Genomic DNA, 253,332 nt, shown 5'->3' with positions numbered 1-253,332 from the left:
AAACAGCTGGGCTGACAAGAGTTATGCAAGGCTCAATTAGCACGGCGCTATGGAATGTTGTCAGCAGAAATTAACGTCCAAAGCCACAGGACCCCAAACCTCGTGTCTCACAACATTCACAACACATGTCATCAGGCATGCAACGTTAAATCCTAGTGATTTAGTAAAGTCGCATGATTCTTTTCTTGTTTATTTGGTAAGCGGTATTTGATTGCATTGATAAAATACTCATGAGAATATCGATAAACGCGGCATGCAAGGCTGGAATTTTATGAAATGACCGTTATCAAAGCTACTGTGCTATGCTTCATAGAAACTCCTACACTCAACATGAAAACAGCAAAAGTTTCAGGAGTGTGTTGCCATTTTATGAAATGGTGCATTCTGAACGCGTAATATATAATGCACGATTTTCATGTCTGGTTTTGTATGCCATTTTTTACGTTTATAATAAACAAGATATTTTCAAAAGGAACTGACCGAAAAATATATCCAAGACTGAAAATAGATATATTCGTTCAGCATTGACAAAGAAAAACTCACCAAAGGTTAAGCCATACGTCTGTTTCATCAAAAATAATTAATATTTTACTCGATGTCTGCTTATAAATCTGTGCAACAGGAGAGCAGGATTATTTGTTCTTTGTGGTAGGTTTCTCCTCCACTGAACACCGACAGACAGTCCCCGGAACTGCAGACGTGAGCTGAGTGCCAGATCGTTAGTCTGTCTAACGCCCATGCATGCCGCAGGTCTTCTACTAAATGCGACAAACAAGTTCCGTGGCGATCTTCTTAGCCAGAATCAATTGGATCAGAGCGACCATGCTGGTTGAGGATGCTGAGTGGCTGCGTCCGAACAGAAAGTTTCGATCGACGAACCGTGCTGGCTATGTTTGGTAATGAGCCTCGATAACCAGAACAATGTGAGCACGGAAAACTGTTCAAGTTTTGCGTAAATCTTTGGAAAGCTTCGAGAAGAGGTAACACCATCTGTGCTGTGCGATGGATGATAATAATTTAGCTGTGTTTAGAAAGTTGCAGCTGCTCAGGCTTTTCTGCATTGTACAATAAACCTAAATGTGTGATTGAAGTCTGAAGACATGACAGTGACACATAATAGCATGTAGTCGAACGTTGTTAATTGGTGAACTGTTATGGATAGCCATTGCTATGCGATAAATGTGCTTGCTAATCTAACTAAGCTAGGTCGGGATAAACGTTGCGTTGTGTCATCCAGCGATACATTTAAACATGACCAAAATATGATGAGGCTACTGAGGTGTAAAACATGAGCGGACATTTGTGTTAATATTTCTATACTACTTCACAATATTGTCATTCTTTGATAAAGCAGCATATACAATACTTCATACCTATTTGCAGTTCTACGCAGTTCAATGTCTATGCCATCCGGTTCCAATTTCTTCTCTAACGTCACATCCACAAAAATCTGGGTCCGGCGGCCGAGAGATATGCGATAGTTGCGTCAAAATTATTGAAAAAATATCACTCTCTGTCGCATCCACATTAACTCAGACTACGATCGGAGATATATGTGACAGATGTGTCAGTCTCGACAGTCTTCTGATCAAGCAAGAGATAGAGCCTGCCGGAATGGGATTAGGTTCCCTGATGGATGCCGCTACGATATCGTCAATAGCTTTTATGCTAGAAGAATAGAAAAGTGTAGTGAATAATGCCACAAACATCTCAACGTAACTTATTCTCAAATTGAATAACTAACATACACATAGGCCATATTTCCGCACCACTTTCAAACACATGCCAATGCTTCGGTAGATGCTTTTGAACTCTGTGCTTGGTAATGCAATTATCAGATAAGCCAGATTTCTCTAAATATACCAGTATAACGCCTTTTGGGGCGACTAACGGAGCGAGCGAGAGGGTGGGCCTTGCAGTTGCACGTGCGAAATCGCGAGGGGGTACCTCCAACTGACCTGTGCACGGCACCCTACTAACCGGTCTGTAGCGATGTGCCAAATTTGAGCACAATCGGCCCAGCCGTTCTCGAGATCTGGAAGCGGCACCCTGCACGTGCGCACGTGCAAAATGAGTCCCAACTGACTTGTGCATGGCACCCTACTAACCACTCCCTAACCGTGTACCAAATTTGAGCGCCATCGGTCCAGCCGTTCCAGCCGTGTTTGTGTCGTGTTTGAATAATGACGCTTAATCGTGTGAGGTTTCAAAAGTGTTTGCATTGTGCACCATAAGACTTTTGCATGCTATTATTACATTGTTCCCGATTTCCCTGATCCCTGATCCCATGTGCGTTTCAACTTTCAAGCCGTGCTCACACTAGCTCACTATTTCCAGCTGCAACCAACTCACCATCTCCGGCGGTGCGCACCACGTGAGCGGGGTCGTTCTCATCCCGCTTCCGCTTGAAGATGCTGGAGAAGAAGCCGTTCTTTCGTTTCACGGTGGGAGTGGCAGCCTGCTCGCCCATCCTGGTCGGCATCCCCGTGGGACCTGCGACCATTTCCACGTCAGGCGGGATCTGTGCAGGGTCTATCATGGCCCACATGACGCCTCAAACTGCTGCTGTTCAGAGTCGGACCTCATCAGCTGGGGCCGACAAGTGTTTCGTTAGACGTCGCTAAGGAAACTCGGTACATGGAAACAGACACACATATACCCGTACACGCATTCATGGTTAAAGTGTTTGCGAGGAGTAAACCCATCCCAGAGGCTGGGGCGGGGGAGGGGGATCCACGTGACTGCCGGTAATACACCTTATTATTTATCGCCACCGGGGCAACAAAGATCACCACACATTCCACACCCGTTCAACATGACACCTACAGAGGCCACGGGAAAACTGAGCTACACTAACCGAATGGATACCTCCAGTGGCTTGCTCAGCGACTGAGAAGCGCCACTCACCTCTGGATGCTGCGGAAGAGCCGAGTCGGTCGGCGGCGACGGCGACGTTCCACCGATGATTGCCGACGCAGCCCGACAGCGGCACGCCGGCGCCACCGCCGCCCCCCGACGAAAATCGATGTCCGTCGTTTGGAGCGGACGCCGACGGTCGATGGCTGGCACTGAACCATCGGACTGGACCGGGCCGGGCGGGGGCCCGGGGCCGGGTCCGGATTGGGCACCGCGGGCAGAAGACACACACTGAACAGAGCACAAATCACGCAACACATCACTTTGGAGGATTAGAGACAGACTCAGGGAAGACTAAAGGTCCTAGGAAAGCAGAGGAAAGAAAAGGTTAACAGACCGTATATAGCAAATGTGTCAGAGCTATATGTAGATCGGGACCAGGCTTATGTAAGGATTACAACAATGGATATACGGCGTAAGGGAATGAGGCATGGTAGATGCAGTGTAGGAAAATCATATCTGAGTTATCAGGTTATATGAAGCGGTCTGCCCTTCGATCGGAGACAGATCGGATACTGGGCACTTGTAACAAGCGTCTAAATGGATTTAGACATACCTTCGCCCCTCTCGTTCCTAAAAAAACTGCCGATACCCAGCCCACAAAGAAACGCTGACCTTCACAATCATCCATCCATTCAAACTGACCAAAAGCGTCGGGATGTTGACAGGATCACATATAGATTCAGCAAGGCAGATCATATCGGATATTGTTAGGGTAACAAAATTGGAATTCAATAAAGGCGTGGCAAAAAAAAAACATTTTGCAAGCTGGCATCTGTGATTGAACTATGTATAATGTCAGTATTACTGATCACATAATCCGTGTCGATACTTTGTTACCTTGTTGAGATGTTTACTATATGTGGAAAGTGGGCACCAACCCGTTATTTCAACAGAATCATTGCGATATTATTGTGATGATAATCCATGGAAAAGCTGTGAAATGTTTTTGGTAACGTATGTTCAGTGAAATGTGAGGACTTCGTCAATCTAACTTTCGTGCATGCCCATGCTGAGACGAAGTGCACCGACCAGCACTTCTCTGACGGTCGACCGGAACGCCCAGGCAGTCACGCACCCGTTTAGTTTACGTTGGCGCCACTAGATGGCTCTGTGCGTCTACGCCTGAAGGTATGCTGTGCCGCACTACTCAGTGTCGGAATTCGCAAAGACGGCATCAAATGCCGTTTGATGCAAGACGTGTGATATATGAAATTTGCGAAAGAGAGGATGGCTTTCAATGAAGGCTGGCAATATCTATGAAGTGCACATTGATAACATTTAGCTGATAAAGCGTCGCATTTGTTGGGAGGCTGGATCGTTTCAAACGTAGTAGACAGCCATGATGGAGATCTTTATAACAGCTTATTCAATGTCCCTTTGTATGCGAATGCATAATTGATCGACTTATCTCGCCTATGCAAGCACTTTGCATTATGTATTATACAGCATACGAGGTAGGTAACCAGTGGCGGCGGAAGGCATTCTAGGATAGGGGTGCAAACGATATTGAAGCGCCCCTTCCCGCTGGGCGCCCCTTACCATGCCGATGGCCGTCCCTGCACTGGAAAATCAGTTTCGCCCCTATACAGGCGCCCATAGAAGTTTGCAGAGTGCTATTCCTGGTCATAATCATCCCAGTAAAAAAAAAACGCAAAATACGCCCTAGCACTAGGGTGTAACCGCCCATACGGACAGTGCAATTTTACAGGCCCCAATCTCGGACCTCCCTTAACATTCATATGTTGTAAACGGCAAACCGCCCCCGATAAATGTTACACAAACTAATTTCCTCTCGCATATCGGCCATCAGGCGCCCCTTTTTGTCGCATGGAGCCTGCAACGCTATAAGCCCTCATATGTTCGTGTTGGCGTTTGGAGGCTATCGCCTTCAAAGACGTCTCCATAAATGTTTCTTTTTCGTCCCACACACAGGCGCCCCTCTTTCGCATGCAGGCGCCCCTCTTCCGCATGACGCGCTTCTCGAGTAGCTGCGCCCTCCTAGCCTTTATCGCCTGGCAAGATTATATTCGACAGGGTCGGCAGCATCTGCCTTTGTTTCAGATAAGGATGCCCTCCACTCTTCAGCATATCAAAAGATACTTTTCCCACGTCATTGCCACCCTCTCTCGTGTCACAAGTGCCTTTACCAGTTGCGGTGTCGCCTCGCACTGCTCAGCTTTATGGCTGCCGCACCTCTTAACTTCCTGCCTCCTCTACAGATTTTCGAGGCGCCCCTTTCCATAGCTTTAGGGTGCAGCTGCCCCCCTTGCCCCCCTGCTTCCGCCGCCACTGTAGGTAACCTAAGCAGTAGCAGCGTGAGGACACAATCTTCCGTCCGTCGGGTGCGTGCTGTGCTGGAGATGGATGTACGACAATGACGATGACAATGACAATGTTCGTATGACGATAACGAACTTCTAATGTCTGCAGCTTATTCCAAGGAATAGTGGCAGCATAGCTCAACAGGTGTACCTATAATGGTAAGCTAATAAGTTAATAACACAGCACATGATGTGACTTGCTTTTGAACCAAACCGCTAAATCAACCCTGAACCAAATCTTTGAACTGTTTGAAACCTGTTTGGTTTAGGGCCTTCACCCGAGTAGAGTAGCGTTAGCACCTAATGCAATAAAGCGTTGCATTAATTAAGTATAGGTATAGGCATTCGTTCGAGACAAATGTCATTATATTTCGCGGTGATTGGTCGTCACAGACAACTTCCGCCAAAAGTGATGAATTTATTGCAAATGGGCTCTGTAAGCTTATGTAAGACTTAATTGGAGCCAAACACGTTGAACATGGAATGGTAGCATTCCATGCTGGTAATATTCCATGGGCATACCTAAGGAGGTCTGTAAATGATTATCTTTTTTTTTTATTAAATTCGTTCATCTTTCTTAGCAAAAAATCCCTGCAGAAGATGCAAGTTAACCCTCGCCAGCCGAGGGGGGGCGAGTACTGCCCCCCAAAGCTTTCTTTCGCGATAGCTCCGAACACGCTGGCGATAGAGAGCTGAAACTAGGCATACCTGACCTTTGATTCAAGCCGGATCTTTTGACGCCATTCGTATTTTCGGGTCAGGTCAGTCATAAGTGAACCTCTGCACGGTCTTCAGATGTTGCAACTTCGCAACGCCCTCACTGCCAGAGGAGCTTTCACAAGGAAATGAAACTTGCAGGATCTAGTATCCATTACGATTCCCACAACGTGTATATCTCGGATTTTTCCTAAAGGTCATATGAGGTCAAGTCATTTTCGTGACCTCACCATTGTAAGTCAATAGAGAAAGTGAAAGTTGCTATTCTGGCGCCGGGAACGATCTCCAACTATCTCAAGCTCACAGAATCGTAATTCAATGCACTCCTTGCAAGGTTAGATGCGTCACTTTTGCAATGCTGACCCTGTGTGACGTCATTTATGACGTCATTAGGTTCATATTAGTTTTTCGTCAATAACTCTTGATCAAATTGAGCTAGCGAGTCGGGAAAACCACCAATGGACTCAGGAAGACCTGCCGAATCGAATGATATGCGACATGACCTCCTTCGACCAACGTGACCTGGGGGCGCTGACCTGACCGTGACCTGAGGTCAACACCCTAAGTTGACCTCACCCAAACAAAAAGTATGTCATTCGACGCGCCTGAACAAGGCGAACACGTTGCTGCCAAAATCGCGGCTCTGCGGCCGTTTTTTTGCGAAGTTACTCACCAAAACGGAACTGTATCTTAGGGCACTTGACCTGACCTCAGAGGTCACCGGTTGACCTAGGACCTTAAAATCGGGTACCAATCTCTGCGTCTCGTTGCGGTGCACACGCTCATTTTTTCCGCGACGCGCTAGCTCCACTAGAGGCGAAACGGCGAGGGGGGTCATACCCGCCCCCCCCCCCCCTCCTCGGCCGGCGCGTATGTAGAAAACCAATAGGTCCGGCGAGGGTTTTCAATATATAAACAGCTACCTGGGCGGTAGCTGCTGCTCTGCGTGCAGATCACTATGCTGCCGCTGGGTGAACACTGCAGTGGCGAGCCCGAACGGGCAGCGACAGGGGCGCCACCTCGCTAAGGTCCATACAGGCCGGCAGCGTCATCTGCCCAACGCTCTCTGAGCAGTGGCCTGCAACGCGCAAGCGAGTTGCGATGTGCTCAATCGTTACCGGCAGTGGGCATCGAATCGGATAAATGATCAAGACAAATAATGACCCCGTGTCCCATAAAGCAATTGCCAGATGTTGCCAGCCCTACAGATAAATTGTTGGCCTCCTCTTGCTATCTCCGAAACTATTTGAGTTATTTCACTGACGACATTTTTTTTATAAATTTAGTTCGAACCTTTTGAATGGAAGAATTCACAAGGACAGAGCCCCCGCTAAGCGATTCTTGCTGTGTTGACCCTGCCCTCTACCCTCCGATCGTGCAATTCCGGCTCTATGGCAGAATCTAGAGTCCAAAGTTTAATGTGCGCACATAGCCGCGCACGGCCGGTCCCCTCACTGACTTCGCCTAGCTACGGCCTGCCACCAACCGCAACCATATACCTATCAGGAGGCTCATAAACGTCAATCGCCCGTCGCGCTTCGAACCCGGACTGTTGTAACCGGGAACGCGTGCTTTCACTACGCGGACTCCAACGCTTTACCAACTGAGCCCCGGCAACAATTGGCAATTGCAGTCTTCTGAACACTGGCGGATCCAGCCATTTTCAAAGGGATGGGCCAAAGCCGGCCACTTTTTGGGCACTTTATTATGGTTACTGGGATGTAGGCATCAATTATCCCAAAAAAATCTTTGGCATAAGCTTAGTCCATGCTAGGACAAATGTCTGATCGAAACATTCCACATAGGTACATTCATTCGACATTCAAAATTCAAACGAGCTCAAAAGATCAAAGTTCCTTTGTCAGACTAAAGGTCAGGTAGGCATCCGAAGGTTATCGATGACAGATTTATTCCACTGTAGGTAAACTTAGACTAATTGGGATTGAACATGTTTTTTATTATTTACCTTGCTTGCAATGCTGCCAGCTTTTAGGATTTGCGGGCCATGATGGGATTTTAAAGGGATTACTTCTCTTTGGAAGGGGCCCACTAACGTTTTGGCCACCCCCAGTCATGACTTTGGCCCGGTTGCCCCCTCCCCCTTGGATCCGCCAATGCTTCTGAAACCTTTACCAAGCGACCCAGCTTCAATGACCTAAATGTGTAAAATGACTTTACACCTCACAGGTCAGATTAAAGCGACTCATAAGAGTATGCTTCAGACATGATGATGCTGAAATGTATACTTTCATAATTCATAATTTTCTATCGATGTTCTTTCTAAGTATATTCTTGTCTTTTTCAATGCATTGCTGTCTTACATGGACCAGAAGGTCCACATATCAGGCTACAAAGGTGATATGATACAGAACTTTATATAGGTCATGTGACACATAATTTGGTGCCAATTTCACACTTCAACTTCATGACAAGGCTCCCCCGAGAGATGAAGAGACTTGACTAATAGGGACAGTGTATGTATATGGAGCTATAAAAAATCGTTTCAATCGCATAAATCGTAAATTAGATCAATGTATCGTAGTAATCGAAAGAGATTTAGAAATATTATACACAAACAACTACCATGTATATTTTCAATGATGATGCCAAAACAGTAAAGTTAGCTGAGCTTGGAAGAATATATATGTAATGTAAATGTTATATGTGTTATATTATGTGTAACATAATATAACATTTTACATTTAGCATTAGTAACATCATTTAGTTACATGCTATATTATGTAAATGAATATATATGTAAATGTTTCGGTCCGTCTTCAGAAGGATAACAGAATTAAAATGAAAGTATATTAATCGACGCAACACCATATCAAGTACCTAACTTAACCCTAGAACGCCTAGGGGGGTTGTATCAACCCCCCCCCCCCTGAGGTTTTTTCGAAGTGCACGCTAAACGGCTTGTCGTAGCGGGCTGAAATTTTCAATACCCTCTGGGGCAACCTTTGCGCATCTTTTGCCGAAAAAAATTGATCGGGTCATGTCAGGTCACGGAGTTATGACGTCATAAGAGGTACAGCCTCCGGCCGACAGTTACCAAACGTGTGCGCCGAATCCCTAGGTTTTCTGCCGGTGATACCCACATTGTTTGATGGATCATGATGAAACTTCCCATGCATATTGGGGCAAGCATTGGCTATCGTGTGGTGCAAGAAAATTGACCGGGTCAGGTCAGGTCACGGAGCTATGACGTCACAAGAGGAACAGCGTCCGGTACTATTTTTGAAAAGCGCCCGAACCACTATTTTGCTAATTCTTGTCACCTCAATGGGAATATGCAGCAATATTAGCTTCTATAGGGAGCAAATGGGCCTCCCAAATCCAAAAATACAATCAGATTTCAAAAATTTAAATTTTGATTTTTCGAATTTCTGCCGCCGACTGTGACCTTGCCGACTTCCGGCGCTCCCAACGCGCCATTTTTAGAGCTAGGGAAACGAAATACATACCAACGATAGAGAATTGATCAAGGAACACGATAGTGAAGATTTCAAGTCGATATCTCCCACAATTTTGCCGCAATCGCCGCGGAAAGTTGAAAAAGTTTGATTTTTTCGGAAAATTTGACCTTTGACCGGTCATAAGTAGGTCAAATGTTGACCTAGGACCAAAAAATATACCACCAATCGCGAGATCTCGTTGAGATCAATCCGTTGGTTTTTTCCGCTAAGCTCTACGACCTTCCGTTTCGAAACGCCAGGGGGGGGGTCGTAACAACCCCCCCCCCCCCTGGTCGTTCGTGTTATGAGAAATGGCCTGGTCGTGCGAGGGTTAAGTAACGGATAAATCGTAGATAGCAATTTCAGAGTGATGGAATGTGATCATCTTTTTAAGTTTCTATCGAAATGCGGAGCCGTCAACAAAAGGGAGTCCTACACACACGTGAGCCGCCACTCATTTATGGACTGAACAGAATGCAGCTAAATATACAGCTAATGACTGAACCATGTTTAATCACGCACGTTACAATTACCCTGCTATCTGTCGCCGATCGACGCGCTCTCCATAGACGGTCACGTGTCACGGGTCGGCGCCAGCCGTCGGTGGGGAGGGGAGGGGTCGACGGCACGCGTCGGCCCCGTCGCGGCGGCTCGTAATCCGGCGGTGGGGTCAGGTTTCGGCGGGCTCGGGCCGGGTCGGCAGGCCCCATCCGGTTCAAACACCGCCGCCGGCCGCCGTGTTGATTACCGAGGGCTGACATAATCAGCGAACGGGAACGGAGCGGAACGGCGCATCGGTAAGGTGGCGGCCCCGCGGCAGAGGTCTGCTCGCGAGCAATGGAGCATTGGTAATGAACGGGCTGAATTATTTGTTTAGTGTTTTTCCTGAGATGTAGAAGCGGGCTCGGACATGGGTACGGTTCAAATATTTCACTGAAACATGATTTTTTTTTACGCTGAGTAGTTTGCAAAAATACTATGATAGGCAGAAAAGGAGAAGTCTTCAGATTTCTGATGGCAACATAATGCATTGAATAACCTTCTGAGCTCTTGAAAAGCGTCTTCAGAAAACATACGAAGAAAGTGAAAGGAATGAATCAGAAAAAAATAACTTAATCCAGCTAGAATATTGAAACGAGACGAAAAGAATCTACTTTTCAGCCAACCTTAACATCTCTCATTGTGGAAACGCCGTGCCAAATTACAGCGTATGCGATTATTCGGTACTTAGACAGCAGCTATGCAAACGGATCGCTTTCACATGACACCGCGAGACAGACACGAGACCGACACCGCCCGAACAAAGGTGCTCTTTTCACGGTGGTGTCTATTTAACATTCCTATTCTGATCGACCCTCTGTACCCTCCCTCCCCAACATATACCCAGCGTCTGTTGATCAGGGACCTGCGATCCGCGCCGGGGCGGCAGCCGGGCGGCGCGGCGCTCCCGGCTCGCGGCCGGGAACCGCCGCCGATCGGTCGGGGATTATCTCACCTGCAGGAGCGTCCCGTCCGGCGTCCGGCGCGGGCCGCGAGCCGCTCCAGTTTCCCGTGTCCGGTGGCCGCGTGTCGGCCTGGCGCTGGTCACCTGGCGCACTGCGGGTTCGGTTTCACCGCCGGACGGCTGAAAAAAGCGGCGTCCTGTCGGCGAGGATGGCGCCGATAGCGTCCGCTCAATGAGGATCAAATGGGCGGCCAAAAGCCACCTGGGCGGGTTAACCAGTGAGATTATCAGCCAGGAAAACTGGTGGAAGTGGTGGGTTATGTTTCGGGGTGGAAGTCGGGTGGAGTCAGGAGCCTTTGCGTTGATTTCATTATTTGTAGCAAAAAAAAAATACTTATGATATGCAGTTCTATTGAGGAACAATGCTAGGATATAGCAAAAGGTCATGAAATGGTCATGGAATAGAAATGCAACATGATAGAATGGAGGGAGAAAATAACATCAAAGCCTGACGCGTTTCCAGAATCTAAGTCAACTGATCTTTGTCAGGGCCCTTGAGGCTGCGATGAAAAGAGTCAACTCATGACACAGGGACAATTTCATTTTATAAAATTTAGTCCGCATGATTGAATGGATGGTTACCGGACCGGCTGGCCGGTAAGCGGTGCATGTCACGTGGCTTTAACGACCCACCACCCGACCAAATCGCACACGCCCAGTTCACGAAATTTGGAACCGTCCAAACATGGCAGTTTGGTACACATGTTAGCCATCACCCCTTCCGACTTTAATTTTGCAAGGCAGGATTCTGAGCCAATACCGTATATCGTAGATGAGACGGCCTCACTTGACGGTCACAGGCCTTTTCGGAGACACTTCTGCTTCCAAACACGGCAAGGCATGAACGTTATCTTTTTTGCCGTTTTCAACCAAGCTACATAAGTCACATACTTTTTTGTCACCTTCCGCAGCATTTTGTGCAGCATTAACCTTTAGATGTTATCGAGAAAAAAGCCCCTACCCCTTTTCAGCACAAGATAGAACTGCCACGCCATAAAAGATGCGTTGAGACAAATATTTGTCCAGCACCATTGTGCCAGCTTCGCTTAGAATAATGGAGGAAGGCAAAAAAGGAAGGCAAAGAGGACGGCAAAATTAGTAAGAGAAAGTGCTCATTATCCCATTCACGGCAAGAGACGTGAATGGGAACACCTTCTTTGTGGAGTGGCTATAGTCATGGATTTAGGATTACCTACGCATGTAAATTTAGGTAACTACAAACGAATTTATAGCCACTCCTAAAGTCGATAACAACCACGATGTGCTGCAGCGACAAATGTAAAACGGAGCCAATAGGCATATCGAGGCGCATTCAACTAATATAATCGACCATGACATGTAGCGGACAAACCTATCCGTGCTTCTATCCTCAGGATACTGAAATCCTTCTCCTCCACGCCACTACCCCCTTCCGGGCTGGGCAGGCAACTTTATCTCATGCGGGCTGCTCCCTTGGAGCGGCACCGCTGCTCCCGAGGGAGCGCACCCCGTAGCCGGGTGCAGTGAGTGCCTTGGGGCTGGGTGGCCTGTCCTCTGGACGGGCTCAGCTCCGGCGACTCACTAGGGTGCCTGCCCAGACCTATGTCTCCCCCTAATTCCTATCATCCTTCCGGCTCTGCAATGGTCTTGTCGACCGAAAGGGCCTAACCCAACAAAACAAAAGTAGCGGACAAAACATCAAACAACCAGTTCAATAACCGCGTTGGTAACAGACAGATTAACCGCTCTCGATCGAGGTGCACCTGTGACTGCTCTGACTCCACTAAACCACTAACAAAAGACCGCACACAGGTGACTCTCCCCTTTGCCCACCAATTACTCCCATCATCGGCACCCTGATCCCATAATCGCTGCCGCTCTCCGCGGACCCGGCGTGCGCCCCGGCGTTACAAAGCCGTCCACCTGGCGTGCGGCGCACTGCTCTGGCTCTGTGTGATTGTAACCCTCGCCGATTACCACGCTAATCATTCACCGGCTCAGAGCAGCCCTTCCGACGGATGCGCCGGCCCAGAGCACCCATTCAGACAATCAGAAAGACAAACAGGGAGCGTGACGGTCCGGGCCGCGCCGGGCAGGGAGGAGGCGGCGGCGGCGGCGGACCTCTGACGTCACCTGGACGGCGGCGGCGGTAGATCCTATTAGCGCCTGTCCGCCGGTAAGATGACACCGGCGGTCGCTAGTGGCGGGCGAGCCGGCGGCAGGCGTGACCGCAGCTGCCGATCAGGGGCACAGACAGGGCCGGCGAGGGGCCGCCGAGCTCACGGGACAGTGGCCAGGGGCGCAGCGCCGTCCGCCAGTCCGTGCGTCCGTCCGTTCTTGTCCGGTGGTGGGCCTGCGGGCCGCTCGTGTCGCCAAGGTGGAGTGTCGGACGGACGGCCTGGAGGAGCTCCAGGTGAGAGCAGAGGGGTCACAAGGGTCGGGAAGGTTACAGAGATCGGGGAGGTTACAGGGGTCAGGGAGGTCTTAAAGGTCAGGGGGTTACAGAGGTCAGAGGTCACAGAGATCGGACGTCACAGAGGTTGCAAGAAGGTGATACCTAAATACGACAGAGCCTGAGATGTTAGCAGGGTTGGGATTATCGAGGACACGTCTTGTTCCTTGGGCCGCATGTCACTGATTGATTGAGGATCACTAAAGACACCTTTTGACTCATGTCTGGAGATCGTTGATGGCTCGTCTCGACTCAATGATCGGGGTATGGGTGAGGACACTTCTTGTCGTAATGATTTTAATGATCGAGGACACGTCTTGCCTTCACTGAATGGCCGGAGATGGATAGGGCGTTGAATCGTCTTCCTATGCTCGCCGCAAAGTGAAACACAAAATACTTTTGTAATAACACGCTAAGTCTGTCCAAGTTAGAACGTTTAATATTTTCTGAAATATCATTTTACCGCAGATAAGTTTACAAGGTCCGGCATGGGTTTTGTCATCTAAAAAATGGTGCTCTCTAAGTTATAATAATTAGAGGTAACGATTATTTGTAGCGTTCTGTACATTCCCCACGGGCAGAAAGTTACCCACGAGCACCATTTGTCACGCCGGCAACCAGGTTGTGGAGCACAAGTGGCTTGATTTTCGACCGCGCCCGTTTGAGTTTAACTGCAGAGTGCAGGGCGACGAGGCTGGTCACCAGCTTCCGTTTGTCCAGGTCCTGCTGGACGATAGCTGCACCCAATTCCCTCATATAGGCGATGGCTTCCACTTTGAAGGATGGCTCTCCCTATTAGAGTTTGTCCGCACCTTTTTTCAGGTGGACAATATGTGTGAAACTGGCCGTAGCTCGGTGACCCATGATCCGAGATCCGTTCGTGGCCTCATGTCCCGCGGTCAAAGACCGTACCATAAAGGCCAGGGGTGCAGCCAGAATCGTTATTTCTCAGGGGTATCAACGATTAGGAACCGGAAAGTGTTGTCCGCCATAGGTAGATGACAAAGCCTTTACCGGACCCTGTATCTCGATGTTTAGTAGGAAATAACGACGCTTACGGCGAACCTATCGGTTATACATACGAGTGCATACATCATTCAGCCGGTTGGTGTCATAATAATCGTGCGAGACAAAATAAGATGGTTAAATTACAATCAAATTTTGTTATCAAATAAAATCCTTTTGACAATTAATTCAATGTAGAACAGAATGCTAGGACGGTACATGCTTGTAGGATTTTGCAAAAATCGCGCTTAAAGTCACGCTGCGACTATCCCGATTTCGCAAAAAGAAAGAAAAGCAAAGACACAGTTAAAACTTTTCTTCTGGAAAATAACATCAGGCTCCCAGGGATACCAAGAATGTTTCGGAATACGAGCCAGTTTTTTTTCAAATTCGATAATGCAGATGCCAATCGTACCACATGAAATGATGAACAGACGAAGCTATAGATTGGACTAAGCATGGCTTGTTGCAAATAGACCCCTTGTCTTTGATCACAAAGCTCGAAGTAGCTGCTTTTGTTCTGACTTAAACATGTCAATGAAGTAGCAGATTTTATCTTTGATTCTAAAAGAGTGATGCATTGATGACCTGTTTACCTTATTTATTCAATTCCCTAGTCCTCCGTCCATGACACATTTGCAAGCTGCCATTATGATCACATAATGATCGTAATGATGAATAATGAATATTTGTACATAATTGTGCAATGTAAGATGAGCATTACGCATGCATTGCTAAATGGCGACTTGCACAATGCACATTCCTCGCTTATGAGAAAAAATCCGAAGCCATTTATAGCTGTCGGGATACCCGTCCACTTATGCGTTTAATCAAACATTTTCTAAAGCCTTCTGAAAAGCATTCGCCCGGCTACTTCTAAGGGTTTTGTTATTTTTCGACCAGTAAGTAGAATCATATCATGCAGGCCACGGTGGAAAGCAGAGGCAAAATACAAAATGTCGGTGAAAATAGACAACCCATGGAATTCGTTATAGTGTTCCGGTTAGCACTAGTGAAAGAAAAAAACACTTCCCAAACTGGCTCAAATGGCAAGTGTTAATGTATGTAATGGATGCTACTTGTATGATATCATGTTGAGTTGCAGCTCGTCTGTCCACAAATTTCAAAATTATAAACGACAAACCTTATTTCATTTTATTTTGTTGGTGTATTCCACGCTTTCCTTCCATGTAGTTATATTTTTCCAGGCGGTTTCAATGATTGAAGCATTTAGAGATTTAAGTAACACGTAACACAGTGTTCTCGAGCACAGCAAGATTTCCGGGCTTCCGGCGACTTTGCACTGGCTGAGATGAAAGATCTATTCCCAGTCACCTCTCAAATTGCTGTTTATGGTGCAAACAAACTTAACCATCTCGTCCATAACTTCCTGTGATATTCAGAAACCCTAGACGTCCCCTTCTTTGCGCACTTTGTAGATCTGTCAGTTTAGGTATTTATGAAATGCTTATACCAAACGAGCAACGTGCTAACTATCTTGCTCACAGCACAGGTGATGGCGCTACTGTTATTGTTGTTGTTGTTGTTGTTATTGTTGTTGTTGTTTTTCGCATGCACGATCAAATGCGAGTAAGGTTTTCAGTAAAAGTCATTGTTTCATGTAAAAGTCAATTTCGCTTGAAACGGCACTCGTTTTTGCAGCTATGTGTAACAATCATAGCACATGCGTTGCAATGTGTCTGCTATGAAGTTGTGTCTATTAGTGCAGACCCACCCGCTACTATCGCCCAGCCGGAAGAACATCCTCTCGGGCGTGGGAACCCCGGGAGGCTGCACACGCTCCATTCGGAAGTTTATCCCCGAGACAGGGCGGAAGTGGGTGTGGTTCTGATTACAGTGGACGTTTCTCCGTGGGCGTTACTCTGAAGTGAACTGACCGTCATGCACTGCACGTAGCTTCCGTACGGCTTGGCTACCGGTGGGCGTGCCTGTGCCAGTTCTGAGTAGGATAGATAGAGAGGTCGGAAATGTGAATAAAATCGGACGCAAGCGGTCGGCCGAAAGACACCCAACGCCGTTAGACCTAAGGTGCAGCTACATAGGCACATCGAGACCTCCAGTGAGGGTAGGGGAGAGTGGGGTAATTTGGCCGCTTTTTTTAGAAAACGATATAACTTAAAATTGACGACACATTTCTGCATTTTCTCAACGCTGGCAGGTGTCGCATTCATTTTACTTTACTGGACAGTGAACTTGAAATGATAGAGTAATTACTTATATTGAAATTGTGACGTATTACAAAGGTCTGCAAGGCGGCCAAATTGCCCCACTAGCAGGGTTATTTGGCCGGGGGTGTGGGGCAATTTGGCCGGTGTTAGTTTGCGGTCGGGATTTTCTGTTATATTGCGAGTCAGCTTCAGATTCAGCAATGACGTGTGTCCTATGACGCATTTGCCGCATTTTGGAGGTTGACTCAGGGGTCACAGGGGTCAAAATAGCCAAATTAGCTGCTCTAGATGCGATCACAGTTTTTTACGAATAACTTTTGAAGTAATCAAGCTAGGCCAAAACTTCGAGTACCATCGTAATTCTCTCGTCAGTCCGCATCGAAAGATATATAAGTTGACCTTGAGAAGTCAAGGTCAAAGGTTGACCTCAGGTCACGTTGCATCAGGTCGCTTGACCTCAAGGTCACGTGATTTCAAGGTCATCATGCATATCATTCGATGCGCCTTGGCGAGCTGAACAGAATGAGACCATTTGTGCGGCTGTACCATTTTTATGTAAGGATTTATTAGCAAAAAAAGTTTGGTAACCTTTGATGACGTCACATGCTCTTACAGTTGACCAATCGGAAGTAAGGCATCAAAGTAGTCAAAGTTAGTCATGAATCATGTCATTTATGGTACAATTGACCATGAAAACTCGGCCGTCCCAGCATAGTGACCATGAGCGCACCGGCCAAGTTGCCCCGCTAGTCCCGGCCAAATTACCCCATTTTGCCATTCTGAAAATTTTTGTCTATAAAGTCATCACGGCTATACGGAATTAGATAAAATTGCTCTTGGAACCGCTGAACACCTCCAAGAATGGCGCTATAATGTCTGAATTCGTTTTTAGCCCAAATACTACATGTTATACAACTTTTTAAACAGAAGTAAAAGTTACCATTTTCTAATGAAATTAACGTTTTATTAATTTTGAATAAAACTACGAGGGGCAAAGTTTTGACATTTGTCCTTCAGTTATTTCTACCTATGACAAATGAATAGAGACTAGAGATATTTCACTCACTTTTATTAGACATCGTACAGGTGGGGGCGGCCAATTTACACCACCGGCCAAATTACCCCACTCTCCCCTACGTATGTATTAGGTACCTACTGGTTTCACCATTTGAGGCTATTTCGATGCGTCTGCTTTATTTATACCGCTCATTGAATGATATTTTGCTGGTCTAAAATGTGTGCTCCCAGGGTTGTTCCACATTTTCATGTCTAAAGGTAGGCAGCCTTCCCATCAGATCTATGGGGTGACCGATGACAAGTAGCATCTTAAAACAACTAAATGACTGCAATTATCGGGAGCTGGTAGATGATTTGCGGGCCAGTAATTGAATGCCACATCTCACTGAAGCCGTGCGTTTTAAGGTCCTAGTGACCGCATCAGCCCTCTTGCTGTTGCCTATTAAATTTAGCCACTTTGGAAGCCTGTGCGGCGGGGCGGCGACCGGTCGGGCGGTCCGCCAGGGCGGTCCGGCCTCCGACGACCGGGTCTCTAGCCCCGCCCACCGCCAGTGCTGGACGCTGGTTGGCCGGAGCCGCCAGCGGCCAGCCTCCGTCGCCATGACAACACCACATCTGAGGGGACCACCAATCTCTCGGCCGTGTGCCGGGCGGGCTTCCAAAATAGCAAGGAGTAATTAGCGGCTTCTCTGATGAATGCAGCGAGCGGGGCGGCGCCGCGCCGATTTCCACGAGCAGCTCATGTACGGCATCGTATATATGTTTCAGGCGATGGCGGAGATGGACAGTTACGTGCCGAACAACCCGCACTTCGGTTACGAGACGGGCCCGTGGCAGCCGCTGACGCCTCCGCCGCCGCCGCCGCCACCGCCGGGTCGCTACGGCTACACGGGGTCACCGGAGCCCGGCCCGCTGCCGGGCACCCTAGCTCCGGACCCGCCGCTGCAGACCTGCCACACGCCCGACCCCATGATCAACGGCCTGTCGTTCAACGCACTGGATTTTGAGCCGCTGCCGCACGTCTACACTATCAGCAGTCACAGGTGGGTAGGGGTGGGGGCGGGTCAGGGGTCAGGTGAGGCAGGGTGGGTCAGTCATGGATGAGACAATTCTCATGCATGGGCCAGTGAAGGTCAGATGCTTGTTATGAACGGTAGTTAGCTCTTACAGGTAACATGAACGGACGGATATGAGTAAAGTGCGATGGATGAGAGCAAGGTCAAAGGTGGATCATGTCAAACGGTAATGGACAATGGACAGAGCAGTGTGCATTTTCCCAGTAGAAATCCCACGAGAAGCTGAGCGTGAGAAAATTTGGCGTATCAATGCTTTACGTAAGTCATTCAATTCATAACGATTATGGATTACTTAGAGCTCACTCATATTTTGTACCTTCAACATTTAAATCATATTCTATTCTAAGTACCATCATTGTCAATCAAAATTAATTCATTAAACAACGAAAAAAAAAACGCTTACCCACCATTTATACAAGCATATATAATAAATAAAAAGACCAATAACAATGACCAAAGATGGTTGTGGTGAGCTTTAAATACCTATGAGTAGCTATGTGCTTTGAGGCACAGAGACTGCAGGCTACTTTCCCTTTTCATCTATGGCTCCTATTTTCAACTATGGGCTCCTATGTAAAGAATTAAACAGAAAGAAAAATGCACTTTTTCGAAAAAATTATTCGTTTCTTCGATATCGTCGTACATCGGAGGGTAGAGGACAGGGCTACCGCAACAAGCTTCGCTTAGCGGTGGCTCTGTCCTTGTGAATCCTGCCTATCAAAAGGTTCGGACTATTTTTTTTTAAATCGTCAAAAATGACAGAAAAATATTAACTTATTTTTTTAATTAAGTAAAATAACCAACGGCCCTGGCAGACACGCCTATCAGAAAGTGTTATGTCAGATGGCTGGTGCATTGAATCATTTCCGGACCACTATATTTGGCCGCAGCGTCATGATGGGAACTCCACCGATGGTCCCCCGGCCAGGTTCATGGTCACCACATGGGACCCTATCTGCTGTCTGTCGCTGACCGCCAGGAGCGGCAGGGAGACGCTAGTTTTCACAGATATCGACCGGGCAGTCACCCTGAACTTGAAACTCGCTGAATTCGCCGCTGGCCGTCTGCTGCCGCTCACTTCTCACTTCTCAGTTCTCACCTTCCGTATTAAAAACAAAACAATTAACTCCACATGTGCGACAAAACAGAAATGCTATACCCTTCCGTTACCCTAATGCTTAATTCATCCATTATCCACTTATTTCATTCTTTACATTCTACACTGAACTAACGCGGCCGCGGGTAATCGCACACGCATAAGACCGCCGCGCCAGCAGTCCACGCACCTGATGGGTAGGCAACCCGCACAGCCCGGCCGCCTGATGGATAGGCAACCCGCACAGCCCGCACAGAGACGGCCGCTCGGAGCCGGGCTGTCGCTACGGCGAGCGGCGGAGAGAGAGAGAGAGAGAGAGAGAGAGAGAGAGAGAGAGAGAGAGAGAGAGAGAGAGAGAGAGAGAGAGAGAGAGAGAGAGAGAGAGAGAGAGAGAGAGAGAGAGAGAGAGAGAGAGAGAGAGAGAGAGAGAGAGAGAGAGAGAGAGAGAGAGAGAGAGAGAGAGAGAGAGAGAGAGAGAGAGAGAGAGAGAGAGAGAGAGAGAGAGAGAGAGAGAGAGAGAGAGAGAGAGAGAGAGAGAGAGAGAGAGAGAGAGAGAGAGAGAGAGAGAGAGAGAGAGAGAGAGAGAGAGAGAGAGAGAGAGAGAGAGAGAGAGAGAGAGAGAGAGAGAGAGAGAGAGAGAGGATGGAGAAGAAGAAAGCGCGTCGGCACACCGGCAATGGCAGTATTAATAATACAGCTGAAGCTTTTAATGAAAATGATAGAATGGGCTCTAGAAAATGAGCTCGTAGTCTTGGGCGCAGCCTAACCATTAGTAATTGAAGTGATGGTCTCAATCTAAAAGTTAAGTAAATCTAGGGCTGGGGGGATCCATGTGATCGCAAGGCACCTCGCAGTTGCGATCAAACGTAAGTTGAATCGGAACAGATATTGGAGGGATCCATCACATCGTAGGCTAAGTAGATACGCAAGTTGTATCGCAAATGGTGAAGATACGAACTAACTTTACGAATCTTCTCGGTCGATCGGAAGGCCGATCGTAGCGAAGCTTTACCTCTTTATCAAGAGAAAAATATAAGAAATTTTCAAAATTTTCACAAAACCGAAATATATCTTAAACAAATATGGTTGATGAACACGTGTGCAAAATTTGAAGTCGATTTCTTCAAAAATGGCTGCGCTAGAGCGTTTTAAATTTACACGTTGAACACGGTCACTTTCACGTCATTTTTGTAATTATTTTTTTTCAATTTTGAAATTTAAAAAGTGTTTTGGGCAATTTTTCGCGTTAATTGCGAAAATCTGACCAAAACATGTATCGCACCATCAATGATCCGATACGCCATCAGAGGCCGCGCCGCGGACAGGTGGGCGCGGCGATACCTAGGCCGCGTGGGGGTTACACTGGTGTTCGGGAAGGGCTATGTCAACGCGAGGCAGGCCGCGGGGGAGCCGGTTGCGGCGCCGGTCCGTATTTGTCGGCGCCTAGCAGTGCAGCGGTGCGTTTATGGCGGAGGGAGGGGAAGCGGTGTAGTGTCGGCAAGGCCGCACACAGGAGAGGGCACACGGGCCTCCCCCCATTCGAGTTGGGGCCCCTAATCTCTAGACCGCCGAAGGCCATGTAAAATGAACTGAAATAATGATTAAAAAGACCGGGAGGGCCCATCTCGTTCCCCAGCAGGCCCATACGAGTCCATAAATGCCCCGTAGCGCAGCCAGGGGTATTGTGGCGAAATTTCAATGGCCCTCAAAAGACCTCAAAGGGCCCACAGATGGGGTCACCGGGTCCTCAGATGGTCTTGAAGGGCCCTCGGTTAGCGTCAAATGGCCCTCATCTGGTGTCAAAGGGCCCTCAGATGGCCAAATGAAGGGCCACAAGATGGCCTCAAAGGGCCCTCAGATGGGTTCAAAGGGCTCTCAGCCAACGTTAAAACCTACCTCAGAAGACCTTAAAGGGCGTCAAAGGGCCCTAAACCTGCGTCAGAGGGCCCTGAGCTCGCGTCAAACGACCCTCCGAAGGCCTTAAAGAGTCCTTAGCTTGTGTCAGAGGGCCCCCAGCTGGTGTCAGTGAGCCCTCCTCAGCTGGCGCCAAAAGTCCATCTGAAGGCCTCAAACGGTCGTCAGCTGGAGTACAACGGTCCTCAGATGCCGTCACGTGGCCCTCAAAAGCCTCGAGGAGCCCTTATAAGGTTTCAAAGGGCCCCCATTTGGCCTCAAAAGGCCCTCCGCTAGCGTTAACCGGACTTCAGAAGGCCTTAAAGGGCCCTTATCTGGTGTCAGAGGGGCCCCAGCTAGTGTCAGAGGGCCCCCGGCCCTCAGTTGGCGCAAAATGGCCATCAGAAGGCCTCAAACGGTCCGTAACTGGAGTCCAACCGCAACGGTCCTCAGGTGGCGTCAAGCGGCCCTCAAAAAGCCTCAAAGGCCGCTTAGAAGGCAGCAAAGGGCCCTCATATGACCCCAAAGGGTCCTCTGCTGGCGTCAAATGGACCTCAGAAGGTCTCAACGGGCGTCAAAGGGCCCTGAGCTCGTGTCAAATATAAAAGCGCCCTTAGCTGGTGTCAGGAGGCCCCCAGTTGGTGTCAGCGTGCCCTCAGCTGGTGTCAGAGAGCCCTCAGCTGGTGTCAGAGAGCCCTCAGTTGGCATCTACTGGCCATCAGTGATCAGAAGGCCCCAAACGGTCCTCAGATGGCGTCCAACGGTCCTCAGCTGACGTTAAGAGGCCCTCAAAAAGGCCTCAAAGACCCCTCGGCTGCTGAAGAGGCCCTTAGCCTCAAAGGAAACTCAAGAGACGTTAAACGGCCCTAAAAAGGCTTGAAAGGGCCCTCTGCTGGTGGCAAAGGGCTCGCATATGACATCAATAACAGCTTTGTCAAAAACGGACCTGAGAGACCTTGCCGGCCCCTGGTTATAAGGGACTCCTGTCTCTTGCAGTAACCTGAGTGGCCCACGTTTACTGAGGGGCCCCTGGTTATTGAAGGAGTCCCTGGTTACTGGAAGGACCCCTGGTTATCAGAGGGTTCCCTGGTCACCTGGTGGGTCCCTGATCAACTGAAACCTCCCGATCATCTGAGCGCCCCCTGATTGCCTTGGTCTTGGCGTTGGCGTACAGTTTAAGGTCGTCGGCACACTGCGGCCTCCTCTTTCTCAACAAGTCCCTCTATTTCTTCTGCAGCGAGGGCGATTTCGTCAAAATACTCCTCCATCGCGAAGCCTCGTGCGCAGACGCAGTCTTCGGGGCGCTCGCTGCGCCAACTCTTGACGCCAACTGACGGGCTCCAAATGGAACAGATGGACTCCGAAACGAACGTGGGAATGCCGACACATGATCCCTCCAAATTTACAGAGGAGGAGATGTCCCTGACAGCCCATTTGCAATAGGGGTCACTTTTACACTATAGACGTATGGGGAATTCGACCTTAGCGACATGGTACTACGAGGTCAGCTGATCTGCTTGGCATTTAAATCGTAGTAAAACTGGCATTTAAACGCTGCGAAACAACTTACGTACAACGTAGCTCCGATTTGCCGCTCTTTCTTTTTCATCCCTCCGATTTTCTTCCGATCAAGAGAAGTTTCGTACCGAGAGAAGTTTCGCAGCCACGTCCGATTTAACTTACGATAGCACGGATCCCCCCAGCGTAAGAATTATAGTAAGATGTTGGCATAGCCGGCATAGCTATTGCGCTAACAAACACTTACTTCCAATAATTCCCGGGGAAAGCATGTGCCCCTACACCAGGCATAATTCACCCACTAGAAGCGTAGCGAAAATTTATGCGATTTTTTAATTTTTCTTTTTATTTATTTCACGACACACAATGGAGGACAGAGGCGGGTAAACATGACACGCGGAGTAAACACAAAAAACAAGAACGGTAAAAAGAACATTGCGCGATACAGCTCAAACCAGCTAGGGCGGCGGCGGCGGCAGACGCGCCAGAATTTATGCGATTCAGGGAAGAAATATGACGATCGCTATCCCGACGCGCGGATGTCTGCCCACAGAATAGTGGGGTGGTCCCGTCTTTCAATAGGTAGGTGGAAGTGACTGGTAGTGAAAGGGTGGGCGCGGAAGGTACATATACCGTCTCCTTCCATATACGCGGGTTAAAGTCGATTGTCGACTATATATAGTCGACAATCGACAGTGCTTCTATGCACCGACCGGTTGAGCTTGTGGCTGCACGCGCGAGAGATAGGTACAGCTTGTCGTTATTCATTTGTGGTCCTTGAAGTGTGAGTGGTTTGTCAGGTAGACTTGACAATGTATTACATGAAGAGTAAAACTAAAAGAACTGATTTTTTAAAGAATCGGGGCAGGGTTGGAAAACAGGAGAAGTATGTAGGATCCCTCGTGTAATTGGTCGCCATTAGGTTGTTGGAGGGGGGGGGGGAGTTTAAAAATAACTTAAATGCATTTTTTACATGGACCCGATTTTGTGTGTGAAAAAATCATACTCAATTAAGTACCCACATGGAACAAAATGTCCTCCACGTCACTGTGAGGTCAGTAAGCCAGCAATCGAGTCACGGTGATCTGCTGGGTCGGTCTAGCTACACTGGGCTGTTTTCGCAGTGGCAGCAGTCGAGCTGGATACGGGGCGGAGCGTGCGGCTGTGAGAATATGATAGCTGTCTCTGAGGCTGGTCGGGTCGCTGACACTGACAGTTAGTGGCGTGCGAGCCGCAGGCTCAGTCCTCGGTCGCAGCAGAGCAAATTTGTGGGTGACTTCCCACACCAGTCATGGCGGAGACTATGATCATGGAGATGTGAGTTCGGCAATGATCTACAGTATATTATTTTGCTAATTTGCAGATCGTAAGACCGGTGATGATCTGCATATTGCAAGTTCGGTATTGTTCTGATCGTAAGTTCGGTGATAACTGGAGCTTGTAAGTTCGATATTTTAATCTGCATAATGTGCATATTGTAAGTTCGGTATTGATTTGGAGATCGTAAGTCCGGTATTCAGCTGCAGAGTGCAGAGTTCAGAGTGAGCTGAAGTGTTCGACAATGCTGCTAGAATCCTGATGATGATACAATTACTTCAAATCAATAAGACAAAGAGTAACAAATAGCATGCACGAATACAAGTGCAAGTCGCGAACCGGAGTATTGTCTCGTTAACACGCGCAGTGGAAGGGGGGGGGTGGATTTCGCCCACCCCTCCTGTTTTTCGCCAATAACTCGCGCCGCAAGCATAATATCAATGTGAAATTTCGGCTACCTGTCCAGAATTGAATTGCGGATCTTCTCGTGCAAGAAGTAAGAAAATCAGTTCACAACTTTTCTAGTAATAGCGGTGTAAAGTCAAACATCCTGCCGCCGCGGCGGCGCGGCGGCGCGGCGGCCGGCGCTAGCCGTTACGCGCCGCCTGAATTGTAGACTGTGCCGGGGCGGGACGGTTCCGTCTTTACATCGCGCTCCTTACCGCTGATTATATTAGATTCGCGTCAAATTCGGTGAGAAGACGGAGAAATGTACAGGGAATCATATGATCAAAGAATTTTGAAAATCGGCCGGTAACAACTTGAGTTATGAGTGTGTAAACACAAAATTGTGATTGCCGCGTTTCCCGCGTCGGCCGATGCCGCCTCAGCCGGCGACATCTTACCCTTCGCAGGCTTCTAAGTTCTAACTGCCATATTTATTGTTGGATTATCTAGGAATTCACCATACATACTCACAAATGTTTGCTCTTTCGTATAGTGAAAATTTAAAAAAAAATCGACCGGCAACTTTTTGAGTTATCGGCGTGTAAACGCAAAAAGTCGCTGATATGGCAGATTTGACCACATTTGACCTTGAAGGTATTGACCTAGGGTCATGAAATTCACACACAACAGAGTTCCCCATAGCCCTCACCTACCCTCCAAATTTCGTCTTTCTAGCTCCAGTGGGAGCTGAGATCTTAGGGGGGGGGGGCGATATCCGCCCCCCTTCCACTGGGCGTAGTACTCGCAACCCTTCCACTGCGCGTGTTAAAGATACCCGTTTATATGGCCATTTTATTCACTTGCGATGAATAATTAAACCGCGCACCGACGGGGTCTGCGCCAACTTACAACCGACAGGGCGGGGGGGGGGGGCGGATGACCGCCCCCCCCTGAGATCTCGAAAACGAAGCAAGATAGCGACAAGCGGTAAACGGCATGGGGTACGCACGGACAAGGTCTACAATTTTTAAAAGGTCATTTTCAGGTCAGGTCAAAGATGACGTCACAGGGGTAAAAAAAGTCAAACATGACGGCGCTAGATATGGAGAAAGTTTTTCTCGAATAACGTATGAATTAGTGACGCAAGGAACAAACTAAGGACATCATTGTGATTCTCTCTTTAATACGCATCGAATCATATATATGTTGAACTCGAAAGGTCAAGGCCAAAGGTTGACCTCAGGTCACGTGACCTCGAGGTCATCATGTATATCATTCGATGCCCCTTGACGAGCTGCACACAATGAGACCAACTGCGCGGCTGCATCTCGTTCCTGTAAGGAGTTATTGGCAAAAAAACGTTGGTGACCTTTGATGACGTCACATGACCTTACAGCTGGCCAACAGCAAAACAGGCCTCAAGGTAGTGAAGGTTGATCGTACATGAAGTCATGTATGGTATATGGGGCCATTCCGACGCGTTTTAGTGGGAAAAACAGAGAGTTGATTTTTCCCCATTGATCCATTGATTCCCCCCAATGGGAAGGCCGAGAAATTGACCTGACCTTAAGTCATCGATATCGAAATTCCGAGATATACAAATTGTAGCTACCAATGACCTAATAACATCCTGCGACTTTCAAAGGCCTCCGTCATCTACTGTAGCTCTGACACTGTGGCAAAGTTGCAAAAAAGTGACTTGAGGTTGGGTCATTCAAAGTGACCTGACCTGACCTTAAAAGTTAGGAGGTTCAAACTGCACATTATGTGTAAAATTGATAAGAGAATAGTCATGCCAAATTTCGCGGCGCTACGCGTCGCGGTTTTCCCACTATTCACGAAAAACCTTAGGGGAGGGGGATAACCGCCCCCCCCCCCGTCGGTGCGCGGGTTAAAATAAGCATGCTTCTTGTCTGACATTGGATACTAGACCACTTATAAAGAATTTTACAGAGAGCTTGGCCCTCACCACACGTGTATAGCAATTAGCAGTTATGCCTATAACTCACTTTCATCTTTTAAAAGGAAAGCCTAGGCAAAGGAGACTCAATGACGCTGTCGCACCACTTATATTTAACTGAATAAGAATATAAAATGAACACTTACTCCTCTATCAATTATATAGCATATCACGCACGAAAATCGAACATCCATCGCATAGGCCATCCTTGACGTTTGCCGACCACGTATTTTTCAGGGAGTTCAGTCCACCGGTTCGGGAGCGGTCACCGACGCAGGAAATGAACGACTTCTTCTTCCCCATGAAACACCACGGCGCCACTGCAGGTGAGCGCTTGAGAAACGCACTACAGTCTACAACAAACGCGTTAGTTAAATGCATCCCTTCCACATGTGCGAGTAGATTTACCATAGAAATAGAGCATATTGATGACTGCACATAATCTCTGATAAGAGAGAAGCAGTCAGTTTTTTTAGCAACAAGTAGTAAATTGAAATTAGCTTGTCCCTTTCGTAAAAAGCTTTCACCGGATCCACCATATGTTCCTCTTTCCTACACCCAAGAAATCATGCGTTATAAATTGACAAAACAAGGTAGCTCAATTCAGCTTCAGGTAAAATTTACAAGTAAATCTAAAAACTGAATACCATTTGTACAGACCAGCGAAACATCTATTTGAAGAAAGATGAGACAAGCAGCGAAGGTTTCGCGATTTCAACCAAGGGATGTGCTTTCTAAAAGGAAAAGGAAAAAGGAAAAGGAAAAGGAAAGTTCGAAGCATTCCCGAATACCGTATACATAGCTTCTAACGGTCTAATTTTCGAGGCTTATGGCAGGAAGCATGGGTGGTGTTTTGTATACCTATCGATGGTAGGGTCCTAGCCCTACCTAATTTTTGGCATATAGAGCCCAATCGCGTTGCATGGTAAGAATGGCCTTTGTATTCTTAAATGAACTATTCAAGTCGTACCAATAAATTTACGGGAATGACATCCATAGTGCCTGAAATGCTGTATGCTGAACAGCATGCACTAAATATGCATCAACTGAACACTCTTCTAGAGAAGTAATGTAACGAAAGACTGTGTTCATAAAATTACGTTAGTTTTTTTACGGAGCGGGATACGCCCCCTGTTTAGCAGCTGTTGTCACTTCCCTGAGAACTTTCTATCCGGATTCAGCCGGTTGGTGCCGCCTCCGCCGTCCGCCGACTGGGGTGGTCATCACGCGCTCTAGGCGTGATCACTGGGAACTGGCCGTGAGCCGAGTGCCGGCGGCCACCTCGCGCCCCCGATAGCCAGCCCACGCGGGGCCACGGCCGGCCGGCCCCGCCCCCGCCCGGGCGAGCCCCTGTGACGTCAGCGGCGGGCCCTCCGTGCAGCGACCCGTGACGCTAACGTAATGCATGTTATACGGTGCAAATCGCTCATTGCCTTTTGGAATTATATCACTGCTTGTAAATTATTATCAGTGGATGTTCATTAGCAAGGTAACTCTTCAATAAATGGAGCGCTTTTGAATTACAACATTTTGCGCACATCTCGCTCGGATGACATAAACTGACGTGATAGGCAAGCATATTATTAATCACGATCAAGCTTACTAATTAAATAATCAATTTTGCACGTTAAGCTGGCGTTCTAAATTTCTTTAGCGTTTACAGTCAACTATAGACCTCTGTATACCTATAAACAGGTCTAAAGCTGACTCTTATGCAGAGCTCCATAGTCAACTTTTCTCCTTTTCTTTGCTCGCAATACATTTTGAAAGTTGCTCCTGTCTACAGCAATCGCTTTTCGCATTCGTATTTAATGAAATGCGGAAAGCGGATACATATCTACACACGGAGCCTGCGTGGCACGTTGGTTCCGATGACGCGGGTGACAGCTGACAGCTCGCTAACTGTCATTTATGAGTATGACGTCATATCCCTTGTTCAGTGTCAGGCTGGCGTGCGACGAGCTGCGGTGACGACTGACGCACTCGGCGGGGCTTCCTCTGATGCACGATCTGTTGAAAGGCGGGCCAAATTCCAGTGACATGTATTGTTCCGAGTTTCCCATGTAATTCTGCGTTTGAAATGTCAAAATCCGTAAAAACTATCGTCCGGACTGGCTGATACGTCGGGCGGACCTACTATTCGCGTGGCTGGTGAATCTCGTGGGCGGCTTTGAAGTCTGGATAAACCGTAGCTGTCGATTTTTTTTTGTAAGTAAAACTGACCTTAGATCAAACATTCGAAACTCTGATGTCCACACAAACGCAGTCATGTAACCAGGGCCTCGTTTCATAAAGCTCTGCCGTAACTTACACCTTTCCGTAAATCACACCCTTTCAAACTACGGAGCGCAAATGAAGCCGTTTCACAAAGCCACAACTGGAATTGTTTACACCTCCGTAACTAAGCACATTTGCGTAGTTACCGTAATTTATCAAGCGTCCTACAAATTACAATTTCATGTCAACACTTATTTTTTTACGAGAAATTATAAAAAAATTATGTTGAATTTAAATCTTAAAAATTATTTATGAAAAAACAAAATTGATATTGATGACCATCCTTCATTAAATCAATATATTGAAAACAGCAGAAAGCCAGCTAAGCAGAAGTGCCTTACTACGGAAGTGGCGCAGCGCGGCGAATAAACAAAATTCCGATAGCGGCCACACAATGGCGACTGGTACAGAAGACTTGCAGTTTCTTTTTCTCATTTTGGCTGTTCTTTCTTCCTTACCGGGCTCAACATTATAAAATATATTAAGAATTAGCTTCGAATCTTCACATTAATTCAAATTCACGCAACATTTTGGTGCGTAGTTTACACCACTGATATCAAGAGCTTGATAAAATATTTGGCGTTAATTACGTCGTTTTATGAAACCCAAATGGCATCAATTGGTCCGGAATCGAGCATTTGCCGTAAATGAAGCTCCGTAATTTCGATGGCGTGAATTACTCCGGTCACCGGCTTTATGAAACCGAATTGGCATCAAATACGCCAAATCTGGCATAATTGACGGAACGCCGCAAGTAATTCCTTTTATGAAACGAGGCCCAGTAGGCATTTTTCACTAAGTGGGAGTCGCGTTCAGTACCGATGGTTGAAGCTGTCTTCTTGCATTGATAGTCATGATGACGGCCATGTGACAGCGTTTGTGACAGCAGACCGTCGTGACAGCTCGGTACGCGTCTGTGACAGCTGGTCGCGCGTCCATGACAGCTGGTCGTGCATCCATGACAGCAAGCCGCACGTCCATGACAGCTAGTCGTGCGTCCATGACAGTTAGTCGCGCGTCCATGACAGCTAGTCGCGCGTCAGTGACACCTAGTCGCGCGTCCATGACAGCTAGTCGCGCGTCCATGACAGCCGGGTGTCCCACAGGCGGTCAGCACGACTGCGCCCTGGAGCAGTGTCGCCTGAGGCGGTCAGCGGTCGGTCGGTGGGCGCCGCTGACCGAAACCGACTCCAAACACTGGCAATACGGTACCCCGGGCGCCGGGACACTCTGTTTTATACGGACCGCATGCGCATGTCGGATGTCGTATGGTGTCATCTGGCTGTATGAAATCCAATGTGTGTTGTGTTTAATATCCTCCAACCGTGCGATGTGCCCCGACAATTTAGCATGCATTGTTGTCACCTGATGTCGTCTAATCCTGTCTGATGTCGCCGAGATGAAGCCTGCAGCGCTACTGCTTCTCACTATTATGCACGTCTCATTTTCACGCGATGCTTCAGATGATTGATATTCTCAAAAATGTCCAGTTTCATGCGTTCGGAGTCTCCGCGATAACACTTTTTTAATATGTTCGATGTCCTCGTCCACCAATCGTTCTGTCAAGCATTCTTCGCTTGATATGCGCTCAAATACGACCATAATACATGCGTGCCCGGCTCATGCGAAATGTAATAAATAGGTTCTGGCTTTGGCTGACTTCCTGAAGTATACCCGAGTTTGACCGTGCAAGAATATCGTAACGGGCGTCCGTAGCATGCTGTTTGCCGTCATAGTTTTGCTGTGAGCATAAACGTTCCGACAAAATGTCTGTCATCCCTGGTGTGTAGTGATTATCTGTCCTTCAAGATAACCAGTGTGTGCATTTAAGTCCAATGCAGATTCAGTTAACGCAAATATAAAGATATGATGTTGCATTAAGCAAACCATCGCCAGACAATCATCTATCACACATAAGATGAGCATGAGGGAATTGCAAGGTGAAAATTCATCGCAATGATAGCTCAAATGACCCTCTTTCAAGGCCATACGTTTTGACATAATTAGCATTACACTGACCTGGGTTGTCGTTTGCAGGTGCCCTGTCACCGACAGGCGGGTCCTCCGGTCATCTGGTGTCACAGAACAGCCTGACACCGAACCCGCATACATTCGGCAGCCCTGCCAATCAGGTAACAGCAGAGTCTCTCAGTACATCTGCGCTATACACGCTCACGGGTTGAAGCAAGGGTATAAATAGGCATCTGAAAACTTGCGGGTTAGATCTAAAATTCAACTACGCAGGCTCCCCACAGTCAGTTTTACTCTGTGACGAAAAAATGATGTATGCATTATATGCGATACTTTGTTTGTTTGTTTGTTACAAATTGCGGATACTGATCGTGAATTCACAAATTTAAGCGTTTTACGGCACTATTCACTTAAGTTAAGAAATATAATTGTGCTTTGTCCCGAACGATACTGCTAGCAGACGCATGGCTGTTTTTGAACAAAGCCGTCACCACGATTTGTATGCAATGGGATATTACAGCGAGGAATCCCAAAATACGGTGGTAGAAATCGCTCAGAATGCAAATATCTCCGTTATGAAACTGCACTGAATTGTGTCATGGTCGAATGTGTGCGAAAAATGTTTCAATATAACCTTCTAACTCGAGCATTCATGCGAGTTCCGTGTGACGGAGTGTCCTCCATGTCATTTTTTCACCGACACAATGTCAAATCACCTTTGTTCGATATACACGCTGATAACCCACTTAATTTCAGAATATATTACCATTTTGCTGGGATAAAATGTGCGGTATCTCGCTTATCTCACCAAATCAGCCCGGTTCATCAGGAAAAGGGTGGACATGGTCAGGTGCCCCGCGTGTTTACGGAGCGAGCGAAGCGAGCGGACTCTTGCGTAGAATAACGGAAATTTCTGAGTATGAGCGGCCGGCCGGCCGGCCGGCCGTGGTCACGATTCTGCGACGCTTATATCTCAGCAACCACTTGACCGATTTAAATGCGGTAATTTTTGTAGGGTAGCTTCATTCCTTCTACCAAGTATTGGACTATTCCCGATGCATGTGGGTGACCCCTTATGCACGTGCCACGTGCAAAACGAAGAGGTGTCACTTTTGTAATTGTTGCAATATCTCGGTAACTACTTGGCCGATTGCGCTGAAAGTTGGCATGCAGGTAGGCACCCACTAGGCAATGCATATCCATGTGCCAGAGTTGGGGTGCTGCTGCACGTGCGCACGTGCAGGGGTCGATTCCAGAGCTCGAGAACGGCTGGACCGATGGCGCTCAAATTTGGTACATGGCTAGGGACCGGTTAGTAGGGTGCCGTGCAAAAGTCAGTTGGGACCCATTTTGCACGTGCGCACGTGCAGGGTGCCGCTTCCAGATCTCGAGAACGGCTGGGCCGATTGTGCTCAAATTTGGCACATCGCTAGAGACCGGTTAGTAGGGTGCCGTGCACAAGTCAGTTGGAGGTACCCCCTCGAAATTTCGCACGTGTAAGGCCCACCCTCTCGCTCGCTCCGTTAGTCGCCCCAAAAGGCGTTATACTGGTTTTAATTATGTAACAAAATGAAACAAACGTCCGGTTTCCAAATAATCAATTTTGGACACACGTCATGTTAAAAAATGATAGTTTTATGGTTAGCGGCAGATTTAACTGCGTATCAGTGTAGGGAAAGCAACGAAAACAGAGTTTATTGGCAGTGCAGTCACTGCTTGCTACCTTTCGGCGGCCGTCTACCAGCGTATCTTCAGTACGATGAAGCGACCTATCCGTTACTTTTTCACAACCTGACGGGATTCCCTTGGGTTCAGCCCCTCACCTCCCTCACTATTGGTCTTCCGTTTTTTCTCAGCAGATACTGACCGGACCCTCCTGGGGTAAACCCCGTCCCCCAGACTGACCACTATTCGTCCCCCTCCTCAGCAGCAGCTGGCGGGCCTGTTCCCTCCCGGAGGTCACACCGTTGACCCGACTGGCTCCCAGATGTTCCCCAGCATGTCAGTCAACGTCAGCATGAACATGAACATCGGCGTGTCACCCGGCTACCATATCCAGGAGGAGTCCTTCGCACCGCAGGTGCGTGCTGCTCACAGAGCTGACGCGCCAGCCATTGATGAAAGAAGCTTTATTGGATCATGTTTTTTCGTATGCTGTATCAAATGTTGAAAGTTGAACTGAGCTGAAATAATGAAGGCATGTGGTCTGAGGCGAATAAGTGCCCTGCACGTCATTGAGCAGCCTGGGAGTTCTGGGTGTGACCTAGTGTGCTCACCGGGTGACCTGGTGTGACCTGGTGCAACCTGGTGTTTCTGGTGTGTGTGACCTGAGATGAACCAGATGAGATGAGCACGGGTGAGGCTATCTTCAATGACCGGGTATCACTCATGACCTTGTGTGACCTATAGTGACCCAATCGTGACCTGGATCTGCTCCCTTGCGATTTCCAGCTGCCGTGGAGCAGCAGTCCGCCGCAGTACCCGTCGGGAATGTTCAGTCCTCAGCCGCCGCTGGTCAGCCCGCTCGCCATGCCAGCTAGGTAAGACACTCCTTCTTCTCGGTCCAAATGAGCAACGACAGGAGGTGAACTAAACTCTGAGCTGTGTCCCTGTGTGCCAGCGCTTCAAAACGCAGAGTCTTGGAAAGTGCCACTATATGTATGTAACATGTTATTCTTCGCTGTCGAGAAGCCTGACTATCCGACATCCCTCTCACAATCTGGCATGTTCTGGCTGTGTCCTGTGCCTTTTTCAACGCGTAACGCACATCACTTCCCCCTTTTCAACTTCCCGCCTCTTTCTCTTCGCGCGACAGCTCTGCGACAGCGCCGTACAGCTCGTCGGCGAGTTACGCGGCGTTCACGGCCGAGCTGCGGCCCGAGGTCAGCTGGACGGCTGCAGCTGCCGCCCAGCAGCAGCAGCAGGTCGAGCAGCGCGGCCACCAGCTGGCCGCCTCGCTACGCTCCAGTCTGCGGCGAGTCGACCCGGCCGGCTACTCGGCCCACCTGGACGAGTCGCTGCTGTACGTGTGCAAGGCCGAGCCACCGCCGCCGGTCGGCCAGCTCGACAAGACCAACGTCTGTCGGTGAGTGACGCTCTGCAGGAGGGGGGGGGGGGGTAATGGGGTGGAGGTCTGAAGGTGCAAAGGGACGATATTGGACGGTTTGCTTGGTGGGAGGAAAAAGTGCATGAGCGAGAGGGAAAATGGCCCCAAATGTGAGGGAGGGACGCGAGAAAATGAGAAAAGACTGAAGGAGAAGAGTGGGAAAAGAAAATCTTCCAAGAGACGGAAGGTGATATTTTTTATTCATCAATATATTGAGTTTTTCTGGATCAAGTGCCTAACGTGAAGCCCCTGAACCTACCAATACCATTATTAGTTAACAAACCTCCCCACTACGCCTAATGAAGTTCTGGTTCTTCCAGAGTGTGCAGCAAGGCGTACGCCCGGCCGAGCACGCTCAAGACCCACATGCGCACCCACAGCGGCGAGAGGCCGTACAAATGTCATGAGTGCAACAAGTCGTTCTCGCAGGTGAGTGACGCCCGTGACGGCCGGTGACGAGCAGCGACGTGACGGCCGGAAGGCTCTCAAACGCCGCCGCCACACGTGTTGCGCCAGCCGGCCGAAGCTGGCTAAGTTCGCAAGGCAGCACCTCAGCATCTGTTGATGACTGCGTCAATCGTCCAGTCTGTTGGAGCTGATAGAGCTTCACTTTTTATGTAATAGATTTGCTGTTTGCTAGTCGATTCATTAACATTTGTCAATATAAACTTGCAATGCATAATGCATAACTCTTTTGAAAAACAATTAACTTCACTGGACTGCTATACTTATATCTATACACCTAAGTCGACGAATGCAGAGCACCATTGCTCTATGTCCTACTTCTTCAAAGAAGAAGATCACTGGATCCGCGTTGAGCACCCGTCCGTCCGATTCCCAGGCGGCGAATCTGACTGCCCACGTGCGGACCCACTCCGGAGAGAAGCCGTTCTGCTGTCCGATCTGCGATCGCCGGTTCAGTCAGTCCTCCTCGGTTACTACTCACATGAGGACACACTCGGGCGACCGCCCCTACAGGTCAGTTACATGAAGACACACTCATGAGGACACACTCGGGTGACCGTCCCTACAGGTCAGTTACCACTCTCACATGAGGACACACTCGGGTGACCGTCCCTACAGGTCAGTTACCACTCTCACATGAGGACACACTCGGGCGACCGACCCTTCAGGTCGGTCGGAGCGAGGTCCACCCTCACAAACACTTGCCCTGACGTTCTTTGGCTCAAAGCGCTGGCGACTTCAGCTAGTGAGGTGTGAGATCGTTCAGGTGGCTTTTGAATCGATCTTCTGAAGATTCACAAAGCACAATGTGTTTCTTATTTATCACTCCTTGACGATTGCTGCTTCAGTGGTGAAACAAATAAAGACTAAAGGCAACCACTTGCACTGTTAGCTATTGGGTTCTATAAAAAAGCAGGACAATAATAAGCACAACCGCAGCATGCTGACACGCCTTTGTTATCCGCAGATGCCGCATGTGCAAGAAGTCGTTCAGCGATTCATCCACCCTGACCAAGCACATGCGGATACACAGCGGAGAGAAGCCGTACCAGTGCCGCATCTGCATGTTGCGCTTCTCGCAGTCGGGCAACCTGAACCGGCACATGCGCGTGCACGCCTCCAGTGTGTGCTGACAGTGGCAGCAAGAGGCGCCGAACACAGTGAGTGTAGATCTCCGACAGGGACACAGCTGCTAGTCTAGTTACCAACTGTGTGTCATCGAGAGGGACGATAGATCGTCGAGAAAAATGTAAAAGAAGAGTTGCGTTTCGTGGTTAGAAGACTTTTGGTGAGAAACCCAAATGTTGTTACAGCATACCAGCAAAGGATAAACTTCTGAGGACCAGTTCAGAACCACTCAAAGCCCCAAGTAGAGAGTTAACATGAGACACACTAAGCGAATGGAACTGTGAGAAACATTCCCCTCCCCTCTATCGTCCAGTACGCGCTGGACCATTCCACTGTTGGACAATGTGGCATTGAACTGGTGTGGACTAACGTTAAAAAGTCGGCTATTTGTGTGATGAACAGCGGGTCGAACGCGTTCAGAAAAAAAGATAAGGGGGAAGTGTTCCGTGGATTGACCTGAAGAAGTAGAAATGTGGCATTGTTAGCTGCCTGTCTATCGTTTAGAAAGTTATCTCTTTCTGAAGTTCAGTTTGGACGACTTTGACTAGGATTCTGCATTACAGACTTTGCATCTCATATTCAAACTATTAACTTTAGTTGCCGCGCTGTTAATGTCGGAGAAGCATTTCTGTTGAATCCGTAAAATGGTTTGCTTGCGTACTACATACAATTCTGTGATACTCTTTATTCATTACTTATCCTTCTATAATGCAAAAGTGGAACTGGAAACATATCTATGATCTTACACCAAATGTGTTGCTATGTTTTGCTTTGGAAAGTTTTGTTCATCCTCCATTGTCCTAACATACTCCAGACATTGACAAATGTATTCGCTTTTTGTCGCGAGATAATGTCAACATTGAGTGTTGCAAAGGATTCTGAAATGGTAAAGGTAACATGACGATATTTTCCCGTCTTCGGGAGTGTGAAAGAAACATTCGCTTAGTCTGAAACTGTTGAATGACAAAGGTGCCCAGCTTGCACTTTTGAAGATCTGTGAGTCATAGAGAATGGAGAAACGCTCAATGATATTGTGTCTAGTCGCTCAGCAGGTGGCTGCTTTACTATTACCAAAGGACCGTGGGGCGGCAGAGGCTGATCTGGTGAACGTGTGTGCTGATTAGTCTACACTCTACTCTGCGTGTGGTGTGCTATGTGTACTGTGTATGTTAGTGTGTGCCAGTGGAATTATGTAATACATGTCACATGTAAGTACATATCACAGCTACACGTGAGTTTACAGACGAGACAACCGAAGCTGCAGCTGCAATGCATGATGTTCTTACGTCCATGGGTGACGCTTTTCCAGGGAAGTTGGTGCGGCAAAAAGTCGTCAAACCCACAGTGTCCGATTATGCAGTTGAATGAAATGCCACACTGAATCAATTCTTATCGTTACAGATATAATATTGTGCATTAAACAAACATTCCAAAGCTCTTCAATGCGAAAAAGATTAATTTGCAAAGCAGCGAAGTCTTAAAAATCAGCTACAGTTGATGGGAAAAAATACCAAGTTGGTGGGTATCTTGCCGCCCCACCAACTGTATAGGAAGCTCCGCCCCTGCTTACGTCTTACAGTAAGGGAAATATGAGCAGGGGGCCAATTTAATATCGCTATTACCTACTCTTAAATTTTGCAACCCCAATAATACATAAGTGCTGCCACAGGGCACAGCGATGAATGATCTGATTAGTCAATCGCTGTTATCCGCACTGACAACCCATACCCATAACTCTCAGCACACAGCTGCGTCTCTCACCGATGCTGCGAGTGGCACTGTCACCGACGAAAGTGTTCGGACCAACCCGCGCTACCGCTGTGCCGCCGTGATAGCCGGCCGGCCGCCGTGACACCGCGGCGCCGCCGCCGCTCGCTGCAGCCGTCCCGCCGCCGCACCGCCGTCACCCCGTCCAGACTCAGGATGAGTTGTGAGGCATTGTGCAGGGCGGGGCCGCGAGCAGACGCGGCCGGCGGTCGGTACGCGTGCCGCCGACGCTGCCGAGCCGTAGCAGCGCCGCGGCCGCCACCGAGACCGAGATATAAATTAAAGACACGTCGTTTTAAGGCACGTAGGCCGCCAAGCTGGCGCCTTCAGACACCTCCCCGCTGCAGTGCAAGTTCGCACTCGTTTTGCACACGTCTTAAGCATTGCGTATAAAATGTGGGTCACGTACGACCCCGGCAGAGTCTCACTTCGACCGTCGCGCTGTGCGCACGGACTGATCTGCCCCGCTCGACGCCTCGCCCGGCTGAGCGGGGACAGAGCACAGAAGCACGCGCGCAGACCGACTCTCCTGCGCGCAGCCGCGCCCGGCGGGGCAGTGTCAGTGCTTCAGATTGTACAGCGAAAGTGAATTGTGCTCCGTGTCTGCGTGTTTCATCTACCAGTTTTCTTCACAACTGCTTCCGCTTCTTGCTTCGCGTATACTTCAATAAATCCTCTACGGGAAATCTTCACGTCTATCTACTACTGAAAATCGCCGAATATCAAAAACCCAGGAGCTCACATAGCAGGCGGGCGGGCTACGAATGTCGCACAAACTCACCGAATAAAATACAGTCCACATCCAACCAGAAAAGAACTCCGAACGACAGTTTGTCGGCGACATTTGCTGGTCCTCCGGGCCGGATCCTGAACTATGGCAAGTGGAGAAGCAAGCCCGTCTCTAGAGCGAATGGGGGAAAGTGACAAAGAAGAAACCGCTGACATGGAAGAAGTACCAGCTGAACCAGCCGCTGCAGGTCAAGGACAAGCTGCAGTGACTACAGCCCAAGAGGAACCACGAGAAGGCCAATGCTCCAACGGGGAGTGGCGGCACCTCAGACAGGTGAGAGGTCGTCATCGGGCGGCTCTCACAAGGATTTTCCGGCGCGCTGAAGCTCTCGTGACAGATAGAGCCTCACGCGTCCAGCTTGGAAATATCCGCAGAGAAATGGACAGCGCTTTCCAAGCGTTGATGGCCGTTCACGAATGTATCTCTGGATACACGCAGAGTGAGGAAGAAAAAGAAAATGAGGCTCAGTACTTAAACGAAGTTCGTACGGAGAAAGAGAGAATCGAGGAGAAAATCGAGACTTTCATGACAAGCACCACAGACGAACTACAGCTGACCTCTACGAGACAGACTGACTTCAGCGAGGATGGAGGAGGGCAACCTGAAGACGGCTTGGGACGCTCAGTGTCACGCATGACCCGTAGCGTCGCTCGCCGAGCAAGGTCACAGGTTAGTGGCAGCTCGGCGGCCTCTCAGGCATCAGCTGAAGCCAGGATATCATCCAAACTGAAGGAGTTGCGTGTGCGCCAGCTGGAGCGAGAAAGGACACGAGAACAAGAGCTGCGCGAACAAGAACAAAAGATAAAGCAACAAGAGCAAGAACTGCAATACGAGAGAGACCTTCAGAAAGCCAGAGATGAAGCTGAAGCTGCCCGACTGGAGGCGGACCTGAGGGAAGAAATGGAAGACGAGCTCAATGCAGACAGGCGAGACGATTTTGTGGATGAAAATCTGGGAGAACCAATCACCGAGAAAAGCGTTTCTCAAAGGCCGAACTGCTCCAGATCACAACTTCGTTTCTCCGAGCCAGTCTCCATTACGCCCAGAGAACCTCTAGAACCTCTAACCGAAATCAGAGAAGAACCTCCGCAACTAGAACCTCCACGAATGGCGCCCAGTCCCGGTATGTCCACAAGCCAGACGTCATGGATAGATCAGCTGCGACCGACAGCTGCACCACGTCCGGCTCCTACGACATCCGCGTTCACGAAGAGCATCCCCCGTCTCCAGCTGCCGACCTTCTCAGGCAAGCCGTCTGAGTGGCCGCGCTGGATCGGACTGTTCCGAGCGCTCGTGCACGACCAGCCATCGCTCAGCGACGCGGAAAGAATGGCTCATCTGCAAGTGTCAGTGATGGGACAAGCGCAAGAAGCCATCGCTGGCATGTTATTTGACGGCAACCTCTACCAACAAGCCCTCAAAACTCTACAAGATCGTTTCGGCCGAAGCACGGATGTGATTAAGGTACATCTCGAGAAAGTGTTCTCGGCTGAACCTCCTCAGAAGAACAGTGTTCGATCGTTAGAGTACTTCCATTCCGCCCTGCACTGCGCGGTCACGCTCATGCAGGCCCAAGGATATGAGGCGGACCTGTACAGCACAGAGAATCTTCGAAGAACGGTGGTCAAACTGCCAGAATATCTACGGCGTGAATGGGGTAAACATGTGCTCGAACTCCACCCAAGACATCCATCACTCATCGACCTGGACGTTTGGCTGCTGAAGCAGGTCCAAATTGCATCGCTCTGCCAAACCGCTGAAACGCCGAGTGACAGGCGGGGGAGAACCAGAGACCAGACGACCAAGCGAGCAGCGCATGCTACCGCAACTTCGTCACCAGCCTCTCCATCAACGGCACAGAAACCAGGTGGGAATGCGTCGTGTCCGAAGTGCGGTGGCGAACACAGACTGCACCAGTGTCGTGAGTTCAAAAATCTGGACGTCGAAAGAAGAATCGACCTAATATTCGACAAGGGACTGTGCCTCTGGTGTCTGCAAAGGGGACATCTCGCCAGAGAATGTCACAACACCAAGCTCTGTGGTGTAAATGGGTGCCAGAGACGCCATAATCAGCTGATACATGGCAGCACCAAACGAACCACGCCCCTCACCGACCGCTCGGGAGCCGTAGCCAGTCAGCCTGCCAATGAAACAACTTCAGCGGCAGGAGGAGAAGAGGTACGTGTGGTGGCTGCATCTACCTCCATCGGAAAGACGGGCGGAACTCTTCTACAAATCGTTCCAGTTCGAATTCATGGAAAGAAGGCAGGAACTCACCGTGACACCTATGCTCTTCTCGATTCAGGGTCAGAATCTTCCTTCTGCAGTGAAGCTGTGCTGAACCAACTGGGAATCACAGGACAAGACGAACAGCTGTGTCTTCAGACGGTGGAAGGAACTGGAAAACCTCAAGCATCAACTAGAGTTAAGCTAGAGCTGAGCTCTGTGGCCCCTGGGGAAACTCGAAGAATCATCGTGCCTGATGCGTGGTCTGTTCCATCTCTCGACATCTCCATGCCGAACGTCTGCAAGAAGCAGCGGGAGAAGTGGCGTCACATCAAGGACTTGGACATTCCTCAGTGCTCCCATGGACAGGTGGAACTGTTGCTCGGAGCTAACGTCAGCGAGGCAGTCATCCAGCAAGAGGTCCGGGTGGGTCAACCAGGCCAACCGATAGCTGTACGTACTGCTTTTGGTTGGACCCTGACTGGCGCTGTGTCCGACCTGCACCCTGGAAAACATGGACGAACTAGAAGAGCGATGTTCATCCAGAAAGGCTCCGCTGCTGACGAGGAACTGGACAACATGCTGAAGGACTGGTGGACAACTGAATCCTTCGGAGCCAAGTATGAAAGGTCAGTGTCACAGTCGAAAGAAGACCGTCGAGCGCAAGAGCTTCTAGAGTCAACAACCACCAAGTTAACCGGCAACCGCTACGAGACTGGCCTCCTCTGGAAGACTGATGACGACACGCCGTTTCCAGACAGCAAGGTGATGGCTACAAAGAGACTACACGGCACCGAGAGGCGTCTGATAAACGATCAAGAGAAAGCAGCAGCTTACCAGGCCACGATCGATGCATATGTAAAAAAGGGCCACGCCAGAAAGCTGTCCAGGGAGGAGGCACAGCTCCGGCTGCCCAGACGCTGGTTCCTACCACACCATGCCGTGACTAATCCCAATAAGCCAGGCCGCCTCAGGATAGTCTTCGATGCGGCAGCCAGATCGTACGGAACATCGCTGAATGACAAGCTCCTGACTGGACCAGACCTGCTGAAGAACCTCACCGGCGTCCTGCTCCGTTTCCGAGAAGAAAAAGTCGGCATGGTGGCAGACATCCAAGAAATGTACCACCAGGTCCGTGTCATCGAGAAGGACCGACCTGCGCTCAGCTTCCTGTGGCGCGACCTGGATCAAACTAGAGAACCAGACATCTACGAGATGCAGGTGACCATCTTCGGCGCCAAATCGTCTCCAGCGTCTGCCAACTACGTCCTCCAAAGAACAGTCGCGGTCCATGGAGAAGACTGCGGGCTGCCAAAGAAGGCCGTGGAAACTGTGAAGAACAGTTTCTACATGGACGACTTCTTACGATCAGAAGAACATGAAGATGATGCGTTGAAGACGACGAAGCAGGTGACAGAGACACTCTCCCGAGGCGGCTTCCATCTATCCAAGTGGGTAAGCAACTCGCGGCGCGTCCTGGAGAGCATTCCCCGAGAGGAGCGCGCCCAGCCGGAACTAGACCTCACAGAAGCGGAGCTGCCCACACAAGGCGCCTTGGGAGTGGTCTGGGATGCTGAAAGGGACAGTCTGAGCTTCAGATTCCGAGACTCAAGCGTCCCGATGACAAAGCGGGGAGTCCTCCAAAGGACTGCGTCGATCTTCGACCCTCTGGGGATCGCCGCGCCCTTCGTCATCAGAGCCAAAATGTTCATGCAGCAGCTCTGGACCAAGCAACTGGACTGGGACGACGAGCTGGATCGTGAGGAGCAGAAAGAATGGGAAGAATGGCTCCAAGAACTGCCAGCACTGAGAAACATCAGTGTCCCACGCTGCCTCCGTCCAACATCAAGTGACACAATAGCGCGTGAGCTTCATGTCTTCTGCGACGCATCAGAGGGAGCGTTCGGAGCAGTCGCTTATCTCCGTACGACCTCACCAGACAGCACGCATCACTGCTCGTTCATCATGAGCAAGACACGAGTTGCACCGCTGAAGAGACTGTCGATCGTCAGACTGGAGCTGCAGGCAGCAGTGCTCGCAGTGCGCTTGGTGGACGCGCTCCAAAAGGAGATACCAGATCAAGTCAAGAAGGTCACCTACTGGAGCGACAGCCGGGTCGTCCTGCAGTACATCAGCAACGAGAGCAGACGATTCCATACATTCGTCTCAAACAGAGTGGCAGAAATCCACGACCTGTCAGACAAAGGTCAGTGGCGTCACTGCCCAGGACGACTCAACCCAGCCGATCTGTGCTCCAGGGGTGAGACAGTGAAGGAGCTCGCCGACAACCCTCTCTGGCTATCCGGCCCAGACTTCCTCCGACGCGACGAAGAAGGGTGGCCAGAGCAGCTTCACGTTCAGAAGCTGGCTGAAGAAGACGTAGAAGTGAAAGTTGGAGCCTTCGCCACAGTCACGGTGAGGGATCCAAAGGCAGCACTGCCGACACCGAGCAAATTCTCGTCTTGGACAAAATACAAGCGCACGGTGGCCTGGATCCTGCGCTTCCTCCGCAACTCGAAGCTGAAAGGCGAGCAGAAGCGACAGCGAAACCTAGGCCCACTGACCGTGTCAGAGCTCCATGACGCGGAGAAGACCATCCTCCAGATGGTGCACGCGGAGGCATACAGGACCGAGCTGCACCAGTTACAGGCGGGTCAGCAGCTCAACAAGAAGAGCGGCATCGCCGATCTGTCACCAATTCTGGACGCTGATGGCATCTTACGAGTCGGGGGGCGACTAGAGAATGCCCCACTCGACGAAGACGCTCGCCATCCCATTCTACTCCCAGCAGGTTCTGATGTGGCGAGGATGATCATCTACGAAACGCACCGTCAGCTCATGCACGCCGGCGCAGAACACACCCTGAACGAAGTTCGCCAGAAATTCTGGATTCCGAGGGGTCGTTCGCAGGTAAAACGAGTCCTTATCGACTGCGCCATCTGTCGCAAGAGAAGGGCGAGACCTCAGCCTCCAAGAATGGCCGATCTTCCCGCTGACCGGTTCAACACCTCCCACCCGTTCAGCTTCGTGGGGATCGACTATTTCGGACCGCTCACAGTCAGGCGGTTCCGAAAGACGGAAAAAAGGTACGGCCTGCTGGTGACGTGTCTGGCCACGCGAGCCATTCATCTGGAAGTGTCCAACAGCCTGGATACTGACAGCTTCCTGATGGCCTTCCGACGGTTCGTGGCACGCCGAGGTCGTCCAAAGAAGGTTTTCTCCGACAACGGAACAAACCTGAAAAGCGGTGAACGTGAACTCCGAGAGGCACTAACACAGTGGAACCAGCAAAGGATCTCTGACGAGCTGAGCCAGCAGCAGATCGAATGGTGTTTCAACCCACCAGCCGCGAGCCACATGGGCGGCATATGGGAAAGAATGATCGGCGCAGTCAAGAGAGCGCTATCGGTCGTGCTCGGCGGCGAGGTGACAACAGACGAGGTGCTGTCAACTGTCTTCTGCGAAATAGAGAGCATGATCAACAGTAGACCGCTGACACACGTCACAGACGATGTGAGAGACCTGACAGCTCTCACGCCGAACCATTATCTCCTGGGGAGGGGAAGCCGTTGTCTTCCCCCTGGAGTCTTCAGCAGCCAGGATCTGCACTCCAGAAAAAGATGGAGGTACGTTCAAGCACTGACGGACCATCTCTGGCGAAGATGGAAAAGGGAGTACCTCCATACCCTGATCCACAGGAGAAAATGGCAAGCTGACCAACGGAACCTAGCAGTCGGCGACGTGGTGCTGCTAGCAGAATCTGACACGCCCCGAGGTCACTGGCCGCTGGCGCGCGTGCTGCAAGTGTTCCCGGGGCCTGACGGCCGAGTCCGCGCCGTACAGCTGAAGACAGCAGCAGGTGGTACGTATACCCGGCCTGCCACGAAGGTGGCGCTTCTGGAACTTGCCCCGTCGCCTCCTCAGCCATCTCATTAGCCGACAGAACGCAAACAAGAAATGATGCTGGCTGGCTGTGGACTGTCGAGCCCACGCCCCCGAACGAGCTGAAGTAAGAAAGACTGTTGTGCGCGTACGTGCCTACCGACGCACTCACTCTTCATCTGTATTTTGCATTGCCTGAACCTGAACTTCATAACTCGCGCATGTGGCCGTTTGTGCTTTGTAGTTCGATTTAGGCGTGTAAATCGTACTTGTTTGAACGTCTTTGTCGGTGATCGTGTCATTTTGTGTTCTCCCTGTGGTCAAACACGGGGGTGGAGTGATGTCACCGACGAAAGTGTTCGGACCAACCCGCGCTACCGCTGTGCCGCCGTGATAGCCGGCCGGCCGCCGTGACACCGCGGCGCCGCCGCCGCTCGCTGCAGCCGTCCCGCCGCCGCACCGCCGTCACCCCGTCCAGACTCAGGATGAGTTGTGAGGCATTGTGCAGGGCGGGGCCGCGAGCAGACGCGGCCGGCGGTCGGTACGCGTGCCGCCGACGCTGCCGAGCCGTAGCAGCGCCGCGGCCGCCACCGAGACCGAGATATAAATTAAAGACACGTCGTTTTAAGGCACGTAGGCCGCCAAGCTGGCGCCTTCAGACACCTCCCCGCTGCAGTGCAAGTTCGCACTCGTTTTGCACACGTCTTAAGCATTGCGTATAAAATGTGGGTCACGTACGACCCCGGCAGAGTCTCACTTCGACCGTCGCGCTGTGCGCACGGACTGATCTGCCCCGCTCGACGCCTCGCCCGGCTGAGCGGGGACAGAGCACAGAAGCACGCGCGCAGACCGACTCTCCTGCGCGCAGCCGCGCCCGGCGGGGCAGTGTCAGTGCTTCAGATTGTACAGCGAAAGTGAATTGTGCTCCGTGTCTGCGTGTTTCATCTACCAGTTTTCTTCACAACTGCTTCCGCTTCTTGCTTCGCGTATACTTCAATAAATCCTCTACGGGAAATCTTCACGTCTATCTACTACTGAAAATCGCCGAATATCAAAAACCCAGGAGCTCACATAGCAGGCGGGCGGGCTACGAATGTCGCACAAACTCACCGAATAAAATACAGTCCACATCCAACCAGAAAAGAACTCCGAACGACAGTTTGTCGGCGACAGGCACGTCAAATTACCCTGCTTCAGCCGGCAGCAACAGCATCACTCACCGAACCGGCATAACCCCGATGACGGCAACAATAAAATTCAGGTGTTCACTCTCCGGCACCGATCGCAATTCAATAGACCGGTCTATCGCGGTATACATCACGGCATATCACTCAATAGACAATTCGACAGGTCTATTGCGCTCCGCCGGACCGACCCAGCTGCGGGCGTCACAGAGCCGCGGCCGCCGTAACTCATGCACGGCACCCCTACCTCAAATGCACCGGAGTGCGCACTGCGCACACCGCACACCAGCCAGCACACTAGCCAGCACACGGAACGACCCGGTATGCGGGTCGACCCACAGCGTACAGCCGGATAGTGGAGCAGCGTTCCGAACTTCGTATATGATCGGATCAGTTGGCAAAATTGATACCCCTTATTGGCCAACCATAAAAAAGGATACGGCTCAGATACATTGGATTACATTGGATTATTGAACATACATTGGATTCGAGTCCTCGCCAGGACATGTTTAAGCTTTGAATGACAGCTATCTTTTACATAGATAATGAGTACAAAAGGGAGCCAATTATGCAGGAAGTGCCTCTGCTTGTGCTCAATATGTATGCTACCATTCTCATCTGACTCAGTCCTACAGTCTACAGTCTACAGTCCTACAGCAGGCACCTTGCTGCTTTCTGTCCAGGAGCCGACCAGCGACCACCGTTCTATTTTCACCGGGCGCACTGCACCGTCGACAGAGGCGAGTTATTGATTTAATTAGCGTATGCGGCTGTTGACAGGAAGCCGGGCGAGTGCAGGCGCGAAGCCCCGCCGGCGCACCGCCGACTACCTGTGATACGATTAACTGGCGGCGGCTCCGGTCTACCCAAGATGGCCGCCGGCTCCGCCCGTCACGGCGCAGGCCGGCCGGTCGATGCTCAAAGCCTCCGCGTCAGAGGCGACAGAATTCATATTTGAAATAGGACATGACGCATTTTGCAACATGGTGGATGAATACTGCACCAGTGAACCATGTCAGGGTAAACTAGGGAAAGGAGCAGCCAAAATTGGTCATTTTCCCATGCGTTGTTTTGAGATGCTCCCGTGCGCCCTGCATTCTCTGCGACCGCCAGCGCATAGGAGAATATAATGGTCTGCGGCTTACTTAAGTCGAGCTCAATGCTGTACCATGATTGAATGGCCTACAAAGAACGTCCTTCAAGCTGGGCTTTGCCGGAAACCCGCTTTTTTAAACCTAACGGTTAGCATACCCACGAACAGTGTGGGTGCCGCCTTGTTAAAGGGACACTCCCACCTTAACATTAGTTTTGAGTTGAGATAGCCAAATTGGTGGCCATGGCCTGCAAATACCGGTTTGGGCACTCACAACATCGAAAAATGCTTTAAAGGGACCCTCCCACCTTAACATTAGATTTGAGTTGAGATAGCCAAAATGGGGTCCCTGGCTCACAATTACCGGTTTCGGCACTCACAACATCGAGAAATGCCTTAAATCGGAAATATTGAATTTCAAAATTGCAGCATTTTGATTCAGAGGGGCTAATGCTGAGGAATACCCCTCTGAATGTGTGACGTCAGCGCAGATATCTAACGATTTTTAAATGTTTGACTAAAACGTTTTGTAGCACGCGGTGGTATATGCTGTTTGCGCGCAACATCTGCCGCAAACGCCGCACTTCTAAAATAAAGTCGCTAGAAACAGCGGAGATCCCAAAAAAGTAAACAAAAGTAAAAGTCTAATATCTTGAAAACCGGTGAATATTTTTCGGTGAAATTTGGTAGATATTCGTTTTTGCTCTTTCTGAACCGAGCGACATCACTTTCATGCCGATTCATAAACTTTTTTGAAGGTGGGAGGGTCCCTTTAATTCGAAGATATGGAATTTCAAACTTGCAGTTTTCGGATTCTAAGGGGCTAATGCATTGGAATGCCCCCTTAGAATTTGTGACGTCAGCGGAGATCTAACGATTTTTAAATCTTAGACTAAAACCATCGTTAACACGTGGTGGTATACGCTGCTTTGCGCGCAACGTCTGCCGCACTTTAGGGCTGCCAAATTATTGCTTCCAAATAAAGTCGCTATAAGATCCCAAAAAGAAGTAAACAAAAGTAAAAGCCTAATATCTTGAAAACCAGTGAATATTTTTCGGTGAAATTTGGTAGATATTCGTTTTCGCTCTTTCTGAACCAAGGGACATCACTTTCATGCCAATTCATTAACTTTTTTGAAGGTGGGAGGGTCCCTTTAACTAAAGATCGACCTTTTCAGTGGACATTATGCAAGAGGAGATGCAATCACGTCTATCAATTCAGCAGCAACGAATATCAGCCTCACAGCAGCATATTTCGGGGTCTTTCGATTTGGCTGAAAATCGGTATACAGGGCCTCCTCGATGCGCTGATTCCGAAAATGTACCTCTTTGGGGTGGTATTTTGGAACGTTAACGAGTTAACGGCCATTTAACATTTTAACGGGAAACGGCGGGGTCTTTCGATTTGGCTGAAAATCGTTATACAGGGCCTTCTCGATGCACTGATTAAGAAAATGTACCTCTTTGGGGTGGTATTTTGCACCGTTAACGAGTTAACGGCCAGTTAACATTTTAACGGGAAACAGCGGGGTCTTTCGATTTAGCTGAAAATCGGTGTACAGGGCCTTCTCGATGCGCTGATTCCGAAAATGTACCTCTTTGGGGTGGTATTTTGCATCGTTAACGAGTTAACGGCCAGTTAACATTTTAACGGGAAACAGCGGGGTCTTTCGATTTGGCTGAAAATCGGTGTACAGGGCCTTCTGGATGCGCTGATTCCGAAAATGTACCTCTTTAGGGTGGTATTTTGCACCGTTAACGAGTTAACGACCAATTAACATTTTAACGGGAAACGGCGGGGTCTTTCGATTTGGCTAAAAATCAGTATACAGGGCCTTCTCGATGCGCTGATTTCGAAAATGTGCCTCTTTGAAGTGGTATTTTGCATCGTTAACGAGTTAACGATCCGTTAACATTTCAGCAGCATATATCGATTTCAGCAGCAAATTTTCGGGGTCTTCCGATTTGGCTTAAAATCGGTGTACAGGGTCTCCTCGATGCGCTGATTCCGAAAATGTGCCTCTTTGGGGTGGTATTTTGCAACGTTAACGAGTTAACGACCAATTAACATTTTAACGGGAAACAGTGGGGTCTTTCGATTTGGCTGAAAATTGGTAAAAAGGCCCCCTCGATGCGCTGATTCCGAAAATGTACCTCTTTGGGGTGGTATTTTGCACCGTTAACGAGTTAACGACCAATTAACATTTTAACGGGAAACGGCGGGGTCTTTCGATTTGGCTAAAAATCGGTATACAGGGCCTCCTTGATGCGCTGATTCCGAAAATGTACCTCTTTGGGGTGGTATTTTGCACCGTTAACGAGTTAACGACCAATTAACATTTTAACGGGAAACAGCGGGTTCTTTCCATTTGGCTGAAAATCGGTATACAGGGCCTCCTCGATGCGCTGATTCCGAAAATGTACCTCTTTGGGGTGGTATTTTGCATCGTTAACGAGTTAACGATCCGTTAACATTTCAGCAGCATATATCGATTTCAGCAGCAAATTTTCGGGGTCTTTCGATTTGGCTTAAAATCGGTGTACAGGGTGTCCTCGATGCGCTGATTCCGAAAATGTACCTCTTTGGGGTGATATTTTGCAACGTTAACGAGTTAACGGCCATTTAACATTTTAACGGGAAACGGCGGGGTCTTTCGATTTGGCTGAAAATCGTTATACAGGGCCTTCTCGATGCGCTGATTCCGAAAATGTACCTCTTTGGGATGGTATTTTGCACCGTTAACGAGTTATCGGCCAGTTAACATTTAAACGGGAAACAGCGGGGTCTTTCGATTTAGCTGAAAATCGGTGTACAGGGCCTTCTCGATGCGCTGATTCCGAAAATGTACCTCTTTGGGGTGGTATTTTGCATCGTTAACGAGTTAACGGCCAGTTAACATTTTAACGGGAAACAGCGGGGTCTTTCGATTTGGCTGAAAATCGGTGTACAGGGCCTTCTGGATGCGCTGATTCCGAAAATGTACCTCTTTAGGGTGGTATTTTGCACCGTTAACGAGTTAACGACCAATTAACATTTTAACGGGAAACGGCGGGGTCTTTCGATTTGGCTAAAATTCAGTATACAGGGCCTTCTCGATGCGCTGATTTCGAAAATGTGCCTCTTTGAAGTGGTATTTTGCATCGTTAACGAGTTAACGATCCGTTAACATTTCAGCAGCATGCATCGATTTCAGCAGCAAATTTTCGGGGTCTTCCGATTTGGCTTAAAATCGGTGTACAGGGTCTCCTCGATGCGCTGATTCCGAAAATGTGCCTCTTTGGGGTGGTATTTTGCACCGTTAACGAGTTAACGACCAATTAACATTTTAACGGGAAACAGTGGGGTCTTTCGATTTGGCTGAAAATTGGTAAAAAGGCCCCCTCGATGCGCTGATTCCGAAAATGTACCTCTTTGGGGTGGTATTTTGCACCGTTAACGAGTTAACGACCAATTAACATTTTAACGGGAAACGGCGAGGGTCTTTCGATTTGGCTAAAAATCGGTATACAGGGCCTCCTTGATGCGCTAATTCCGAAAATGTACCTCTTTGGGGTGGTATTTTGCACCGTTAACGAGTTAACGACCAATTAACATTTTAACGGGAAACAGCGGGTTCTTTCGATTTGGCTGAAAATCGGTATACAGGGCCTCCTCGATGCGCTGATTTCGAAAATGTACCTCTTTGGGGTGGTATTTTGCATCGTTAACGAGTTAACGATCCGTTAACATTTCAGCAGCATATATCGATTTCAGCAGCAAATTTTCGGGGTCTTTCGATTTGGCTTAAAATCGGTGTACAGGGTCTCCTCGATGCGCTGATTCCGAAAATGTACCTCTTTGGGGTGGTATTTTGCACTGTTAACGAGTTAACGGCCAGTTAACATTTTAACGGGAAACAGCGGGGTCTTTCGATTTGGCTGAAAATTGGTGTACAGGGTCTCCTCGATGCGCTGATTCCGAAAATGTACCTCTTTGGGGTGGTATTTTGCACCGTTAACAAGTTAACGGCCAGTTAACATTTTAACGGGAAACAGCGGGGTCTTTCGATTTGGCTGAAAATCGATGTCCAGGGCCTTCTCGATGCGCTGATTCCGAAAATGTACCTCTTCGGGGTGGTATTTTACACCGTTAACGGGTTAACGACCAATTAACATTTTAACGGGAAACAGCGGGGTCTTTCGATTTGGCTGAAAATCAGTATACAGTGCCTCCTCGATGCGCTGATTCCGAAAATGTACCTCTTTGGGGTGGTATTTTGCACCGTTAACGAGTTAACGGCCAGTTAACATTTTAACGGAAATGGCGGGGTCTATCGAATTGGCTGAAAATCGGTATACAGGGCCTTCTCGATGCGCTGATTCCGAAAATGTACCTCTTGGGGGTGGTATTTTGCACCGTTAACGAGTTAACGACCAATTAACATTTTAACGGGAAACGGCCAGGTCTTTCGATTTGGCTGAAAATCAGTATACAGGGCCTTCTCGATGTGCTGATTTCTTAAATGTGCCTCTTTGAGGTGGTATTTTGCATCGTTAACGAGTTAACGATCCGTTAACATTTCAGCAGCATATATCGATTACAGCAGCAAATTTTCGGGGTCTTTCGATTTGGCTTAAAATCGGTGTACAGGGTCTCCTCGATGCGCTGATTCCGAAAATGTACCTCTTTGGGGTGGTATTTTGCACCGTTAACGAGTTAACGACCAATTAACATTTTAACGGGAAACGGCTTGGTCTTTCGATTTGGCTAAAAATCAGTATACAGGGCCTCCTTGATGCGCTGATTCCGAAAATTTACCTCTTTGGGGTGGTATTTTGTACCGTTAACGAGTTAACGACCAATTAACATTTTAACGGGAAACAGCGGGGTCTTTCGATTTGGCTGAAAATCGGTATACAGGGCCTCCTCGATGCGCTGATTCCGAAAATGTACCTCTTTGGGGTGGTATTTTGCACCGTTAACGAGTTAACGGCCAGTTAACATTTTAACGGGAAACAGCAAGGTCTTTCGATTTGGCTGAAAATCGGTGTCCAGGGCCTTCTCGATGCGCTGATTCCGAAAATGTACAGGTCTCGCGAGATTAAGCGGTAGGTTTTGCACTTTTACATTTCCGGTTATATCTCAGAAACTAATCGATCTACGATGAAGCCATTTTACACGATCATGGCCGGCTTGTTACCCAACAAGTCGATCGCATCTTCAACACTTAAAAGCTTAAGACGACGAAGATATAGCCTGAAGTACACTTAATTTCCTAGGTGCAAAACCTACCGCTAAAACCCGCGAGACCTGCACCTCTTTGGGGTGGTATTTTGCACCGTTAACGAGTTAACGACCAATTAACATTTTAACGGGAAACGGGCGGGTAAAATGTTATTTGGTCGTTAATCGTTAACGGTGCAAAATACCACCCCGAAGAGGTACATTTTCGGAATCAGCGCATCGAGAAGGCCCTGTATACCGATTTTCAGCCAAATCGAAAGACCCCGCCGTTTCCCGTTAAAATGTTAAATGGCCGTTAACTCGTTAACGGTGCAAAATACCACAGCAAAGAGTTACATTTTCGGAATCAGCGCATCGAGGAGGCCCTGTATACCGATTTTCAGCCAATTCGATAGACCCCGCCGTTTCCCGTTAAATATTAACTGGCCGTTAACTCGTTAACGGTGCAAAATACCGCCCCAAAGAGGTACATTTTCGGAATCAGCGCATCGAGGAAGCACTGTATACCGATTTTCAGTCAAATCGAAAGACCCCGAAAATTTGCTACTGAAATCGATAATGCTGTTGAAATGTTAACGGTTCGTTAACTCGTTAACGGTGCAAAATACCACCCTAAAGAGGTGAATTTTCGGCATCAGCGCATCAAGGAGGCCCTGTATACCGATTTTCAGCCAAATTGATAGACCCCGCCGTTTCCCGTTAAAATGTTAAATGGCCGTTAACTCGTTAACGGTGCAAAATACCACCCCAAAGAGGTACTTTTTCGGAATCAGCGCATCGAGGAGGCACTGTATACCGATTTTCAGCCAAATCGAAAGACCCCAAAAATTTTCTGCTGAAATCGATATTTCCTGCTGAAATGTTAACGGTTCGTTAACTCGTTAACGGTGCAAAATACCACCCCAAAAAGGCACATTTTCGAAATCAGCGCATCGAGGAGGCCTTGTATACCGATTTTCAGATAAATCGAAAGACCCCGCCGTTTCCGGTTAAAATGTTATTTGGTTGTTAACTCGTTAACGGTGCAAAATACCACCCTAAAGAGGTACATTTTCGGAATGAGCGCATCGAGGAGGCCCTGTATACCGATTTTCAGCCAAATCGAAAGACCCCGCCGTTTCCCGTTAAAATGTTAAATGGCCGTTAACTCGTTAACGGTGCAAAATACCACCCCAAAGAGGTACATTTTCGGAATCAGCGCATCGAGGAGGCCCTGTATACCGATTTTCAGCCAAATCGATAGACCCCGCCGTTTCCCGTTAAAATGTTAAATGGCCGTTAACTCGTTAACGGTGCAAAATACCACCCCAAAGAGGCGCATTTTCGGAATCAGCGCATCGAGGAGGCACTGTATACCGATTTTCAGCCAAATCGAAAGACCCCGAAAATTTGTTGCTGAAATCGATATATGCTGCTGAAATGTTAACGGCTCGTTAACTCGTTAACGGTGCAAAATACCACCCCAAAGAGGCACATTTTCGAAATCAGCGCATCGAGGAGGCCCTGTATACCGATTTTCAGCGAAATCGAAAGACCACGCCGTTTCCCGTTCAAATGTTATTTGGTCGTTAACTCGTTAACGGTGCAAAATACCACCCTAAAGAGGTACATTTTCGTAATCAGCGCATCGAGGAGGCCCAGTATACTGATTTTCAGCCAAATCGAAAGACCCCGCCGTTTCCCGTTAAAATGTTTATTGACCGTTAACTCGTTAACGGTGCAAAATACCACCCAAAAGAGGTACATTTTCGGAATCAGCGCATCTAGAAGGCCCTGTACACCGATTTTCAGCCAAATCGAAAGACCCCGCTGTTTCCCGTTAAAATGTTAACTGGCCGTTAACTCGTTAACGGTGCAAAATACCACCCCAAAGAGGTACATTTTCGGAATCAGCGCATCGAGGAGGCCCTGTATACCGATTTTCAGCCAAATCAAAAGACCCCGCCGTTTCCCGTTAAAATGTTAAATGGCCGTGAACTCGTTAACGGTGCAAAATACCACCCCAAAGAGGTACATTTTCGGAATCAGCGCATCGAGGAGGCCCTGTATACCGATTTTCAGCCAAATCGAAAGACCCCGCCGTTTCCCGTTAAAATGTTAAATGGCCGTTAACTCGTTAACGGTGCAAAATACCACCCCAAAGAGGTACATTTTCGGAATCAGCGCATCGAGGAGGCCCTGTATACCGATTTTCAGCCAAATCGATAGACCCCGCCGTTTCCCGTTAAAATGTTAAATGGCCGTTAACTCGTTAACGGTGCAAAATACCACCCCAAAGAGGTGCATTTTCGGAATCAGCGCATCGAGGAGGCACTGTATACCGATTTTCAGCCAAATCGAAAGACCCCGAAAATTTGCTGCTGAAATCGATATATGCTGCTGAAATGTTAACGGTTCGTTAACTCGTTAACGGTGCAAAATACCACCCCAAAGAGGCACATTTTCGAAATCAGCGCATCGAGGAGGCCCTGTATACCGATTTTCAGCGAAATCGAAAGACCACGCCGTTTCCCGTTCAAATGTTATTTGGTCGTTAACTCGTTAACGGTGCAAAATACCACCTTAAAGAGGTACATTTTCGTAATCAGCGCATCGAGGAGGCCCAGTATACTGATATTCAGCCAAATCGAAAGACCCCGCCGTTTCCCGTTAAAATGTTTATTGACCGTTAACTCGTTAACGGTGCAAAATACCACCCAAAAGAGGTACATTTTCGGAATCAGCGCATCTAGAAGGCCCTGTACACCGATTTTCAGCCAAATCGAAAGACCCTGCTCTGCGGCAGTCGCTGAGACTGCTTCCGTGGAGTGTGCTGTGGGATTTTAATGTGAACGATGCGACAATGATGTTCTACGATCTTACTTTTGCCGCTATTCAGGACTTTGTACCTTTGGTAGAGCTGCGTAGAAAGTACCCACCCTGGTATGATAGGACTGTTCGTGACCTCCTTAAACGTAAGGAGATGGCTCAAAAGCGTAAGAAAGTCAGTCCGACTGAAGAGAACATTCGGGCCCACTCCGCTGCCAGAGCTGACTTCAAGCGACAGGCCGATCAAAGCTACCGCTCATACCTACTAGGGTTAATACGAGAGTTTAAAGACAACCCGAAACGATACTGGTCTTTTGTAAAATCACTGAAGTCACATGCATCGGCGTCTCCTGTGCTCGAGTGGGGCGGGCGGGTCGCGACGGATGTGTTCGCTCGCGCTAACATATTTAATGCCTGTTTTGCAACTAAATTCAGTGCCCCGCACGCAGGTCCGCTGCCCGAGCCGCCGGTCCTGAACGCCCCAGGCCTCTCTGCTTTTGAAGTGCCAGCGGGCCGCGTAGCTCAGCTGCTGCGCCAGCTCAGCCCACACAAGGCGTGTGGACCGGACGGACTAAGTGCTAGGATTATGCGTGAATGTGCGGATGAGCTTGCGGTCCCTCTTGAGATCATATGTAAACTGTCAGTGAGATCCGGAGTGTTTCCGACGACGTGGAAGCGGGCTAATGTGATTCCGGTATTCAAAAAGGGTTCCAAAAAACTCCCAGAAAACTACCGACCAGTCTCACTTTTGGCAATCAGTTCTAAAATCTTGGAAAAAGTTGTGTGTGAGGGCTTACTTCGTGCATGTCTGCCCGCTCTTCCAGACTCCCAACATGGGTTTCTTCCAAAACGTTCTTGCGTGACAAATCTGGCATGTTTTATGGATCACTGTTGGGTCTCACTGACAAAGGGCATGCAAACCGATACGATCTACACCGATTACTCTTCCGCTTTTACAAGTGTTAGTCATAGGCTACTTTTACACAAGCTTAGGCACTCTTTTAATATCACCGGTCTTGCATATAGCTGGATTGATTCTTACCTCAGCCACCGCTATCAGCGGGTCATTCTGGATGGCAAGCACTCGGACTGGATCCCAGTGCAATCTGGAGTTCCGGAAGGCAGCATTCTCGGTCCGATTCTCTTCACATGCTATGTAGCTGACCTTCCGTCTCAACTTCAGACCAGCTCACTGTCATATGCTGATGATGTCAAAATTTTCCACAGAATTCAATGTCCAGCGGACGTCAACTCTCTTCAGGCTGATCTAAGCCGTCTTAGTGACTGGTCAAAAACATGGCATCTTAGGCTCAATCCGGCTAAATGCAAGACCATCACCTTTACTTTACGTACATCTCCCATCGCATCATCATACTTTTTAGATGGTCACGAACTCGAGCGGTGTACGGAGATCAGAGATCTGGGTGTGATCCTGGACTCCAGGCTAACATTTGGCGCGCATGTTGACGCCTGTGTGAGCAAGGCCAACCGCATGCTAGGTCTACTTATGCGCAGCATGCAGGTCTCACACCGTACCCGGCTGCCGTACTTCGATCACCGGGCAGTCATGGCGGCGTACAATGCCCATGTCAGATCGGTTGTGGAATACGCGAGTGTCGTCTGGAGTGGCGCAGCACCTACTCACCTTGCGAGATTGGAGAGACTGCAACACCGTTACCTGATGTGGTTAGGCGCCAAGACACATAGCCGGTGCTCGATGGACTATGAGTCTCTCCTCCAACATTTTCACTGTATGTCCATCAAAGCTAGACTTGTTCAGACCGACCTGAAGTTCATACGCTCTGTGTTTGCCGGCCGACTGGACTGTGGGCTACTTGTGACTATGTTTTCGCTGCGTGTTCCTGGCCGGCGCTCTAGGCAGACGGGCTTGTTCAACGTACCTTTTGGACGGGTTGATACGGTGAAGAACGGCCTCGGCGTACGAGTCCCGAAACTAGTGAATGAGTTCCTGAACAAATATCCAGACGAGGATTTCTTTCAGCCTAGTCTCCACTGCACCGCGCGCATCCGTGCCTACGCACGAGGCCTTGGTACTTGTATGACGTAGCCACGTAGGCTGCTATTGTTTGCATTACTTTTATCTTTTGCATTTTTTACAGATCATGTGTCATTTTATTGTTCCTTTTTTATTGTATCTCAGTGTTTTGGCCTTTTGCCACTTTTATACGAGCTATTGCTGTCTTAACCCTATTCCTGGCGGGCTCCGCCGGGACAAGAAACTGGCGGGGGGGGGGGCCGATTCGGCCCCCCCCCTGAGATCTCGAGAACGAAGCAAGATAGCGACAAGCGGTAAACGGCATCGGATACGCACGGCCAAGATCTACAATTTTTACTGAGGTCATTTTCAGGTCAGGTCAAAGATGACGTCACAGGGGTCGAAAAATTCAAAATGGCGGCGCTAGATATGGAGAGAGTTTTTCTCAAATAACTTTCGAATTAGTCAAGATAGGAACAAACTAAGGGCATCATCGTGATCCTCTCGTCAATCCGCATCGAATGGTATATATGTTGACCTCGAAAGGTCAAGGTCAAAGGTTGACCTCAGGTCACGTGACCTCGAGGTCATCATGTATATCATTCGATGCGTCTTGACGAGCTGAACACAATGAGACCATCCACGCGTCTGTATCTTGTTCCTGTACGGAGTTATTGGCCAAAAACCTTTGGTGACCTTTGATGACGTCACATGACCTCACAGCTGCCCAACAGCAAAACAGACCTCAAGGTAGTGAAGGTTGATCGTATATGAAGTCATGTATGGTATATGGGGCCATTCCGACCCGTTTTAGTGGTAAAAACAGGGAGTTGATTTTTCCCCCATTGACTTATAATGGGGAGGTCGCGAAATTGACCTGACCTTAGGTCACCGATATCAAAATTCCGAGATATACAAATTGCACATACTGGTACCCTAACTAAACCCTGAAGAGAAGAAATTGATCGGTCAAAAACTCTAGCTCTGGCGTGATTGCAAACTTTTCTGAGGTAGGGTCACCAAACCGCCTCTGGTGACCTGACCTGAGGTCAGATCAACTCAAAATTTTCAGACATGATGCGTAGAAGCCTTTTAGGAAAAGTCAGAAAATTTGAGCTTCCTAGCTCAACGCGTTTGGGAGAAATAATCAAAAAACCTCAGGGGGGGGCTCCTGAGGCCCCCCCCCCGCCAGGAATAGGGTTAAAGTGTCCCGCGGCTTGTGGTGGGTATAGGCATATGCATGTGCGTAGGCAGGTGTGATGAAATAGTGTGTGTATTGTGTGTGTGCGTGTGTGCGTGTACGTGTTTATATTTTACTTTGACCTCAGCCGTCATTGGGTTTTGCCTGTGGCTGACAATGCCTAATAAACAATAAACAATAAACAATAAACCCCGCTGTTTCCCGTTAAAATGTTAACTGGCCGTTAACTCGTTAACGGTGCAAAATACCACCCCAAAGAGGTACATTTTCGGAATCAGCGCATCGAGGAGGCCCTGTATACCGATTTTCAGCCAAATCAAAAGACCCCGCCGTTTCCCGTTAAAATGTTAAATGGCCGTTAACTCGTTAACGGTGCAAAATACCACCCCAAAGAGGTACATTTTCGGAATCAGCGCATCGAGGAGGCCCTGTATACCGATTTTCAGCCAAATCGAAAGACCCCGCTGTTTCCCGTTAAAATGTTAACTGGCCGTTAACTCGTTAACGGTGCAAAATACCACCCCAAAGAGGTACATTTTCGGAATCAGCGCATCGAGGAGGCCCTGTATACCGATTTTCAGCCAAATCTCGAAAGACCCCGCCGTTTCCCGTTAAAATGTTAAATGGCCGTTAACTCGTTAACGGTGCAAAATACCACCCCAAAGAGGTACATTTTCGGAATCAGCGCATCTAGGACGCCCTGTATACCGATTTTCAGCCAAATCGAAAGACCCCGAAATATGCTGCTGTGAGGCTGATATTCGTTGCTGCTGAATTGATAGACGTGATGCAATCAAGTATACCACAAGTATTACCTATATAATAGCGGTTTCACGAAAAGGCGAAAGCACCTAATTTGACCACACTGGCGGATCCAGAAAGACGATCTTGGACGTTGCGGGGGGGGCATACCCCAAACAGTTTCTCCAAATTCCAAATACGCATCGGATTTCGGTTCCTTACGCACTGCTGCGCAGTTTATAATAAACTTTTCCTCACAAAAGTTGTTTAGTTTTCGTTTTATTCTTCAAAAACCGCAAATTTTCGTCGCTTTCGGGCGCTGCGCGGGGAGGCACTTTCCCGGCCCCAAATGCCCCCCCCCCCCGGATCCGCCAGTGTTTGACCAAGTCTGCACCAAATCTCTTCTACAACAAATGTTTCCATAGCATGAATTAATTTCACTGTTTAATCAAAAACAATGTCTGATAATTTGAAAATGAGGTGTATGTACAAGCATCTGTGCAACGCAAACTTACAACTTTTAGGAAACACAATGATGAATGAACCTATTTAACCAAATCTGCACCAAATTTGACCTAATCTGCACCAAATGTGTGCCAGATGGCCGTCTTGAAAACAGCTATTACCTGCTGAACGACTGAACGAGGCCGGCGAAAATTTATCACTGGCCGAGCTCGTTAGGTATGTAGGTATTTTAATGAACGCTAACGGCAGCTAATTCAACAACGGGACGGGATGGGACGTGAACAGAGTGACAGTAGGGATGATTGAATTCAACATGTAGTTAGAGAAGTATTTTTATACATCACTAGCTTTGAAAAGGAAATTCTCATTGCACAATGCACACTAATTCAACTTTCCAGTTCCTGTCTCTTAGCCGATTTTTGAATGAGGGCGTGGAAAAAATGCTGGCTAGGTGCACACTGGTGGAACATTTTCGACTGCAGATCAATTTGTGAACACTAATTTGCACAACAACTCTCCGGCTAATATATCTGAATAGCCTAGGCATGCAGTGAAAGGTTTAATCGGGCGACAGCCCTTCATCGTACAGACTCCGTCGGACTGTTTTGATCAAAAAGAGACAGCCACTCTCCAGGACAGGTGCGCCATGCCAGCTTGTGCCTTGAAGGCTGTATTACCTGTATTGTGTGCCCTGTCAGCGGTGATGACTTTATTTGCCGTCTCCCTGACAGGTAAAAGTGCCGCAGCTGCGAGTGACACCTGACGTCGATCAAATGAAGGCCGACACAATTCGGGCACGAAACATTTCTAGACGCAGTCAATGGTCCCGGAGAGGTGCCAAAGTGTTCCGCTGGACGACTTGAAAATCGATAAAAGTGTCACGTGATGAGGTATCTTACGCTTAGAATGGTGGCATGAATGATGCCTCGAGCGACTGCTTATTAGGTGCTGGTTCGGTCCTACATGAATTGGTGAGTCTGAGCAAGCGACCATGTCCACTTAAAGAAGTGTAAGCGTGCGTACAGTCAACTCCCCGGCCAATTAACTCATTGGACTTACGGTGCAAAACCCAGGATCAGTTTCCACCGGTGCTAGATAATAGCCGTTTTCACGACGAGCTATCCGGCGAATGCACTTGATTTGACCAAATCTGCACCTAATTTATTTTGCAGCAAATATCTTCATTTTATGAATTTATTTCAGTGTTTTTATCGATGATGCTCTCTGATAATATGACAAAGCAGGCATAGGTATAAGCAATTAGTCCAACCCTAGCTGATAGCTGCTAAGAGACACATTGAACCTGATTGGACCAGATCTGCACCTAATCTGTACCAGATGTGCACCAAATGTGTACCAGATGGCCGCCGTGAAAACGGCTAATATGGGGCTTTTGATAGCGGAATAGTTGGTCGGTAAGGCGATATATGTTCAAAATGCTTATATTTAATATCAGTTAGTGTTCAGTTACACAGGCACAACCAGGCTTAGGTTGATTTGTGATGGCTCCAGTTTTGAATACCTGATAACTATTATGCTGGCATATAGGTACGGAGACTGCAAATCTGCTCTGCTTTGCGTTGGACTTATCTTCGTCCGTCTATTCCTAAGCCCTTGCAGGCCTATACGGTGTATAAGCAGATGCCTTCGACTTTCGAACTTGATCCATTCCACACAAAAGTATTCCAACTGTTTCAATAAAAAGTATGAAAAGGCGTGCGACGCCCGTCCACAACTCTTCAAGAAGTTTTAGCTCAGTCGTTTACAATTATTACTAGCCGTGAGACAGGGTTGTATACCAATCAAGTCGATTGAATTGATTGATTTGATTCAACGCGTATTTTGAGTTGATTGGATTGAGTCGATTGACTTTTCGAGATGACTGGTTGACTGACTCGTTTGACTTTAGCGACTGGTTGACTGATTTGATTCCCGAAAATTAGAGTGACTCGTATGATTGAGTCGATTGAATGGAAAGTTTAAATAAGTTTTAGTTGACGAAAAATAATGACACCAATTGATGACATCAAAGATCACAAAACTACACTGAAAACTGCTCGTCATCACAACTGCAATATGGGGTAGATGGCCAAATAAAGAACAGGGCCTAAACATGAACAGCCAACTTTGACTTTCAACTGCAATAACTGCTCCAATCCTGTGATAGAACCTGGCCATGGATGAGATAATACCTGGCGATGCACCTACCTACCTTTCTGCACTCAGCAGGAAACTTTTTTTAAATCCAGATGATAAAGTGCAAGGCCCTATATACTAATAAAGTGTGATTAATTAATAATTCACATCTCCACATCTCCTCAGAAACAACCCACTGAACTCTATAAATATCTTAAACCCCTACAAAAATAACTTAAACAAAAGCGTCGTTTTAGTCTCGCTAATTACGTTTACGTAAATTAATAGCTAATTTGCTGCATTGTTTAATTTGCAGCAGAACGTTTGTTGATCCTTTTCTCCTGAGAGCCTAAGCATAACATATTTAATATACAGGGTGTCCCAAAAGTAAGGTCATGATTTAAAAATTAAATATCTCGAGAAGTAAGAGTCCGAATCACTTCCAATTTTTACACGTGCAAGGTACATCCATAAAATTATTTTCTTGCATGCTTAAAACATTTTTGATCATAACTACATCGAGCAGTAGGCATAAAACTGAGAAGGTCGAAATTCAACTCTTAGAGAGGGTCCGTCATTAAAACAAAGGGTAAATACCGCCCAGTTTTCGGCCCTAAGCAGACCCTATCAGCTCGCCCTATCTCTGAACTCATGCATAGTTTCGCCTCAACCGGTAAAACGTCAGAAAAAGGTATAATGTACGCACAGGGCATATATACTTAGCCACCTGTGCTTCGAGGTCCTGAGGACGACAGCGGGAATCGGGTGAAAATAAATCAAGAGAGGTGGCCGAGAGTCCTCCCAGTGGTTCTTCCGCTCGTCGCAACGCAGCTGGCCTGTGCCGACACCATCAACCAGCAGTGGTTTCAGCAGGATGGAGACTATGCTTGCACCGTCCTGAAGATCATGCATTGTCTCCGAGAGTGTATGTGAGATCGCGTAATTTTCAGTCAGGGCAACGCCATTGAATGGCCTCCGCGGTCACCTGATGTTACACCTTCATATTTTTATTCTCTGGGTACACAACGGAAAGGTTGTCTTTTAGGACAACCCAACGAGCCGGGCAGAACGAAAGGATGATCCCTCCGAGCAAACATAAGCGGCATCTCGCCGGAGAATCGCTCCAGAATAGTGGAGGAAGTAAAACGCAGTCTATTCGTGCACGCGGCCCGAAATGGTAGCCATGCAGAAAAGCAGCAAATGTGGGGCTACGAGCCAATGTATTGACTCATATGTATATCAGAATAAGATTTTATAAAATGCTCTTTCATATGATGTCCTATTTATTTCTATCCATCGCGTATTTTTGGCGGTGTGGCCAAAACAAATGATGACCTTACTTTTGGGACACCCTGTATTTCATTTTCCTTAAAATATTTTACCGAATATTATTAAGTGGTTTTATTTCAAATGAAATAATAACAAACGAAATTGGTGTTGTACAACCGATTTATTTTATGATGATCTACCATACTATATGATAACCAATGACGTCATTTTACCAAAAAATCAAAAGACGTAGAATAAGGATTTATAAAAGCTTAGCATACTTATCGGCAAAACGTTTTCTTTGTTTTTTCGCAGTCGCACCGTGCCGTTTTCGCGTTTTAATTTTCCTTGTACCTACTTCCTTTGTCTTTAACTTATCCTGTGGTTCCAGAGTCCCTGTCCTTTCCATTTCCTTTTAAATATATTTTAATGCTCATCCCTATCCCCCAGTCCTAACAGTTTCAAATTGTATTGCAATAAAATGTTTTGAATTCTTCACATATAACCTATCTACCTTCGTTGGTACTGTTGGTAGCCAGTGACACATCAAGGCAGGTAAGTAGGTACCTACCTGCTTTCCTGCTGTCTTCATAAAGCATACCTAATGAAGTTGTCAAATTTGTAGCACATTTTCAACACTTTCATATGGTGTCAGACTCAGTGTGGCATGAAACCTAGCTAGGTTCATTATGTTCAGGGTTCAATTCAGAAGAGCTCCGCATAACTCACATAAGAGACAGACGGGGGCTTTACATGAGGTAGATGGCCTGATGACTTAGCTGGAACATGGCCAAAATTATATTGACAACTTTTAGGTGAAAGGTGGTGATTTGGGTTAAGGGGCATTTGTTGAAGTCAACTACTGAGTTATTTTGCACCCATTAAATGAAACTTCTGCTCCAATTCTACCCATTGAACCTCAATATCATGACCCACCTGTCCATCACTAGGTATCCTTCCTTATTACATAGAAACTTTGAATGGCATGGCAATTTATAATTTTAAATGACAATATTTTTATGTTTCTTCTGTAGGTAGGTAGGTAGGTAGGTAGGTAGGTAGGTAGGTAGGTAGGTAGGTACACCAGACTGCTATGGACACTTTTCCAAGTTGGTGGGGCAAAAAAACTAATGTATATCTTGGTTTGAGTCGTTTGATTGAGTTGATTGATTCCTTTCATTGTCGCGTTTGAGTCGATTGAATCAATTCCCGAAAACTGCTCTGACTTGATTGATTTGATTGGTTTCCCAAATTTGTCGTGATTGAATTGATTGCTATTGATTGAGTCGTATACAACCCTGCTTCTCACGACGGGCTGGGCACCTATTCGATTAATTAAATTTAAAAGCAAAAAAGGAAAGTAATCGACCTTTCATTCAAAAGGTGGAAACCCTGCCAGCAAACAGCTACTAAAATCTATCAGCTTCCAAAGGGACCAAATATGTAAGTGACCAATGCTTGCAGTGAAAAGACCTATTGAGCATTTTCTAAATAAAGTAACGCATCTGCCCCATCTGCAATCCAATTGTTTTATCGCGGATACTTCAGTAGAGTGAAAATCCACCTTGGAACATCCTCTACTATTTCAATTTTGAATGATCTGTCCATGGACGGCATTGCTTTCTTACTTTGTTTGCCTAGCCATCGCCTATCGAGACTCGAGGTGAACTATGGCAGAATAAGCCCCGACCGTGGTTTTCTATGGTGGGAGAGGTGGAACTGGGCCGGGTGATTCACGGTCACGTCATTGGCATTCACAGCTGCAGCGCATTTCCCCCATCCATCGCTCTGCCAGCCCCGTGCAGCTGCATGGGCGCCGCCCCATCCGCCGGCGCACCACCGCGATGGAAGGCTGCATAACTGAGCGACAGGAAGCTACAACTGGGGGACGGCGAGCCGGGAGGTCAGACTCGCAGGTAGCTTCACAGGGTGAGGGTACCTCGACGCAGCTCCGGCAGCGAACGGCAAACTGCGACTAAGGTAGGAAACTTGTCAGGGATGTGGCTGATGGCATACACAGACCATGTACCAATGCAGCATACGATAAGGTAACTTGTTTCTTTATAAGGTACCATCAGTTGGCAAGTGGACTTTGTTCCAGTTAAACATAAATTACGGGCAATGTGTGGAATCAGACATTCGACCGAAACAACAATTATAAATTTGTATCAATGGCAGTAAAAATATTTGTACGCCTAATTTTCTTTGCTGGGTTAAGCTTGTCGTCACCTGAAACCATTTCAGGTTAATGAGATGAGAGGAAGCGAAGGAGAAATTGGCTATATGCCGGCCACCAAATGGTGCGCCGCAAGCAGCAACTGATCCAGTCTCATTGACATGGGAGAACCAACTGTATGTGATGGAAAGAAACGTACATATCCTAGACATTCTATAGAATGCCTGGAAATCAGGCATTCTACAAAATTCCCACTGCCCAGAAATTCTATAGAATGCCTGGACAACTATGCATTCTACAGAATGCCTGGTCGGTTAGGCACTCTAAATAATCCCTAGGCATTCTACAGAATGCCTGAATCCACAGATTGCCTGTAACACATATGTTGCCTTCGAGCACGCCGTTTACTGCATTAGCATTATGCGTATTTCATGCTTCAATTATTACAAACGACTCTACCACTTAAAGCCTCATTGAACAGCGTTTACTTCCCTTTCCTCATCTTTGGTCAATGAAATAAGCCGTCGCTTTACATCTACCGTCTCTTGCAGCGTACATCGGACTCCGAGCAGCCTCCTTGCAGTCATGCTGTCCCTCCTGCTTCTGGCGACGTCCCTCGTCGCCTCCGCACAAAACGTCGACTACTGCAGCCTGTGCTCCGACCACACCATGTGCCTCTACCCGAACGACGGACCCGGCGACACCTGCACCACGGTGCTGGAGCGAAACGTCAACGGCCAGGAGCAGGCCGAAATACTCGCCGCCCACAACGCCATCCGGCGCCGGGTGAAGAACGGCGACTTCGCCAACAACAACCTGCCGGCCGCCGAGGTGATGCCGGACCTGTCCTGGAACGACCAGCTGGCCGTGGTGGCCCAGCGCTGGGCCGACCAGTGCAACTTCAACCACGACGCCTGCCGCAAAATAGAGGTAGAAGGCAAGACAGAAGGCGAAACAGCCGGCCAGAATCTGGCGGCCGCCTGGCGATCGCCAGGCTCGTCCAAGAACTGGACTGAAGACGCCATCAATCCCTGGTTCTATGACGAGCTGGATGTGTTCACCCAGAACGACCTGACCTTCAGGAACGCTTCCTACCCCGCCGGTCATCTGACGCAGGTCATCTGGGCTGACTCGACCGAGGTCGGCTGTGGCTTCATCGCTTTCGAAGACACCCAAAATATACCGGACTATGGTCCGTACACCTTCACTAGACGACACTACGTTTGCAACTACTTCCCAGCTGGGAACATCATCAATCAACAGATCTACCAGCCCGCCTAGAGAAGTGCACCAGTCTGTCACAGAGTGGTATAGGATTGCACTGCTCCTGAGCTGAGCCGCATGCAATCTGTCAAGTACCCAGCCAAGTCTGACTAAAGATAACAACAAACATTTTGTGTGTATTGCATACGGGGTGAGCATTCTGATGGTTTGCATTTTGCAAAGGTATAAAATTTAACACTGTGAGTTAACGGAAATGTCAATAATTGATCATTTTTACTTATGTAAATGGGCATAGCAGTAGGTATTGTTAGGTCTGAAGACAGCGATAAAGACCTAATCGGCGTTGCCAAGGTGTTGGATCTGAGCGTGTATTTCGGGATATTACAATTGTGTGCTATATATGTAGTCTGGTTTGGAAACTTTACTCTTTGTTTATCGGTTAAATAAATGATTATAATATCGCACTGGTTTTACTGAGAATCCTGAAAAGCTCAATCCACTAGATAGATACTTTTGCAGTTACTGTTAACCTAGAAAAAATCATAATCGAGTTGATGACATTTATTTTGCCATTAGTGACCAAACGCTGTTTCTCAACGCTAACTTTGTTTTACATATTTATCAGGCCTCGCTCTTGTAAATGGGGCTGTCGGACTAGGATGGACCACTTTGGTTTTGCGCGAATACCTCGTGAAAAAAGGTTAGTCACGATCGTAATCGTGACTAAACTAAACGCTATTGGTCGATACTGGTGTACCTACCCTTGAGGTAATTTATTTCACACACACACTGAAACTTTCATGACCCTGGCCGTGGTGCACGCGTGAGCAAAGGTGCGGCGTTATCAATTAGGGGAGAGCGGGACACTTTCGTGCATGGGGCACATTCGTTTTCAGCAGTTTATGGGAACACGAGTGACTGCCCGAGCTGAAGGTAAATGATAGAAATATGTATATCATTGCCGCCCCTCGTTCACTGTAGAAAACAACACTGCACCTGCTATCAGTCTTGATAAAAACGCAAAGTTGTATTATTCGTGCGTTTTCCAAACGTTTTCATAGCATCCATTTTCGTGATCCTGACTCGGAAATGTGGTTCAGCTTTTCAAAATTGGCGGTGAAGAAGCTCACTCTATTCATGGAACTGCTGCAAACTCGTTTGTTGAAAAGGGTCACTTTTTAGCAATAAATTTTGAAATATAATTACAAATAACGTTGTGGGGCAAGTTCGTGCACGCACTGCCTAGGGGCATTTTTTTTTCGTTTTTTGCGATTTATGACTTTATCTGTAGTAGGTTTCACTTAAAGGGACTATCCCACCTTCTAAAATGTTGTTAAAACCAGTTAAATTGTGCCCGACTTTATAGATTGGATGACCAGGAACACGGTTCTGGCATTTATTTTTCATTAAACATCTTAGGCTTCCCATATTCCAAACACAAACTTTCAAATATGTGACGTCACAGCCCAAAATTACCTCCTTCCCCAGGCCACATTACTGTCATAAAGCTGATTCTTTTTACTCTGTAGGCACCACAACAAAGTTCAGACCAAGTTTTAAGCGATTTTTCAACGAACAAACCCATTTAAATCAGAATGACTAAACGAGGTGACGTCACACTAACGGTCGCTCCATGTTGAAGATAGGGCCTTGTACAAGGCCCATTTTCAAATGAAGGGAACGAATTTCTTCAACACCAAGAGGCCGCGGGGGTTGCAACCTAGATAGATAGTGGTTTCTGAACCTCGCCACAAACTTGGCTATCTCAACTCAAACCCCATGTTAAAGGTGGGATAGTCCCTTTAAACGCTCGCCTGACTCAGCCTCGGCTGCTTGCGACGTCGTGGCAAGTAATTCACGCGACCTTGGCGAGGTCACGGAGGCGGGTCGATGGCCGGCAGTTGGCAAATTCTTGTTGGCCAGCCAATTCAGTCTACATTTGTTGTGCAACACATTCTTATCGAAAGGAATCGAGTGAAATGGCCTTCTGCCAATTTCATAGTTTAGTTAGTCTCTGGGGTAATGCCCGGTAATTCCTCGAACTTTGCAGGGTACATGGAAGTGCCCCACCCCTTGCACGAAATCGCCCCATACCTGGGGCGGTTTCGTTCAAACGTTCAGAGTTAGTAAAAGTCATTTTTCTAATAGAAGCGATAATTTTAGAGGATAACGTTTAAAGAGGGAAAATATCTGCAAATTCCATACTACATTCAACAATTTTACCATTGCACCAACCAAAGAACAGATACATGGATTTATCCTTTTTTGCACGAATGTGCCCCACGCTGGCATTTCAACTGGGCGGACGCAAGGGTCGGCGGCGGGCCGACCGCCACCGACACATGCCTGTGACTTACTATGTGAATACATGCCATATCTATGGGGAATGCATGGCATATGTATGGAGAATGTTTGAATGGCGAATGTATGGTAATGTATGGCGAATGTATGGCATATGTAGGTACCTATGGTGAATGGAATGGCGAATGTATGAATGGCGAATGTATGGCAATGTATGGCGAATGTATGGCAATGAATGGCACGGAGTTGACGTAAATAAATGAACAAACCTGGCCAGGCTTGAAAGCTTGGTCATCGATACTGGCTTTCTTCATACCATTATTCCTGTCTCAGTTTCTTTGACGACGCCATAGCTCTTTGACCTGGTATGACCCAGCCAACAGCCATTTTCACCAAGAGCGGTGAGAGATGCCCGTAGTGCTAACAATTTCGGTGAGCTCAGCAAACGGTGCGGCGACCAAAGAACAAAGCACTTCGGAAGGGTCACGTCAGGCCCCATCCCCACCCCACCCCACTCCCACCCCCACACACCAACGAGGGTTACGACTGAACCTACGGAAAATAGTTTGTCCCGAGTCGGAGACAGAGTCGGAGTCGAGGTCCGAATGACGACTCCGAAACCAGCCAGATCGACCTCAAAACCCGGAGTGGTGCTCATCTAGGTGGCGCTGAACGCTTTCTGTAGAGGGCAGCACTATTAGCTGCCAGCAGACAGTAACTCCAACCCTGATTACTCCGGGCAGGTCATAGGGTCGGCGGCGGAGAGCAACCCTGAATCTGATAGTGAACACTGAAGAACGTAAGATTCGTGATTAATGTGTTAATAAACTAAACCAAACTACACGTTTATCGTTCCTGTTTCATAGCAACAGGGCTGCCGAGTCGATGAATTTTCGGGCGACTTCGACTCCGACTCCGACTTAACCCGGTACCGCCTGGGCTATATCCGTACCCACAACAGCCTGGTGGGGTGGGGGGGGGGGGGTAAACCCTGTTATCTCGAGAACCAATGGTCGTATCGAGCTCCGCGAGGCGGCGTTCGCAGGTCTCTACGAGACCTTCCCAAAGCACTCTTAAGAGTTTAAGATTGAGGTCAACTTTCGGGTCAAGGTCGGCTCAAAGGTCAAATTCTGGGGTTTCTGCGTGATGAGGCTTACGGATAGCGGAATCGATAGCTCCTGCTCAAAACTCACCAAAAATGACCTCAAAGACTTAGTGAAGGCATCATGTGCGTTTAGGGGTCATACTAAGCATGGGTCAGGGTCAGGTCAGGTCACGAAATGTCACGGTAGGTCACTTTCTGCTACGTTGACAATGGGCATGCGACACATGTTTTAACCCTCACCGGCACAGGCCATTTTGCGCCCTTCGACGGCACAAGGGGGGGGGGGGGTTGGTACGACCCCCCCCCCCTCGCGTTTGGCCCCTGATCGAGCTAGAGCTTCGCAGAAAAAAAAACGAGCGTGCTGCCCGTCACGACAGGAAGCCGATGATACCCAATTTTAAAGTCCTAGGTCATCGGGTAACCTTCCAGGTCAGGTCAATGACCCGAAAACCGGGAAAATCGGGACCTGTTAGAAAGTCGTAAAGTGTGGCTGCTATGTAGTTTTCCGGGGTGCTGATCACGAATATCGTGTTAGTTTTGATCAGAGATGATGTCTTTAAGCCCAGATGTCTTTAAGATGACCAGGTCGGGTCAGGTCAGGTCAGGTCAGGTCAACCGGTAAGGGTTGTGACTTGTGACGACTGACGGGTATTCGTAATACGTGTCAACCGCCTCTGACAGCTTCGTAACATGTTAATAAGGCACCAAAACTACTTCGTAAATGTTTAAATGGTTGCCAAAATCGAATTCAGCTCCCAAAAACTAGCCTAGAAACATGTAAAACTCGAAAAAGTGAACCGAGGTCACCCGAGGTCACCAAAGGTCAATGACCTGACCTGACCTTCAGGTGACCTTGACACCCACCCTAATGTATGGGAGCAACATCAAATCACATGTTTGAACGTTTGAAACCACGAAAAGCTTGCAAACGCGCGGCTAATGCGAGCCGACATACGAGTACACCGAATCGCGATTCCGGCCAAACATGGTCTCGGAAAAGAGGTCACAGGTCAAAGGTCATTTGGGTCAGGGTCATGAAATTTTGAGGGTAGGTGTAAAATTGACCAATGCGAGGGTACTGAAAGTTTCGTCGCGATCGCCCGCTTTTTACGCGAGTTATTCGCGAAAAACCTTAGGGGGGGTTGCATCCCTCTGTGCCGGCGAGGGTTAAAAGGGTTATTTTTTACGCCTAATCCGATGGTCATTGTATATGTGACCCAAAGTCACTGTCCTGATCCTTAGTGTGTATTCAAAGCATAAACATCGTTTATACTACACATCACAAAGTCACTAGTCATGGCTAAGAAAAAACCTTTTTTAACATAAAATCCACTGTTCCAGACGAGCTTTGTCCCAGGAATCTAATGCTGCTATTTATTTTCACATGCGATGTTCAGAAGTGCCTAAAAATCACGGAAATGTTTTGACGTCACCATGCCCTATACATGTTGGAGCTATGCAGATTCAGGGCTTTTTTGGCTATTATATTAACAAAATTACTTTTTGATTTTTTTGCGGTCAAAATCCGGAAACTTTAAAAATCCGAGATGGCAGTTTAAAAGCCCTGTTCATTCTACACCTTATATGAAAAAACATTTTTCTGTGTCTCTAAAGCTGTAGGCCTGACAGCTCTTCCAGCGAAACATTTTTTTTTTGGTCGAAAATGGCAGAAATGACGTCACTCCGACGTCATTAGCGGCTAACCTATCATAGCCTTTGGAAAAACATTTGGTCACAATGTGTAAAAGCTATGCCCGGGAAGGTACTGAAAGTTTGGTGACGATCGGCGCAGCGGTTATAGAGATATATCGAAAAAAAACTAAAGGGGGCAAACAATGCCCCCACCCCCACCGCCTGGAAGGTTAAGCGTTTTGCTTTGCTCCAATAACGGACCCTCTCTTCGAGTCGAAACTCGACCATTTCAGTTTTCTGCTTACTGTTCGGTGTAGTCATCATCAAAAAGAGGAAAGATCCTTCCTCGCTGCATGAATGTTGGGACTTGGGAGCCGTCACCCGCTCGGCTCTTAACCCGCGACCGCCTGGGGGGGGGGTCGGATCCGACCCCCCTCCGTTTTTCTTGAATAACTCATGAACCGCTTACGCTATCAACTTGAAATTTGGCATACCTACCTTCTCCCCCATCAATTTGACGTCTCCTGTGTAGTTTTTAAGAAAATGTTTTTCAAAGCTTCTTGAGATATATCGATTTTAGTGATGTAACTACATGGCGTTTTCAGTCAAAAAGTGGTGAATATTTTTTTTTTTGAAGAATCGCAAAAATCAAGGTTTAAAGCAAATTGCAAATTAGGGACATGAATAGACGCAGCTCAACGAGTTCTTTAAAATGGCTATCTCGGATTTTCCATAAAATGCGTTTTTCACCCCTAAAAATTAAAAAAAAACTGTATTTTTAGAAAACAGCTAATAAAATCAACAATTTTGAGAATTTCCAAAAAACCGTGAACCCCCCCCCCCCCCCATCACGGCGCGGAGTAACCCGCGACCCCGCGTTATGGGGGGGGGGACAAAAGGGTCTCCCCGGTGGTTTTCGCAGATAACCCAGAAACGGCCGCGAATTTGGGCTTGAAACTTTCAGTACCTCTCCGGGCATCAATTCTACACAACTCCTGAAAAAAATGAGGCACCAGGTCATCTCATGTCACAAGCTACAGGGTTGGGCAGATAAATTGGGACAAAATACATATTTGCATTTAGAACGCCGTAACTTAGAAATTTGTAAACATAGGCATTTCAAATTTGGATCACTTATTGTTACACCAATTTTACACATTTATCACCAAATATGGTCACCGTGGTCCACCTGCATCAGTCCTTATCGGTGCCTTGACTGGCCGCACGCGCGGCGAGATCTCCCGTCTGAAATGGCTCGTAAATGTAGCCAACTGGCACTGCTGAGGCTCACCACCGTCACATGGGGACGTTCATTAGACTCACCCGCAAAAACGCCCCAGCAACCAAAACTTGTGTGGGCTTAGGTTTAATGAGGAAGGGGACATTTTCCCTTGGGTACAGTTTGCGGGATCCTCCGTTTCAGGAGATTTTGTATTTAATTTACTGTATGCCGGGGAGCTGACTCTTCGAAGACCATCACTCCATGCAGGATGCTGCCTTCTTCCATCTTGTTGATTCGAACTGCCGGAATAATGGTTGGGTACCCTGTAATGGCGAACCCCCTCCCGATTCCGTAAAATGAGGGGGCCCCACGTGACCGTCAGAAGTAACCGAGTGGAATGCCATCACCGATGTCTGCTGCATGCTTTTTGGAACTAAGATCACGTCTTCTGGGCTGGTTGCGATGTTACATATGGTGTTTGCGGTTGTTCATATCAAGGCCCTAAATACAAGGTTGCACGGACTTATTTCTACTAAACCTACCAGAATATAGTTTCACGGTTGGTTATTTAAATAATTATTCAATCAAAATTTCTTTATTGTTATCTCGTAATCATTTATAAGCAATTTCATAAATCAACTTTCAATTTGCTTGCCTTTTATAAGCAAAATAACTTTTCTAGTATTGGGTCAACATAGTGGTGTAGCAGTAGGAACCACATCTGGCAAAACCCCAATGCCTACATACAGCAGAAAAGCAGCCACCAGGTGTCCCACAGTCGCCACTTGGTCGCCACACAGATGTCGCGCGCGTCGCCAATCGCCACACTATCGATTTCCATAAGGACGCATATGTACGGATATGTATAGGAAAGTCGCCCTTAAGGATTACGCTTACATCCTTTGCTTATGAGGTCGGTGGTTGGAAATTGGGAGGGACTCAGCTATTTTTGACCACGGATATGCCTTTATCACATGATGAGGAACATGCTGATAAGCGTTTTATGCGTCATAACAGCACAAAAGTATTTTTAATCATTTTTCAAAAATAGCTGTTCTGCCGTATCTTTCAGTGCAAGGTGCCGTCGGTCATCCCCGACGTGACGTCATGCAGGGAATTTGCCAGATTTTCCTACTAGACTTCGACACCCCCTGAGTTCATATGTTCGGTTATGGGGATACCATCGTCGAAAAAGACCTGCACGTGCTTGCTCGCTTCTCCAAGCCCTTCAAGAGGAAACAATCTTTTTAACGTCACAGCTGCTTCAACATCTATGTTAACAGGTTGATATGCATCAATGCATAAGAGTACATGTTTGAGGTGCTGGTATATCGCTTTCTCATGGTGCGGCTACCTTCGTTGTAAGCTCGCGCCACTGTTTTCGCGAGGATCCTCTGATTTAACTGAATTTTGCCTTTTAGCCCCCCTGGAAGACCGGGGGAGCGGCCGGTGTCAATGCAATAGGTATGTAAGGATGAGTCAATATCATCTCTTCCTCCAACGTTTACGTCTGTTCGATACACACTACTTTCAGCCATTTGATGGAGCATAATTAGAGTATTGGCATGCATGTGCGCGCGGACTAAGTTGATAGTGGCTTGCTTAAGCCCACGTTCTGTGACCAGCCGGCTCAAAATTACAACGCAACCTGCATAACATGGAAAAGTATTCATTAGCCTATATTTATGTTCAAAAATTATCTTTATCACTCAAAAAATAGTCGTTTTAGAGGAAGTTGATATTTGTCCCAATTTATCTGCCCAACCCTGTATAGAGGTGTAACTGAGGTCATGTTCGGCGATTTTTCATCGAAAAAGTCGTTCAAGAAGAAAATTCGCAGAAAATCAGACTTTCAACCCAGAGACGCAAAAATCGAACTTAAGGAATAAAAAAGCATGGCAAACAAAATGGCTCTCCCGAAATTTTCTAAATACAAAAATCGCAAGATCTAGGAATTTTCTAACTAAAATTTAGATTTCTTGAAATGTTTTCTGAAATTTAGGGAAATTAAAAAAACGGAACGTATGTGAGAGAACATAGCCAAAAATTAAGAAAATATCTCTAAAACTGCCAGAGATTTAGTTATTTGAATGACTGAAAAGTAGCGACTGTTCTTATGACGTTACAATGTTTTCAGTATTTGGGCTTGAAATCAGTCAGAAGTAATATTCATTGCACTTATCAACATTGATCTATAATAAGGTTTACATATTGACCTATAGGTCAATGCTTACCTATCAACCTCTTTCTGACTGAATATGATCTTTCACGTGATAAAAGTCACTCTTACGTAAAAACATATTTTTCGTCGTAAATTAGTAAATGTATTTTGACTTTTTTATATTCCTGTTACGTCAAATGTCTAAGGAAAATGTTCAAGGATGTTTCTGTGGCTGCATATATATGACATGTCTTTTATAAAGACTCGAATATTCACATCAACATGCCTTACCTTGCGATTCACATAAGTGTTTTCTGATTGGTCGAGGCTGACCCCTATTGTGACGTCACAGATCAATGATCATCATCCATTCAGTCAGATAACTATCTTCATGCCAGATCTATCACATACATCATATCCAGAATCATTTTGCAAACCTAGATTCCTTTTTTATGGCCGACTTCTCATCATTGTAAATTGGACTGATTTGACCTTGTTTGACCTCCTTATGACGTCACAGGTCAAATATGAAGGTCATTGATATCCTATCCGATTGTGCATCTAGATGGTTTCTTTCGAATGTCGTTTGAATTTTTCCGATCCGGCTATTGGTTTTGGAGATACGAAGCGGGGCCTTTTGCCCTCCCCCCCCCCCAACAGAACGTGGAACCTGCCAGACCACAGCGGGGCGCGGGGCGTTATATAAGAATTACATCAGTACTAAAATGCGTATTAGAACGGTTCAGCAGTGTGGTTATTGTTGATCTGCAAATGATTTAGGCTCGCATTCCACAGCGGGTTATATAACCTGGATCGGATCATTTCAACACTGCAGTGTCGCAAAATATCCATCTTCCTAGCACTACACGCGACATGAAGCAAATGCGCAGCAAGTAAAGCAAGCAAATGCATGACGCCATGAATCATGACACAGTGAGACTTTCGAGAGCAGCGTTATTCAAACAATGAACAGATTTGATAATGCCATGTTGCGAAATAGCTGCCTTAAAGGGACTATCCCACCTTTAAAGGTAGTGTGCCAGCTTTCTTGGACCATATGGAGTTAATGACCCGGATAAGGAGAACCGGATTTTTAGAACTTATCCATACCTTCAAAACTTATGGAAACATCTTAAAAATTCTTCAAATTTTGAGTACCCCAGTGCGAAATTCGCCCCGACGGGTCGTCGGTCGTACCCCAACCACATTTCACACCACTATGAACAATAAATGCACACACTAAAATCGCTATTACCGATAGGCTCATCCAATCAAGTTTCGATAAACCCGTTCATCATCATCTCCTGCGGTTTCGAACACGCCTGTTAGGTGGCTTCTGATGCTCGTCGAGGTCGGAATTTCCAAATACGCGTGGTGCGTCGGGCCGCGCGCTCTGACTTCGGCCAAGAAAAATGCGTCAGCTGATCATTGTCATTTCTGCCACTTGCGTGTGGTGTAATGGGGTCATAACTTAAGAGACGCTGTTTCATATCAATTATTTTACATAACATCATATTTCAAACCACAAATTAATGCAGGGTTACTTTTACAGGAAAAGTTGAGAGGGGGAATAAAGTTCGGGGCAAAGGCGGATCCAGGGGCATCTGAAAGGGGGGTGGGCGGCAATACCATTAGGTTTTTCGTTAGGATGGAGCCCGCAGAACCTTACCTACCCCCAAATCCTATTCTTTCCTCGGGTTTCAGCCACTTTATTTTGGAAGGTTGCCAAAAAATAATTTTGCTAAAAAATATACGCACCTACCTTGGCTGTAAGGGGCGGGGGAGGTCCCAACTTGACTGCGCCCTTGCAAATGCCAATCAGTAGTATCAACCTATCAGTGGTATCAATAACTAGTAGGTATACCCCGGCCAAACATTAAGTAACGCCTTTCTAAAGAGAGAGGTTAATCCGCGCCCTGATTGGAGGTCATTTTGGCCCCCATGTGGGTTTTCTTGAAAAGCGAAAAACGGCGGCGCGCAGCGCCGCCAAATTTTTAGTACCTTACCGGGTATCAATTTGAAACCTTCGCACAAAATTTCAAGTCTTAGGTCACCTTAGGTCAGGAGTAATTGATGTCAAACTGTTCGAGCAAAAATGAGCAAAAAACATGAAATTCTTAAACGCTCACAAAAGCTACAGTTAACGAGCAATTCCAAAGTTCTTTGTGTGGTCGTGTATGTAGAGAAACGACGGCGCTACAAAACTGCAACCTCTACAACTACAAGGTGGGCAGTGATATCCGAACAAAAACTAATGAAGCACAAAACTTGAATTATTACTATTAGTATTAGTGAGCAGTGAAAGTTCCATTGGGAAAGCCGGCTGTGATGAGGTACATTTTTTTTTTGCGCCCTGTTCTGCATGCAAAGCAGATGAACGTGAATGCTGCATAAAGAGAAAAGTCATTTATTACTCAAAGCTTTAATGCCTATGGGACAAAAATAACGTTGTTTTTCCTTCAATGATTCCGGTTTGGAGGATGGTTAAACACGGCCATTGTCATATTGGGACAAAAAATTTTACATTGGCCTTGGCGTCGATGAAAAAGTGAAAATAATCGTGAATAAATGGGTCGTTTCTGAGAAAGAACACAGAATATAAAAGGGGGTCCAAAAGGGGGTCACCTTCTTTTTGCGTCAAAGGAGGGGCCATGGCCCATTGCCCCCCTCCCCCTGTATCCACCCTTGGTTCGGAGAGGTAATCCCGTCCCGTCCCCCGCCGGTTTCTACGCCGACGCCTGTACCGATATGTCAGTGATTGCGAAAAGACGGAAGAGACAAGACAAGAGACGGTCCCACCGACTATCCGATCGGTATCGGGTCAAATCTGGAGTTCCTGCTGCACTGAACGTAAAATGGTTGGATGGAACCGAAAATTGAAAATTAATAATTATCTTAACGCCAGCAACGTTGATTGATGACGAGAATCTGATTAACGATGGCTATAGAATCTGAATAGCGAATTGATTGAAAATGGGCTCCAAAATAAATTTGAAAGGGGGAAATTCCCCTTTCCCTCCCTAGCCGTTCAGACACGATTTGAAAGGGGGAGCGGAATTTTCGAAGGGGGGAAATTCCCCTCTTCCCCCCCTTTAAAAGTAACCCTGAATTAATGTTCGACAGCCAAATTTAAGAAACAATACCAATACAGGCTTACAGTTTAAGGCTCGACATTGTGTTGTCTACGATTAGACAGCTGATAACTCATTCCCGTACGTCGTATGGTCGTAACACTATAATGACCTTTGCTTATTGTCACAAGTGCGCCGCATTCGCGATTGTTGCCCGACGCCTGTTTGCAGGTGAGCCCACTACAGTTGTTATACATATCTAAAAACCGATAAACTTTTAGGCGAAAAAGGCACTATTCCAGGCCCATTTTTGATTTTTTTTGCGATATTAGGTAAAAACAGAAGCTTCTTATCCTAGGAAAAATAAAACGGGAAATCTTTCAAAGGTGGCACACTACCTTTAACATGGGGTTTGAGTTGAGATAGCCAAGTTTGCGGCGAGGTTCAGAAACCACTATCTATCTAGGTTTCAACCCCCGCGGCCTCTTGGTGTTGAAGAAATCCGTTCCCTTCATTTGAAAATGGGCCTTGTACAAGGCCCTATCTTCAACATGGAGCGACCGTTAGTGTGACGTCACCTCGTTTAGTCATTCTGATTTAAATGGGTTTGTTCGTTGAAAAATCGCTTAAAACTTGATCTGAACTTTGTTGTGGTGCCTACAGAGTAAAAACAATCAGCTTTATGACAGTAATGTGGCCTGGGGAAAGAGGTAATTTTGGGCTGTGACGTCACATATTTGAAAGTTTGTGTTTGGAATATGGAAAGCCTAAGATGTTTAATGAAAAATAAATGCCAGAACCGTGTTCCTGGTCATCCAATTTATAAAGTCGGGCACAATTTAACTGGTTTTAACAACATTTTAGAAGGTGGGATAGTCCCTTTAACCATCTAATGCGCAGTTTAGCGCTCAATGTAACCCTGACGTCATGGGTTTGGCTATCGGAAAAGTAAAGGTCTAGAATGGGGGGGGGGCAGCCAGGGGGGGTGAAAGGGGTGAGATCTCACCCCCGTCTCTTATCCTAGGGGCCCACCGTCGATTCGAACTGTAACGTTATGCAGCCTGACAATTTTTTATCATAATGTCAAGGTCCGTCATAGCCAGGGGGGGTGAAAGGGGTGAGATCTCACCCCCGTCTCTTATCCTAGGGGCCCACCGTCGATTCGAACTGTAACGTTATGCAGCCTGACAATTTTTTATCATAATGTCAAGGTCCGTCATAGGACTGAAAACAGTTTTCAGTATAGCCCCCCCCCCCTTTAGGATTTATAGTCCCATTTTATGATTTAAGAGGGTACATCCAAGACCCGATTGAACTAATCCAAGGCCTAGGAGGGCCCGTTCCATGACATGAGAGGGCCATTTCAGGCCTGAGAGGGCCCATTTCAGGTCTGTGAGTGCCCATTTCAGGCCTGAAGGGGCCCATTTGAAGCTGAGAGGGCCCATTTCAGGCCTGAGAGGGCCCATCTGATGCCTGTGAGGGCCCATTTCAGGCCTGAAGGGGTCCATTTCAGGCCCTAGAGGGCATGTTTGAGGCCTGATAGGGCCCATTTCAGGCCTGAGAGGGGCCCATTTCAGGCCTGAGGGGGCCCATGTCAAGCTTGAGAGGGCCCATTTCATGCCCTAGAGGGCCTGTTTGGGGCTAGAGAGGGCCCGTTTGAGGCCAGAGAGTGCCCGTTTGAGGGCTGAGAGGGGCCCATTTCAGGCACCATTTCAGACCTGAGAGGGCCCAGTTACGGTATGAGGGGGCCCTTTTTCGACATTTCCGGGCTGAGGGGGCCCATTTCAGGTCTGAGAGGGTCCATTTTTCAGGTCTGAGAGGGCTAATGTCAGGCCTGAGAGGGCCCATTTCAGGCCCTAGAGGACCTATTTGAGGCCTGAGAGGGGCCCATTTCAGGCCTGAGAGGGCCCATTTCAGGCCCTAGAGGGCCCATTTCAGGCCCTAGAGGACCTATTTGAGGCCTGAGAGGAGCCCATTTCAGGCCTGAGAGGGCCCATTTGATGCTGTGAGGGCCCATTTTAGGCCTGAAGGGGTCCATTTAAGGTCTGAGAGGGCTAATGTCAGGCCTGAGAGGGCCCATTTCAGGCCCTAGAGGACCTATTTTAGGCCTGAGAGGGTCCACTTCAGGCCTGAGAAGGGCCCATTTCAGGTCTGAGAGGGCCCAGTTCAGGCCTGAGAAGACATCCCAGGAATGAAAGGATCATCCTATGTGTGGGAGGGTCCGCACTCCGTGCCTGGTCTGGGTCTGAGAGGGCCTACCCTAATCCTGATTGAGCCGATATCATGTTTGATATAGGTCAACTCACCACATGTATATTGATCGCCCAATTCATGCCTAATGGGCCCATCTCAAGACTTAGAGATTTTATGCTTCAGGAAGCCTACCCCAAGCGTGAGGGGGCCCATAGAGGTTTTTGAGGCTCATGGAGGTCAGAAGCGGCGGAACACCTTCAATTAAGGGGGGGCGGGCACTGCCGACTTTTGGTCCCATTCTTTCCATGCAACGCCCATAGCGCTAATGTTAAAATGCCAAAATCAAAGGGGGCACGGGGCCCCGGTGCCCCCTTATATGACCTCGTCTCCTATATCAAACGTAATAGTCGAAAAAACTGATGTTGAGCTTTTTTAAAAGCCTTTTGACCCAGCCCGATCCTTTGAGTGGCCGCTGGCCATCAATTGCACGCTGTCCATCAAATATGGGCAGAATGGTCGTGTTTCTGTAAATATGCTGTTGTTTTTTACGTGCCTCTTCAGATCAAGAGATATTTGTCCTTTTCCCTGATTTGGCTGGTAATGATGACAATGATCTGACCTTCGTTGTTGGTAAGGGGCCCCCATTTGGTTGAGGGGGGCCCACTTTGCTGGGGGGCCCATCGCGAACGTCTCTCACCCCCGTCGCCAGAGTTCTGGCTGCGCCACTGTGCCCGATCTATCACATACATACATCATATCCAGAATCATTTTGGAAATCTAGGTTCCTTTTTTATGGCCGACTTCTCGTCATTGTAAATTGGACTGATTTGACCTTGTTTGACCTCCCTATGACGTCACAGGCCAAATATGAAGGTCATTGATATCCTATCCGATTGTGCATCTAGATGGTTTCTTTCGAATGTCGTTTGAATTTTTCCGATCCGGCTATTGGTTTCGGAGATACGAAGCGGGGCCTTTTGCCCTCCCCCCCCCCCAACAGGACGTGGAACCTGCCAGACCTCAGCGGTGCGCGGGGCCTTTATATAAGAATTACATCAGTACTAAAATGCGTATTAGAACGGTTCAGCAGTGTGGTTATTGTTGATCTGCAAATGATTTAGGCTCGCATTCCACAGCGGGTTATATAACCTGGATCGGATCATTTCAACACTGCAGTGTCGCAAAAAATCCATCTTCCTAGCACTACACGCGACATGAAGCAAATGCGCAGCAAGTAAAGCAAGCAAATGCATGACGCCATGAATCATGACACAGTGAGACTTTCGAGAGCAGCGTTATTCAAACAATGAACAGATTTGATAATGCCATGTTGCGAAATAGCTACCTTAAAGGGACTATCCCACCTTTAACATGGGGTTTGAGTTGAGATAGCCAAGTTTGCGGCGAGGTTCAGAAACCACTATCTATTTAGGTTTCAACCCCCGCGGCCTCTTGGTGTTGAAGAAATTCGTTCCCTTCATTTGAAAATGGGCCTTGTACAAGGCCCATCTTCAACATGGAGCGACCGTTAGTGTGACGTCACCTCGTTTAGTCATTCTGATTTAAATGGGTTTGTTCGTTGAAAAATCGCTTAAAACTTGATCTGAACTTTGTTGTGGTGCCTACAGAGTAAAAACAATCAGCTTTATGACAGTAATGTGGCCTGGGGAAAGAGCTAATTTTGGGCTGTGACGTCACATATTTGAAAGTTTGTGTTTGGAATATGGAAAGCCTAAGATGTTTAATGAAAAATAAATGCCAGAACCGTGTTCCTGGTCATCCAATTTATAAAGTCGGGCACAATTTAACTGGTTTTAACAACATTTTAGAAGGTGGGATAGTCCCTTTAACCATCTAATGCGCAGTTTAGCGCTCAATGTAACCCTGACGTCATGGGTTTGGCTATCGGAAAAGTAAAGGTCTAGAATGGGGGGGGGGGGGGGGTTCCGGGGAGCGTGCCTTTTCGATTGTTTCCTATTTCGATCATCTTTCCTCTGAGCGCAAGGCCGTTCTTAGTTCTTAGAGCCACGTAAATGGGACTGGGGAGTGGGTAGGGTATTAATAGTATGAATAATGAACTGAGTTAACAACCGTATTGACCGTACGGCTGTAGTCAGTAAATGACTACTGTATGGGGTAGCGGCCAGTAGTAAAAAAAAATATTGCCCGATGTAACGCCACAGTATCCCGAGGGTGAAGACCGAAAAATGCTTTATTGCCGAGGCGTAGCCGAGGACAATAATGCTTGTTTACAGTGGCGGCACAGAGGGGAATGTTTTTTTTCTTATTGCCCCTACCCCAAAAAGTATTCACTTTCTATGGCCCACCCCAACACGCTAATCAATATCGTTAATGTCGTTGCCCAGAAGAAAATTGAAAAAGAAATCAAATTTTAAACACACACGGATTACTATTGCCCGTTGTCATGGTGTCACTAGCAAAAATATGTATTCCTTCAGAAGGAAATTAAATGTGAAAATTGCGCTCAACAGTCAAAATTATTATACACCCAGTTATCATGAGTTACGAAATAATATAATTAGACGGTCATATCACATTTAAAAGTGACTCTATCGCATGTGTCCCCACTTGGGGAGGGGGGGGGGACATCATAGGCATTTATCTCTCGTCTCAGTCTCCCACATCCACACAAATTAACGAAATTTTGCAAATTTTCTCGTACAGAAATAAGCTTTCACATGACTTTCATAAGGAAAATTACATGTTAAATGCCAAGAAGGGAACAAGGAAACAATGTCCTAGAAGTTTGGAAAATGCCAATGGAAAACTTATCCAAGAGCACGCCCCACGACGCCTCCGGGCACAAGTCAATTTTTTTTCGGGAGTGTCTAAAAATCAGACGAGACTAGCGGACGAGCCCATGCTCAGTTACTACTGGCCCGAGATTGATAATTCTTTCACCATTCAATAGCGGATAACTTATTTAAGTGCCGTTTTTCGTTTTTTTTTTTTGGCGATTGGTTAACTCTGACTGGACCAATCGGACCAAAATGGTCCAGAAACATAGACCACCTTAAAAGCAGACGAGCCCATGCTCCGAAACTACTCGGCCGAGTTCAATGAAACCTTCACCATTAGACGCGCCGCTGTCTGAAACGGTGCCTTTTACGATAATTTTTTCATTGGTCCACCCTAAGTGGTCCAAATCGGTCCAAAACTCCCAAAAACTGTTGCAGACGAGCCCATGCTCCGAAACTACTGGACTGATTTCGATGAAACCTTCACCGCTGGACGCGCCGCTGTCTGAAATGGTGCTATTTTTCATACCTAATTTTTTGATTGGTCCACCCCAAGTGGTCCAAATCGGTCCAAACCCCCTAAAAAACTGTTGCAGACGAGCCCATGCTCCAAAACTACCTGACTGATTTACCCCCCCCCCCTCACCTCATTCCCCGTCCCCCCCCCCCAAACCCTTCAGTCGCTCGGGGACATAACTTGAACTGCATCACGCCGAAAATCTACATCCACGCACATCCCATTCAATTTGCCACCAGACCACTGCGATTAGCTGCGCCTGTTCGGTATCAACAAGTCTTCATTCACAGACAACAAACTCCAGTAGAAGCATCAGCATCGGTCAACATTTATTGGCCCGATCAAACACAGATACAAACCACGCCGCGGCAGCGTGGCAGACAGAGACCCAAATCGCGCACATCTCTGGGCTACAATCAAAAATCAATCGAGGGTCCATATGATCCCTGAAAGCGCGTCGCCCGCAGCACCTCGCGTATGGTGAACAAAACAGTAACTTACAAATTCGGCTCGATACATAACCATAGCCGCGGGCGCGGGCAGCAGTCCACCGACTCGACAAATCACAGCTCACTTTTTGCCCTCGACCTTCGGGGCGTCCCCGGCACCCTCGATGGCGATCGGAATGTCCCTGGTCGCAGGCAGCGCCGGCTTGTTGATGTAGGGCGCCTCCAGCAGCAGGTCGCCGTTGGGGGTCAGGTGGGAGGTGAGCTGGTCCACCTTGGTGTTCTGCGGCAGCGTCATCTGCCGCACCGTTCGGCTGTGCGAGTAACCGTCCTCGTGCTTCTCCTCGTGCTCGGCCCGCACGGTCACCACGTTGTCGGCTACCTTGACCACCACTTCGTCAGGTTTGTAGTGGCCCAGGTGCATCGAAGCCTGGAACTTGTCCGAATCCTTCAGGGTGTGATGGGGCTCGATGTCCGCCAAGAGCGGGAACACGGCCCATGGCTCCAGCAGCAGATCCATCGCAGAAAGTAGCGCGAGCGAGCGAGACACAGACCAACCACGACAAACACCACTCAAATGTCTGACTCCGCGGGCGGCGGGCCGGTCACTTTTGTTACCAGACAGACGGGACGGGATCCGCCGGCACTGCACGGGACTGTTCCGGACACCGGCGGCGTCAACTGGCGACGGCTCACCAATGATCCATTTCGCGAGCTCGCTCCGTGTTGATGATGTATCTTTGACTCTCATTGGCCGGAGACCTCTGACGTCATACCCCAGTACTGGCTTCTGATTCGCTGCTAGATGACGTCGCTGTACGATCAGCTGGGTGTCGAGACCAGTCTGGGCGTTTCGGAATGTTACGAGTGAGGTAGGCCCTCAAGGCCGTGCAACCGGAACATTCCAAAGGGGGGGGGGGGGGAACTGACGCTCACGCGACTGTAGATTCCGCCTTCCGGTGCCGTCTGGAATGTTCAATTGAACGTTATTGCTTGATCGCTGGATAACATTGCTAGGTGTTAAATGCCGCCTCCCGGCTCCGTAAATTTTAGGTAAGGAGGACCCGGATCGAAAAAGAAAAAGGGTTGGAAACTGGACAAAAAAAGCCAGAGACTGTCTGGCGTGATGAATCAACTCCGATTTTTCCATTACTCCGATTTTTCCATTACTATTTCAAATATTCAAATCTATGATGCGGGGGATTTTATGATCCAAGGCTTAGATATATATATACATAGAAGGCTATGTCTATGCACGTAGCGACCGACAAGTGGCTTTCGAAAGAACGCCGAAAATCATGGTAAAAGTAATTAGGTCATTCTTTTAGGTAAGGTCACCAGACGTCATCACAGATCAAATTTTGCCCATTTCAACATTTTTTTCAGCCCGAGAGAGAGAGAGAGAGAGAGAGAGAGAGAGAGAGAGAGAGAGAGAGAGAGAGAGAGAGAGGGAGAGAGAAAGGGAGGGAGAGAAAGAGAGAGAGAAGGAGAGAGAGGGAGAGGGAGAGAGAGAGAGAGAGAGAGAGAGAGAGAGAGAGAGAGAGAGAGAGAGAGAGAGAGAGAGAGAGAGAGAGAGAGAGAGAGAGAGAGAGAGAGAGAGAGAGAGATCGGCGTAAAACTCGGGACCAATAAAGCTACGGCACCGCGGAAAAGCACATCGGTCAATAGTCAACGGCTGAGCCTGCAGAGAGCAAAACATTATTGCGGAAACTGATTGCCGGCGATAACTTTGATTAAAAACTTTGGCAAAATTACTTTTACCGATTTCGTGCTCCTCTCGTGGAAAAGTGTCGAATGAATTAAGTAATAAGTTGTCCTTATAAGCTTAAGGGCAACTTTAAGCTTTGGCCGCCCTCAGGTCAACGTAATGACTTGTTGAGGTCTCGCCGGATGGGGTGGGGGCGTGTACCGCCCCTCAACCATATTATTTTTTTCGCAATAGTTCGGAACAGCCGGCGATACAGAGCTAACACTCAGCATACCTGACATTTGATCTAAGCCCAAATCCAAATCTTGTGACACCAACCGCATTTTCAGGTCATCAGGTCACTGACCTGTGACGTCATAAGCGAACTTCTGCACGACCCCAAAATGTCGCAACTGATCGCAATGTCCTCAGTGCCAAATGAGCTTTCATGCCGGGAGATGAAACTTACAGGACCTGAAATCATTCAGAGGTCTCGCAGCCTGTATAATGTATATCTCCAATTTTTCTTAAAGGAACCCTCCCACCTTCAAAAAAGTTAATGAATTGGCATGAAGGTGATGTCGCTCGGTTCAGAAAGAGCAAAAACGAATATCACTGAAATTTGGTAGGCTACCAAATTTCACCGAAAAATATTCACCGGTTTTCAAGATATTAGACATTTACTTTTGTTTACTTTTTGGGGATCTCCGCTGTTTCTAGCGACTTCATTTTGGAAGTGCGGCGTTTGCGGCAGATGTTGCGCGCAAATAGCATATACCACCACTGCTTCACAAAGATGTTAGTATAAGGTTTTAAAATCGTTAGATCACCGCTGATGTCACAAATTTTAAGGGGGCATCCTAATGCATTAGCCCCTTAGAATCCGAAAACTGTAAGTTTGAAATTCCATATCTCCGAATTAAAGCATTTTTCGATGTTGTGAGTGCCCAAACCGGTATTTGCAGGCCATGGCCACCAATTTGGCTATCTCAACTCAAAACTAATGTTAAGGTGGGATGGTCACTTTAAGTATCACCTGAGATCAAGTCGGTGACGTGTGACCTCACCGTTAAATGTCAATGGGGAGGGGCTTGAAAGTTGAATATGAATGTTATTTCGGCACCGGGAATGATATAAGACTACCTAAAGTAGGTACATACATTGAATCGTGAGTTCATGCAATCCTAGCAAGGTCCGATGCTTCACTTTTGCATCATTACCTTGCGTGACGCCATTCATGACATCACTAAAGCCATATAACTTCTTTCAATAATTTCCGATTAAGTTGAGCTAGCGAATCAGGAAAGCCAGTGCCACCAATGGACTCGGGAAAAAAATTTGAATCGAATGATGTGTGGTATGACCCTTTCAACCAGCTTCGAGCGCTAAGCGGCTCTGACCTGACCTTCACACGAGGTCAACACTTAAACCTGCGCCCGGCTGGACCCATAGGCGGCGGAACGGGGAGGGCACCAGGGCACCGTGCCCCCCCTTTGATTTTGGCATTTTAACATTAGCCCTATTATGGGCGTTGCATGGAAAGAATGGGACCAAAAGTCGGCAGTGCCCCCCCCCCCCCCTCATTGAAGGTGTTCCGCCGCTACTGGCTGGACCTCTCAGCCAGCTTTGCCATAGCGTATTTGGCCACACCAGGTTATCACGGAAAGTAAGAAAGCTAGAGAGACGCAGGAAAAGCAATAGATGGATCGTTGTACGATCTTTCAGGATCACACTGGTCATTTTCGATCAAGTCATCGGTCAGGTCACTGGAGGTCGATAAAAGCAAAACGATCACAAATTTGTATTGCCGATTGAAGTAGACAACACGGCGTCCCGTTCAAAACTGTATTCCTTCCCGCCGGCCGCTCACGGGGGGGGGGGGGGGGGGGGGTCACGGAAACGATCTCCAACTAGCACACAGAATCGTGATTTGATGCACTCCTTGCAAGGTTACATGCGTCACTTTTGCAATGTTGACCTTGCGTGACGTCATTTATGACGTCATTAGGGTCATATTAGTTTTTCGTCAATAACTCCCGATCAAATTGAGCTAGCGAGTCGGGAAAGCCATCAATGGACTCAGGAAAACCTGCCAAATCCAATGATATGCGACATGACCAACTCCGACCAATTTCGTGACCTGGGGGCGCTGACCTGACCGTCACCTGAGGTCAACACCCTAAGTTGACCTCACCCAAACAAAAAGTATATCATTCGACGCGCCTGAGCGAGGCGAACACGATGCTGCCAAAATCGCGGCTCTGCGGCCATTTTTTGCGAAGTTATTCACCAAAAACGGGACCGTACCTTGGGGCACTTGACCTGACCTCAGAGGTCACCGGTTGACCTAGGACCTTAAAATCGGGTATCAATCTCTGCGTCTCGTAACGGCGCACACGCTCGTTTTTTCCGCGACGCGCTAGCTTCACCAGGGGCGAAACGACGAGGGGGGTCGTACCCGCCTCCCCCCCCCCCTCTGTAGGGCACAATGCATATGGCAGTCGGGTCAGTCGGGCCAATCTGCGCTTGTGCTAGCTTGCAAAAATGAGCATAGCGCAGGCTAGTGCTATCCATAATCCAACGGCTGAATTTACAATCAGCAGGCACCGATAACCGCCAGTGGGCAGGTGCTGGACTGGAACAACGTCGAACAATGCCGAAAAATGGTAATCAGTGGCAAAATTCGTTTTATGAATCGATAATTAGTTGTCGACAACTTAGTTGTTTTAAGAAGTCCATCACACGATAGGTGCATTTTTTGGCAAGTAAATAGTGCAGACAGCTATTTATGCCCGTGAGCATGTCCAGTTTTTGGTTTATGCCGCCGCATGCCGAATGAACTTGTTACAAAGGGATAGGCAAGGCAGTATATCATAGGTAGGTACAGTGAGAACCACGAGAAAGAATATTGGGCTTATTTATGCTCACATTTTTAGTTGAAGGCATAGGTAATTGTCGGATGTTAGCTAGAATTGTTATCCACCCCTTTACGAAACAGTCGATGGCTCCCTCATGTTCTCGATGTTTTCGGTGGTCCCCACTCCCCAGACCCCAGTCCCCGCCCGCCGCGCTGTTTCGTAATACCCCGATACTGAGCCGGCGCCCGGGGCCCAGCCGGTAGGCATTGATCCGCACTGACCTTGAAATGACATTCCGTCCGGTGTTGTGTTGCACGCCACGCGGCCACTGACCAGCCGGCGGCGATCGATTACCAGAATCCTCCACATGGATCTGTTTCTCGAAGCTGCTCCGCCCTTCTGAAAGCTGAGCCTCCATTCGTTGCTGTTTGATGACGTCACACTCTCTACGGGCGCTGATTGGCCAGCGTTGTCCGGCCCTGCGAAGGCTCGTCTCTGGTGATTTCTGTCGTCGAGAAAGCTCCGGTCAGCTGTGGAGAGCGGGTGGCGTAGTTTATATTCGCGCTTTCGGCCCGCAGAGGCAATCAGTCGGATTTGAGCCTTCGAAGAGCGAGCGGAGCTCAAGCGAGTTTTCAGCGACAGAAGCATGGATACGTTCCTGTTCTTCGAGCCCTACGGCCGCCGGTGGGCGCCCCGGCGGGACATCAGCTCCCACGGACCGCTGAGCTTTTGGGACCCGTGGTCAACTTTTGCCGAGCTGGACGGGCCCGTCTGGCGCCCATTCACGCACGTCCCAGGACAGCAGTGTCTGAGGGGTCCTCAGCAGGAGCAGCAGCAGCAGGTGAAGAAGGCCGAACCTGAGAAGAACGAGGGCTTCAAGCTAGCTCTGGACGCGACTGGCTACAAGCCGGAGGAGGTCAGCGTGAAGCTGTCTGACGGCGTGGTCACGGTTCGCGCCCGCCACCACGAGAAGACCAGCGGCGGTCTGGTGACCAGCAGCATGGTGCGCCGTGTCCGTCTGCCGGACAATGTCGACGCCAGCGCTCTGAGCTCCCGGCTGACCCGCGAGGGCCAGCTGGTGCTGGAGGCTCCTCCGGTCGGCTCCAAGGAGGCCATCAAGGCGCCCGAGGAGAAGAAGGCGGTGGAGGCGGCGCCGGCCCCGGAGCAGATGCAGGTGGCTGAGCCGGTCGAGAAGCCTCAGTTCCAGGTGGGTGTGGACGTCAGCGCCTTCAAACCGGAGGAGGTGAGCGTCAAGGTGGACGGCGGCGTGGTCACCGTGGACGCTCACCGCGAGGAGAAGTCTGACGAGGGCTGTTCCAGCATGCGCATGGTGAGGAAGTTCACTCTGCCGCCCGGTGTCAACCCGGACCTGCTGAAGTCCCGGCTGACCTCCTCCGGTCAGCTGATGGTGGAGGCGCCCGAGAGCGAGCCGCCGGCCAAGGAGGGAGGCGAGGGCGCCATGGAGACTGCCTAACTCGCCCGGGTCCCCCTTCCCCTCCCCGGCCCACCGGCGACCCCCAGTAGCTGCCGCCGGGCCGGCGCGGAGCTGTGCTACCTACCTGAGTGTCTGAGGCGCGGGGAAGCGCCCTGTCTCGGTTCGTTTGTTTTGTAGTCCAGTCTTGTTTGCGGCACGGGCTTGATTTGCGATGGGAAGTGATTTGTAAAATGTTACTGATGGTCTGCCACATTACCACGTTGCTTTCTGTGAATAAACGCTTAATGATGAATAAAATTGGGCTTTTTGGATACAGGAGAGTAACGGGAAAGAATGCGGGTGGAGATGGCAAACTGGTAGCTCTCAGGTGTCATAAGTATAAAAACTGGTCTGTATTCCCTTATTTTCAAACCAGCGATCCCGGTGATCAGAATGCAGGTCACATTTCCATAATAGATTGGCATCGAAAAATGGGTGATAACTTCTGTGCGCGCATCGTGACCTCACGCATGACCTCAGAAAGGTTCTCAGGTCCCCAGAGTGAATCGATCAGGATGTCTTGAGTCTGGAGACAGCGGAGACTTTAGCGGGGGAGGCCAGTGGCGGACGCCGTGCAGTCTGCATCCACCCCCTAGTAGCGACATCTGTCGCTCCGCCAAATGTCAGACAAGTTCCCCGATATCCCGCTAGGTGGTGCCGTCGCTGGTGGCTGGCACAAACCACGTCATCGATTGCATAATTCGGTAACCAGGCTCTTTAGCGTGGTCGGTTACCAGCATACACGATCAATACCGTAAGGTATATTACCAACAACGACAAGCTCGGTTAAATAACCATGAAAAACATCCTTGATCGGGCAGGTTCCTATCCTGAGACAACAGCAAGGCACAATATTCGTCGGAAGTGATTTGAACAGTTCAGGCAGCTATGGTGGATTATTGATATTCTAGAAGCGTAGTGCATCATAGGACGAGAAGATAAAGATTGTTGAACCAAGAACTCTCTGTTAATACGCACTGAATTAAAACTTCATTCATCCACGGTTGACAGACACTAACCAAGCGGTCAACGTGTCATCTGGAACGTTTTAAATGGAATAGAGCGACATTGTAGCCTGCATATTGCTGGCCAACCACATAGATCAGCGAGAAATCGGGACATAGCACAGCACAGGAGGGCTCAGGAGAGCACAGGAGGGCTCAGGAGAGCACAGGAGGGCTAGGGTGAAACAGCTCCGACGGCCCATACCAATCCATCTTATTGCGTAATCTACCTCAAACAATTTACAAACTCGTGGTGGTCCACAAATTACGCAACAACTAAGCAAACACTAGCTCTACAACTCGGCAGCTTGTCCCTACACCCACTAACGAGTCTTTCCTGGCCGATGGCACTTACATATCGAGCAGCAGTCACAGCCGACGATTACTTCACCCACTCCGCGCAGTGCCGTGTAGCTGATCGCTCCACCTCGATACAGACGAGCCTCTGCACTCCCATACACAGCCCTAGTCGTTCGGGGGCGAGCCTCCGACACAACCACCGTCTGACACTGAGCCCCGAGCACTGCTTCACCCGCTCACAGGTTGAACAGTGTGCGCATATCGTTGATGAACTGCACCCGGCGCTGTTCAGCGGTCAGACCTACACCTCCGAACGTGCTGGTCATCAGCTGGCGCTTCTTCTCCTGCAGATCCATCATACGCTCCTCGACACTGTCCTTGGCCACCATTTTGACGATGGTGACGGGCCGCGTCTGGCCCAGCCGGTGGCACCGGTCGAAGCACTGCTCCTCGCTGGCTGGGTTCCAGGCCGGGTCGAGCAGGAAGACGCGCGAGGCGGCCGTCAGGTTGATGCCCTCACCGCCGGCGCGCAGCGACAGCAGCAGCACGGACGGCGCGCCGGCGGTCGTCTGCGACAGCTGCGCGATGGCGCGCCGCCGCTCCGGCAGCGACATGGTGCCGTCCAGCCGGCAGAACACCAGGCCGGCGGCCCGCAGCGGCGCCTCCAGCCGGTCCAGCAGCTTGGTGAACTGGGACACCACCAGCGCCTTGGTGGACGCGTCCTCGGCACGCATGGCGCGCAGACCCTCCATCAGGGAGTTGATCTGGGAAACGGCACATATGTCAGTGGGTCACGCGGGACGGACAAGGGCGCAAAGCTGCAGATGAAAGATAAATGCCAACGGATTCCTCATCAGTAGGATCATGGGCCGTAGTCACAGACCTACTATTTGGACGTTGGATAAGTGTGCACAACTTTGATTTTTTGCCTCGCTTGCACTTCAATTGGTTGCTGCGGCGCATTAAAAACTGCTAGCTGAGTATCACGAATGGTAAAATACACGAGGAAAAATATTATCTGAATAAGCCAGTAGAATACACACAATATGAGACAAACAAGTAACAACAGTTACTAGGAATGACGAAAAGAGGGACATCATTCTAAACATACTCATAGGACATGACAATCAGTGCAAGCCATTGTACTGTTTACCGAATGGCAGGACAGAGACGTGGCATGAATCGTCAAAATTATTCTAGTATTCAGCCCACGCACACATGACGTATCTCACACGACAGCCTACCACTCTCACATACCCATCTCTCAGTCTTTCTCACCTTGGCGCTCATGACATCATCAGCAGGCATTTCCTCCTCCTCGCCTTTCTTCTCCGCCTGGTCGGCCTTCTGCTCCTCCTCAGGCACCTCCACTAGCTGCCCGGCGCGCAGGGGGCCGCGGCACAGCGGACACTGCGGGTCGGGCGCCGCCGCCGGTCGGGGGCCCGCCGCCGCGTCCAGCAAACGGCCCACGCACGGCCGACAGAACACGTGCGAGCAGACGGTGATGACGGGCTGCCGGAGCGGCTCGAAGCAGACGGGACACTCCTCGTCGGACCCGGAGCCCAGCATCTCTGTCAGAGCGGCCACCAGCCGCTGCCGCTCCTGGGGGGTGCGAGCAGATCCAGTCAGTGTCGGGTTTGTGAGGGAGAGGATCAGGGATGTGGTACGGCCCTCCAGGTATTTAGTGGTTGGTTGCCAACATCACGATAAGCGGTCTGCATTGATGAATACGTCTAATGGCTGTTGAAAACCATTGCCGAAGTGTGTGCACGAACCCTCTTCTCATTTCTATTAAGTCATTTTACAAGAGTGTCTCTGTCATTCAAAGTTATTACACCAAATGCACATAGGCTAACCAACCACTCTTTTGCTGGAGGGCCGTACGTCGGTAGAGTGGCTCAATATCTTAAAAATAAGTCAGTTGGTGGGTGTATCAAAGATAGTGTGAGTATGCAAAGAGCGTGATTCGGTACATAACCCTCGCCGGCCGAGGGGGGGGGGGGCGGGTGCCGCCCCCCATAGGGTTTTTTCGCGATAGCTCCGAACACGCTGGCGATAGCGAGCTGAAACTTGGCATACCTGACCTTTGATCCAAGCCGGATCTTTTGACACCAACCGCATTTTTGGGTCAGGTCAGGTCACTGACCTATGACGTCATAAGTGAACCTCTGCACGGTCTTCAGATGTCGCAACTTCGCAACGCCCTCACTGCCAGAGGAGATGTCACAGGGAAATGAAACTTGCAGGATCTACTATGCATTTCAGACCCCATGAGACCCTGTTTTTCGGCGATAATTTATTTAATATTTATCCAATTGGCTTCAAATTTTCGCACAGCACATTTCAGCTCAAGCGCCAATTTTCGCTAATATGGTCTCTTAACAAAATATCAATTGTTAGGGTACTTGTCGTTGCCTCGTAATGTTAAAATCAGCTCCGTAAATCCGTCAGTGGAGTAGAGGCTATCCGTACGTAGGCGTGACGTCACAGGCACGTGACCATTAAGCTCCGCCCTCCCGGCGGACGGAGCGGTGACCTTGGCCGGTCAGTCGGATGCGTGGAGCCGACGGGGCAGTAGCCGCCGCACCCAAGGCCGTATGCCGATTGCCGGACCGGGGCGGCCCGCATTGGACGTGGCTGCCTTGCGGTTGCCGTTGCAGTAATAATGATACAGCAGAAACTAGCACTTGTTATTAGCGCACTGGCCTTCGGTATTACATTTATCGCAAATTAACCTGCACCTTGTCAATCAATAAAGATATATCTACTTTAATACTAAGTTCATGGCTAGTGACTGCATTTTTGCTTGATTGAACGCCATAAAAAAGTCCGTTGATATCAATTGACTGTGAACTGATGCAAGACGTCGGTCAGCCTACGTCAAATTTGCAAGACATGGTAAACAGTTACACCGTAGCATTTAAGAAGTGTGGTTAAAACAGGGGCGGATCCAGAAAATCTCCAAGGGAGGGGCCATTAGAAACCAGGAGGCCCCCCCCATAATCCCACCTGTTGGAGGCCCCATCTTCCCACTTGTTGGGCCCCCCCCCCCAAAAAAAAACTGCGTCTATTTAGCTTATCTAGCTGTTCAGGCAACATCTCAACATCTGTGCAGGCTTGGAGGCCCTCTGTGCAGGTTAGGAGGCCCTGTAAAAGTGGTCATCTCTGTGAGTATAAGAGACCTCCAAGTTATGAAAAGCTTTACCAATCTTCTAACAAAGAAGTCTTCTCAGCTAGTCTTCTAAGAAATAACTAAGTGGGTAGGTTAAAAAAAAAACTCATCGGATTTCGGCCACTTTATTTTCAGGAGGCCCCCTTTTCAGCTTTTTAACTTTTTAACTTTTTATTTTATTTTTGAAAAAAATCGGCCAAGGGGGGGGGGGGGCCATGGCCCCCATGGCCCCCCCTTGTATCCGCGCCTGGGTTAAAATATGAAATATATTATGCTTATGCGTATGCTTGAGATGGATTCATGTGATTGAACAACTTCAGAACTAGCCCATTTTATAACTGGCTAGATTGAGGTCACCGGACTGACTTGACCCCAGGCTTTCGTGTTGAACTGCAAATAATTAAGATACCTACCTGTAAGCAGGTACCCTACTGCCTCACTATTGGAGAGCTTGAAATGTTACTTAAGTTTCACAAAAAGACGCGATTTCTTTACTAGCCTATGCGCTTGTTTCCCTTATTCTGATGTCACATTTCTACCATGCGCAATAAATCGCACATCACATTTCTGCTCCCTTCTAAACGCTTCCCGAATAACGAACACAGCTCGTGGAGCGATGTCTGAGGCAATCGGAAGTGCTCGCGACTAATAATCCTGCTGTTTTTTATGCATAGTTAGGTATAACAGCGTCTTCAGAAACAGCAATTGACGCAGCCCGAACCATATCGATATTTTCGAGTAGTGCAGAGGCTTCGCATGATGTCATAGGTGACAATAGTGGCACGACCTGACCATGAGGTAGGCGCCAGAATGTGCATTCATTCAGATATTCAGATAGTGCATGACTCAGCTCTCTATTTAATGTTAGTTCTGGGGAGGTTAATATCCTCATTTTGATTATTCTTCATATTCTGAGCTGGATCGGTGTTGATATACCAAAAAGAGAGAAGCGGTTACCAACTCCCCCAAATGAAGAGCAAGCTTTCGCTCTGACACTTCCTGTCGATTCCATGTATGTTTCCAGTGCACGGCCCCCGTGCGACCTCTCCGCGGTGCTGCCGCCGACTGAGCCTGCATAGACCCAGCGCGGTCACGGCCAGTGGGCGGAGCTTAGTTGGGCCTGGCGCAACGTGATTGGCCAGCGCTCCCATCCAATCCGCTGCGGTAGCGAACGAGCCTCTATCCGGGTGCAAAATCTAATTAGCATTACGAGCCAATGACAAGTGCTCTAAATATTTACATTTTGTTAAGAGACCATATTGATAAAAATCGGCGCTTGAGCTGAAATGTCTAATGTCAAAATTTCAAGCCAATTAGACAAAAACTGAAGAAATTATCGCCGAAAAACAGGGTCTCACGGGGTCTGAAATACATAGTAGTATCCATTATGAGTCCCACAACTTGTATATCTCGGATTTTTCCTAAAGGTCATATGAGGTCAGGTCATTTTCGTGACCTCACCATTATAAGTCAATGGGGAAAAATGAAAACTGCTATTCTGGCGCCGGGAACGATCTCCAACTATTTCAAGCACACAGAATCGTGATTTGATGCACTCCTTGCAAGGTTAGATGCGTCACTTTTGCAATGTTGACCTTGCGTGACGTCATTTATGACGTCATCAAGGTCATATTAGTTTTTCGTCAATAACTCTTGATCAAATTGAGCTAGCGAGTCGGGAAAGCCACCAATGGACTCAGGAAGACCTGCCGAATCGAATGATATGCGACATGACCTCTTTCGACCAACTTCGTGACCTGGGGGTGCTGACCTGACCTTGACCTGAGGTCAACACCCCAAGTTGACCTGACCCGGACAAAAAGTATATCATTCGACGCGCCTGAGCAAGACGAACACGATGCTGCCAAAATCGGCGCTCTGCGGCCGTTTTTTGCGAAGTTATTCACCAAAAACTGAACCGTACCTTGGGGCACTTGACCTGACCTCAGAGGTCACCGGTTGACCTAGGACCTTAAAATCGGGTACCAATCTCTGCGTCTCGTAACGGCGCACACGCTCGTTTTTTCCGCGACGCGCTAGCTCCACCAGGGGCGAAACGGCGAGGGGGGGTCGTATCCGCCCCCCCTCGGCCGGCGCGTATGTAGAAAACCAATAGGTCCGGCGAGGGTTAAATTAGACAGTGATGAAATACAGACCCTTTACTGGCTGTAAATTGGGATGCATTAACTATGACAAATGTCGGATTCGGATACGTCGGCAAAAAGTGAGATACACATAAGACAGCTCACCTCTGGGCCGATTTCCTCTGCCGACGGCCCGGCTCCCCCCTCCTCGTCCTCTTCAGGCAGCGGCTGGTCGTGCGCCGGCACCAGCAGCGGGTGGCAGCACAGCTGGCGCAGCCGCAGCAGCATCACCAGGATCTGCACCTGGCGGCGCACGATGGTGCCGTCGCGGATGAAGCGCGCCACGCCGCGGCGACACTGCTCCTCCATCGTGTCGTAGCGGCGCCGCTGCTCGCCCTCCAGCGTCACGTGCTGGACGTAGACGTTGCGCGCCGGTAGGGAGACGATCGGCCGGCCGTCCACCTTCTGCTCCTTCAGCCGGCGCAGCGCGATCGACGCCATTAGCGTCTGCAGCCGCTCGACGGCGTCCGGACTGCCGCGCATCACCGGCTGTTCCAGCATCATACGCCACAGCGGCCGCTGCGAGGCGTATGGCTCCAGACGCAGGAAGCGTACCAGCGACCACAGGTCCTTGAGCCGGTTCTGCACCGGTGTACCGGTGAGCACCCAGCGTCGCTCGGCTCGCAGCTCGAACGCGGCGCGCGCCATCAGCGAGCGCGGGTTGCGGATCGTGTGCCCCTCGTCCAGCACCACGCGCAGATAGTGTTTGCAGAGCAGCGGGCTGTCATCTCCGTGGTCCAGCGCGCGGCCCAGAGTGGCGTACGTGGTCAGCACAATGTCGGCGTCCTCCAGGTCGGCGGCCGTGCGCTTTGGTCCGTGGTAACTGCGCACGCGCAGGTGCACGTGTTTGTGCACGTGCTGCTCCAGCTGGGTTTCCCAGTTGTCGAGCACGGACAGCGGGCAGACGATGAGCGTGGTGCGCGGTCCCCGCCAGCCGCTGCGGCCGTCACTGTCGCAGTAGGACGGCGGCACTGGGATGAAGTCCCCACTGCCGAGGCTGGTGGTGTTGGTGGTACCCGAGCCCGAAGTCGCCTTCATGAGCACAGCGTTGGCGCCGCCGGACTGACCCCGAGGGTCATCATCATCGGGGAGGAAGTCTTCGTCCGAGTCTACCGTCACGAACGTGGCCGAAGACCCGGCCGCCGAAGTGGACGCTTTGCTCGGTCTCTCTGTCGCCTCGGCCTTGACGCGCTTCAGGTCCACCTTTTCCTCCTCCTCGTCGCTCGAGTCGATGTAGCGGACGGGCTTCCTCTTGATGCGGCTTTTCCGATCTGTTACAACAACTTCCTCGGACTGTGAAAACATGTCGGAGCCCGGCTCCGCTTTGACGTTGGACGATTCCTCACAGGCCTGCCTTAACCTTTGTCTGAAGCTGCTCCAGTCGATTTTCGGTGACGGCCGACCTCCCAGCGATACTGCCTTCGGCTTGGGCGGGGGCGGCAGCGCCAGGGCGGCCGGCGCCGCCCGGCGTTTCCACGGCACCGGCACCGCCAGAGGCCTCCCCGCCTTGAAGTGCGTCAGGATCAGCGAGATCACCTGGAGCGTCTTGCCAAGGCCCATGTCGTCGGCGAGGATGCCACCGCAGACGGCGTCCGGTCCCTCGGCCACCGCGCCGCTCGACTCGCGCTTCATCATCCATCCGAGCGCCTGCTTCTGGTGCGGGTAGAGCCGACTGGCCACGGCAGAACACGGCTCTACCTCCTTCAGGGAGCGCTGCACGGCCGCCCAGCGCTCACTGACCGCCTGCTGCGGGTCGCGCGGTGTCACCAGGGTGCGGTCCGGGTCCGGCGCGCGGCCCGGCTTCACCGGGCAGAACAGGTCGTCCGGCACGGGTGGCGACGGCGGTGACGGCGCCGACGGCTCCTCCAGCTCGAAGCCCATGCTTCTGAGCCGGTCGCAGACGTGGCGGCGGTCTGCCTCGCGGCCGCGTACCGTCACCTCCAGCGCGGCGGTGCTGTTATCATGGTCCACACAGGCGGCATCCAGCCGCACCAGGCCGGCCTCGAGCAGGGGCGCCAGTGCGCCGGCGGCCGGCCGGCTCAGGTGGGCGCAGGTCAGGCCGCGCTCGGTCACCAGCCGGATGTCCCGCCGGGAGCCGGAGGAGGCCGGGGCGCCGGAGAGCAGCAGCCGTACCGGCCGGCCGCCGACCGTGAGCAGACCCGGGTAGTACTGCAGGCCCACCGCCGCGCAGAACAGCACGCCGAACGTGACGTCCGCGCCGCCGCCGGCCGTCGACGGCAGGTCGGCGCCGTCGGCCCGGCCGCGGCTCGGTCCGGCCACCGGCGAGGCTGGACGGCAGCTCGCCTGGCGACTCTGCCCGGATGGAGGCGACGCCTTCAGACCCGCCTTGGCCACCATCTCGTTCTTGACAGCCACCTTCTTTTCGAACTCGCTTTTTACACCGGTCTTCTGATCCGTTGCGGTTTTGACGCCAGCCTTTGCGGCAGTCTGAGCTACACCCTGGACGTAGCCGGCCTGCAGTCCACTCGGCCCGGGGACCGGCTCCTCGCGGCTCGGTGTACCCGGCAGGCTCCGCCGCAGCCCCTCCGTTCCCGCTGTGATACCAGCCACCAGGGATTTCACCTTATCCAGCAGAGCTGGATCGGGGCCAGGCGCTCTCGCCGCTGCTGCCGCGGCTCCGCGACCACCCCTGGCGCCGCGGCCGCGGCCTCGTCCACGCCCACGTCCAGACGCCGTCGGTGTCTGTGAGCGGGCACCGCGGCCTCTTCGCGCACCGCGTCCCCGTCCCGGCTGTGACGAGGCGCGTGTCGCCATCGCCGCCGCGGCAGCCGCAGCGATTGTAGTCGGGGTGGTAGACCGTGTGGTCGGCCCGGGTTGGCCGCACTGTGTCTGTCCTGCAGCAGGCTGCCGCACCGGCGGGACCGGCGCGTTGGGACGCGATATATCCGCGGGTGTAGCGGTAGGACGCAGTGGTCTGGCGGCGGCAGCGGGCGCAGGGGCAGCTGCAGCGGTGGTGGTAGTGGTGGCGGTCCTGGGTCCGCGCGGCCGGCGGCGCCGAGGCCGAGTCGGCAGCAGCAGCGGCCGACCCATCCACGACTCGGGAATGATGATGGGGCTGGTACTGCGCGGCGCCTGATCGCCCATCGCCGGCAGCATGATGGTGGTGCCATTCCACGTGTCTGGGATGACGATGGGGCAGACGCTGCTGCCCTCCTCGCCGCTCGAGTCGTCATCGACCAGGATGGGGCTGGACGCTCCCGTAGCGCCGGCAGCGCCGCTCAGACTGTTGGTCCGACCGCTGGGGCCGGCCGCCCATCCAGACATAGTGGCTCAGCAGCCAGCTACTCGCATATTAAAACTGGATTCACAGCTACAATTCTGCAATAACGAAAATAGATACTTAGGTTAGGACAGGTATTATCACCAGAAAGGCGCCAGACTATCTAGACGTGAAGCAGGCTACCAAATCTGTCATTCAACTCATTAAACTTGTTTGCGTCGAACATATCGTAAGTAAGACAGCACCTGATAAGAGGGAGCACATTTTGGAAATATTTTATCGTGATTCCGACGACATACTAAATCCGAGCTAAGTAGCAGGTTAACCCGCGCGCCCGCTGTCTTATGACGGGTTAGGAAGGGAGGAGGGAGCATCTCGATGGAGGAGGGAGAGCGAGATTATGCCCACAGCCAGCTACCGAACTTGTGATTCGAGAGAAGAAAACGGAGAGCGAAATCGCGGCCACGCATAACTGGGGTATTTTACATAACGCGGTTGACTGGGGGGAGGGGGAGGGGGCTCTACGGGCAAAAGGGTTTCTGGAATTTTGTATCATGTCATTTTGTTGGTTTGACGCAGGCTTTTAGCTGAAAGCTCACTGTATGTAATATAACTTTTGTCTTTTATCTTTAATCTTACTTTTTCAAGGAAAAGGTCAATGCTTCTTAACATAATTATGCTTACTATGTTTCTGGTTAAACAAATTAACACCATTAACCCTCGCCCCCACATAGGGGGGGGGTTGCAACCCCCCTGGTAGTTTCTTCTGCTCTGCACTCAACATTTTTAAAGCTAGAAGCCTGATTATTTGTATAGCTGCTTCTCTATTCTTTTTCAGCATCCACTGAAATTGTCAAGCTTCTGTGGTTTTTGGCTTCAGAGATATGACCTTGCATTTCAGGTCATGTCATGGCCCAAATAACCAATTCTCAACATCTTGCATTAGCTATGGGTCTTGTGAGCTTTTGACACCTTGATTTCTGTATGTTTTTGCTAGTCTTACCTCCCACCTTGACCTATCATGGAACAGGTTATTCGACAATGTGCAGATGTCAGGGTCAGGGTCAAGGTCAACCTAGGTTATCTAAAAACATTGCATTTTAGGCTTGCTGAATTTACTTTTCGTGAAGTTTTATGACTGCATTTTTGGTAAAAGGCAAAAGCTTCTCAGATCATGATCACATGTAATTGGGACACACAAACCAATCGGTGCACACATCAGTATACACACAGACACACACAGACATGCAAACAGATATAAATTTTTAGTTTGATCTAGAACTGGCAAAAAGGTTGTTCTGTGTTGTGCCAATCACGCCGCAATTGTTAGATTCGCGGCGCAGGTACTATCACGGCGGTTTTCTTTAAAAAACTACGATATTCTGCACCATAAACACAAAAAAGAGGATCGAGTGCCACATAAAAATCCAATTCCAGCTTTCTTCAATCAATACAATACCAACCGAAATTGAAATACCCACCGTTCTCAATCCTGCTCAATCCCGTGCCACGGGAACCAACACGAATCGCGCCATTTACAAGGTTTAAAAATAACATACCAACCAATGATAACACTACTCAGCCGCCACCCCTGCAGCCATCTAATAACTCAGGAACTACTGAGTTGTTAGAAACGAAGACGCTAATAGTCGATTTGCCGTATGCAATTTTATTACCAGTTTCGAATATGGTGACCTCAGGTGACCTAAGTGACCTTAAGAGGTCACATGCCTGTTTTCGTCTATGGCAGTCATTCTATAACTCAGGGACCAAGTCAGGGACTACTGGGCCGATCGAACCAAAAACACCACCAGTCGATCTTTGGTCGATCTGCCGTATGCAATTTCACCCTATATACGGCCTTGATTTCACCACATAAATATATAAATAGATTTCACCAGCCGTTTCGAATAGGTATATAGTGGCCTCAGGCAGCCTCGGTGACCTTGGGAGGTCACATAACCGTTTTCGCCTTTGGCAATTGGCAGCCATTGCCCATTATATAGGTAACTCAAGAACTCATAGGCGCGGGAGCCGGGGGGGCAGTGGGGGCAGCTTGCCCCCCAACTCTGGGGCCGTGGGGGCGGTGCCCCCACAGCTTTGAGACGGAATACCACACTTTTTTTTGCAAATGTTTTCTTTTTTTGTTGAAAAAGCCGAGGGGTGAAAAATAAGTGGCCTAAAACCGGTGAGAAAACTAGATTTGGGGGTACCCTAGGTTAATCTCTATTATGGTGTGCCCCCCCCCCCCCCCCCCCCCCTCCCAGTCGGAAAGTAGTTCCCGCGCCCCTGCAAGAACTACTGGGCCGATTGAGACGAAAACATCACCCGTCTATTCACCGCGTATGCAATGTCATTAGCTGTTTCGAATATGGTGACATCAGGTGACCTCGGTGGCCTCGAAAGGCCTACCTACTTGACGGTTTCGCCAATAGAAGCCATTCTATAACTCAGGAACTACTGAGCTTATCAAGACGAAAGCACCACCAGCCGATTCGCCGTATGCGATTGCATCTGACGTTTCAATATGGTGACCTCAAGTGACCTCGGTGACCTTGGGAGGTCACATAACCGCTTTCGGCTATGGTCTTCGCCTTTGAAGGTCACTTCAAGGTCAGTGGTCAGTGAGGTCACCTTGTTTGGAAATTGGAACAGCTAATGGAATCGCATACGGCGAATCGACTGGTGGTGTTTTTCGTCTCGATCGGCCCAGTAGGTACTGTTCCTGTCTAGTGAGTTATAGAATGGCTGCAATGGGCGAAAACGGTAGTGACCCGTGGTTGTGACCTTCCAAGGTCACTGAGGTCACCTAAGGTCACCAACGCGTGATGTTACTGGTGGTTTGACTTCATGACAACAGCCTTTAAATAGTATCAGCATGTTGGATCAAAACCCAAAATATATCCCGCGCCGGGCCGGTGCTCCGAGGCGAGATTCCGCGCCGGGCCGGGGTGTGTGTCTGAACACCCCCCCCCCCCCCCTTCTAACTCGGCTCCTGGGCCATGTAGCGACACGCGGTAAGCGGCAATTGAAAGAACATCCAAAATAAGGACGAGAACACTTCAGTCATTTTTTGGGTCAGGTCAAAGGCCAGGTCACCAGAGGTCACCAAAGGTAAAATGTTGACTATTTCAACATTTTGGAAATTGCCAACGGCTATCTCGGGAACCGATAGAGCTATAGCGCCGCAGAGAAGCGCATTCGGTAGCCCTTTTACAGACCTTTCTGATTATTGTTCTCAGATTTTACATCAGGTCAACGGTTTAGCCTCCAGAGTCCAGAGAGCAAAAACTCCAAAAATAGCCGTTTTTACGAAATGCGTTTTTCGGTAATAACTTTTGACTCAAAAGAGCCATGACATCACCTTTGCCAGCATCGTGTTCTTCTCGTCGAGACGCGTCGAATAAACTATAATTTGACCTTGAAAGGTCAACTTCAAAATTTGACCTCAGGTCAAGGAGTTATTAGCGAAAAACTGTTAGATTCTGTTCGTGACCTGAGATGACCTCGGGGACATGACAAGGGGTCACAGTTGCCATTTTCCGGTTCAGTGTGTCAATTTTACCTTCATCTCGATGTTTGAGAGTGTCTAGAATAGCGTTCGTGCAAAACAGACGCTTTTCAATTTTCTTCCAATGACTTAAAATGGAGAGGCCGCAAAATTGACCTGACCTTAGGTCACCGATATCAAAATTCCGAGATATACATTTTATAGATAATGTTGCTCTAATCAATCGCTAAAAGTTTTAAGGCAATCGATCAGTCGGTGTAGCTATGACGAGCATTCTTATTTTTCTGAGGTGATGTCACTTGGCGTGACCTGGTGACCTGACCTAAGGCGACCTGGGTCTGAAATTTTCACAACATGTGCGAAAAAGATGCACGAACAGGTGTGCCAAAAACGGCGGCGTTTTGAGATATCTGCGAAAAAAAAACCCAGGAGGGTGGGGTGTTCAAACACCCCTCCCCCCCCCCGGCTCGGCGCGGGATATCATAATAAAAGCAGGTTCAAACTACGCTCCCTAACCCCTTCGCTTCGGTGAGTACCAATTTGTACAGCAATGCACCCCGGGACAAAAACCACCCTACCCCTCCCCGCCAGCACAGGACAGGTGACGCGAGACGTGACCGCCCTCAGCGGCCGACAGGGGAGGGGGAGGGGTGTGGGGAGGGGCGCCGTGCGTGACTCACCTGACCAACCGGCCGGGGATGGGCCTCCCCTGCCCTGCCGGTCCTCCCCTGGTGTTCCGCTCCGATGACCAGAGGCGGGACGGGCCGACGGCCGGCCGGCCGGTCAGGGTCGGCGGCTCGAGCGGTGTGGCGCTGGCGGCTGGGCCCTGCACCGGTGACCTCCCGTCAGACGGGCAGGGTGGATGGCGGGGTGGAGCGACAGCGATACCGCTGCTCAATCAGCTTGTTTTCCCAGTTGAGCGATAGTGGTATCGCGGAACTCGCGAGGTGCACGAGACATGAATACCTGAGGAGTGGTAGGTATTAGGGGTATAGAGATTAGAGATATACCATTGTTTTGCCCTCCAGCACCCTCTGCTGCCGATTTGATAAGACCGGGACGCCAAAGTAGAAATTCACCATTTGCGCTGAGTTGACGATTGCAAAGTTCCGTGCCAAATGATCGCACCTGCACCTTCTCATTTGACCCGTCACTTGCAGTAGCTTAACTCACTGTCTCCGACAGTGACGGCGCGAGACACTCTCAGCAGATCTATAATCACCCGTGACAGTGCTGAGAAAATGGCCACTGCTGGGCCCCCTCCCTCTGTGCCGCTCTCCAAAGCCCCGCTCTGCTGTGATCCCGATCCCACACCGGCGCGGCGGCCGCCGGAGAAATTCAGCCGGCGACGTTTTTACACGGCCGACAAGCATGTGAGCGGCCTAGACACCAATGAATGGTGACGATGTACGGGATAGCATTGACAGTATAATGACGCCAGAAAGCGAAGGGAATCGGCAGCCAGCCACCAAAAAGTTTCGCAAAAACATAATTACTGCCGCTGCGCTCTGCGTTCACCGACCCTCCCGTAATCACGAAATCAGTGTGGCGTACCGGGACTCGGCGCCGCCAGATCGACAAAACACCCACGGCGCGCGGCAGGGTCTACGGAATGGTGCCGCAACTAGGGAGCCCAGCTGCCGCGCCAGCCGGTACATACCGAGATGCCCTCAGCGGAGAGCCGCGGGTGTTGTATCTGATTTCGCCGCTGTTTGACGGCAGGAGCGGCGCTTTTCGCCGCTCGCGGTCGCCGGTGGACCACTTTCGATTGTCGCGCGCGGCGGCGGGGCGACAGCCGGCTAACGTCCGACCTCGTTCCCCAGATGAGTGGATCTCCCAGCCGGCTGTCCGACTGCTGCCTCACCGGCGCGGCGATATCACCACGGCCGCTCCGTCACAGCACTGGCGGTGGAGCATTGTGAGAGGCATGACAGGCAAATTTCTGAGCCGCGGCCGGCGGGGAAACATCCCAGAAATGTGTGCTCAACGGTAAAAGATTATGGGAGTTGCCGACATTTATATACAGCATAAGTCACAATAATATCGCAAAACAAGCAAGATCAAAATAATCATTGATAATTATTCAGCACTGTTATCATTCCGATCGTCATCATTATTTGCTGTCTATCCTAAAACCCGGCTCAATATTCAATCACACACAATACTGACAAGCAGAGGCATCTGACGTCACAACTGGGCCAGGTGAGCTGGTGTCGGCGGCCGCTCGGCTCCCCTCCCCGAAGCTGCCAGTGCGGCACACCGCCCCAGTTGCGGCAGCCACAATCGGGGCGGCCGCATGGCACCGATAGCGCTATCGGCCGACGGTGAGCGGCGCGCCCGAGCCGACACTGACGGTCAGCCGGGTCCGGTGCGAGCTGACACGACCGGCAATCGGGCGTCACTCCACCGTCGGGCAGGGTCAACATGACGGTGGCGGCTGCCGGGAGCTGGGAGCGCCCCTATCGCCACCGGCCCCCGTATCTGCCGTGACGTCCGGGACGACCCGAGCCGACACGAGTTCGCACAACACTTCACGCATATCACAAGACGGCCGCCGGCGCCAATCGGCCGCCGTCGGTAGGTAGGTAGCTGGCTGATGGGGCTGTGTTGTCTCCACACGGAGAGGAACTTGGAGACCGAGTTCTGAGTGGTCAGCTCTGAGCCCCGTGCTCAGAGTCCCACTGGCCGGGCAGGCCGCGGTTCGTGCCGTCCGGCCGGACTGGGGCGATGACACCGGTCCTACTGCAGTCGGGCGGCCGTCCGCCTCGGTAACGCATCCGGCCTCCACGGGCCGCTGAGCACCACACCACTACGGCGCCGGAGCTTTCTGCGCGGCTGGCGGTGCAGACCGTGCACGTGCCACGAGCCTCCGCCTTAGAGCGGGTCACAGAGTCGGCCGCGCGCCGCGCCGTCACGAAACCCCCATCACTCCCCGGCCACGGCGCACTGCGCCCGACCGTCACGATACTGGCATCATAACTGCACCGCGGCAGTCCCTGGTCATGACACTGAGGCAGCCAGAGGAACCAGCGGCACGGCTAGGGCACACCCGGCTAGGCAACATCCACCGGACAGGACATCGCGTCTGATATTGAGACACGCGCAGTGGTCCTCCTGATAAGCCGCTGCGAGATGACCTCTTGAACGCAAAACAGACGACCACTTGAGCTTGACAAAGCTACGGCACTTTAGCAGAATGGCCTTATTTTTCGTCACGCCTGTGAAGAATCACTCGGACTCGGTATAAAAGAAGTCATCAAGCGGCTCACTACATAGATGACAGGTCAATTTTTCACACTCCTCTGGCGCTTGGCGGCCCACTAGGCCTCCGAGTCCTGCTGCGCATGCTGCCCGCGCAGCTCCGCCTCAATCTCGTCTGGCGAGCGCAGGTCGATGGCAAACTTGCGCGGCTCCTCCTCGCGCTTGACGCGCTTGCTGAACTCCTGGAACGCCGTGGCCAGGGCGAACGTCAGCTTGCGCGCACTCTCACGCCGGTCACACACGAAGGCGTGGCACTCGAACGGGCTGGGCGTGTTCTCGCGCACCAGAATCATGGCGAACACACGCGTGAACACAATGTCCTGCACGCCGTACGAGATGACGTCGATCGGGTAGTTACCGGCCTCGAAGTTCTTGTTGAGGTTCTGCTTCATCTCGGTGATGTTGACGCCCTGGTCGGAGACGTTCAGCTGCAGCAGCGGTAGCGTCTGGCCGGGCCGCATCGCCTTGGCGGTCGCCACCATCTCGTCGACGGGTCCACGCGTGTACTTGATGCCCCACAGTTTCTCGGCCTCGCGCTTGCCGAGGTACTTGACGACGAAGCTCTGCGGCAGCTGGATGGGCTCGTCCATGGTGGCTGTGGCGGTGCGCTCGCCGCCGGCCGGCTCGGCACTGTCGGCAGAGCTGGGCCGCTTGTCACCGGGCGGCTCCCCCTCGCTTCCGGCCGCTGGGGGCTCACTTCCGGCCAGGTCCGGCTCGAACTGCGGCTGCTGGCTGTTCTGGCGCATTGTGCTGCTGTGGGAGGGGCGGCGCGCTCAGCACAGCCCACCACGCCCCGCCGCTGGCCGGAGCGCCCACTATCAGTCACGCCGCGCGCCGCTCCGCCCGTCCGGCCCGCAGCGCGCCGCTCACCGACTGGCGGCGGCGGCGGCGGTGGCGCGGCAGGAGCAGATAGCCGCGGGCGCCGCCGCAGGTGAGCCGGCACCGACAGCTGGGTGCCCAGGGCGAGCGCCGCCCCGTGCCGTGCTGGGGTCGTGCAGGCCGGTCCAGCGCCGGCCGTAGTGAGTGCCCGCCGGACGGATGTGCCGCATTGTGGTGCACGGGACTTGGACGTGATTTGAGCCGTGACATCGGTATTGTTTGCTGCATATAGTGCAATTGTCATGCAGCTAGACAATAGGACAAGAAGGAGCCTTTATGCGATGCTAGTGAAGCGGATTGTTGGATTATGTGAAATCGCATGGTTCATTTGTGGTTGCCTCGCTTCTGCCACACCAATCGTATGGGCACTCAGGTGGGACGAAACGAGAAACAAGGCAGGTATTCCATACAGTGAGTCACGAGACGACAGAATGAGCAGTAGCGGCGGAACACCTTCAATTAAGGGGGGACACTGCCGACTTTTGGTCCCATTCTTTCCATGCAACGCCCATAATGTTAAAATGTCAAAATCAAAGGGGGTACACAGTGCCCCGGTGCCGCCCCCCCCCCCTTCCGCCGCCTATGAGAATGAGTCAGGAGCGAATGAGTCATGAAAAAGCGCCATCAAAACCATAAAACAATCACAAGGCCCGCTAACCTCCTTTTCCGTTCATAATACTTGGTTGAACACTCAACCGAAAGCATAAAATAAGGACAGCAAGAATCGCTCATAAGACATAAAGCAATTAGCAAACAATCGTTTATAAGGAACTTCACTCTGGTGAATGGGAGCTTTGGAGGCGTCTGGCTCCTCCACACACACACATCTGCAGTAGGTGGTCGGCCAGCTTTCGGCGCAGTTTCCGTATATGTAGGTATACCTACTTAATTATAAGCAGGCAGTTTCCGCTAAACGACTTGGCGAGGGCGACTGCGGCGTCCACCCGGTCCTTCTTTGTATAACTATTCCTTTTTTGGAACCATTTGCTCTAATGGTACGTACCTGAAAAGAGATTAATTGGTTTAATTTACATTGCATGTTTGCTTCAAAAATAACTTATTGTTGCATTAATACTGTAAAAGCACTTCTCATTGATCCGTATAAAAAATGTTCATTCGATTTTCAACGCGGACAGATAATGAGCGTGCTCGGTGATAAGTACATAGATAAATATTTGTGCTTTGTATTTCATTTTCCTGGTTCAGAAGTGCTGGTATTTCACAAAGATATAAAGGAACGGAATGCGGCTTTTCTGAGCGAGGGTATAAGTCGCCAGGCTGAACAGCTATTCAGCTTCATGTTTGATGGCGTAAAACTCAGTCAAAATCATGACGTTTACATACGATCAAGCGCACCATTCAATACACTTACCTACCGTAAAACTCCATGCCAGTCCACTTGATAAGAGCAGTGAGCACTATCCCTTCTTCGCGCTGTCACACGCGCCCAAACATCAACCACCAAATGCCCCAACACCGGTGTGTCGTTTCGTCGCACAGCGCGCAGACTGTCACAAACGCTGCACATGATTGGCGCAGAAATGCGCATGCGCGAACAGCCGAACAAGTATGGCTAAGCTCCGGTTTTACTCCAGTTAGCCGAAGGACACAGCCAGCTTGATCAGCCCGCGCTCCGCCCAAGTTATGCCCGATTTGGATGCGCGGGCGGATGTCGGGCTGAGCTGCTGCTAGCCGCACGTGTGCATAGCTGCGGCATGCCCCAGCTCAGCCCTAGTAAAAAATACATTGGTTTTGATCAAAGTGGGCAAACCCAAGCTAAGCCCAAGCTGCCCGACGTTTGCCACAGTTCAGCCCAAGCGAATTGCTGGCTGGGTGATTGCCGTGAAGTATGAAGTCAATCGTCATAGCCGTGCAAGTTTATGCGTACACCTACTGATGCGGGATTGTTGCTGCCGATCTGGATCGGCTTATCCTCATGGTCTGAATCCCGTTTTTTACAGAATCGGTCACGGAAATGGCCTCCGAAATCGAGATTCCGCGATCCGATTTCTAATCTGAACTCGTTGATAATGACCACGGAAACATGACCAGTAACATTAGTCCGCTGTCGGTATGCCAATCCATACGTATGTATGTGGCAGTAGGCACGGTCTTGTCACTCGTGAAACCATACAAATCCTGTAAGTCGGCCTCAGCAGCAGACTTTGTGGCTTCACCAAAGTTAGTTTTCACCGCACATATGCCACCAGTACCACTGCACTGGCACTGGTTGGTCGTAAAGGTGGCAGGGCGCCGTGCGCGGTGATTACCTTCTCTCCCCCCCCCCCTCCTGAGTCCAGGAGTTGTGCCGACGACCCCGGACTTCAATCAGCGTCGAACTGACTGCTGATACTCGGCCAGTGGCACCGGCAGCGATGTGCGTCGTACCGGACCTCTAAGACACGGAGCGGAACCCTCCTGCGTTCGGGCGGCCCCGTGCCGGTTGGGTTCCGTACGGCGGACGGTCCGCCCGTCTCCCGGGCTCCGTGCGCTGTCAGTGGACGGCAATTTTCCGTCTCAGTTGTCGGACGGCCATATCCTCTCAGTTAGTGACTGGAGCGAAATCAGCCGACAAAATCACTAGCTGTATCTCCGGTATAGCTGTCTTTAAAACCCATTTACGCCCTTCGTTGCGTTTTCGCAACGCAAGCAAGCGTCGACGTGATCGAAGCTTGAGAAGTGTGTAAAAGAGACTAACCGATGAGACAAGTTTCAGCGTGTGTAGCATGGTTGTGCGCATGATACTACGCAGTTACAAGTCTGTGCGGCCGGTAAGTTACTGCCTAGAGCTCCCAGAGGGAAGTCGAAGGTTTTGTGAGTGATGACGTCACGAAAACCAAGATAAGTAGGCTGAGTGCTTAATAATATCGTAATGAAAATTGTGTAAACATATTCTGCAGAGTCCCTACAATAGCGTAGATATGCATTTTGTTAAGAAATAATGCTACAAAAAGGGTTTGTGACTATTTTCAAATATGACTACGGTCGCGTTGCGGGAACGCAACGAAGGGCACATCGGAAAGACAGCGGTGTTGCGAAAACGCAACGATGGGCACATTGGCAGGGTAGCGGAAGTATGAATATCAACAGTAGACTTCACTCGTGATACGCTGTGGGTCCTCTCTTTCTCTCCCCCATCTTCCTCCCTCTCCTCCTCGTTCCCCAACTCTCTCCGCCCTCTCTCTCTCTCCCTTTCTCTCTCTCTTTCTCTCTCTCTCATTTTGTAGCCATGAGGCTGTAGCGGCGGAACATCTTCAATTAAGGGGGGGAGCACTGCTGACTTTTGGTCTCATTCTTTCCATTTCCATTTCCATGCAACGCCTATCGGGATAATGTTAAAATGGCAGAATCAAGGGGGGCACGGTGCCCCGGTGCCCCCTCCCCCCGCTCCGCCGCCTATGCCATGAGGGACGTATATACAGGTATGTTTAGTGCAAGGTGCGTTCGCACGTAAAATGTTGCGACACATTTCATATTTGCTGGCTCAAACAGCCACAAACACTCCTTTCTTTTTCTCTCGCAGATTTTCGGCCTCGGGCTGTTCGTTCACTAAGCAATGTGTTCCCATGCATCTGAAAATCGCATGGTAGTAAAAGGACTCATGCATCAAACGGTCGGCGATGCTAACGGAGCTGAGAGATAATTAGGTCCTTTGGAAATTGGATCTACTATGTACATTGTGCATAAATAATGAATAACGGGGATGTATTCTGGTATCAGGCGACAGATAGGCATCGCCATTCTCGGGATAGAATCTGATGACTACCAGCATTTACGTTAGAAAAGATAACTGAGGGTCGGCAAATAGTGGGATAGGCCCCCTCTGAGGGTAGCTGAGCCCTTCGGCAGGGGTAATGAGGGCGGACACATGGGAAAATAATAATTTTTAGGATTCATAACTCGCAGATTCATAAGCTGCTTGATGTGGAGTATACGCCTGTTTTCTTACTTTGATAGGCTTTTTATCTAATCAGACCATTTTTAGAGCTAGCAGGATTATTGGAATTAGGGGAGACATTTGTCTGACCGGACACGGTCAATCGTAGACTGGAGACTGAGCCCAGCCAGTGGGCAGCCGCCACCCATGACCCACCCCCTTCCCCCCTCCCAAGCACTCACTGCACCCGGCTACAGGCGCGCTCCTATGTGAGCTGCCCGATTGCGATATACGTTGCCGGTCCAGCCCGGAACAGGGGGATGAGGCGTGGAGGAGGATTCAACTATCCTGAAGATGGAAAGGACGGATTGACGTCGAATCACCATTCTGTCCTGGCATTGTCTCGAGAAAGAGGTTACACGTGAAGGTCGCTGAGAGTGGGGCCATGAAAATTTTGGATTAGGTGTAAACATGATAAACTGGGAGTCGATTTGTTGTGATGCGCTACGCCTTACGCGGGTAATTTGTTAGAGCCGGATCGGTCCTTTTTTCTTTTTGCTGAGAGTGGGTACGACTAACCTGCAATGGAATTTAACTTTACTCCTAGGAGGGTGGTTAAAAATGATTGCGGATACACGCGCATACGAGAGGCACTGGTTTACTCCCAATCCTCCGTTTAATTGTATTCAGTGTGCACTGTGCAGGGTCTGATAGGTGGAGGTAATGGATCTGTCTAGCTTCCAAAAAGAAAGCATCACCCTGGATACGTGTCGACCACAACTTTAAATGAACAGCAATGGACAACGTAAATGGTTGATAATGACCGTGTTGCCATCTCCCCGTTCGCGAATCATGAAGTTATGCTTCCTCACTGAGGCTCTTAGGCGGGTTATAGAGCATGACGGATGTGGGTTCCGCATTTTCAAGCAATAGTTGTCAACAGTTGATTGATGTTTTGTCAAAACATATTAGCATATACGGCAGTTCAGTGTACTTTATGTCCGTCTGATGTGCCCGTCGTTGCGTTTTCGCAACGCTGATGGCGCCCGATGTGCCCTTCGTTGCGATTTCGCAACGCATGTTTTTTACGTTTTTCTCGAGAAACTTTTGCTGCAGGCAAAAATTATTTTCGATTCCATACAAGGCCCTGGTAGGAGCATAACATATTTTGATTTCGTCGATTTTCATGATGGTCAATATTCCTGGGCATAAATGGGTTAATTGGCGGAGGAAACGTGACAGGTAATGCATGAGATGTAACACTCAGCAATCAGCATAATACATAGGCAGGCTAGTGTAATTTTTTGCCGTATATTGAAAGCACCGCTTAGCTGAGGCTGACGGCATGAATTCACGCTCGAAATGCATGCCTTTATTTCGCACACCCACAGACAGCAGTTTCTCTGTAGCCGAACCACATAAAAAGGTAGATGGAAAAACATAAATGTTTTCGGGGACACGTAAAAGTGAATCGACTAAGTAAGTGCACCCTCATTCAGCGTAAAACTGAAGAAGATTCGAAAGTATTCATAAAGAAAGCATGGGTTCAGTTTCATTTCAGTTTTATTCAATACGCAAAATCCCACAGTGTCATGGATGATTGCCAAAATCTGGTTGTCAGCGTCTTCCTATCCCAATTTCTTCAGTAGTTTCTTCACCTTCTTTCGGCGTCGCTGCCTCCTCCGCTTGCGTCGCTGCTTTCGTCGTTTCCGTCGTTCCCTCCTGCGCTTCCGTCGTTCCCTCCTGCGCTTCCTCCGTCTTGCCCTTCTTCTTCGACGTCTCTCTTTTCGACGTCTCAGCCACTCCCTAAACTTCTTTATAACCTTCTTAACTGACTTCTCTCCTTTCTTAAGTGCTTTGTTGCACCACTTTACCTTCTTGCATAGTTGAATAATGCTGGAAAATAAGGAGTAAATTAAGTCCATTTGCCTCAAACAATAGCCGTTTTCACGACGGCCATCTAGTACACATTTGGTGTAGATTAGGTGCAGATTTGGTGAGGATTTGGTCAAATTTGGTTCAGTGCATACTGCATTTCTTAGTATATCACTTATCAGCTATGAGCCAGGTTTGCACTAATTGCTTAGGTAGGTATATACCTGCCTCGTCATAGCATCAGACATTATCATCGATTAAAACACTGAAGTAAATTGTTGTTGGCAACTGACAAGGTTGTTGATGTTGCTAAAATTTCATTTTCTTAGTCTGAGCCTGCAGGACCTGTGATATCACCAAAATCTATGCAACTCTTAACGAATGTCAGATTGCAACAGAGTCCCAAGGAGTGGAATAATGAAAAGTTCGTTGATGTCACTCACGTAATGGTCGCTTTAACGATCGGCACTATTGCTACAGTCTTCTGCGGGGTAGATGAGGGGGCAAAGTTTCGCTTGGGTGCCAGGGGCGCGGCGGCGGCCAGCCCTGCGGTGCCGCCCGCGGCCCCTCCGCCGTCCCACCAGGGGGACAGCAGCAGCAGCAGCGCCACCAGCGGCGCCGCCGTCCTCAGCGCGGCCATCCTCCGGCGCAGCCGCAGCACTCCTCCACGACGCCACCGACACGACGGCGTTATATTGCACAGCCACGCCCACGGCCGCGTCCGAACTCGCCACTCGGGAGGCCCGACGCCGGTTAATGTCACACGCGCCGTGATAGAGACTGATGGACAGGGCGACGCAGGTCGTCTGCTCGCATGGCCTCGGCATGATCGGGCCTCTTTGTGATACATGTGTCAAAGCTCATGGTCATGCAAAGATCATCCGGGAACCGTCCGACGGTGATTTTTGACGTGCGCAAATGTGATTTGAACATCACATTTTCATCGCTGAATTGTACGGCCGGGGATCACCGGCCTTGTCAGCTAGGTGTTAACGTGCCTGTGGGTGAAATATAACGAGTGAAGCTGACTCAGGAGGCGTGAAAATGAAAACTAAAGATTCGCCAGATTGAAAAGAATGGCTGTCAGCCACAGCTGGTGGTCATAGTTTTCCGTGTGGTGCTGGGGCCTTTTCACCCCCCCCCCCCCCCCGTCTGACTCGGTTCGTAGCGACACACGGTAATTAGCATCCGAAAGAGCGTCAAATGAAGGAAATGCATCAGCCATTTTTTAGGTTAAGTCAAAGGTCAGGTCACCAGAGGTCATCAAAGTTTAAACTTTGCCTATTTCTACCATTTTCGAAAAACCGGCACCAGCCCGGGAATTACAACGCCGCGGATAAGCGCATTCGATAGCCCTTTTAACGTTTTTTTTTTTATGTGTGGCCTCAGATTTGACCTCACGCCAACGATTTACCTACCCTTCAGAGGGCAAAAACTCTAAAGATAGCCGTTTTCCTTTTTTGTTATAACTTTTGAATCATGAGCCATGTCATTACTTTTGCCAGTGTCGTTTTGCTCTCGTCGATACGCGACACGCGTCGAATGAACTGTGATTTGACCTTGAAAGGTTATTTTGAAAATTTGACCTCATGCTCTAAGGTCATGACCTGACCGGAAAAGGTCATTATGTTGCTATTAGAGGTCACTGGTCATACCAGGTCAGGTCAGAGGTCAGGTCACCAAAGGTCACCAAAGGTCATGAACCCAACTTTACTAAGGTTGTGCGATGCATGTTTTATGGCCAGTTTTTCATTTCCAGCTCAATGGTGTTGGTTATAAGACCATCAGGTACGATTTAGGTCACTTTCTGGTGGAGGTCAGGTCAAGGTCAGGTCAAAAAAGATCAAATTTCAAAGTTGATATTGTTGCATAAAATGGGTATTGATTCGATGCAGTTCGTCACGGGGAGTCTAATGGTGGTCTTTGTTTTGCGCTACGAGGTCTATAATTGCTAAAAAAATGAGTTTGAAAATTTGACGTCATCAATTTTGAACAGCTTTTTCGCTATAACTTGGCCAAAAAAGAGTTTTTTCCAAAAAAAAAGAGGTATCGATCTCAAATTTGGTATGTAGATAGAAGGCGGTAGTGACTATCACATACATTCCGTTTTTTTTCGAAATTCAAAAAACGTTTTGGATTTTTAAGCTATTTTATTTTTAAAATCTGTTTTTTTGATTTTTGGGGGTCAAAATCCAAAAAGTTAAAAAAATCCGATATACCTATCAGTTTTGTAGCCCTCTAAATTCTACATCTTTTATGTTTGAAACATTTTTCTGTATCTTTAAAGCTGTAGGCCTGACAGCTCTTCTCGCGAAACCTTTTTTTGGGTCGAAAATGGCAGAAATGACGTCACTCTGACGTCATTAGCATCCAATCTATCATAGCCTTTGAAAAAAAATTTGGTCACAATGTGCAATAGCTATTCACGGGAGGGTACTGAAAGTTCGGTGACGATCGGCGCAGCGGTTCTCGAAATATATCGAAAAAACTAAGGGGGGGGCAAAAAATGCCCCCCCCCACCGCCTGGAAGGTTAACCCGCGCGGGGCTGGGGTCTCCAGCCAAACGCGCGGGGCTGGGGGGGGGGGTAAATTTTACCCCCCCCCCCTGTTATCTCCCGAACTAATGGTCCGATTTGGAAAATTCAAACGCCAATCGAAAGCTCTCATCACGAACAACTAACAACATGTACTTAATTTAAAGTTTGAGGTCAAGGTCAAGGTCAGGTCAAGGGTACAAATTGCAAGTTTCTACAGTATCGGCCTTGCACCGTAGTTGCCGAAGAATGGAGTCATGGACTGAGACTGATTGCCCAAAACGTGTTCTTAGGCTACCAAGACAATATTCATTGCATACAATATCATTCAGAGGTCAAGGTCAAGGGTAGGTCAGGTCAGGTCAGGTCACCAAAAAACAAAATATAGAAAAGGGCATGTGCGACACATGTTTTATGGGTCATTTTACTCATAGAATTCAATAGGCACACTCAATAAGTGATATGGACCACCTCTGGATGAATTTCAGGTCGAGGTCAGGTCAAGGTCAGGTCAAGTGAGGTCAAATTTTGAAGTTGGTTGTTAAGGCCTACAAAGGTGTCTATCTGATGCAGTTTTTCACGGCGAATCGAATGGTGCTATTTTTGTTTCCGTACGAGGTCTAAAACTTCCAAAAAAATCATTTTTCAAAATTTTGTGTGTCGTGACGTCATACAATTTTGAATAACTCCCACATTTTTGAACCGATTCTTCTAAAAATTGGTATGTAGGTGCACATAGACCACTTCTCTGACATATATTCCGGTTTTTTCGATACACCCCAAATTTTGGATTTTATAATTATTTTCCCAAAAAAAGTCAGTTTTTGGAAAAAATTTGGGCCAAAATCCAAAATTTTCAAAAAACCGAGATAGCCATTTGATAGACAAAGTAGAATTACGTATAACCTTTTTTATCGTTTATGGGTACATCCACAGACTCCTCTATATATGATTATGGACTGTGCGCTGCTTTGGGAAATCAGCATTGGAGGCCCAAATTTCTGAAGCCGTAATAGCTGTTTTCACGACGGTCATCTGGTACACATTTGGTGCACATTTGGTGCAGATTAGGTGCAGATTTAGCCATATTAGGTTCAGTGTGTCTCTTAGTAGCTATCAGCTAGGGCTACATTAATTACTTATATCCCTGCTTTGTCATATTATCAGAGAGTATCATCGATTAAAACACTGAAATAAATTCATGAAATAAAGATATTTGCTGTAAAAGAGATTAGGTGCAGATTTGGTCAAATTAGGTGCACTCGCCGGATAGCCCGTCGTGAAAACGGCTAATATGAACCCATATGTTGTAACACATTTTTTTATTATTTCCCGTCGACAGGTTGAATTTTATGTACCTAATATAATTTATCTTGTACTATCTATTGCTCGTAGCCCAGAATAAGAGAGACTTCTGGCCGATATGAATGTGTATTGTAACATCATTGTACGTTCATCGACACCCATTGATGTCCTCATGTCAAGTTCATTTCACATTGCACAAGTGGGCTTGAAAATGGCGCTAGTCCATTTTCACTGCGGAATCCAGCGAGAAAGGGTGGCTATTGCCCCTTTCTTCTTCCCCCGTGTGCTGGATTTAAAAAAAGATGGTCCGAACCTTATGATAGGAAGGATTCATAGAGAAGGATTATATAGAGAAGTCGGTGGTACATCCGATAAGAAAGGCAAGAGGTCCTCAGAGCGATTCACAAGTTCACGGTCGACACTCTGTTCCGTTGATACGACACTCCCAGCTCGCTGTTGATACGGTACATTGCCGCCCTGGTGCATGCTGCATGCGTGTGCATATATTTTGTAGCTGTACATACACCGTTCAGTCAAACTCTTGGAAAACGCTAGTGACATAGCAGGGCTGTAATTCAGATCGTGCCCGTTTTTACATAAGAATAGCTATCTAAAGCTTTCACTTAGCAACAAATCAATTGCACTAGAGTTGATCGCCGAAATTAATCATAACCATGTCAACGTTTTCCCCGCAGTTTGCCCACCAGCTTTTTCAGCTTCTTTCGACGTCCCTCCCTCCTCTTTTTACGGCGTTCTTTCCTACGCTTGCGTCGCTCCTTTCGTCGTTTCCGTCGCTCCGCACGTCGTTTTCGTCGTCTTTCTCTTCTCCTTCGCCGTTTCTCTACTAGACGCCTAAGCCAGCTTCTCAGCTTCTTAATTGTTTTTCTGATTTCCTTCTTCGCCTCGAGCGCTTTTTTACACCATTTTATTGACTTGCACAGCTGAATAAGGCTGGAAATAAAAAACATGGAGGCGATTGTAATAAAAAAGAACTGTGAACGACGGAAACAGGCTTGAAAACGGTTACTAAAAGACAGGGCCATTAATAATGCCAACTTTGACCGTGATTGTAATCTTGCTATGGCACTTTTGAGCATTATAAATGTAATTTTTAGGTACCTATGTTATTGATCACCTTAAAAACCTCATATTATAAACATAATTACTAATATGAGCATAAGCTTTTTAGAACATGCCTAATAATTACTACCTTCGACCTCTTAAATAAATAGTCAGTATGACTATAGCTTCGGAGCTCTGTATTTCACTAACTCAAAAGGCAAATAAGCAGCGATTTATGGATACAACACTTTATTTTACAATTTGTTATTATTTTACAACACAATTTCACGGTATTGGTCCGAGCGAACATTGCTTGCATCACCGCGGCTGAGGCTGTTGGGAATTTGGGATGTAGAGAGTGATTCTGCTCAATAAACGATACAACAAATTTGGTGGACGCGGTCTTACAGTCATTAAATGCACTTCATAATATTTGACTGAGCAAAGTGTCCAAGTACCCTAACGTGCATGTTGATTGCCTTATTTGCCTTCCATGATCATTAATGTAACGAATGAATTCTGGTAGAGATAGGCTAAAAACATCTATTTATCCACTCACTATTCTTTTGTGGTTCGCGGCGTCTTGATCAATCCTTTCGGATAAGGGCTGGCAGGAGCGGGGCGGGGCCGCCGGGGCGCGGCCAGTGGCGCGGCGGCGGCCAGCCCTGCGGCGCCGCCGGCGGCCCCTCCGCCGCCCCACCAGGGGGACAGCAGCAGCAGCAGCGCCACCAGCGGCGCCGCCGTCCTCAGCGCGGCCATCCTCCGGCGCAGCCGGAACACTCCTCCACGGCGACACCGACACGACGGCGTTTTATTGCTCAGCCACGCCCACGACCACGTCCGAATTCACGTCCCGGGAGGCCCGACGCCGGTTAATGTCACACGCGCCGTGATATAGACTGATGGACAGGGCGACGCAGGTCGTCTGCTCGCATGGCCTCGGCATGATCGGGCCTCTTTGTGAAACATTTTGAGAGCTCATGGCCACGGGGCACGGGCCATCCGGGAAGCTTTTCGATGATGATTTTTGGCAAGCGCAGGACACGCCAATGTACATTTGCGTTGACATTTGGCATTGACATTCTGAATTCTGATTTAGTCATCGGTTGCGGATTTCAGAGCTGGGGAATAGGAAGTGTAATCCACAGCTGTCAGTAGATGCTTCTACCCAACTACATTTGACTGATTGTGGGAAAATAAGAAGTAAATGTTATTTCAGAATTAGGTATCTAGTCCTATGCAAATTAGCCCTCGTCCGGCGAGGGAGGATGATGCAACTCCCAAGGTTTTTCGCAAATATATTTGCGAATATTTTTTGCGTTATAACGTAAAAACGGCGGCGCGTAGCGCCGCCAAATTTTGCATACCCTCTGGGGCAGCCTTTTGGCACTTATCCTGAAAATTTCAAGTCTCAGTCTTTTCAGGTTAGGTCACCAGGGCTTCGTTTCATAAAGCGAGTCCGTAACTTACGCCGTTTTTTGGGCTTGTATTTCAAGCGCATGTGAAGCGATAAATTTATTTCCCCTTCTCCCTCCTGTTCTTGCTTGCAAGATAAATAAATTCAACGGTTCAAACTATCGGCATCGCTTCACATGCGCTTGCAATACAAGACCAAAAGCCGCCGTAAGTTACGGACTTGCGTTATGAAACGAGGCCCCGGTCACAAAAAACGGTGCAAGGTCAGGGGGAAAATTGGACTAGTTATCGTTTATCGGCAACGGAATGACAGAGCTCTTCGTCGATAGCGTGAGTGCAATGGCACATAGCGCCACCAAATTTCAGAGACGACTTGGGGCATCTATGTGTCACATGACCTGGGAGTTTTGAGTTCCAGTGACATCAGGTTAGGTCACGAGGTCACAAAAACTTGTACATTGTCAAAATGGCACTAAAAATGCACTATTTTGTTCATGAAAATTAAAGTTATTCGTCGATTTAATTCAAACTTGCAGGATATGCTTAGCTCACCGAATGCCATCACATGCATCACAGTACATCAAATTCGGTTGACTCCCCTTGGCGCAGGCTTGTGGTGTCATCGAGCCCCAAGGGGGTCACGACCCATGCGACCTCCCCCGACCATTGGATCCGTCACTGCTTCTACAAAAGAAGCTACCAAGTGCCACTCTCGTTTGTCCGGCGGGATGCTCGTCAGTCCTGGCCGCGTCGCACAATAACGGATGAGGACGCCAGATGGGCTGGTTCTGTGGATAGAGACGACGATAGAGTTTCTCCCTGGCGCTGGCCGTAGCCCGTACCGCTCTGATTTTCCTTGCCCGACATCTGACGGCCAAAGCCGGTACTGACAGTTCAGATATTTTCCACTCCGCTCACCAGGTGGCAGGCATGCTGTCGAACACCGTCGGTGCTGAGCCTCGGGTCGGAGCGGCGCAGGCCGGCGTGCCTGGCTGGCGGGGTGGCGCAGGCTCGGGACGGTGGCTGGCGACGGCAGTCAAAGCAGAGCACGCGTGCTGAGAGCGTGGTGCCGTGGCGGAGCGCGGCGCGAGACACGTGATCTGCCGTCTGAGCCCCGAGGTGAGTGAGGGGAAGGAGGGAAGGTCAGGCCTATCACCTATCGATTTGGGGGGCAGTCTGCTGAGTGGTTAGCTGTGAACTGTGACGCAATGTTTTGAGAACTGCTTCCTCGGTCTATCTTGAAAAAGTTGATACTCGATTTTGGATGAGGCCTATCTAGTTGGTCGGTACGGGGACCCGCAGTTGCTACTGTACACGAACCCCAAATCTAACCGTCTGTCCTGTCCAGTAACAACCGATAACATTGATATCGACTGCTGGTCCCTGTACAAGAGCATCTGAGGTTTCCTGTGAGTACCCTCTGACAGCTTATCCTTGTTCCCTGTGAGGGTGCTGGGACAATTTACTCAGGGTCGCTGTACAGTAGCAACTGCGGGTCCCTGTACCTATCTTACCCATGCCTAGTCGTGTCGGTATATGTCAAGTCGCATAAACAGACTCCTATAGACCTATCCGATTCGAATGGAGTAGCGTAGCTGTCGGCTCTTTATCCTAATGATCGTAACCAATAACATGTGGCAGAAGGCCGGACGTCAGGTGGCTTTGGGTTCTTCGTGTCTGGTGTGTCTGGTTGGCATCTGAACAAACAGTGCCGGTGTCACAAATGCTTCGGCTCCTTTTGTAGACCTTCTTTTGTAAGGAGGCTGGCGCGCTGGTCCCATTGTTTTTTTTCTTTTTCAAATAGCTAACAATTTCCAGCAAAATGTGTCAGAAAAGCATTTCCTAAACTTCCCTAATATTGACCTTTATAGTATAGTTTGTAGCCGCGCCTAGTAGGTAAGAAATGTCACTATGGCGACATTTCACGCACGTAATGACAACTCGAACTGACATGTGACAATTTGACATACCACCATAGTGACGCCACAATGGCGACTAAAGAGAAATACCGCCCGGCACGTGCTTACAGACAACTGTGGCTACTGGCTAGTGCCTTGTGGGATAACACGCCGAAGAGTTTCAATCATGACTTTTGACGAAATGTGTTGTCGATGAACGATGACCTGCACACAAAGGCATGCCTAATGAAAATGTGCCAAAAAAAAATTAACTCAAGCTATGCTTCTTTTTCGTTTTTAATTTCTGATACAAGATTTAGCTTACTAAATGCGTATTTATCTTCCATATTTGTTATTATGCCCCCATCGATGCACATTAACTTTACATTGCCAGAGCGCTAGCGTAAGGCACCGATCCGCCGGCATTGACGCCCGTTCTACTCAATAGATCGTCTCAGTCTCCATCATAGGTCGTGGATCGTGAGTCGTGGGTCCACATGTGCTGAAGCCTGGTGTGATAGCAATCTTTCACAAGCCCTGACAGGGCCTTCCGTAGCCGATTCTGTCACTGCTACACCGGTCGGACATATACACTATACAGGCGCACCTGCGCGGCAACACGTCACGATGTAAGCTGGGTAATAGTGAGCGCGTTTTAAATTTCCGATTCAACATTTGCGGCTGTTTATTTTATGTCCAGTATTGTGAAACGGAAGTGCTGCTATTGCTATCATTTACCCCGATCTAACGTGGGTTTGTGGTGCGAAGACATGGTCGTTGCATACGTAATCGAATTATAAAAGTTTTGACTTGCCTTTTCACACAGTGTTATATATAAGCGTGCATGATGCGCAAGGTGAACGGCAATGGTCCCAATAATTAACGAGAACCGACGCATCAAGCCGTACGCTACACGATTTTTGTATCACAAGAAATCGAAGGAAAACGTACCACACATGACAAAAAGGGCGTTTGGGCCACGCATTCCCGTTTTGCAAAATAAAGGGATCGGGGAAAATCCAGAAAGCCGTAAATCTTGCATGCACAAAATTGGCAATTTCTTAATAATGCAAGAGCTAAAATTTTGAATCTTAAACATCTTTGAATTGAAGATTGTTACGGAGCGAGCGAAGCGAGCGGAGTCTTTCCTTAGATTAACGGAAATTTCTGAGTATGAGCGGCCGGCCGGCCGGCCGGCCGGCCGTGCGGACGCTTTTGCGAGGCTTATATCTCAGCAACCACTTGACCGATTTACACGCGGTAATTTTTGTAGGGTAGCTTCATTCCTTCTACCAAGTATTGGACTATTCCCAATGCATGTGGGTGACCCCTTATGCACGTGCCACGTGCAAAACGAAGAGGTGTCAGTTTTGTAATTGTTGCAATATCTCGGTAACTACTTGGCCGATTGCGCTGAAAGTTGGCATATAGGTAGGCACCCACTAGGCACTGCATATCCATGTGCCAGAGTTGGGGTGCTGCTGCACGTGCGCACGTGCAGGGGTCGTTTCCAGATCTCGAGAACGGCTGGACTGATGGCGCTCAAATTTGGTACACGGTTAGGGACCAGTTAGGGTGCCGTGCACAAGTCAGTTGGGACCCATTTTGCACGTGCGCACGTGCAGGGTGCCGCTCCCAGATCTCGAGAACGGCTGGGCCGATTGTGCTCAAATTTGGCACATCGCTAGAAACCGGTCAGTAGGGTGCCGTGCACAAGTCAGTTGGAGGTACCCCCTCGAAATTTCGCACGTGCAAGACTCACCCCCTCGCTCGCTCCGTTAGTCGCCCCAAAAGGCGCTATACTGGTTATTACGGAGCGAGCGAAGCGAGCGGAGTCTCATACTGAATTAAGGGAAAATCCTGAGTATGAGCGGCCGGCCGGCCGGCCGGCCGGCCGTGGGGACGCTCTTCAAAAGCTAATATCTTAGGAACGGGACATCCGATTGACAAGCGGTCTTCTTTACTGAATGTCACTTGGACGTAAAAGTTCTGTGGTGTGATGGCCACCATGCGTTCTTGCCAACCACCGCACGTGGCGCGTGGTAAAGTTGGACATTTTTTAACCCGCGCCCTGCTGGGGGGGGGTGTTTGAACACCCCCCCCCCCTTGTGGTTTTTCGCGAATATCTCAAAAACGGCGGCGCTCCGCGCCGCCGTTTTTGGTACACCTTATCATACATCAATTCTACACATGTTGTGAAAATTTCAGACCAAGGTCATTCAAGGTCAGGTCACCAGGTCACTTGAAGTGACCTCACCTCATAAAAAGTTTCAATGTCTGTCATAGCTACACCGAGTGACCGATCGCTTTGAAACTTTCAGCGATTGATAAGGGTAACAGTATCTATAAAATGTATATCTCGGAATTTTGATATCGGTGACCTAAGGTCAGGTCAATTTTGCGACCTCCCCATTATAAGTCAATGGGAGAAAATTGAAATGCGCCTCTTTTGGACGGAAGACATTATAAACACTCCCAAACACTGAATTACAAGTGGTTTAGACACACTGAACATGAAAATGGTGTCCGTGACCCCTGTTTATGCCCTGAGGTCATCTTAGGTCACGAATGGTATCTAACAGTTTTTCGCAAATAACTTTTGATAGAGGCATGCTAGAGCGATGAAAACGCCTTAGATGTGTTCAGCTCGACGATACGGATCGACTGATATGCAACATGACCCTTTCCGGTCAGGTCATGACCTTGACCTGAGGTCAATTTTTCAAGTTGACCTTTCAAGGTCAAGTTATAGTTCATTCGATGCGTCTTGACGAGAGGAACACGATGCCGGTAAAAGTAAGCTCGTACAAGGCTTGGGTCAAAAGTTGTTGCCGAAAAACTGTTTCCGAAAAAATCGGCTATTTTTGCAGTTTTTGCCCCCTGCAGGCAAAACCGTTGACGTTAGGTCAAATCTGAGAGAATTACTCAGAAAGGGCGTTAATAGGGCTATCGAATGCGCTTTTCCGCGGCGCTGTAGCTCTATTGGTTCCCGAGTTATGCGTTGGCTTCTTGGAAATTTTCGACATTCGACCTGGAAATCGGCGAAATTTTGCCTTCAATGACCTCTGGTGACCTGACCTTTGACCTGACCAAAAAATTGACCGAAGTGATTTCGTCATTATTTTTGACGCTCTTTCGAACGCCGCCTTCCGCGTATCGCTACGTGGCCCAGGAGCCGAGTTACAAGGGGGGGTGTTCAAACACCCCCCCCCCCCCCCAGCAGGGCGTGGAAATCCAGGACCCCCAGCCGGGCGCGGGTTAAGAACCCCCAAAATTGCAACCTCAATAACGGCACAACGGTTGGGCCGATTGAATTGAAACTCGGTACACAGTTAGGTCTCCATCAGACAATTCATCTGCATGTGTTAAGGTTGGGGTGCAACGGCACGTGCGCACGTGCAGGGGGCGCTCCCAGATCTCGAGAACGGCTGGGCCGATTGCGCTCAAATTTGGTACACGGTTGGGGACCAGTTAGTAGGGTGCCGTGCAAAAGTCAGTTTGGACCCCGCTTGCACGTGCGCACGTGCAGTGTGCCGCTTCCAGATCTCGAGAACGGCTAGGCCGATTGCGCTGAAATTTGGCACATCGCTAAAGACCGGTTAGTAGGGTGCAGTGCACAAATTAGTTGGAGGTACCCCCTCGCAATTTCGCACGTGCAAGGCCCATCCTCTCGCTCGCTCCGTTGGTCGCCCAAAAGGCGTTTTACTGGTGTTTATAGCTGATATGGGACTATTTGGAAGATATATTAGCTTTTTACTTCGCCTGCTGTAAAACACTACTTTTAACCATATACGTTTACCATCCATCTATTTTTATTGGTAATTTTTGTTATTCTGTAAATCGTCAGCAAGTCGATGGCACGTCACATCTCCCGTCAGCTCCCACCGGCTGACCGAACGTCCCGTGCATGAGGGGTCACCCGTTTTCCTCGTAGTGTAATGCAATCATACGCCTGGATCCCGTGTTAACTGTATCCGGCATATGTTATGTCTCCCCGACAGTCAAGCATGTCAGAGATACGCGAGGACCGACCAACTGCGCAGTTTCCGCCAAACCACGCCGGTTCCTGTCGCCGGTCGTCGACCCCCTGCTGGGTACCCTTTTCATGTCACTGATCCACTCAGCCGGGGGGCTAATCCCTTTCACTCGGTCCTTGTATGTCGCTTATCGCCCCACCCGCACGGAAGTGGCTCCCACGGCCGCGCCGAGCCAGTACCCTTGAACGGAACTGCGGTCATCGCCTCTCTTTATCAATGGAGTAGTACCATCAGAGATAGTCATGTATGTAGAGGTCCAAGGACACTGATGAGGGAAAGGGTGGTGGTAAATCCCCGAATAACGCTGATGACCAATGACCATTGACTGTGCCTCTCTGTGTCACTATATCGCGTGGTGTGACGTTTGATACGAACCATTTGGCTAAATCACGTGGGAGTAGGATACACTGATGAATCAGTATCAGGCGGCTGGCCGGCCCGCGCGGTGTAATGTGACACGTCGTCGGTGGTCACCCGATGGACGCACGGGACCGGACCCGGCGCACGAGGAGGCGAACGGACCCGGCGCACGAGACGAACGGCGCCATCCGGTCACGTGCCGACGGCCGGAACAGACGCCACTTCCGATATGCGCGTGACAATAGTTGGACGTACTTCGGCGGTGCGCCGTGCGGATGTAAGATTTTGCAAAGACATTGTCACATAAATGTATTTGGTTTGATATTTTACAAATCAATCAAGATAATTATTTATCAATCAACAATGATGAAGGATATCATGTGTCGGAGAGCACACATGTTGTACACTTGTGCAGTTGCCGTATTCTCGGCGGTGTCGGCTGTAGTTAGCTGCACTGATTAGGGGAAGTTGGGGGAACGCCGAAGACTTTTTTCTGACGCCCGTAGCACGCAAGGTAGACAACATAAGCTATTCTTGTTGGCGTCATTCGAGAGGCCAGTCTTTTGCCTTTCATACATACCAGGCGCATTTGATGAATTTGCATACCGTTAAGTGCACAAACTAAAAATATCAAACAAGTGACTTTTTCGGCGTTGCCCCGGACTGCGGGGAAAGCCGAAAATGGGAGAAATGATCTACGGGGAATGCCGACATTGATGTTTTGCCATTTTATCTCAAACTTTATCCAGAATTCATCAAAGCTGACACGCGTTTTAAGAGCTTGAGGACGCGGTGCACACTGGAAGTTATAATTGTGTGATATAATAAGAAAATGCCAGGTAAATCATTCCTTATAGGTAACAGGCCGTTGTGTCGGTTGAAAGTGTAATTTGTTTGACTAAAAATACGCGTTGCTATTCTACAGCAGTAAAGTCCACGTAGCGTGCTTTTAACACGTGCGTAATCGCACGTTTTCGGCATCACCCCAGCCAGACATACTTTCATTTGCAGGCCCATAACTTTTCAACGCGCTGTATAAATTTCAAATAGGCAGCACACTTATGCAAAGACATGCTAAAGATTACTTGACCGAATTGGCCAGACAAACGGTAGCATAATGAGTAAGAAATGCAGCTTCAAAGGCGCATGTAGTACAAGGGAAACGTACCTTGAAAACGCTCTTGGCGCCCTCACAGTCGAAGTATTCCGAATGACGACTCGTAACAAACATGCGATAATTGTAGTCACTTAGTCATTCCCGGTCTGACCTTGGTCGAGCGCGGAAGTGTCTCCTCGTGGCGATTGTGACGCGTAGATTCGATTCGATTTTTTGGGTGTATTTGATAGTTTACCAGTTTTTGCTTTTCACTTTTGTCCTTTTTTGCTTTTTTCTCATAATTTCTTTGTGTCTTTTTTGATTTTGTGATTGATTTTGGGGTTCAGCGAGGGAGATGGAGGAGATTAAAGCTATTGTAGCTGAGGCCGTGAGTAAGGAGATGGAGGGTGTCAAAAAAGAGTTAGCTCAGCTGAAGGTAGAGAATGAAAACCTGAAAAAAGAAAATTCTGAGCTTCACAAGGCTGTCAAAAAATTAGAGGACACCATTGATGAGGTAGAGCAGTACTCCAGGAAATCGTGTTTGATTCTGAGTGGGGAGGGAGTCCCAGAGCCAAAGAAAGATGAATCCACTGACGAGACTAGGGCCATGGCGATCAAAGTTATCAAGGAAAAGTTAAAGGTGGACATGAAGGGAGAAGTGGTGGCTTGTCACCGCCTGAGAAACAAGAAGAGGGTGGTAGTGAAATTCCAGGACATGGATGATAGGAACAAAGTGTACCAGGCTAAATTCAACCAAACGGAGGCTGCAGGGGTCATCATTCATGAAAACTTGACTGACAGGCGTGCCAAACAGGTGAAAATTCTTTCAGACATGAAGCGAAACAATGATCATGTCATCAACTACCACTCCAAAAATGGCATCATCCTGGCCAGGGATTCTAAGGACAAGAGATATGCCCGCATCCAGCCTTCCTTCACCAGGGAAGAAATCATCCAGGCAATGCGTGATGCCGATGCCCTCTCCTATACTGGTGCCCGTGGAAACTCTTCCCATGGCAGATTCCTGATTTCCCAAACCTTTGAACAGATCCCAGCAGGCAATGTCCTCAACAAAACAGAAAGCCTGGAAAGTCTGGTGGTAGAAAGGAACAAGAAGGCTGCTGGTCCCTTGACTCGTCAGGCTGCCCTAAAGAAGTAAGTGTGGGAAAAATAGAATTATATGTCACCTGACGTCATATGATTTACTGAAATCATTTCAATATTGCTTATAGCTCAACATAATAAATTCCTTTGAACATAGGGTTGCTGTGGCTCGGCGCTGCCTCTCTGGGCTTCTTTTCCCAATTTGCTTTCGCATCCTCACTTGTCTGGTCTGTAGACCTCTTAGTTCAATCCTTGTCATCCCTCAAATCTTTGAAGTAAATTTAAACACATTCATCCCTTACTACCTACCTACTACAGGAGCTGAGTGTAAAGTTAAAAGTAACACATTGCAAATAACTGATGAAATGTATGGTGCATTGACTGTTGCTGTGTATGTGCAGTACAGTTGGTCAATTGTGTTGTTCACGTACAATGCAATTGAATGGGGAGATGCATATGTACAATTCAAGGTACATATGCATCTCTCACTGTTGCACATAATGCACTTACACAATTCCACACCTTACCAGCATAATGTAGCACTGCTGTGACAATGCTGCATAGGTTGCAGCAACACCAATAATATCTCAAATTGTGTTGAAGATTTCCCCCCTCCCCCCGGGTGGCTGGCAGATTGCTCGGCTCATGGCTGAATCATGGATGAGGTAGTGTGGCCTGGACTGAGTGTGAGTGGTTAGCCTCCAGGCTTTGTGTGAGTGTGCGCCTTGCCTGGAAACAGGCTGTTTTATATGTGTGTATGCCCTCCCCATGCCTGGAGACAGGCAGTTTTATCTGTATATATGTGATCCCTGTTTGGAGACAGGATGTTTTAATGAGTGAATGAGCATGGCAACATGCCTCAATCCAGCAAACGGATTGGTTTTACAGTATGTGTGGGCGCTATGTGTGATTGTAAAATGAGTCAGTTCAGTCCTTTGCTACTTGGCCTCTGCTGATATATCAGCTGAGCTTATGCTTCTGACAAGCATATAGCCTGGTTTTGGGGGCAAATCTTCACAGAATAATCTATAATACAAAAGTAAGTAATAATAATAATAATAATAACAAGATGCTCCCATACAGCCAGCATCCAGAAGAAAAAAAAACTGAATTACTGAACATGAACATAACACTATTCTAGTCACATACTCAGCTGATAAATTAAGCAAACATGTACTTATCAAACCTCGTGTTCCTCTCCTCATATGCTACCTAGTCATTTTCATCCTTCTTTGGGAGGATTCAGCCTTGGTGGTGGGGCCGGGCCACAGCACCCCAGCGACATCTATTAAAGATACTTATCTTTCACTTCAACTAAATGGTTCTAGATGGCGCCCTGATTATTATCATTGTGTTAGAGAATATACAGTGATAGGTGTTTGCCTCTAATTAAAATATAAAAAAATGATACAATAGTAGGGTTTCTTTGCCTGCTGCCATACTTTCGAAGGCTTTTTTTCTCTCTCTCCCTGTCTCTCTCTCTGAACCTGATTCCATGTGATTTGAAACCCTTTGCTCTATCTTCATTGCTCTTAGTGTTATGATAGACATCCCACTAAACAAAACTTTAGATCCTTTTTCTCTTGATGAAAGCAATGACGAAACCAATGGCATATTTCCATATCGAAAGTATGAAGAAATAAGAACGAACTGTTCATTTGATATGCCTAGCAGTGTTTACAAAACTATAAATTGCAACACAGACAAGCAGCTGAACATATTACATGTAAATGCACGATCTTTGGTCAATAAATTAGATGATCTCTGCAGCCTTCTTAATGACACTGCGATTACTTGGCATGTTATATCCATATCTGAGACATGGTTAACCAAAAATATTGAAAAGTGCTACAATTTGCCAGGCTACCAGGCTGCATTCTGTAGCAGATCAGCTGGTGCGGGTGGAGGCTCAGCAATCTACAGTCTGAGTTATCTGTCCCCAGAATGCCTAGACAGTCCTACATTCACTACGGCTGAGGTTATTTGCACAAAGATTAAAATTCAAAATACTTGTCTCATCATATGTCAAATATATCGATCACCTAGTACTGACAAACATCAGTTCAATGAAGAACTTGAAAAACTACTCATTTGGCTTAACAATCTTAACAAGGTCACTTTGATTACTGGTGACTTTAACTTTGATCTTTTCTCAATTGGATCCAATCCAGCTGTTCAAGCTTTTCTACATAACCAACTGTCTCATGGCTTTTTCCCTACCATTTCAAAAACAACACGCTCCTGCCACCCATCTCACACTCTTATCGACAACATCTTCTGCAATGATTTGACAAGGGTGGCACACTCGGGCATTATCCTAAGTGATCTATCCGATCACTTTCCTATCTATGCATCTCTAAATGTTCACATAAACACTGCTAAGGAGCAAATAAAATTGACAAATGAGCAACAGATATTTGATTATAGGAAGATTGATGAATTCAAATCCTATATATCAAATGAACTTAGAAATATTTATCAAGAAACTTGTACTAATACCATGGCAAACAAAATAATTGAAACATACAACAATGGTATAACAGCCTTCTCTTACACAAAAAGATTCACCAGGAAAGACCATCCGAGGATGCCATGGATCTCTCCAGCTATTCTTACCTCTATTACCCAAAAAAACAAGTTGTTTAAAAATAAGCTAAAAAATCCTTCACATAATAATACAACTCAGTACAATCAATATCGGAACATTCTCACGCGCGTCATTAGGTCTGCCAAAAGATTGTATTACATTAATGAGTTCAATAAAAACTCTGGCAACTCCAAAGAAACATGGAAAACTATACAATCTTTGATAAACACTGGCAACAAAACTGATGACATTCCTTGCGAAGTTTCAGATGGCAATGACAAAACAGTAACTGATGATCAAAATATTGCAGAAACCTTTAACAAATTCTTTTCCGAGATAGGTGAAACTTTAAGGAAAAGGATACCACCTTCACCATTTGACCCACTGAGCGAAGTACCATTCGTGCATGAAGAAATGGATTTAACTCTTACAAATGAACAAGAACTTATCGATATAGTTAATAAACTGAAAAATGTCGGTGCTGGTATCGACAACATTAACTCTAAATTGTTTAAAGCTTCATACAAGGCCATACTAAATCCTTTACTCTACTTCTTGAACACCTGTTTGAGCAAAGCTGAATTTCCATCACCCCTTAAAGTGGCAATCATCAAACCAATATTTAAGGATGGCGATAAAAAGCAAGTGGGTAATTATAGACCAATTAGCATTTTACCCTTTATTTCAAAAATTCTTGAAAAACTAATATACCGAAGGCTCATTGAGCATCTTAACCGAAGCAACATTATTCACTGTAATCAATTTGGTTTTCAAAAAGGAAAGTCAACTTATATGCCGATTCTTCTTCTACAAGATATAATTACTAAAGCCTTTGAAGAGGGCAACTTTGCGCTCGGCTTATTTCTAGATGTAAGAAAAGCTTTTGATACGGTGCACATTGATTTGCTACTACAAAAACTACAAAGGTATGGTATAAGACACAAATCACAACAAATATTATCTTCATACTTGCAAGAAAGGAAGCAATGTGTGAAAATAAGAAAAGCATACTCATCTGTCAAAAATGTTACTATGGGAGTTCCACAGGGATCGATCTTGGGTCCTCTGTTATTTATATTATATATAAATGATTTACCAAACATCAGTCCTGACGTAACTTGCCTCTCCTATGCAGATGACACTGCAATCATATTTAAAGATAAATGCATACATAGCCTACAAAGAACTGTAAATGAAGTTACTGAAAAAGTCAGTAACTGGTTTCATGCAAACTTTCTTTCTCTAAACGGCACAAAAACTTTCACACAGCATTATGCAACTCAGTCTTCAGGGTTAAAAGTAAACGTAGTACTTGATTCAACTGAAATTAAAGAGAAAGAGTTTATCAAATATTTAGGAGTCTTCATCGATAAGTCATTGAAGTTCACAAAACATATAGACTATACATCAAATATCGTTAGCAGGAACATCGGAATAATGGCAAGAGCACGCTTCTATATTGATAAGAGAACGACCCTCCTTTTGTATAATGCCCTAATTCTTCCATATCTTAACTATTGCTGTATCGTTTGGGGAAATAATTACCATGCTCAGTTAGAAAAACTCATCATATTACAAAAGAGAGCTGTCAGACTAATTGAACGAGTTTACCCACCTCAGAGCTCTGTGCCTATTTTCAAAAAATATAACTTATTAAGGATAACTGATATAGCGAGATCTCATATGCTTCTTGTTATGCACAAATTTATTAAAGAACAACTTCCAGAAACAATTAACAACCTGTTTGATTTGAGTCCCGAAAACCATGCCGGCACGAGGCGTACCACTCACTTCAACCAGCCCTTCTCTAATCGCAACTACCGACTATTTACTATCAGATTTCTAGGTCCTAGATTATGGAATAGCATTGTTGCGCCTCTTTTCACAACTGTTAATCATATTCCATCTTCAAAACAAATAATAAAGAAGGTGATACGCAGACACTTTGTTGATTCATACAACACTTAAGATAAATATGAACTATTAATGAACAATCAAAACAATAATAAGAATAATCAACCTCATAGCGACAAACATTATTCCTACCTATATATTGTGTATAGCTATACTGTTCGTATATCGTTAGGGGTTTGTATAAATATGTGCTATTTCCACGGTGTACTCTGCGTTGGAAATAGTACATATTACCCACTTTGGTTTGTGGGATGCATATGTGTCGTGTGTGTATGTATATGTGTATGTTTCGCGTACTTGATACATATGCATATGCATGTATGTACGTATGTGCATGTCATGCACGTACACAACTTAACGATTCGTATATACCTATTTTAAATACCAACTACAATAAATCCTTGTGTACCACCCTTCTCAATCATTGTCTATTTCAATTTGCATATTTGCCTTATGGTAAATATGCAAATTGAATGTAGGTTACATGCATTACCTACATTGACATCTATACAACTTATTGTACTAATTCTTAAAATACTCTAGTCCGTGCTGTTTCCTGAGGTTCTGTCTGGCAACAAGCCTAGCTTAGCCGGACGGAGCCAAGGGTTTCGGCAATAAAAATAACCTTGCAAGAACATGACCAGGCATGCTTTTCCCCACATTGAGTATGAATGCGTATTGCGTTAATTACTAACACTGGTATAAATGATAGTTGCTTGTGTTGGTATAGTGGGCAGTCATTTTGCTTCACTTGGCAATGACTACTTTCCTCCTTTTTGGCGTACTTACTAACATTTTTTAGTAGTATTGCATGCGTTATATTTTATTTATATTTTCCACTTCTTAGCAGGGAGTGCCGCGACTTGATCAATTTATTATGTTACCTGGTGTTAAAGTAAGGTCTCTGTGCGTCGCCGGGACTGTGGGAGGGGGCACTCCTGGTTACCTGATCATGGGTAACGGACTATCTTAGAAGAAAAAAAAAAAAAAAAAAAAAAGCTTCAGAGCATCACTGACAGGTGGCATCCATGTCTTACGGTTTTCGAAATATCTCGAATTTCGGCTTTGCCCCAACTCCGGCATTGCCCCAACTTCCCCTACTATACAATTTGCTACGATCGATGAAAATCGTTTTGGCCCCCAATCACTTTGAATTTTCCGTTCCGCGCCGGAAAGACCTCAGGTCTGATGATTATAAATCATTCTCCTAATCCAACCACCAGTGTAAAGATGTAGCTAGCTAGATAAAAGTAGCCCAAAGTTCTTGCTTCTTACAGCTTTTCTGCCGCTCACCCCCGGCGTTATTTTTCAGCCGACCATGCTGGACCGCCGAGTGTGCGCCGGACCGGCGGCCCTGCTGCTGCTGCTGGCGGTCACCCTGGCCGGCCCGCGACCGGCAGCGTCAGCCGTGTTCTTCTTCAGCCGCGACGAGGTGACCCCGGCGCCGCCGCCGACACCCACCACGGCGCCCTGCGTGTGCTCGCTGGCCGACTGGTGCCGGCCCCTGTTCAAACCCAAAACTGAGGTCAACGAGGTGAGGCCAGCAGATGCTTTTCAGATTTACACCACTGTGAAGGCAAAATGTGTTGTGGCGAGTGACCGATTTGGAAATCATGCTTATGGAAAAGAACGGGTCAATATCACCTGTTAGGTGTTGACGTGCTTCAGAAGATACTGAGATGATACTGAGAGGGATTTAATGTAGAGAATTACATATTGAGGAGGGTTTTCCGTCACAAGGACGCGAAAAAAACTATTTTCAATTTTACGAGATATATGTTGCAAGGACGGCGTCGACTTTACATCAGGGTTGTGCTTGACTCATGAGTCGAGTCAGAAATTTGACTCAACTCTGACTCAAATGAGTCAGATTTGAGTCGAGTCGGATAAAATGTTGAGCTGTTGAGTTGAGTCAGAGTTGAGTCGGACAAAAATATTAAGGTGTTGAGTTGAGTCAGAGTTGAGTCCGTAAAATAACTTTTGACATTGAGTTGAGTCAAGAACAATTAGGAACATGAGTCAGCTGACTCAACTTTTTAGAAACAATCACAGATAACAGTAGTACTACTGTTATCTGTGAAACAATATATAGTAGGTATAAGTTTTTCATTCTCCCCCCCCCCCGCTTAACAACTTAGGCCTGGACCTGCTGCCGGATTTTTTTCACCCCCCCCCCCACTCAACAACTTTTTTATCTGAGTCAATTTTGAGTCAACACACTTGACTCAACAAAAAATTTGAGTCAAGTTTGAGTCAACTCATATTTTAATTGAGCCGCTTGAGTCATGAGTTGAGTCAAGGGAAAAAATCAGCTCCTTGTTTGAGTCAGAGTTGAGTCAGGGCATTCTGAAGTTGAATGATGAGTCGAGTCGGCAAATTTTTTTGAGTCGAGCACAACCCTGCTTTACATAAATGGTTTCCGTTGCCTTCAATAATCGAACCCTACTGCGCCTCCGTATTATGTAAATAAAGCAATCAAGCCGGACCTAGAAATGGTGCTTTTTACGTTGATTCTCAGGAAATTCCTGCAAGCTCTTTCACGAATGGCGCTGCCCATGTTTTGTCGGCTGTCCATTACAGCGTCTGCAGATATTTTCGGTCCAGTTAGCGATGATTATTGGCCTTGACGCAGGGCCGACAACATCGGTTCCTGAGAGAGACACGCGCATTTCCGGACTATTCCTGAAACAGGAAAGCTGACCTTTCTTAAGAATATGTAGTGTGCTCTCTAATCTCGTCCAAACAGTCGTCAACGGCCCTTGTTTTCCTCTTTATCTAATGTGCTTGCACATAAGGATGTCTGTTTAGTGTTTATTCTGTCATGAATTCGATTCTGCGTCTTTATTTTATCACTTGTATTCCTAAATCATTGTTCGTATTTGAACAGGACACTTGTGTTGGTAATGGTAGGATACAGTTTTTAGCGATCGTTCCGCAAAAGTGACTAGCAAGTCTGGGACTTCTTTGATGTCATTTCTGTTTATGTTCCGCTGATGTTATTGTCTTGACACCATCTCCTGTGTCAGACTGAACATACACATGTCAAACTGGAGTTGGCAGGCGTAAAAGACTGATATACACACATATGCAAATTTCTCTAAAACTTACACCATCACGGGCGCCACGCCACGCCGTCCTCCACCGTCTCAATGGGGTTAGTGCGCATTACTCCAATACCGCCCTCAAAAGGGTCAACGCTTGGACCCGTTGCCCTAGACCGGACCGATTAGCTAGTGTGTGTACTTGGGGCGTCGGCGGCTGCATGATAGCGTAAGTGTCCTGTCTGGTCGCGTGCCTCCGAGTGATCAGTGGTACACACTCCGTCACCCACGGCCCCCTGTTGGTTGTTTAGTCTCGGTGCCCATGTAACCGCTGACCGGGGCGGGGCTATTCTGGGAGCGTCGTCCGCCTATCTCTGAACGATACACTCGGGTGTTATCCAGCTAGTTTCTTATCCAGCTATGGCACAAAGTTGTGACGGCCTTATCTCGAAAAGATACGCTGGATGGGCGGCTCTCCTTTGGACGCGGGAGGGCGGACTGGACTCTGGAGGCCCAGTGTCGTCACTTGTTTGTGCCACAGACATGCGGAGTTGTCAGACGGATAGCGTAACCACTCGGTATGTGCTCTGTCGTGTTTTCTATGTCTGAGGAATGCTGGTACGAAGGGGCGACCGTGGGTAACAGTCGAAGTTCTATGGCCTTTCGAGGGGTTGAATTAGGTGTGCACCTCTGGCTTCTTGCTCAGCATCGAGCGGTGCGTTTTGTTTTGTTTTTTTAGTTGCAAGGCTGATGGACTACGGGGGCTGCGAGGCGCAAATATTCCATAATAACTCCCCCTTCCTTGAATCGCTCAGAGCCCTAACCAATACAATACCCCAGCCAGTGACCAGTGATCGCAGTTTACTGCTGAATTAAGAAACTATTAACCCATCCATCTTGTGGCTCGCTCCCGTTCTGTCGAGTTCTTACATAAACACACTGTAACAGAGGCTGTCAGGAACCGCGAGGCATGTCGGCACTCATCGTGATGCTCTCCCAAAATAAACAAATTTGCTTTATAATAATTACATAATAGTGAAGAGCGCATGCCTTCCTCGCCGTAAACGACCCCTCCCTATGCTGCTCATGCAGACCTGAAGGTCAAATCGAGCGAAAAGCAGCCCTGTGAGCGTCTGGCAGGCTATTTCACGGCGAATGGCCTCGTGAAGCGAGCCGTGATTTCTGGACCTCCCGGCCGAGCGTTGCGGGCGGAGCTGCACTAGCTCATCTGTACCGCCCTCGGAGCCGTCTGGTGTGCAATAAACGGCGGATGGTGAGGGCGGCAGGAACGCAGCGGCGGTATCTGAAGGCCGAGTCCATGGAAAGTCGACCGTCCATGTCGAGCTATTTCCTTATTTCGTGAGTTACTGGTCTAAAATATGTATAAAGAGTGGAGTAAACACATTCGGACTGGTTTGCTTTTTTCGTACATGCTTGTTAGTTGTTATGAGCTGCAGAGTCCATCCGTGACCCAACTTTGGCCTCAGTGCAGTCGTTACATCCTACTGCCGTTTATAAATGCACATACTCATAACCTCGTAGTGAAATTTACGTAGTGTATGGCTGGGTGTAAACACCGGCGACTGCGTGGCCAATAAGATGCCTAAATTTATTACCTTTCCCGAAAGTAGCATTTTCACACCACGCAACCGGAGTCCGGAAATCCACTCAAACTCGAAGCATCACTCACACATCACACTGGCTTGCGGACGTGAGCTTTCGCCACCCTGCATGTAACATTTAAAGCGTCCGCTCCAGCTGTTGAAAAGTTGCCCACTCGCCCCGCTCGGGTCACGTGCTGTTGCATGCGGTCGCGGCGCCGCCCGGCCAGTGCCCCGGCAGCTCGCGCCGGTCCGAAGTTCGTCCTGTCTGACTGTCGACACCGCGCCATCAGATTACAGACAAGGCGGAGAGCCTGTTTCGACAGGGTGTTCCTGATTAGTGGATGGAAGAAAGAGAGGCGTTAGTTTTGCATTCGAACGAGGTTTGTTCGCTGAAGGTCGAGGGCGGCAAACTAAGGTGACCGGTCGCGCGGCGACCGGGAGGTACCGAAGAGAGTTGGCGAAGCAAGGCAAAAACTGGCGAAGAGAATCGTAGACAGGTGTACGGAGGCGGGTTAAGAGTGTACTAAATAAATAATTATATTCGCTTGGAATGGGTACATTAGGGTCTATCTATATCGTTTGGAACAGGGAGTCCGATTTGGACTTCACCATTTGGATTTGGGTACTTACGATTGACATTTTCAAATATGACCCGCTCGCCTTTCGATGTAGTCTTGTTTTTATGGTTGGTAAAACATCGGGGACGATAAAAAAGCTGATAACATCTGCGTCAAATCGATTGATGTCTTATTCACTGATCGGCACGATGACAGCTGAGGGTGGGGAACATTGTGTATTGACAGGGACAGGGTTCCCGGCGCACGTAGTCTTCATTCTACTAAAAATGACAAAATATAATTTCACCAGTCAAGATTGTCAAATGTTTATTGTAAATGGTAAACTCTATCGACTGCCTATGACTCAATGCAGTTGTAATGTGTTCATTTTGTGAATCATGCATAACGATCATTAATTATTGAGCGGCGCTCAAATTATTGAACCCATTTGACCGGCAGGTATTTGCGTTCGTCCTGAACACAACCCAGTCGACGTGGCTGACGTTCGACTGGAAGAAGCTCACAACGATCGTGCTGTTTGACTTTATCGACGCTGAGCTGGTCTGCCACGCTCACCAAAACAACGTGCGAGTCCTCCACAACGGTGAGTGCTAGAACTGAACATTGCCTGACCACACACACCAAAACAAGTCCCAGTACTGCACAATGGCGACAACACTGTTCTTACGAGAAGGCAGTGTACTTTTTACACGTAGCAATGAGAGCTGGAGCTGCTTTGTCATACCAATCTGCAGTAGGCGCGCAGTGCGCACGCGCTGTGCGTGCTCCACAAAGGTCAGCGTAGGGACTCTGAGCTCGGCGGCCAGTCTGTCATCTGACAAGTATGTCAGGACGCCGGCCGTCAGTCTGTCGATGGCTGTCTGTCGTTCTCGTTACGCCAGCTCTTGTCTGTCATCTGACAGTATTTCAGGACGCCGGCCGTCGATCTGTCTGTCTGTCAGGGCAGTCGCTGTCAGCCTGTCCGTGGCTTTCAGAAAACAACACTAGCTCTTGTCTGCATGATACCAGGACGTGACCCATCGGCACCGCCGCTGCGCTGTGGCTCCGGTTGGCGGGGCCCCGATCAGTGGCTGATATTTCGTCACGGAGAGGGTGGTGAATTGATGAATTGCTCCATCATCACGATGTTTTGAGAACGATGCGGAGGGGCGCTGACCAGACTCAGGGATTTACCACTGGTTAGGGAACATGATGATGTTCAACGTGTTCAACAAGAAGCAGATGACTGCTACCTTGGAAAGGAATCCCACGGGAGTCCCCAGTTACGTGACATTGCATGCGTGTTATTTATCATGCAAGGGTCATGCATGTTTACGAGTTTATCTGTATTATACCTGCGCTCGTTGTTTAAGCTCAGCTCACTTCAAAACTGGTAAAAAAACATTAAAAGCAGCTCCCGACGATACCATATGTATATGGCACAAGTTCCATAGTCACGAGATAAATTGATGTAAAAGCTTCAAATGCGGTATAAAATGCTGGGTCACGTAAGCTAGCGCTGCACATTGCGCAATTTCCGCGACACTACATTCCAAAGGGGCCAAACTTTCAAGCGGGTTGTCCCGCTCCACCCCTTTTCACTTTCAGCCGCGGACATGTGGTAAACCCGCGCGCCCGCGAAGGTTAACCCCTACCCTCTCCCGCCCCCGGGTGCCCTCCCCGCGACCGGTGGGTGGCGGTCGGGTCGGGCTGTCTGTGGCTGTTTGGCGCTGCGCTCCGACCCGCAGCTGTGGTCGCAGCTGGCGGTTAGAGGACTGGTAATAGAGCCCGCCGCAAACCGACACGGCTCGCGCGCTGACACATCGACAACCTGTCGGGTTAGAGATGTGGGAATTCACCGGCGGGTTAGAGGGTAACGAAAAGACCGAGGGGTGCAGGATTAGCGAATCATAAAGTATCATGGTTATTATGATCATGGATATACAGAGCGGCCTACACAATACAGTTGACTACAGAATGATGTTCCACTTTTCACAGGCAATCGGTTACCTATGTAGAGTGGTAGGCTGTATCGCATCACACGAACTGAGTTCATAGTACCTATATTCACACCATAGCCGACTTTCTTTCACCATCCGACTGGCAGGAGAGCAGAGGCCCAGACCGAGGCCCTCGCCGTCAGGTCTCAGATTCTGCCACTCAGTTCACCCCTATTATCGTGTTCTGCGACCTTGCGGCAGAATGGAGTTTAATTCCGCCCGCCGCCCGCAGCACAGAGAGAAGCAGACAGCAACAAAAAGATTACGAGCTTGTCTGCTCTGCTTTAGCGCTGATATTCGCCACAGATTCCGAGTAGCTTTAGTTGCTGCGACACGTATATCGCGGTAAGTAAGCAAAATCTAGCAGGCCAGTAGGTATACAAAATATAGCAGCGTGTGCACGTGGTATATTGTACGGCAATGCATTTTGATCGTATTTTGTCTTTGGGCCATTCACAACATAACTGGTGGCACATTTATTTGCAAGAATTAAGCCAGCAACCTTACATTATTTTGTCAAAAATATTAAATAATCCTCCCGCATACTCGCACTCTCACATGCAAAAAATCACGATGTGTGGATAGCCCGGTAATCAGTGTTTTATTGCAGTGCTTACTGCTGAACGTCATCACATTTGTCTTTATACGGCGGAAACAAAGCCCGCTCATTCGTCGCAGAGCTAGAGCGCTGCACGACCTGGGGCTCGAATGGAAAAAGTTTCCCGACCCACTTCCTCGATTACAGTGAGGTGCAGGCCTGTAGGGGTCCCAATGGGATGGCCTTGTTCGGATATCGCGAAAAAGGTCGAGCGAACATCCGACTCGCCTTATCTCAGCAGTTAGGGCAGGCAGCAGGCGCGTAACCACCACTGGGGACACTGGGGACCGGTCCCCAGTAGCTTTTGGGTTACTGGGGACCGTCCCCAGTAAAACTGACGACCTCAATTTGCTTAAATAGCGACAGATTGTCTCTAAATCGACGTGAAAAGATGTAGTCAACGTAAGACAAAACTATGGATGTTTTGTTTAACCAGCACCCGGGTGGGCCTCTCAGCCAACTTCGCCATGGTGGGGGGGGGGGGGGGGCTTTTTGGCCACACCAGGTTATATCGGAAAGTAAGCAAGCTAGAAAGACGAAGTGAAAAGCAACAGATAGCTCGCTACAGTATCTTCCAGAATTACCTACATCATTTTTTTATCAGGTCATAGCTGAGGTCACTACAGGTCACCAACTGTAAAATTTTCACGAAATTTTGTTCCAAATTTTGACAACTTTTCACAAATCGACGCATAAGTCAGGAACCAATAGAGTTGCAATGCTGCGGGAAAGCGCATTCGATAGCGCTTTCAAAAGCATTTCTGAGTAATGCTCGCAGACTTGACCTAAGGTCAACGTTTTAGCTTCCAGGCTGCGTTTTTGCGGAAAAGGTTTTTGCATCATAGCTTTGGACTTAAAACTTGTATGACGCTGATTTTACCGGCATCGCGTTTGTCTCGTCGAGACGTGTCGAATGAACTATAAGTTGACCTGAAAAGGTCAACTTTAAAATTTGACCCCTGGTCAGGGAAAAGGTCATGTTGCATGCCATTTGATTGGTATTGTTGAGCTGAACACATTCATGCTGTTTTCAGCGCTCTAGCATGTTTCTACCTAAAGTTGTGGTAAAAAACTGTTGGAGATGTTTCATGACCTAAGATGAGCTGAGGGGCATTGAGGGGTCACAGGTGCAATTTTCCGGTTCAGTGTGTCATGTTTACCTGTGTCACGGTTTTTGAATGTGTTTTCGGCCAAAAGAAAGTATTTCAATTTCCTCCCAATGACCTATAATGAAGAGGTCGTAAAATTGACCTGACATTAGGTCACCGATGTGAAAACTTTGAGATAGGTATACGAATTTTTCATACTGATTTCCTCACGTAAAAGCTCGAGTTTCAAACTTCTGGGATGTAAACTATAGGAATGACAAAGTCACAAAGTTTTTAGAGGCTTGGTTACTTTACTTGCCCTGCCCTGGTGACCTGACCTTAGGTGACTTGGGGGCAAAATTTTCACACACGATGCGAAATTGATATATCATAAGCTATACCAAGTTTCACGGCGGTGCGCGCCGCGGTTTTCCTTACATGCGCAAAAAAAAATTGGCAGGTGTGGCCAAAAACGCCCCCACCCTCTTCCCCCTTCACACACACACACACGCATTCCGGCGAAGGCTGATCCTGAAATATCATATTTGGTATTCGCGGCCCTCCATGTGGTCCCCAGTAACTTCAGATTCGTGGTTACGCGCCTGGCAGGCAGTGACTGTGTGAATCTGGATTCGGGCCTCCGCCGTTGTAGTAGAGGTATCACTCATTCAATAACTGCACCCTCCGCATGAATGTGTTGGAATGGCTATCGCCTATTCGTATGATTTATTTCGGAATTTCCATTGTGTGAATGCTGGGGCATTCCACGATAGATCGTACCACTTTTTTCCAATTTGACACCCTCATCTCTCGGAATTTGACGAGAATTGGTCTCAGGGGTAATCAGGGGCTCTGAATCCACCTGTAACAATTTCAGGCTTATCAGATAAGTATTTTTTTGAGTTATAGTGTATAACATTTTTTGGATCTTGCTTTGCAGCGCTAAGTTTGGCGGGCTGTAACTCTAAGACGGATTATTCAAATGCCAAATGTTATATAACATTGAACTTGCAATGAAACAGAGATTAATATGTATTTTTGAAATTTCGAAAAATACGCTATTTTTGATATATGACATATCGAGTTTTCTTTCATTTGTATTTTTTGGACTTTGGGACCAAATTTTTTTGAATTTTTATTTCTTTAAAAAAATATTTGGCTCATTGTTAAGAAGTATGCAAAAAATTAGGAAGGTGTTCTTTCTATAAATGTATTTATTTTACGTCACGATAACGGTTTCGAATAGTGATTTCGGGAGGGGAGCTTACAAATGGCGTGGTAAAGCTGCCTAGTGACATCACGGGTTACTGAAATTTCAATTCAAGTCTGAGTCATCTGAAAAAAGTGAAAAGAGGGTTCATTCAACCCTCTTTCCTATAAGCGTGAGGGTGAAAAAGGCTGTTTGGTTCTGACATTGTTTTGGACGCCAATGACCATAGCTGTCCGAGATGAAAGTTACAGGACGCATACATGGTGTCCTCCAGAGGTCTCACAACTTGTATATCTGGGAATTTTTCAAGGTTACATGAGGTCAGGTCGGTCACGTGACATCACTGTTATAAATCAATGGGGAAATATAAAAACTGTTATTTTGGCGCCGAGAATGATCTAAAACTATCCCACGTAAATGGTATCGTGATTTCATGCACTCCGTGCAAAGTCCAATGCTTTACTTTTGCATTGTTAACCTTGCGTGACGTCATTTATGACGTCACTAGGGTCGTACGAGTTTTTCGTCAATAACTCCCGATCAAATGGAGCTAGAGAGTCGGGAAAGCCACCAATGGACTCGGGAAGACCTTCCGAATCGAATGATATGCCATATGATACCCTTTGCCCAGCTTCGTGACCTGAGGGGCTCTGACCTGACCTTGACCCGAGGTCAACTACTTAAGTTGACCTCACCCTAGCAAAAAGTATACCATTCGATGCACCTGAGCTAGGCGAACACAATGATGCCAAAATCGCGGCTCTGCGGCCATTTTTTGCGAAGTTATTTACTAAAAACCGAACCCGTAACTTCAGTCACGTGACCTGATCTCAGACGCTACCGGTTAACCTGAGACCTTAAAATCGGGTACCAATCGCTGCGACTTGTAACGGCACACACGCTCGTTTTTTCTGCGAGGCTCTAACTCTATTAGAAGCGAAACGGCGTGCTGGGGTCGTATCAACCCCTCCGAAACCCATTTTGTTTGCGGGAAAATGAGGAACTTATAGAAAGAACACCTTTCTAATTTTTTGCATGTCGATTTGCAATGACATGAAGATTATTTTGAAAAAATGAAAATGTGAAAAATTTTGGTCCCAAAAGTCATTAGAGGCAAATGAAAAAAGATTAAGGTTTTTGCTCAACAATGAAATTTTTTCTTTGGAATTTTTAAATAGTAATATTAATTTTTGATTCATCGCAAGCTTAGTGTTGTTTACTTTTTGTTGGTTGCTTAACCCGTTCTTGAGTTATAGGCCATCAAACTCACCGTCACATACCGAAGTTAAAAAAATTTAATTCAATATAACTCAAAAAGTTTTGATCTGAGAAGTCTGATATTTTGCCAGGCGTCTTTGGGGCCTATGATTACCCCTTGGACCGATTTTCATTAAAATCTGAGAGATGAGGGTGACGGGCCTGGTACGATCTATCGTGGAATGCCCCTGCTGTCAAGTTTTGTTCTGTTCTGAGCTGAGTTTGTTTCTGTTTCTGAGTTCTGAGTTCTGAGCCCGTTGATCAAAAATGAGTGGCCGACTGGCGAATTTATATTGACGATGAACAATGGGTTTGAGTAGTGCCAAGATCTTTACCAAAGGCAAGGCCGTCTAGAACCTTAACTTTAATTTATATGTGTGTTTTGCGACTAAAATTGATACGATGTCTACATAGTCATGCTCAGTGGTCGTGACAAGTCGAACTTTTTTCGGTCGCTAAACATAAATATTATTCCCCAGTCGGCCGGTGCTCGCGGTCGGGTTCGGACGCGCGCGCCACCTCTCTCCACCGAGTGGTACAGACTACCGATACAGAGCGCGGTGTGCGACCAACAGTGCCGGCGGCTTTTTTTGATCAGTGAGCGCAAGCTTCATGCTTACCTTCTAAGCTCACTTTGGGGACGGAACTCGCAGTTTCTCGAGTCGAGTGTTTGTTTCTCTCTGTGTCGCGGCTGACCCAGTGACGTGGCGCGCGAGCCATGCTGCGTCCCGATGCTTCCCGTGCGGTCGGCGCCGAGTCTGAGGCCCGTGACAACTCAACCAGCACGGACCAGCCGACTGGCGCCGGCGAACGACAGTCCGTGAGTCAGCTCGTGAGGGCTTACGGCGACGCACCAGTCGACGGCCAAAAGCGTGACCGCTCAGAGTCGGGCGACCAGGCCCCGGCGGGCAAGCGTGGCGCCCGAGAGCGCAGCGGCGAGCCCACGCGAAGCCCGTCCAGCCTGAGCAGTAAGGGAGGCAGGAGTTTCAGGGATGAGCTGGACGCCGCAGTGGAGGATCTGGAGCAGCGTGTCACCACATCCCTCTCCAGAGACCTCCACGAGTTCCGCGAGAGGATGTCGGCTCAGATCGAGAAGCTCCTCGGTCGCGTTCAGGATCTCGAGCATCACGTCGAGGAACGGGACAACATTATAGATCGGCTATCGGACGACCTTCGCCAGTCAAGACAGGAGATTTCGGCTCTACAAGCGCGCGTCGAGGATGCCGAAATCAACTCTCGCTTGCCCTGTCTCGTGCTCTCCGGCCCGGCCATGGCGCCTCGCCGGGCGGCTCGCCTGGAGCCGCCCCTGCCAGGGCAGCCGCCCGCGGCGGTGCCGGCCGGGCAGCCGGGACCTGACCCGGGACGCGCGGTGGAGTCACGATCAGCTGACCGCCGGGCCGGCGAGGAGGGCGGAGCCGGTCAGTGTGCGGCCGGTGCTGGTGGTGAGCGGCGTGACACGCGTGACCAGTCCTCGGCTCGCGGTGACACGTGGGGAGACAGAGAGGACGTGAACGCGCTCGTAGTGTCGACATTGAACCAGTGTATGCCCGGACTCAGCATGAACTTGAAAGACATCGACCGAGCGCATCGGCTTCCGGGCCCGAACAATCGCGTCATCGTGCGTTTTGTGCAGTCGGGACAAGGTAGTGTGCGCGACGTAGTGATGAGCCGGCGTCTCGAGTTGCGGGGTAGGGACTTGTTCATCAACGAGTCCTTGACCAAGCTGCGGAGCAGCATCTTCCAGTCTCTCCTGGCCGCCAAGCGAGAAAAGAAGATTTTTACAGTCTACACTCGCGGTGGCCAGGTCTTCTTCAAGGAGAAGCAGCACGGTGTGGGAACGAGAGTCAACTCCCTGCAACAGCTGCGCGGGCTTGGCCAAGGCCGTATAAGAGAGGTAGAATCATCCCGCAATTTCCAATGGACCGGTCGCTAAGCATTAGCGTGACGTCACTGGTGGAGACCGCGCGGCGCCCGGCTCCAAGCCGTATGTCGGGTACATTTGGCACTTTATCGTTGTTATTATTGAACGTAACGACAACTAATGACTCTTAATAACTTTTTTACCCACCTAAAGCTGATTTCCTTGCCGATACATTGCCGACCCGAGCCCCAGGGTTGACAATCTGGGGATATGGGTCGGATGGGCGACCTCGCGACGGGAGAAGGAACGATTGCAGTTGTGTCCCGCACCGCCGATTGCATTCTCTATCTGCACCCGGAGGGGGGGAGCAGGGGGCACGTGCCCCCATCGGATCAGGGGGCCTCTCGGGCCCGAGGGGCCCTGCGACGCCAATTGGCGGCTGAGGGTCCACGCTGGCATTTTCGACTCAGAAGGGCCCCACAGGGCTCGAAAGAACACCTTATGTGCTCCGAATAGCCACACTTCTCTCCATAAGAGTCACACACCGGCTTTTTATTGTCCCTTGTCGGCATTTGAGGGCCCCTTGCCGGCCTCTCAGGGCCCATTGGCGACCTCTGAGGGCCCTTACCGGCCTATCAGGGACCAGCAGCTCTAAGGGTTCCACACACGCCTGTGATGACCCCATAAACCAATGGTTGAAGGCCCCCACAACGGCGCCTGCGAGGGCGCTCACCGGCGGCTGTGAAAGCCCCAAACCGGTGCCCAGCTGAGGGCCCCACACTGCCACCTCTGAGTTCAACCGGCACCCCTGAATGAAGTCCTAAAGGCCCAAACCAGTGCTTCTTAAGGCCATATATCGGCGGCTCTGAGGGCTCAACGCCGGAGCCTCTGATGATTGATGACCGGCAAGCCTTTGTGCTTTACGAGGGCGAAGGGTCGAAGTCGGCTGCTAAGCCGTGAACGGGTTTTATCAGATGCCGGTTCACTATGACCTTTATCAGGGTCCTGGTACCCTGACGCACTCTTGGATAGCCGAATTACAGCAAAACTCCATCCACGACTGTATCTATACCGTATACGGCTTACGCTTTTCTGAAAACGTCTGCGTTTGGCCTTCCACGGGCCCGGCCGGCCGGCCGGCCCCGATTGGCAGTCCACCAGTGACGTCACTGGTAGTGTTAAGCTGATTGGCGAATAATACATGGGGAGAACCGGGACGACATCCCCCTGGGCTTGGCTACACGCCACTCCAGCGCTGATACATCGCTGCAGCCCCGGAGACTGGCCCGGTGGCCCGCGCGAAGCGGCCACCCGCACTGCGTCAGTGTTGAGGACTCGGATCATGTTGATTTGTGCTCCAAGGAGAGACAACAGCAAACTGAGGTAATGTAGTTATATTGGGCAAGTGTGTGGTGGTGAGCGGGTGGTCTGCGGATATGCGTAGTTTGGGCGGGCCGATTTCGTCTGTGGGGGACTTCTTCGGCGTTTTTTTCAAAACTTATTTGAGGAGACGCTGGGGGGGGGGGGGCTTTTGTGGGCGGGGCCGGTTCGCTTGATTGTGCGTGATTGTTTCTTTGATGTATTTGTGGACTGCTCGCTCCTTGCTACAAACTGAAGTAATGTTTGTGTCCTCACCCGTGCTACGTCTTCCAAGGCGAAGTCAACGTCATTTGTTTAAAACTTGTTAGCTTGATAGTTACACGCATGTGTTCAGCTAGCGTTCGCTTCTCACGATGCCACTTATCGACTTTGATATGTTTCTCCTGTTGCTTGATTTTTGCACTCCGTTTAAACGTATTTTGATCACTCGAGAATGTCAGTGGGCTCCGTCCCCGTTATTGTTTTTATTTGCTTTTCTTCTACTTTTTAGTATGCCTAATTTGCACTTTTTGCACCCACTTCTAGCAAGCACACACATATTATGCATGCACACACACAAACACACCACAACTACTCACAAATACACACATCAATATGCACAAATACAAGGCCGGAGTTCGACTCTGGCGCGGCGCGCGGCTTCCGCGCGGTCGTTTCTGGCTCGGTGGTTTCTACTTCTAAATTTAATTTCAGAGCGCCTCGTTCAAACTTTAACTAAACATGTCTGAACTGAAATTTGCTACATTAAACTGCAGAGGGCTGAGTAATATCAAGAAAAGGAGAGACGTAATGAGTTATCTGAGATCTAAAAAATTCGATATTTTATTCCTTCAAGACACGCACATGACAGAAAACTCAACACAATATTTTAACAGCTTATGGAAAGGGAAAGCCTATCATTCGTGCCACACAAATCGTAGTAGGGGTGTTGCTATTATGATCAACCACAATATACAACATGAACTTATTGATATTCAAAAAACTAATTGTGGAAACTTCTTAATAATAATATGCAAAATAGGTACGAGAACATACCTTCTTGCAAATATATACGGCCCAAATGAAGATAATCCTAATTTTTACCTTTCTCTTCAGAGTCGCATTGAATCTTGTCATACTGATCATATTATTTTGGCCGGAGATTTCAATTTTGTAATGAATTTCAATAAAGACACGTTACATTACGCACGCGAACACAATATAAATGCCAAAAGAGTTTTCAGTAGCTTTGTGAATGAAAACACACTTCATGATATATGGCGAAAATTATATCCAAATGACCTACAGTATACATGGACAAAAAGGAATCCATTGAGATGTGGGAGATTGGATATGATTTTCGTAGATGAGACGCTGGTGCCGTTAGTACAACACGTCTTGATTAACCCCGGTTATAAAACCGATCATTGTATAGTAGAAATGAACATACACATTGCGGAAATAAATAAAGGCCCAGGATTGTGGAAATTCAACGAATCAGTATTAAAAGAGGATGAGTACATAAACATAATACAATCAACAATAATAAATGTAGTAAGTCAATATGCTATCCCAGTATATAATGCAAAATACCTACAAAATGAAAATAACTTCAATTCAGTTGAATTTACAATAGAGGACGGTCTCTTCTATGAGACTCTTATTATGTCGTTAAGAGGAGAAACAGTAAGATACTGCAAAAGAAAAGCAAAGGAAAGACGATTAGTAGAAAGAAATTTAAATAACAAAATAGAAATAGCACACACAAATTTCAACCAAAATAAATGCGAAGAAAATGCACGTTTATTAAATAAAGCTCAAGAAGAGTTAGAAACCTACCGAAAACCTTACGTTGAAGGGCTTATCATTAGATCAAGGACACAATGGCACGAAGAAGGAGAAAAGAACACAAAATATTTTTTGTCACTTGAAAAACGAAATATAATTAAGAAGTCTATACAGTACATTAAACACAATGAACAAACAATAACAACAGCAAAGGATATACTCTCCATATTTACGAATGTCCTGCAAGATAAATATTCAGAACATAATACAACTTTGAACGAAGAGTTCATTCGAGAAAACATCAACCAATCTCTCACAGAGAACGAAAAGAATGAATTAGATACAGACATAACCATACGGGAACTAAAATCTGTTCTGGACTCAATGAAAAAAGGAAAATCCCCGGGAAGTAATGGATTCACCGTTGATTTCTTTCGCTGTTTCTGGAATCAGTTAGGTATTTTCCTACATAGAGCTTTCAAGTCAAACTTAAATCGAGGGCAATTATTAGCAACGCATCGAGAAGGTATTATAACACTTATCCCTAAAGCCGGAAAACCAACACACTCTGTTAAAGGATGGCGCCCCATTTCACTGCTCAACGTAGATTATAAGATTATTTCAACGGCAATCTCAATCAGGTTTAAGAAAATAATTGACCGTATCATCGGCCCGTCGCAATCGGCATATATAAAGGGTAGGTATATTGGCGAAAACACGCGACTATTATATGACGTTATATATATCACATGTAAATGAAAAAAGCAAAGCGGGGATCATCATGGCTGCGGATTTCGAAGCGGCTTTCGAAACGGTATCATGGCCATATATGAGAACAGTATTAAAGGAGTTAAATTTTGGCAATAATTTCTTAAGACTTCTAAATACAATGTACTTTAACCCTCGCCCATGTAGGGGGGGGGGTTGGTGCAACCCCCCCCTGAGGTTTTTCGGAAATAGTGCAAAAACGGCGGCGCGCAGCGCCGCCAAATTTTGGGTACCTTATGGGGCAAACCTTGCGCATCTTTTGATAAAAAAAAATTTGACCGGGTCATGTCAGGTCACGGAGTTATGACGTCACAAAGGGAACAGCCTCCGGCCGGATTTTCACAAACTGAGTGCCAACGCCCGAGGTTTCCTGCCGGTGGTACGGACATCGGCTGATGGATCGTGATGAAACTTCCCATGCATGTTGGGGCAAGTATTGGCTATCATATGGTATAAGAAACTTGACCGGGTCAGGTCAGGTCACGGAGCTATGACGTCACAAGAGGAACAGCGTCCGGTACTATTTTTGAAAAGCGCCCGAACCACTATTTTGCTAATTCTTGTCACCTCAATGGGAATATGCAGCAATATTAGCTTCTATAGGGAGCAAATGGACCTTCCAAATCCAAAAATACAATCAGATTTCAAAAATTTAAATTTTGATTTTTCGAATTTCTGCCGCCGACTGTGACCTTGCCAACTTCCGGCGCTCCCAACGCGCCATTTTTAGAGCTAGGGAAACGAAATACATACCAAACGATAGCGAATTGATCAAGGAACACGATAGTGAAGGTTTCAAGTCGATATCTCCTACCGTTTTGCCGCAATCGCCGCGGAAAATTGAAAAAAGTCTATTTTTCCGAAAATTTGACCTTTGACCGGTCAAAAGTAGGTCAAATGTTGCCCTAGGACCAAAAAATATACCACCAATCGCGAGATCTCGGCGAGAGCAATCCGTTGGTCTTTTCCGCTAAGCTCTACGACGCTCCGTTTTCAAACGCCAAGGGGGGGGGGTCGCACCAACCCCCCCCCCTGCATGGGCGAAGGTGGCAGATCGCCGTTTACGGGCGAGGGTTAATAAGCAAAATTTTGCTAGGATAATCATGAATGGGTATTTAGGAGACAAAATATACCTGAATAGAGGGATACGACAGGGAGATCCAGTGTCCGGTCATCTTTTTAACTTAGCGGTGCTGATTTTAGAAAGACAGATAAACAACTCTAGAATGTTAACAGGCATTCGTTTGAACAGAAACACAGAAGTAAGAATCAGCCAATATGCTGATGACACAATACTCTTTCTTGAGAATACAGAACGTTCGTTAAACGGGGCCATTAATGAAATCTCACAATTTTCTAAGCAATCCGGACTCCGAATTAACTGGGAAAAAACTTCTTGTTTAAATTTGGGATGTCAGCAACCTCCGATTAACATAAATACAAGTATTATGCATAAGTTAAAATGGGTCCAAGAACTTAAAGTTTTAGGAATATATTTCAAAAATAATATAGACACTATAACTGACGATAATGTAGAGAGAAAGTTAGCAAACCTGCGTTATGATATCGTGCAATGGAAACGACGAAACATCACTTTGTTAGGAAAAATCACAGTAATAAAATCGATACTTGTATCCAAGTTAGTGCACTTGTTCTTAGCGCTCCCAAATCCATCACAAAAGTATGTCAAGAAGATTGAGCAATTGTTGTTTAATTTTCTTTGGGACAATAAACCTGACCGCATTAAAAGAACGAAAATAATTCAAACTCTTGAATTCGACGGACTTAAGATGATAGATTTAAAGTCTTTTATAGATAGTCTCAAGATATCTTGGCTAAAACGCATGGCGAAGTTTTCAAACAGTTGCCTTGCCTCAAGTGATACGCAACTTTTAAACCCCGAATTACTTTTAACATGTAATGTAACAAGACTAAATGAAATTAGAACTGAAGTACAGAATGTTTTCTGGAAAGAAGTCGTTGAAGCAGTCATTCGATTTCATAAAATTGCCCAAATAGAAACCAGTCAAATCTTCAGTGAACCTTTGTGGTATTCCGATTACACAAAATTTAAGAAATCAATCGTTAGAAAATGGGACCAGCGTGGTCTACGATTTATCGGAGATCTGTTCAACCCAAAAACTGGAAATATTATGACTCGAGAAGAAATAAAACTGCACTACAGAATTTCAATGACATTCCTGTGCTACGAATCATTAATACGAAGCCTGCCAGAAGAAGTCAGAAAAGCAAAGAAAGTATTTTTTGAAAGACCAAATATTACGTACAAATTGCAATTATTTTTTGGGAAACCAAAGTTTAATAGACACTGTTACACCCTATTCGTTAATGAAATACGGAAGAATTCCAACGATGCATTTAACAATGTACAACGGAAATGGCGTTCAGACATAAACTTTCACGAAAAAGGTAGCTTAGTGCACCTAAAAAAAGCGACAAGTTCTCCATACTTATTATATCTGCACTACCAAATAATCAACAGAATAATCACCACTAATACGTTCCTGAATATCATACATATAACAGAGAGCAATTTATGTACCTTTTGTAAACAAGAAACCGAAACCATTACACACCTTTTCTGGCAATGTCATGTCACAAAACAGTTTTTGCAGCAAATCGATGTTGAACTTTTCTCAAAATTTCAAATGCATGTGAGACCTAGAATAGATACATGGTTTTTCCCAAACGCAGTAGACCAGATACAATCTTTAATCAATATAATAGCGAAGGCCGTTATTTACAAGGCACGAAATAACAATGAAAAACCAATTGTTGCTCACTTCTTGAATTATCTAAAAAGTGAAGCGCAAAAAGAGCGACTTGCAACTCAACTTAAGAACAAACCAGAGGACTTCCAAAAGAAATGGAAATCATTGGGCAGAATAATCTCATGATTGAGAGCTGCGTCCGTGCGGGCTGCGCGCCGCGCCGGTGCCTATCAGACAGTCGCGCGTGCGCGCATACACACGCACACAACTGTACGCACATACACGCGCGCGCGCGCACACACACAAACACACACACACACACACCAACACACACACACACACACACACACACACACACACACACACACACACACACACACACACACACACACACACACACACACACACACACACACACACCAGCACACTCGCCATTACACTCGCTTTCATAAACACATTCATTTGATTCTTTGATTTCGATTTCGTTTCTGTTGTTTTTGAACCGCGACGTTGGCAGGCAGCGCAAACAAACTGTAAAATTAACTCGAGTGTACAGACGAAATGTGTACTGCCAATGCACTTGCATGATGTACAGGTGAATGGGAACCTTTGTGATGGTTTTTGACCTGTATGTTTTCACTTGTTTCTGAAATAAAAGTGTCAGCGGAAAAAAAACATAAATATTATTCAGTCAATAGTCATACCGGCACGTTTGCGAATTGCGACCATGAAGGTACATATGTTCAGCTCTATAGCTGTTCCACAGTATCGCAGTATCGGTTAGTCATCTACACTGACGCTCTGGTATGCTCGAATTTCCGCATTAGTTATGTTTGCGCGAAACCCAAGCCGATAGTCTGGGGACTGCAGCTCTGAAAATAGCTGACCTTGATCCGTTTAACCCTCTAATGCCCACACATAGTTCCACGGTTCCTAAAATTAGCACCTTGTGACCTATGATTCATTTTGGGTCCCTTGTTCGAAATCTGAAGTCAAAAAATTTTTCGCAGTTCAAATTTCGGAAATAATTTGTGTATCAAATATGATACATTGGGCATTCCACTTGGTTATTTTTAGTGGTATCAGACCACACAGAAGGAAGTGAAGACATAGATGAGAAGATATATGTTTTGAAAAATTTCAGAGATACAATGTGTAAAATGCATACAAGAAATCCTTTACTGTGCGCCACTTATCAGAACATTTTCTTAATATTTCATTGGCATCCTACTTGTATCAAAATGCCCTTTCAGTCGGTACTAAGGGAACAACGCTAATCATAGGCATCTTTTTACGAGTGCCTTCTATTCCTTTAATTTCCACGATACAGCGCGTTGCACTTGTGCATTTTTTCATAATTCAGACATGTGGGCCATGCTTCTCAAACGTGCATTATACATACTTGATACAAAAATGAAGACATTACGGTTGGTCGAAGTGAAGCAGTTCTGATGCAAAATGCTGGCAAGCCTGCCGACGGACCGGAATCAATGCCAAAGACGAATGTTGGTTTATCTTCACGATAGCCGGACAATCGCTGGTGACTGAAACTCTCAGTCTGTGAATCGTCAGTTAGCAGTTTGACTGGTCGTTCGGTCCTCATGTCATCGGCGTCAGTACAACAGCCGCGCACTGACCAGTGACCAGTGCAGTAACCGTTGTACGTGTCAGACAACAAAGGTACAGGTAACTGTGTACCGATCGGCAGGAACTTGCACAATGTTCATTGACCTCATATGGAGGTGAGCGTACGCAATGCCGCACTTTAACTTGTATTCTTATGGTCAGTGTCCATGTTTTAGTATAAATCCTATTTGTTCAGTGGCAATCAGCTACCATACTTGGCGGCATATGTCAATATATGACAACAAATGACATACCTGGCAGTAAAAATGTTTGCCAGGTGTCAGGCACCTGCTGGATCCTGGCAGCAGTGCATGGTTGCCTACTTCTTGGATACGTAAATCAAAGGAACCACGTCCTTCGGTCTTGACGTCTGTCTTCATGGCGAGTCCGTTTAGCTAGCTTCCTCTGACGATGACGGTGTAGTTTTCCACTCCACATTCAATCTCTTAATACTGGGATGAACGGAGGGGATTTGAATCCCAAACAAATTGTGAGTCGTTCTCCAGTATGAATGAAAAGAGCTGGCTGGCTGCTAATGCAAGTCTTCGGCCATGCCCAGCTAAGACATAGACCCACAAGACATAAGCCCGTCCACAAACCCTGTTGGAATATCGAAATTGTGCAAGAGACCGCTGAATCCTCCTTTCCCAAACATACATAGTCAAGTCTCAATTTTTGGTTTCACAAGCATAAATGCTTGCACGGATGATCGTCCCTTGAAATCAACAAGCTTGTCATCGATGGCATGTCATTCCTAACGTGGTTTTAGAAGATATGGTTTGCTAGTGTCCTGCAGATCAAAAAGTTCACTGTTATCATCGTCAAACAGTTGGAAAACCAGATTCCTATGAGCGTTAGAAAAGTCGAGATGTATGAGGCATGATTGACAAGGATGAGAGGCGGCATAAGCGTACGAATATCGTTATGAAATATCGAGTCTGGAGCGAAATAGAGTTATCTGACGCCAGAGGTGCGAACTTCACAAAGTTATGCATCTTGTACCATCGTCATTTTCAATGACTCACAGGCCATTGCAATGCTTATAACCTGAGAAAACTTATGGTATTGGCACACCGTATGTTGCAGCGGCGAAAATTTCATAGAAAATATTGGAGTGCTATGCCCACTGTATCATATCTAGTATCCCCCAAATTAGGGGTCCATATCTTTGACCCTGAAATAGCTGCGATGTATTGCAACATACTGTGATAAATGCTGGACATTTGTCTCACAGTATACCAAGTTTCTTTCCAAATAACTATTTTTTTGTTTTTCAAATGCTAGAATTTACACTTGCATCTCAAAGAGCTTTTCAGCAAAGGACAAACTGACCCTCTTCAAAATCACCTGGTGGGAAACTGAGAAATCATTACTTAAAAATTTTGCCACCAGGTGGTTGCCATGACGTACCACTTCTGATACAGCAGGGTTTTCAACAATTTTCGCCTTCGCGATTAGCACGCGAATTTTCTGCAAATTGACTTACAGATATGATACCGGGGGCACTAGAGGGTTAAACTGTGCTGCTGGTGGTCCTTCGCCAAAGCCTACGTGATTCGTGCACTGACGCATCGAACAGTTCCGGCATGGAAGTGAGTGTTGAGTTATAGGTATAGGTATAAGGTCATCGATAGCTAACCGATTACGGTTGCACAGGAACCGTGTATCTTCAATGTTTTGGGCAAGTTAGACCAATCAGCTCATCTCATGCTAGATTGTCATTTGTCAGCGGTTACGAATTTCGCTCAGGTTCGCCTTAATAAGCCATCAGTCTTTTCAAACCGACAAACATTGCTTTGCTTCTTACTCTACCCTGTCGAAAATCACCTATAGTAGTCAGTGCGACCCCTCCCTATCTGTTCACCGTGTTGCAAGCCTGTCGAGGGGTAGAGAGATAAGCGGGGACATTATACCGATCCCATCACCGCCGGTCCGTGCGCATCTGAGCGCATCCCGTTTGGAAGAGAATGCCCCAGCGGGACAGACTCAAAAACCTCACAGCCGATCAGACGGGCATCCCGGAGGGGAATTTCTGCAACAGCTACCCTCGCCGGCTGGCTGGGTGATGTGACCGCCAGCTCTCAGAGTTATATCCTCAGAGACCTCTGGTGACAATGTTGGAAGCTACATGTCGGAGTGGTGGCAGCACTGTTGATGCTGGTCGCGGCACGATAAGCTCGCTGTCTTCGTGAGCTTAGCGTGAGTTGCGTTTGGTCAGCGAGAGCCCGTGGCGCCACCTACTAGGCCCAGCATCATCCCGAATGCCGAGCGTCAGTGCGATCGGAGCTTAGCGGCCAGGAAGTCTTTGGGACTCTCTTTGGTTGATTTGTTCAGGCGGTGTGTACGCGGGACATGCGGCCTTTTGTTCTTTGGACTAAACCCATCCCCATCCTTGGCCTGGGCTAATACTCTTCTACAGGCAACCAAGGAGAGCAGTTCCAATACGAGCTGACCCTCACGCGGAGGGGATCGTTAAGCCATTTGGTGAATGACAGACTGTCTAAAAGGGACGGGCTCAGCCGCTGCGTAGCATCAGCCAGTGGTTGAATCAGTCCAATCAGGTCATGACTAAATGGTCTCAATAAACCAAAAAAGCTAGCCACACAAAACAGAGAAAACAAAGGAGATCGTCCCGTCTAAGCGCCAGCTTTTCAAGGTAATGTCGGGATATTGCATCGGTTCAATAATTCAAGTGCTTGGAATGACAGTATCAGCCACATGGGAGCCTTGAATTTAAGACTTATCACCTTCCATCACTTCATGGAATAGTATTCCACTGTTGAATCAATGGAAGGTGATAGCATGATAGCATATAAGCGGTACCTTGTATGTACAGCCCACCGCTAAAGTAATGTGCTGTTTTAGTTTTTACCAATCTTAAAGGGACCCTCCCACCTTCAAAAAAGTTTATGAATTGGCATGAAAGTGATGTCGCTCGGTTCAGAAAGAGCAAAAACGAATATCTACCAAATTTCATTGGAAAATATTCACCGGTTTTCAAGATATTAGACTTTTACTTTTGTTTACTTTTTGGGATCTCCGCTGTTCCTAGAGACTTTATTTGAAAGTGCGGCATTTGTTGCGCGCAAAGCAGCATTTACCACCGCGTGCTACAAAACGTTTTAGTCAAACATTTAAAAATCATTAGATATCTGCACTGACGTCACACATTCAGAGGGGTATTCCTAAGCATTAGCCCCTCTGAATCAAAATGCTGCAATTTTGAAATTCAATATTTCCGATTTAAGGCATTTCTCGATGTTGTGAGTGCCGAAACCGGTAATTGTGAGCCAGGGACCCCATTTTGGCTATCTCAACTCAAATCTAATGTTAAGGTGGGAGGGTCCCTTTAACGGATGGCTTTGGCTGTCGATTTTTTAATGCTGAGCGATCGAAAAGAAGAGGTCAATAGATAAAGTTCAAGCTGCAAGGGTGACGATACATGAAAGCCACATTTGAAGTTTCATTGAAGTCTGGCTAATCGTTCCCAAGCTTCAGAAGCAGAACATACCCATGACTGAAACCGCACATTACTTCTGCTGTGGACTGTACATACTCGTAACATGTGCAATTGCATAATCTTCGGTAGCTCATAGCCGTCACTTTCAACGTTTATAATTGCTTTAGAGACCGATGTGACTGATACAATAGGTATATATCGTTCAATTGTAATGGTACCATTTTACGGTAAATGAATTTAAAAAAGGTACATGAATAAATGTAACGTTTCAAACTATACACTGCACTGAACAACACCAAATTCAAGAAAAGGCCTAGACAAAGTATTCATGAGCCAGTTTTGAACGCTTCCTGTACGTGTAAGGCTCTATAAGCCCAAAGTTAACGGCTGAGAAATCGGGTTTCCTCGCCTTAATCTTATCACTCGGTTCACGCGTTATTATGTCTCGTTTATATGCCGCAGCTGAAGTGCGGACATCACAGAAGCCATCATTTCTATTCTAATTGGGATCAGTTCCTGCGCTACGGGGGTTCGGGCCAATTTTTAGGTTATCACAAACGGGCATTTCAGTGCCCTATTCGATAGTTCGATCGGCTGTTCTCGCTTCTCCGAATGTCGAACGGCCGCTGCTACTGCCCCTCGCACCGTTCGCAGGATTACCATATGTTGATTGATCGGACCACCATGGGACTGTGCGAACGACCGAGTCCTGAGCGGGACAAGGACGGATGGTACGGGCCTGTGGGGGTGGGAGTGGGAAATACCGCTCCCGTGTGGGGAGGGGGAAGGGGAGATGAAGCGATCTCCGGGCGCGTGGCAGGCGCGGGTCAGAACTTGGGGAGGGGAGGGTCGGCACGGGACGTAGACTGGGAGAGCGGGCACTGGTCGGACCCGTGCGGCGGCTGCTAGCTGCAGGGGACAGCGAGGAGCAGCATTAGCAGCGGCAGGGGCGGCGGCGGCCGCCGCTGGGAGGGGAGGAGCCGCCAGCTGCATCCATCACCGGCGCCCCTCGCGGCACTCCATTCGGGCCGTCCCAATATAGCCGCAGGCGGGCACGTGCAGCGTCCCGGCGCCCGGGGACGTCCGCGGGCACAACTACCGGTCCGGGCCGGCACACACCTGGCCGGGGCGGCACAAAGAGCAGCGGCGCCGGCCCGCGCCGCGCCGCGGCTGGCTCCGCCCGTGCGGCGCGCTGCGGCGCCGCGCCGCGCACCGCTCTCAGTCGGGGACGCGCGCGAGAGAGGGCGGCACCCTGCGCCGCGCCGCCGCCGCCGCTGACGCTGCCGTGTAAATAAACCGCCGGCCGGTCGGCTGACCGGAGCCACCGCCGCGCAGTGTGACGCCAGCGGCCGTGCCCGCGGTGCTGTGTAGTGTGATACCGAACTCGGCTGTGGAACGTCATGGGCTCGGCCACGCTGCCCTCGATGACCGTGTATGTGAAGGCGGGCGCGGACGGCCGCCGACCGGGAGCATGCCCGTTCAGCCAGGCGGTCTACATGTCTGCGCTGGCGGCGGAGGCTGCCGGCCTGGTGACCTGCGGAGAACCTGTACCAGTGCTGGTGTCCCGCCCACCAACAGAATTCGCCCAGCACGGTCTGAAGCACGTGCCGGCCGTGGTGTGCGGCGGCGTGGCGCTCGACAACGCCGACGACATCGCCGCCTACATGCGAGAGGCGTTCCCGGGCGCTGGCCTGGCTTACAACTGTCCGGAGGCTGAGCTGGCCACGGCCGGCGTTTTCTCCCGCTTCTGCTTCTACATGAAGGCGGTGTCGCGGGACCCGAGTCACCTGGAGGCCGAGCTGCGGAAGCTGGACGCGTTCCTGGCCGCCGCGCCGGGTCCGTTCCTCTGTGGCGCGCGGCTCTCTCAGCTCGACTGTGAGGTGATGCCCAAACTGCAGCACCTGCGAGTGGCCTGCGCCGCGCTCAAGGGATACACAATTGGCGTGGAGCTGGCCCATTTCTGGCGCTACATGCACCAGGCGTATTCGGAGGAGGCGTTTGTGCGCGCGTGCCCGTGCGACCAGGAGATTGTGCTGCACTGGGCCGACCGGCCCGAGACGGACAAATTGTCGTTTGAGCGGCACAAGGCGCTCTCGCGAGAGAAGCCAAAGTACTCACTGGATGTGCCTGTTAGGGCGGCCGTGGTGACACTGGTGGACGACTGAGTGGACTGAGTGGCCCTCCGGTGGACTGAGTGGACCGAAAGTGGACCGATTGGACCGCTGAGGACCCAGAGCCGCCGCGAGGCAGTGGCCCGAGCCGCGGTGGCCCGCAGGTCGGCTCCGGTCCGCCGTGCGGTGCCGTCGCCGCCGCGGGGCTTCGCTGCCAGTGCTGCGGTCAGCTGAAACTAGTCAGTCGAGACGCTCTCCTGGCCGCCGATCTGTCACCCAGTCGTGACCCCACCCCGCCCCGCCCCGTCCCGCCCGACCCACGTCGTCCGTACCGCCGCCAGTATAATTTGCCACTAATTTGACGGCGAGACAAGGGCCACGCCCTGCTCCACCCCTGCTAGTACGCTGTGCGCGCAGGAGTGGCTTCGTCCGCGAGCAACAGGCTAGGCGGCGCAAACAGATGACGGTGATAACGTCACTGTGACGTGCGTCACAGAGTTATGCGGGCTGCCAATGCGCCAGGCTGGGAGAACTGAACGCTATCGAGCTTCCACTACTTGCCTTAGCTGCGAGTATTTATTTAAAGAAAACGTATTGTTTGAATAACTGTTTTAGATTAGTACTGTGAAGTTTGATGTGCTGTCATGTCGTGTATAATATAAGTCAATACAATTTGACGAGATCAGCTATTGTATATTTTCTTTACAAATCGGCCGTCTTTGGGAGTTTCGGCTCGTCTTGAAAACCGCTGTGTTTTTTAACGTTTAAACCTCTCGTGTTCGGAGAGTCAGCGAGTGGCTGAAAAGGCCGGTGCTCGGGCATGCCTCGTGTTTTGCATATCCGTACAGGACGGCCACTGGTCACGCCAAGGTCGATTGCCTGACGGGAACTGCACAACAATAGCGGCCGAGCCATCTCTATATGGAGCCGCGGGAGCTAAGGATAGCCGCGGACGGGGGCTCCTCTGCACGGCTGAGGCAGCCGGGCCGAGCCGTGAGCTCCTCAGAGGGTGGATCGGATCCGCTCGGACACGGCTGGCGGCTATCTGGCGTGTCGTAGTCGATTTGATCGGTCGAGTAGCCATAGTTTTCAGTTTTCACCGTTCGGTGTGGTCGGAATGGGGCCGACGCGGCGGTTAGGCACGTTTTCCGAATATCTTTATTGTCGCCGCGTGACGCATGCTGAATTTAGGAATTTTCACATCGTGTTGCTTTCGTTTTTCAGCACAGTTGCAGTAGAGACAATGTCAAAATGGCGAGCCGTTTAAATTACTCGCTCGAATCCAGAGTGGTCGATCATTAATTACGCCGTGCGAACAGATTTTAGAAAGTAAAATCTCCCACATCGAGAACATCTTCAAGAGCTTCTGAGCCCGATATTTGACACTCAACCGAACAGTCGTGCTCTTTTTTGACGTTGCAAAACATGACACGAGGCCTGCCATGTGCCGAGGCCTCGTCACTCGTCTGTTCGTACCCCGCACTCATCTGCAGAACGGACGATGACGCGTCTCAGCGCGGCTGTGGAAGCAGGCCAGACGGCACGGCTGGCCCGCCAGCTGCCGGTGCTGAGGTTGCCAAATTGAGCTCTGGCCCTGACATTCGTCCGACTGAGCCCTGACATTCGCCCGTCCGAGCCAGCGAAGACGCAGATATGTTACCGCGTTCAGCTGAATATGATTTAATGGACGGCGACAGCTCTGTTATGATGTATTTTATGTTGTGTCGTGCAGCGGTCGCTGCATGAATCACCATAATTTTACACCGGCGATAATCCTACGTAATCCAGCGACTGTCACGGTTATAGCTTGTAAGGCGGGGTGAATAACAATGCTTTGATGTCTCCACAATCCCTTTTATGAGCATTTGAAACCGGCAACATTTTTACCAACACTTGTAGACACTGTTCTGTGGTGACCCTCTGACAGTTTCATGTCGGCGTGGTCGAATCTGGCAGAACTTGAACTGCAGCCTGCAAGATAGGTATGTGGAGATTCACCTCCATTCACTGACCGCAGTGGGTCGTTCATACCGCTCAGTTCAGCACACGGGACCGGACGCGTACCGTGTTACTACAGGCCAGTGATCCTTCCTGTCCGGGTTGGCCGGCCACCGCACAGTGGGATCGAGGCCCAGATACCACCTGTAATCCTCCCAGCCACCGGTAATCCGCCCAGTCCCGGCAGGTCAGGTGCCGCCGAGCGGAAGCGAAGGCGTTTTATTATCTAGCCACAAACGCTTTCGGCTACCTAAGCAGCATTCTACCTCCTTGCAGATTCTAAATAACTGGTTTGAGGTGTTTTAAAACCTGTTAATCCCAGCGTTGGCGCTGATAATAACACTGGAATTTACTAATGCCCTATCATTTCAAGCAACGCCAACGCATTCACCACACCCACCTTCTTTCAAGATGTATCAAGTAAACTCACTGTAAACAGACCACGCTGACCTAGTGAGGTGGAGACTGCGAACTGCGGGCGGCTGAGCTTTACCAGCTCTGACCCCTCCCCTGGCTACCCCCCCCCCCCCCCTGGCGACTGGCCCGGTGCCAGGACCGGTTGGTCTGTGTTCTGCGCGCCATGGTCCCAAATTACTCCCCACCCGCCGCAGAGGACGTGTCTCATGGCGGGATGCACCCGTATAACGGTGAGCCGTATGTGCACCTGGGCAGGACGTGTCCGGTGAGACATAACCGGATATATTCAAACATCAATTTATCACATCATATATATAAATGTGGTAGCATATCCTGCAAGACTGCATTTCAGACCAGTTATGCAATTTAAAACATATTTATCCATGTTTGCCTTCTGATTCCTTTTTTTTTTTTTTTTTGCTCGGTCGGCCTAGTGCCATACCCGAGCAGGGGGCAGTTACTCCGGCAATTTTCGCCGGGCAGCAAGTCTTACGTTAAACCGGTTTATGTGAACCCGGTAGCAAAAACAACGTGGGATCCTATCTTAATGTGGAATCAAAGCTAAGGGAGGTACTTACGTGTATAGCCAAAGAGCCGAGATGTCTGGAGTCGCAAACACAACAGTGGGAATGACTTTTATTAACAATACATAATAGACATGAACACTTGTGAGCTGGTGTCAGTGTAATGGAGCCGGGAAGCTTTCATCGCACTGACAGAAGGTATAAGACCTTCTAGGCTCCAGCCCCCCGGCGGGGCCTTGTTGTGGGGTGTAATGGTCGGGAGAAAAAGTCCTAAATAATAAAAAACCCGACGCCTAACGCAAAGGGCAAAAACCTCGCACCTAAGCCAAAACGGCGCGAGGGAAAAAGCCCTGTAACCGCGATTAATTAATGTGTGAGTTTGGGGGTGAGCCGGGAGACGAGGGCTCTGATTAGCGTTTTAGGGGCGGCAGCCGCGGCCCTAACACGCTAAAGGCTCTTGATGATCCGAGCGTCGGCGAGAAAGACGAACAGAAGGTCGTGGATATCCGGATGAGTGTCGCCCAGGAGAGTCGGAAGGTCGAGAGAGAGTCCATGTGTGTTAATGTATTGTACTATATGTCTGCGGTGTTGGTGTAGGTGTGGGCAGTGGAGGAGGAAGTGTGAGATGGTGTAGCGTGGGTGGTCGCGGCAGTGGTGACATATGGGTGGAGGTGCTCTGTCCAGGATGTAGTTGTGGGTGAGTTGTGTGTGGCCGAGCCGGAGCCTGGCTAGGACTCTCTCTTTGATCCTTGTGTTTTGATGGGAAGAGTAGAAATGGCAAAGTTTCGGTTTAATGGAGAAGAGATGTGGTGTATGATCATCTATCCAGCATTTTTGGCGGTATCTCTGGAAGACACGGAAGAGCGAAGACAGAAAATCCGGAAGGGGGAGAGCGAGATGATTTCGAGATGGGAGATGAAGACCTTCTTTGGCTAGCTTGTCCGCTTTTTCATTCCCCTGTATTCCAACGTGGGACGGAATCCACAGGAGAATGACGTGTTTGTTTTCATCGGTAAAGCCAATAATCATCTTTTTTATTTTATAAACGATTTCGTTTTTTTTTCCATTTTTCTGTGAGCTATTGCCTTTACCGATGAAGCTGAGTCTGTGCAGATCACAGCCTTTTCTATGTTTTTCGATGAGACATATTTGAGTGCTGAGTGAATGGCTATCAACTCAGCACTAAATATGCTATGGTCGTCGTGTAGCCTACTTGTTTTGTTATGATGGTCAGATGTGACAGCGGCTGCCGTCCTCCCGTCACAAACTGAACCATCTGTATATATGTATGCATAGTCTTTATGTTCTTCTTTATGCTCATAGAAGAGTTGAATGCTTTCTTCTTTTGTGACTTTTGATTTTGCCTCTGCGTACAGGAATGCAATATTCTCTATGGCTGGCAGAAAGAAAGAAGAGATGGGTGGCCGATGAAAAATAGATGGAAAATCCAACTGGAAATCACTGAGTGTCCTTTCTATGCGATAGGCGATTATCGGGTATTTGAGTTGGGCCGTTGTGGGAGGGTCGTCCGTATATCGATTGGAGACAATGCGGTGCGAAGGCGAATAAGGGGACAAGAAAGTGCGCGCATAGAAGCGAAGGAGTTGGAGTTTACGGCGGTGAGAGAGAAGAGGAATATTACATTCTGCGTGGAGAGCCTTGATATTTGTGGTGCATTGGGCTCCTGTAACTATACGCAGGGCCTTATTTTGTATAACTTGAAGTGATTCGATCTGATTAGAAGCTATATCATCAAATAGAAAACTGTTGTAATCCAGGATAGGACGGATTAGGGAAGTGTATAGGTTAAGGAGGGTGCTGCGATCAGCACCCCAATCCTTTCCTGCTATACACTTAAGTATGTTGTGGCGCCTAGTGCAACGCATTTTAACGTCTTCAAAGTGATGTTTAAAGGAGAGTCTACTATCTAGTGTGATGCCGAGGTATTTGAACGTTTTAACGTATTTGATAGTTTGGTTCTTTACTTTAAGTTCGGTATCAAATTTAAAACGGGACTTATGGGAGAATATAAGTGCTACTGTTTTGCTGGGCGACAAGACTAGGCCCCATTTATCGCACCAGCTATGAATATCCTCCATTGCGTTTTGAACGGAGGCAAAAGCCGAGTCAATGTTTCTTCGCGTTACCCAAATGGCCACATCATCGGCAAAAATAGAATGCTTAAGGCTACTAGGTGGGTTTTGAAAAAGGTCGTTAATCATAATAAGGAAGAGGGTTGGGGAGAGGACACTGCCCTGAGGGAGGCCATGATCCTGATTAAGATTGGGAGAAAATGTGTTACCGCATCGTACGTTAAATGTTCTATCTTTGAGGAAATTAGAGATATAATGGGCCATGTGGCCGCGAATACCTGTCTTATGAAGTTTGATCAGAAGGGCTTGTTTATTTACTTTATCAAAGGCGTTTTGAAAATCAATGAAAACTGCAAATGTATACATGTCATTTTGGAAGCCCTTCTGGATGTCATCAATGAGGTGGACTATATTGTCTGCCGTGGAGCGGCCGGACCTAAATCCTGTTTGATGTGGAGAGAGGAGGTAGTTACCTTCTAGATATGCCCTAATCCGTCCATTGACCATATGTTCTGTCAATTTAGCAGCGCAACTGGTTAGGGATATAGGTCTATAACTAGAGGGGGAGGAGGGTGGTTTGGAGGGTTTAAGGATGGGGACGATGGTACTGTTTCTCCAGCTCTCGGGGTACAAATTGTTTTCCCATAGATTATTGATTACTATCAAAAGGTTTTCAAGGCCGGATTCAGAAAGGTTTTTGAAGAAAGGATAGGCTATCTGATCCGGCCCTACCGACGTTTCACCACATCGAGATATGGCGTGTCTAAGTTCGAACAAGTCAAAGTGCTTGTTATAATTTTCAGTATTTGCTGAGTCGAAGGAGAGGGTGTCGAGTGTTGTGTTAAAGCTGTCATGTTGTACTTGTGTGTATTGTTGAGCAGAAGATATTCGTGCGTAATGTTGGGCGAATTGTGTCGCAACTTGAAGGGGAGTGGTGTAGTGGGTGTTGTTAATGTAGAGATGAGGAATTTTGTAAGTTGTGCTGCGCCTTGTCGAAAAAACTCTAATTAGCGACCAGATTTTAGAAAGGGGAGTAAATCTATTAAAGCTGTTAGAGAAGGAGTGCCATCCTTCTTGTTTTGCTTTAAGTATTATTTGTGAAGCATCATATCGGGCCTTCCGGAGGGCATTTTCATGGTAATCGCAAATACATTTGTTAAAGACTCGTAAGGCACGCTTCCGCAGAGCTACAGCTCGATTGCAGTCAGCGTTCCACCAAGGGGCAGCTTTGTTTTCACGTGGGGGGTGGGTATGGGGAATATTTTGGTGAGCAGCAGCGAGAATCACGTTTAAAAAGGTGTTGATGTCAGGGGGAGGGGTGGGAGTGTGTTCATCTATATGTTTTTGAAAGGAGGCCCAATCAGCTTTCTTAAAGTTCCAACGAGGAAGAAATGTAAAATTGGCTTGTCCTGAAGGGACATTAAGTTGATAGTGAATGGGATAATGGTCGCTAAACAATGTATCATCTCCGACGTGTTGAGTGAAAAGTGTCGCGGTGTTAGTGTCTGTGAAGGCCAAGTCGATCCCTTCCGTCATTGACCATAACCATTTTTATGCCATCCTCGGGACAAAGTGACCAACATTGCGCAGCAACAAAGAGCCAATAGACGCGCAATCTTGCCAGTCTTCACGCTGACAATATATGACCTTATGAAGAACCCGGGCTTTCAAAGCTAGGGTGCTTTGACGGCTCGAATGTCCTTAACACCACATAAGCCATAACACCACTACAAAGGACGTTTTATGCTCTTTACTATGAGCATCCGCCGTGCAAACTGCTAGTGCAAACTTACAAGTACTTGCTGTGAAGGCCCACTTTTCACTAGCAGTGTCTGTCACTACCAAATGCGGGATTTGCACAGTGGTGCTTCGTTATTCATAATGGAACCTTCATAATCATCAGGGGGCTCAGGTCCATGTATGAGAGGACCAGTGGGACCCCCGTCCATACAAGAAAGCGCCCGTAGAAATAAAAAAGAACAGACTCCGATGGGCCACAGACGTTCAATCGGAGATAAAGCTTTATTGCCAGGTCGTCTTATAAATCGGTTGGCGCCGCGGCATTATAGATACCTGATCCGAGTTAACCAGGATATAATTTGACAGCAACCCTCACAGTTGCCACGAATTATAGCAAACGAGCCATGCAGCATCGACCCCCTGATACCCAGGTATCTATTGTTTCCATTGTGGCATTGTAACCCATGTGACCCTGCACCGGTGTGAACTGTAGCTCACACACCCTTCTTTGACCGGCGCCGTGGTGCACTGCGGTTTATGTACTGTTTTTGTCGTCTTGATCAAGGATCAGATGTCACTGTTTGTCGAGTGGTGAATGGCGAGTGCCGGTGCATTCGTAAGCAGGTTGACGCATACGAGTGCAATATGCGTACATACATGCCATTCTAACGGCGAATTCACAGTGGTGAACACCGAACATGCCTCGTGATTGCGTTCACTTGGCGGTCGTGAGTCACTCGTGCCGTGCTTCGGCTGTAAACGGTACCCTATACGACTACCGCACAGTGCCTGGCACTCCAGCACTACCCGGCACAGACCGCCCCACTAACTGTGTCACGATTGAGTCCGTTTGTGAATGATTAACAGTCGTCAGCGAACAATTACCACCGGTTTTACCGCGCGTCGCGGCCGACGCGCGACCGTCTGCCGGCGGTGTCCGAGTGGTGCACCGCGTGCACTGTGCACCTGTCGCCGGTGCACGGCAGCCGGCGCGGCGCTCCGGTCCCGTGAACATTGGTGACACGGCCCGCCCTCCGCAGCTCGGTTCTGTGACGCCCCTGAGAACGAGCCGTGTTCTCAGTCGGGTGTGGTGCGAGACGCGGCGGGGCGGTATGTGACTCGGGAGTCGGTCTCAGACGCGCCGACTCTCTCTCTCTCTCTCTCTCTCTCTCTCTCTCTCTCTCTCTCTCTCTCTCTCTCTCTCTCTCTCTCTCTCTCTCTCTCTCTCTCTCTCTCTCTCCTTCCTCTCTCCATCTCTATCTCATCTCTATCAGATGGGCTGTGGGTGTCCGGTCTAGAACACCAGGACCGAGGCTTAGACGGCACGCTATCAGTGGGCGAAAGCGGCCCATCCAATGTCGCCCAAAGTAGAGACCGGACAGCAGAGGCCAGAGCAGAGACTAAACCGGACACCAAAACCCAGAGCAGACACCGGACCGGCCGGAGCAGCGGCTCAAGATCGGAACCGTGTTGGCGCTGCATTCTTGCGGAAGCGTTCCGGCGTCGAGGAAAACACACGGCGGCAGCTGAGTGAGATTCCAGTGGCTCTCTGACGGAGGCCAGTTACAGACGTGGCCCAGTTGTGGCCGGGTCGACAAACGTGAAATGGAACGTGTATGTCGGGTTCAGTGACTTACGCTACACGTCCCGGTCCGTGCTCTCAACATGGCACGCAGATTTGGCACGGATATTGTTCCAAACTAGCCATTCGTAATACAGTTACTGGACTCGGTCATTCTTTCTCATGGGCCAGTGAATGTTAGCATTGGATTCTTCTACGGGTTCCCATAATGTGTAAGTTATGGAGAAAATCTTATCAAGATATTTGGTGCATTGTAGGATTGGTGTTACAACTTGAGTTGCTCTTCAATGCTAGTTTACATGTTAACAAATTGTAAGCACCTTACGGTTGCCGGAACACTTATTTTCATCAGAAGATCCAACATGTGCATGGGATAAAACGATATAGGTAATCTGCAATACCGACTAAAGAAACGGACAACAAAAGGATCCTGAAAACCACAAATATAAAATGCAAAAAGGCAGAAATAAATAACAGCATGGTGTGTCCCATGTGTTTGTGTCTGAATTTACCGGAATTTACTCACCTAGTTGATTACCCGGTGAGCTGATGTAAGTGCCGTTCCCGTTGTTGGCAGGGTCTGAGCCACCCGACGCCCGGACCGTCCCGTCCTGTCCGCCTCCGAGCTGACGTAACTGTATTTGTCCGGACCGCCAGCAGCGGCTCGGCTCGGGGCCGGGGACGCGCCGGGGGTGTCTGCCGAGCACCGCTGCGGGGTCGGGCGCGGGTCAGGGGCCACCGTGTTTACCTCAGCTCGTGCAGACGCTGAGTCACGGCCACTGCAGTCCGGTGGTCAGCGCTGCGACAGGACGACAGAGGGGCCCAGGGAGCGTCAGAGGAGCCCCGGCCAATGTCACAAACTGTGGCGCCGCAGCGCGACGGGTGTGCCCGGTGCCGCTTAGCACGGCGTCTGCAGCCGTCTGCAGGGGCGTTCCACGACAAATCGACAAATAAAAAATTAAATTTGCACCCTCATATTTTATTCTTCGTTGAAAACTGGTGTAAGGGGTTGTGATGGACGGGGAAGCCAGCTGTGTCAAGGACTTTTTTCTTCAAACAACGGTTTTCGAGATATAGCCTCGGGCAATTCCTGGAGTTCGCGCTGCAGCCCTATGTTTGGAGGCCTATAACTCAGAAACTATTGGTTTTTTACGATAAAAACTTTATATGGTTCAACTCACAATCAATCAACAAACATTTTGGCTATCTCGGATTTTCAATTTTTGAAAATTTTGATCACGTGACCTTTTGTCCTATTTTTCGAAGAGTGACCTTGATATTTTCCCCACTGAAAGTTGCAATTTTGTCTGATGACGATTAAAGCCTTATCGATTGTCATTCATATACGATAATAAAAAAGTGGTTATCGCCCTGCGTTGACCTCAGGTCAGGTCATTTTTATGACCTGTCCATTATTACGAGCGGGAGCGACAGCGAGATCTCGAGAATAAAGCAAGATAGCGACAAGCGGTAAACGGTAAAGGGTACACATGGATGAGGTCTATAATATTTACTAAGGTCATTTTCAGGTCAGGTCAAAGATGACGTCACAGGAGCTAAAAGGAAGTCAAAATAGCGGCACTATACATATATATGAAGTTTTTCTCGAATAACTTTCAAGGTCAGGCGCGGATCCAGGGGGGGGCGACGGGGGCGGCCGCCCCCCCCCCCCCCGCCATCCGAAAAAGGCGCCCATATCCCGCGGTAGAGAGGGCGCCCCGAGCAGAAGAGCGGCAACACAGCAAAGGTTCAGCAGAAATAGGGCGCCTCCAGCAGAAGTTGGGCTCACCAAGCAGGAGAGTGACGCCCAATTGCCTATTCCCAGCAGATGAGAGTCGCCCCAGCAGCAGATGGGCGCCCCCAGCAGAAGAGGGCGTCTCGTTACAAGAATATAAAATACCTTCTGTTCAAGAGGGGCGCCCCTGGCAGCGGAAGGGCACCCTTAGCAGGAGACGTGTCCCCCTGAAGAGGAGCGACGCCCCAGCAAAAGGAGAGAGGCGCCCCCATTCCGAGAAGAGGGGCGCCCTGACAGCAGCTGGGCGCCCCAGCAAAAAAGGAGCCCCATAATAAGAAAATGGGTGCCACTGGCAGAAGAGGGGCGCCCCAGCAGAAGAGAGGGGTCTCCAGTAGGAGACGGGCGCCCCAAGCAGAAGAGGGGCGCCCCAGCAGAAGAGAGGCGCCACAGCAAAAGTTAATCAGAAATAGGCAGCCTCCAGCAGAGGTTGGGCCCGCCAAACAGGATATGGGCGCCCCATTGACAATATCTGGCAGAAGACAGACGCCCCAGCAGCAGATGGGCGCCCCCGGTAGAAGAGGGGCGCCCCATTACAAAAAGAAAAGGAGTATATTCTACCAAGAGGGGCGCCCCTGACGACAGTGGAAGGGGAAGGGCAACCCCAGCAGAGGTGCCCAAAGTTAGGTGCCCCAGTAAAAGGAGAGGTGTGCCCCGTTCCGAGCAGCAGAGGGTCGCCTCGCCCCAGAAAAAAAAACAGGAGCCCCATAAGAAGAAAAGGGGTGCCTCTGGCAGAAGAGAAACGTTACCCGCAGAGGAAGGGCGCCCCCACAAGAGTGGCGTCTCCAGCAAAAGAGAAGTGCCCCCTGCAAGAGAGGGGCACCCCGCCAAAAGTTGGGCAGAAGTGGGGCGCCTCCAGCAGAATTTGGGGTTGCCAAACAGGAGAGGGCCGCCCTATTCACAGTAGGAAAGACTCCTCAGCAGCAAAGGGGCGCCCTAACAGAAAAGGTGCACTCGTAGTAAAAGTGGGACGCATCAGGAAGAAGAGGGGCACTTCTAGCAGAAGATGGGCGTCCCAGATAAGTGGGCCGCCTACAGCAAATTGGTCGTTCTTAGAAGGAAGAAATGAGGCGACTTAAGCAAAGTGGGTCTCTCCATAGGTAATGGATTAGGCGATCCAAGCAGAGGTTGGGCGCCCCCGGGAAGTGAGGCATACCAGCATAAGTGAGACGCTTCCAGAAAAAGGAGGGGGCATCACCGGGAGAAGGAGGACTGCACCATTAAATGGAGGTCACCTTTTTGCTAATATCTTTTGCTAGGGTATAGGTGCTCATCTACGACTTTTAACCCGTGCCGTGCTGGTGGTCTGAGTTTTCCGTGTCCTGCTGGGGACGGGGGGGGCACACTCCCTCGTCTAACTCGGCTCCTGGGCCGCGTAGTGACAGGCGATAAGCGGCATTCGAAAGATCGTCAAAAAACAGGACGAAAACAAAACGGTCATTTTTTAGGTCAGGTCGAATGCCAGGTCACCAGAGGTCATCAAAGGTAAAATGTTGCCTGTTTCAACATTTTTCCGTTTTCGAAGCAGCGGCACATAACTCGGAAACCAATAGAGCTATAGCGCCGCAGAAAAGCGCATTCGATAGCCCTTTTAAAGGTGTTTCTGCAAGCTGCGCTCAGATTTGACCTCAGGTCAACGGTTTAGCCTTCAGAGGGCAAAAGACTCTAAAATAGCCTTTTTACGAACAATGTTTTCCTGCAATAACTTTTGACTCAAGAGAGTCTCGACATTACGTTTGCCAGCATTGCGTTTCCGTCGTCGAGACACGTCGAACAAACTAAAGGTTGACCTTATGAAGGGTAATTTTGAGAATTTGACCTCAGGTCAAGGTCATGACCTGACCGGGAAAGATCATGCTGCATAGCAGTCGATGCGTATCGTCGAGCTGAACACAGCTGAGGTGTTTTTATCGCTCTAGCTTGAATCTATCAAAAGTTATTAAAAAAAAAACTGCTGCGGACCTTTCATGACATGGGATGACCTCTGGGACATAATGAGTGGTCACACTAGGTGCAATGTTCTTATTCAGTGTGTTAATTTTATATGTATCCCAATGCTTGATATTGTCTAGAATGGCGCTCGTCCAAAAGAGATGCCTTTCAGTTTTCTCCCAAAGACTTAATTATACCTACCTACCTAATGGAGACGTCGCACAACTGACCTGACCTTAGGTCACAGATATCGAAATTCCGATATACCTATACATTTCATGAATAGTGTTGCTTTCATCAATCGCTGAAAGGTTCAAAGCAATCGTTCAGTCGGTATAGCAATGGTAAGCATTTGAACTTTTTTTAGGCTAGGTCACTTGGCATAACCTGGTGACCTGACCTTCCATCACCCGCGTCAGACATTTTTACAACATGTGCAAAAAAGATGCATGATAAGGTATGCTGAAAATGGCGGCGCTGCGCGCAGCCGTTTTTCAGACCTATTTGCGAAAAACCTGAGGGGGAGCGCGATAACGCCCCCTAGCACGGCGCGGGCTTTTAGCTCCCGATTTTGACGGTTTGGCGCCCCCTTTGTATGGAGCGCCCCCGGATTGCCAGGTCGCCCCTATTTCGACTTGCCGCCCCCCCTCCCGAAAATTCCTGGATCCGCCCCTGTTCAAGGTATCCCAGCTAGGAACAAACTAATAGCACCATCGTGATCCTCTCGTCGATCCGCATCGAAACATATGTATGTTGACCTCGAAAGGTCGAAAGGTCAAAAGTTAACCTTAGATCACGTGACCTAAGGTCAACTTTTGACCTTTCGCTCTTTCGAGGTCAACATACATATGTTTCGATGCGGATCGACGAGAGGATCACGATGGTGCTATTAGTTTGTTCCTAGCTGGGATACCTTGAAAGTTATTCGAGAAAAACTTCACATATATGTATAGTGCCGCTATTTTGACTTCCTTTTAGCTCCTGTGACGTCATCTTTGACCTGACCTGAAAATGACCTCAGTAAAAATTATAGACCTTATCCGTGTGTACCCTTTACCGTTTACCGCTTGTCGCTATCTTGCTTTATTCTCGAGATCTCGCTGTCACTCCCGCTCATAATAATGGACAGGTCATAAAAATGACCTGACCTGAGGTCAACGCAGGGCGATAACCACTTTTTTATTATCGCATATGAATGACAATTAATAAGGCTTTAATCGTCATCAGACAAAATTGTAACTTTCAGTAGGGAAAATATCAAGGTCGCTCTTTGAAAAATAGGACAAAAGGTCACGTGATTAAAATTTTCAAAAATTGAAAATCCGAGATAGCCGAAATGTTTTTTGGTTGATTGTGAGTTGAACCATATAAAGTTTTTATCGTAAAAAAAAACCAATAGTTTCTGAGTTATAGGCCGCCAAACATAGGGCTGCAGCGCGAACTCCAGGAATTGCCCGAGGCTACAGGGTGTTTCACTAAAAGTGTCAAAAAGTAAAAGGCCCTAATGCACATAATAACAATGTTTTCTATGGACATTTGCACATCATTCCATCCGCAATTGTTGGACATTTGAATATATAATAATATCACCGTCACTCAAACCTATTCCACATATCCGCCGCTTCTTTTGATGCACCGTTTCGGCACGTGTCCGGAGGTGCCTCACAGCCCGTTTTCATCTTCAGCGTCCAGACTGTCTGCAAAGCCTTGCATTGTGCTCTTCAGCTCCAAAAGTGATGCGACTTAAGTCTTCCTCAGCTCTGCGGCAGCTACTGACCAAAACCAAAGGCTAGCGGTGACAGATCGGGGGCTCGCGCTGGCCAGGGGCGGGCGGTGAGGCAGCTGATTATTCGGCCCGGGAACGGAACTTCTGGTCCAGCCAGTTCTTGGTGGCTAGAGCCGTTACAGTGGTTGTTTCTGATAAATTGGGGGATTGGCTATCTCTGATATTGAAATAAGCTTCTTGTTATCTTAAAAGGCCCTAAAAAAGACCCTGACCTTTTCAACGATTTCCGCCGAGAGGTGGGGGCGACCCGCCTTTTTTTGGACTGGAACCGGCATCAAAGGAACCCTTTTAAACCTCTCAAGAAGCCCTTTGAAACTTTTATAATCTGGGTCGTAGCGAGGTGAGAGAGTGAAACGTTTCCTGAAAAGTCGGCGTACGGTTTTAATGTTTCTGATAGCACCAAATGTAAGTGTAATTCACCCCTCCTGTTGCGGTGTAAATAACCTGTTCTTGTTCTGTATAAGGAAAAAAAACGACTAGTAACTTTGGCCTCCTGCCCTCGCTCCGTATGAGGGTAAAATATATGTTAAGTGGCCAAAGCATAAATGTCCAAAAATTTGCAACAAAGCCACGTGCGCAACCACGTGCTTTGCGTCTTTTATATATCTTTAAAGGAAAAGTGCCACCTTCTTGAAATATGAAGATATCGTTGGTTTTTATTTTGACATTATTATTTTCCATTTTCTTTTCAAAACCGGTGCCAGAAGTGCATAATTCGCTAAAAAGTATTTCAAACTATTTAACATATTGGTACTATGTTTATACTCTCTACCGCAGCTACTGTATGATGTCATAGCAATGACGTCACACTCAAGCCAATCAGCCTTGAGGAGGATAGACTCGTCGGACTGTAGCGGTTGTAAACAACTTGTCGCCCCGTGTGTCTGCCCGTGGCGCTAGTTATCTGTCGGAGGTAAGGGTGAAAGATGCATATAATGGCCATGGAACGCTATTTTAGGATTATTGGTGAATAGCAAGAATATAGTTTTGGTGGTTTGAAATTGTTTGTCCTCAGTGATTGGCTTGATTCTCATTTTGCGGCATAAGCGGCTGTTTGGTTACATTGCATTTTTTATTATTGTGTAATTATTATGGTTATGTTCCTCCAAAGTAGGCATCACATATCAATCTCAAAGGCAGATCATCTTCTTTTCATGCCTATAATTTTCTTCAAGAATATCAATAAAAAATATTCCATTTACCCCTGCCTATCATATATCCCATGGAGCTGCCGGTGGAAGTAGGCATGCAATGTGACCTAGCATTGGCGATGTGGTTAATTAGCTTTAAAGTACTATGGAATGCTAAAGGTCATCATTTAGAATGGTTTTCAAAACATTCCACTAGGAAATATTCATTGAAACCTGAAAATTACTTACAAAATGTAAATGTATAGCCACGTCTCAAGAGCATTCAGCCGTCTTCTCAGTAAATATATAATGAAACATAATCTTACCTGACCTAGCCTTACCTACAACCTACAACGTACGGCATTGGTAAAGCTGGCATCACTGTCAGCGTATATTAGTTTGGTAGGTTGTGGGTAGGTAGGTTTTAGGTCAGTAGGTAAGTAAGGTTAGGTTAGGTTAGATTGTTTTTAAGATTCCTTTTATCTACACATTTACCGGTTAGCGCTGACGGTGACACCAGCTTTACCGATACCCAACCTACCACCTACAACCTACAACCTAAAACCTACATTCAATGGTGGCGGGTGGTGATAATTGTTATACCTATATGATAATACTGGAGATAAATACCATACAGATTAGCTGGTATCCATGACACACTTTCTTAAGAAGAAAGTCTTCTATTAAATCATGTCTATATTATAGGAATCAAATGATTTTTGTTGTAGTCACATTCCCTACTCTGATCATCATGTCTGATTATTTCCAGTTACCACTGACAATGCCCAAAACAAGAACAACAAAGGCCCAAAGGTGGCTGTTTGGTAGTGCGCAAAGCTGCTGGTAAGTAGCATCAAAGGATAGGATGTGCTTTGTTATTTCCAGGCACGTAGCTCAGGGGGGGGGGGGGGGTCACAGGTTGTGGCCTAGTGTTGCACCCCCTCCAAAAAAGAAAAATTTCTCGGATTAGGCCCACTATTTTGGGGGTGTGTCACAGCTGTTTTTATTATTTAAAAAAATCGCCATCACCGAGGGGGGAAGGGGCACGAGGGCATGGCTCCCGTGCCCCTCCCCCCTCCTTGGTTACGTCCTTGGTTATTTCTGAGAGTTTGGATATCACAAAGCTTTAGATATAAATTAGAATGTAATAAGAAGCTTTCAGCATTGCACCTTTCCAGACACTGATAATTCATTTGCCTTTATTGTTTCAAAAGTCAATTTTCAACACAAAAAAGTTGAAATTATTAACTCAAATAATTGCAAATATATACTTTAGTAATTTGCCTTTCGCATCACTATCAACAAAATAATCAAGGGTTGATGTTTGCGTGTTGAAATGTTATAAAGAACTTATGTCATAAAAACAACTTGTAAAATTGTGTCTTTCCATATTATTCTGCAAGTAAGCCTTGGAAGGAAGAGACACTATTCCGTCCTACAGAAGCCATTTAGAAATGTGTGACATGTTCAGCACTTTGAGTCAGTCGGTGCCCGGACCTCAGTCGGCTGTATGACCGTCTCCTCGTCCTCTTTTGTCGGCTCCGCCCCGTGCTGTTCTATAAGGGTGTCTGACCCGCTGCCGCTATCCCCACTGTGAGGTCTGACCCGCCGCGCGCTGTCACCACTGTCGGCCCTCTGTGTGCGCGGCAGGTGGTGGTGGACGTCTCTGCCCTGACGCGCGGCGTGCGTCTGCTCAGTGTGGAGGTGCCGCTGACAGCGGTGCCGGCCGGACCGGCTGCCTCTCCGGCGGCCGACATTGAGCGCGGCACGTGTCCGCCGCCGTTCGGGCCGCTGCAGCTGCTGCAGTCGGCGGCGCAGCTGTCCGTCTCCGTGTCGCTGGCCGTGCCGCTGGACCTGCTGCCGCGGCCGGCGCCGGCGCGCTGCGCCTACGGCCGCCTGCTGGCCGTCGTCTCGCAGCGCGGCCTGCAGCGCAGCGGCGTGCTGCAGCTCATCCAGCAGCTCAACGAGCCGCCCAGCCCGGCGGCGGCCGAGGGCGCCGCGCCGCGCCGGCCCGGCGACGTCAGCACACCTGGCATCAGCGGCTTCTGCCTGGCCGACCGTCAGCTGCACCTGCTGTTCGCCGAGGGGCGCGCCGACGCCGAGCTGGAACAGACGGCGGCCGCGCCGCGCGCTCTGCCGCGCCGCGACGCTCGACTCTGCCACCACTGGGGCCTGCTGTTTAGGGAGCGCCTGTACCCGCGCCAGCCGGCCTCGTTCCGCGTGCTCGAGGACCGCCCGCTACGCGCCCAGCTGCTCGACACCCGCCTCTACACGTTACAGAAACAGGAGCCGGCGCGCGCCGTCCGCGCCATCAGAGAGTGCTTCCGCACGCAGTGGCTGTCGGAAAATGAACCTGCTTCCCAACGAGGCCGGCCTGCAACAACTGCTGGCCGGCTGTTGCCCGAAAAAAACGCCTTCAACCGGATGTCAGTTGTCAAATCAACGCGTATTAATGCATTCACTAGGATGGGCTTACGTAAAGCTGTAGAATTGCAAATATATAATGGCACTGTTTTTGATCCGTTCGGTATGCATTGGTATCATATGATCTCTCATTCACAGACGATCAGCTGCGAAGACCCAGATCCGTAGTAGAGGGCTCATCGAGTCTGGGTCCAGCTCCCCGTACTTCCTCCACTTTGGAAACACCGCAGCGCAGACCACAGTTATACATAATATTTAGTTTTCATTCACTTCATAACCGAAGGTTGTTTGATAGGTGATATGCTGCTTGAGTTGCACCCCGGTATATCAATACGAAGCTTCCGTCCCTGCCACATACCAGTGAAGGAGGCGGCGGCGGCGGCGGCCGGGGCCGGGCTGCCCTGCCCACCGACACAGTCTGTGAAATGCCCCAACAACCTTTAAAATTCAACAGGCTTCATAAATGTTTTTTTGCACCATATTTTCTCGCGTATATGAAAGCTCTAAAATGTACAATATTCCTTTCAGCCGCAAGCGATATAAAAGCTCTACAAAACGTCATGTCTCTGTGTGCAAGAAAGACACATATATTGTGTATAATCGAGCGTACATGATCTGCAGCGCTGCGGAGGGCTGCTCGGTTGCCGCTTTTTACCAGTCGGCTCTAGGTCGGACATATGGATAAACAAAATGGAATAGTAATATTAAACAATGCTACCTGCTGATGCTACTGGGCCTCTCATTGGTGAAGAACTGGCAGCCAGCCAGCGTGTTTTTGTGAGAACTGTTTTAACAGCAGCAACCGAACGGCTCTCGGGCCAGCGACCAGTGAGCGTAGACAGCACAGCGCTCCGTTAGGCATCGGCGGGCAAGCACGCATTAGCTGTAGACGGACCGGCCGCCCGAACATATTTGTCGGTATCGAAAGTATCGTGAACCAAATGACTGCTAGCGAAAAAAGGACTGCCTCTCGTATCCATGAAAACATGTGTTCTACAAAAGTACATAATTGCTTAGTTGTCGCCAGTCACTCATTGCACCATGGCGTCAGTGTGGGGCCGCGCCCCGAATCATCTCAATCGCCAGGCAAAGCATCTCAATCGACAGGCACATGGTAGTCCAGCTACGAATCCGAGCCGCGGCATCCCGTCTATGTATCTACATTACACCACAATCGAACACTGTCGGGCCACCCGAGACAGCAGTCTCCAATGTAACATCAAAACACGCCACTCGTCTAATATCAGAAAAATGAGCATTGAGTACCTACCGAATATCGACTACAGAAGATTACAATGGGGTGCAGATCTAGCAAGAGTGTCGCGGTTCGTCTCGGCACGGCTTACAGGCCGCCGAGCCCGCGCAGGTGACCGCCAGCTCCACCTGTTCCACCTCCGGCGCGGAAGCTCGATCACAAGACTGACCTCAGTCGGCGCTCTGTGCTCGGCACAGGGCGACCGGGTCAGGAGCGGGCCGCTGCCGCCAGGGCCGCGGCCACCAGCCACGCGGCAGCGCCCGCGCACCGGCCGCCACCACCCGCTCAGCCCAGATGCGCGCCACGGCGTCATTGGGGCTTCCCTGAGCAGGATCGAACCAGAGCTGCATGCACGGCTCCGTATCCGCCGTGAACTTCCACGAGTGATCCCACACCTGAAAAAGGCGCACGGTTTGCGTCACAGCTCGGCTCACTTTCACAGTCCACGCACCGGCAGCAATTAAGGGCTACTTAGATAGTGTGCTAATAGAGCGCAATCACTTAGCAATCCATATAGTCCACCATGAATTGTTAATTACGAGCGAGCGAGCGAAGCGAAGTCTTTTCAATATCACGGAAAAAGCTCAGTATGAGCGGCCCGACCCGGCCCGGCCTGTAACGCTTTTGAGAGGCTTATATCTCAGCAACCGCTGGACCGATTGGCCTGCGGTCTTCTTTTTTTGTTGGCTAGCCCTATTCCCTCTACCCCGTAATTGACTACTCTTGATACATTACAGGGACCGTCGTGGCACGTGCCACGTGAAAAGTCAAGGGTGTTATTTGTCAAAAGTTGCAAAAGAAGTGATTTTGAGAGGCTCATATCTCAGCAGCCGCTTGGGCGGTCTTGCGGTAAATTTTGTAGGGTAGCTGCACCCATTCAACCAAAGGTCGGATGCTCTTGATCTATGTGAGTGACCCCCACTGCACGTGCAAAATGCAAAAAGAAGAGGTGCCGAATTTGTTCCCATTTCAATAACTGTAATTACTGGGGCGATTTAGCTGAAACTTGGCATACAAGTAGGCAGTAGGCACCCACCAGGCAATGCATTCCCATATGTTGCGGTTTGGGTGCTACTGCTTAGTGTATTATGTGTAAAATAAAGGACGCTTGAATCTTACCTGAGTGATGTCCATTTCTTGATCACTTTCATCTGTGGGTGACCGAGCAGCGACAGCAACCCAAGGCGTATACGGAATCTGTAAAAAATCAGCACACCGTTACCACATGTTTTAATAAAACTTACCTATAGGGAGGTAGCATAAAATACAGATCAAAACAACAACATACAAACATACAGATATTCGGTTAGGTTGAAATGGCTAAAAAATATAAAAAATAAGGGCAAGGTACTGGGGCTGTAAAGCTGTAAGGGCTCGGTACTAGTAATAATTTTTGGCTAAAAATATCACAAATAAAGACTCTGCACTAAAGCTGTAATGTCTGGTACTAGGAATAACTTTAGAGTGAAGTGTTACAAAAACAATATTCAAAGTCTTTTGATAACTTTTTTTTAAAACAATATAGCAGGCATTTTCATCACTTTTAAAAAATAACTTACATTCTGATCCGGCACAGCACTGTTCTTTAGACGCAAACGTTTTTGACTGTGCTTATCATGGTGCGCACTTCTTGTTAAGTTTAAGTGGTCATGTGGTCTTGGCTCATGGGTCATGCCACACACCCTCATCCACTTTTCTCTGTACTCCTTTTTTTAGCGGAAACCTAAAAGTAAAAAAGGGTCAACACATGCTTAGTCCATGCAACACATACTCTGTGTATTAAGCTGAATAGCTCCACTGAGCCCATGTTTCACCAAGTGCGGTAAACTTAATTTTGGGGTAGTTTTTGTAGTTAAGTAGTGGGGTAGTTTGGTAGTTTACCCCAAATTGAGTTTACCGCACTTGGTGAAACTGGGCTCTGGTGAGTTTCCTTTTCTTGTCAGCACATAAGTGAAAGAAAACTGTGTAGACAAGAGATGAACCAAACCCCCATGGAAAGGTACCGTAAAATGGGGTGTTAAGGGACAGTTTTGAGGTGTATTGTTAGATAACTCAAGAAGGGTTGGAGATAGAAGCATCAAATTGTCAGCATTTTATGTGGAATTTGGTGCTTTACATGCCTGTCACATTAAAGTTTTTAAGATTTATGCCTGCATATTATTTTTTGTTATTTTTCATCACTGTCCCTTAGCACCCCAATGTGGGGTGTTAGGGGACACCTATCTTATTCCAAGAAATGGTCATCAAATGCCCACAGTTGGGGTGTGGAAGGGCACACAATTTATTTATTGAAATGTTTTGCATATTCTGTCACAAAACAAGTCAGGCTCATTCACCACTAATGACCTTTTTAGCCAATTACGTGTAATGCAGTTTACGCTTCTGGAAAATGTGCTAATTATAAGGTAAACAGAACCATAAAGTACCCTTCTGTCATCAATAAAAGCCAATGTTGAAGCTAGTCACTTGTCATTATGTTGCCCTCTTTGTTTTAGCCTTTTTATGATGAAATCACATTTACCTACATCAGTCTCCGTTGACCCACCATTGTAAAAGAGTGTTGAGATGTTTTGTTACATAACTTAAGATGTGTTAGAGATAAAAGCATGAACTTGCCAGCATTTTATGTGGAATTTGGTGTTTTTGATGCCTACTGAAAGAAAACTTAATGAAATTATATTTAGATATCATCTTTTATTTTTTCTTCCCTGTCCCGTAGCACCCCACATCTACCTCAAAATATGCATGTATCCGGAAAAGAGGAAGAGTATGATGAATGAATGGGTGGATTTGCACAAGTTTTTCAGGAAACATGTGCAATACATGTGACAATACACCTATGCATTCATTTTCCCTGTACACCCACTAGTTTATGTGGTACACACAGAGTTTTGGAGATGTTTCAATTTTGTGAAAATGTAGCATGATTTTCAAATCCATTTTTGAACCAAATCACTTGCATGAAAAACCATACCATTTTGTCCTATGGTCAAGAGCAAAACAGTGTCAACTACCACACTGAAGTTTTTATTGAACCTTCTCAAATTAGGGAGTTAATATGACTCAAAGTTTTTCCCATGCAACTGTCCCTTAACACCCCACTGTCCCTAACACCCCATTTTACGGTAGGTGTTACCACAACCAGGAAATGGGATTTGAAGGGCTGGATAAATGTGTCTGAGTTCTGCCTTTCAGCCAGACTGGAAAACATCCATACACTACGCCAGATGCCCGTGAGCCCCTCATGCGCCAAAATTTGAAGCAAGCAATTTTGAGCTGAAATTCCAGTGCATGATTTCCACTGAAAGTTGGGTGCCTGTTTGCACCAAAATTAAGCCACTTTTACATAAAGCACATGTGCATATCTACCGACCAAGGCTATATCAACCAGACAGATCGTTCCGGGGCCTCGGAGTCAGACGCTCTTCCCTTTCTGAGCGTCTGAATTAGTTAATGTTCCCATGAAAACCCAATACCACAATTTGTGTGGCACACTGTAGAATCTTAAGGTGAAACAAGGCCCAGGCCGGAAGTTCCGACTCTCTTCAGACCTGCCAGCGCTCGCAGGGCAAGTCTGCTGCTAGATTGACCACAGCGTGTCAAAAAATTCGGTGACAGCCATTTGCATAAACATTATGCGCCATGCGGTCACCCTGCGCCTAAAAATTCAGCTGCCACCATGCGCTGAATTTGACGCATGCAAAATTATGCTGGATGTGCGATGAAATTTTCGGGGCAACGCCGCAATCACGCCACTTGGCATGACATATTCGGCATAACTTGTTTTTTATCCAGTCTGGCATTTCAGTTGTGAAAGCCTGAACAGTTCATAAGGGTTTGCTAATCCAGGGGAGAGTTCTGTGAAAACAAAAGTAATAGAAGAGCCATTGCAATAAATAAGAATTTAGGTACCTACCTAGGTACCTACTTACTTGTGCACAGTCACACGCATATCAGTCCCGACCCGACGTAGGTCGTTTGCTCCGCGGATCACGCACTTCTTCATCGTTATTATAGGTATTTGTTCGAACAAAAATGCCCTGATTTCGGATCAGAGCCACGGTATAAATTGAAATGATATACTGCCTTGCGTAAAATGAAAATACATTTTAGCAATTGGCTACCAAACGAGATGTCATCTGTTCAGGGCATAGCATAGGTTTACTTTCATAGACCTCATGAAAGTAGCTCATGAAACTCATCACCAATCAGCGCGACGGATTTCAAGATTCGATTGCGGATGTTCATCCGCCGGCCGATTGCCAGAACAGACAACGAAAAATAACGCAACTGCTCGTGGTCTGCTCGCTAGTACAGGGATCCGTGCCTGATCAGTACTGCTGCAAGCTGATTGGTTAAAAACCAAAGCCTCGCCGCGGGTGGCTGTATTGTCGGATAAGAACGCATTCCTGGGATAAGAACGCATTCCTGGCATATTTTCTTTTAAAATTGCCGATAACTACGAATGGAGGCCGAAATCGGCCGTAAGGGGGTAGACAAGTAGGTTTTCGGACACGGGCTACAAGATGGCTATCTCAGTTTCAATCCCCATGTTAAAGGTGGCCCTTTTCCTTTAATAAGCATTTACTTTTTGACACTTTTAGTGAAACACCCTGTATATCTCGGAAACCGTTGTTCGAAGAAAAAAATCCTTGCCACAGCTGGCTTCCCCGCCCATCACAACCCATTAGACCAATTTTAAGCAAAAAAATAAAATATGAGGGTGCAGGGCACTTGTCGATTTGTCGTGGAACGCCCCTGCAGCGCCTGGCGAGTTTACAGAACAGTGGCGAGAGACGAGACTGGTCTCTGCCAGTGCCGTACATCGCTCAAACTATGTTCATTTTCCTGAGGCGGCTTCGCGCCGAGAGTTCGACACCGATCGTTAGAAAGCGATTTCAAGGGTGGAGTCCCCTGTTCGGGTCATCAAATGCTGAACTATGGAGGGAGCGCCTGCCAGAGCCAGCTCTGAGAAGTATTCATCAGCTTCTTTGGTTCCAGCCAACAACCTGGCACTGGTTGGTTTTGCCGATGCTCCATGTCTCGTTAGACACGCATTTTTGTGGTGCCGGTACTGCTGAGGTTGACTGCACACACGCGGCCCAACACATAAGCGAAGTTTTATTTGACTAAAATCAATGAGTTTTAAAGGGAGTGCTTAGTTCCATGACAGTATGTTTTCCTTGTGATAGTATTCTTTATTGCAGCAATGCACAGGTGTCCGAATTTTAGACAGTGCTAAACCAATTAGTTGTTTCCAGCACTGTTAAACGGCTTTATCACATCACTTGGACGGTGGCGCCTGTCATTGTTAGGAGCTTATTATACTTTTAACCACTTGAACCGGCCTCAGGCATATTGTGCCATCAAAAACCCGGAACAATACACCATATAAATTATAACATTGTTCTGTGAAGCCTGGCGGTAGGTAACGGGCCACTCGAGGCTCTCCTTCGGGGAAGGTCGTTATGATAAGGTGTGGCTAATAAAGGTACCGTTCGTTCGTTCGTTCGTTCGTTTGTTTGTTTGTTTGTTTGTTTGTTTGTTTGTTTGTATTTGGCTTTTTGTCTGCCTGTTTGCTTGTTCGTTTGTTTGAATACTCTGTATTCGGCTATTCAGTTACCACTTACCAAAACGTTGAACATGGGTTATTGAGCACCTGTATAATTATATATAAAAGATAGTGCCGGCTTTAATGCTGATTGACATTGGAGCACGTCTGTACCTACTACAACTGAACTCTTCAACCTATAGAAACGAGAAGCATTCTAGACAGATAAGCCCTCATGCAATCATCGAGTCATCCTTGCTTCAGAAAGTGGACAAGTGATCCTGCCCTTCATCCCCGTGCCAAACGGATACACTGCACGGATAACACTGCACTCCCTCACAGACGGAATCACCGTGCACAGCGGCATGAGGGTGAAACTGGCACCGGTCACCGTCCGCTGGTGAGGCCTCGTGGCTAATGTGTCACTAATGGTGCCATTGTCTGCACGACTGGTGCGGGCCTGACCCGCTGGCAGCAGTCAGCTCCGCTCGGGAGCTGCTACCATGCCGTGCAGGCGGCAGGTTGTTTGGTCATTAAAATGTCATTTTGTTTCTTCAGTGTGACGAAATTAATCTGGGTGATAACCAGAAACGTGACAGGTATTTATTAAAACTTACTTTGTCGGTCAATGCTCCTTACCAATGCCCTGAATGCCTGTGACTGAAAGCGTAGATCATTCACCGATTTGTTCGTCTGAATTTGCTAAATCTGAAAGGCTTTGTCATCAAAGGCTCTGAACTTGCTTCATAAAATTCACCCAGGACATCGCTATAATCGCGGCAACAGTCGTCCACTTTTCTCATCTCCATCTCGCTCTGATCTCTCCGGCAGCCAACTTCCTGAAGGCGAATGTCACGAACGCCACGTACCGGGCCCAGTGGGTGGCCGAGCACGTCAACTACACACGCTTCCACTACCTGGACGGCATCAACGTCGACTTCGAGGACCCGATGGACGCCAAGGAGCCGGCCCGGCAGGCCTTCGTGCAACTGATGAACGACACGCGCAAGGCACTGCAGGATTACAACGTGATGACGGTGGTAAGCATGTAGACCACACTCAGGCACACTGAACAGTCGCTTGTGATCTTGAACTTGAGTTTCCATAGATTAGCAATGAGACAGTGTATTTATGATAAATCTTCCTTGATCATGTAAACCGGACGTGACATCACCGACGGCGTTTTCCAGACTCGCTTTGTGTGTTTATCATTTCACCATCTCGGACTGTAACGCCCGCTGTTCCGTGTCTGGGGACGCCCCAGGGCAGCATCAGCATCGCCCACCCTTCCCTTTCGTCGTACTGCAGCTCAGTTATTTCACCACTGCCTTCCGCCGTCCACCCTGCTCAGATTTTTCACCCGTCCCTCTCCTTTCGCCTTGCGCACAGCTCAGCGTGGACGTGCCCTGGTCGCCGGACTGCATCGACGGCCGCTGCTACGACTTCGTCGGCCTCCAGCGGCACGCCGACATGTTCTTCGTCATGGGCTATGACCTGCGCAGCCAGGTGCACAGCGACGACTGCATCGCTGGGTACGTGACGATTGAGCTGACTCGCCTATCAGCGCAAATACGTCCTAATTCGCTACGTTAGCTTATCGAGCATAACTATATGCGCTTCCCCCCCCCAAAAAAAAAACAGTTCCGTCATTTCACAGGTAAGGCGTGTTTGAAGCTGACAGTTTTGTTCCTTTTCTCTCAGAGCAAACGCACCCCTGAACCAGACTCTGGCCGGCGTCAGGAAGTACCTTCAGCTGAACATCACTGCCAACAAGCTGGTGCTGGGCGTGCCGTGGTACGGCTACGACTATCCCTGCCTGAACGTCACCAACGTAAGGGCGCTCCCCGGGGTCAAGGTCGCTGGCGTTTGTGTTGGTAACGTCACGCTAAGCAGAATACTGACAATAGACGCTTTCATCAACCCCATTAGTAACGGAGCTTTCGTGTACAAATTGTCTCAGCGAAAAGTGAGGAGACCACCCGTTCTCCATTGGCAGCAGCAAAACTTCGTAGGATGATATCTAATTTCGCTAGTACGGCCAATCTCAAACAAACTTAAGCTCTCTATCGTCCGGTCTTTCCCTCTAATTCCATGCATCTTAGGCCCACACAATACGCTACATGAATGCCGAGTTCCGCCGTCGCCGTCCTTTGTGAGAAGCGTGCCGCCTCTTGCTCCGTGACCCACAAAAGCCGTTTCACAAAAATACGCTCCTAAATACAGTGGATTGTCACGGACGCCTGTGTGTAGATTCCTGATATGATGAAATGAATTACAGTTACCTTCAGCCTGTCACGCGCCTCTCAGTTTCATGCGAGGACAATATTCGTTGAGTCAGTGTTTGGCCATTTTACGTAAAACGCATGCCTCCAAAACACCAGAGCATATGACTCGTTATGCCGCACAGTCACAGTGGCCCTCACGACGCCGTCTCTCGCTGTTGCCACCCTCAGAACGGCACCCGGTGCTCCATCGAGCGCGTGCCCTTCCGCAAGGTGAGCTGCAGCGACGCTGCGGGCACTGAGCGGCCCTTCAGCCGACTGGCCGTGTGGAGCAAGTACGCACTGGAGAGGTTCTGGTCCAACGCCTCGCAGTCCCCCTACTTCAATGTCAAGGTGGGACGCGACTGGCGGCGTGTCTAAGAATGCTCTTTGGCGTGGTATGCTGGGCAATGTATTGTGGAACCGCCTCAACCATCCCTATTGTGTAGTTGTTAGTGAATATGAAGTCGTTATTTTAATCCCTGGTGAAAGTTGTTGGTAATTTAATGGGAGCTGTTAGGCTAATCAGTCCCACAAGGTTCATTCTACTCATTTTGTTTGAAAAGTGTGTTCGGAACTGCAGCCGTCGACGATTGCCTCTAACTGACCCTCCATCCTTGCGCCTTCAGTTCGAGAACTGGAACATGACGCACCAGGTGTGGTTCGACAACTCGACCAGCCTGACGTACAAGTACATGGGCGCCGCCAGCCTGAAGCTGCGCGGCGTCGGCATGTGGGCGGCCAACTTCCTGGCGGCGGGCGACTCGGCCGAGGACCGGGCGCAGCGAGACGAGATGTGGGGCGCGCTGCCCAGCTGGGACTGGCAGAGCTCGGAGCGACACCGCGGCGGCAGCGCGGCCGGCTCCCCGCAGCGACTCGAGTACAGAGAGAAGAAGACCGACCTCCACAGGAACGTCGAGCTGAGACTGCTGAATAACGTCGCAACGAATCGGCTCGGAAAGTCGCCCGGGAAGACTGACTGGAAGGGTCCGATGATCAAGGTCAAGTGATCAGGAAGGTCGGCCCGAAGGGAGCTGGGGTAACGCAGAGGGGTCGATTGGGGAAGGAGGGGACAGGGGTGCGTGAGAAGGCGGAGGAAGGGAGGCAGGGAAGATGAGAGAACGTGTGGGAACACTCCACGCTACACGAAACTTGGGCCAATAAAACGAATTAATAAGAGATCTTGCCGCTCAGGTTAAACGAATACGGAGCATATGTAGCAACAGTGAAAAAGACATTAAAACGGCAGGAAACGTCTGCATTCTTCGGAAGCGAAGACAGCTTACCCATCGGCCATCCAGGACCGGGCCATCTATGTGACATGAAATGCGTTTCAAGGGACGACGTAAAATCGGGTTTCACTAATTACTGTATGAGCCATTACCGTTTTATTGAGTTTCCTCATTCCACCGCATCCATGGTTTGAACGATTGGCGACAAAAGCATTGGAGTTTGTGGATTGAGGACCTAAACATTTACGCTGTACATGTAACTGAGCTTGCGAATGGCTGTTTCAAAGGACGATGGCTGTAGTGATTGACCCGGGGCCATTGCTAGTTTTGCATTGCAAACTGCAATGGTGTAGCACGAAAGACAGCCTGTGCGTAACCGAGTGTTTTAAGCTTGAGGACAGACCTGCACTCTTCTAGTTAGTTCGGCTACTGCTGTAGATATGTGCATAATGTAATGTCAGTAGGTCAGTAGTAATTTCATTAGACGATTCAGTGTAGGTATTAGGTAGCGGCAGATGTCCTCGCATGTCCATGACTCTATTGACCAATGCCAAAATACACCCTTAGTAAATAAACGTTGATTAGATCAGAATAGGTGCAACTTTGTACTGTGCTTATCCAGCGTCGGCGTGGTGTGCCAGGATATTTTGCAAGCGATTTGCGTCTAATATTGAGAAACGTTTATAACATGGTCAGGCATGCACAAGTGAAATGGAATGTCCGATGAGTTTTGCCGGTGCGCCAGCTCTGGGCATTCAGCGACGCTGAATACCACTCGCAACGAACGGGAGATAAGAGCTCTGGGGATTACTTGGACAGGGCAGCGGTAACTGTGACTAGAGCTGCCCCTACATCCTAACTGCTGCAGGATTACGCGCTGTGACCGCGCTGAATAAAACCGTGATGGAACGTCGTCAGATGATGCTAAAATAAATATGGCATTTAAATATAATTTTGAGTCTGTACTGTAGCACTGAAAGAGGCATCACAAAAAGCCCTAAATCAAAACTGACCATGCAGTAGCAGCAGTAGATTCATACAACGTGGCTTCATACATCTTGTCTTCTGTCATATACCTACCTCATACCTGAAGGCATTGGGAACAGCCTCATTGCTTCAAAAGGGAAAGCGAAAGAAGCTATTCACCAGTATAACAGGGAATATCAGCAGCAGAACATCAAAAATTGAATACTTTTCGAATGTCCGATGGCGAATATTGGACTCAACTTACTACCTACTCAGCTTTGGGTAATTCACTTCAGCATATTAATGCCCCACGGGTCACAGTATCACCCGTGGGTATCAGCATGGATGAGATAACACGGATGAGATAATGAAATTATTATCTAATCCACGGTATCAGTATGCGGATGCCAGTAGCGGCGGAACACCTTCAATTAAGGGGGGGGGGGGCACTGTCGACTTTTGGTCCCATTCTTTCCATGCAACGCCCATAGGGCTACCGGCTAATGTTAAAATGTCAAAATCAAAGGGGGCACTGTGCCCCGGTGCCCTCCCCGTTCCGCCGCCTATGGCGGATGCACGTGCGATGTTCGAATGTTTTGTGTGAATTTGGTTGGATCCATAAGCACCAACGTCTGGTACTACTGTCTACTTCTACCGTCAACCGACTTAATGCACATAAAAATTGCAATGAAAAATCATAAAATGTACGTTCCTATTGCAATATCCCCGCATGCGCCAGCTTGGCACGTGTGTGTATTGTGTTATACAATTTAGTGGCGGCATTCCTTAAGATATGTAGCAAGCACGCCATAGTTGTACGCAGATTAGTGTTTACATTTTGTCCCGGCTCTGTCCCGGCTGTCCCGCACTAGTGTGTGTGGTGAAGAACACATATAATAGATGTTTGATGCGCTAAGTAATCAGTTTAAATTCAATAATTATATTTCCGTGGTGTTAAAAATCTTCAGCTTATCATACAAACATTTGTAGTTTGTCCTGGCTTGTGTCAAACGTGTTTCAAAGGCTTCTCAACGTGTGAACGCAACGTCGCGCCGTCAGCATTGGCTATCAAAGACTGCCCTGAGCCCGTTGCAGCTATTAATTCGCTAATAAGTTCGTCAAGTACGATTTCTTCCATTTCAAAACAAAAATGGTGAGTTATCTTTTTTAATTCATTTTTTAGAGGCACCTTCACTGTGAAATAAGCTGAAGCGGATCCCTTCCGTATCCTTTTAAGCATTTTAACAGCACACAAAGCCTCGATCAATAAATGTAATACTGACTAACCGACAGTTTCACTTTACTCTTGCTGTCTTGCTTTCATTTTTGCTTTTTCATTCACATTACTTGTCTAACACCATATCTATTTGTGCACCTCAAGTTTTCCGACAAGAGCAATCATACATTTCAAGATGTCATTATTCACTGCTAAAAATGTACCAGGTTATGAACTCCAAATCTGTCCTCAGAATTTTGCAATTCAGATTGCAAATGATCTTATTTGAATATCACACATTTCCAATTAACAATCAGTGTTACTTGTTTCTTTCCAGACCTGTTAACTCACAGTAAACCTCATTTGTTTTGTTAAAATTGGTTCATTATGCAGATACCATCATGGATCACTGACAGAAATAGTGTAATAATGTAGCATAGATTATTGTGAAGTGAAAAGCAATTTTGTCAAGTGCTTATTTATACCCTCTACTTTCATAATTTGAATGAACTCAGCACCAACTGGTTTGAAAGAAGTAACTTCTCTCAAGATAGCATTGTCTGATTCAGCATTATTTATGGCACCATCTGCTGACTAGAATGTACACAGTATGTGACTTTTAATGGGTGACTCTAGTGCAGGGTTATCACACTGGTGAATGCACATGATGAATGTTTGTCATTCATTTCAGAGCTTCTTTGGATTTGGCCAAAGTGCTGAGATCGACATAGTCCTCGATGGAGCAGAAACCAGGAAAATGGCAGAACTCAAGTCTGAAGAGGGAAAGAGGGAGAGGTATTACCTCTTCTTTGACGGTGAAACCATAAGCGGCAAGGTTAGTGGTATTAATATTGTCAGCGCCATCTCAATAGTGAAGCAGGGTGGTTGTTCTGTTCTAACAGAGCTGAAAACAGTGATTACTGTTTTCATTTCAGGCTGGAAAATCTTCCATCCACTTTTTAACATTTTTTCATAAAATTATCTTTCACTGAGGTCATGGCATCTACAATCAGCATGTTCAATTGTCATTGTAGTGTCAATCTCAAGTTTTCTTTCATTTTTCACAGCCCATTTGGTTCATGCAAATTCATATGTCTTTCACAGGTCATCATTACTCTGAAGAAGGCTGGCTCTAAACTAGAACACTTTGGTATAAAGGTGGAGTTCGTTGGTCAGATAGAGCTGCAGTATGACCGCGGAGGCCAGCACGAGTTCCTGTCACTGGTGAAGGAGCTGGCGCGGCCGGGAGAGCTGCAGCAGAACGTCAGCTACCCGTTCGAGTTCAGCCAGGTCGAAAAGCCGTACGAGAGCTACTCGGGCTCGAACGTTCGGCTCAGGTGAGCAGCACTTCGATAGATTGTTGTTGTAAATGACGTATTAACAAGCTGTGATTGTAATGTTAGGTTTTCTGAGACACACCCAAACAGTAGAGAACATTGCAGCCAACAGCAACCGCAAAAAGTATGCTTTGTAAATTGTACGAATTGTAATTTTTGGTTTTGATGAGTTTAATTCATTGAATGTTATGACCACATCGTCCAGAAGCATTCAGTAATGATCGATATTGCTATTTCATTTGAATTGTGCCTATATTTTTATGATCTGTCAAGGATGCCAGTACCATTGGTAACTTCAAATACCTACTTATCTGGTCCCGGAGATGATCCTTTTGGTTTACAGACAATAACGTGTTTAATAATGGTCGTTGTCGATGAAATGCAACCTCGCGGATTGACACCGTGGGTAACATCGTGCATAAGAATGTCGCGTTGTTCTCTCGCTCAGGTACTTTCTGCGCGTGACGATCGTGCGTCGCCTGTCCGACTTGGTTCGTGAGATGGACATAGCAGTTCACACGCTCTCCCAGTACCCGGACATGAACACCAGCATCAAAATGGAGGTCGGCATCGAGGACTGCCTGCACATCGAGTTCGAGTACAACAAGTCCAAGTGAGTTGCGGCGAACGTTCCGTTTGTAAATGGCCTTTGCAGTTTGGACACCCAGACCCCATCTCACGAGTCACGATTCATCCTCACCCCCATGAACAGGAGAAGCGAAGTCGCACCATGCGATCACTATGCTATTTTGTCATGCAAACGAACCGTTTAGTCGCGACATCATGGTGCGATAGTTGCTCTGACGTGGCGACGGTTGACACGGACCGCGACGGTGGCGCCACCTCAGTAAAAGTGATGTCGCTGGTGTTGTAGCGCCTCAGTCAGCGAAATCACCCGCGAGAACTGATGATACCTGACATCCGGACTGGAAGATATCTTTTGTTCCATTTGCTTCTCTTCTACTGTGATTTGCAAGATTTGACTCGTACAGGGTACAATTTTTCACAAGTGAGTTGTGGCTGTCTCCTCTGTGCGATAATTTTGCGTTGTTTTGGTCTTGCCGGCAAGTCAGACTTGCATCTGTTCTAAGCTCTACACACCCAGTCTCCTTTTAAAGTCCTCGTCACTGTTTCAGGTATCACCTGAAGGATGTCATTGTTGGCAAGATCTACTTTCTGCTGGTGCGGATAAAAATCAAACACATGGAAATTGCCATCATCAAGCGTGAAACCACGGGCGCAGGTAAGTCGCACGGACATTTCTGCGCCAGGTTATGCAATGTAAGGGAGCGAATGTGGTGTGGTTTGCCCCGCTCAATTTAAAATGAGAACTTCTCAGACCAGCCGCAATACCAGTTTTGCTTCCATGAGTCACCTCACGCTTCCTATTGAGGCCGTGGGTGGAACATGAGCTATGGATGTTAGGTGCACTCGAATTTAAAACAAAAGAAGTCTTGAACTCATCCTCTCCCTTCGCTTGGCCAACAGGTCCCAGCACCTACAACGAAAACGAGACGATCGCCAAGTACGAGATCATGGACGGCGCGCCGGTGCGGGGCGAGAGTATCCCGATCCGCGTGTTCCTGGCCGGCTACGACCTCACGCCCACGATGCGCGACATCAACAAGAAGTTTTCGGTGCGCTACTACCTGAACCTGGTGCTGGTGGACGTGGAGGACCGGAGGTACTTCAAACAGCAGGTCAGTGCGCCTGGACTGGATGGATGGAACATGCTGTAGTTGTTGGCTTCCATTTGCCATTTAAATCAAAGGGTTTTCATGTTATAAGTTCTTCTTCTGAAGTATTTCAGTCGAGAATCTAGCTGTTTTGTAAATGAAGGTATCTAGAATAACTCTTCCTAAGCCGGGCTGACCCGCAATGTCGGCTATCTCCCCAGTTCAGCTCTCCTATGCCACGTCCGTTGGCCCCATCCCACCGGTTGTCCCATGTCCCCACTCTCGGACTGACCTCGGTCACGCTGGCCGGTAGGAGATCACCCTGTGGCGCCAGGGAGAGCGGGCGCGGCGTCCGGCGAAGCTGACCGACCACCAGCCGGGTCAGGAGCCGGCCCAGGAGCCGCCGACGCCGGTCACCATCTGCAACATTCACCAGCAGCTGATCGACGGCAACATCCAGCAGCGGCCAAACACTCTGCACACGGTACGATAACGGTCCACCACACGGTACAATAGCGGCCCAACACCGCACACGGTACATGGTGGCCCAACACTCTGCATGCGTTACGATGGCGGCCCAACACTGCACAAGGCACGGTAGCGATCCACCACACGGTACGATATCGCCCAGCACTCTGCACACAGTACAGTAACGGCAGAACACTGCACACGGTACGATAGCGGCCCAGGAGTCTGCACACGGTACAATAGCGGCCCAACACTCTGCACACGTTACAGTAGCGGCGGAATGCATCATTCAGTCGAGAAGGTAACGAAATGTTTCGGTTGACGTTAGTTCCGTGGTCACAAATAAGTGTTTGACTTCACTATAGTCCATATCCGATTTAAATATCAATTCACTTCATGAACTGGCCCTGCTCAGTAAGTTTCTTTTCTTTTTTTGCATCGTGTATCCTATAAGAAAGCATATTACATCCCAAACTACGCCAGAAACTTTCTAATGCATGCTAGATGCTCAGTGCTCACAGCTCAACGGCTCCTGCTAATAAAGCTACTTTCAATTTCATGAAAAGGTTGCTGCGACTTTTTCCAATACGTGTTCGTCAGCTGTCTGTTTGATTCCATTGGACATGAAGTTGAATTAGAATCTAGCCATCTATTCAACCTGCCCCGATTTTAATCGTAATCGATTTCGAAAGTAATTTCGTTCAACCTGGAGGGTCCGACTTGGAATCGCCCGTTCGTATGGCAAGAAGGAGCATTGCACTACCAACAGAATTAAACCTTGAATATTTATTTAAATGTTGGATCCGATGAGAATGCTAATGACTGTACTTACAATCATTTTTTACAGGACTAGCGGATATTCAGCCTCTATGCAATCGGAGTCGATCGGTCATGGACAGATCGAATGAGTCTCCTCATCGTTTATTCTCTCTCAGTGTGACCTGACTCCCCCCCCCCCGTCACAGGGAGCCGACACACCATCGGACGCCGGTGACCCGGAGGGCGTGACCCGACGGCCGGGCGGCGAGCCAGTGGGAGACACGGACCTCACTTCGCCAACCGACTCCACGGCAGGAGACGGTGCCGACAGCAACGGTCACAGCGCCACGGTCCCTGAGGACGCCCAGTAGAGGTCGCGCACAGAGGTTTTGGGAAGATCAAGAGGTCCTTACCCGACGGAACCACTCAGATGGCCAGGTAGTGAGTCATCACGCGCGGGCGGTCCGTGCCATCGAAAGAGGGATAGATGATTGTCGCGGTGGCACGTGGTTCACGCTGAGCCACTCCTCTGGTGGTCACCGACTCACCACCGACCACTACGCCGGCCTAACGGTACCTCTGGTGTCCATTCCGGTTTGTCGTAGTTCAGCTGCTGGTTAGATTCCCGTAGTGATCGTATCCCCGAACACAAATGCATATTTTGGGTGTCAGGTATCGTAAGGGCAGACACGAGCTGTCGGTGTTCCATGTTTGTCCGGGCTTGACTCCAGCATCGCCGCATGCCTTTGGAGTCCCCGTAGATCCGATGGAGGCTGGACGTGGACCGACTTTTCCTTTCCCTGAAGGAATCAGTGGCCAGTTGGGCGAATGTGATACGTTGCGATGAGGTGAATGACACGCACAAGACACGCATTGGCATTATTTGATTGTGGGGTTGTGTTGCACGCTTTTGCGCTTTTGCTTTTCATGTGTACAACTTTTGGCAAGCAGGCAACTATTACTGGAGCATTGGCGGCTTGGCGTGCTTATTTAGATAATGGGTATAGAAATTGTTGTTTTCTATTATTAGTCCGCATTCTTGCACACTTTCATATCGGACGCTGCGAACAAAACTCCCCCAGTGCAATAATTATACAATTTAGGTCAAGGTCGTTTTGTTTGGTACGCTCTATGGGGTTTACTTTAGCTATCCTTGAATATCCTCTAAACTGTTACGCTCTTCTTAGTTGCTCGAATAGCTGATAATACACTCGCGTATAGTAGCAGTGTAGCGTATTATTTTGATATGCGTATTGAGTTATTTCTTTTTGCTTAGCGTTTATGCATAGGTAGCGGGGAAGAAGCTAGTGTCAAGTTTAGGCAGTCCTGACTAAGAGTGGCTCATCAGCTGGTTCATGTTTGTTACCAACAACGTACCTGTGTGCCTGCCCCATTCTCGCTTGTCTCAACCTTATCGAACCGTGTTAAATCAAGATGCACTTTGACGCTGGGGTTTGTGCATTGCAAAGCATGTATTTCAACAGTAATTTCTTGTTTCAATTAATTGGTTATCTCCCACCTAGATGTCTATCTCTGGTTCCAATTCGATGCTCACATTCATTATAGTATCTGCAGCGTTCAATCAGTACGGCTGTTGTCTGGTGCAAGGAAGGGTGCGCGGATGTTACTTTAAGTCTCTCCTCCAGCCGCATCTCACTGCGATGTAACGACTTTTGTGAACCTAGTCCAACAACTGTGATGCGACTTACCGCTGACAGATATGTTCCACGTGTGCGTTTATAAACGCGTGCCATTCGAGTCTCGAGCGTGCAGCGTCGTGTTCCATGTCCCCGCCCGGCCTGTGTCCTTGCTGGTTGCCGATCTGTTGCTGCGTATTTTTATATTCTGAATCTCTCGGGCAATATATGTATGTATTGGATCTGTGTATGTCAGGGTAAGGCGGCGGCGTTCGATTCCGCCCAGATCTGGGTACCCGACAGTACCTCACGTCGCTGCGCGATAACGAATGACATGAGCGGCCTTCTCTGTGTAGTGGGCACATTAGCTGTATCATGAGTATGTGCGTGCGTGTTCCATAAATGTGGAATGAGACATTGTGTAGGGATGCATTCTCTCACCGGGCATCGCCGTTGGCAACGACACCAATCGAATCCACGTGCTTGTAGTCCTTATATATTTCGGAATGCTGTGGTGTATGTATGTCAGCATGGGGCGCTTTCAATATAATGATGTTTCAGCTCCTGTGTTTTGACGGTGACATGCTTATGAAAGTTGAATGTTTCAATTTATTCACCTTTGATTGATATTTCGATGCATCTTTGCCTCCTGGTCTATCCTTGATATAATCGCAAAACATGACTCCTCTGACATGAACGATGATCAATTCGGCACACAAAATCCAAAATCCTATCGATTAGAAGCACCCTTTCACTTACTCGTCTTGTAATAAGTCGTGGATGAAAAGTTGTCTTCGGTGCGTCGAATGACAGGCTTGAGTGATACAAGTAATGGATCATATATTGCGTGTTCATATAAAAACATGGAATGGTATGGAGATAATATACAATGACGATTCATGAATGAACAACAAAGATAACAATGGTAGCTTCAGCTGTGTTCAATCCTCTTCTGGAGAGCACTGTAAACACACACAATAGACGTTAGCTTCCTGCGCTATGCTGAAACTACTTATGATGTTAGGAATCAAAATGCTTACGAAGCAGGACGAGTTACTCCATTAAGAATCCTGATTTCTCCATTAAGATTCCTGACACAATCTATGTGCCAAGCACTGAAAATTTCGATATCAGGTATCACAAAAGCTTATCACGCATTATATACGGGAATTGTTGGCTCGTGTAATAGATATATAGAATGGAATTATCAGACCCACTCTGAAATAAAATGACTCTTTAAAGTCAGTAAACTGGGTTGCTACGTGAATGACATTGAAATGACACGGTAAATGGTGACGATCCAGCTCTCCTCCCATTTCATACCATTGTCGACCCACAAAACTCACAAAGAACTCGACGAAGCAGATGTGTCCGTCGTCCGTTTTGATCATGTACTGGAGGCAGAGGAAGCCACGCGCGTCCGTGCGCAGCGACACCTTCTGCGACTGGGCGAGCGGCTTCAGCGAGAGCTTCATCAGGGCGAGCCGGTAGCGGCTGGTGCTGGTGCGCGGGCACTGGAACAGCTCGACCAGGTCCGAGTCGCCCGCCACCTCCACCTGTGCCACGCCAGTGCACGTGGTGCGACAGTCATTCAGCCCTTACTTCCAATTAGGTGAAAAAATGTTTCGCTGCGTCAGGGGCCCGGGAACGATTTTGAAGTTGGGGGGGGCGAGCCTAAAATACCTGACATGATGCATATGAAACAGTGGCGTAGCTAGGGGTCTAAGGGGACACGTACCCCCCCCCCCCCATCGGGATAAAGGGGACCCTCGGGTCCGAGGGGCCCTGCGGCGCCATTTGACCGCTGAGGGTTAACGATGGCCATATTTCTACTCAGAAGGGCCCCATGGGGCTCGTCAGAGCACCTCATGGGCCCTAAATAGCCACACTAAGATCTCCATAAGGGTCCGACGCCGGCGTCTGAGGGCCTCTTGCGGCTTTTAAGGACACCTTGGTGATCTCCAAAGGCCCGTTACTGGCCTCTGAGAGGTCTTACCGGCCTATGAGGTGCCAGTTCTAGGGGCATTTCCCGCCTATGATGGTCCCACACTTAATTTTCTGAGGGCCCCATAACGGCAACTGTGGGGCCCTCGTCGGCGCCTATGAGGGCCTGTCTCTAAGGACCCCACAGGACTTCTTCTGCCGGCGTAAGGTCCCCTTGCCGGTCACTGAGACTCCCTGCCGGCTTGTAGAGAGTTCGCGTCAGCAGCACTAAAGGCCCCACACCCGTCTGTAACGGCCCCACACCAGCGTCTATGAGGATCCACAGCAACGCCTGTAACTTGTAAGGACCCTCATCGGCGCCTCTGAGAGAATCACACTAGCACCTCTGAGCGCCCACACCGGCACCTGCATGGCGGCCCCACACCAGTGCCTCTAAAGGCCCCTTACCGGCGGCTCTGTGGGCCCTACGCCGGTGATTCTGAGGGTGCTACCGATAACCGAAGGCACCACACAAGCCCTTAGTGTCGCTGAGCTTTAATCCCATACCGGCCCTCCGAGGGCGCCACGTCAGTGCACTCATTGCCCCACACCCCTCCATCACATCCGGAGCGGGTAAACTGTGTTATACCTATAATAGCAACGATTTTACCACCGTTGTACGTTATGTATTTCTCAAAGCTGACTCAAGCTGGTGCAGTATAAAATCTGGCCTGCCAAACTTATGGCCACGATCAGGCCCAAATCAAAGCGGGATGACAATAGTCAATGGCAGATGTTGTCAAATCGATACCTACTGTATCAGCAGAAACCATTCAGATGGCAAGGAAAATGCCATGTGTTGATGCGTAGATGTATGAAGGAAACAAGAAGGAAAAAGGTCCGGAAAAGGGAGGAAAGATCTTTTCTCGCTGCCTCAATGTTGAGGGGGCGCCGCCCCCTCGGCTCTCAAGTTGGGGGGGCAAGCGCCCCCGCTGCCCCCCCCTGTTCCCGGGTCTATGCGCTGCGTAATTAGTACGGAAAATAAAAAATACAGTTTTACAACATATTGTGAAGTCATTAGTCATCACAGTATATTGAAAAACGAAAGTACATACAAAGTACCATATAAGAGCAGACCTAGCTGCAGTGACATCTACCCCTCAGTTTAAGTGTCAGTACCTTTGACTCGATACCGGCTCCGACGGCGGCGAACTGCAGTAACGGTGGAGTGGGACAAAACACCAACTCCATCAGGTCACAGTCGCCGTCCATCTCCGCCAGCGCCTCCCGCAGACAGTCAGACCTAGAGAGGTGCATGTTAGCGTTCAGTACGCCTTCCATATGCATACCGGATTAATTCAAAGGCAAACAACGGCAGAATCAACAGCGGCAACAATATAAATGATGATCGCGGAGGTTCGTGAAAGCTGAACCGGAAAAGTATCACTGAAGAGAAACTTCCGAGCTGATTACCTGATGATTGTTTTGTTGACTACATCGGAGCTGTTGAAGTTGAAATCCATCGTGTCCTCCGGCAGTTGCGTCTTGATGGAGCAGTCTGTGAGCACGCCACTCTCCTCTAGCCTAGGCGGAATGTGAAAGACGTCAATTAGTATCATGAAAAGATGTTAACTTTTATTAGGCCCGCAACTTGAGCGTATGACGCTCATCCAAGCAGCTTTTTAGGAAGAGCAAACGACTCCTGAGCTGACCGTCGCAGCAGTAAGAGCCAAACTGACGTAACTCAGCGCTCGCTATTTGGTTCTGAAGGGGGTGGGTGAGCGAAAGGCTTCCAGATGATGGCGATCGCGTTTCAGGTGCTGTAAGATAATGTGAACACGTGAAATGTAAATTCCACTATAGGTAAACTCCACCGTCTTTTCTAGCATTTCCAATCATACGATATGTGCGCAAGGCCACGGCAGACGAATCGAACGGGTATTGAACAAGAAAAGTCGACGATTACTTTTACAGTTTCAAAATAAAATAATTGCAAACGTCCCACGGGTTGAACTTGTATATAAAGACGCTCTAGTAAACTCTTACGAAGCGAGATCTTTCAGAACAACATCAAAATTGCGATTCGTGTCTCGTGTGGCGTGCAGAATGTAGCGGTCAACGGCGCTCAAATAGCACGGTGAAGATCGTGACATACTCACACAATTACGAGTGGATGACCGTCTCCCGCATAGCACATCTTGAGAGCTGTGGTGGCACCTGCCGTACCGCCAGAGCCAAAAATGTTCAGGCACTCTAGCAGCACTGACAGGTTTATCTTGAAGGACAATGTCTCTTGACTGAGCACAAATTGCTAGAAATGGAAACGGCAAACAGTATTTAGTACCTACAGAAGGAGGAGACAACCATGCTAAAATTTTCTTTGAAAAGGTCTGAAATGGTGCTGAAAATGAAAGAAGGCATTAAATTCAAGAAATGGGTTATGGACACAGGACTATAACAAGAAAGTATGTGTAAGGATTATGACATGTTATGATGTTGAATGCATAACAAGCATGAAGAGCACATGATCATTCATCGTGTTTTTGTCATCTCACATTTATTCATTTCTTACAAGTCCACTGGCACTGTCAACCTTTGCGCAACCACACTACAAGTACTAGCATACCTGGAACATGTCAGCTTGTATGAATGCATTTGCCTGCACACACTTGCTGTCTTCCACAGTAACTTTCAATCCATCAGATGTTACCACCACCACTGCACTCTGAAAACACATCAACTGTTGTTCAGATGCCTGTAACAATCTATAAAATGTCACAGCATATTTAAAAACAAATTCGGAACCTGCCACTATGACAAATGAACAGAGTGGACATGATGAAGACATGTCAATGACTATCCTTTTGTCATTAGTTTCTGCTAGTGACACCCTTCCTTCAAATGGTATGATGGGACTAATTCTATAATGGACTAATCATCTGGATTTCATCAGTGTTCTCAAGGTGTTTGTTTATGTTAATACTTTCAACATGTTTTTTTTTTAATTAGTTGCTTGTGTAACTTAAAGAAATGTTTTAAAAGATTACATATTTTCATAGCATACAAAACGTGAATGAGTGAATGCATGTGAATAAAGGTCGTTCTCCACGGTACATGTTTTGCGCGTTTTTAATGACGTTTTAACGCTTTTTTGATGTTTTGCGAGTTTTTCATGATCCGGCGTTGATCTGTGCCATTCAATTACACTGTGCCATCTCCACGGCGGAAGATTTACCAAAAATTGAAAAACGCGTGGCTTCATACAATCAAAAAACTGCAAAACTCGTAAAACGCGTCAGGTTGTGTCATGCAAAACTCGTAAAACCTTAAGCGTGATTTTATCCAAACATTTGGATGGAATGAAAGTTTTCCGGTTTTTGACAAGGCTAAGAAGGTAATCCTTCTGCTATTAATACCATTTTACGGTGAAATGGATGCAATGAAAAGTGTGGAACGCGATGAAACGCAATTTGATTAACCCGCGCCCCGTAGGGCTACCGGCGGACCCTACCACCCGTAGGGGGGGGGGGCGTTTCGGCCCCCCCCCCCCCTAAGATCTCGGAAAGTTACCGGCCGATTTTCAAAATTCAAACGGCGTTCGATAGCCCCACCCGGGAACTACCTTGTGAGCAAATTTCATTGACCTAGGTCAAACCGATGACGTCACAGGTCAGGTCAAAGGTCAGATTTTCACCGTTCACAGGCAATTCAAGAAATGTGCTGTGAAAGCGAGTAAATTGGTAATTTATTGAAAACCATCGATGGTACATTGTTCATCAAACACATACTTTGCTATCTGAGGTCACTGATACCAGGTCAGGTCACAGCGAGGTCAGGTCACCGGGGTCACAATATGAATGTGTTGTGTGATACATGTTTTATGGTCCATTTTACATGACAAATGCGATGTGGGTTAGGCAGCCTTTGGGGCCAGCCTAGGTCACGTTTTTGTGAAGGTCAGGTCAAGGTCAGGTCAAATTAGGTCAAATTTCAAAGTTGCTATTTTTGCATAAAATGGGTATCAATTCGATGCAGCTCGTCACGGGGAGTCTAATGGTGGTCTTCGTTTTGCTCTACGAGTTCTAGAATTGCCAAAAATTGAGTTTGAAAATTTGACGTCATCATTTTTGAACAGTTTTTTTCGCTATAACTTGGCCAAAAAACGAGGTATCGATCTGAAATTTGGTATGTAGATAGAAGACGGTAGGCACTATCACATATATTCCGGTTTTTTCGAAACTCAAAAAACTTTTTGGATATTTTGGCGAATATATCCAAACAAATGCTTTTTTGATTTTTGGGGGTCAAAACTCAAAAATTTCAAAAATTCGAGATAGCAGTTTTGTAGCCCTGTCAATTCTACACCTTTTATGTCCTAATCATTTTTCTGTATCTTCAAAGCTGTAGTCCTGACAGGTCTTCTCGCGAAGGTCTTTTTTCGGTCGAAAATGACAGAACATGACGTCACTCTGACGTCATTTGTGGCCAACCTATCATAGCCTCTGGAAAATTTTTTGGTCACAATGTGTAAAATTGATGCCCGGAGGGGTCCTGAAAGTTTGGTGGCGATATCTCCAGCCGTTTAGGAGATATCGACCGAAAAGGACAGGGGGGGCCGTTTCGGCCCCCCCCTACGGGGCGCGGGTTAAGCCAATGATCATGGCAAGTACTCAGACAACCATACCAATAACTTCTGTTGCTATTCCGACGATGTGAATGTCAAATAATTACATAGTAAGTCTATGGATAACAGATATTACGATATCAGATCATTTCAGATAATTGATAATTAGGTAACTGATGTCATAGCGGTGATAACAATAGGGTAACGTGATGATACCCCTATAACTATCTCTACAGCGAAAATCGAGGGGTAAATAGAAGCCGTGCGCCAGATACCTGCCCTGTGGGAAAAGAGGGCTACGGCATACAGCGCACGAAGGGCGGAGAAAGATGTTCTTTCTCTGAAATTGAAATTGTTCTGAAATTGTAATTGTTCTGATTAGACTGACAAACTAAAACCGTAAAAAGCGAAAAACTCGCAAAACTCGCAAAAGCGTCTGTTAAAAAGCGAAAAAAGCGCAAAACTCTCGTTTGCTAAAACACGTAAAAACCGAAAATGTTTACACGTGGAGACAGTACTTAAGAATATGAACATGTGAAAGTGAGAATGTGAATAAATACCAGCTAATACTGTAAGCTGCAAAGGATAAGGAACAACTCCTGCTATATTCACTCCTGGTGTTATGTTTGGAGCAAAGTATCAGTGAAAAAAATAACCAGTCAGTATAGGTTTGCCTTTCACATCAAAATGTTCAATTGATATAATACCTTTTCAACATGTGAAAATAATTGCAACATTATCAATATCACACAATCTCGTTAATAGAACAGTAAATCTTGATTTTTCTTCTGCAAACTCTGAACCATACAATGCTCCTTTTACCCTAAGAGAACTTAAACTATCCCTAGCAAAGGCAAGCACTAAAACTTCGGTAGGACCAGACTCCATTCCATATTCTTTTTTCACAAAATTGAACGAACTTAACCTTTCCACACTACTGATAGCATTCAACAAACTATGGACTGAGGACAACTTCCCGGATGAATGGCTTAAAAGTATAATCATACCTATCCTCAAACCCGGCAAAGACCAGCACGACGCAAATTCGTATCGCCCAATCTCACTAACCAATTGTGTCTCCAAGATTTTCGAAAGAATGGTAAACAGGCGCCTGCGATTTTACCTTGAGAGCAACCATTGCATTGATATATGTCAAAGCGGTTTTCAGAAAAATCGTAGTACGGCAGACAATATCATTCGCCTTATCTCGGACATCCAGGTAAACTGGGAACATAGGCGACCGACTGTTGCTATTTTCCTAGATCTAATGTCAGCCTTCAACAAGGTACACAGTTCGACGATAATTTATAAGCTGCACTCAATCGGAATCAGAGGCCATTTGGCTGCGTTTCTTCAAAATTTCCTAAAACCCCGAACTTTCAAAGTTCGTTGCCAAGCGACACTTTCTGACGACTTTGTAATGGAACATGGCGTCCCTCAAGGCAGCGTGCTGTCACCTACGCTGTTCTTGATTGCCCTGAACGATATGCTCCTACTCCTGCCACGTGTTCTAACATTTTCTGTCCGCTATTCGCTTTTTGCTGATGATATAGCAATATGGGTATCCCACAAAAACTACAAACAGGCTTATTCTATATTGCAAACAGTGGTTGATCACTGCGTTAAATGGTGCACAAAATGGGGATTCTTTTTGTCAGCACCAAAATCAGTCATGATGGTCTTCAAACGTGGACCCCGTCCATCGCTTGAAAGATCCCCACACATCGATGGGATTAAAATACCTTTTTCCACGTCACACAAATTTCTAGGGATCATTTTGGATACTAATCTAACCTTCCGTCAACACGTTGAGCACCTAAGAGCACGTTGTATTAAACGAATCAATGTCCTAAGATGCATATGTGGGTTTTCTTGGGGTGCGGACAGGAAAACATTGCAAATGTTGTATATTGGGCTAATCAGATCTACGATTGAGTACAATTGTTATCTGTTTAGCACACTGTCGCCCAGTTTATGCAAACGTCTAGAAGCCGTTCAATCAACGTGCTTGAGACTTCTAACTGGGGCTTTTCGCACATCGCCAGTTCTTGCGCTTCGTGCAGATACCGGCATTCCAGCACTTGATGACCGACGCGTCTTTCTTTTCCTCCGCTATTACTACAGAGCAAAAAGTGTTCGAAATCACATTGCGGTACCAGCAATGGAGGCGAGGAAACCAAGAACCCGACGCCCACTGCGTAGATCGTGCTTTCTACCCGGGTGCCTTGAGCAAGCTCATCAACTGCTAAACATTAGGCGCACTGAAGTTACTCTAAATCCTCCTATGATTCCATTTTGGCTCCTCAAAGACCTATCCATTGAATTTCTTTTTGATTATAAGAAGACCAGTATACCTCCGGTGGAAGCTCAAATGCTCTTCCAGGAGTATGTAGAGCTCAACTGCGACTCTGCTTTTTTCTTCACAGATGGCTCATGTCACGAAAATCAGATAGGTTCAGCAGCCGTCGGCCCTGGGCTTAGGTTTGGGACCCGGCTTCAAGAATTTACGACAGTCTTTAGTGCCGAAGTTCACGCAATCGAAAAAGTTATGGAGCACATCAAGGCAGAAAAGATTGATCGGGCAACCATCTGTACTGATTCGAAATCCGCTCTTCAAGCACTGGAAAGGACCGATAATGTTACCCACCACGGTATCTACAATATTCTCAGGATCACATCAGATCTCAATGAGGGCCAGCATGTGACCCTTCTTTGGGTTCCAGGTCATTACGGTATTGCAGGAAATGAACGTGCGGATGTCCTCGCAAAGGAGGCTGCAATGCGACCTGATCCAGTTGTGGAACCTATGGCCCAAGGGGACGCTATTCATATGATAAAAATCAAATTCGCCGAGTACCTTCAACGCAAATGGGACCAACATCATGCTGCACATATGTATGCGATCAAACGAGAACTTAGAACATGGGTCACATGTAACCAACCAGACAGGATACGCGAGGTGACCCTGGCCAGATTGAGGTGTGGTCATACTCGCCTCACCCATGGCCACCTTTTTGATAGGACGGGCCCTCCGATTTGCCACACCTGCGACACACGCATCTCCGTAGAGCACATTTTGATCGCATGCACGGCATTGCATCACGAACGAAGACACATCACTAACTATCTTGCGGTACAACACCTTAAAAACGACCTCCCGACGCTTCTCGGGGACGACACAACATTGACAAACCTGGTACTTGATTTCGTCCTAACATCACCCTACTCAGAGCTACTTTAACGGCCTTGACTGTTAGCAGGCGCCCGTTTCGCTACCACCAGGCTGACTTGTGATACGGGATGGGTCGGGTTTTTCGCTGGTGCCGAAACACAGAGCTTCGGTGGCAGACGGGTTTTCTCCTGCCGCTGGAGCAGGCTTAGAGGCTCAGCGGCCCAGCGAGCTACACCAGCGGACCCCGGCCGCTGAACAGCGGCGGCGGCCGGGTTGAACGACCACAGACAACCGTCGGCCGCCAACTGCAGCAGCGACAGATTCCCCATCCTCCAAACCATTCCTTTCATCGTGACGCTTAAACATTCACAAACCCCATCCCTCCCAGCGACATATCCCCCACTCTTCAAACCATTCCTGTCATCAAACTCTCGTAACCTTACCATTCACAAACTTCCTCCTTCCCTCCCTTCACAAACATCAATTTACCGGTAAGTTTCACTGTCATTTATGTGTCTTAACGTAAATTCATGGGTTTTTTCCCATATTCATGGCATAGTACATGGATATGGGTTTTCCCATGTTGTCTTGCTGTAAAAGTGGCCACCGGTCTTAGTTAGGACGGCCGGTTTGTTTTGCGCGGCGTAGTTAGGTCGCCGCCCTCCTCGCGAGGCCGGTAACGTAAGTTAGGGCCACTAAAAAAAAAAAAAAAAAAAAAAAAAAAAAAAAAAAATATCACACAACCTGCATCCTGCAATTTTCAGGCTCCCAGTTTGTTTTGAGTCTTAGTTATCAAGTCATCCACAAGTGTGCAGGAATAGATCTATTCTTAACAACCTTTTGGCTTCTAAAATATAAAGAGTTGCATTCAATATCGTACCAGACGTACCTACCTCTTTAAAATGTACTGCTTTCAAAAGCTGTGATACATTCTTCACATTGTCTATTTTTGCAACAAGTACATTCTGTTTATCTTCGTCACTGTCTTGTGTATCCAACATTTTGCCAGGCACACCTCAACCTGTAAATGAACAGATACAAATTATACAGTGTTAATACCGGTAATAACAACATAGTTTAATACAATTATAGTTTAAATGCAATGGTTGAAGCTGGATGCCGGTGAAAACAGGGCGCCGGAGGGCATATTTGGTCACGGGACCATTAAGAAGTTCTCCTCTCTATGCCTTCTACATGGTAAATGTCACGTGGTTTCAGGTTTGTGCGAGTGAATTTCAAGAGCTTTGATCAACTCGCCCCAGGCACCCTGTTTTCACGTCGTCCTTGGAGCTTGCTTGAAAAATAAATATATTTCTAAATGCAATATTGATATGTTTTGAGCTGTAAATACCTGAGCTGAATATTACTCAACCATTCTCTGCAAGGCCATACATGGGAGTATCTGATGAAGTGGCAACTTAATAAAAAAAAAATCATATTTGTTTTCTCCTAATCAGGCCACTATTTGTATTGCTAGGACTACTCTGGAAATTATTGCTTTGTATGGTGAGGAAAAGCTTTGGCCTTGACCTTATGAGCAAAAGTACTTGAGAAGCCCGCGTAGCACAAAATTGAAATGCCTGAAATGGAATTACATCTCAATATTCCTCAATTTTAACCTGTAAGAAGAGATAGCCAGGGCCCCTTAGTAAGAAGTAAACAGTTTGAGAAATTCAAAAGAGCCGCAAAGCAAAAAGCTGCGCCAGAAACGTCAAAAGGCTGTCTTATTTGTCTTTTCAAATCGCTTCCATATGCTACCAAATTTCTAGCTTCATAAAAAATACCTACCGCCGGTAAGACTCTTGGGTAAGACCGGTAAGACCGGTAATACCGGTAAGACACTTTCATGCGTGAGGCGGTTTAGCAATTTCGGTAAACAACGCAGCGAACATTGCTGTCATGCCAGTCATTCTTTTTAGGCCTAGTCATTGCATTTGACAGATTATCGGAAAAGCGTCTCGGTATTTTTTTCTTTTGCAACAACGTCCGTGAAGTTAGCGTCGTATTCCGCGACGGATTCAGCGTCGAGTCCGAATTTCAACTAAACCCAACCTATCCGATGCAGTTTGGGACGCTGATTCCGAATATCGTATTCATTGCAAATTTCAAGGTCATCTTCAAGGTCAAATCACGGATTGAAATTGAGACCCCGATTTTTCCTACACCGATCGTCCGATCCGATTTCTGAAGGTCACATTCGAAAGCTAGGGTCAGAATCTCGAATTCCCTAATATATACCTTATTAAAAATATTTGACCTTCAAGGTCAAATCACGGATTGAAATTTTAAGTCCCCCTATTTTTTCTACACCGATCGTCCGATCCAATTTTTGATGGTCGCTTTCGATAGCTAGGGTCAAAATCTCGAGTTCCCTAATATATACCTTATTAAAAATATTTGACCTTAAAGGTCAAATCACGGATTGAAATTTTGAGTCCCCCTATTTTTTCTACACCGATCGTCCGATCCAATTTCTGATGGTCGCAATCGATAGCTAGGGTCAGAAACTCGAGTTCCCTAATATATACCTTATTAAAAATATTTGACCTTAAAGGTCAAATCACGGAATGAATTTTTGAGTCCCCCAATTTTTTCAACACCGATCGTCCGATCCGATTTCTGATGGTCGCATTCTATAGCTAGGGTCAGAATCTCGAGTTCCCTAATATATACCTTATTAAAAATATTTGACCTTAAAGGTCAAATCACGGATTGAAATTTTGAGTCCCCCTATTTTTTCTACACCGATCGTCCGATCCAATTTCTGATGGTCGCAATCGATAGCTAGGGTCAAAAACTCAAATTCCCTTTTATATACCTTATTAAAAATATTTGACCTTAAAGGTCAAATCACGGATTGAATTTTTGAGTCCCCCAATTTTTTCAACACCGATCGTCCGATCCGATTTCTGATGGTCGCATTCTATAGCTAGGGTCAGAATCTCGAGTTCCCTAATATATACCTTATTAAAAATATTTGACCTTAAAGGTCAAATCACGGATATTCAACCTTAAAGGTCAAATCACGGATTGAAATTTTGAGTCCCCCGATTTTTTCTACACCGATCGTCCGATCCAATTTCTGATGGTCGCATTCGATAGCTAGGGTCAAAATCTCGAGTTCCCTAATATATACCTTATTAAAAATATTTGACCTTAAAGGTCAAATCACGGATTGAAATTTTGAGTCCCCCTATTTTTTCTACACCGATCGTCCGATCCAATTTCTGATGGCCGCAATCGATAGCTAGGGTCAGAAACTCGAGTTCCCTAATATATACCTTATTAAAAATATTTGACCTTAAAGGTCAAATCACGGATTGAATTTTTGAGTCCCCCAATTTTTTCAACACCAATCGTCCGATCCGATTTCTGATGGTCGCATTCGATAGCTAGGGTCAAAATCTCGAGTTCCCTAATATATACCTTATTAAAAATATTTGACCTTAAAGGTCAAATCACGGATATTCAACCTTAAAGGTCAAATCACGGATTGAAATTTTGAGTCCCCCGATTTTTTCTACACCGATCGTCCGATCCAATTTCTGATGGTCGCATTCGATAGCTAGGGTCAAAATCTCGAGTTCCCTAATATATACCTTATTAAAAATATTTGACCTTAAAGGTCAAATCACTGATTGAAATTTTGAGTCCACCTATTTTTTCTACACCGATCGTCCGATCCAATTTCTGATGGTCGCAATCGATAGCTAGGGTCAGAAACTCGAGTTCCCTAATATATACCTTATTAAAAATATTTGACCTTAAAGGTCAAATCACGGATTGAATTTTTGAGTCCCCCAATTTTTTCAACACCGATCGTCCGATCCGATTTCTGATGGTCGCATTCTATAGCTAGGGTCAGAATCTCGAGTTCCCTAATATATACCTTATTAAAAATATTTGACCTTAAAGGTCAAATCACGGATTGAAATTTTGAGTCCCCCTATTTTTTCTACACCGATCGTCCGATCCAATTTCTGATGGTCGCAATCGATAGCTAGGGTCAGAAACTCGAGTTCCCTAATATATACTTTATTAAAAATATTTGACCTTAAAGGTCAAATCACGGATTGAATTTTTGAGTCCCCCAATTTTTTCAACACCGATCGTCCGATCCGATTTCTGATGGTCGCATTCTATAGCTAGGGTCAGAATCTCGAGTTCCCTAATATATACCTTATTAAAAATATTTGACCTTAAAGGTCAAATCACGGATATTCAACCTTAAAGGTCAAATCACGGATTAAAATTTTGAGTCCCCCGATTTTTCCTACACCGACAATTTTTTCAACACCGATCGTCCGATCCGATTTCTGATGGTCGCATTCTATAGCTAGGGTCAGAATCTCGAGTTCCCTAATATATACCTTATTAAAAATATTTGACCTTAAAGGTCAAATCACGGATATTCAACATTAAAGGTCAAATCACGGATTAAAATTTTGAGTCCCCCGATTTTTTCTACACCGATCGTCCGATCCAATTTCTGATGGTCGGATTCGATAGCTAGGGTCAAAATCTCGAGTTCCCTAATATATACCTTATTAAAAATATTTGACCTTAAAGGTCAAATCACGGATTGAAATTTTGAGTCCCCTATTTTTTCTACACCGATCGTCCGATCCAATTTCTGATGGTCGCAATCGATAGCTAGGGTCAGAAACTCGAGTTCCCTAATATATACCTTATTAAAAATATTTGACCTTAAAGGTCAAATCACGGATTGAATTTTTGAGTCCCCCAATTTTTTCAACACCGATCGTCCGATCCGATTTCTGATGGTCGCATTCTATAGCTAGGGTCAGAATCTCGAGTTCCCTAATATATACCTTATTAAAAATATTTGACCTTAAAGGTCAAATCACGGATTGAAATTTTGAATCCCCCTATTTTTTCTACACCGATCGTCCGATCCAATTTCTGATGGTCGCAATCGATAGCTAGGGTCAGAAACTCGAGTTCCCTAATATATACCTTATTAAAAATATTTGACCTTAAAGGTCAAATCACGGATTGAATTTTTGAGTCCCCCAATTTTTTCAACACCGATCGTCCGATCCGATTTCTGATGGTCGCATTCTATAGCTAGGGTCAGAATCTCGAGTTCCCTAATATATACCTTATTAAAAATATTTGACCTTAAAGGTCAAATCACGGATTGAAATTTTGAGTCCCCCTATTTTTTCTACACCGATCGTCCGATCCAATTTCTGATGGTCGCAATCGATAGCTAGGGTCAAAAACTCAAATTCCCTTTTATATACCTTATTAAAAATATTTGACCTTAAAGGTCAAATCACGGATTGAATTTTTGAGTCCCCCAATTTTTTCAACACCGATCGTCCGATCCGATTTCTGATGGTCGCATTCTATAGCTAGGGTCAGAATCTCGAGTTCCCTAATATATACCTTATTAAAAATATTTGACCTTAAAGGTCAAATCACGGATATTCAACCTTAAAGGTCAAATCACGGATTGAAATTTTGAGTCCCCCGATTTTTTCTACACCGATCGTCCGATCCAATTTCTGATGGTCGCATTCGATAGCTAGGGTCAAAATCTCGAGTTCCCTAATATATACCTTATTAAAAATATTTGACCTTAAAGGTCAAATCACGGATTGAAATTTTGAGTCCCCCTATTTTTTCTACACCGATCGTCCGATCCAATTTCTGATGGCCGCAATCGATAGCTAGGGTCAGAAACTCGAGTTCGCTAATATATACCTTATTAAAAATATTTGACCTTAAAGGTCAAATCACGGATTGAATTTTTGAGTCCCCCAATTTTTTCAACACCAATCGTCCGATCCGATTTCTGATGGTCGCATTCGATAGCTAGGGTCAAAATCTCGAGTTCCCTAATATATACCTTATTAAAAATATTTGACCTTAAAGGTCAAATCACGGATATTCAACCTTAAAGGTCAAATCACGGATTGAAATTTTGAGTCCCCCGATTTTTTCTACACCGATCGTCCGATCCAATTTCTGATGGTCGCATTCGATAGCTAGGGTCAAAATCTCGAGTTCCCTAATATATACCTTATTAAAAATATTTGACCTTAAAGGTCAAATCACTGATTGAAATTTTGAGTCCACCTATTTTTTCTACACCGATCGTCCGATCCAATTTCTGATGGTCGCAATCGATAGCTAGGGTCAGAAACTCGAGTTCCCTAATATATACCTTATTAAAAATATTTGACCTTAAAGGTCAAATCACGGATTGAAATTTTGAGTCCCCTATTTTTTCTACACCGATCGTCCGATCCAATTTCTGATGGTCGCAATCGATAGCTAGGGTCAGAAACTCGAGTTCCCTAATATATACCTTATTAAAAATATTTGACCTTAAAGGTCAAATCACGGATTGAAATTTTGAGTCCCCCAATTTTTTCAACACCGATCGTCCGATCCGATTTCTGATGGTCGCATTCTATAGCTAGGGTCAGAATCTCGAGTTCCCTAATATATACCTTATTAAAAATATTTGACCTTAAAGGTCAAATCACGGATTGAAATTTTGAATCCCCCTATTTTTTCTACACCGATCGTCCGATCCAATTTCTGATGGTCGCAATCGATAGCTAGGGTCAGAAACTCGAGTTCCCTAATATATACCTTATTAAAAATATTTGACCTTAAAGGTCAAATCACGGATTGAATTTTTGAGTCCCCCAATTTTTTCAACACCGATCGTCCGATCCGATTTCTGATGGTCGCATTCTATAGCTAGGGTCAGAATCTCGAGTTCCCTAATATATACCTTATTAAAAATATTTGACCTTAAAGGTCAAATCACGGATATTCAACCTTAAAGGTCAAATCACGGATTGAAATTTTGAGTCCCCCGATTTTTTCTACACCGATCGTCCGATCCAATTTCTGATGGTCGCATTCGATAGCTAGGGTCAAAATCTCGAGTTCCCTGATATATACCTTATTAAAAATATTTGACCTTAAAGGTCAAATCACGGATTGAAATTTTGAGTCCCCCTATTTTTTCTACACCGATTGTCCGATCCAATTTCTGATGGTCGCAATCGATAGCTAGGGTCAGAAACTCGAGGTCCCTAATATATACCTTATTAAAAATATTTGACCTTAAAGGTCAAATATTTTTAATAAGGTATATATTAGGGAATTCGAGACTCTGACCCTAGCTTTCGAATGCGACCTTCAGAAATTGGATCAGACGATCGGTGTAGGAAAAATAGGGGACTCAAAATTTCAATCCGTGATTTTACCTTTAAGGTCAAATATTTTTAATAAGGTATATACTCGTATTAAGGAATTCGAGATTTTGACCCTAGCTACCGAATGCATTCATCAGAAATTGGATTGGACGATCGGTGTAGAATAAAATAGGGGGCTCATAATTTCAATCCGTGATTTAACCTTTAAGGTCAAATAATTTTAATAAGGTATATAATAGGGAATTCGAGACTCTGACCCTAGCTATCGAATGCGACCTTCAGAAATCGGATCGGACGATCGGTGTGGAAAAAATCGGGGGACTCAAAATTTCAATCCGTGATGTGACCTTCAAGGTCGAATATATATTTTTAATAAGGTATATATTAGGGAACTCGAGATTCTGCCCCTAGCTATCGATTGCGACCATCAGAAATTGGATCGGACGATCGGTGTAGAAAAAATAGGGGGACTCAAAATTTCAATCCGTGATTTGACCTTTAAGGTCAAATATTTTTAATAAGGTATATAAAAGGGAACTCGAGTTTCTGACCCTAGCTATCGATTGCGACCATCAGAAATTGGAACGGACGATCGGTGTAGAAAAAATAGGGGGACTCAAAATTTCAATCCGTGATTTGACCTTTAAGGTCAAATATTTTTAATAAGGTATATATTAGGGAACTCGAGATTCTGACCCTAGCTATAGAATGCGACCATCAGAAATCGGATCGGACGATCGGTGTTGAAAAAATTGGGGGACTCAAAAACTCAATCCGTGATTTGACCTTTAAGGTCAAATATTTTTAATAAGGTTTATACTAGGGAACTCGAGTTTCTGACCCTTGCTATCGATTGCGACCATCAGAAATTGGATCGGACGATCGGTGTAGAAAAAATAGGGGGACTCAAAATTTCAATCCGTGATTTGACCTTTAAGGTCAAATATTTTTAATAAGGTATATATTAGGGAACTCGAGATTTTGACCCTAGCTATCGAATGCGACCATCAGAAATTGGATCGGACGATCGGTGTAGAAAAAATCGGGGGACTCAAAATTTTAATCCGTGATTTGACCTTTAAGGTTGAAGATCCGTGATTTGACCTTTAAGGTCAAATATTTTTAATAAGGTATATATTAGGGAACTCGAGTTTCTGACCCTAGCTATCGATTGCGACCATCAGAAATTGGATCGGACGATCGGTGTAGAAAAAATAGGGGGACTCAAAATTTCAATCCGTGATTTGACCTTTAAGGTCAAATATTTTTAATAAGGTATATATTAGGGAACTCGAGATTTTGACCCTAGCTATCGAATGCGACCATCAGAAATTGGATCGGACGATCGGTGTAGAAAAAATAAGGGGACTCAAAATTTCAATCCGTGATTTGACCTTTAAGGTCAAATATTTTTAATAAGGTATATATTAGGGAACTCGAGATTTTGACCCTAGCTATCGAATGCGACCATCAGAAATTGGATGGGACGATCGGTGTAGAAAAAATCGGGGGACTCAAAATTTCAATCCTTGATTTGACCTTTAAGGTTGAATATCCGTGATTTGACCTTTAAGGTCAAATATTTTTAATAAGGTATATTTTAGGGAACTCGAGATTCTGACCCTAGCTATAGAATGCGACCATCAGAAATCGGATCGGACGATCGGTGTTGAAAAAATTGGGGGACTCAAAAACTCAATCCGTGATTTGACCTTTAAGGTCAAATATTTTTAATAAGGTATATATTAGGGAACTCGAGTTTCTGACCCTAGCTATCGATTGCGACCATCAGAAATTGGATCGGACGATCGGTGTAGAAAAAATAGGGGGACTCAAAATTTCAATCCGTGATTTGACCTTTAAGGTCAAATATTTTTAATAAGGTATATATTAGGGAACTCGAGATTCTGACCCTAGCTATAGAATGCGACCATCAGAAATCGGATCGGACGATCGGTGTAGAAAAAATTGGGGACTCAAAAATTCAATCCGTGATTTGACCTTTAAGGTCAAATATTTTTAATAAGGTATATATTAGAGAACTCGATTTTTTGACCCTAGCTATCGATTGCGACCATCAGAAATTGGATCGGACGATCGGTGTAGAAAAAATAGGGGGACTCAAAATTTCAATCCGTGATTTGACCTTTAAGGTCAAATATTTTTAATAAGGTATATATTAGGGAACTCGAGATTCTGACCCTAGCTATAGAATGCGACCATCAGAAATCGGATCGGACGATCGGTGTTGAAAAAATTGGGGGACTCAAAAATTCAATCCGTGATTTGACCTTTAAGGTCAAATATTTTTAATAAGGTATATATTAGGGAACTCGAGTTTCTGACCCTAGCTATCGATTGCGACCATCAGAAATTGGATCGGACGATCGGTGTAGAAAAAATAGGGGGACTCAAAATTTCAATCCGTGATTTGACCTTTAAGGTCAAATATTTTTAATAAGGTATATATTAGGGAACTCGAGATTCTGACCCTAGCTATAGAATGCGACCATCAGAAATCGGATCGGACGATCGGTGTTGAAAAAATTGGGGGACTCAAAAACTCAATCCGTGATTTGACCTTAAAGGTCAAATATTTTTAATAAGGTTTATACTAGGGAACTCGAGTTTCTGACCCTTGCTATCGATTGCGACCATCAGAAATTGGATCGGACGATCGGTGTAGAAAAAATAGAGGGACTCAAAATTTCAATCCGTGATTTGACCTTTAAGGTCAAATATTTTTGATAAGGTATATATTAGGGAACTCGAGATTTTGACCCTAGCTATCGAATGCGACCATCAGAAATTGGATCGGACGATCGGTGTAGAAAAAATCGGGGGACTCAAAATTTTAATCCGTGATTTGACCTTTAAGGTTGAATATCCGTGATTTGACCTTTAAGGTCAAATATTTTTAATAAGGTATATATTAGGGAACTCGAGATTCTGACCCTAGCTATAGAATGCGACCATCAGAAATCGGATCGGACGATCGGTGTTGAAAAAATTGAGGGACTCAAAAATTCAATCCGTGATTTGACCTTTAAGGTCAAATATTTTTAATAAAGTATATATTAGGGAACTCGAGTTTCTGACCCTAGCTATCGATTGCGACCATCAGAAATTGGATCGGACGATCGGTGTAGAAAAAATAGGGGGACTCAAAATTTCAATCCGTGATTTGACCTTTAAGGTCAAATATTTTTAATAAGGTATATATTAGGGAACTCGAGATTCTGACCCTAGCTATAGAATGCGACCATCAGAAATCGGATCGGACGATCGGTGTTGAAAAAATTGGGGGACTCAAAAATTCAATCCGTGATTTGACCTTTAAGGTCAAATATTTTTAATAAGGTATATACTAGGTAACTCGAGTTTCTGACCCTAGCTATCGATTGGGACCATCAGAAATTGGATCGGACGATCGGTGTAGAAAAAATAGGGGGACTCAAAATTTCAATCCGTGATTTGACCTTTAAGGTCAAATATTTTTAATAAGGTATATATAAGGGAACTCGAGATTTTGACCCTAGCTATCGAATGCGACCATCAGAAATTGGATCGGACGATCGGTGTAGAAAAAATCGGGGGACTCAAAATTTCAATCCGTGATTTGACCTTTAAGGTTGAATATCCGTGATTTGACCTTTAAGGTCAAATATTTTTAATAAGGTATATATTAGGGAACTCGAGATTTTGACCCTAGCTATCGAATGCGACCATCAGAAATCGGATCGGACGATCGGTGTTGAAAAAATTTGGGGACTCAAAAATTCATTCCGTGATTTGACCTTTAAGGTCAAATATTTTTAATAAGGTATATATTAGGGAACTCGAGTTTCTGACCCTAGCTATCGATTGCGACCATCAGAAATTGGATCGGACGATCGGTGTAGAAAAAATAGGGGGACTCAAAATTTCAATCCGTGATTTGACCTTTAAGGTCAAATATTTTTAATAAGGTATATATTAGGGAACTCGAGATTTTGACCCTAGCTATCGAATGCGCCCATCAGAAATTGGATCGGACGATCGGTGTAGAAAAAATCGGGGGACTCAAAATTTCAATCCGTGATTTGACCTTTAAGGTTGAATATCCGTGATTTGACCTTTAAGGTCAAATATTTTTAATAAGGTATATATTAGGAAACTCGAGATTCTGACCCTAGCTATAGAATGCGACCATCAGAAATCGGATCGGACGATCGGTGTTGAAAAAATTGGGGGACTCAAAAATTCAATCCGTGATTTGACCTTTAAGGTCAAATATTTTTAATAAGGTATATAAAAGGGAACTCGAGTTTCTGACCCTAGCTATCGATTGCGACCATCAGAAATTGGATCGGACGATCGGTGTAGAAAAAATAGGGGGACTCAAAATTTCAATCCGTGATTTGACCTTTAAGGTCAAATATTTTTAATAAGGTATATAATAGGGAACTCGAGATTCTGACCCTAGCTATAGAATGCGACCATCAGAAATCGGATCGGACGATCGGTGTTGAAAAAATTGGGGGACTCAAAAATTCATTCCGTGATTTGACCTTTAAGGTCAAATATTTTTAATAAGGTATATATTAGGGAACTCGAGTTTCTGACCTTAGCTATCGATTGCGACCATCAGAAATTGGATCGGACGATCGGTGTAGAAAAAATAGGGGGACTCAAAATTTCAATCCGTGATTTGACCTTTAAGGTCAAATATTTTTAATAAGGTATATATTAGGGAACTCGAGATTTTGACCCTAGCTATCGAATGCGACCATCAAAAATTGGATCGGACGATCGGTGTAGAAAAAATAGGGGGACTCAAAATTTCAATCCGTGATTTGACCTTGAAGGTCAAATATTTTTAATAAGGTATATATTAGGGAATTCGAGATTTTGACCCTAGCTTTCGAATGCGACCTTCAGAAATCGGATCGGACGATCGGTGTAGGAAAAATCGGGGTCTCAATTTCAATCCGTGATTTGACCTTGAAGATGACCTTGAAATTTGAAATGAATACGATATTCGGAATCAGCGTCCCAAACTGCATCGGATAGGTTGGGTTTAGTTGAAATTCGGACTCGACGCTGAATCCGTCGCGGAATACGACGCTAACTTCACGGACGTTTTGCAACAGTGAATGAAAAAGCCGAGCGGCCTCTCCCTTTTATCCGTCCAAACATACGAGAACTTTTCGTTTTCGTGCGGAACATGTTAATTCACACTACACTGGTTCACTGCCTAATTGCCTATGAAGTATGAACTGAAGAGATAGTCCCTGTTCCGCAATGTAGTTGCAGCAGCGGCGGAACACCTTCAGGGGGGGGGGGGGGGGCACTGCTGACTTTTGGTCCCAAATGCCAAAATCAAAGGGGGGCACGGTGCACCGGTGCCCTCCCCGCTCCGCCGCCTATGTGTAGTTGCCTTCTGGGCTAAATGGGCGTGCTTTCAGGAAGGCGCTATTGACGGCACGATTTTTAGTAGGTACGCAGTCTTATTAAATGCCGTATGATCGAAATCACTTTCTAATAGGCATAGCAGAATTCTATTCACGGCATTGAAACCAACCAGTTGGTTTTGTGGATGTCGTAGAATCAGTTCACGGCATTCCAGTCGTGAGCAGCTGTGCGCATCTGAAAACACCGACAATAATCCGATTCCGATCGTAATGACGATTGTAGCAGTTAATTGATGCCAAGTAAAAGTGGACCTTCTATAGCTCGGTAGTCGGTAAGTGCATACACTGCATAGTGCATACTTACATACGAGTATACAGCAATGAAGACCGCGGATATACATATACGCCCTTGGTGTCAAAAGAACCAAGCGAGGTCGAGAGTCGAGACAGTGAAAAGTGAAAACAAACGCCGGATATGCTTACCCAGCACCGCTCCCCTCCCAGTGTTAGTGTTCCTTTTCTGTCCTGGTGTCACTGGTGCTTACGCTTAGTGATTACTATCTTTGGGAACCTTGGTGATTGCATTGTTGTCCGTGAGAAACATCGTCTCATCATTGTGTGCTTAGATAAAGTGATCGTTTTGCACTACATATGTAGACCTTTTGACTTAACCCTCGCCGGACCTATTGGTTTTCTACATACGCGCCGGCCGAGGGGGGGGGGGGGCGGGTACGACCCCCCCCCCCCTCGCCGTTTCGCCCCTGGTGGAGCTAGCGCGTCGCGGAAAAAACGAGCGTGTGCGCCGTTACGAGACGCAGAGATTGGTACCCGATTTTAAGGTCCTAGGTCAACCGGTGACCTCTGAGGTCAGGTCAAGTGCCCCAGGGTACGGTTCAGTTTTTGGTGATTAACTTCGCAAAAAACGGCCGCAGAGCCGCGATTTTGGCAGAATCGTGTTCGTCTCGCTCAGGCGCGTCGAATGATATACTTTTTGTTCGGGTCAGGTCAACTTGGGGTGTTGACCTCAGGTCAAGGTCAGGTCAGCACCCCCAGGTCACGAAGTTGGTCGAAAGAGGTCATGTCGCATATCATTCGATTCGGCAGGTCTTCCTGAGTCCATTGGTGGCTTTCCCGACTCGCTAGCTCAATTTGATCGGGAGTTATTGACGAAAAACTAATATGACCTTGATGACGTCATAAATGACGTCACGGAAGGTCAACATTGCAAAAGTGACGCATCTAACCTTGCAAGGAGTGCATCAAATCACGATTCTGTGTGCTTGAGATAGTTGGAGATCGTTCCCGGCGCCAGAATAGCAGTTTTCATTTTTCCCCATTGACTTATAATGGTGAGGTCACGAAAATGACCTGACCTCATATGACCTTTAGGAAAAATCCGAGATATACAAGTTGTGAGACTCATAATGGATACTAGATCCTGCAAGTTTCATTTCCCTGTGACATCTCCTCTGGCAGTGAGGGCGTTGCGAAGTTGCGACATCTGAAGACCGTGCAGAGGTTCACTTATGACGTCATAGGTCAGTGACCTGACCTGACCCAAAAATGCGGTTGGTGTCAAAAGATGCGGCTTGGATCAAAGGTCAGGTATGCCAAGTTTCAGCTCTCTATCGCCAACGTGTTTGGAGCTATCGCGAAAAAAACCCTATGGGGGGGGGCGGCACCCGCCCCCCCCCCCTCGGCCGGCGAGGGTTAAAGGGACCCTCCCACCTTCAAAAAAGTTTATGAATTGGCATGAAAGTGATGTCACTCGGTTCAGAAAGAGCGAAAACGAATATCTACCAAATTTCACCGAAAAATATTCACCGGTTTTCAAGATATTAGACTTTTACTTTTGTTTACTTTTTCGGATCTCCGCTGTTCCTAGCGACTTTATTTGGAAGCGATAGTTTGGCAGCTGAAAGTGCGGCACTGATTGCGCGCAAAGCAGCACATACCACCGCGTGCTACAAAACGTTTTAGTCAAACATTTAAAAATCATTAGATATCTGCGCTGACGTCACACATTCAGAGGGGTATTCCTATGCATTAGCCCCTCTGAATCAAAATGCTGCAATTTTGAAATTCAATATTTCCGATTTAGGGCATTTCTCGATGTTGTGAGTGCCGAAACCGGTAATTGTGAGCCAGGGACCCCATTTTGGCTATCTCAACTCAAATCTAATGTTAAGGTGGGAGGGTCCCTTTAATATCATATTAAATATTCAGCAGCGTGCATATTTAAACGATCTCAAAAGATAAAGGATTGCTATTAGTTTTGATAGCGACTGAAACATTTCTGGTCTCTGGCTAAGTTATTTTAAACTTTTTACGTAGAGACAGTCACGAAAAGTAGTTGCTCACAATATTACAAGAAATTCTTCCCTTATCGGGTAGTATTCTTCGTGACCCAGGATGCAATTGATTCGTTACAGCCTACTAGGCCAATCAACTATCGATGTCTTCTCTTATCTACTCGGTAATTGATAAATCCCTAGCTGCTCACCTGACTGCTCTTTTATATATGTATACATACACACACCCGAATCTCAGCCTGTCAGACAAACAAAAGAAAGCCACGACATTCAAATACATCGCTTCATCGGTAATCAGTTTATTTGCATTTTCCATGTGTTCAGCGTTATTGGAGAAAATAATGATCTTGCACAGTAGCGTTCAATAGAAGTCTGGCGCGTATCTGTAGCTCCTGGGCAGGAAGGGCACGTCCATATAGACGACCCGTCGGCCGATCCTGTTGTAGCCGGAGCGGACAGTGCCGAAGCAGCGGTAGACGCCGTGGTCCCTTGAGTCGTGAAGTGGGATGGTGAGGACCGACCTAGAGCACACAGAGATACGGTCAGAGAAAGACGGTAGCAGAGGGAGCAGCTCAGAGACAGACGGTCGCACTGGAGACGTATTATAGCAAGTTGTACATACTGTCCCAAGAAACGGGTCAGACATAGACGGCGGAACGGGGAGGGCACCGGGGCACCGTGCCCCCCTTTGATTTTGATATTTTAACATTAGCCCTATGGGCGTTGCATGGAAAGAATGGGACCAAAAGTCGGCAGTGCCCCCCCCCCCCTTAATCGAAGGTGTTCCGCCGCTACTGGGGTCAGACACAAATGGTTTCATTGACAATTGCAAGTGAAGGCTATGATCGAACTGATGACTTTTCGTAGCCAATTGTCGGAGGGATCGCTTTACCGAGAAATCGTGCTACATATGTAGTTAATTATTTGCAAAAGCAATGGCGATCTACGTAAATATCTACAAAAGACACTCGACACTCGACACTGTACAATGAACAGGCGTCAACAAGGGACACATGCAATGCATGCAGGGCAGGCACATATCGAACATAAAAGCACCGAAGCAACACTTTGTGGGGGAAATAAGGGGGTGCGGGGAAATGCGTGTATAACGAAAGTCGTCCCCTTAACACCGTTGCACATATATGACGACCATCCCCCTAATATGATCTATGATAATATGATAATATGACCCCCTTACTTGTCACGACGTGTGATGACAGTGGGCCTTCCTCTGATGGCCTCTGCTCTCCGGCAGCTGCCGTAGTCATCCAGCTTTATCCAGGCGATGTCCTGCGCACGGAACATTCAACCGTTGCATTCAGTGGTCATCCAGTCGACCCAGCCGTATCCACGCACGGCTGTCCTGCCCGCACGGAATTCAGCTGCGTGCCTTACGGGACAGCCAGGACTTGAAGAAATGCTCCGCTTCGCTTCTGTTAATGTATTTACGATGAAATCGGATTCCGAGCTACTTAATATTGTTCACATGACCAAATGGCTCATAATTACTAAATGTCGTATTTAACCTCCATCATAATCCTTTGTATACTCTTGCAAACTTGAATGAACAAATGAAGGTAATAATGTACGTGCTTTGCATTTATAAACCCACATCAACAATTTGAGGCAAAATGCAACAGTGCTGGCACATTTTCTTATCTACCATACAGCCACATGTTTTGCATAACCTACCTAACAGAACAAAGCCAAATAAAGTTTAAAAGTCGTTCATAGTCCGACTCAAAGTTTTTTTCTCTCGAAAGCTCACCATGGTTATATCTGCCAAAGCTTATCACAAGGAACCCATTTTAATTTTCATGGGACGTGCCATTTTGAAGCGTCAGAGCCATCCGCTCTTACCGTCACTCTGCCGTAGCTCCTGGATCTCCTGAAGTCACAGACCAGCTCCACCTGACGGTTGTACGACCTCTCGCCGGCCAGGTTATAGTAGCCATTGCCGACGTATCTCCCCTCGCAGGGCTCGTAGCCGAAGTCCAGCACGCCTCGCCTCACTGCGCTGGCCAGCAGGAACAAGCTCGCCACCGACAGCAGCCGTAGCATGGTCGGTGCGACCCCGGGATCGTATCTGGGAACGATCAGAACCTTCTCCGGTGGACCGGCCCAGGCCCGGCCACGGCTGGCTGCTGAATGACAGCGTCGGGGCTAGGTGTCCTGAGAAATAGGCACGTGCCTCGTGGTGCGTGCAAGTGCTGTGAGGCCGCTGAGCTATGACCTTGCCATTGTAAACATGGCGGCTGAGGGGCATTAGGGCGGTGCGCCAGGGGCCCACAGGCTTGACGACCATTAAATATAGCACAGAGTCAGCCCTTAAACGTGCAACGTGTCCGTCTAGCTTGGTTTCCTCGGCAATGCATCGCAGCTATACTGGACAATTATCTCTAGCTCTACGCCCTAGACTCCTAGCTATAATCCTTTTTTGTCGAATTCTTCTCCTATGCCTGATAGCATTCGCTCTTGCTATTTGTCACAACCAGGTATTTAAACCCTGCTTGGAAACATCATGTTGTTGTCCACTACTGACCCCGAAAATCATAAGATACAGCTAACCTCTAACTGAAACTCTGCCGACAATCGGATGGCCTTGTTTCCCGTTATGACACGTGTGTTTTGTTCTCGCTACTCCAGGCGTTGAACACACCAGTCAAACTCCGCTGGAAGTGAGCCTTTTAGTTACCATCACAATAGGTCCTGGCCCCGCATACCAGACAGCGTGTATTGTTTCCGAGACCTTACAGAGGACAGTTAGGGGCCCATGCAGATGCCCCGACTGTTTTCCCTGCTCCTGTCCGTGCAGTGGTGTGGTGTGTCCGCCACCGAGCAAGGTCGCGCTCATTATCGGGCACCTTCACGTCTGAGGAGCGCTGGCTTCGCGGGCCTATTCGGCGACACGGCTGGCGGCCTCTGATTACAATGTGCTGAGCACGACCCACCGGCCGCCGCCTACTTGTACCGCCACCTCGCACCGGACAAGGCATTTAGCTGTCGGCTGTCGTCGTACTCAGGTAGTGACGCTCAGCGGCAGGAAAGGTGGAGCTGGTAGGATTTGAACCCACGACCTCGCCATGATCCGGCCGGTGGTTATTGTTTGCTCCCTCTTGCTTACCCTGTCGTACGGGCGGCCGTATTTCGACTACGACGCCTGCGAGGGAGAAAACGTCGGCAGAGGCTACTACAACCTGGCCGGGGAAAGGAGCTACAATCGTAACGTCGAACTGATCTGCGACTTCAAAAGAGAAATGGGCTACGACTATGACAGAGTTATGGTAAGATAATACGCGACGTGCTCAAAGTATGCATTGAAAGAATTCAGTCTATATAAGACTAAAAGCACAATTAATGGTTAGCTTATGCTAGTTCCAATTTGGAATCTAGCTAAATTCACATGGATTAATCACATTATTATTGAACCACAGCTGCTGGCTTCTACCGAATTTATGCTTTTACGCTTATCACCAAAGCAAATCCTCAGGTGTTGATAATTAATTACCATTCTTTCTCGTGCAGGACATTGCGTGGATCAAGCTGGGTGATGGAGGTCGGTGCTCGAGAGCGGAGGCCATCCGGGGGGACATCGACGTCAACTCCTTGGACGGCAGGTGAGGGTCACTCCTTCTTACCGTCTATAATCATGGCTCAGTGTTGAACTGAACTGTCGAGAAAGCATCGTTTAAATTCGTTCCAGTTAGCACATTATGCATAAGCTCGACGTACTTCTTGTCGGGTTCCGGAACTTAGACTGATGATCACGCCCCAGAAAGCTGTAAGCCTGTTGGACCGAGAACTGGGCCTTAATTTTCGGTTCCTTGTTCTAACCAAAACTAACTCCTCTTCACGTCTGGCAGGTCGGTGCTCACCATACCCAGATACGACGACCGGGACTACGGCGTCTACCGCTGCTTCGGCACCGTGCGACAGAGCTACAGAAACCTGGGGCGCTACCGCGGTCAGAGCGATCACGTCTTCATGGACGTCATGTTCATGCCGGACGACTTCAGCGGCAGCTCCAGATATGGTCGGTCGTCCAGATATGGTCGGTCGCGGTATCGTTACTGAGGAGTGAGGGGACATGTGGCTCCGTATGGCACTCGAGCGTTGAAAGTTGCAGACTCAGAAACGAAGGTGTATTTGCGCATGGTAGCAGAGACAAAAGTGAGATGAAGATTTGTATTACGACATGAAACGATCATGTGACAATTATGAAGGCGAGCATGGCATTGTTCATGGCATTGAGCTAGGCTCTGAGGGCATTGGAGGTCAGCGTTTGTTTCGTTAGCCAGGCTCAAGGTAGCGCGAGGCTTGTTAGGCCAGTTCTGTCACCCTAAATTACATTACCCAATGTTGGTGATGATGGTACGCTATGGTAGGTAGACCATCTGAAATGAGACTAAACGGGTTGAAGTTAGATAGGCTCCTTCCGCTTTGCACTATTTTTTAAGATTAAGACCAAATAGCCATGCGAATGATATCGATCTTTGCACTGAAACTAGATATATCTACCTTGCTTACATGCATATATCTTTTTGGAAAGTATGCATGCATGTATCTATGTATTAGCGTCATGGGCAATCCACACATGGCATGGCGATTATTTTCACACGATCAGCGACTCCAGTGCTTCGAGCGAAAGCAGCCATAAGTTTTAGGATAAATCTACCTACCTCCTTTGCTTTAATTCTGTGATCTTCTAGGCACTGCCCTGCACACCATAAGATGTCTGTTTTTTGGGAACATCCGTGATCCTGCGGCACCTTTCCTCACGATCTGTCGCTTGTTAGTCACTGATGAAATAAAAATGTCGCATGTTTGATTAATTTTGCTGTAACTAGCCGTTTTTACGACGGGCTATCCAGCGAGTGCACCTAATTGCACCAAATCTGCACCTAATCTCTTTTACAGCAAATATCTTTATTTTATGAATTTATTTCAGTGTTTTAATCGATGATGCTCTCTATTAACCCGCGCCCCACTGGGGTCTGCGTATAACACGCCCTACTGGGGGGGGGGGGGCTATTCATAGCCCCCCCCCTCCTAACTCCGAAACTACTGGGCCGATCGTCAAAATTCAAACGGCGTCTGATAGCCCCGAAAAAACTGTCGAGCGAAACCTAATTTCATTGACCTCGAGGTCACCGATGACGTCACAGGTCAGGTCAAAGTAAAAATTATTAGCATTTTGGCTTCTTCACGTTTTGGGCTCTGGCCGCCGTCTTACAAGTCAGATCAGGCTCATTTTTGGTTTACACACTCGTGAACAGATGCTCTAGATACTCTGAGGGTACGAAACTTGTACTTTGATTTTCAGGTCAAGGTCAGGTCATCACAGGTCACGAAAATATTATATCATCCGTCGGTCACGTGACACATGTTTTATGGTCCATTTAGGCCAAACATTTCGAATGTGATGTCGTCTGTGTCATTCGAGGTCATTTTGAGTCAAATTTAGCTTAGGTCAGGTCACTTTCAGGTCAAAAAAGGTCAAATTTTGAAGTTAAAATTTTTCAACAAAAAAGGTGTCTAATGGATGCAGTTTGAGCTCAGGAACACGATGGTGCTATTTATATTGGCGTACGATGTCAAATTCGTGCTGAAAAATTGATTTGAAAAATTTATAATTGTTAATTTTTTGCAATAATGCGTATAACTTGGCCATTTTTTAAGATATTTAGCTAAAACTTGCTAGAGTTAGTCATTATAATGCGTTCTATCACATATATTCCGGGTTTTTCGAAAAGTCAAAAAATTTTGGAAAAAATGTAAAAATATAAATTTTGAATTCTATTATTAACAATTTTCGAAATTTTCAAAATTTCGAAAATCCAAGATAGCAGTTTGATAGCGCAGTGTATTCTGAGTCCTCTCATGCAAAGAAATTGGATCTAGCTTAAAAACTGAGCTCTTGAGAGCGATTGCCATGGTTCAATGTTTTGCGTCGAAATCGACCGAACATGACGTCACTCTGACGTCATTTCCGGCCGACCTATGGTAGGTACGAAGTTCAAATTTTGACAAAAGGTGTCAAATTGATGCAGCCGAAGGTACTGAAAGTTTGGTGTCGATACGTCAAGCGGTTTGGAAGTTATTGCAGAAAAACGGGAGGGGGGCTATAAATAGCCCCCCCCAGTGGGGCGCGGGTTAATATGACAAAGCAGGTATATAAGCAGTTAGTGCAACCCTAGCTGATAGCTACTAAGAGACACACTGAACCTAATTTGACCAAATCTGCACCTAATCTGCTACAGATGCGCACCAAATGTGTACCAGATGGCCGTCGTGAAAACGGCTACTATCTATTTCCTGCAGAAGCGCAACCAAGGGGGGGCACACTGGGCCAGGGCATTTGCCCCCCCCCGTCAGCTTTGAAGGCGCCCTCGAGGCAAATGCCGCCCCTGCGCACGAAAACGATTTGCAGGCGCCGAAGGCGCCGCAAATCCTTTTAGAATGTGAGCATGCAGTCTACAAAAGTGTCATGCCGCCCTCAGAAAGAACAAGGCCGCCCGCTGAGGTGTTTTACCGCCCTCCACCGGTTTACATGCAGTCCAAAAATGCGTTATGCCGCCTTCCAAAAGAATAATGCCGCCCTCTGAGGTAACATGCCGCCCTCTGTGGTCAGTACGCCGCCCTCCAACGGTTTGCATGCAGGCAATGAAATGGCGTTATGCCGCCCTCAGAAAGAACAATGCCACCTAATGAGGTGTTATGCCGCCCTCTGTGACCGCTATGCCACCCTCTAACGGCTTGCATGCAGTCCACAAAAGATGTTGTGCCCCCTCAGAAAGAACAATGCAGCCCTTTGAGGTGTTATCCCGCCCTCTGTGGTCGATACACTACCCGCTAGCAGCTTGCATGCAGTCCACAAAAGGTATTATGTTGCCCTCAGAAAGAACAATGCCGCCCTCCGAAAGAACATTGCCGCCCCCCCCCCCGTGGTAAGTACGCCGCCCTCTAACGGCTTGCATGCAGGTAACAAAAGGCGTTATTCCGTCCTCAGCCAGAACAATGCCGCCCTCTGTGATGTTATGCCGTCCTCTGGATACGCCGCCCTCTAACTGTTTACATACATTTCACAAAAGGTGTTATGCCGTCCTCAGAATAATGCCGCTCTCTGAGGGGTCATGTCACCCTCCGTGATCAATACGCCGCCTTCCATAAGCAACATGCTTGGACATCGACGTCATCAGACCAGGACTAGACGAACTACTTTTCGTGCACCCCAAAATGCCGCCCTTGTCAGAGTGCCGCCCCTTCCTTCCGACTGAGTGCCGCCCCTCAGCTATGAAGTGCCGCTCTCTGAAGCACGTGCCGCCCCTCGGCTGAGCTGGCGCCGCCTGTCTAAGCAAGTATGACCAGCTTTTTTTCGCGCGTAGATGCCCCTGGCGGCTGGCAACATGTTGCCCTGTGGAATATTGAGTTATTCTGCCGCCCTACTAGTTGTTATAAATCGACCCCCAAATATATCATTGCACCTCGGAAGGAATGATACCGAGTTTTGAAACAATTTTGCCGCTCTCGAATCATTCTATATCGCCCTCAATAGACAATAGACATGGCACCTCCATTCGAAGGTACGCATTCAAAAGTATCTTGTCACTATGGTAGTAGAGATGCCGGCCTGAGGAAATATTTAACGAAACATAAATGTGGCATGTGTCGTATGTAGCGAGTTTTGGTTCGCATGTCTCCGTCCCCTTCACTCACAGGACTGTGGGCCATGTATTCACAGACCAAAAAGTGGTCACTCTATTTCTCAACGAGCACAATATTCTGCTGATTCCGCTGGTTTTAAATATATGCCACTTGCACCAGGAACTGCATACACAATTTATATACATTTGTAGAAAATAAAAGTAAATAAGTAAAACTTGTTCTGCAAATGATATAATACTTTTCAACAAACACATTCCAGTGGAAGCTTGAATTTATTTAATCCTTGATAAAAAATTGAAAGCCTAACTTTTATTTAATTTTAATTTATTTTATTTATATCTTTTATTTTATTTTAATCAATTTACCAAATCAAGTGGACGAAATCCGAGGAGAAACAAATTTGGAGGGGTAGGTTGGTGCCGCCCACCTGGGCAAAAACTGCGCCCCCTAGTGCTGTGCCCCCTCCGAAATATTTTTCTGGTTGCGCGCCTGATTTCCTGACGAGTGACGCATGACATTTATAGATATACATACGTGCAAGGCTTATGCATACGATAAAGCATAAAATATGGTGGGTGAAACATTGACCCGACTGCAGGACACGATGAACCTTGATGCTCTCAGCTCTTGCCCAAATATATGTGTCCAGTGATAGTGAGACGACATCACTTATACATCTTAACTTACGGGGAGCGATACATCTTATCTTACGATGAGCGAAGAGTCAGACCGAAGGATCAGGGCCTCCCAAATCCTGCTTACCGAAGGAGGGTACTCGGTCCTATGCATTGCTCTTTACTGATGTTTTTATTTCATTTTACTAGAGTTATCACGGTCAACACGACCGGCAACGGCGAAGCTGAAACTCTAAAGGCGTTGTTGCCGTTGTTTGTCTAGCAATGTCCGATCATTGTCATGCGATTATAGGCTAATAGTAGAGATGTCAATCGGATACCAACTTTTTGGTATACCGATACCAAACCGATACCAACTTGGTATTTGGTATTTCAATCCTAATAAGTTTGGTATTTTGTTGTTTTCATGAACCCTCATTGATGTATACGAAGCTAAGAAATTGGTAAAAAGTTGGTATTTCCCTCATGTTCTTTAGTTGGTTTGGTTTCGGTATTTCTCCACGGTTTTGGTTGGTATTTGGTTTGGTATCGGCATTTCGATTTTCTGTAACTGACATCACTAGCTAATAGGGCTCCGGCTGCATTATTATGATAGGTACGCTGTTGAATCATTCTGATCGATAGATCCAATTTCATTTATCGGCTTTTTAACGATGGCCGTTAACGCCATTCCAAGGCTTTCATTGGGTGAGCAGACATGGAACTCAGCGATGTTGTGTTGTTGGTAACCGTAATCCGTCAGAGTTTCTGATGCAAACTGACGAACTATTTTCCTAGCTCTGGCACAGCTACTTTTTTATCGACATAGATCGACTGAAGTTTGAGGGTTGTTTCATCATCCATTCGACACCGTCGTACACGGTATTGAAGGCATGTTTATCGAGCGCTGATGGACGATGGCTACTGAATTGGAGCTGGATGAACAAAAAGTGATATTAATCGCAACGTTTTCCACATCTCCTCAAGGCTCAATACCACCCCGCATGAATGGCCTGCTATGCTATATAGTTGGTTCAGTTTAGCCAGTATCGAGCCCTGGCGTCCCAAGGCCACAGCGATCCTTGGTGATGGTCTGACTGGCCGTTCATGAAGCTAACTGAATAGGAACTAAGTTGTTCAGAGCATCACGAATGAAGCGTTCGGCGGCGCTGACCACCCCGGCGAACTTTGGTACAGTTCAGTCTGTTCTTCGCACGACATCGAGCCACACGCTCAGCTTCTCGGCTGAACATGTCGGCATTTCGCATTTCTGTAATATCCAGCCAACAGTTGATGACAGCAGAGAGTTTCACGCCAGAAGTTGACGAAGACTCGACTCCCAGCCAGCAGCCGTCAGGCCACCAACTTTCTGACCAGCGTCGTGATGGGTCGCCGACCCGTAGGGCTCCGCGCCGATCGTCTGCTCCACCTCCGAACACAGCCCGCGCCGAAGCTCTGAAGACATCAAAGGTCTCGCACGTCAGGCCGCGGGGGTCGGCGCTGCGGCGTGCGGTGGAGCTGGCGAGGGCCGCTCAGGTCGCCGGCGCTCTCTCGCGTCACCCACTGCGCCGGCTGCTGCTGCTGCTCCGCCTGGGAATCACTATGAGTTGTCTGATCCTGACCGGCTACCAGTCTCTCGAGCTGCTGAACCAGTTCTGGACCGAGCCGACTGCCACGGCGTTCTCGCGGCTGCCGGCCGACCGGATGCCGATGCCGTCAGTGACTGTGTGTCCGAACGGCCGCGGTCTAGAGTTCCGTGAGATGCCGCTGAACGAGAGCAGTACGTCCGAGTGGCTGTGGAACCACACGGTCTCCCTGCGCGAGATGGTGGTCCGCTGCGCCCACGACTGCTCCCCAGGTCCGGCCGGACCGCTCGGACTCGCGGACCGGACGGCCGACTCACCGACCGGCACGTGGCACTCCTGGGCCGTGGACCGCGCCTACAGCACGTGCCACACGTTCACGCCCAACATCAGCATGATAGATTTGTTAGATGTTCAGCGAAAACAAAGATTCAATCCCATCGAGGCCGCCGAGTGGGATCTGTTTCAGCTTGAAATCCGCATGAAACCTTCCGGTGGCATGTCGAGGATCAGTGCCAGCGTATTCTTCCACCGAGCCAACGAGGCGCAGGTGACCAACCCTGGTTTTCTCAGCTTTGAGCCGAGCCCGCGCATCTACCTGGAGCCGGATGACATCGTCACAGTCCGTCTGCGCTCCGAGCTGACCCAGCGCGAGTCGCTGTACCGCGCCCCGTGCCTCGACCAGGCCGGCTACGACCGCAGCCTGTGCCTGACCCGCTGTCTGTACGACACCCGCGCCGCCCGCTACGGCTGCCGCTCTCCTCAGATGATCGACTCGCACCCTCACCTGACAGAGTGCCGGCGTCCCGAGGCACTCGAGATGACCCTCACTTTGACTGAGGAAGCCGAGTGTGGGTGCCCACGCGCCTGCCGCGAGCATGTCTTCATCGCTACAGTCAGCGACCGCCAGTACATGGCGCCGCACGAGACCAGCGACATCGGGTACATCCTGGTGCTGGCCGGCCGGCAGCCGCACATGGAGACCACCGAGAGCGCCGCCTACCGCCTGGTCAACCTGCTGAGCGAGGTCGGCGGCTACGTGGGCCTGCTGGTCGGCGTGTCGGTCATGTCGCTGCTGCAGCTGCTGATCGACCTGGCCGAGCGGCTGCACGACTGGTGCCGCCGCGACCGCGTCCTGCCGCTGACCGTGGGATGAGTGGAGCTGAACGGAGCTGAACATCGACGGCTGAGCTGAGCTGACAGCCAGCTGAGATCAGCTCACAGTGCTGGTCCATGGCAGAGTGGAAATGGCAATCGGCTGAGCCGTACGATGCAGACTTTTTAGGGTAAGAGTAGTTAACGTGAGAAGTAACCAGTTGATGTGTCGTATTGGTGTCAGGGTACATTCAACGTACGGCTCTCGCGAGATTAGGCGGTAGGTTTTGCACTTTTACATTTCCGGTTATATCTCAGAAACTAATCGATCTACGATGAAGCCATTTTACACGATCATGGCCGGCTTGTGAACCAACAAGTCGATCGCATCTTCAACACTTAAAAGCTTAAGACGACGAAGATATAGCCTGAAGTACACTAAATTTTCCAGGTGCAAAACCTACCGCTAAAACCCGCGAGACCTGTACCTTGTTTATATATTAAATTTCTTTCCAATGACGATTGCACCTCTTATCTGCTATCAGCGGCGACAAAAAACATGAACATTTTCTGGCAAAAGATGACTTTTGCGAATTGTTACCGCGTAATGCACATATGGAAAGACAGGGTCATAAATAAACGTTTTATTGAGATTACCGTTTTTAGACATTATCCAAAACATCCAATCATTCCATTTTCATGATAAATACTAAATAGACGTCCAAAACATGAGCTCCCCGTCAGCAAGAAAGTAATCATGGCGTTGAGGTGCACGTCTATAACGTCATGCAAATAAAACATGCGTCTTTTTGCTATCACGTAGCTTGTTATGCAACATGAGCGGAATACCCTCCACTTCCTGAGCACACAGTTGCTTTGTTTCTTTTCTGGAACATGGCTGGATGACGAGTCACTGCCGAGTTTCAGCCACACCTAAACTCACACCGTCAGTTGCTTGTGCCGGCTACCGACCTGTAATCCGGCGTTTGTAACGGTACGTCTGCGTGAGGCCCGTCGCTCCACCCTATATCAGCCTTTTTACCTTTGTCACTTCCTGTCAGAACGAGGGACGTGCTGGTTAGTGCTGACTTGGAAAACACGAAGAAGTGAGCGATTCTGTGGCCGGTATTGGTAAACCCAATAACAGAGTCCGGTACGATTTGAATTACATATTCTGAAGGACAGTGTATGGACGGAATGGATGAGGGTAGGGGGTGCATTTCTATAGGACAGACTGTAGCGCGCAGGGTGAGGGATGGTGTCAGGCCAAGGTTAGCGTCCGCCCCCGTCGGCTGTTGTCGGCTCACGTTCGTCACACCAACTGACCGCCAATGTCACGGCCTGACAGACACGGCGAGTGACCACCGGTGTCAGGGGGCGACACGGTCCGGCGAGCCGGCCGCCGCGCCGGTGTCCCGCACTTGACCCCGAGCCGCCCCTGTCGACCTAGCCCGCCCCGCCCCCGACCTAGCTCCGCCCTCCCGCGCCGTTTCCGCTGACGCCTCTACACCGTCCCCGCGTTTGGATTGATGGGAGACTAGTGGGCTACATTGACGTCATCCTGCACCGATGAGGGGTCGTCGGCTCGACCTGTGTGACCCCTCCCGGGCCGCGACCGCTGTTCCACACCGTTGGAGCCTTTTGTCACAAAGCTGGAACGCTTTGTACGGTGTGTAATATCCCGGTTATGGGCTGACGGAAAACCGGTGTCGAAGCGGGCCATGAAAAGCGAGATGTGTCAGCGTGTGTCGGCGCAAAGCATTACTAGTTATAGCCCGCGGTACGACAGTGTTCCCCGCTATGAATGCTAATTACGGTGACCCAGTATGTGTCCATGTGTGATAGCAGTGCTGTTGGCCACGTTGGGCTATGTTCTGGGCAGCGGAATACGGGGTCATGGTCCTACATCGCATCTCTGAACAATATATTTACATTGTTTAACGCTATTACGCATGATGTTTCTAACGGCTTTAATCATACAATGTTGTTTCATGGTTACAAATGTAAGACGACTGTTGCAAGGCAACAACGAATCGCGTTTGTAGCGCCGTGTTTATACCAAAATTTTATATCGCCGATAATTAATAAAGGAATTAATCGACAGCCCCAAGTTTGTGTTCAGTAGCTGAAACGCTATTCATTAAAATTGTGCCTTTTTAATCAAGCAAACCTTGGTTGTCGGAAAGGCAAGAAAAACTAAAATATTTCCGGTGCTACAACAGAATAGAGCATGTTTTGCTCATACGCAACGGAAGCTTCAAAGAGCGTCACTGGCCCAAACAGTAGCCTTGGTGGCGGCAGCGGGGCGGAGTTTTGCTACGGATAGGGCCACTGGTGTGTGACAGCGCGAGACGTGCAGTGGCGCTGGCGTGACGATGAGTGACGCAGGCGGCGTGACGACGAGTGGCGCAGCCGACGCCGTCCGTGGCCGCTGAATGGGCTCCTTAAACGCCGCAGATCCGCGCTGCCAACCCGAGCGTCTCTGGAAACGCCTCTCTGCGGAACCGATGGGCAATTTTAGCCTGTATGGCCTGGCTCTTTTATGTCGATGCAAGCAGTTTGCGGAAGTCCACATCGCGAATTGTGCTATGGTTACTGCGTAGTTCAAGGCGTAGGTCATGGTTTTACGTGTTGCTGGACACTTAGGAATATGGCAGCTTATTTCCGCTTGCTTGAATCTTATGTGTGTTATTTAGGCACGTGTGTCATGAAAGTGTGATTTGCATCGCTAGCTAAAATGGGAAAGGAATTTATGACTATCGTATGACGTGATTTGCAAAACAGATAGGTTTATAAAGAAATAACGATGAGATTTCTTTACTGTCTTTTGAATTTACTGAAGAAAGCTTAAATATCGGTGATTAAATTGAAACAAATTTAACATCTACGAGTGTTTTGCACAAACGGTAAAAAAGTCATTTGGCCTTTGGAATCACGCGTTTTTATCACTCTTCATCCGGTTTCCTCCAGTCAACAACAGCAGCAACTCTACGTTACAAACACCACTTCCGCCAACACGGCTGGCCACCTCCCCCACCCCGCCATGGCCCTGACAACATTCCTGCACATCGCAGCCGTCAAAAAATGTATCGGCGGTCGGCGATCACAAGCGGCACGTAGCCACCCCGCCGACCGGCCGGCGCGTGTGTGCTGTGTGGCGCTACATAAACAGCACAGGCTGCCGGCAGACCGGTAACTCTCTGCTGCCTCCGCCGCCAGCATGATCTCTCCGTCTGTGATCTCTGCCGTTCTTCTGGTGGCGGTGCTCAGCGCCGGAGCGGCCGCCGCGCCCGCCAGTGCCAACACGAGCGTCCCCACCCGCCCGCGGGGGCCCGTCGGTCGCGCCGGGCCGCCACGGAGGACCCGCTCCTGTGACCCGGCCATAGTCCTGTGCGTGGAGACCGACGCCGACGCGGGCTACTCGCCCGGCTACCAGCAGCCGCGGTTCTACTCGGTGGGCAGGGTGCCCTACGTGCCGGTGGTCCCGGCGGCGCCGCCCGTGCCGCGGTTCCGCCTGCTGCCGCCGCCGGTCCCTGTGAGGCCGGTCCCTCCTCCGCCCGTGGTGGCCGTCATCCCGCCGCCGCCCGTCATCCCGCCGCCGGCTGACGTGCGCGTCATCGAGCCCTCGGTGCGGCTGGTGCCGCTGCCGCCGTTCGAGCCACCGCGGGCCGTCCCGGTCCTCCCTCAGCAGATCGTCTCTGTGATTCGACAGCCGACAGTTTCCGTGATCCGACAGCCGACAGTCTCTGTGGTCCGACAGCCGTATGTCCCACGAACGCGACTCTTCCCAACGTACCCAGACACGTGAGTACGCACTACGCACACTTGAAGTTGACCTTAGGTGAAGTGAAATGAAGGACTTACTGGGGATTATAGATGATCGAAGCTTGATGAGATGATGGTAAAGACAATGCAAAATGATAATGCAGAAAGACTGCTGCCGTTTCTGCACAAAAGTCTATGTTCGTGGTTTCTGCTATCCTACGAGGTAAAATCGTTAATATGTGTAATGGCATTGTAGCGAAATGATTCTAAAGACCTATAGGATGCTCGTTTTCTTTCTTTCAAATTGCACGCCGATTTGTAAAAAAAGTCGAATCGGCATCATTTGATCTTTGATGGCCTCTGGTAGCCTGACCGGTGGACTGACTTAAAGATAAGCTGCATCACTTTTTCAAACACCACTTTCTTGTCGTGACGTGACCAAGCGGCCGAGTTAACGGCTCAAACGTCCTTCCCCAAAAGAGCGCGGAAATGTGAGAGTTCCAGTTGGTTTATTCACCGACGATTGTGCTTTTACCTGTTACCGATTACTTATTATCTTATTATTTGATGGTATCTTACATTTTATTTGGCATTTTATTGGCCGAGATGGGACAATTTCAATTTTGCCCAGCAAGAACATCACAATTTATTGTTCGATTTTTCAAGTCTCGAGCCTCCAAGTCACGTGATTGTTTTTGACACTTTGACTGGAAAATGAATGAACCGAACCAGCTTAGAAAGTGCATTTAAACGGGCAAAAAGCGTATCTGTGTGCCAACAGATATGATGATGCATAATGCAGTATCAAGACACGTTTGGTGATTTATCCTGCTATGATAAATAAACAGCGACATGTGATCAAGACCAGTGTCCAAGACGCTATCGAGAAATGAGAGAACTTGTGAACGGAAGCAAGATTTACAAATCGGCGAACTTCTACGAAACTCGACCACGACCACGATCCATGAAGTCATGCACTCATCAGCTTTCCTTTCGTCAAGTTTTCATTTCTTAGGGCCCCAGTGATATCCTCATACTTATCCTTCTTGCCAGGCTGCAGATGTGCGCAGCGCCAACTGGGCAGCAGCTGCACTCGCAGTCCTGCACAATCCTATCACAACGTCCCGTATCCTATCCGTATCCTTGCCATACGCATCACCTCATAATCACCTCAACTGAAAAGCCACGATGCTTGTGGATGTTGTTGTATGTATGAATACGCAAAGGTCGCAAAAAATAAACAAACGCCCGCCCGCCGCAAACCGCAAATAAAAAAAAACGCAAAAACGCCGCAAAACAATAAAACCGCCCGCGTCGCCCGTCCGCTAACCGCCAACCGAAAACGCCTAAAAATCGCCCGCCCGCCGCCAAAAAAAAAACACCGCAAAAAAAAACGAAAAAGCAGCCGCCAGCCGCAAACAAATTTAACACCGCAAACGACGCAAAAAAAAAGAAAGAAAACCGTCCGCATCGCCCGCCCGCCCGCCCGCCGCCAAAGACAAACACCGCAAAAAACACAAAACGCCCGCCCGCCGCAAAACGTAAACACCGCAAAACGTGTAAAACGCACGCCCGAAAAGCCAACGCAAACGGCAAAAAAATCGCCAGACCGCCGCAAACCACACAGAAAAAACGCCGAAACGCCGAAAAAAATAAAACCGCCCGCACCGCACCGACGCTAACTGCTAACCGAAAACGACTAAAAGTCGCCCGCCAGCCGCCAAACGCAAACACCGCAAATAAGCGCCCGGCCGCAGCAAGATAATAATTTATCAACGACTGGCATACCGCTAGCCTGGTCATTTTCACACATCAAAAAGATATCTGCAAAAATCTCCTAGATGAAAGCGCCCGATTAAAAAACGGATGGCACGTGCGTGTTCCTCGCCCCCAACTTCCTTCAGGTCAATCGTCATTTGGGTCACCTAACGCATTGACGACCGGCTGGGTGGAATGAACATTGCGCCAAGAAACGTAAGTATATTGTCAAAAAGAATCCCCAGAATGGTGGATCCCAAAAGTTTGAAACTACCACTTTGGCCCACTGGACGACACCTTAAACAGTTGCCGACCGGATGACACCCATTGTTTGGTCACCCACGCCATAGTATGCATCATGGGTGCGCCGAAATGACCAAAAGTCCCAATTTCCGGTGTGCAGGGTCATTTTCAACGGCACGTGGCACGTGGTTCTGGACTTTTCCGGCCACTTTGCGACATACCCATGGGTAGTGCACCGAATGGTGGTTGATCTGCATGGAAGAAAATGGGGGGTCGTTTGGATCGTTTTCGAGCAATCTGCCGTAGAATTATTTTTCTTTTGCCCATTGGCTTAAAGGAAATAGTTCACTTTTAACATGGGATTTTGAACTGGAATAGGAGTTTCGTAGCTTCAGCTGAGACTAGCACAAATTAGGAGCTTTTACGGCTCAGCGATCACCCTAGACGAAGATATTCCATTTCTCGTTCCGAAAAGTGTGCCTTGCAGAGGAATGTGTGCCTTGCACAGGAATGCAGCCACGTCATCGTCAGCCAATCAGCATGCTGCTTACAGCTAATGCAGCATGCGTAGGTTTGAATTACGCAATATGATTGGTCAACGCGTAATAAGCTTCCGCGTCAAACATTATTTTACATAGAATATAGTTCGTCCTATATTAAAATATAGAAAATATTTGTTTTTACAAAAAGGTTTTATTTTATTTTCTGATCATTTTGAGCATAAAAAATCGTAAATTCATAGCAAAATACTAATTTCAGGAAAGTGAACTGTTTCCTTTAACACGGGAATTTTCAAAGTCACGTGGCACGTGCACCAGATGGTCCGCGGAGGGGAGACCCATACCAGAACGTAAATCACCTGGCCCACTAGAAATCCTGAAAAAATCAGAATTTTTGGTGCAGCCGTTTTCAAGAGCATCAAGTTGTACTGATCTCAGGCAGCTTTTGCCAAATTGTCAGGGAACTCAGATTTGTTTTTCAATAGAAAAACACAATTCTAAAGAATAGCGTTTTAACTATTGACAACAAACTTTCGGTTATCCAGAACCGATTAACTTGTGAACTTATTTGCTTGTTTATACAGTCATGTCATGGTGATAGGCCCACATACAAAATGTAAGGCCAATCTTAACAATGTTGCGCAACTGCAGCTTCATTACCGGTGTTTGGCCTTGGACCCTGTCTTCCCCAGGCACCTGAATGCAGTTGGTCCTTAACTGCCTGTTTCCTCTCTGTGATGCACGCCACATTTACGACGCTTTTGTTTCCAAACTGCTTTCATTTACTCGTATGCTGCCGTTTAGAATAGGGCGTCTTTGTGATTTTTCCGCTTTAAGAAATAAAACGTTATCAAAGTAGTGCAATTAGTGAGTCAACGAACTCATAAGTGCATTGTTTGCTAATATAGATGCATAAAAGCGTGTTCTTTCATCTTTGCATCATTTATGCTAATAATTTTTGCTAATAGTGTTTTGAACCTGCTTTTGATATTTATTTTCTTTAGTTTGAGAGAAAAATTCAGCCCCAACCCACCCCGAGATTCCGGGTTTCAATGAAAACGTCTAATCTGGATGGCAAACCCGCGCGGTGTTTAGACGTCTCGAGGGATGACTAGTGGAATGACTTCCGTTCGTTCGTTCTACCAGCAGGGATAACTTAGAACCCCTCCCTAATTAATACGGCCTCCAACGTCAATAGATCTCCCGCTGTAAGGTCACTCGAGGAAGAGAGTTGGACGGACATGCGCTCCTCCTACCAGTCGGGACAGTTTAGAACTCTCCCTGGTTCATGATCTCTACCGTTGATTAGAGAGGATAATTATATGGTTCATCTAACTCGCGTTCTCTTCCGCTGTCAGACGGGTGCAGGCGCCCAGTCGTCCGGACATCCGCTCCTTCTACCAGTCGGCGGTGCAGGTCGGAGAAGGTGTGGTCCACCTGGGCGGTAGGACGGCCGAGCTCATCTGCGACTTCACCACCAACGGGCCCTATCCCAGCTCCGACATCCTCACCGTAAGCAACACTCGGTCTGATCTACGTCTTGGCTAGTGAATGGGTTTTGGAGAGTCGAACATACTGAACTACAAACCCATATCATAGATCTTCGTCTTGTCTCGGTCTGAAGTCTGTTTATTCGTAATGAGGTGACATATAATCGTAGAAGTGTGTTATCTAAGCTTTGCGTTTTTTAACAGCTTTGCGCTTTGGACAAAGAACTCTGTATGCAGAGGTGTATGTGTCGTATCAATAGATCAGTTCGAGAAGAACGTCTCCCTCGTATTTTATCGTTCCTGCGAACGTTCCTACGGCGTCTGCTGCTCACTGACCCCTGCGTCCCACAGGACGTGGTGTGGCAGAGGCTGGGTAACGACGACGTCTACCTGAACACCCCGATGGCCTCGGGATCGGAGAACGTGCTGTACTGTCCCAGCGACTACGTCGTGCCGCCCCCGGTCAACTACGATTTCAACGTCGTCGGCACCAGGTCAGGGGTGGGAAGAATTTTATGTCGGCGTCAGGTCAAGGGCGGGTGGGGGGCTCCTGTCGGCATGAGGCCAAAGGCGGGGAGGGGTTTCTATCAGTACCAGGTCAGAGGCGGAGAGGGGTTTCTGTCGGCACCATGTCAGAGGCAGGTGGATTTTTATCAGTGTGCGCTCAGAGGCGGGGAGGGGTTTTCGTGAATGCCGATGTGGTTGACAAAAGGGCCAAAAGATTTTGACAATGGCTACAGAGGCCAATGGCTTAATTGCGATGCGGATTATCATTGATCTACGTCTTACATCTTCCATAAGCATGCATTCATCCTAATGAAGCCAAAATAAAACGGCAGCTTCCTCAATTAAAAAGTACGTAAATTTTATGTATGCAATATATCTTGCACGCAATGTACATAGCTATCAACAGACTGTCACTCGTGTGTTTCTTTTCTCGGCTTACCCTAGGACAAGCCTGGTGATTCAGAACTCCAGTTCACGAGACTACGGCACCTATCGGTGTTACGCCACCCGCGTCAACCGGCTGAATCCCGACGACCGGCATCCAGTCTACATGGAGATCCAGTTCGCTGCCAACTCGCCCCGCACTGGACTGGTTGGATGAGACTCCGCTAGGGCAAGGGGAATGGCCGAAATGCTCCTCTTGACCGGGGAGTAGGCGTGCTTATGTATAGCATGGTGTTCAATGCGTGCTCGTGCGTTTGTAAAAGACATGGAAGAGTCGTGAGATTTTGGATGGCACGATGGGATAGGGATAAGATTGTTACCAAAACTGTCGATAGAAGCTGAAAATGCTCTCTTCTGTGTCTAGTTAGTGCTACCGGCCAACAACTAAGCAGCGCTCGTCTTCCGCTGGCACGGATAACTTTTGTACCTTTGCTTCCTCCATGAACTGGGCAAGTGACGCTTGAATATGCTATCTGCGCTTGATAATCTTTCGTTTGGTCTATGCGAATACTATGTGCTTTTATTTCTCGCTTGTTTTTTTTTTTTTTTTGAATGCTGCCATATAGCTCGGTGATAAAGAAGTTGACATAAACAAACTCATAGTTAGTCACATGCAGTTTGTATTCATAGTCATAATTGCTACATAAAAAAGCATGCGTAGCGTGCCCGAAAGGAAATCGATGACGATTCCATAAACTGCACGCATGGAAATTTCGGTGCTTTTTATCGCTTCTAATTCATCACATGACCCGATTTGTCGTTTCGTCACTTTCTGCATGCTGTTTTGTGGTATTTGGACATTTTTTGTGATAATACATAAGACGTCGTTTTAGCTATTTTTTATTCATCTACTGCATTTATTCCTCTACCTCAGGCATCTCGTATGTTCTCACAAAGTCATCTGCGACTTTTTCGGAACACAAAACCAACGGCAGATATTTACAGCATTAATTGACCATCGAGCACCGGCGACTGACCCACCAATCGATACCTCTCCGCCACTTTAAGGCAGCAGCAAAGGCACTCTTTAATGCCGCTATATAAAAGTACAAAGCTCCCCTCCTCCGTTTACAGCGAGGCTGATTGGTCTGTCCGCACAATTCAGTGGTCGTTCTGCTCTCCAAGCCTGCTGGAGAGCAGTGAACACTCGCTGAGGGCCGCATCCTCCGCCCCTAGGCCTCCTTCTTGTCTGACGACTCGGTCTTGATCTCCGCCGCTTCATCTCCGTCAACCACGCGATCCGGCTCGGTCTTGGAGAGAGCGCTGCGCCGGTACCCCCAGCCTCCCCAGCCGCTGCCCCAACCGCTGCCGCTACCCCATCCGCTACCCCAGCCGCTGCCACCACCCCAGCTGCCACTGCTACCCCAGCTGCCGCTGCCCCAGTTGTCGCTACCGCGATAATCCACCTCCATGTAGACCATATCGCCTCGGCCGTAGCTGGACCATCCGCGCACCTGGGCGTAGCAGCGGTACCTGCCGGCGTCGTAGGGCCGCGGGTCGGAGAGGGTCAGCGTGCTGACGTCCCCGGAGGTGGTCACCCAGCCGGCCACCACGCCGCTCGGGTAGTACCCGCCCGGGTAGTGGCGGTCCACGTCCCGGTAGCTGCCGCCGCCGCAGCCCCGGGAGCCGCTGCAGCCGCTGTAGTACCCCCCGCTGCCGCTGCCGCTGGAGCTGCTGCCGTAGTAACCGTCGTTGTTGCCGTAGTAGCCGCCGCCGCTGCCGTAGTAGTTGTTCCGCACCTTCTTCCAGACTACGTTCTGTGAAAATGGACAAACGAAAGTACGAGGTTAACATAGGCACCAGGCAGAACGTAGGTCTTGATAGTAGTTTTAACTTTTTAAACCATGCAGCTTAGGATAAGGAATACACACATTCTTAGAAATTTTATTCTAGCGTTTTCAGCATTGTTGTAAAATTTGAAGAGAAAATACTCTAGTGATGCCATTTTCGGGACCACAATCAAGTCTGCTATATTACCAAAGTTTACCATTGACAAGCATATGATATCTTTGGTCTACTCATTCTCACCTCAATCCTCTCGTCGTAGCCGAGTCGCCCGTCTCGTCGGAAGTCGCAGATGAGCTCGGCCCCTTCGTATCGTCCCCGGTAGCGCACCCGGCCGCGGCCCACGTAGCGGGCCCGCTCGTAGTAGCCACCGGTGCCGTAGTAGTCATTCTGTCGGAGCAGAGTGGGGTCAGCGTGACGGGCAGGGATGGACTGGGTGGAGAGGGCGTGGTGGAACAGCGACAGGGTGAAACAATGCCGACACAAAATATGTAGGCACAATTCGTACTATGTGCTAATTTAGTTTGTAGGCATATGCAACTCCATTTGAGATTTTAATATGAGTTGAAATGCAAAGACACTAATAGAGTGTCGTATGGTGTGACGCTCATGCAGCAGCATGGTCTTCGACCATTACGAAGGGGTACTGCGCTTCGCTGCCGACAAGACTTCCAATGTCAACCTCGTTGAAGTGTGAAGCTAAAATTTGTCAAATCAGGATGATATTCTCATAGTTCTGCTAAAAAAAAAAAGGACCAGGAAGGACGCAGTGTTAGTCGTTTCCTCCTCGTCGTTCCGCGCGCGACAGCAGCTCAGTGGCTCGTTCATGCTCGTGTCACGCGCAGACAGGCTCTGTCCTTGGACTGCGTGCAGTTCATGGCAGCAGCGCCGCTCGTGATCACGATTCGGCGCCGCGCCTCGGTTCAGGGGGTGGCCACAATACACTGCCGGGTCGATGGGCTCGGCTGGTCAGGGGCCAGTGCGATACTGCCGGGTGTGGCCAGCAAACCGGAACAGCACAAACAGACAGAGTGGGAGTGAGCGCAGACAATGACCGCTGGACGGCGGCCTGTCCGGCGCTTCTCGGGGTTACCCAGTTCACTGACAGTGCGAGCTACTCTGAGTTTGTGGCAGCTGCATTTAGTGCACATTGACAACCGTTCGTATTGCTGAACAATGGAACATAGAGTTGCAGGCACGCCGATCTGCAACCTTGTCCGCCGTACATTTTGACACAAGGATGACAGGAACAAAGCGATGCTCTATCAACAGTGTTTGTGGTTTCCTGGTCGCTAATGTTGAAAGGAACGTTTAGATGACCACTTATTAGATACGCTAGGGTGACTTTAAAAGCTCTTCGTGTTTTCACACTCAATCGGCTTCTATCCACTCGTTTATTAGCGTGCTCGTCAGGGATGCGGAGCCGTGGAAATTTCAGACGGCTCCGGCTCCGGCTCCGGCTCCGGAGAAAAAAATTGGCTCCGGCTCCGGCTCCGGCTCCGGGTGAAATGTCATGGCGGCTCCGGCTCCGGCTCCGGCTCCGAGTAAAATGATCCGGCTCCGGCGGTTCCGGCTCCGGCGGCTCCGGCTCCGGCTTCTACTCAGTACATCCCCTATGCGATCAATTAAATACGGGTGGAAGAAAAAAGGCGATGGGATTGGTACACGTTGCTTCTGTATTTGTATAACAAGGCTATTTTGAATACCACATTGTTTTACGCCTTGTACTGTCAAACCGAACTAGGTAAATAACTGTTTCCTCGTAAGAAAAGGAGCCGGAGTCGCCCCTTTTTTGACGGCTCCGGCTCCGGCTCCGGCTCCGGGTTATATTGTTTCACGGCTCCGGCTCCGGCTCCGGCTCCGCATCCCTGGACTGCACGTGTATCCATTACGCAAAGCAATTTTAAATCTATATTACTATTTGAGGAGGGCGTAGTTTCTGTCTATTACGAAGGTCGCGACATGGTGCTACGTAGCGCGGGTTACAGATCACACCGTTGCACCTACCGCGCTGAAATTTGCGCAAGTTATAGAACAAGGATGGACAACGTGCCTTTGAGCGGTCTCGGCTCGATCGGATCGATAGCGAGCGCGTGGCGCGTGCCCAAAAAGTGCAAATTCGTGTCATAGACTTTACATGTATAAATCGGCTGGCAAAAACGGGCGAAAATGGCTAAATTTGCCCGACACGGGTCCGTTCCCCGTGCATATCTCGGTAGCCGTGCGCCCGATCGGCACGGGGAAAACAGCATCGTGTAGAGAATCGAACGGGCAATCGAATAGTGTGCGGTGCAGGGGTGGCACGCGCCACGTGCAAGTGTGAGGGCAATTTCATTTCAAAAAGTGCCATTTCAAACGGATTTTGGATTTTATTTTATTTTCCCGTGACCATCAGACTGAGAGAGTTGAAACAACGTCAATTGGCAAGAGAAATGTACCGCCTCTCATGGAAAAATTGTGAACAGCTAATTGATCAAAAACAATGTGGAAAAAATCGCTGAATTAAATGGTATTTGTCCATAATGTGCCACTAAAAAGTTACACGGGATTTGCTGCTTAACCTGATACGCTTGACAATTGAAAATGCTATCATTAGAAAGAGCATTCAATTCTCTCCAAGATCCAATCATCACGTTTGCATGACAAGCAACAGTATTCTTAAAAATATAAATGTTTTAAACCTCTGCAAAACGATTTTTAGCGAAAATTATCTACGCCTTTCATTTGTCTTAAAACTACGCACCTCAATTATAAAGCACATTTGACAGATTCTGAAGTGGAAAGCATGCTTATCAGACACGGGCACCTCGATGCGGTGGATATTTTTTCCACAAACCAAAACGTTTAGCCGTCAAAAAGCAATCGACCGAAATGGATAGATAACCCAACCGACACAAGAACAACCGAACACCCGCCGATCGAAAATATCCCTTTTCGCGTTGCGGAGCACGCGGGTCACCCTAGTTACATGCTACTGATGGTGTTTTGGAAACACAAAGTGATTTTAAATAACTTCAACTGAATTTCTGCTTCATGACAGCCTTGAACCCCTGTTTCAGGGTTCACTAAAACAAAAAATCCGCAAATACCTTTCCGGTTTCATCACAAAACTCCCTCGAGCTTCCAGGCTCAGAAGTTAGGTGTAACATCTGGCTCAGAACTCACCAAGCGGCTCAGAACTGACATCGTTTGGCTCAGAACTCTGATCGTCTGCTAATAACTCACCTTGTCTGCTCAGAACTCAACCCATCCCTCAAAACTGACCCGGTGGCTGCTCTAAACACACCTCGTCAACTCAGAACTCACCTCGTCTCCTGGGAAGGAATTCACCTAGCGGGATTTTAGAACTCACCTCATCTGCCTAGAACTCACCTCGTCTGCTCAGATATCATCTCGCCCCCTAGAACTTACCCATCGGCTGCCGGTACCCCAGCTGGTGTCTCCGCAGCGGTAGAGGTAGCCCTGGCGATCGCGACAGTAGCCGCCGCCGGTCCGTCCGGAGCCCCAGTCTCTGCCGTTGCCGCCCCAGGAGGCCTCTCCGCCGCCGAGCCAGTGGCCCACGGAGAGGGAGAGCAGGGCGGTCGCCACCAGCATGGTCGCCAGCATCCTGACAGTCTGAAGGGGACGGCGCTGGCGCAGCGACTGACCCGACACGTCCCAGGCACGGACGGCACGCTACACGCGAGACAATTACGCGGCGCACAATGTGATGCGCTAATATGCGGCTATACCGGCGACAGGCGGTGGCCTTGGTCAGGACGGGACGGGCCGGACGGGGCGGCACGTGCCGGTGTCAGCGCGGGTCAAACTGTCCGACAGCGCGGCGCTGGTTTGACGGGAGCGACGAGCGGATGCCGGGACGTGTGAGGTCGCTGATGACAAGTGGGTTTGTATGTAGAGAATGCCTCTAACTCGGCGCTGGGTTTTAGGAAGACTGGCTCGTTTCGCTGCTCCTTGCAGGAGGATGGGATTGGGAAGGTGCCTGCGTCGCGGCGGCGCAAACAATGAGTCCCTCCGGCAGCAGGCAGACTTTATCACGCATCCTGTGGCGGCGAGGTCATCGCGCTCGTGGCTCGCACAATACCCTATCCGCCGGTGGCGCTTCTTTACGCTACTCGCGCGGGCATCGGCACGGCACGCCCCAAGGCCACTCTCCTCTGGCAGTCGTGAGTGCCGCCACCTGCCCCGCCCGACCGGCCAAAAAACCGGACCGGACCCCGCCGCTACCTCTTTCATGGTACCCAGAGACCATGAACATTTTTGGCCGCCGGAGGTCATGCTGCAAGGGTCATGTTGCACGCTGTGACCGAAGCGCCCTTCATGACGGCCAGGTCATCTCCGTCTAGCGGTTTTCATTGAAGAGTCTGAATGGCGGCGCGGTCCAGAAATGAGGCGTTAGCTCCGCCTCCTTCCTCCGGAACTCGTCATCAGCTCTCAGAGCGAGTTTCTGTCATTTTCACGGCCAGCGATCTCACACAATGTGCTGTGCACTGCAGCGCTGGCATTAATCACGCTGGCTGCTGCGGCGCTGCCTTTATGATAACGACTGCAGAATTGTTGCAGATAAAAATAATTCAATGTCAGGATATTTTCTGCTAAAAGAAATTATACTACCTATTTACTTTCTAGTTAGATGAAGGTTGCCGAGGAGTAAATTAAATTGCGATTCAAGGTGGAAGATAGCTTGGTGGAATGTGGCTGGTAGGTATTGTTTACAAATAGGATGATGTAGGTAAAGTTATTGCATTATTTTTAATATCAGTGACCTCTTTTGACCTGACCTTGACCTTAAAAATCCTTCTTTATGATTTTAGCGCCAGAGCTCAAAGTGTGAATATGCTTCATTTGACCTTTGACCCTACCTTGACAGGTCATGTGACCTCAAATTCCAAATTTCAGGATTGCATCTGATGCGTTTCGGTGAGGCTTTTCCAACGCCGCCTCTTGCGTCCCGCTACGATGCTTCTTTTTAAAGATAGCATGGTGGGTGTTAAGCGACCCCCCCCCCCTCAGTCAATGGCGTTCGGCTTTAGGCTCAGTCAAGCGCGGGTTAAGACTCACATCTCCGGTGGGATAACCCACCCAGCCGCTCAAACGGCTACCGAATCACGCTCCTATATATCTCGAAGCTGCCCTCGACATGGTTACCCGCATGTGGAAAGCGTCAGCCCGGATCAATAGAGTGTGATCAAGGATGAGGATGTGTAGGCAGTAGGCACTGGAGATTAGGGGGACGGATATCACTCAGTAACAGTCATTAATTGTAGCATAGGTATTGTAGCATTAATAGGCATTAATGTTCTACATGTGTTGCTAATGCTTCGCTAACATGTCTCGTCGTATATGAGGCTCTGCTGGCACGTTCCCCGTCGCCACCGCGCCGGTCCGTTAGGTCCTGCTCGATCGCCCGCGGTGCTATTGACCTCCGGGCGGGTGTGGGTCAGAGTGCAGAGGTCACACGGCGCTGACACCGCCCGTCACTGTGTCGGTCCCTGTCGATCGGTGCCGCTGGTGACGGGGGGGGGGGGGGGGCACACCGCAGTGCAGTGGATGGAGAGACGACATTGACCGTTCAATGACGTGTAGCGGAGCTGCTAGTTACTGTTAGTAACTGTGTAGAACAGTCGCTGCCCTGGGTGGAGTGCATGAGTGCGATTGGACTGGATATTACAGATGGTGTAGCATGGATTCATAGAACCGGTCAATGGAGTGAGCTGAATCCGAATGGGTCCCTATCGGATCCCTGCCGGATCCCACGTATACCTATACTGATTGGACCAAACCATAACTTATTATTTGTACCTATAGGTATAGTTTTCGCATAGCTGGCCATCGTCTAACTTCTACGAGCAGCGACATTTATCTACCATCCCTAAACTCTTAACCCTCGCACGACCAGGCCATTTCTCATAACACGAACGACCAGGGGGGAGGGGGTTGTTACGACCCCCCCTGGCGTTTCGAAACGGAAGGTCGTAGAGCTTAGCGGAAAAAACCAACGGATTGCTCTCAACGAGATCTCGCGATTGGTGGTATATTTTTTGGTCCTAGGTCAACATTTGACCTACTTTTGACCGGTCAAAGGTCAAATTTTCGGAAAAATAGACTTTTTTCAACTTTCGGCGGCGATTGCGGCAAAACGGTGGGAGATATCGACTTGAAACCTTCACTATCGTGTTTCTTGATCAATTCTCTATCGTTTGGTATGTATTTCGTTTCCCTAGCTCTAAAAATGGCGCGTTGGGAGCGCCGGAAGTCGGCAAGGTCACAGTCGGCGGCAGAAATTCGAAAAATCAAAATTTAAATTTTTGAAATCTGATTGTATTTTTGGATTTGGGAGGTCCATTTGCTCCCTATAGAAGCTAATATTGCTGCATATTCCCATTGAGGTGACAAGAATTAGCAAAATAGTGGTTCGGGCGCTTTTCAAAAATAGTACCGGACGCTGTTCCTCTTGTGACGTCATAGCTCCGTGACCTGACCTGACCCGGTCAAATTTCTTATACCATATGATAGCCAATACTTGCCCCAACATGCATGGGAAGTTTCATCACGATCCATCAACCGATGTCCGTACCACCGGCAGGAAACCTCGGGCGTTGGCACTCAGTTTGTGAAAATCCGGCCGGAGGCTGTACCTCTTATGACGTCATAACTCCGTGACCTGACATGACCCGATCAATTTTTTCGGCAAAAGATGCGCAAAGGTTGCCCCAGAGGGTATTGAAAATTTCAGCCCGCTACGACAAGCCGTTTAGCGTGCACTTCGAAAAAACCTCAGGGGGGGTTGATACAACCCCCCCCCCCTAGGCGTTCTAGGGTTAAGTCTGCTGCTCTCAGTAGAAACGGGCGTCGAGGATAAGTAAACGCATTGAAACGGCATTGCTTACGGAGAAGAGCGCATCATATAAATTATCTAGTTACCGTCTCACCAACCGAGAAACTAAAGCTGAGGAAATATGATGTGACACTTATGATACGAGTATGACCCTGTTTTTCTGATAACTGGTTATCGTACTTGAGGGGCCTTTGAGCTTGTTCAAATTGGTCGCGTATTTAAGTTAGTTATTTTCTTTATAATAACAAAGCGTTCCTTTGAAAATGTTTATAAAGTTTGTTTGATTATTATAATCTACCACCCCGTGAGACAATTCTTCTTAGATATCAGTATATTCAGCCACTCGCAATTCCTTTGCTATGAAGTATGGGCTAACTCAGACCAGACAGGTTCCTCGTAATAGCTGTGAACCTGCCGTTGTCACGTAATGTGATCTCAAGCTGTTTGCGTGACTCGCCCCCCTTCCCTCAGCACGCGAGGACTAACAATGATGCCGCCTCACTTTTGAAAGTGACTGAGAAAACAAAGGTGAGGCGTTCCTGCTGAAATGTTGTGGAGCTCCGTATCAGCGAAGGCCGTCTTCTGAAGGTCATCATCACTCACTAAAATCTGAGATAGGCATCCCTTGTGGGCGCCTACGCGAGGTCAATGTGATACTGTTGTCTAGGAGCATGGGCAACGATGCATATGCCTACATCCACGCATATGTGGATGGCTCTACACTTCTACATGCCCATGTCGATGCATAAATGAACGCCAGGCTGTACAGTCAGTCTTGAAAGTACCGCACATTGGTGCAGTGGATCCATCAAGCCCGATCGGGGAAGGCTGCTAAATTTGGAGAGTCACCGAGCCAATTGACATCCTCATCCATCCCCCAGGTCAATTGGTTCGGTGACTCTCAAATTTAACAGCCCTTCCTCGGTCGGGCTTGATGGATCCACCGCAACGATGCGCGGTACTTCGAAGACTGACAATACCTTACATATTTTAGCATTTACTAGCACGTAAGTACATTTAGTGTGTACCTTAACCTTTATGGTATATGCGCGGGTATTTGACATGAACTGGTTGACGGACGATGCGTGATTTATCCAGTGTAAGAATCGTGACAAAAGACTATGCAAGTGGCTGTGGCAAATAGGGCTCTTAATAGCCATTTTGCGAAGGGTTATGCGGTAATTGTTCGGTTCAGAGTTCGTTAAATTTGGTCAGCTCATGTTCTAATGGAATACCAATTGTCTTCTAGTTGCTCTTTAGTCTGGGAAAGCGCCGTTGGTCTGTGCTCCTGCTGACTGATACTCCTGTGCTCCTGTTCGCCTATACTGTGCGCCTGCTGGTTGAGTCCGATCTCCTGCCGCGTGACCTTATGTTTCTGGTCGTGTCGCCGGGTCAGCCGCGCCATCAGCAGCTCACCCAGCAGCAGCAGCACTGCAGCCGCCGCTCCGGCCAGCAGCACCGTGAACGCCTGCTGACACGAGTGCAGCGACAGGCTGGAGACGTGGTCTCGGGGCTGAGGCGCCAGGTCGCAGACGGTGATCGGGCTGCCGGGTAGCACCGGTACCTGGCGGCGCAGCAGGCGCTGCCACAGGCCCGTCTCACGGACCCGCAGCAGCGCCAGACGCCAGGCGTCCTCCTCCGGCAGACCGCGCCGGAACGGCATTCCGGAGCGTGTGGTATAGATGGGCTGCGGGTACCAGCACAGCCGCGGACACCGGCGCGCCGAGCAGCGCGTCTGCCAGTTGTCCATCGGAGAGAAGAAGACGAACCGGCTGCGCTCAGCACGCTGCGCCCAGGGCTCGTCCGCATCGGTCGGCTGCCGGCTCAGGCGTGAGATGGCGCGGACGAAGTCCGGCCGATCCCTGTAGCGGGCGAGCAGGAACTCCTGCGACACCGAGCCGTTGTAGATGACGCTCTGCCAGTCGGGGCTGAGCAGCAGGTGCTCGGGCCGCTCAGAGGGCAGCCGGCGCCGGCCGGTGGTGATGCGGCTGAGCAGACCGGCCGTGTAGAACTGACAGACGAGCAGCGCGGCCAGACACACCACCGCGCCGGCCACGTACTGGCTGGCGACACGGCGGGCCGGCGCCAGCGTCAGCCCCTGGTTGCACAGCACGCGCACCGTGCTCAGAACGGTGGCCAGCGGACCCGGCTCGGCGCCGGCCAGCAGCAGGTGACAGGCCAGCACCAGCAGCAGACCAGTACCGGCCAGCAGTGCCAGACCAGCGCCCGAGCCGAACACTCCGCCCAGGCCCGAATCAGGCATCAGGGGAGGGGTGGCAATGAACATCACACCCTCAGTCTTCAACAGGGGGTGAGGGAACCTCATGTAGTCGCGCCGGCTGAACGTGTGGCCGAAATAGTCCGGCATGAAGTCGATTGTACCGTTCTTGAAAAACGCCAGCACATCTATAAAACGGATACCTGTCATATTTAAATCATTGCTTTTGAAACCCATTGCTTCTTCCAGTAGCTCTGCAGTTTGTCGAATGGCGGTAACGACGGTAAACGGACTCGTGGCAAGTTCCCTGTCGTACGACTCTGCTGTGAGAATATTGTAAGTCTTATTGACCACTCTAACGTCTTGCCAGCCTAGCGGTTTTGGTTCACGTATAGCGTCGCTGAGGTTGCCACACGTGCCCATGTACTGTACAGGGGGCCCCACGTCGGCGTACCTCGCCGCTCGGTACACCCTGCCCGAGGGTACGTCATACACGAGAGCACCGACCAGCCGGTGAGCATGACTGCGCACGTCCTCCTCCGAGGCACCCTCCAGGGCCACCACCAGCAGCGGCCGGGCGCGGCTGTTGTCCACCGACACCAGCGAGGCGGATGTCACCAGCATGGTGCCGGTGGTGCCGGGGGCGGCCTCTCCGCCAGCGGTCACACTGGTGAACACGCCGCGCCGGTGGAGTCCCAGCAGCAGGGCGCCCAGCAGCCAGCGCTGAGCGCCGGCACCAGCGGACAGCGAGACGGCTGACCAGCGCTGGCTGAGCACCAGCTCTGCGGCACACTCGGCCACCGGCCACCACCCCGCCGGCAGCGACATCCGGCTGAAACACACAGATACTCGCTTACACCGGCCACGGGCCCGTGCCAAAAGCAGCATCCTGCTGAAACACACAGATACACGCTCTGAAACCGTCTCCAAGTGACGGAGCTCCTTCATCTCAGGTTACTTAACCGGGTTACGACATTGCCATTGGCTAGTGATATTATGTTCCGGGATTCATCGAAAGACTTTGTATAAATGTAGCTTGCAAATACAGTTTACACGCATAGGACCTGGGGCTAAGAATGAGAATCTATAACTTTTCTTATGGAGATTTGCAATTTTAAAGATAAATATCTACTGGTCGGTTTTTGCATAAAAAATTAACTTTCCCCGAACCTTTTCAATGCCACACGTATCCATATCAAACTTATTTTAATTAAATATCACGTGACACGAAAGAATGAGCCCCGAGGGCCGAGAGCGAATTGTGAATTGCAGCCTGTACTTCGCAACATATCGTGATTGGATAGATCATTCTAGCCTTTGTCAAACCTTTTTCGAATTGGCAACAACCAGCGCCGCTCACTTACCTACTGTCTCTAGGTATCCGTGTGACGTGAAGACGGTGGACTCAGCCGAGGAACAAGCCAAAGCCCGCACTCCGCCGATTGCTAGTCCCAGCTCGCCACGTCAGGTACCGAAAGTCGATATCACCGCGCCGCGCAGTTCGGTCCACCAAAGGGCACTGTCAGCCATTACTGCTGCACACTTGCGGCGAATCGGCGAGCATCCCAATTCCCACCATCTAAGCGGCCAACGGGTACAATGAAACGAATAGCAGCGCAGACTGGTAGCAATCGGCGTAATGGTTTCGATTGGGACCTGTCACCATTGACAGAGGCACAAATATGAAATAAAATAGCTCGTTCGGTCGAAAAATAAATGAATGGAATGGAAAACTTACTCGCGGCTAGTAGATCGGTCGCATATCGCAATTTGCCAACTTCTGCGGCCCATTGTCGGTCCGCGCGATTTCAAAATTCCAGCCAAGTCGAACGTCATTTGAGAAACGTCAATTTAACTAAAGGACCTTAATTTCCAATTCAGGCCAGGGGCAGTCAGGTCGTGAAGATGAACTATGTGTATAGGTTTAAGCAAGATTCTTGGGTTCAACCAAAAGTCAAAATCAGTGAAAGTATTGATGAGATCAATCAAGTTTCAAATATAAACTTTCTGTACTCTATTAACTCTATATACCTACTATTGGTCTCAAAGATAAGGGCCCAGACGACCTGTAGTTCGGATGCAGTGAATATCCGTACCTCGCTTCAATTCGAGTCGGGGTGAGGTTGGGCGGGGAGGGGCGCACTCAGCCCGAGCTGTGGCGAGGGTATTCACCGCTTCAAAACTACAGGTTGCCTGGACCCTTATCTTGAGACCAATGTGCCTATTCTTTCACCAGTGGCCGTCGGCTTGTCCTCCGGCACCGACAGCTCGGTAAAGAAATTTATTAACACCGTAGTATGCCTAAGGTTGGAGGGTGGAGGTCACCATCCATTCCTACAAAATGGCCCATACCTGGCATGACCCGAAACCGTAGACAAAAGAGCCATCTATGGACCACTTTGTTTGCTAACAATATTATGCGGCGCAGCATGCGGCAGGCGCAGACGGCAGAGCCATCTATGGGCCGGTTTGCTAGCACTATTGCCATGCGGTGCAGCATGTGGCAGGCGCAGACGGCAGCGCCATCTATGGGCCAGTTTGTATTATTGCTATGTGGTGCAGCATGCGGCAGGCGCAGATGGCAGAGCCATCTATGGGCCAGTTCGCTAACATTATTGCCATGCGGTACAGTATCTCGCAGCCCACAGGCGCAGACGGCAGAGCCATCTATGGGCCGATATGGGCGCACTGTTGTGCGGTTACAACACAATCAGCACTTTTCCCCGCAACTCGTTGTCCAGACGTAAATATGCGTGCAGCATAAGGCAGGCGCAGACAGCAGAGCCATCTATGGGTGAGCGTGAGCTTTGACAAAAGGCTTTGCGGTGCAGTATGCCACAGGCGCAAATGACAGAGCCATCTATGGGCCAGTTTATTAACGTTATTGTCATGCGGCGCAGCATTCGGCAGGTGCAGGCATTGACATCGGGCGTCGCAGTGTGCGGCGGGGTCGTTGCTGACGGATTGCCGGTTACGGAAAACATTCGACACAGTGCGAAACCATTGTAGGCATCTAATTTGCCGATCTCAGGGTAACTAGCTGGTTTCAAAAGATCAACCTAAAACAGCGTAAACAGCCAGGAAGTTGTTAGTTTTAGGTACACTTCACCCGCCGACTAAGGTGTACACAGCACAAATATAACAGCAGAAACAAGTTCTGATAACTGCATAACCCTGAGGTGGAGTTCAGCCCTCACCGTCATATCGTTTTAAAATTGAGGCAGGCAACTGGGCAACACATCGATTCTCGTAAACGTTTATTAACCTTCTGAAGAGTATTGTTGGATATTGCTTTGGTAGCACTGCTTCTCGTTCGGTTCATGTGGTTCAACGCGGCATGCCGAGCGAAGTTAGTTCAGCATCCAGGATGTTGGATATCTAAAATGTTGGTTGCCGGTGAAACCACTACAGCAGTCGAGTTGAAA

The 253,332-nt window shown here is 48.1% G+C and overlaps 16 protein-coding genes and 1 long non-coding RNA gene across 26 annotated transcripts; 9 read left to right on the top strand and 8 right to left on the bottom strand.

Annotated features, from left to right (window-relative positions):
• The first annotated feature begins 13,121 nt into the window (after window positions 1-13,121).
• LOC122383947 (protein glass-like) lies at window positions 13,122-36,873 on the top strand. Its single transcript, XM_043370840.1, has 10 exons — window positions 13,122-13,311; window positions 18,330-18,604; window positions 27,046-27,134; window positions 31,123-31,217; window positions 32,984-33,136; window positions 33,508-33,596; window positions 33,872-34,141; window positions 34,483-34,591; window positions 35,004-35,140; window positions 35,595-36,873. The coding sequence occupies exons 2-10, from the start codon at window positions 18,333-18,335 to the stop codon at window positions 35,758-35,760; spliced, it is 1,380 nt and encodes a 459-aa protein (XP_043226775.1). The 5' UTR covers window positions 13,122-13,311; window positions 18,330-18,332; the 3' UTR covers window positions 35,761-36,873.
• A 3,953-nt stretch (window positions 36,874-40,826) lies between these two features.
• On the top strand, window positions 40,827-44,474 carry LOC122383931. Its single transcript, XM_043370814.1, has one exon. The coding sequence runs from the start codon at window positions 40,827-40,829 to the stop codon at window positions 44,472-44,474; it is 3,648 nt and encodes a 1,215-aa protein (XP_043226749.1).
• Window positions 44,475-64,320: 19,846 nt separating this feature from the next.
• LOC122383946 (venom allergen 3-like) lies at window positions 64,321-66,398 on the top strand. Its single transcript, XM_043370839.1, has 2 exons — window positions 64,321-64,517; window positions 65,265-66,398. The coding sequence occupies exon 2, from the start codon at window positions 65,299-65,301 to the stop codon at window positions 65,992-65,994; it is 696 nt and encodes a 231-aa protein (XP_043226774.1). The 5' UTR covers window positions 64,321-64,517; window positions 65,265-65,298; the 3' UTR covers window positions 65,995-66,398.
• A 17,070-nt stretch (window positions 66,399-83,468) lies between these two features.
• LOC122383930 (heat shock protein beta-1-like) lies at window positions 83,469-83,864 on the bottom strand. Its single transcript, XM_043370813.1, has one exon. The coding sequence runs from the start codon at window positions 83,862-83,864 to the stop codon at window positions 83,469-83,471; it is 396 nt and encodes a 131-aa protein (XP_043226748.1).
• Window positions 83,865-88,387: 4,523 nt separating this feature from the next.
• LOC122383945 (heat shock protein beta-1-like) lies at window positions 88,388-89,635 on the top strand. The gene has a single exon (XM_043370838.1). The coding sequence runs from the start codon at window positions 88,536-88,538 to the stop codon at window positions 89,361-89,363; it is 828 nt and encodes a 275-aa protein (XP_043226773.1). The 5' UTR covers window positions 88,388-88,535; the 3' UTR covers window positions 89,364-89,635.
• A 476-nt stretch (window positions 89,636-90,111) lies between these two features.
• LOC122383944 (helicase-like transcription factor) lies at window positions 90,112-103,538 on the bottom strand. Of its 3 annotated transcripts, none has more exons than XM_043370834.1 (4): window positions 103,416-103,538; window positions 96,089-99,322; window positions 91,946-92,269; window positions 90,112-91,431 (listed from the first exon to the last, which is right to left on the bottom strand). In XM_043370834.1, exons 2-4 carry the CDS (start codon window positions 99,266-99,268, stop codon window positions 90,904-90,906), a joined length of 4,032 nt encoding a protein of 1,343 aa, XP_043226769.1. In that variant the 5' UTR covers window positions 99,269-99,322; window positions 103,416-103,538; the 3' UTR covers window positions 90,112-90,903. The 3 variants fall into 3 exon arrangements, with proteins under 3 accessions (XP_043226769.1, XP_043226772.1, XP_043226770.1); XM_043370837.1 differs by lacking the exon at window positions 103,416-103,538 and adding an exon at window positions 100,706-100,746; XM_043370835.1 differs by lacking the exon at window positions 103,416-103,538 and adding an exon at window positions 100,688-100,730.
• Window positions 103,539-104,737: 1,199 nt separating this feature from the next.
• LOC122383943 (low density lipoprotein receptor adapter protein 1-like) lies at window positions 104,738-106,856 on the bottom strand. Its single transcript, XM_043370833.1, has one exon. The coding sequence runs from the start codon at window positions 106,740-106,742 to the stop codon at window positions 106,056-106,058; it is 687 nt and encodes a 228-aa protein (XP_043226768.1). The 5' UTR covers window positions 106,743-106,856; the 3' UTR covers window positions 104,738-106,055.
• Window positions 106,857-112,297: 5,441 nt separating this feature from the next.
• LOC122383942 (pre-mRNA-splicing factor CWC25-like) lies at window positions 112,298-118,288 on the bottom strand. 2 transcript variants are annotated; one of them, XM_043370832.1, is made up of 3 exons: window positions 118,194-118,288; window positions 113,071-113,173; window positions 112,298-112,648 (listed from the first exon to the last, which is right to left on the bottom strand). In XM_043370832.1, the coding sequence occupies exons 1-3, from the start codon at window positions 118,285-118,287 to the stop codon at window positions 112,381-112,383; spliced, it is 465 nt and encodes a 154-aa protein (XP_043226767.1). In that variant the 5' UTR covers window position 118,288; the 3' UTR covers window positions 112,298-112,380. The 2 variants fall into 2 exon arrangements, with proteins under 2 accessions (XP_043226767.1, XP_043226766.1); XM_043370831.1 differs by lacking the exon at window positions 118,194-118,288 and having other exon boundaries at window positions 113,071-113,278.
• A 1,618-nt stretch (window positions 118,289-119,906) lies between these two features.
• On the top strand, window positions 119,907-187,669 carry LOC122383939 (di-N-acetylchitobiase-like). Of its 4 annotated transcripts, none has more exons than XM_043370825.1 (8): window positions 119,907-120,063; window positions 133,253-133,474; window positions 137,602-137,746; window positions 184,056-184,264; window positions 184,614-184,756; window positions 184,926-185,055; window positions 185,678-185,839; window positions 186,115-187,669. In XM_043370825.1, the coding sequence occupies exons 2-8, from the start codon at window positions 133,259-133,261 to the stop codon at window positions 186,493-186,495; spliced, it is 1,386 nt and encodes a 461-aa protein (XP_043226760.1). In that variant the 5' UTR covers window positions 119,907-120,063; window positions 133,253-133,258; the 3' UTR covers window positions 186,496-187,669. The 4 variants fall into 4 exon arrangements, with proteins under 4 accessions (XP_043226760.1, XP_043226762.1, XP_043226759.1 ...); XM_043370827.1 differs by lacking the exon at window positions 119,907-120,063 and adding an exon at window positions 126,531-126,550; XM_043370824.1 differs by lacking the exon at window positions 119,907-120,063 and adding an exon at window positions 126,559-126,723.
• On the top strand, window positions 173,572-176,513 carry LOC122383941. Its single transcript, XR_006256924.1, has 3 exons — window positions 173,572-173,777; window positions 174,764-174,837; window positions 175,645-176,513. It is a non-coding gene; the product is annotated as an uncharacterized LOC122383941 (long non-coding RNA).
• LOC122383940 (folate receptor alpha-like) lies at window positions 176,872-181,729 on the bottom strand. 2 transcript variants are annotated; one of them, XM_043370830.1, is made up of 3 exons: window positions 181,606-181,729; window positions 178,793-178,870; window positions 176,872-178,068 (listed from the first exon to the last, which is right to left on the bottom strand). In XM_043370830.1, exons 2-3 carry the CDS (start codon window positions 178,805-178,807, stop codon window positions 177,844-177,846), a joined length of 240 nt encoding a protein of 79 aa, XP_043226765.1. In that variant the 5' UTR covers window positions 178,808-178,870; window positions 181,606-181,729; the 3' UTR covers window positions 176,872-177,843. The 2 variants fall into 2 exon arrangements, with proteins under 2 accessions (XP_043226765.1, XP_043226764.1); XM_043370829.1 differs by lacking the exon at window positions 181,606-181,729 and adding an exon at window positions 179,233-179,390.
• An 890-nt stretch (window positions 187,670-188,559) lies between the features above and the next one.
• Window positions 188,560-195,336, top strand: LOC122383936 (vacuolar protein sorting-associated protein 26B-like). The gene is made up of 8 exons (XM_043370820.1): window positions 188,560-188,836; window positions 189,591-189,734; window positions 190,004-190,236; window positions 190,685-190,849; window positions 191,373-191,479; window positions 191,725-191,936; window positions 192,226-192,396; window positions 193,346-195,336. The coding sequence occupies exons 1-8, from the start codon at window positions 188,834-188,836 to the stop codon at window positions 193,508-193,510; spliced, it is 1,200 nt and encodes a 399-aa protein (XP_043226755.1). The 5' UTR covers window positions 188,560-188,833; the 3' UTR covers window positions 193,511-195,336.
• LOC122383937 (cell cycle checkpoint protein RAD1-like) lies at window positions 192,214-206,184 on the bottom strand. 3 transcript variants are annotated; one of them, XM_043370821.1, is made up of 8 exons: window positions 206,115-206,184; window positions 205,389-205,516; window positions 199,326-199,424; window positions 198,859-199,010; window positions 198,173-198,283; window positions 197,879-198,002; window positions 196,123-196,332; window positions 192,214-192,332 (listed from the first exon to the last, which is right to left on the bottom strand). In XM_043370821.1, exons 2-8 carry the CDS (start codon window positions 205,494-205,496, stop codon window positions 192,294-192,296), a joined length of 843 nt encoding a protein of 280 aa, XP_043226756.1. In that variant the 5' UTR covers window positions 205,497-205,516; window positions 206,115-206,184; the 3' UTR covers window positions 192,214-192,293. The 3 variants fall into 3 exon arrangements, with proteins under 3 accessions (XP_043226756.1, XP_043226757.1, XP_043226758.1); XM_043370822.1 differs by having other exon boundaries at window positions 206,091-206,115; XM_043370823.1 differs by lacking the exon at window positions 192,214-192,332 and adding an exon at window positions 195,597-195,738.
• Window positions 206,185-219,685: 13,501 nt separating this feature from the next.
• On the bottom strand, window positions 219,686-221,541 carry LOC122383948. The gene is made up of 3 exons (XM_043370841.1): window positions 221,263-221,541; window positions 220,601-220,692; window positions 219,686-219,923 (listed from the first exon to the last, which is right to left on the bottom strand). Exons 1-3 carry the CDS (start codon window positions 221,461-221,463, stop codon window positions 219,764-219,766), a joined length of 453 nt encoding a protein of 150 aa, XP_043226776.1. The 5' UTR covers window positions 221,464-221,541; the 3' UTR covers window positions 219,686-219,763.
• Window positions 221,542-222,331: 790 nt separating this feature from the next.
• LOC122383935 lies at window positions 222,332-224,075 on the top strand. The gene is made up of 3 exons (XM_043370819.1): window positions 222,332-222,686; window positions 222,928-223,019; window positions 223,266-224,075. Exons 1-3 carry the CDS (start codon window positions 222,486-222,488, stop codon window positions 223,474-223,476), a joined length of 504 nt encoding a protein of 167 aa, XP_043226754.1. The 5' UTR covers window positions 222,332-222,485; the 3' UTR covers window positions 223,477-224,075.
• Window positions 224,076-232,969: 8,894 nt separating this feature from the next.
• Window positions 232,970-239,488, top strand: LOC122383961 (pollen-specific leucine-rich repeat extensin-like protein 3). Its single transcript, XM_043370862.1, has 4 exons — window positions 232,970-234,163; window positions 237,984-238,137; window positions 238,467-238,609; window positions 239,067-239,488. Exons 1-4 carry the CDS (start codon window positions 233,580-233,582, stop codon window positions 239,221-239,223), a joined length of 1,038 nt encoding a protein of 345 aa, XP_043226797.1. The 5' UTR covers window positions 232,970-233,579; the 3' UTR covers window positions 239,224-239,488.
• A 181-nt stretch (window positions 239,489-239,669) lies between these two features.
• On the bottom strand, window positions 239,670-245,271 carry LOC122383962 (loricrin-like). Its single transcript, XM_043370863.1, has 3 exons — window positions 244,263-245,271; window positions 241,095-241,241; window positions 239,670-240,823 (listed from the first exon to the last, which is right to left on the bottom strand). The coding sequence occupies exons 1-3, from the start codon at window positions 244,455-244,457 to the stop codon at window positions 240,239-240,241; spliced, it is 927 nt and encodes a 308-aa protein (XP_043226798.1). The 5' UTR covers window positions 244,458-245,271; the 3' UTR covers window positions 239,670-240,238.
• Window positions 245,272-253,332: the final 8,061 nt, after the last annotated feature.

Source organism: Amphibalanus amphitrite, unplaced genomic scaffold, assembly GCF_019059575.1.
Source record: "Amphibalanus amphitrite isolate SeventyFive unplaced genomic scaffold, NRLGWU_Aamphi_draft 000177F_arrow, whole genome shotgun sequence".
Lineage (NCBI taxonomy): Eukaryota > Metazoa > Arthropoda > Thecostraca > Balanomorpha > Balanidae > Amphibalanus > Amphibalanus amphitrite.
The sequence above is the reverse complement of the archived record's forward strand: the minus strand, read 5'-3'. Positions and strand labels throughout refer to the sequence as shown.

Coding starts and splice junctions, on each gene's coding strand:
- LOC122383962 (XM_043370863.1), bottom strand. CDS start 244,457: ATGCTGGCGACCATGCTGGTGGCGACCGCCCTGCTCTCCCTCTCCGTG. Junction 241,242..244,262: donor GGGGTACCGGCAGCCGATGG/GTAAGTTCTAGG, acceptor CTGCTCCGACAG/AATGACTACTACGGCACCGG. Junction 240,824..241,094: donor GCTACGACGAGAGGATTGAG/GTGAGAATGAGT, acceptor CCATTTTCACAG/AACGTAGTCTGGAAGAAGGT.
- LOC122383946 (XM_043370839.1), top strand. CDS start 65,299: ATGCTGTCCCTCCTGCTTCTGGCGACGTCCCTCGTCGCCTCCGCACAA.
- LOC122383961 (XM_043370862.1), top strand. CDS start 233,580: ATGATCTCTCCGTCTGTGATCTCTGCCGTTCTTCTGGTGGCGGTGCTC. Junction 234,164..237,983: donor TTCCCAACGTACCCAGACAC/GTGAGTACGCAC, acceptor TTCCGCTGTCAG/ACGGGTGCAGGCGCCCAGTC. Junction 238,610..239,066: donor TTCAACGTCGTCGGCACCAG/GTCAGGGGTGGG, acceptor GGCTTACCCTAG/GACAAGCCTGGTGATTCAGA.
- LOC122383931 (XM_043370814.1), top strand. CDS start 40,827: ATGCCGAACGTCTGCAAGAAGCAGCGGGAGAAGTGGCGTCACATCAAG.
- LOC122383930 (XM_043370813.1), bottom strand. CDS start 83,864: ATGGATCTGCTGCTGGAGCCATGGGCCGTGTTCCCGCTCTTGGCGGAC.
- LOC122383945 (XM_043370838.1), top strand. CDS start 88,536: ATGGATACGTTCCTGTTCTTCGAGCCCTACGGCCGCCGGTGGGCGCCC.
- LOC122383943 (XM_043370833.1), bottom strand. CDS start 106,742: ATGCGCCAGAACAGCCAGCAGCCGCAGTTCGAGCCGGACCTGGCCGGA.
- LOC122383948 (XM_043370841.1), bottom strand. CDS start 221,463: ATGCTACGGCTGCTGTCGGTGGCGAGCTTGTTCCTGCTGGCCAGCGCA. Junction 220,693..221,262: donor GGAGCTACGGCAGAGTGACG/GTAAGAGCGGAT, acceptor TTCCGTGCGCAG/GACATCGCCTGGATAAAGCT. Junction 219,924..220,600: donor GTCATCACACGTCGTGACAA/GTAAGGGGGTCA, acceptor TGTGTGCTCTAG/GTCGGTCCTCACCATCCCAC.
- LOC122383940 (XM_043370829.1), bottom strand. CDS start 179,361: ATGAGGGTGTGTGGCATGACCCATGAGCCAAGACCACATGACCACTTA. Junction 178,871..179,232: donor GTGCTGTGCCGGATCAGAAT/GTAAGTTATTTT, acceptor GATTTTTTACAG/ATTCCGTATACGCCTTGGGT. Junction 178,069..178,792: donor AAGAAATGGACATCACTCAG/GTAAGATTCAAG, acceptor CGCCTTTTTCAG/GTGTGGGATCACTCGTGGAA.
- LOC122383947 (XM_043370840.1), top strand. CDS start 18,333: ATGGCGGAGATGGACAGTTACGTGCCGAACAACCCGCACTTCGGTTAC. Junction 31,218..32,983: donor TCGGCAGCCCTGCCAATCAG/GTAACAGCAGAG, acceptor CCCCCTCCTCAG/CAGCAGCTGGCGGGCCTGTT. Junction 34,592..35,003: donor GCAACAAGTCGTTCTCGCAG/GTGAGTGACGCC, acceptor TCCGATTCCCAG/GCGGCGAATCTGACTGCCCA.
- LOC122383936 (XM_043370820.1), top strand. Junction 190,850..191,372: donor TTCGAGTACAACAAGTCCAA/GTGAGTTGCGGC, acceptor TCACTGTTTCAG/GTATCACCTGAAGGATGTCA. Junction 191,480..191,724: donor GCGTGAAACCACGGGCGCAG/GTAAGTCGCACG, acceptor CTTGGCCAACAG/GTCCCAGCACCTACAACGAA.
- LOC122383937 (XM_043370821.1), bottom strand. CDS start 205,496: ATGTTGGATACACAAGACAGTGACGAAGATAAACAGAATGTACTTGTT. Junction 199,425..205,388: donor AAGCAGTACATTTTAAAGAG/GTAGGTACGTCT, acceptor ATGTGTTTTCAG/AGTGCAGTGGTGGTGGTAAC. Junction 196,333..197,878: donor GAGCCGGTATCGAGTCAAAG/GTACTGACACTT, acceptor GGCGTGGCACAG/GTGGAGGTGGCGGGCGACTC.
- LOC122383935 (XM_043370819.1), top strand. CDS start 222,486: ATGATCCGGCCGGTGGTTATTGTTTGCTCCCTCTTGCTTACCCTGTCG. Junction 222,687..222,927: donor ACGACTATGACAGAGTTATG/GTAAGATAATAC, acceptor TTTCTCGTGCAG/GACATTGCGTGGATCAAGCT. Junction 223,020..223,265: donor GTCAACTCCTTGGACGGCAG/GTGAGGGTCACT, acceptor CACGTCTGGCAG/GTCGGTGCTCACCATACCCA.
- LOC122383939 (XM_043370824.1), top strand. CDS start 126,691: ATGGAGGAGATTAAAGCTATTGTAGCTGAGGCC. Junction 184,757..184,925: donor AGCGACGACTGCATCGCTGG/GTACGTGACGAT, acceptor CTTTTCTCTCAG/AGCAAACGCACCCCTGAACC. Junction 185,840..186,114: donor CCCCCTACTTCAATGTCAAG/GTGGGACGCGAC, acceptor TTGCGCCTTCAG/TTCGAGAACTGGAACATGAC.
- LOC122383944 (XM_043370834.1), bottom strand. CDS start 99,268: ATGTCTGGATGGGCGGCCGGCCCCAGCGGTCGGACCAACAGTCTGAGC. Junction 92,270..96,088: donor CAGAGGAAATCGGCCCAGAG/GTGAGCTGTCTT, acceptor CGCACCCCCCAG/GAGCGGCAGCGGCTGGTGGC. Junction 91,432..91,945: donor ATGATGTCATGAGCGCCAAG/GTGAGAAAGACT, acceptor GCCGTTTCCCAG/ATCAACTCCCTGATGGAGGG.
- LOC122383942 (XM_043370832.1), bottom strand. CDS start 118,287: ATGGCCGCGCTGAGGACGGCGGCGCCGCTGGTGGCGCTGCTGCTGCTG. Junction 113,174..118,193: donor GGCCGCCGGCGGCGCCGCAG/GGCTGGCCGCCG, acceptor GCGGCACCGCAG/GGCTGGCCGCCGCCGCGCCC. Junction 112,649..113,070: donor ATCGTTAAAGCGACCATTAC/GTGAGTGACATC, acceptor CTTATTTTCCAG/CATTATTCAACTATGCAAGA.